General features: G+C 34.0%; 2 protein-coding genes and 1 long non-coding RNA gene across 3 annotated transcripts; 1 reads left to right on the forward strand and 2 right to left on the reverse strand.

Annotated features, from left to right (window-relative positions):
* The first annotated feature begins 14,625 nt into the window (after positions 1-14,625).
* LOC146993877 (uncharacterized) lies at positions 14,626-213,424 on the forward strand. The gene is made up of 2 exons (XR_015043819.1): positions 14,626-14,788; positions 213,354-213,424. It is a non-coding gene; the product is annotated as an uncharacterized LOC146993877 (long non-coding RNA).
* On the reverse strand, positions 26,156-27,367 carry LOC146993878 (uncharacterized). The gene is made up of 2 exons (XM_085826505.1): positions 26,903-27,367; positions 26,156-26,791 (listed from the first exon to the last, which is right to left on the reverse strand). The coding sequence occupies exons 1-2, from the start codon at positions 27,365-27,367 to the stop codon at positions 26,156-26,158; spliced, it is 1,101 nt and encodes a 366-aa protein (XP_085682631.1).
* Positions 213,425-218,276: 4,852 nt separating the features above from the next.
* On the reverse strand, positions 218,277-219,785 carry LOC146993879 (E3 SUMO-protein ligase ZBED1-like). Its single transcript, XM_085826264.1, has 2 exons — positions 218,905-219,785; positions 218,277-218,823 (listed from the first exon to the last, which is right to left on the reverse strand). Exons 1-2 carry the CDS (start codon positions 219,783-219,785, stop codon positions 218,277-218,279), a joined length of 1,428 nt encoding a protein of 475 aa, XP_085682390.1.
* Between the last annotated feature and the right edge of the window lie 68,573 nt (positions 219,786-288,358).

Below are 288,358 nucleotides of genomic sequence, written 5' to 3' on the forward strand. Positions count from 1 at the left end.
TGCTTGCAAAAAGCATGTATCTGCCTTTGACAAAATACTTAAATATTCATAAACATATTTGAAATGAAGAATTTATTCACTTATAAACAACTGTAAAAGTACTGTGAACAAATCTAATGATTAAATGTATCTAATTTATAATGATTATAAATGTTATCTAAATATATAATAACCTTAATATTGAATAGTAAACATAAATTGAAATCCTGTTGACAAATACGTTATAAAACTATTTAAGCAAGAATTGTTCGTATTGGAAAGCAATCTGTTAAAAGGTATTGTAAAGCAAATGCTATGAGATGCGCACTTAAGAATGTAATAAAGAGTTTTGGAATATGTATTGTTGAAATGAAGGGAAAAAAAAAACTCATAAGTATAATTAAAAGAATTATTCCCTTTACATTTTATAATAACTCAGTTACAAGTTTTAAATAATACTTAAAAAAAAAAAAACTTGTTTTATTCCCTTTCAGAAATGTTCAGAGAAAGTCAAATACTATTTAATTCCTAATAATTCTCTAATTTAAAATGAACCGAATAGAGCATTAATTATAAATTGACTTACATTTTTCTGTTTAAAAGAAGCCAAAAAATCATGTCATATTTAAGAAAGTATTTTAGGAAGAAGCTCTATAAATAGAAAAGAAATAATGCATAATTTTAATATTAATAATACAATAAACTTTGATCTTAATTTTTGTACCTTAACCGAATAAAATCAAATTACCTTAATTTTTTTTTCTAATGTAATTAACGAAAACTTGTGAAAATATTTCATTCAAATTAAACCATTCTGAGAAAACTGTCCTGTGAAAAGTATAGCATTTAATTCCGTTCAGAATGAACTGTTGTTTAAAAATATGTTGTTTTCACATACTTAGGGCTCTTAAGTGTTGTAGAAAAAGAAAATATATACATTTATATGTATATTTGCGACATAATTACAAAATATTTACACCCGAACGCGTCAAATCCCATAGAACTCAATGATAAATGACCCAATGTTTTGGTCACCACGTAGGGATCGCCGGTGCTTCAGAGCAGGGTACGGAGAAACTTGTTTAGGGCGACTCCATCTTACTTCCTACCTCCATGTACTCGCCGTACCCCCTGCTGTGACAATGCGGAATCACTATTGGCTGATCGACTTGCTACGTAAAAACGTCACTTGTTTGGTCACGTGACAAGCCGACTGCACGTATTCTAAAGTGTCGTGGAACCATTGTAATTTGTAGTTTGCTCTATAAAACGTAATAAATTTTGTATGCATATACAATTCTGAATTAATAATAAACCACTAAAAGGTACATCTGGTAAAGAATATAGAACACAAACCTCTTCAGACATATCGCTTAAAGTATTTTATTTGGACGGCATAAGATATGTTTACTAGGAAGACAATTTCCGGCAAGCAAAATATATAATTATGTAAAAGAAATTTCGTTACCAGAGCATAAAAGTATCTAATCTTGTACTTTTAGATTTTCAAATATCAGAAGTTGTGAAATAATGTAAGAGAATTTTGATTTAACATAAGAGATTCAATTTTGAGGGAGTTGGAGCTTGACATGAAGGGATTTTTTATTTATTTTTAATAAAACAAGATTGGTTTTGTATTTTTGAAAATTTTTGGCAGAAGAACAGTTTAATCTTTTAATATTTCATTGGTATGTTAATATTTTCTTGAACTAAAATTAAAAAAATGGAGGACTGTTAATATTTGCAGTAATAACCTATATTCTGAAAAATAATATTGTTTTTGATTATTTAAAAATATAGAGCAACTTCTGATGATGTCCGTCTTTTAAAAAGACAAACTAGAACACTACTTTGTCATTGTCACCAATAATGCATCAAAAAACATTGTTTCAGTTTTGGATGTGGGTATTCAGTTGCATACTAAGTTATGTAAATCACAGGAAAAAAATAAGCATTCAAAAACTTGGAAACAGTCATTATGGTATTTCTAGGCACAGTTTGTCATGATGAATTAATAATTTCAAAAAGTTGTGGATTTGTCATTCGAAAAGCACTTTGTAAGGTTGGAATGTGCTCAAGATATCATGATATGCCTTGAATAATAAGAAGAAATGCTTACCATCAAGGGTCAGAATTCAATAGAGCCAGGATTGTTGCCTATAGAGAGTGTGGGTTATCGACCGTTGCACTAGTCGACATCCAACCACTGTTAAGTGAATATGGCATTTATGGAATGCTGAGGATTATACTGAATGGCATGCAGGATCTCAATGCCATCCCATTATTAACACCCGAGAGGACAGGCATATTGTGAGGTCAGCCCTCCAAATTTACAACCACATCACAGTCCATTAGTCAGAAAATGGGCATGTTTGCAGCATGCCCAGTATCTGCTCGTACGGTGTGTCAACGTTTGCATCAGCATGGACTATCAGCACGGTGTCTATTACTTTAGCTTTCCTTGACAATGCAGCACAGAGCGATATGGCTACTGTGGTGTGTCCAACAACAAAGCTGGATATAGAAGGGGCACAATGTCGTGTTTTCAGATGAGTTCCGTTTCTGTATGCATTATTCTGATGATCGTATAAGTGTCTAGAGGCTCCAAGGAGACCGCACATCGCCTGGTTGCATTCAGTATCGGCATAGGAACCCTAATGTGATGGTATGGGCAGCCACTGAGCACATGGCACACACATCTCTAGTTTGGATCGATGGTAATTTGGATGCCAGATCGGTACATTTCTGACATCTTACGTCCAGTGGTTGTGCCCTATCTTTGAGGCCTGCCAAATGCAATCTTCCAACAGGATAATACAAGACCACATGTTGCACGTTGTGTTCTGACCTTTCTCGATACGCAGTGCATTTGATTGCTGCCCTGGCCTGTACGGTCTCTAGATCTGTCACCCATTGAAAACACCTGCTCATGGTTTGCTGAGGACTGGCCTAGCAACCCTCTCCATCTAATACTCTAATACGATTGAAGTGTGGCATAGACTTGAATCAGAATGGAATGAGATGCCGATTTCTGTCATTCAAGCGAAATTCTACTCAGTGCCTAACCAGATAAGGGCTGTTTTACCTGCCAGGTGGAGCAATTGTTTCGACTGATTTCGCACCCTTGTAAACCCCCAAACTGCTTACAAATTTAATCATTTTGTCTTCATGCCATACTATTTACATACAACAAATATTTTTTTTATTTGTTTTATTTCATGCTGTAGCAATTTTAACGGCTATTAGTGTATTATTGATTAACAGTTATCTAAGAGACTTCAAGAGTAGTTACTTTACATAGTTTATAAATTATTGCATATTTCTGTATAAAAATTATTTGATGCAGGATAGATAGCGCCTAAAGACTTCATGCAGCCATCAATGGAGTTGACAACACATTCATATTAGATCATTTTCTTTTATATGTTTCCCGCCCACCAGTAGATTGCAAATAAAAAACAAAGTGACTTACAATTACAACACAGCCTGACTGTCCTGAAGTAAACATTAACAATATATACAAAGCCAAAATAATTATATTCGCATAATATGTGCATGACACTTTGTTACTAATAAATATCAGAGTATCTTGGATCAAATTAATATTTTAACAGATGAAAAATTAAGTTTGACACTATCATAAGTAACTGCAGTTTTTTATTATCATAGTGGCAGGGATATCTTTGAAGATATAATTAATGGCATCATTAAAACAAAAGTAAAACCACCCACTACTAGACAGTTACAGGATCGCTATATATGTGTACAGTGGTTCTCTACTTCGATATCAGGAACTGTCTATTAATGGGGTATATCTGATAATGTGAAATGTCCATTGCTGGAGGCTCGACTTACATTATCATCATGTTGGGAAAATATTTTGCATCATGACATAATTTATGTGCATGATAAGATACATAAAACTGTTTTGAGTGATATCAGATGTAAATTTAGAAAGACACTTGGTACACTCCCTATTAAAGTGGCTTTTCCATAGGTCTCAGGCATTGTTTAAGATTACATAAAGCAGTCAAGTTGATTCGTGATGAATTACTAACTCTATCTCAGATTTTATTATACTTATGAAAGTTACAGATCTTATTTAATAAAAAGCACCAGAAATAACCACTGTCTTATTGACTAGCCATTTAGTCGCTCTCATACCATTTGCCATTGTGCATAATGATATAAAACTAATACCTTAGTAGCACTGCTCAGTCAACATCATGATATTCATGAAATTTTCTAAGGGATAAATCAAACAAAAATGTAAGCAAAAGTCTTCTAAAAGATTATCTTCCCTAGAAAATACCAGCCAGAATTAAGATAAAAATACAGCATGTCTTCTGAGAAGAAAATAATTACTTACAAAATCATGTTTCCAACACTAATAAAGCACCTAATTACATATTAAAATTTCAAAACAAGATTTACACAATTGATATTCAACTAAGTCTTGCATATCTATTATTTGGCTTCATAAAGTAATATATTGTCTAAAATGAAGTAGTAATATAAAAACATATTAAAAAGAATATATTTTTCTTAATGATGATTATTTAAAATTTCTTAATAGAATGGTTTTTCTGAGTAAATGAATTAGAGTTTAAAACGATAAATCTAATAGTGCTATAATAAAGCTCTGTAGGAAGGCTATATTTCCTGCTAATTTGTACTTTAGATTTTTTTTTCTGCTTTGTGGAACTTTTCTCTTCTTCATAACATCATGCTTTTAATGTACCTTTAAAAGCTAATTAATTGATTTTGACAAGTATTTTGCTTGAGAGATGCTCTCATGGAAGCTACTAAATGATATTTGTCTCATAGCTGCTTTTCCGATTAGAAAATACATGATAGACCAAGCCAGCCATGACCTGCCTGAGATCAGCGTACAAATGTTTTGTGTCGTTAAATATGAAGGTAGGTTAAGTGATTAGTTTAGTAAAACTCTTAATCTTTATAATAAAATATATCATAAATATATTATACCTACGTAAATATGTATCACAGAACATTTGCTTAGATACAGCTAGGATAACTTCTCTTGTTGATGTTATTTTGCATAGACTTTTTAATCAACATTGTCTCTGAAGTAATGTGCTATCTGTTTTGAGATTTAGAATGATGTCAGACAAAACTGGACAAAATTTATATTTTCCAAGATCCAAATTTTCCTACTTAATGGAAATAATGCTTACTCATCACATGAAGTAAAATTCTGAGAAGAAAAAAAAAAAAAAAAAAACTTATGAATGCATTTTAATGAAAATTAATAACAAACAGCAATACAGTCAAAAGTCGTTAATTCGGACACCCACAATACGGAATGATCTATAATCCGGACCTCAAAGTGTTAAATAAATCGATATCATATGAAGAAGCAAGTCGAAAAATAAGAAACGTATCTTTTCACATTTTTTATTGAAACTTAACAACACGTGCACAACATTACATCGGCATCCATAGCTTGCATACAGAGAAGAGAGAACTTGGTGTTGCCAATACGGTAAATATAAATGTACCAAACTAACACGCCTCCTTACATTTATATTTACTAATTACTAACAAACATAGATTATAAGCAATCTTTTCATCTTTACCATTTACAATTAAGCATAGATATAAACAATAACATTCAACACTTAACACAAATTATTTTTAAAAAAAGTTTCTTTCATTAACTTAAATGTTAAAATCACAAAGTTAAACACAATTTAGTTTACATAAGGACATTACCAAAATCTATTTCATTTCAAGCAAATATATTTAAATAAACATCACTCAAATAAACAGTATACAAAATTTATTTCAATTTCAAACCTTCTCTAAATTTCATAAATTTAATGTTTCCTAAAGACTTGGTAAAGATATCTGCAATATTTGATTCTGAATCAATCTTTACAATTTCAATTACTCCATTTTGAACATTTTCGTGAACATAGTGATATTGAACTTCTATGTGTTTTGAATTTTTAGTGAAGTTCCCATAATTAGCAATGGCCAAAGCTCCTGAATTATCTTCATAAATTTTAATGGGGTGAGTTATATCAGCAAAAACATCATTCACAACATTTTTCAAGAAATAAATTTCTGTCACAGCCTCAGATAGAGCAATATATTCGGCAAAAGTGGAAGATTTTGTCACACAATTTTGCTTTTTGGATTTCCAGTAAATTGGATTACCAAATAATTCAATAACAAACCCAGTAGTTGACTTTCTGTCAACAATATCACCTGCCCAATCAGCATCAACATAACAATTCATAATATCAGTTTTAAGGTTAATTTTAGATGTTTTGTTAAGTACAAATACTTTAAAACTCTCAAAGCATATTTGAAATGTGTCTCATCATAACAATTTTGAAATCTACTTAAATAATTTACGCTGAAAGATATGTCTGGTCAAGTACCATGACTAATATACAAGAGTGCTCCTATTAGATTTCTATATTTGACATTTTGATTTAAATTAGATTGGATTAGTTTAAGATTAGTCTCCATTGGTGTATCATAAAGCTTTGAATTTTTAATACCATACAGTTTAGCTAAAGATTCAATATAATTTTCCTGACTCAGTGTTAAGATATTGCTTTTCTCATCATATTCAATATCAATTCCAATGTAGCTTTTTACTTTATTTAAATCCTTCATTTTAAATTTTTTATGTAGTTGTTCCTTAATATCATTAATTACCCGAGTATCTCTGCAACATATCAACAAATCATCAACAAATAAAAGAATATATACAAATACATCATTTTCAGATTTTACATAAAGACAATAATCATATTTACTTCTACGAAATCCTAGACTCTCAATATACTTGTTGAAGCACTCATACCAAGCACGAGGGCTTTCTTTTAACCCATATAGTGCTTTCTTTAATTTATACACTCTATTCGAATTATCATTATAGCCTTGTGGCTGTTTAACATAAACCTCAGACACAACATAACCATTTAAAAAGGCAGTCTCAACATCCATTTGATGAATATTTAAATTATACTGACAGGAATATGAAAGTAACAATTTTAAGGTTTGCATCTTGATGACAGGGGAGTAAGTGTCCTCAATACTATCTTTTTGCTGAAAACCTCGAACCACTAATCTAGCTTTAAAAACATTACCTGGTTTTCTTTTGAATACCCACTTCACATCTAGAATTGCTTTATCCTCTGGTTTAGTCACTAGTGTCCAAGTGTTATTTTTAACAAGACTGTTCATTTCACTGTCCATTGCCTCTTTCCAATGTCCAGCCTCACTGCATGTTGTCGCCTCCTCAAAGTTACCTGGAACTGTAGCATCACAAAAATTTGCACTAACACAGTAGTACCCGAATTCTTCATGAAATCGAACTGGTGGTTTGATTTGCCTTCTTGGTCTCATTCCACTTTTTGTTTCATCTTCATTTATCATACTGTCCTTGGAGTTATCATTACCCCTCGATTCACACACTTCTTGAGGATCATTCTTTTCATTTGTATCATCATTCTTATCTTCATCATCACAACCTACACACATTATGTCTTCTTCAATAATGTCAACATGTCTGGCAACTATTATTCTGTTATTCATCAAAACTCTATATCCAATTTCTGTATACCCAAGTAAAATTCCAAATTCAGCCTATTTATCCCACTTTGACTTTCTCTTTTCTTCTGGTATTCTTACATACACTCTACTTCCGTATAATTTCAATTCATTAGCAGATGGTTTCCTATTGAAAAATATTTCATATGGTGTCTTCTTTACAATAGTATTTGTTAATGTCCTGTTTTTCAAATAAGCAGCAGCTTTAATTACTTCAGGCCAGTAACGTCTGTCAACTTTTGCTTCGGCTAAAAGACATCTTGCCATATCCATTATAGTTCTGTTGTAACGCTCAGCAGTACCATTTAATTCGTGTACATATGGTGGGCATGACTTTATCTTGAAACCTTTTGCTCTTGCAAATTTGTATATCTTGCTATTCATATATTCACTACCATTATCACATCTTAGTTCTTTGATAGTCTTCCCTGTTAAATTTTGAATTTCATTTACATATTCAATTAAGCAATCAGAGACTTGATCCTTAGATTTGATACAATAAATTTTTGCCAACTTGATATAATCATCAATAAAACTCACAAAGTATTTCTCACCATTACATCCAATTGTTCTGTGAGGTCCATTTACATCTGTATGTATAATCTCCAGAATATCTTCTGCTTTTCTTCTATTATTCTTGAATGGTAAATTGTGCATTTTATTTTCAATACATATGGCACACTTCATATATTCGGTTTCTATTTCTTTAGGGATTCCTTCTAATAGCTGATCTTTGCACATAATATCCAGATATTTAAAATTTACATGTCCAAATGAACGGTGCAATTTTTCTTTTAACGTTAACTTATTGTTGGTCAAATTTGCAAATATTTTGCTATTTTTAACATAACTCTTTACTTTATATAATCTTTCTTCTTTCTTTGCTACTGCTACTAATGAACTATTGACATCATATATTTTAGAAAACTTTTCTTTTGAAACTATTTTATGATTATCAGTAATCTTCGAATAACTTAATAAATTTGCTTTCATTTCTTTTACATAAAATACATTCTTCAATGTTACAATAGATTCAGAGTTATATACAGGAAAAGAAACTATTATATTGCCAACCTTTGTAGCTTTCAAAATCCTTCAGTCACCAACTTTCACTTGAATAGGATCCTTCAAAGTGACTTGCTCTTTGAAATATTCATCACTGTTTATAATGTGGTCTGTGCATCCGCTATCCAGTAACCAATCGATGTCATTTTTATTCGTCACAGTATTTGCACTGGAACTTGTCATGTTACTTTCAATAACAGCGGTGTGAAAACGCGCTTTCAAACTTTATTTTCTCTTACCGTAACGTTCGAAAAGTAAACAGAAAATTTCCCTTTTCCTCCTTCAGGAAAATTCTCTGTGTGGGTTGCAACAATTATCAGGGTTACCATATTCTGGCGCACGTACGCTCACTTCCGATGTAAACAAATCCGCAATTTCGCCAAGTGCCGGTTATGGAAACATCCCCGCACAAAATATTTAATGTAAAAATGTGGTTCTAGTCTCATACTTGTAAAGTGTGTATTTGTGTGTGTGTATTTAATTATGGCAAAGCACACGAGGGCTATCTGCCTAAGGGGAGGGATGCCTTTCGTGGAGGACTTTCTAAGGGAAACTGGCTCGTATACACGTTACACATGGGGAAAACCACGAAAACGCCCATGCAGCCAGCCCGTTCGCGGGATTCGAACCTCGGACCGAACTACCAGTGTTCAGCGACTTTACCGCTCGGCCGCTGGTGGGCCCCTCATACTTGTAAAGAAAAATAGACCAAAAAGAAAAAAAAACAATGTAAGCTACTACGATCATCTAAATTTTCACATAATTTTAGTAGTGGAAAAAAAAAGATTCCTTACGCTTGTATGTCTTGTCTACCCCATTCAACAAGTAATAAACACATTAAATATTTCAATCTTTATTTCATTAATAAAACTTACCTTTTTTGCTGGCGAAATATAATTAGTACATTTTTTAAAACATATAAAAACATTCTTTTTGCTCGGCCACATCACATTAGTCGAAAAATTGAATCATGCAAGATCATTTTTAAGTAAGGTATGCTCAAATTTATTAGTACATAATATTCAAATGATAAAGCATCTACATGAACAAGCTTTAAAAAAGTATTTCTAAACTGTAATAAAAAAATAAATTTTCCAAAATACAGCTTCAGTAGAATGCAAAAAATATATTTCTGCATCTGCACACTGAACCAAATTATCACTTTTCAGTCTTTAAGCACATTGTTTTTCAGGTTAAAAGTAAAGATGGAACATTAATTTCACCCACAAAAACTCCATTTCACAACTAGTCAGTTATCAGCAACGTTCTCTCAAACATTAGACACGATTACACGTGCACGGCTTTAGTTGTATATTCATAGTCAGTGCTGGTATTTTATTATTTATTACTAATTTCTAAACAGTAAAACATAGTAAAATTTGTAATACAGTAAATCCTAGTAAATAATATATTGCATTACTACAACCACGAAGAAAATAACACCACCATCGCACAACAATAACTAGAGCGGCGCCATATTGCTTGTTTGGGAAACTTCTGAGAGTGGGGGTGGGAGGTGAATTTTTTTCCTCACGTCAGCGTTAACAGGGAGAAGAGTTTTGCGATTGTGAATGAACTTGTTCGCGTTAAAGAGATGTTGGTTGATACCGGTGTTTATTTGTAATTCAGAAATGTAAGTGCTTATGTGTGTGTATTCAGAGAACCAACTCGTAGCAAAAACCACCTCCCTAAGACGACCGCCTCTGAAAGAAACCAGTATTTCTGAAAACATAAGTATACTTTGGTATTGAATATTCCCTCTGTAAGGCGACCATTCACAAAGAAAATTCTGCAAGTGTGTCTGGTCGCCTTAGAGATATTCATTCCGTAGATGCAATCTCCCTAAGACGACCACCTCTAAAAGATAAACGTATCTCTGAGAACGTGAGTATATATTGGTATTGAGCATCACCTCTCTAAGGCGACCACTTGCAAATATGAATTTTTATTTGTGGCTGGTCGCCTTAGAGAGACCTCGTTGTGTGTGGTGTATATGATTACTGTTATTGTTTCCGAAAAAAAAATTTAAATCAAATAAATAAGCATATTTAGTAAAAACCCTCTCTAAAACGACCACCTGCGTTTCCAGGTTATTCTGATGGTCTTAAAGAGATCATATTTTCATTCTGTTAATTTTATTGTTTACAATAAGTCTATTAACGTCAGATAAAAAAATAGCATAAACCCATATACACCAGCAGAAGATTTATTATTATATTGATACCAGTAAGAAAACCAGTAAAAGTCAATATAAACCTATACAAATCAATACAAAGTTCTGCCATTGAAATGTTGGTTGTATGGGTGTCAATTGATACCAGTAAGAAAAACCCATAGAGATCAATAGAAACCAGTAAAAGTCAGTAGAGACTATCAAAAATTCTATAGGTACCAGTAGAAAGTATTACTGGTTTCTATGGGTCATTTTGAAACCAGTAAAAAAAACCCACAGAGACCAACAGAAACCAGTGAAAGTCAATAAAAACCCATAAAATTGTATGGGTACCCATAAAAAAGTTTTACTGGTTTCTATGGGGCATTTTTAGTAGGGATCTTACGAGATTTAAACTGATGATCTATAATCAGGAAAAATCGATAATCCGGAATCGCCGAAGTCCCGATGAGTCCGGATTAACGACTTTTGACTGTATAAGATTTTATTAGAAAGCAACACAAATAAAGGCCATGTATCAGAATCTTTGCTTTAAAATTTAACCATTAGAAGGTTATGTGCAGATACTGTGTCTCGGTATTATAGACATGACATGAAAAAACACTGACAATAAACAAGATGCAAATATATTTGTTTCAGGTGATGACTCTATGATTTTCCTCCATCTAAAGAAATCTTGATCTGAATTTGAAGGAATCAAATTTGCGGCATTTGTCATTCTCTGAGAGGAGAGACTTCTAGCAGTAACTAGAAAACTCTCACATATACTTCAATAACAAAAGATGGAAATATTGCACAATAAAAGGTTTTGCCAGAAAAGGAGAATTCATTTCCCTATTAATATCCTCTTATGAGTCTCACATGGACAATTAAATATTACTTCATACACAAGAATGATCACTTCTGATTTCTTTAAAGTTAAATACTTCTTGAATCACTAATAAAAAATTTATACATATTTAAAGTATGTATAATTTAGATAAAGGAACACCCCCTCTTCTGGTTTAAAAACTGTCACATCAACACTGTATTACTTGAAACTTCTCTTCATATATTTAGATCTAATTAATATACTTTTACAAGCCATCTAACTATAAATTCCACTTGCATTAGAAGTTTTCTTAAAAATTTGTGCCAAAAATAAAAGTATATATTAATGTAATCTCAATGCATATTTCAGAACATGAAACTCAGCTGAAAACCACACTAAAGTCATTGGTCGTGATTTTTTAATTTTATTTTAAAGTGTTTTTAAATTATCCTTTACTTAGATTTATGTTTTAGTGAAATTTACGCAACATAATCTTTTTTGACAAACAGAAGTGATGATGAAAAGTTAAATATACCACTTTCATGTAAACACTTTTCTTGTAAAAAAATTACAGTACTTTGTTATAATTTTGATTGGCTATTTTGGTATGGCAAAGCACAGAAATTCCGTGTTATAACGATTGATCAATATACTGAATATAAGCAGTTTTTAACGTGTTTAAACAACATGACAGTATTATAATTTACAGCAATCAATTGACAGCCTTTAGTGTGCATTGCTTATAAACTCATTCAGAAATGCTGCTGACCTTACGTTTTTTTCAAGAGCAGTCAACAAATGACCTTCGATTCTGCCAAGCCTGAAAAATAAGCCCCCCACCCAACTTCCTTTCCTAAGGAGGTTTACTTTACAGCTGGCAAATCCTTGTCCACTCCATGAGTCTTTTCTCATTAAGACACAGCTGGATTAATCATTTAGCAAAATAAGCACTTGATAAGAATATGAAAGAAAGGATGCACCACAAAAATTTCCAACTGCCGATCTTACCACAGAACGATGCAGTTGAACTCAGACAGAGAAAGAAGTGTGTGTGGGGGGAAGAGGTGTAAATATATACGAAGGCTTTCAAAAGTCTTAATCTGACGTCGGATTAAGGGCATGTTTCAGTAAACTGAACTATTTTATGGAAAAAGCTAAAGTTGTTATAAAAGAAAACTATTTTTTTCCATGTACTGTCCTGAAACAAAGTTTTTTATTTTTTCATTATTGATTTACATTTTGATAAGAAGAGGGTGAGGTTTAACCTGTATTTTTTCGATCCTTTAAATAGTAGGACAACAGATGGCAAGCAATTTTTTACAGAATAATGTAGTATGTGCCAATGGTTCCTATTGGCTGCTAGTGAAATTAAATTTGCAGTTCTTATCGCTTTATAAGTTATTTTCTCCCTCCTTCCAGCATGCCTTCATGGTGTAACAGCAGCACACCTGGTATATATTCGATAGTCCCACCGAAGGCATTCCTCATTTTTCACGCTCCAACATCAAAATCCTAATGATCCTATAGTAGTGACAAAACTAAAAGGTGGTGTACAGTAACTCGTAATAACTAAGATTTGGCGACTGGATCTGTATTTCCAGTCAGCCTTGAAAAGGGGCAGCATATAAGGTATTTTCTCCCTTCTTCCAACATGCCTTCATGGCGTAACAATAGCACATTCAGTGCATATTCCAGAGGTTCAGGCTTGAGTTCCGGGGAAGGCTCAAGCCTGAACCTCTGGAATAAACAATTTTCTCTTCAACTAATATTGTGCTTTAACATGATAACTAGAAACTTGTATATACACTCAGTTTTTGCTGAATTAGGAAACCGAGTAAGTAGCAAAAGAGCAGTATTAGTTGAAGGTGGTCTACAGTAACTCGTAACAACTAAGATTTGGCGACTGGATCTGTATTTCCAGTCAGCCTTGAAAAGAAGCAGCATATAAAGTATTTTCTCCCTCCTTCCAACATGCCTTCGTGGCGTAATAATAGCACATTCAGTGCATATTCCAGAGGTTCAGGCTTGAGTCCCGGTGAAGGCATTGCACGTTTTTCAGGTATCCTGCTTCAAAATAACCCTAATGACTCAACAACTTATAAGTCAGTATATTTTGTTTTCAGAATAAATACCATTAATAAAAGTTTTTAAAATCGCTCATTTTATTTTGTACTTTGCTTGTCGAATTAAACTAAGAGACATAATATCTCTGATCTTTTAGTAAGTTTTATCCTGCAAAATCAGCTGATGGGTGGCAGTCATTATCAAAGCCAAATGAGCAGTAATTTGCTACAGTCAAAAGTCGTTAATTCGGACACCCATAATCCGGAATGATCTATAATCCGGACCTCAAAGCTACAAACATTCTGCGCAGACGCATGCGCAGAAACTAGACTAAGAACTAAGACTTTTATGGCTGCGAATATGCGTGTGCGCAAAATACGTTTACGAATGCGCGTTTAATGTATAACGGACGGTATAAGCTAAGCTGAAATTATCTAATTCAGTTAATGTTCCAGATTTTCCTTAATCTTCGAATTGGATTTGGCTTATTATTTTTTGCAGACTGTTAGAGCAATTTTATAAAAGTAAGCTTGAACTTTTGATTATGTCAAATAGAATTTCTGATATATATTTACTAATATGTAAAGGATCTACAAAGCGGAAGTATGTTTCGAAGTCCATTAAACAAAAAGTGGAATTGCATAATAAAGATGGATAAAGGCATATCCTTTGTTTACCTAAACTTTGTTTATCTTTAACGCCGCGGCGCGCAATGAATTGGAAGTTGATCTGTCAGCACGATCCTTATCTTCAGGGAAGATGTTTTTATTTTATTTGGTTTATAATTCCTTACTAAATGTAGTATTTCATCTTGATGTACTCTGTCTTTGATATGATTTAAATCAAATTCCTCGTCATTATAATTCGCTTCCGATAGCGAAGAAAGTGACAGAGGTTATTGAAAACGAAAAAATTTCGATTGACAAATTAGTCGACACAGCAATTATAGGACTTGAACAGCGGAACTTTGTAACTGAACAAGAAATTATGTCTGTTTATAGAATTAAAGAGAATGTATTATCACATAAAAAACGAAGCAACTTAAACAACTTACATTGAAAGAAATGTTTAATAAAGTAAACAAATAAATATTAAGCTTTTTTTTTGTAAATTTTGATACCCTTTAGATCATAATTGTTCTTTATTTGATAAATTACGGTTTCATATTTTTAATTTTACAATTTCTGCATGCCATCTTACCAGAATTAAACTGATGATCTATAATCCGGAATCGCCGAAGTCCCGACGAGTCCGGATTAACGACTTTTGACTGTACTATCTCGGTTCCCTAATTCAGCGACAACTGAGTGTATATACAAGTTTCTAATTATCATGTTAAAGCACAGTATTAGTTGAAGAGAAAATTGTTCGCATCGCAGCTGATTAAAAGTGAACTTAAATTTTATGTAAAAGATAAATAAAGTCTACCTGAAAGAATACCTACACACACACAGTGAAAGCTCAACTATCCAGCATTCAACTAACATTAAAGTTCAAGTAACAAGCGTGTTTCAGAAAATTTTTCCTGCAGAAAAATTTAATGATATATTTGTAATGCATTCTAGAACACGTAATATAGTACAAAGTCCGTAATCCGGACTCGTTGGGACTTCAGCGATTCCGGATTAGGGGTTTTTCCAGATTATAGATCATCAATTTAAGTCTGGTAATATGGCATGCAGAAATTATACAATTAAAAATATGAAACCATAATTTATGAAATAAAGACCAATTATGATCTAAAGGGTATCAAAATTTACAACAAAAAAGCTTAATATTTATTTGTTTCCTTTATTAAACATTTCGTTCAATGTAAGTTGCTTTGTTTTTTGTCCTAATACTTTGTCTTTAATTCTCTCTTTTATAAACAGTCTCTCTCTCTCCCTATATATATATAAACAGTATCTCTCCTTTTCCTGCGCATGCGTAGCGGACACGGTCCACTACACATGCGCTCAAAGCTGCAAACTGCAAACATGTGTAAACGCATAATGTGTTTACGCATGCACATAAAGTTTGCAGCTTTGAGGTCCAGATTAAAGACTTAGTTGAAACCATAATTTATGAAAGAAATTTATGAAATGGTACTGTACTATTAACCAATAAATGCATGCACTTGCTATTTGGCAACATATTCTTATTTAGTCATGTAAATCAAATCAAAGCACACATTTCAGCTTACTGTAACCTATTGGATACATATCATTTACGTATATAGTTTTGAAAGTTTCAGTGTGGTTGCACCACTGACAGTGTTATGGTCGTGATTATTGCGAGTTGATCTGTAGGGTGTGGACATCCTTTGTGTTTATGAATTTTTCATTTTGTGTTTGTTGTTATTTTGATGTATTCAAAGTTTAAAAATTGTTTGAATGAGTTTATAAGCTATGTATTATTGCATAAAATTTTTATTACACATTTGCCTAACTTTTCTCCAATAATAAATAAGCATGATGTCACAACACAATCATAGTCTGTTTTGGTTACATGTAAATTCGACTAATTCTTGATAAGCCAATTTAATTTCTGTAAAGATGGATCAAGTTCTATTGGCTGATCTTTGGAATATAGTAACGGGTAGTTTGGCGACATTTTCGAGGCGATAAAGGTTACTACCTAGGACTTCGGTTATAATGTGAGAAGTACTCAGTTTCGATTACGTATTATTTTGTGTGAGGGAAATGAGAGATCATGAGATATATCATGTGACATTAATGTGTGTGTGTGATTATGGCAAAGCCTCGAGGGCTATCTGCCTAAGAGGAGGGATGCCTTTGTGGAGGACTTTCTAAGGGAAACTGGCTCGTATACACGTTACACATGGGGAAAACCACGAAAACACCCATGCAGCCAGCCCGTTCGCGGGATTCGAACCACGGACCGAACTACCAGTGTTCAGCGATTTTACCGCTCGGCCGCTGGTGGGCCTTGTGACATTAATAGACGAATTACAGTTCTTTAATCGGAAAAGGGGGGAATCGGGAAAAAATCAGGAAATTTTGTATTTAGCTTTATTCTGTGTTGTGTGAAACAATGTTCGTTAATTTTTGGATCCCATGGCCCTAACTAAAGTGAATTCGAAATGGGTATTTAGTGGGATTGAAAGGGGTAGTAATAAGTGTTTTTTAAAGGTTGTGCGAGATAGAAGTAAAGATGTTTTATTAAGTTATTTATTTTACCTGGTACCTTGCTGTGAACTATAAGTATGATTTTAAAGATCCTGAAACAGGCGCACATACGCTTGATTTTTATTTAGCGGAGGAAATAAGAAAAGTTTATCGGACACGTAATCAAGATTCTGAAGAAGATTAGGTAAGTTAGTATTTTTAATTATTTGAGGATATTATTTTTATGCATTGTTCTAAATGTAAGGAGTAAATAAAATAATATGGTATTATTGGTAAATTGTTATTAGCAATGATTTTTATATTTTAATTAGTGTTTTTGAATTTAATTATATTTTAATTAAATGATAGTTATTTTGTGAATTATATGTTTGTAGGAATTTGGTATACGTTAGAGTGGAAGTAAATGTGCATGGAAATAATTTAAATATTTGACACTAAGCATTTGTAACCATTTGTAATGTTTGCGGTATGAATTAGTTGGTGACGTTTGTAATAATGTAGAGGTAAAAGTTTTTGGATATTTTATTTATTTTATACGGGGAAATGTTCATATTTGGAAAGGGTATATACTTTTTCGCGATCAGGTAATTTCATACATGTTCTTTTTACCGGGTTTAAAGATTCAGAAAATTGTCATGCATTTTCGTGAAATTTTTCTAATTTACGAGAAAAAAAGCAGTGTACATGGATATAGTGAAGAGTGTGCGCAATGCCATTTTTGTGCAATTCTGGGATGTTTTTTTAAGTAAAAATAAGTTGACGTGTACATGGTTTAGTGATATTTTAATTAAATGATAGTTATTTTGTGAATTTTATGTTTGTAGGAATTTGGTATACGTTTTAGTTGAAGTAAACGTGCATGGAAATAATTTAAATATTTGACACTAAGTATTTGTAATGTTTGCGGTATGAATTTGTTGGTGACGTTTATAATATAATAGATAATTTAGAGGTGAGTTTTTGGATATTTTATTTATTTTATACGTGGAAATGTTCATATTTGGAAAGGGTATATACTTTTTCGCGATCAGGTAATTTCATATATGTTCTTTTTACCGGGTTTAAAGATTCAAAAAATTGTCATGTATTTTCGTGAAATTTTTCTAATTTATGAGAAAAAAGCAGTGTACATGGAGATAGTGAAGAGTGTGCGCAATGCCATTTTTGTGCAATTCTTGGATATTTTTTTAAGTAAAAATAAGTCGACGTGTACATGGTTTACGTGTATGTGTTATTCTGAAAAACGCGCAAGGAGTTTGCTATTGTGCACTTTTTCCCAATTTCCCAGTGAATATTTGTCATGATTAAGCAGTTTTGTTAGATAAAATTTGTAGCATATGTGTAATTCGGCTAGTAGATTGTTGGAAAAAAGTGTTCAGTAAATAAAAAGAAAAGAACTACGTCTTTACTTCATGAAGACAAAATGGCGGCGGAAAAAAAAAAATAGAGGGTTGCTGTAGCAGAGTTGGTCGCCAAATTTTCGCCAAAAAATTGCCAAGTTACCATAATCCAAAGATCAACCATTCTATTTTGTCTTCACATTTTGAAAAAATGGTTAACATTTGAGATTGAATAAAGTGGAATATTTTCAGAGATACAAAATCTGTTTTTTAACAAGAGGCATAATATGCGACTTTAAAAATGATAAAGAACGGCAATGCAATGCGAACAATTCTAAACGAGTTTAATTTTATACACATAAAATCCATTATTCTACGGGTTTTATTATCTAACGCATTAAATAACTATCTGCTTCTGCTGGAATAATTGGTCCACCAACTTTCATGTTTGGTTTAATTTTATAATCAGATCAAATATTTTACTTTCATACTAAAGACCAACAAAATCTGCGAACTTATATGTCTGAAAAAGAGTTTTTTTTTTTTTTTTTTTTCAAAATTTGATATTGTTACGTGTATACAGGTTTGTAATGGATTAAATGCACTCATCCAATGATAGGTTCATGAAATTTTCTTTCCCAAAAGAAGAGTCTGAAAGTTTTTACAAAAGTACTTCTCAGTTTGACAGAGAAGATCAGTAGTTACCATTTCAAGCTTTCAAGATCATTAAATACTAGATAATATAGAAAGCCTCAAATCCATAAGGTTGATCAATACTCTAAGGTAGCCTCTGCACTAAACTCAACTAATCCAGTCTTATATAGATTTCCCCTGTTAACTGAAAAATTTTCAACACCTTTGCTTTCTTGGAATTGCTGGATAGCTCACAGTTACACAGAGATTGGAGGAACTACTCTGATATGCACTCTCAAGTCGCCAAATTTCGCGCCAAATATTTTTGGCTAGAAACTTCATGCTGCCATATTACTATCTAAATTTTTTGTCTACATTTCGAACTTTTAGCCTAAAATGTCTCCAAAAACGCGGTTTTCGCACATGCAAAAACTACGTTTTCAACATACAATTTAGCTAAAAATCCGAAACAAAAACAAAAAATTTAGATAGCAAAAACGTAAAGTTTCTAACCAAAAATATTTGACAAGAATCCATGTACACGGCGACATGTTTTAACTTAAAAAAACATCTACGAATGGCACAATGTATGCAACGAACGAATCTACAAACTACGCACACCTCGCTTTAATAAATTAACATAACAACAATAAATTTCAAAGAATACCATGTACACAGCATCCTGTTTAAACTTTAAAAAAATTCTACGAATTGCACAATTTAGGCAAGGAAGGAATCTACGATCTACGCACTCCTCGCTTTAATAAAATAACATAACAAAAATAAATTTCAAATAATACCATGTACACAGCATTCTGTTTCAACTTTAAAAAACATCTACAAATTGCACAGTCTAGACACTAAACAACAAAATAAATTTCAAACAATTTAAAAAAACAACAATAACGACAGAAATTCATACTAAAGAACCAATGAACATAACATTCTACAAAATAAGAACAAGGATAAAAAAAAAATGCACTTACCATGAATTAATGCGTTTTCGAATAGCAGAAATATAAATTTCATACCGCCTTTAACATGCCGCCACGTAATCACTATCGTATTTACATGACAGCCAGACCCACTATCCAGAAAATTTATACTATGGTTCACAAATAAATAAAATCACAAATCCCTACTTCTATCATGCACTGCCATTAAAAATAATCTCCCAGACCCTCTTTCCACACTTCCAAATACCCACTACCCCTCAACAGGATAGCCACAATGATATTTCCTTTTGCCGAACTTCAATTCAACAACTACCATTTTATCTTTCCCTCCCATCTTCTCAGACACAGAGGCGAATCAACGAGCTCCAGCGAAAGATTTTTCAACGCCAACAGGGTTGCCATAGAACACGCAATCGTGCCAAAAACCAGCGCAGAACACATATCGCCACATTTGGTGAAATTAGGGCATATATTAGAGTTGTACCAGATTGGACAGTTACGTAAGTATAGGACTTAGTTATATCAGAATAGGACTACAGTTACATAAGTATAGACTCCAAATTTGTTGACGTTTGGGGATTTGTCTCCAAACTTGGAGACAAACATTAGTTACCAAGAGCACTGCCAGTTTGGCACCATCTCACTAATTTGGCAAGACAGCCATTATTCTAATTCAATGTTAAATATACTTATCACTATAAATTTGTTAAGCATTGCTTCATAGTGGTGAAGACTTTCGTGTTATTAAATATCTATTAAAATATCTATGCTTGAAGTGCTAGATATTTAAAGAAAGAACTGAAGCATTTATTTATCAAAGCATTTGCAAAATTCCTTCCATACTTCCATTAAACACACACATTAATTAACATTAAGGGTAGAAAGCATTTAACATATAAAATTTGAAATATCTATATTGAAAAAAATTTTAATTTAATATTATCATAATGTCAATATTTTTTACACATTTCACGCTCAAGACTGTAAATTAATAATAAAAAAGCATTTATGATTATAATTTTTTTTAAAATAAGGTTTATTAAATAAAATAAACAGGTTGAAGTACAGCAATATTACTTCAATAAATTACATGAAATAAAATTTTTAAGTAACCTAGCAAATTTCTATGACAGTCCTGCTTTACAAAAACCTGTTATAGATTCCAGAAAAAGGTTTTCCTTGAATTGAAACCATAAAAATGAGGCCAAATGTTGCTAGTTTCTAATTAGTTCCAAAGTTTCATTATTATGGGAACCATCTGACACAATTTTTTTTTTTTTTTTTTTTTTTTTTTTTAATGCTTGAGATGCTTATAATGATAATTCTTGCCAAGAATAATGAGAAAGTTACAAGTAAAAGAGCTTTTTTTTTTTCTTTTGTACACAGATGTTCATGCTCATAAAGTGTGCATACTAAAAAATTAAATATTAAGTTTCTTTTCACACTGGATAAAGAACATAGAACAGATTTTTTGGCTCTAGTGTAGAATTGTGTGCCCCTTTCATTAGCGACAAATTTTGTTGAATTTTGGTGATCAAACCGCATTTCTGATTACCATGATAGTTTTAAGTTGTTTTAGCTTCCTGAATTTTCGTAAGTGAAAATAAATGTGTACGTGGACAAAGCTAAGCCAGTATGCAATTCTCCGATATTTTTTGAAGTGAAAATTGATCGATGCGTACATCGTCTCCAAGTTTGTGCAATTCTTTGTTTTCTCATTTTGGTTTTGTGTAGCAGCCATCTTGAAACTGTGCCTTACCGACACCGATGTCAGTCAATACAAAAAAAAAAAAAAAAAAAAAAAAAAAAAAAAACAGGGGCACCCAATTGTAAACTTCTACCCAGATTTTGAATAAATATATACTGTATTTGAGTTCCTTACCTGAATGGAAATAACATTGCCATACTGATTCATTTTTCAAATGTCTTCTTAGCTACTTTACACACATGGGACTGCTCTACTTGATATGTCCAGGATTTGAAAGAATTTATCATGGAAGACCTCAATTTCCTTTATCAGTATAATATGCGATACCCATATACTGGTTTTATGGATGCCTATACACTTGAGACATTTGACATTGCAGCTGAATAGTCATACTGAGAATATTTGCTGATAATACATTTAATTAGATCAAAAGTATGTAAGAAAAATGTAACTATGCAGTTTGCCTGCAGGCCAGTATTTCATCACAAAAGAAATCCCCTATTACATTATTTCATTACAGGTACAAGAAAGGCACTTCTATCATTAATTCAATAGCTTCGATTGTTAAACTTAGAGACATTTTTAACACAAAGAACATACAAGATGAACATACCTCTATGGAATGAAACATTTAGCCCTGCTCCAGAATTGCATCTCAGAAGTATGTCAAAGTGGTAACAAGCATAGATCACCACAGTGTGCTTTGGTAGGTAACAGATGTAACACTAAATATGAGTGACACGAAAATCTGTGAAAAGTGAAATCCAGGGTCTTAAATTCAAATTTCGGAAAAAGCAGAAGAAAGACAAAACACATCATGGCAGACTCTGAATCAAAGCAACAAGCTTTTCATTAAAGGTCACTATAAGCAGCTTTAGGCCAGGATTGATATTTAAATGCAGCTTCAAGTCACCATTAATTAAAAATGCAATTGAGATATAATTTGCATGAATGTATAGTTTTGCTTTTTAGAAAGAAAAGATTAGATTATGATTTATTTTTATCAAATCAATTCAAAAACCTCACCAAAGTGTCAGCAGTACGTTTTATAGAACACAGTATAATACCTTTAAATCTAAAATTCTGCCACTGAATGCCTTTCTTATTACCAAGAATTTTCCCACCACTTAATACTGACAAATGTTGATTCAAACTGACTTGACTGCAAAAAATGTGGTTTCTTTGCCGAATACACAAATCTTTACTACACTAATAAATAAATGTTGATATTAATAACTCCTCAAAAGACAGAGAACTTCCCTACTGATTACTACTATTGACTACAACATATATTTTTTCAAATTAATTTACTGTTTAAATGAATTCTTACATACATGACAAATTTCTCTCTTCTGTTGATATGCACATTTTAATAATCTTTTATTAAAAATGAACTTTTCCATACTTTACACACAAGTCTTCCCTTCTGTGTGAATAACCATATGAGCTTTTAAATGACTCTTCACACCAAATGACTACTTACATACTTCATACACATGACGTTTCTCTCCTATGTGACTAAGAATATGGACATTTAAAGCACCCTTCTGTTTAAATGATGCATACTTCACATATGAGGTTTCTCTCCTGTGTGAATAAGCATGTGAGTGTCTAAATTACCCTTCTGACTAAATAACTTTTTACATACTTTACACATATGAGGTTTTACTCTTGCATGAATAAGCATATGCTTGTTTAATTTATCTTTCCGTTTAAATGACTTCTCACGTACTTCACACATGAGGTTTCTCTCCTGTGTGAATAAGCATATGAATGTTTAAAGCACACTTCGTAGTAAAGGACTTCATACATACTTCACCCACATGAGCTTTCTCTCCTGCGTGAAGACGCATATGGCTGTTTAAAGTACACTTTTGACTAAATGACTTAGATCAAAAGTATGTAAGAAATAAGCAAATGAATGTTTAAAGAACACTTCTCTGTAAATGACATCTCACATACTTCACATATATAAGGTTTCTCTCCTGTGTGAATAAGCATATGAGTATTTAAATTACACTTGAGTTTAAATGATTTCTTACATACTTCACACATATAAGGTTTCGCTCCTGTGTGAATAAGCATATGACCGTTTACATACTTCACACACATGAGGTTTCTTTCCCGTGTGACTAAGCACATGGTACTTTAAATCTCGCTTGCATTGAAATGACGTCTCACATATTTCACACACTCGAGGTTTCTCTCCTGAGTGAATAAGCATATGTCTGTTTAAAGTACACTTATGACTAAAGTACTCCTTGCATACTTCACACATACAAGTTTTCTCTCTTCTGTGAATAAGCATATGGCACTTTAACGTCGACTTCCTAGTAAATGAATTCTTACATACTTCACACACATGAGTCTTCTCTCATGTGTGAATAAGTATATGCTCTTTTAAATAATGCTTCCGTTTAAATGACTTCTTGCACACTTCACACACATGAAGCTTGTCTCTAGTGTGAATTAGCATATGCTTGTTTAAATCATGCTTCTGTTTAAATGACTCCTTACATACTTCACACATCTATGGTTTTTCCGCAGCATGAACATGGATATGGCTCTTTAAAGCACTTTTCAGAGTAAATGACTTCTTACATACTTCGCACACATGAGGCTTCTTTCCTGTGTGAATTAGCATATGGCTATTTAAAGCACTTTTCAGACTAAATGACTTCTTACATACTTCACACACATGAGGCTTCTCTGCTGTGTGGATATGGATATGGCTGTTTAAAGCACACTTGAGTTTAAATGACTTTTTACATACTTGACACACATAAGGTTTCTCACCTGTGTGAATACGCAAATGAATGTTTAAAGGACCCTTCTGTGTAAATGACATCTTGCATACTTCACATCTATGAGGTTTCTTTCCTTTGTGAAAAAGCATATGGCTGTTTAATGTACTTTTCTGACTAAATGACTTCTACATACTTCACACACATGAGGTTTCTCACCTGTGTGAATAAGCATATGTCTTTTTAAAGCACTATTGTGTTTAAATGACTTCTTGCACACTTCACACACATGAGGTTTCTGTACTGTGTGAATAAGCATATGGCTGTTTAAAGTACTTTTCTGACGAAATGACTTCTTACATACTTCACACACATGAGGTTTCTCTCCTGCGTGAATAAGCAGATGGCTGTTTAAAGTATTCCTTTGTGTAAATGACTTCTTACATACTTCACATACATGAGGTTTCTCTCCTGTGTGAATAAGCATATGACTGTTTAAATCACACTTGAGTTTAAATGATTTTTTACATACTTCACACACATGAGGTTTCTCTCCTGTGTGAATAAGCAGATGGCTGTTTAAAGTACTCCTTTGTGTAAATGACTTCTTACACACTTGAGTTTAAATGATTTTTTACATACTTCACACACATGAGGTTTCTCTCCTGCGTGAATAAGCAGATGGCTGTTTAAAGTATTCCTTTGTGTAAATGACTTCTTACATACTTCACATACATGAGGTTTCTCTCCTGTGTGAATAAGCATATGACTGTTTAAATCACACTTGAGTTTAAATGATTTTTTACATACTTCACACACATGAGGTTTCTCTGCTGTGTGAATAAGCAGATGGCTGTTTAAAGTACTCCTTTGTGTAAATGACTTCTTACATACTTCACACACATGAGGTTTCTCTCCTGTGTGAATAAGCATATGGCCGTTTAAAGCACTCTTGTGTTTAAATGACCTCTTACATACTTCACACACATGAGGTTTCTCTCCTGTCTGAATAAGAATATGGCTGTTTAAAGCACTCTTGTGTTTAAATGACCTCTTACATACTTCACACACATGAGGTTTCTCTCCGGTGTGAATAAACATATGGCTGTTTAATGTACTTTTGCGACTAAATGACTTCTTACATACTTCACACACATGAGGTTTCTCTCCTGTGTGAATAAGCATATGGCCGTTTGAAGCACTCTTGTGTTTAAATGACCTCTTACATACTTCGCACACATGAGGTTTCTGTACTGTGTGAATAAGTATATGGCTGTTTAAAGCACTTTTCTGACTAAATGACATCTTACATACTTCACATATATAAGGTTTCTCTCCTGTGTGAATAAGCATATGAGTATTTAAATTACACTTGAGTTTAAATGATTTCTTACATACTTCACACATATAAGGTTTCGCTCCTGTGTGAATAAGCATATGACCGTTTACATACTTCACACACATGAGGTTTCTTTCCCGTGTGACTAAGCACATGGTACTTTAAATCTCGCTTGCATTGAAATGACGTCTCACATATTTCACACACTCGAGGTTTCTCTCCTGAGTGAATAAGCATATGTCTGTTTAAAGTACACTTTTGACTAAAGTACTCCTTGCATACTTCACACATACAAGTTTTCTCTCTTCTGTGAATAAGCATATGGCACTTTAACGTCGACTTCCTAGTAAATGAATTCTTACATACTTCACACACATGAGTCTTCTCTCATGTGTGAATAAGTATATGCTCTTTTAAATAATGCTTCCGTTTAAATGACTTCTTGCACACTTCACACACGAGGTTTCTCTCATGTGTGAATAAGTATATGCTCTTTTAAATAATGCTTCTGTTTAAATGACTTCTTGCACACTTCACACACATGAAGCTTGTCTCCAGTGTGAATTAGCATATGCTTGTTTAAATCATGCTTCTGTTTAAATGACTCCTTACATACTTCACACATCTATGGTTTTTCCGCAGCATGAACATGGATATGGCTCTTTAAAGCACTTTTCAGAGTAAATGACTTCTTACATACTTCGCACACATGAGGCTTCTTTCCTGTGTGAATTAGCATATGGCTATTTAAAGCACTTTTCAGACTAAATGACTTCTTACATACTTCACACACATGAGGCTTCTCTGCTGTGTGGATATGGATATGTCTTTTTAAAGCACTATTGTGTTTAAATGACTTCTTGCACACTTCACACACATGAGGTTTCTGTACTGTGTGAATAAGCATATGGCTGTTTAAAGTACTTTTCTGACGAAATGACTTCTTACATACTTCACACACATGAGGTTTCTCTCCTGCGTGAATAAGCAGATGGCTGTTTAAAGTATTCCTTTGTGTAAATGACTTCTTACATACTTCACATACATGAGGTTTCTCTCCTGTGTGAATAAGCATATGACTGTTTAAATCACACTTGAGTTTAAATGATTTTTTACATACTTCACACACATGAGGTTTCTCTCCTGTGTGAATAAGCAGATGGCTGTTTAAAGTACTCCTTTGTGTAAATGACTTCTTACATACTTCACACACATGAGGTTTCTCTCCTGTGTGAATAAGCATATGGCCGTTTAAAGCACTCTTGTGTTTAAATGACCTCTTACATACTTCACACACATGAGGTTTCTCTCCTGTGTGAATAAGAATATGGCTGTTTAAAGCACTCTTGTGTTTAAATGACCTCTTACATACTTCACACACATGAGGTTTCTCTCCGGTGTGAATAAACATATGGCTGTTTAATGTACTTTTGCGACTAAATGACTTCTTACATACTTCACACACATGAGGTTTCTCTCCTGTGTGAATAAGCATATGGCCGTTTAAAGCACTCTTGTGTTTAAATGACCTCTTACATACTTCGCACACATGAGGTTTCTGTACTGTGTGAATAAGTATATGGCTGTTTAAAGCACTTTTCTGACTAAATGACTTCTTACATACTTCACACACATGAGGTTTCTCTCCTGTGTGAATAAGCATATGTCTGTTTAAAGTATATTTCTGACTAAAGGACTTCTTGTATACTTCACACATATAAGTTTGCTCTCTTGTGTGAATAAACATATGGATGTTTAAATTACTTTTCCAGCGAAACGTTTTCTTGCATATTTCACACATATAAGGTTTCTCTCCTGCGTGAGTAAGCACATGCATGTTTAAATTCAACTTTTGATTTAACGATTTCTTAAATACCTCACACACAACGTTTTTGTCCTGTGTGAATAAGCAGATGATTGTATAAATTTATCTTTTAACTAAATGTCTACATAAATCACATATAACAGTTTTCTCTCGAATGTGAATCAGCATATTCATCTTTAAACTATTTTGTCGCCTAAATGACCTCATACAAATTGCATACATATGAGGTTTGTGATCAGTATGGATATGCATATGCTGTTTTAAAAATTACCTCTTGAAAATTATTTGTAACAAAATATGAACCTAGAACCTAGAACATGGAATTTCTGCACTATATTGATAACTGTAATTGACATTCTAAATATAACTTGCTACATATCTTTTTATGAATTTCGTCCTCTGAAGGAATGTAAAACAGACTACTTAATAGAAATTTCGTTAAAAGTAGATTTAAGATGGTTAGTTCACTCTAGCATTTCATGTCTCATGTAAATACGCATGTGTTTCTTTGTAAAAGAATCAGCAAATTATTCATGTGACATATCAGTTGCTTGACAGTAGAATACCTGAAGAATGCTTTGATTCCAATAATGTTTCACTGAAAATTAATTGCTTATAGTTAAAAAAAAATAAGTCTTCCTGCCCTAGCATATAAACATGTTTAAACAGGAATTTGTAAAATGGGTGACATATGGTATGTTAGGACTACCTGAAATTTTTCGATAGTTGCTAGCCAATGATTTATAGCTTGAAATTACATGTCACGTTACAAGATTAGTAGCAATTGTTAAAGCTTACAAGGAACAAGTAATCAAATTTTCAAGCTTCGACTACTTAAAACTATGAATCACATTTCAGCATGAAGTAAACTTTAATTAAAGACTCACATCATAGTTTTAAAAACAGTCACTATCCTTAAAAAAATATATGTGCGGTATTTATTCAAATAATAAAATCAGATTTAACGTAAACACACCTTATTATCACGAAAGAAAACAATTACCGAGACGCAACCAAAGAACGCCTATGAACGTTCAAAGAACAATCTACATTCTTTGCCGCAACATCTTAAAACTTGAATATCTGGAGTTTGAACAATTATGTACAGACAAACGCCAAATGTTTACGGGAAAGTGTACTTTGCTGTGATTGGTTGGAGGGTTATCTTTTTCACGCCAAACTGGACACTGGCGCCAAATACGTAAATATAGTAAAAATAGAAATCGTATTCCGCCATTTTCGTTGGTGAGTGTTTTTACTGCACGTGCTATTTCATAATTTGATTTTGTTATTTGTATTATGTCTTTGTCTAAGCAAACAGGAAAAATGAGAATACCTATAATCAGAGATTCGATGATAAAATATTTAAAAGAATATTTATTGCTGAATTTACTGGATTATGAAGTTCATTTTCATTGTTTTCCGGGTGCTACGATTGAAAGGTTGACACGCAAGATAACCTTGATAGACAATCAATTTGAGTTAGTTTTGGTTCACGTTGGTACCAATAACTCTTGTGACACTTTGGATGATATTCATTATAAATATGATTGTCTGTATAAGGTTATTGAGCGTTTAAACCAGAAGATCCTTCTCTTTTCAGGTATCCTCCCTCGTGAACGAAATTGGGTCTGGAAGTTCCCAAGCATCTACTTCCACGAAAAACCAAACAAGAGCACAGAAAGAACAAAAACCATTCATAATGGCCACCCTCCTCTCATTGAACTGTCGCGGTTTCCACCGAAATTTGCTCGACATCAAAGCTATAATCAATGTTTATCATCCTGTATGCTTCGCAATACAGGAAACAAATCTAAAACCGGAACAAGCAAAACTTCGGAGGTTTTCTTTCGTCACGAAGGATAACCACGCAGGTGAGCTTGCCAGTGGAAGTATAGGTCTCCTCACCTCACTGGACTACCCATCAAGTTCCTTTCCTTTGACGACACGCCTCCAAGTTGTCGCTACTCAAACAAATTTTGATATTGTTGTTACAGTCGTTTCTCTGAAAATTAGCTCGGATAAACACTAATCTCTTCGAAGCATTCAAAGGCCGAGAAGCTTTTTCTTTTTGCAGATCTGGTGAGTACTATTGGAGTACATGTCTGTCAAGAGATGGATTGCATCTGAACCGTAAGGGTAATGCACAGCTTGGGAGAATTTTTGTGGGTGCTACTTTGGTAGACGGTTGCACGGATTTCGGCGAGTTTTTGGCAATTTTTCTTTTGGCGAGTAATACGACTTATGGTAAACCCATTGCTGGATAAGTTATTTATGGTAACCGATACTTTGCTGACATTTTATTTAAAAAATAATGCATGTTATTATGCATAAATTCCGTGTTTTAAATATTATTTATGGCTTCTAAATATTAAAAATCAATTTAATTTTGCATTTTTATTTGAAATAAAAATTTTATTCTTTATCATATTTTATGAAATTTTATGCTGTGGATGATGTAATCAATGACGTCACCTTACTTTAAAAGTAATTTGTTTTAATATCTATAAATTTAATTTAATGTTTTAAACATTATTTATGGCTGTTAAATATTAAAATACAATTTAATTTTGCATTTATTTTTTAAAATGATTTTATTATGTATGATTATTTAAATAATTTTAATTCTAGGTGTGATGTAATCAGCTCTCTGATTGGTTATAGAATATTTGTGCATTAATGAGCTGTAATCAGCTCCCTGATAGGTTGCTGAAAATTTGTGCATTACCGCGCCATTTTAAAATTTAATTCATATCTTCGAATTCCTTCAAAAATGTCTCCTTCAAAGATGGTGTGTGTATTTAATTATGGCAAAGCACACTAGGGCTATCTGCCTAAGGGGAGGGATGCCTTTCGTGGAGGACTTTCTAAGGGAAACTGGCTCGTATACACGTTACACATGGGGAAAACCACGAAAACACCCATGCAGCCAGCCCGTTCGCGGAATTCGAACCTCGGACCGAACTACCAGTGTTCAGCGACATTACCGATGTTGTTTTTGATAAGTACCAAGAATTTTTGGTTTCGGAATCAAAAAATTGTCCTTTGAGACCTTATTTTCGCCAGCCTGGCTTTCCTAATCAAAGATTTATTTATAAATTCTTACAAGGGTCAGAGGAAATTTATTTTAAATTTATGGAGGAAACGTCGCTAATTGTTTCTTCAATGAAGTGCGAAAATGTAGATCACAGATCAAGACCGTTAGAAGAGCCGATTCTGAGACGGCCGTATATGATATTGTGGTCATGTTGGAAGAAATAACCGCTGTAACGGTAAGAAAATTATTAGACATTTCTCCTTTTCTACCGACAATAAACTAATTGCTGTCATTTTAGCTCTAGTGTACGAAGCGTTCTTATTTACTTATTTTAAAGCATTTAATTTAAGTAATATTGTAATTCTTTTAAACGTTAGTATGATGGTTTTTAATTCGATATTCAATTTACGTAATATTTTAATCCAATTAAACGTTGGCGCAATGTTTTTATAGTGGTATTTTTATTCTATTTCTATGCTATATGAAAGTAATAATTTAACCTTTCTTTAGTATTTTATACTCGTAGTAAATGTATTTATTCTATATAATATATATATATAACGTATTTAAATTTAATAATATTCTAATTCTTTTAAATGTTGGATGATGTTTTTTATTTCGATATTCAATTTCAGTAATATTTTAATCTAATTAAACGTTGGCACAATGTTTTTATAGCGGTGTTTTTATTCTCTTCTTTGCTATATGAAAGTAATAATAACCTTACTTTAGTATTTTATACTCATAGTAAATGTATTTATTTACACTTGCCTGCCATCTTAAAAAACGACATTTTCAACAAAAAAATTAATACATTATTTCTAACGACATTTATTTTTTTTTTTAAAGTTTCGAATACTTTACTATGCGTAAAAACAGCGTTTTTCAAGATGGCTGACGTTTGTAGAAATCGCACCAAAAATTGTGCCAACGTAAATCGCCAAAAATCCGTGCAACCGTCTACCAAAGTAGCACCTTTTTGTGAAGGACACAAAGAGCGTTTTGAATGTGAAATCCCTTCCAAAGGTAAGTGCTACATCTTTTTCCTCTGTATCTGCTATTGAATTTCCAGCTTTATCCACTGTTTCAGGAAAACATCCTTCTGTACCTATCACAATTTTGGGATAATTATCCTCGTGCTTCTGTCATTTCAGATACTTTAAGTACTCACTCTAAACCTCTTTATTCAAGTGTTTTGAAACAGGTTTCGGCTAAATCGCAGAATAGGCTGCATCAGTCGATGCTGTGTTTACTTCTCTTATGCTTGGACACGCCTTTTTATGACGTAATATTGGTTACGCCTCTTCTTCAAAACAAGTTATAAGTATGCTATAGCTTCGTACTTAAAGAAAACTTAAATTATATTTTAACTGAGTTGAAATGGTAGGTTTATAATGTTCTGTGCGAGATTTTTTAAATTGTAAATCTACTTTTGTGTGTTGTGTGGTATTGTTAGCATTTAACGTAACGAATTATCTCTCACAAATGTATTATTAAGATACCAAACGATTGAAAACGATCATTAGCAAATGATTGAAAATACTGAATGCATAAATTAAAAATTATAACCGTAACTTCTGAAAATACAGAAAAGAATTCTTTTGCTTAAAGAATGTTTTGATTATTCATGAGTGTGTCTAATTCGGTGCTTACTGCAGAATGGATGAGTATCTGAATCTGGATTTCTTTTATCAGTTGGAGCGAAGAGATAAAAAATGTGTTATTGAGTGGTGTATGGAGAAAGGTTTGATTGCAATATCGTATAAGTGCCCGATTTGTGGAACAAATATGAAACTAGTAGAGCGAAAAAACCGTATAGACGGTTTTGGGTGGATGTGCAGAGTTACTGGAGGCGAATGTAGGCATCGAATTTCAAGGTCAGTTCGAAAGAACTCCTGGTTTACGAAGAGTAAATTGAGCATGTGTGATGTTTTGCGAGTTACCTATATGTGGTTGGGTAAGTGCGGGAATGATTTTATACGAACGGAATTACGTATTGCTAAAAATACGGTGACAGATTGGAAAAGTTTTTGTAGAGAAGTATGCATGGAGTTATGTTTGAAGGAGAATTTTAAGTTGGGTGGGGAAGGTGTCATTGTCGAAATCGACGAAAGCAAGTTTGGCAAGCAAAAGTATCATAGAGGGAAAAGAGTCGAAGGAAAATGGGTTTTTGGTTTGGTAGATAGAGGAACAGATAAATGCGTCTTTAGAGTTGTTGAAAACAGAGGTGCCGAAACATTGCTAGAAATCATTAAAGAGAATGTTCTACCAGGATCGATTATTATATCCGATTGTTGGAAAGCGTACGACTGTCTCGAGTTCGAAGGGTATGCGCACCTGAAAGTCAATCATAGCTTGAGTTTTAAAGATCCAGAAACAGGTGCGCATACCAATAGTATTGAAGGAACTTGGGCGGCAATCAAAAGAATTTTCCGTGGCTCTAGTAAGGCAAAAGGACAGTTTGATTCCTATCTTGTGGAATATATTTGGAGAAGGAAGCACAAGAAATCCGACGCCAGCCAACTGATGCGTATATTTCTCAGTGAGATCACAGCCATATATTCTGCAAAAGGAGAGGACTGAAGGTAAGTTTCATTTATTATTATTGACTTAAGTAAAATATTGGGTGCTTTTCTTAATATGGCAGTTTGGATGTTTGGTAGTTGCTTTATTCTGGCAGCTTTATTTTTCTTTTGTATCATTTTTTGGACACATTTTTTTTTTTGCAAAATTCTCTGATTTCTTTAAGTGAAAGCAAATTTCTGAGTATATGAGCAATGGAGAATTTATTTGATGTCTGATTTTTTTTAAGTAAAATAGATCGATGTTCACATGGGCAAAACCAATGTGGTGCGCAATGCTGAGTTTGTGCAATTCTGGGATGTTTTTTTAAGTGAAAATTGATGCTAAAGCAAAGTTTAAAGTTTAAAGAAATTAAACATTTAGCAGTAGTAGAAATGAAAGCTCCCTGAGTTATGTTGTGAAGACATTGAAGACAATAAAAGGTTTTTGAACTTAACCAATTTATTAACAATATAATAAAAAATAAAAACACAAAAAATAAATGTCAACAATATTCGAGTATTAGGAAAAACACAACATAATCATCATTCATCAAATATTTTTACCTGTACTCCAAAACACTGGCATTCTATACAAACAAAAACAAAAAAAAAAAAAAAATGAAAATGTCCTCAATAGTGACTATGCAGTCTAAAAATAAAGCTGGCTACCCAAGTCCATAATCAATGGTCAAGAAAAACACCTGAAAAATTTAAATGTGAAAAACACTTAAAGCCGGCCTAACTCCGTTTGCACAAGGAGTCGTCACCGCTCACGTATTTTTAATTCCGCCTTCATTGAAGAAACATGGATGCCGCCCACGGCAGTCACTCACAGGATAGCCTCTGGAACCGAAGAACTTTAATCTGGAACCATCATCTCGCAAACCGGAATCAAGGCATTTTTTCACCGGACTGCATGCATCCTTTGAAGGGGCTGGAAACCGCTCATTCACTTGCCGGGAAACCAGGAACTAGAAGGGTTGAGCCAGAGCGACGCGAGACGAGAGAGAAGTAGGAATGACGTCATCTCACGGCAACCAATCAGCTATCGGCACGAATCGGCTTTTCAGATGACGTAACATCATGTTTCGTTTTTGCATCTCAATTAGGTTGAAACAGTCCGTTCTCAATGCAAACAGTGGCAGCAAGAAAAAGAAGTAGAAGTAACTACTATATTATATTAAAAATAAGGACTAAACTAAATAAACATTTCAAGGAGGAGAGATGATGCATTAAAAGGTTTAAAAATAAGCTATATTTTCCAACAAATGCCCCCCACATCATCATCTCCGACCTGAAATAAAAACCGAATGCCAGTATCTTTACAAAATTCAAAACAAGAATAAATAAATATCACAATTTCATTCAGAAAATTTTTAAGAAAATTTTTCTTTGGAAAAATCTTATCCCATTATTCAAAATTTTTACCGTAGCAAGAAAGTCCAACATAGTACAAAGTCATATATATGATCATATGCTCAATACATTTACCCAGGGCCCTGGTCACTCATACAACATTCTACACTATACAATTTTACATTTACCTAATATCCATCATATATGACTTATAACAAATATATAACAATTATCTTATAACAATTATCTTTCAAATAAACTTATAACAATTATCTTTCAAATAAACAAAACTCTTAAATACACACAAAAACAAATTTCATAGGAAAATTGTTCCACAAAATTTTACCAGGTTATGCTTAGTCAGCGGTTTTGTCATGGGATCAGCCAGATTATCTTTACTTGGGACATATTTTAAATCAAAAGTTTCCCTGTTCAATAGATCACGAATGAAAAATAGTTTCACATCTATATGTTTTGTCCTTGAGTTTTCAATGGGTGATTTTGTAAAACATATAGCAGCCATATTATCAGCAAACAATATTGGCCTCGAAACATAGTTACTTGCAATTTTAAACTGAATGCATTCATCCAAAATGTTTTTAAACCAAACTAATTCTTTTGCTGATTCAGTCATGGAGATAAATTCAGCCTCCATAGTAGATAAACTCACTCCCCTTTCTTTAAATGTACGCCAAGATACAGGTGATTCTCCCAACAAAGCTATTTGTCCACCAATAGACACCATATCATCCCTGCTTGAAGCAAAATCCGAATCTGAATATATATTGAGCTTCAGTTCCTTGCATACCAGTTTGAGTTTGTGCTGTCTGGTATTGGAAACGTACCCTAAAAATTTAAGTAATCCTTCCCAGTGAAACTTACCAGGATTGCTTTGGAACTGAGAAAATATATTAACAGCATAAGCTATATCCGGACGAGTACGATTGCAAAGAAACGAGAGACATCCCCAAACATTTCTATAAGGATAATTCATCATTTCAGTCGTTTCTTCTTGTGTACTGGGACTTTGAGGCTTTGAGTATTTCACACCTTTAACTATTGGAAGGGAAGTAATTTGTATTTTAAAAGACTTAATGGTTTTTTGGCAATAAATTAGTAATGTTCTAGAATTCCTCCGCTGAACACTGGTAGTTCGGTCCGAGGTTCAAATCCCGCGAATGGGCTGGTTGTATGGGTATTTTCATGGTTTTCTGCATGTGTAACATGTATATAAGTCAGTTTCTCTTCGAAAATCCTCCATAAAGGCATTTCTCCGCTTAGGCAGATAGTCCTAGTGTGCTTTGCCATACTTAAATAAACTAAACCAAATCATTCTCCTTATACCCAACAGTGTAATCTAAAAAGACTGCAAATGGATATGATTACAGTAAAAAATATTTTAATGAAATTGTTTCAGTAAGCAATTCTAAATATTTTTTCAAATTCTAAAAAAAATTACTGATGTAACTCAACAATGAACTTAAATTCAGTTATCACAAGCTATCCAAAATTATTTTCATGCTTAATTGCATTATTCATTTAAATTACAACATATAATTCTTTTAGGCATAAATGCTTTTTAATCTCTTCTGCTACTGACCATTAATTGAAATAATAGATTAATTAATCGGACAGTTGTACAGGCATTTCCCAGATTTAAAACTTTATTAATAAATTACATTCTTCTCATTGAATACAAAATTGAAGAATTAGTTAGTCCTAAATTTAATTTTTCAAGTATTCCTTCTACTAAAACATTTATTGCCTACAGGCAGCCAGACAGTAAGCTGAACACTAGCATTTGGCTCTAGATTTAAATCCTAGAGAATGGGCTGCCTGTGTAAATGTTCGTGTAACATGAAGTTTTCCTTAAAATATTCCTTTCCTTGGACGGATGGCCCTCTCTTGCTTTGTCATATTTCAAATAATCAATTCAAGCATTTAATGTAGGTATGACTTCACAACTTCGTCCCAAATTCTAACTGAAAAATTGAACAGAATCCCCTGATACTGTGTCTATAATACATGATGAATATAGAATGATCTTAAAAATTTAAGGAAGAAAATATAACGTATTTGGAAATGCCTTGATCCTATAATTATATTTTTCTCTGCTATGCCTAGAAAATTAAGAAAAGTAGACTTAAGAATGTAAAAACTGAAGATAAAGAATTTAGCATTAATAATTGATATGATAGTAGTAATAAACTAAAATTTTTTTAATGAAAAATTGATAATGCATAATGGCTCCTTAAAATTTTAATTTTCTATCCTACTATTAATGGAACTAATTTATCACTATAATCAAAATGACTCAGATTTTCTTTCTTTAACTGACGTCGAAAATACGATGATTATTTCAAAATTCCTGTGGATGATTTAATTGTTCTCAAAATTTTCTATTCATTTATTAAATGCTTCAGATTAATGTTTTTATTATCATTATTTCAAACGACTTTTTAAATCTTCGGGAAAAATGTTTAAATCTTCATTCAACAAAATTATATTTTTAGATATATTTTTATGGAATAAAAAATTCTGTAAGATAATATTCATTCACACAAGATATTAACTTAGTATTTGCTCATTACTTTACAAGTATTCGATGAAGCCTTTTAGTATAACATACAGGTTACATAAGGAACCATTTCATTTTAATGTAATATTCGATAATCATATATTTTATTTCAAAAAATATCATATTTTGAAAATATTGGATATTGCAATGCATTTCACTCCTAACATATACAGCTAGCGTGAAGATCTATAATTAACAGTCAATATAATTCATAATAATGAATTTCGTTATGCATAACTACATCTTGCAAGATTAGATTTAGTTGACAAAAACTATTAAAGATAATATAAAAGATCTATTTGGTTCCAGCAATTTAATGCAGAAATGAAAATACTTTTAATACCATATATTAGTGGTTCTCAACCATTTTACCTTTGCTAGATCATGCCTCTCCTCCTTACCCAACGTGACAAACAAAAATTGATTTAATTTTGCACACAATTCTTTTACATGCATATCAGTGAACACTGGGGGGGGGACTCTTTATTCCAATGCACAGAATATAGAAACAAAAATAGGTTTATTTTTATTTGAAAACTATCCAAAAGGAAAATAAAATAAAAAATAGGTAAAATTTATATTATTGTTATTTTTAATTAATCATAGTTGTGAAGGTGCAGTCCTCTTCTTAGGATTCAAAGCATGGCTCCTAAATAAAGAAAAAAATCACATTAGTTAGAAGTACATAACATATTCTAAATTTGTTATGTGACATTTTAATTTAGAATCTCTTCATGATAATTGCATGCACTTGCACATATTCCAAATGATTTAAATCTCTTTTTAAAATTAAATAATTAAATTGCAAACAAGATTCCTTTTGGTCCTTTCATGAAATCATAAATTGCATGTATCATCCATTTTTGAATCAAAAGCAGTACAAATTTAAATAATTCATTTTGCAGAAAATAATTTGAGGTTTATTAGATATTTACTATATTTATTTGTAATATAAAATAAATCTGTAAAGTAGTTTTAATAATGATCAGATTTTTTTTTAAGATTAATTTCTCTAGAAATTGAAATGTATTTAGGTAGCACTTCTCAACCTGTGGATCATACAGCTTGCCCTCATGGTCCTCCGAAGTTTCCAAAGGAGACAAAAAAATTAAGTTGAACAATCTCGGAGTTTAAAAAGTTACATATGACAATCATCTATCACCTTTTCTCGTAAGATAGACATTTTATGAAATTTATTATTGGTTACCCTACTTACAGACTTCCCACTCAGTCTTAGCAGTAAAAGATGGATTTAAAGCACTATAACTGTGGTACTTACCACCATCCCCCATAACACAAGACATCCTCAGGATATCCTATTTAAGTCGCAATCTCCCGGGAAGCAGTTAGGATATCCTGAGGATGTTGATTCTCAGATATCCTGAGGACTACTTAAGTCAACATCCTGAGGATATCCTATTCAAGTCTCAATGTCCCGGGATATATGAAGATCTCCTCAGGATGTTGATTTTCAGATATCCTGAGGACATCGTAAATCAACATCTTAAGGATGTTCTGTTCAAGTCGTAATGTCCCGGGATATATGAAGATCTCCTGAGAATGTTGTTTCTCAGATATCTTCAGTACTTACTTTTTATGGAAGCTCATATCTGAAAATATTAAAGTAACCTTGTACCACACGCAAGTCATGCTATAAGAATCGAAATCTTACTCTATGGATTACCTATTCTGCATATGAAAATTTAATTGTTATGCTTACACTAGATTTCGTCTTGTATATGTTGGCTGTAAATATTAAGTAATAATATTTTCAAATTTTTGTTGTTGTTTCACAGTGCCTATTGATCAGAGAACTTTCTTACAAGTTATAGGCACGTGTTTTCATTCGTTTTTGAGTTTCATATTGAAAGTGTGTGTACGATTAAATTCTAATGCTACATAATATATTTTGTAAACATTATTTTAGATACTTTTCTAATATCTTTGAACACAAATATTATGTACGTTACAGATTAACTCAGAAAATCTTTTACGAAGACATTTATCCTATGAACAGATGGGCATGATGTGCATCCATGCCTTATATGGCATTCGAACTTGAGCCCTTCTGTACGGCAATCGGTCAATATAATCACTTACCCGTCTCTGAGGCACTAATCAGAAATATCAAGTTATAAAAGTATTCTATTAAATTCATCGATAGTTCTTAGCATAGAAATAACTATACTTTGAAACTGCAAAAGAAAAAAAAATACTTTTTGATCTGTTACGCTATTATGTTAGTAATGAATGATGTTTAGTGCTGTGCAGTAATAAGTAACAATATTTTTTTTTTTTTAACAAACGAAATTTTAGTTTACAGACGCAGTTAAAAACTAGTCTGTACGAGGTTTAACTTGCTTTAATTTGAATTTATAAACAGAAGAATAATTTTATTGGGCTAAAAAATTCATTGCAGTTTCTTCGTTCATTTTCTGGTAAGTTCTTTAATAATGAGAATTAGTTTTTCAAAGCGACTGAGGTAAGAAGTAACTTACTTTTTACCTCTCTGTAATAGGAAAATAAGGATTGAGAATGGGAAGAACTAACATTAAGTTCTTACTCTCCTCAAACCTCACTTTGCTACCTCTTTCACCATACAAATATTCGGTCTCTGCTAAACAAAGCGCGAAAAAAATATATCCAGCGCTCTGCAGTCTTATACGTTATGCCGACAATGCTACATGACTCCTCATAATTTAACAATAATTGCTGCTTTATTAATTTATTTGTAACATCCAGAAAATGCAGTAAACACGTTTCTTCAAGGTATATAACACAAAGTTAAATGTTGTTATGAAAACTCAAAATTAGATAACGGATTAAATAGATGTTCAAACTTTAAATTAAAATGATTTAATTTTTAAATTAAACGCGTTCTTTAAACTCAGCAGTTTTATTACTTTATTTTATACTATAAATAACAATTGAAGTTGAAAATCTTAAAGTTTTGATCATCATTACCATTGGTAGTAAAACTGCTTCTCAAATTTTCTTTGCTTTTGAGAAACCGAGCTCCTCAGAATGTAACACCTCTGAGCACGTTTTCTGTAGCCGATGCCCCAAGAAGATTTCTCTTTTGTTAACGTGGCAGATTTATGTGTCAGACCTTCCCTTCTTTTGTATCCCCCTACAAGGGAAACATCACTTCACATCCCTTCCCCCTTCACAACAAAGTCGCAAAACGCCCCCAACGGTTTTAATTGCTCCGTAATAGTGATATCATTGAAGAACCCCACAAAGTGGAAAGTACACGTACTTACTTTCTGATTTCCAGAATTCAGCTATTCTGCTAAACGTTAATAGCCGTCGTTCCAAATTCTCTTTCACTTACGAACTGACTTGCTGACGCTTGCAAGCGTTACATTGACAGAGTGTGAAAAGTAAGTTTCTAAATGTTTCCTTTATTCTACAAAAATGATCAGAACTAAAAAAAAATTATCTCAGATATCTAAAAGACGGATTTACAGCAGAATAAATCAACGTATATTATCGGATTCGTCAGAAGATGAAGTAGTATTTAATTATGAAAAACGACTGTGTCGAATTTTCGCGCTAGCAAATATTCTTTAAGTTCCATTTCAAACTGTGATTCGAAATATAAACTTTTATGTCTCAAGAAGAACTGACTGATGACGATTACCAAAACGATTATCCCATTTTAAGGAATATTCCAAATATAGGACTAATAAATATTCCGTTAGACTTTATGTCCCTTGTGTGCTTAGGAGTAGTACAAAAAATGATTACTATTAGGATAGGCGGAGGCACCTTACAAGCACGATTACCACATAAAAATGTTGAACTAATTTTTTTTTTTTTTTTTTTTTTTTTTTTTTTTTTTTTTTTTTTTTTTTTATGACCAGTTTTTAAAGCCTTATGTACCAATTGAATTTGCAAGAAAACCAAGGAACCAACTCTAAAAGAATTGAAACACTGGAAAGCTACAGAATACCGTCAATTTTTACTGTACACTAGCCCACTTTTTTTTTTTTTTTTAATTTAACAAAAAGCTACATGATCATTTTTTACTACTTCATATTTGATTAGACTCTTATGTAAAATACAGAATCAGACGGCAATTGATGAATACGCACAGTCTCTATTAAAACTCTTCGTAGTAAATTTTGGGCTTTATTATGAAAAACAGTATATTGCTCATAATGTTCACGGCCTACTGCATATTTGCGAAGATGTAAAAATGTTTCGGCCGTTAGATAATTACAGTGCATTTAAATTTGAAAGCTATATATCTTTTATTAAAAAATTAATTAGAAAATCTTCCGCTCCATTACAGCAAATAGCAAGACGAACTCATGAACTGTTTAATCATATTGTAGCCATGAATAATGATTCAATCAACATAACCGACTTAAGTTCAGAATTTCAAAATTTACACACATCTGGTCCACTACTTAAAGGTTATTAAATGCTTAATTTTATTATTGAATTTTGAATACAAATTAACTGAAGTCAGAACTCAATTTGTAGAATAATTTAATTATGAATATACCTAAGAATTCAGTTTTGGGCTATTGAATGGTTAAAAATGATCGAAAGATTTTTAATACTTTAAAGCAAAATTTTCTCTTATAATATTTTGTATTAATAATTCATTTCAAGTCTCTTGCTCAGTTTTAGATATATTTACAAATTATTAAATAAATTGAAATTCAAATTAGAAAATAAATTGTATAAATATTCTTAACATTTCTTATTTTTCCATAGTAACCACGGATGGAGGACCTGAGACTGTCTGTGGAAAATAAGCAAGTTTCAGGTTATCACAACACCTTCACACACTTTCACTGGAATATAAAGAAGATTTCTGGGGATATACTGGGATGTAACATTAAGCAGTTGAAAGTATGTATTTAAGAGGTTAAAGGGATATTGTAACTAGTATTTGAAATCCTGTTAAGATCCAATACGCTGTCGGTAGGACCTAGATAGGATGTCCTAAGGATATACTGGGATGTGACATTAAGCACTAGGGAGGATGAGTTTAGGAGAAAACTGGGTTATTACGGGATGTCCTGAGGATGTAGTAAGTAGGACTTTAAATCCTAATAACATCCCATACGCTGTCGATGGGACATAGATAGGATGTTTTTAGGATATAATGGGATGTGTTTAGGAGGTTAGTGGGATATCCCGGGATGTCCTGAGGATGTAGTAAGTAGGAGTTCATATCCTAATAACATCCCGCACGCTGTCAATGGGACTTAGTTAGGATGTCCTGAGGATATCCCGGGATGTGACATTAAGCACTCGGGAGGAGGTGTTTAGGAGGTTCGCGGGATATTCCGGGATGTCCTGAGGATGTGCGCATATCCCGCGAGCAACATCCTCGGGATATCCAAAGGATGTTTTTGTGCTATGTGGGATATATCCAAATATACTATCATATATCCACTAAGACTGTGGTCTTACCATCATATATCCAAATATAGAAGAGCCATGCAAGAATTACAAATCATCCTTCTCATTAATAATCTTGAAATATTAGAAATATAACTTTTCTTCAATGGACTTAATTATAAAATATAACGGATTTTAATTATATATTAAAAATATAAGTGTACTAGTAGTAATATATGCTAAAAAATTGCTTTCGAAGGGAACAGCAGCAAGGTGATTCACAAATTATGATAATTCACATAATCTCTATTCGAAAAAAGTTTGAGAAACGCTGAAACAAGAGAATAATTAAATTATGGTTAATACTGGTAATTTCAGCTGTATGCTTTAAGCTTGATGATCAACATTAAAAATTTCTCAGAAAGTGTTAGATCAAAAACTACTTTTCCACATAATATGAACTTATACGTAACAGCATTTAATACTTAGCTCATTGGCAAAATATACAAAATTTTGAAATGCAAGTATATATATTATATATATAAGGCCAATAATATAGTTATCAACAATTAATGCATGAACTTCAAAACTTACACAATTAACAAACACATGAACAATGATGTTACATGCATTCATCCTCTGCATTAACTAGTCAGTTTGGGTATTTTCTATCTTAGATGTCGCAAAAATTGATCGTGGATTTAATATTTTAAATGTTCCTCTCATAGACATTTTAATACTTGTATTTTTTACATAGAGTGTCATCTTTAGTTTCACAGATATTCATTTGTTCACTTATTACGATTAGGTTTTACAGACAGTACAGATGATACCTGATTACATTAAGTGGTATTTAAGACAGAAACTTACTTACTGGTACTTAACACAGTTGCTAGAAAAATATTACATAGTGAAAGACAGGGTACAAAGTCAGAATCTGAAAACTCATTGACTTACACTAAGCTATTTAATGCTTGAAATATTTATGATTAGATAATATCTTTTACATCATCAATATCTAACAGTGATATGATATACTTTAAGTATACAGTAAAACCTCTCTATAACCTTCCATAATTTTGTACAATTTTGATATTTAATGGAGGTGGTTACTTCACAAAGTATGATTCTCAGTGATAATTAATATCAATGTTTGTATCACCAGAATACTTGACTTAAAGAGGTCAAGTAAAGTAGTCACTTAAAGAGTAAAGTAGTCACTTAAAGAGGTATAGTTGCTAAGGAAGGTTTTTCTGTACTTCAAACAATGGTTTACATATTTTAAAAGTATATTTTTCTGACACTGTTATTTAAAAAGTGTATAACTCCTTCTACTCTTAAGCATAAAAATGTGATATTTTTATGCTTAAGAGTCATTCATTTAGTTGTAACTTACAGGAAGATATCTTAAATGCCTAAAATGTTTTAATTTATGAAAAACAGCAGTTAGAGTATATTGAAGGTTGCTCCCTGTATTATCAAGGGAGCGCAAGTTTGTGCAATTCTGTGATGTTTTCTTAAGTGAAAATAGGTCGATGTGTACATGGATAAAATCAAGGGAGTGCGCGATGCCAAGTTTGTACAATTCGCAGATTTTTCTAAGTGAAAATAAGTCGATGTGTACATGGATACCGAGTATGTGCAATCTCTTGTCTTCGTGTAGCGGCGGTTTTTGGCACACAAATCGTCGCTACACAAGCCAAAATAACATGGTCAAAGAATTGCACAAACTCGGTATCCATGTACTGCCAAAAATCGCCAATTTTTGCCAAGGGGCACCCATAAATATGCTTTTACCAAAACAAGCTTTAAGGCATACTGTCAATTACATTTTAAATTCCAGTGATTTTTCAACAGTAGTTCAAATACTCTAAGCATATGTTTGCATAAGTTACATAACTTTTGCATCAGCAAAATTTATAACTTAGCAAATATGAACTATGAAAAAAAAATATCTGAGCTTACCTTGACCCTTGGATTTACTAAATCTATGACACTTTTAGCGCCAAAGAAATTCGATGACCGAAAATACGCGATGATTTATTTAATCTGGTTTTAAAATGGGTCATTTTAAGTTTGGCTATATCAACAACTTATATTACTCAGTATTGTTGGATAGTGAATTTGTAATTCTTTTTCATTCTTGAAATATATACACATGACAGAATTGGAATAAAAATTTTAGGTTTTTCAGATGAACTCATAGATTGAACTAATTTGTTGAATTTTATCAAGTAGTTCTTAAAAATACAACCAACGATTAATTAAAACCAACTGCAATTCAAATGGATACTCTTTGTCAAAAAGGAGCAGTAGAACTTATTTTAAACATTCAGCAATAAATAGTTTTCTGAATATATTTCTTAGCGTAACGGCAGTTTCAAACATAATAAAGAGAACAACATTCATTCTAATGAGGATAATTTTGAAAATAATTCACATTAAAATATATCTCAAAGAGATTTTTAAATGAAAAGATGACACAAAAGAATTATTCTCAAAAAATACATGTTATCTCAGATATAGAAGAAATTTGGCATTGAGCTGAGTATTGAAATTAATATATGCAACTGACGTATCATTACTTAAATTTCCATGATTTGATATTGAATGCTATAACTATTAAATATTATCAAATGCATTTTATAATGAACTTTGCACCAAAGTTTATAGAAAATTTATAGTAAATTTATATGTAAATTTACATTGTAAGTACTAGAATGAATGTTGTACCATTTTATTAATATTTTACTTTTCAACAAGCATCAAGGAAAAAATAGAATTTTTTTTCTTTAATGTTCCTAGTTATGTTACATCATAGTTAAAAATATGTCAAAGTCATGGCATTTCGATTATTGCCTTTTGTAAATGTTGGTTATAATGTAACTTAATAGATGCTTTATAAGTTGGTAAAGACTCTCCTGGATTAAAACTATCTTTAACACAAAAAATAATATACATTGAATACTTTTATAAATATGTAATTGCTATCCGACTATATAATCTTTTAAGGCGAACTTATCGCATGTATTAATGAAATAATATTCCATTTTTAATGTATGTTAAGTTATTTTGTCGAATTTTTTAAATATATTACATTTTTCTTTTTCGTTTAGATTAATAATAACATACATAGTGTAATAATGCTCTGAAAAATATTATAAAGCAGTTCACGCTGGGATTAATGATAACATGTATGGAATAATAATTTTACATCTGTCAACAAAATGAAAAATATGAATATTCTAACGCGATATGTTTTAAAAGATACATAAATATTTAACATGAGAAATTATTAGACTATAGATAGAACATTAATATTAAGCTTATTTGTTTTTAAACTAACATATTAACAAATTTGTTTCTGTTTATAAATATGAGCAGTTTAAATGCAGACACCTGCAGATGTAACGAATAAAAGTTGTTATTTTACTAAATAGAACACAAGCTCTGTGATTTGAACTCTACCAATAATTCAACACAGGTTTATTTAGGAGCATTAGAATTATAAGCTAAACATTAAAAGAATTTAATTATAGATAGTGTAAAGAACATAACAAATACATTACATAAAATTAGTAAAATACACGTCAAACACTATTTCGAACTTACCTCGACCATAGCAAAAATAATGGCTAACATGGCGACTATCGTTGAACTCTCCCGCTAAAACGCTGTTTTTCCACCTTCTTCCTGATTGGTTCTTCTCTCTCAGCCGTTTTAAGCCACGTGATCACACGCTACGGACAAAATCCAAGCAAAACTTCTTAAAAAATTCCTGTAGAGTTTACAGTTTCGTTTGGTTCTGTGTTCGTTACAAGCATTTCCTTCGTAATTGTTCGCATTTCTGTAACTATACAAGACTTTTGTCTGTAAACTTCGAGGTTTTCTTTACAGTGTGGCTGCTTCTAGAGCGCCTTAACATGATTCACGTCCTCCCTCGGACGACTGTGCCGGCGGGGCGCCAACGCACCAACAGCTTGCAGAGACTTCTCATGTTCATCGCAACAATCTATCACACTGCGGGCTGCGCGGGGAGCCGTCCCCCCGGCACAGCTCTTAATATCTACATGAGAGCGTCCCCATAGCGAAGGCAACAGACACGACAGTACTTGTACGGTCCCTGCCAAGCCTGCACCTACCATAGGATAGACCTATGGTTCTAGTCCTGTGAAGTCTGATTATATACCCAAAGAGACCGACGCTGTCAAGATACAAGTCTAGCCAGTGGTCTGAGAGAACCCCAGGGCTCCTCCCATAAATGGTCGGTTCCGGAAATTCCCAACAGTCGATCCCCTGGAATCGGTTTGCCCAACGTCATTAGATTATACGAGACAGGGCTTGCACCAAGGCATCGTATAGTTTCCAGCGGAGCCACGAGGAGGCTCACACTGAGCTGTGGGAGACGCAAGCAGGCGAACCTGAAGCCATTCCCACAGCCCTCCCCTACACATCCGTGTCGAAGAGGAGGCAGCAAGACAAATCGTCCTGCAGCTTAAAAGACCTGTCACCTTTGAGGAAGAATATTTTAATCCAGAGGACTATGAAGCTAAATGCTGCCCTCTGAAAATCCATCCAGCAGCCAAAGGCACCGGAATAAGCATAATTACCAATCCAACTACGGCCAACCGTCCAGCACAGATTACTATCTTCACTGACGGGTCGAAGATAGACGAAAACGTGGGAAGTGCCTATGTGGTCATGCTGCAAGATACAGTCATAGATCAATGGAAGGGTCAACTAAGGCAATTTAATAACGTTTTTCAGGGAGAAGCAGTGGCAATTGCGCAAGCAATCCGCTACCTGCAATCCCACCACTCCCGGAACGCTACAATAAAGACAGACAGTCTTTCTTCGCTATACGCAATAGGAAACCCTGACCACCCGTCCGATATTATTCAGGGAATACAGAAAGATCTGCGAAAAAATTCCCAACTCCATACAAGACTTGAATGGATCAAAGCGCATGCCGGCCACCACGGCAATGAGTTGGCTGACCATCTAGCCAAAGAAGCTGCCACAGGAGCAACATCTCAACAAATCAACATCCCATGGCCAGTGTCTTACCTGAAAAGAACATTGCGCTTAAAGGCAATCGGGAAATGGCAGCAGACATGAGACAACAGCGATACCGGCCGACGGACTTATTACCATGTCAGCTACGTAGACACTACCAAAAATTTTGCAAACATGCAATTGGTAAGATACATTACGGGTCACGGACCATTTCCCGAGTACTTTAACAAACGCGGGATAAGTAACACTAGCCAGTGCGCCTGTGGACAGACTGGCTCTCCGGAGCATTATCTAACCTCCTGTCCCCTTACAGAAGGGCTACACATCAACCTTCCGTCGACCAATCGACAAGCTTTCTGTAAGTTTTTGATAAAACAGAGGCACTTGGTTAGAAAAATAGGGCTTTCAATGGATAAACTGGCCGATCTTAACACAGACCTGTGCCATACTTAGCCATGTAGACGAATAGTAATTCAGTGTCTAGCACCAACTACCAACACCACAAAATAACTGTGAATTATCGTAAGGAGTGTCCAACACTCCTAGTAATATAGCAAGAATAAACTATTTAATCAATTTGCATTATGCCAACCAAACGAATTATGTCTATTATCTGTACCGCAATATGTAAATAAGGACCATCTGTACCTGTTTATAAATGTATTTTAAGTACCATCACCATGTAGTTATGTTTTATGTATGTATATGTATAATGCACCCAATGCTTCTATACTCAATGTAATTATGCGCCTTGTACTTGTATATATATGTTCTAGTATAAATGTCACTGTATTGATCATTAACTGTATTAATCATTGCTGCATTATTGTATTAATATTATTTAGCATCATCAAATTAATAGCACCATTTGAACCTTATTACGTACTTTCAAGTCCACGAGACTAAGGCACTATGTGCATTAAGATTGTGAGCCCAATGATTACTATGTGCCTAATAATATGTATATATATCCTCGTATACATGATAATGTAACCATGCATCCGAATATAACATCACGCAACATGACACTTTACCGCATAGTGTTAATCTAAAGTCTTAATTCTAAAAACCCCATTGCATTAACTAACTTCTATAGCATTATTATTATATATATATTTGTTTATATATTATGTATCGTCTGTATATGTACCATGTATATTATGCTTATAAATCCAATGATTACTGCGTGCCTAATAATTGTGTATACGTGTTTTAGTATGTATATAACTGCATCCATGGCTCCGCGCATATCATCCTGTAGTATGGCACTGTACCACATAGCGTTAAACCTAACAGCACCAATGAATTGTTCCAGCATTGTACTAATCTTATGTATTATGTACGTATATGCATAGTGCATCTAATAATTATGTATCCTATGTTAAGTATGCACCTAAAAATATTTGTATATTTTTATATATATAGTATTAACAAGTAGAAATATTACTGTATTCATACGTCAGTATTTAACACTGTGTAACATGAAGCCGTTTCGCATAGTGTTAAACTAGAATTTTACTATAAAATTAACTGCATTTATTACTTTCCATAGCACTGTATTATGAACCATCTGTTTATATATGTATATGTATACCATGTACCTAATGTCTGAGAATCTAGTGATTATTATGTGCCTAAAAGTTGTGTATATGTATATTAGTATATATATTAGTTTATCCATCCAATCGCCTACAGCATCATGTAACATGTAAAAATAACAGCACCAATTACTTGCCCTAGCATTGTATTAAGAAACTAATATATGAATATGTATATGTATTATGCGCCTATTGTATATGTACCCAATGACAATTATACACCCTATAATTGCGTATAAATGCATTATTTTTAAAATACTTTAAAATTAATTGCATCAATTATCCTCAACGGCACTCTACAATGTACCATCTGCTCATATATATAAATGTGTCATGTACCTATTGATTATGAAATCGAATGATATAAGCATTGTAAATAGGTATAGCATTGTAAATAAGAAAACAGTATAGCATTGTAAATAGGAAGCTGTACCCATGCACCCGCATACATTTCTACGTAACGTGACACAGTAAGGCAAAACATCAACGTAGTGTCCTATTATGAAATTAAATAAGCACCTATTACTAGTTATAACATTATTTTATGGATCTAGAGTTTCAGTATATGAAGTAAGTACGAAATGTTTATGTCACCAATGACTATTGTGTACCAAAATATAAGCGTATACACGCTTTTGTCTATATGTAATTGTGTATGTCCTTGTTTATATGTAATTGTACCCATGTATCTACTAGTGTTATCACATATCTTGGACCTGTATAGTTAATATACATCTATTACGCACTGAATAATCATGTACCTAATGTGTCTGTATATATGTATATGAATTTATGTTCTGTATATATGATAATGTAACTATGCATCTGCACATTTTATCCTGTAACACGGCACCGTATCGCAAAGAACTAACTAGAGCCCCACTCTAAAATTAATTGCACCAAAGACACTGTACTACACAGTACTAATCTAGGGTCTAACTTTTAATTCACTGTACTAATTACTTATTCCAGCATAACATTGCGCACCTAATATTTCAGTATGTACATGTCTTCTGTAATCTAATGATAATGCTTCAAAGGGTCATAGTGTACTCAACATATGAGTACACACGTTATGTATATATGCTATCGTATCCATGCTTTTGCATACACGTTGTAACATGGCAATGTATTATCCAGTGTCTAACATTAATTAGCTTTAACGCCACTGTATGAAGTACCAAATTTGTATGTATGTTTATATATTAGTATATTAGCACAATGAACACGTATGATTATCTAGATAAAGGTGGACGTGGCGCTATACCGATTAACCGTATTGGTAGAGGGGTGGTGCCCACGTCCTCCGTCGCATGTCGCATGCCTTCCGCCACTGCTTACGACAATGTCCCGCGCACGGTTCACCCCGCTTACAGTGTTTTCCAGCCGGTTTCGGGCATCCGACCCCCGGGTCAGGGAACCAGTAGTTCGGGCTTTGGATCAAACAGCAGGTCTCCTCCCGCTATGCGGTCGGTTCTGGATATTTGTCCTCGGGTCCGAACGCCACCCGCTTAAACGCAAGAGACAATATGAAGTTGCTGATTTAAGTGCCAGTTGAAAGAACTTCATACCTAGAGATAAGAACACATGAACTAAGTCTCACTCGTAAAGACTGAAAAGAAAATATTAAAATTGAATATTGATCAATGAATGAATCTTAATTCTTTTGTCTGTCTAAAAAAGTATACAATATTCCAATCATCTCTTAAAACAAGGATAGCCTACTTACCAGTCTTTTTCTACGTTTCGTATGATATAAAAAAATTTAAAAATTGGTTTTAGCAACTGTTGAGCTCGTGTTAACTTACTTTGAATAAAACTGCGTTGCTTTTATAAAGCAAAGCGGTGGATTTGTATTGTACTGTAGACATTCTAAGACCATAAAATTTGAATAGCTTAAATCTTTCATAGAATATAGGCGTGTGGAAGCCCTAAGTTGAGTTTGAAATTTGTTTTATTATGTTTCCTAACACTTCAATGAATTTTTGATTAACAAACTAAACTATTTCAAAGCGAGCAATTGCGACACTGTACGAAAAAAACATTTTTATCTCCAGCTCGCGAGACTCTGCATCGCAATTCTCAAGATATGCTCCTTTTAAAATTATTTTGCGATATTGCTGTTGAGCTGAAATTTATGGTTGAAGTGCGAAGAACATATTTAATAAATAATGGTAACACAGAAAACGTTAAGAAAAAGTTCCTTTCGACGTAATGTATAATCAAAAACCTTTAAGATTTTTTAATTTTTTTTTTTTTTTTTGCTTTGGTTAGGACACTATTCCGAACTTCCTAGTATACTTGCGAAGAACATGATATTTAAAAACTGAAGGTAACACACAATATGTTACAAAAACGCCCCTCTGGACATAACTTAAAATCTGAATCCTTTCAGATTTTATAGCCGAAAGGAGCGTTAGCTCAGGAGGGTTGTTACTTTCGTTTTGGCATTTTGAGTCGATTCACTTTCTACGTTGTTTTATTTATTTATTTTTTTTTTATTTATTTTTTTTTTTTTTTAAATTTTGGAGCTCCAAATGTCAAAGGTACGAATCGAAACGAGTCTTTACTCGTTTTTTTAAAATTTTAATGCTTTAAATTATTAGCCCTTTACGAGTCCATTTGAAACATTAAAATGAATAATTAATTTGCATTTTCATAGTTTTTAGTTTAAAATAGTTCTAAAAAATTTCAACATATTTAACATTTCAATTTACATTTTACTTCATTCTATAATTTATCCTTTTAAATTCGTTTCCTAGGATACTATATTCTATTTTCTTCTGATTTTAAATTTATATATTTATATATATGTATAAGATGTATATTTATATTATTAATATTTAACGAAAGAGAAGCAAGTTTATATTGTTTGATAAATGCAAACCTGACCAAACTTATTCAATCAATGTACGTATTTTCAGTTTGAAACCGAATATATCGAAACAAACTATTATTCGAAGAATTAATGGATTTTGAAATTAAATACAATCTAACATAATTAACTGCTAACCTGCTGACCGCCAGTTTTTTCATTTTTTCACCAGCATAAAACTTTGAAGACGCTGTCAAACTTAAGATGAAATGTTTCTCAAAAACCTTCTTCTCTTAAACAAACAACACTGCGTTGACTCTTTGAGGCAAAGTGGTGATTATAGAAAAATTCTTAGAAGGAGGCGCAGTTAACGTGATACCTTATGCAAAGTAATGGGTGAAGGAAGGATTTTTGCGGCAAACATTAAGGAAGAGCTAACCATGCATTTGGATTGTATATACAGGGTGATCAGCAAATAAACCCTGATTTCAAAATTAAATATCTCTACAACAAAGATCGATAGAATTATGCGGTAAACTGTACGTTTATTAGCAAAACTGTAAAAATGGTGTACAAAAGTTTAGAAAATTTAGTTACGAAAATCGTTAACAGATGGCGCTCTAATTGCAATGACCTATCAATAGCCTTTAAAATGTGCTTCGAGATCGAAAGTGATCAGTACGACTGTTGGCTAGTGAAAAGTGGCTAGCGTAGAAAGTGAAATAATGTATTCCATTGAACAACATGTTTTTTTGGTTCTGGAATTTCACCTGTTAGATCACAGTCCTACAGCAACACGTCGCAGTTTTCAAAACCAATTCACTGTTCCAGTTGGACCCGATTCGAAAACCATTCGCATGCTCTTCGCAAAATTCGAATGGACTGGCATCGTGGCTGATGATCGAAAGGGAAATGTTAAGCCTAGGAAAACTGTAGTCACTCCTGAAAATGCAGGCAAAGTTTCTGGAAAAATCCTAAGAAAAGCATCCCATGGATTGCATCAGAGACAGGTTTTAAGCACAAAAAATAAGTACATGCAAAAAATATTAAAAAATAGCCTATGGCTGTTTCCATACAAAATCCAGAGTCATCAGGCCATACCCATGAAAGCTGTACAACAAAGGGTTGACTTTGCGAATCAGATTCTAACAAGGATTGACAACGACAAATTTGATGTGAGCTGCATCTGGTTCACAGATGAGGCACATTTACATTTGAATGGAATCATTAATAAACAAAACTGGAGATTTTGGGGTTCCGAAAATCCTCATTTGTGTGAAGTGAAAGCACTGCATTCGCTTAAAGTTACTGCATGGGCTGCGGTATGCGCCAGAGGCATTTATCGGGCCCTTTTTCGTACGAAAAACGATAACTACTGAACGTTACGTTAGAATTTCGGAACAACTTGTCAGCACTCAACTAGCGTTGGAGGATCGACCAGGTATCGACTGGTTCATGCAAGATGGGGCTCGACCACATCGAACAGATTTCTTCATGAATACTACTTTGGGAATAGAGTAATTGCGTTAGATTATCCGCAATTTACTGACTCAGGAATAGCTTGGCCTCCATATTCTCCCGATCTGAGTGCTTGTGACTTCTTTCTGTGGGGCGCATTGAAAGACACTGTCTATCGAAACAATCCCGCTACTCTAGATGAACTTGAATCGTTTTTGGCGTTGCATGTGATTCCATTTTCGTTGAGACATTGCAAGACGTGATGTCAAATTTCCTTATTCATTTATGCCACCTCATTGTTTCGAATGGTGAACATTTTGAAAAAATTGTATTTTGATTGCAAAAGCTGCTTCCCTTTATTTTATTTATTTATTTATTTTTAGACTTCTTTCAGAGAAAGAGTTTTCAGCGCAGAGCGCCATCTGTTAACGATTTTCGTAACTAAATTTTCTAAACTTTCATTTTTACAGTTCCATTTTTACAGTTTTGCTAATAAACGTACAGTTTACTGCATAATTCCATCGATCTTTGTTGTAGAGATATTTAATTTTGAAATCAGGGCTTACTCGCTGATTACACTGTATATATATACATGCATAGACATGCCTTACTGCTTAGTTCTGTAGTTGACCGTTCCCGTCAGCGGAATTGCTTTCCTATTTCCATATGTTTATGTGGCTTTGTTCCCTCTTGATGAATTTTCTGCCTTTTCTAAAAGTGCAAACAAATATGCGTGATGGCAATCCATCACGTTTTATAAAATCACCGGAATTTTTTCTTAAATTCTAAAATATTTATCGAGAGTTTTTTCGCGTCGAATTAAGTATAAACCTGCAAGGTTTATCAACTAAAAATATATATACAACTCAGAATATATTGTCCTATAAACTCAGACGAAAAATGGATTTGTTCTGGAGAAATTCGCTTTTGAAGATGAATTTTCTTTAAGCTCCGTGGATAAATTCTTAGTAAGTATACATGACAATATTCCATGTTACGATACTATGAATAAGTAGAATAGGTAGTATTCCACAAATTCATGGTCATGATATACAGGTCTTGATTCCTTAACCGAGAGTATACATTCCCATTAAAGAAACAAAGCATGTACGGTAAGCAAAAATCTCAGTTACCCGGACAGAATTTTAATAAGCAGAGAAAGGACTATTAATCTATATTATATTTAACAGAATATAGTAAATTCATCTAAATTTCTAAACAATTCATATAAATTTTCAATTAAATTAATTTGGGAGCTAAGTTAATTTTTTTAAATTGAGTCAGGATTCAAAAAAAGAAAACCTTTCAAATTAGAAAGCGAAAATTTTGTTCATATTGTTTTCTTTATTTCGATCGGACTCAATGTGAAAGAGAAGATTAGTAGGCAAATATTTAATATGTATTTGGGATTCAGTAATTTGGTTTGAATGGATGATTTAACAATACTTATATATTTTAAATTCTGAACGTTTAAATGAAGCATATAGACCTAAATTATGCGAATAAAAAATCTTTGGAATCTTAAAGATTTTTTTATTATCAGAAGTTACTTTTCATTATCAATGCTGATTTTCTACCTTTGAATTTCTCGTAGAAATTGCTTCATTCTGATAGTTTATGACAGTAGTTTTTCCTACGTTCCGGTAAAAGAAAGCAAAAATTCAAATGGAATACAAATATAAAATTTTAATTTATTATTAACCCAAAAGGAAGCTAGCGCAGAAAGGCTATTAGTCTCGAAGTGGCATTTTATTTGGAATCACTACAAACGGCTCTATCACTTTTCGATTTGTACCACCGAATACTATCGCACTGTATTCTATGTAAAGAAATTAAATAATAAAAAATGAACGTATGTATTTTTCTCGCAGTGTTAAAGATCAGCGTAACCTAGAGCCATCAAATTTTAGAATAACTTAGTCCTTTACCAAAATATGGGCATCTGGAAGCCCCAATCTTTGAATTTCGGTTTTGTTTTATTATCTTTATCACATTTTTAAACTTTTAACGATTCTTTTATCAAAAAACTCTACGACTTCAAAGCTAACAGTGGCAATACTGTAGGGAGGAAAATTATTTTTATTTCCGGTACATGAGACTGTGTATCGAAAATTCTAAAGATGTGCTGTTTCTAAATATATTTAACTCAAATGTTCTCGAAATTTGTATGCATGTGAATGAAAAAATAAATTTTTTAGGGAATTTTTAGGCGCGTTTTTAATTTACGCAAACATAAGCACTTCAGGGCATTTGGGCTAACGTCCCTTTGGATTCATTCAAAAAACATTCAAAAACAGCAAATGTTCACAATTTCGGATAGACAGTCTCGCCCGCTTTTGAATCCTTGAGCTTAAAAATTCGTTAAAGCTTTACAAAATATGAAATAGACAATATATCAAGTTCCACAGCCGAGCCGGACGACTATATTCAAAATTTGATTACTCTAGCAATCGTTGAATTTTCACAATTCGAGAAACACAAGCTGGTCACATTATCCTCATACAGTAGTACCTCTGTATACTTCATTATTCAGTTCTGGATCCTTGGGTGTTTATACGGCCAACTAAGCGGCGGAGCGGTGAAGACGCTGAACACTGGTAGTTCGATCTCAGGTTTGAGTCCCGCGAACATGGGCGTTCTCGCCTTGCGTAATGTGTATACGAGCCATTTCCCTTTGGAAAGTCCTCCACGAAGGCATTCCTCCCCTTAGGGAGATAGACCTCCAGTTCTTTGCTATAATCTAATAAACCAACCAAAATCATTGTGTGCATACCAAACGAGTTTTTACAAGAACAAATAAAGGCAAAATAATTAGACCGTTTGGCTTAATAATGAGACCAAATTAATAACCGCTTGTAGAGTCATTAGGCTTGCAGAGCGCTAATGTTGGGTGGTTACAATTTGAAAAGTGAAAGGACAATTATAGTGAATCAAAGTAAAATTCCAAAACAAATTTAGGATCTCTTCTGGCCAAATTACCCCTTTGGAATAATAGAACATTTTGTTAGCGATTATAGACGCTTTTTACAAGAAATTTAGTGCGCTGCATTTTAAAAATTAGCGATTTTTTTATTTAATTTTATTTACCTTCATTTAGAAAACACTGACTGCACTTTTTTAACTCTATTCTCTTAAACCATTAGATTGCAAAATCTAAAAAGAAAAATTCATCTGCGATTTCCATGGCGACTTAAATCGTTTTTAGTTCTTTTTTATGGCGCTACCACAATACAGAGGTACAACTAAAATATGTCACAAAACGGCATATTTTCCCCAAAAATGTGTTTGTCTTGTTTTTATATTTATATACGATTTTCGTATATCTCGCTCAGGAACAGTTTTAAATATTAATGCAAATTTTCTATCAAATCATAAAATAAATACGTACCCGGTATATCATTTGAAATGTTTAATCTTGTTTTAAATAGTATTTTCATATAACAAATAAAATTGCTCGTTAACCTTGGAGTTGGAATCACGTCCTGCTACAAATCGGAGTCTCGTGTTCATATTCCGACGAAAACACATTTGATAGTCCAGTTTACAACAACTGAACTATCAAACTGTCCAGTTTACTGAAACAACTTACTGATTCAAAAACTATAAATGTAATTTCCGTTAGGATTTTTATGTCTGAAATGACTATATTCGATGGCTATATTTCTACGGAACTGCTAATTTATATATTTCCAAGTACAAACAGAAACAAATTAATCCAAGGAGTAAATACATATTTTCATAACTATACAAAACATTTCTAATTCTTACAGAAGTGCCTTTATCCTTAAAAGTTCTGATGAAATTGCTTGGGATGGGGGTCGCCCAAATAGCTATGTGTTGCATCGTTTGGGAAGGGAGGACACTACAGCCACAAGGCAAAAAATTCCAAGTGGAGGTTACGATCTGGGTGTGGACTGACATTCATCAGAAGGAGCTTGAAAAGAGACGGGGGGATGCGCAACGGGTAGTGTGGCATTAAATGCCAAGAAAAAAAGTTTTTTTAACATTCTGAAATGTAACTGTTCATAGAAGTCTAAGGCAAAGATACTTCAAATTTAATCGAAAACTCGACACTTTAAAAGAAATGCGTAAAATATTTGCCTTTTATAACAGACCTCAGTTGATTAAAGAAAGTGTGTTGCTCCTGCTACTACCCTGGAAGTTTACAGCCATGGGGGGGGGAGGAAACAAGGAATGATGCCGAGGAGTGGGGCATTTCCACAGAAACTTTGCACTCCTTTCAGCTGGGATGAGGAGGCCAAGGGAAGGTTTGGTCATAAACATTTCAGATTTCCACGTGTTGCATCGTTTGGGAGGGGTGGAAGGCTGTAGTGGTAAAGAAAGGTTTCCGAATGGAGGATAGGGGTCTGAAACATTGCATTTTCTCCCATTTCACACAAATTTTCAAATCTTTCGTAGTTTATTCGCAAGAAAATAATGCGCAGATGCAAAAATTTATAAATGTATGCACTATTTTTGCTTATTTGAACTTCCCCTTGATTAAGAGTCCACACGAATTATACTATCAAGTTATATATCTTTTTATAACATAAATATTAGTAGTAAAAAATTCAGCATGTATTAGACTATCAGTTGAAAAATAGGCTATCGACCTTAATTTCTCAATATCAAAACCATACGAATTACTTCCCAATACACTTAATATATGAGATGTTTCTCATAAGTAACTTAATAATAATCATAGCTTTATACAGTAAATAATGCGTTAAAAGATGACATATCATTAATCTGAAATACTTTATGCATTTATTTCACTTGTCGCATGTCACACTTGACTTCGGTACGTCACCCACAGTGTCAATATTTTCAGCGTTGGTCTAATTTCTTGTCACCAAATTATCTCCCTGTTTTATATTTAAAGAAATTAAGAACATCTGAAAGGTTCCAGACTTTAAATTACGTCCAAAGGGGCGTTTTTCTAATATTTTGTGTGTTACCTTTATTTATTGAATATCGTGTTCTTCGTATTTAAACCATAAAATTCAGTTCAAGAGCAATATCGCAAAATAAGTTCTTATTGAGCGTATCTTTAGAATTTCCGATACGCAGTCTCGCGCGCTGGAGATAAAAAGTTTTTTTTTTTTTTTTTTTTTTCTGTGCAACGTTGCCAATTATCGCTTTGAAATCGTTGAGGTTTTTAATCAAATATTCGTCGAAGTGTTACAAAATATGAAATCTATAATAAAGCAAATTTCGAATTCAAATTAGGGCTTCCACGTGCCCATATTCTATGGAAGATTACGTAAGTCAAATTTTGATAGCTCTAGATTCCGTTGTTTTCTCACAATGCGAGAAACATCCATACACTTATGCAGATTCTTCATTATTTAATTTCTTCAGATAAAATACAAGGCAATAGTATTCCGTGGCAACGATTTGAAAAGTGATACAGCCTTTTAAAGGCTTCAACGCAAAACGAAAACAATAGTCCTTCAGGTATAAAGCCCCTTTGGACTAAAAATTTGGCTAAATATCCAATTCTACATGAATTTCTCTGAAAGGACTTGCTTGTAAAAATTAATGTTTAACTTTTCCTATTATTTATTTGTAAAATGCAAAATTTATTTAAATTTTTTCCCAATTTAATTTTCGATAGACACTCACCGCCCGCTATAGGTATTTCATTGCGTAGAGTGTTACCACTCCTCGTTTTGGAATAGTTAAATTTGTTGATCAACAATTCGTTAAATCTTTACAAAATATGAAATAGTCAATGAAACATTAATATTAATAGATTCCAGATTCGGGATTTCAGGTGTTCATATTCGGGTGGAGTACTACGTTATTTAGAATTTGATGGCTTTGATACCGTTGTTACTTCTGAATGCGAGAAACACACAGTGAGAGCAATTTAAAAAGTGTAAAACGTTTTAAGGGATTTTTTTCGTGATTTTAAATGTTGAGTTTCGAGAGACTGCCACTCCCGATAGAGGTATATTTTTTCGTATAGTGTTTGCACTGTTCGCTTTCGAATAGTTGAACTTGGTAGTTAAAAATTCACACAAAATATGACAATAGGCAATAAAGCGAATTTCATCGCAGTGTTTACGTCGGTTACATAATTTACATAATTTTTGGATAACTTCAATGTAATACAATTGTTCCGTACCTAATTTATAAGGATTATTGTGGCAGCGCGGTCAAGGAAATGGAAACCGTTTAAGTTGCCATGGAAATTGCAGACGACATTTTATTTTTAGATTTTAGGTACTAACGGTTTTGAGAGAATAGAGTTAAAAAGTGCCGCGAGTGTTTTTAAACTGAGAGTAAATAAAGTGCTTTTAAAACGCAGTCCACTGAAATATTTTAACAAGCGGCAGCAATTTCTGTGGGATTTTAGTAACGCACGAGTTTTTCAGCTGATTATTACTACGAAATTTTTTCTTAAATGAGAACTTATACATTGATCCTTAAAAAAATGTAGTCGTGCAGAAAATAATATAATATTTCGTCTACACGTTCCAACGAGTTGTTTAAGATGTAAAAATCAGAATTAAAATGTATTGTAGTAGCGTGAAAATTATGAAACTTCTTATTTTAATGATTACACACAATTAGGTAACTACACGGAGAAATGTAAGAAGCTCACACTGAAACAATTTATTAAAAAGATGTTTGTTGTAATATTTTCCGTAGATGTTTCAAGCATTCACATATTTTAGGAAATCTCCACACTCATATTATATCTGAAAAGAAAGAAATTATTCGGCAGAATTACAAGTGACATAAAAGAGTTTTTTTGCAGGAAAATCCTAAAACGCTGTGTGGTTGGACAAGAAATTGCACAGTAATATTTAGTTGAAAACTCACGCATTACTAAAATCTCACAGAAATTGCTGCTGATGACTTTAGACATTTGTTAAAAAATTTCAGTGTTTTAAAAGAACGTTATTTACTTTCATTTTGAGAACACTCACGACACTTTTTAACTCTATTCCATCAAACCGTTAGGAACCAAAATCTAAAAATAAAAAGTCGTCTGCGATTTCCAAGGTAACTTAAATAGTTTTCTTTTTCTTCATCATGCTGCCACAGTAGCGCTTATAATTAGGTACGGAACAATTACTTTGCATTGAAGTTATCCAAAGATTGTGCTAAATATGTAACTAATTATGTAACTAATGTAAAAATTGTGCTAAAGATATATTGTCGGTCTACTAACAATATTTGTATGATATTAGAACCGTTTAACAAGCCGAATTTTGGGATTCAATGAAAAGAATTTTAAAATTAGATTAGAACTATTTATCTAAAATGTTGAATTTGAAATTAAAAATCTAAGAAAATTCATAAATATTTATCAAAACAAAACAAAAAAAAATTAAACTGCGATGCAAATTCATATTAGTACTGTAGTATCTTCTCCTTAATCTGATATTTGATAGGTTGATTTAATATATATAGTAGATATATATATCAATTTCTTGTAGGTTCATTAATTTATCTGGTTTACATACGTCAAAACTGATATATTAAACATTACCTCCAAAGGGAAGTTAAAAGTGGACAAGTAATGTTAAAACTGAATAGGAGAAAATTCAAATTAAACTCTTATTACACTTCTTAAAATTACATCAGTAAATATGGATGGTAATTTTAAGAAACACGATAACTCAGTTTAATTTCAATTTTTTCCTATTTAGTTTTTGACATTAATTGACCCCTTTTTATTTCAAGAATTGGGAGATAATATTTTAGAACATTAATTATCGCTTTGCAAAATTTTAATTATTTAAGTCCCAAACTTCTTCTTTATATAATAATTGTCAAAAATAACATATAGCAGCTAAATGTTGCAACTTGAAAATTTTTTAATTCCTGTGGAGCATAAACAAGTTCTGACTCATCATTCTTTATTATAAAAATATAATATGAGTATAAAAGAAAGTACTTCGTTCGTAATTCATAGTTTCTTCTTTATGTGTCACCCTTTGTACTTTAAAGTGAGGGACTGAAAAGTTGACCATTGTAGTTGTCGAGGAGAATTGCATGGAGGTAGGAAATAACCTGCTTTCTTACCTCCTTAGAGAATTGAGGAAGGCTTCAATTAATTCCGCGAAGTTGGTATACGATCCGACAAGACATTTTGAAGTGAGCTTGCATAAATGGGCAATAATCCCTTTTGGGAAGGCAAGCGAACGGCAGTGAAAAATCAAATGAGGTTGGTCAACACCCCCTCCCCCCAGATTTATTATATTTAGGCTGTGTTGAGTTGGCAGAGGCACGAGCCTCCAGGACAGGATCGTCTGACCTTGTCAGTGACGCCTGGAGTTCCTCGATTGTCCTCTCTCTGATCTTATCTTTACAGTCGTATTCGGATGTACTTAGCTTTCTTTTAACTGTTTGTTTCATTAAATTGTTTCTTAGTAATTAATTATAAATATTCTTAAAAGTGGTCTTTAAAATTACTAATATTGTATCAAAAATTAGACAACATTCCAAATACGATCCAGTAACACGCTTGAATTTGCTGCCCGTAGAAGTGCCGCCCGGGACACAGACTCCGGCTTGCTCCTTTCTAGATCCGGGACTGCTTCAGAGAACCATTTGCAAAAACTTCATGACAATAAAATTTGCAAAGACCAATAAAATTTGTTGTCAGCATTTCTGCTCCCTCTTTCTTTCTGTGAGTTCTTCAAATCCAGGAAAGGGTAATGCGTGGATTTGGTGCATGTGAGAAAAAATTCAAATGTCAAATGTTCTAGAAATTCCTTGCCAAACATAAACATTTCCAGTGGTGTTTTGGCTTGATAAGCAGTACATTTGAGTTTCAATTCACTCTTTTCGGTAGATATTTATCTACCCACTCCACAATTTTCTCAAACTGACACTTAAAATAAAATGTCTAAAATTACTAATTATGAATAAAAAAAGGCAGTATAAGAAAATATAAGCAATATTATATAATGTTTACTATGAGAAACTGTACTAACTTCGAAACACGAAATGGCTAACGAAATGGTTGCTACTTCCATTTTCCAAATAGCAGTGCTTTACTTAGTGATGCTATACAGCCATCTATGACCGACAGTTGAAAGTACTAATAATATATAATGAATAAACACAGGAATGGAATCTGTTAAGGTATTTACAGAAGAATAAACAAATTTAAACTTTTTTCTACTGGAGTGGACATGATGCAACAAAGGGTTAAGTGAATTAAATTCTTTTTGCGCTCTTATATTATTAAATTTTTCGATTCCTAAATTTTTCTATTCCTCTTTTCTTATAACACACAAACAATTTTTTAAATATGAGTGAGCCCTGAGCGCTAAGTTCGGTAAGGTCACAAAAGACGGTAATTTGAAGGTGTTCAAATCTAGGCAAATGATTTAATTGCAGGGGAGCTTTCGTGGTTTCCCCTCATGTGAACGAAATACGAATTCTTTTCCTTTAAACGTCCTTTACGAGACGCGACTCTTTTAGTCGTATAATTTTCAAGTGCTGTAAACAATTCTAATCTAAATTTTTATGATAAAAAATTTCATATAAATTTATTCTACTTGCCGCTTTTATGTACATTATATGTATGAATACAAACCTGCAATTAATATTGAGAATACTATTGATGCAATTGATGTTATAACTAATACTGAAATAATGTTTAAGCTAAAAATCAGTTTGAAACCTTTTTTATAATAAGGTAACATGCGCCAAAGATTTTGGATTATGGTAAAGCACACAGGGGTTACTTACCTAAAAAAAGAGTTTTTTTAGGGAAACAGGCTGGTAATTCACCATACAGAAAAACCTCGAAACCTCCCATGCAGCCACAAGGATTTAACATGCTCAACTATCTTAACTCTCGACCGTTACTGGACTTTCTCAGCTTACGAAATATGTATATTAAGTTGATTGTTTACATAACAGAAGAACAAAATAAAATGACAGATTATAAATAGTGCATTTTACTGAAAAATGTTCTTCGAAAAAAAATACTGTAAAGAATAAGAACGATGCAGTTAACGGCGGACGATAAGAAGTGCTGGTGCATATATTTTTTCAGAGAAAATTATTTTGCTCGTGTTGTCGTAAAACGAAAAATATTCATAAATTATTTTTTTATAGTTGTTAAAATAGACTTGGATTATCTGTTTTAAGAGAATATCTTCTTAGAAAATTTTCAAAATGAAATTGGCTTGAATTCGCATTACGCATGGGGAAAATTATGAAGACACCAATCCGTTAACCTGTTCGGTTGCCAACAACAAATCCAGGACTAACATCACACATCCAGCATTCTTATTCAATCAACTGTAGTGAACTGAAATATTTGTTTGTATATTATTATTAGTATTAAAATAATAAAAATATTTAGTCTAATAAAAACTGTTGTTAAAGACATTTTCTTTTGTTAGGGATTTCATGTGAGTAATTAAATCTGCGTTGAAGAAAGACAATTTCTTAAAACTTAATGCTTCAAAAAATTGAATGCTGGGATTCCTAGGAAAGAAATTATCCTCAAAAATATATTCCACAAAAAATTTTGAATTTTATTCTTAAAATGACTTTTTAAATAATAAATAATTTTATAATTAATAAATATAATGCTTACTTATTTTTTACAAAATGTACAATAATACCCTTTATTTACAAAAATACCATATTCAGCAACTATATTGTTAGCTAATAAATAATATAATAATAAACTAATAAATTTGTTTCTTATGAACTATGTGCCATTTTTCCTTTTTAGCTTTCTGTTATAGGGTAATGTTTTTAATCCTTTTTCAGACAAAGTGTACTATTGTTTCAAGGACAGGAAGGCAAGAATTTTTAAACTCAGTCAATAAATTCATGATCAACTGAAAATTCATGAAGACAGTTTCGGGTTAAAATTCCCTTTCAGAATAGAATAGTGTATGTAAAAAAAGTAAAATGCAAATTTTAAATTGATATTATCACCGTTTCAGCCCTTAAATAACTCCTAAATGTTTTGTTTATTGCTTTTAAAAACAGATCAGATGTTTAAAAGTTAATACCGTAATGTTTGTATTAAAAAATCTCGAAATTACTGCTTAAGAAAAAGGCGGAAACCAAAGGCATTATTATTATTTATTTATACCAGGGGCATGTTTAATTTCTTTGAGATCGAGAAGATATTTTAAAAAAATGTTTATGCTATATCCTGAAATCACTTAATTTTTTGTTTTCATAAATCAGATGAAAAATAAGTCACATTTGAAACCCATCCTTTTTCCAAACAGCTATCCACGTATAATCATAGAAATCTTTTTTTTCGCCCTTGAAATTAAGACATTCAGTTACCAAATTCTAGCTTCGCTGAATATTTAATTTTACTTAAAACAGCATATTTGTATACATTTTTACGTATATATTGTTCATTCAAAAAACGAAATCGTTCCAGAAAATAACATCCGTTTTAAAAACGAAGTAAATTTCAGCATTAAATATGCCTGAAATGTTAAAATTTTGCAATATCCTTAATATTTAACTAGAGTTTATTTAAAAAGCAAGTTTAAAAATGACATCAAGTTAAACTGATTAAATTTGGCAGAAATAATAAAACAGATGTTTTTCAGAATAATTATACAAATATTATGCTAAATATGTATAAAATATCTGTCTATAAATATCTATAAAATCTAATAAAGATCTAAAAATAAAAGAAATTATTTAAAAAAATTAATATCTGCATGTAAATGAAGAACATAGAAAAATGTTGAAAGATTTAAAGATTTTTAATTTATGACAAAAACATAGAAAATCAGAAATAGTATCAAATGCAATCGAACTATAAATATTGCTTTTCAAATGTTGCAGGAATCTCACAGAAAGAATGAATATTGCACCAGATATTTTTAATAGGAATTTTATTAATAGCAGTTTAACCAAGCTGCATTGAAATTCATATGATAATCAATGACCCAGAGATTTAGGTAATTTATAGTAAACATTAATAATAATTAAAAAAAGAGCGGGTAAATTTTAAAGCCAAGTTGTTTCAAAGTAAGAGGAAAGAAAACTTTTAAGATAGTATTCGCAAGTGAACCCTGCAGCAATCATACGGTCATCACGGAGAAACGAGTCTTTTGCAACTTTCTTCACAGCTCACATCTACGGGTACTAATATTTATGGTCAGGGATAAATAGAAGGGCTAGCTCATTTTTTTGTTCGACTCCTCGCCGACGCGAGCCTGATGGGGGGACGTAACAGGCAATAATCTGACGTCACTGTGATGCCACCTGTCCTGATTTCCCGCGTTTAAAACAGTAGTTTCATTGAGCTGCGAGACAATTTTCTAGAGGTTACATATCCCAAATTAATTTTAATAATATACATATCTATTTTCTAATAATGTATATATTTAAAATAATTTATATATATGCAATTTTAGTCAGTTTTTATTTTAAATTCTATATTGTAAAGTATCGTTTACGTAATATGGCTTTTTGCGCTGCAGTAACGTGCCCTAGCACTTATAGAAGTATGAAAGGATGAGATATTTTATTTCATGGAACCAAAGGATCCAAATGAGAGTTTGCTTTTGACGAAAGAATGGATAAACAAACGTCAAAGAGAAGATTTTATTAATGTGAAGAGCGGATAAATCTGCAGCGAACATTTTCTATGCAGTGTTTATGAAGATGATATGAAAAATCGCTTGTTTGGATAGCCACAAAAAGAAACTGTTGAAATGGAATGCTGTGCCGAAAGTAAATTATGATGACAATAATAAATCGAAATTGATGATGACAATAATAAATCAAATTTTAATGATTTTGAAATAAAACTCACAAATGAAAATGTAGATCATCCTGAATGTTTAAGGATAAACAAGAATGCATTGATAATTTGAAGAACAAAATAATATCCTTAGAAAATTGTAATTAATTGTATTAAAGTATTGAAAAATAGAGAAAAGAAAAATTTTAGAATGTTTTCAGCGACAAAGAAGGTGGACGACATCTAGACAGAAATTGGTATCAGAAATTAAAATCTCAAATAGCGAAATTTGGGGGGAGCACACATCGGAGAATTTGGAAACATGTCTAAAGCCTATTTTTATAAAGACGCAGATTAATGCATTACTGAAAAAGAAGAAAAAAATGAGGTGGACTAGTGAAAATATTTCACGTTGCATTGTCATAAGAGCTCTGTCATCTTAAAGATATAATTTTGGAAAGAAAAAAAAAAAAAAAAAAAAAAATAAGGAAAAATTTGGAATATCTTTACCTAGTATTAGCAAATTAAAGAAATGGTGTTTATTTTATTTTTTAGTGTTTTCTAAATTTTAGTGTAGTCCAAGAATTCAAAGTAATGTTCTTACTCTAAAGAAGGAAAGAGGAGAATATTTGTATTCTGTAGAAAAAATATGCGTTCTCAGTTTCGACGAAATGCATATATATTGAAAACTCTGCTATGACTCTAAACTGGACTAAGTTGGTTCTTTTCAAAATGTGCAGTTTGTTTTAATCAGAAGTCTCATTTCGCGCTCTGCCTCAAATTACTGAGAAACCGCGTTTTAGATAGAGGATTTGTTTTAGAAGATGTAACTGTTTTAAATTTTGATATTATTAAAGAGGTTTTAAATAGAGATTGAAAAGAAATCAAATTGTGTCACAAACTAAAACCAAATTATTTAATGTTCAAGGGAAACGAGAGACAAAAAGTCGCTCCAGAGAAAACATTATTTTCAAAAAGTACCGCAAAAAGTATACTCACCCCACAGGAAATCAAAAAGCATCTGACTTCTATGAGTTAATCGATAATATCTTCGGTATTATGAATAGTACCAACAAGAATAACAAGTATTTAACAAACTAATTTTTCTAAGTACTTGTTAAAGTTATTCTTATTGTATCCTTTGTAACTAATTATTGATTAGATTTTGTGTTAGATTAGCATTCTAGATAAAATATAATAGTATAAAACATCAAAGTAATTGGCATAAAAAGACCTGCTTCCTTTACTCACACTTTTGAAAAATTAAATAACTTTTTTAGGTACTCTGAATAAAGCTATTTTGTCAAAATTAAGGTAACAATCTTTAATTGTAATATAGATATAAGTATAAATTACAAAATTATTTAAAAAAATATCTATTATATTGAATCGGAAGATAATTATAACAATGTAAAATTTACAATTAGGCAAAAAATCAAACATAGGTTAGCAGAAATGTTGCCATATATGTCATATATGTTTAAACCTATATCAATGTAAAGTTGTTTTTTGAGTAAATTTAAATAGCTACTATTATAGTTATCTTAGAAGCAGTAGAAAAATTCTCTCAGTTAGCATGCAAATAAAGAAATGATTAGAAATAAATGTGCAATAAATAAAAAAAAAAAGCCTACAAATAAAAATAAAAAAAAAAGCCACGGAACTTTATGTTAAAAGAGTAGCACATTTTATCTATTATTTTAAAATTGAGTAAGCATTATTAAATTTTTTAATGGTTCAGTCTAAAATACATAAAGCAGTAGCATTGCCTCTTCCAAATTATAGCTATCTTTCACACACAGCTCATTTTAAACGCTGGTTCAAAAACGCTAATTTCCAAGCTGTGAATTATATTGGCGCGCTCAGTGTCATCATGGCTACGTCATCACTTCTCACTTTCTGCTTCAGGGGAAAAAGCTCTATGAGCTAGCCCTTCCCTTCTAAGTCCTGATTTATGGTAGTAATCCATCTCACTTACAGTCGGAACCCTTGATTAAGTGTCCTGGAAGGGGAAAGAACTAACAATAGCATTAGCTGGCAATTCTCAGAGGTTTAGGGTTGTTTTCCCTACATTTTAAGGGAAGCTCGGTCCAAAATTAGTGACATTTTTAAAGGTATTCGTAGAAAATCACTCGACAGGCTAAGGGTTAAACAAAAGAAGTTGATAAAGGGTATAACGCCAACTAAGGGCGTTACAATAATTTCTAAGCTCCGGACCTCTCTCCGTGAAAAGATGGAGAAACTACTGATGGTGTGGGTGAGAGAGAAGTAGCTTCAAGGAGGAACCTTAACACAAAGCATCATATGTGAGAAGGCCCGAGCGATTTACGGTTATTTGCTAAAGAAGATCCCACACACTTCTACAAACGAGGAATCGGAAGACAGTCGGGGGTGGTTTGACAACTTTAGGAAAAGGACCGGCATTCAGTCCGTCGTCAGGCATGGTGGGGCAGCAAGTTCGGATGTGAAGGCAGCTGAGGTTTACATCAAAATGTTTTCCGAACTGATAGTAGCCAAAGGATACATCCCCCCAGCAAGTCTTCAACTGTGACGAGACAGGGCTTTTCTGGAAAAGGATGCCGAATAGAACTTACATAACGGCAGAGGAGAAGGCGATGCCAGGTCACAAACCCATGAAGGATAGATTAGCAATTTGCGCTAGTGCGAGTGGCGATTGTAAAATCAAACCTCTGCTACTATACCATTCGGAAAATCCCAGAGGCTTTAAGTCATATAATATTTTAAAAGAAAAATTGCCAGTTATTACCCATGCAAGCCCTTCTGTTCCTCGACAATACCCCTACTCAACCACAAAATCTCGAAGATGATTTACTAGAAGAGTTCAAGTTTATAAAAGTTCCCTACCTACCACCCAACACCACTCCTATCCTGCAGCCCATGGATCAGCAGGTGATTTCTAAATTTAAGAAGTTGTACACCAAGCTCATTTTTCGGTGCTGCTTTGAGGTAACGGAGAACACAAACCTTACCTTTCGAGAGTTCTGGAAAGACCACTTTAACATCGTGATATGCCTAAGAATAATTGATCAGGCTCGGCTGGGTGTTACAACGAGGACCTTAACCTCTGTATGGAAGAAGCTGTGGCCTGAGGCTGTAGCTGAAAGGGCATTCGAAGGATTGGAACCCAAAGTGTCAGTGGTAGAGGAGCTTGTTTCTCTGGGAAAATCCATGAGTCTGGAGGCGTATGAGAGAGATGTGAACGAACTCGTCGAGGAACAGTCTCAGGAGCTGACAGCCGAGGAGTTACACGATCTGCATTTGCAGCAGCATACGGTGGTTCAACGAAAAATTAGTTTTGAAGAGGAGCCAGAGATAGAGGAGGTTATCCCTACAAGAGATATAAAACAGATCTTGGGAATGTAGGAGAAAGTTGTAGAGTTCGTGGATAAAAATCACCGCGAAAAAGTTGCAACTAGTCGTGCATCGGAGTTGTTCAACGAAACTTGCCTAACTCTTTTCCGCAATGCCTTGACAGGGAGGAAGAAACAAACCTCCTTGGACAGTTTTTTTAAACGATCTGCGGGTGAAAATGAGCAGATCATGACAAAAAGAGCGAAGACCAGTGACAAAAATTAAGCGCTTCCGTAGGCACTTCACATTTTCTTTTAATTATGTTTTTATAGAATATGTATTGGTTATTTATAGATAAATGTTTCTTCTTATTTTCGAATAAGAAAATACATTTTTCTTATTCAAAAACACTTAACAAAAACAATTGAGGTAGTGTTTTGGAAGCTGGAACGGATTAATGGCATTTCGATTAATTTCAATGGGTAGAATTGCTTTGAGATACGAGCAATTTGACATACGAGCAAGGTTACGAAACGAATTAAACTCGTATGTCGAGGTACCACTGTACTTAATTATATACTCGTTAGCAAGCAGATAGTAATAAATAATTTTAAAAGTCTACTGCTATCAATATATAAATTATGTTTACTAGTATAATTAATATAGAATTATGCGCCTACATTTAATAAGATGATGTATGTTACTACATATACGTATTAATATATACATGTATAAGTCTGTGCATATATATGAAATCATAATTCTATTTAAACCAGTTAACAGTTAGAATTACTGAACAATCTTGAAAGATTCCCCAAGAATGAAATATGGTGTAACAATGAACACTTAGTTTAGAAATTCGATTCTATTTTATATTGTTGTAAAAGTGATTGTAAGAGTGAAAATTCTTCATTCTGCCTTAATGCGATTTTTTGCGTTTAATGCGTTGTTTGGAGATTTTATGATCCCGAATTATATTGATGTGATATATTAATACTACATTTGTAGATATACGTTTTTTGAGAAACGAGTCAAAGCGATTGATTTTTTGTAAAAATTTGGATTTATCCTTATTTTATTGACGTGCACCAGCACTGAATTGAGAATGGCTTGTGCTATGCTTCGATGGATTAGAAAGCGTTTGTAAGTAATGAATATTATGAAAGTTTCAGCATATTTAAATGAATAGTATTAAAAGTATATATTTACTAATGTCATATATTAATAGTTTATGGTAAATTTTTCATTATAAATCTCATCATAATTTCATTTCTCATTCTATTGCATTTCTATAGCGGTACATAAATTTTTTGGTTTACATATTGTAGATTGCATCAGTTTTGCCGCGCAGTTTATTCCTCGGTATGTTACCTGTAGTGTTATTAGAAATTCCATTATTTTTGTATTTTTTCTGCAATTGGTAGTATCTGATTAGGAAATTTATGTTTTATTTCAAGATGTATATGAAGTTGGTTATATCAAGTGTTAAATAAACGTTGTTATTCGGGCAATAGCGTTAGCTTTATCGAGATAGATAAATGCAACTTTACTGTATTTCTTAATTACTCAAGATATAAATACACACTCGAATAATAGATTCACTCACTTTACGTTTTTTAAGGGTATAATATATACATTAAGGGCGTATTCTAAACAACCATTGACGAGTAGTCTTGGCGTAATTCGTATTCATACCAAGATTATCCATTTCTCAAGGCAAAATTTTTTTTTTATTTTTTCTAAACCGTTTACGAAAATATATTTTTCCGAATGCTGAACTCTTATGAATGAAAAGGCAGATTTTAAGATGTTTGTTTTGCAATTTGATGCAAAATTCGTATTTTTAAAACACTGATGTATATGTTCTTATTTTAAAACTCTGCCAGTATATAACATTATGTAACATTCTTGTGTTATCGCCATTTATAGTTGTCGCTTGCTGTACAGCCTGCTGAATACATTTTACTTTCTAGGTATCTACAATTACATCGTGTTGTTTCAAGGGCGAAGTATTCATCACTTAGATACATTTAAAGATAATTAATTAAATTTTTCTGATTTTTATATCTATAATATATAGACAGGATTACTGATAAAAAATTTAAGGAAATAGTAAATGAAGAAGTAAATAGAAAAAATTCTTTCAGGTATTGTGAGATGTCAATATAAACTTCATACATTTTACTAGGGGACTGTTGACAAAGCAAAATCTTTACTATATATGTCTACGAGCTCTACGTATACAGTGTGTTGCTCAAAGTAAACTTCCTGCATTGTGAAGAGTACTACGTGTATGTCGCGATGCGTTCATGCGAAGCCTGTTTCCTCGTATAAGCTCTGCCTCTTCGAACCGAAATTGTCCGTAATTTGCAGCGTCTTGAGTTGTTTATGCAGGTTCTTGAGCTCTTCTGTTATTTCCTGTCGAATCTGACGATGAGGCGGAGAGTCTTGTATCCTTCGTTGACTTGCAACTTCTTCTCTTCATCGCGCATATTCTTTTGACGTTCCACTTGCTTAATGGGCATCCGTTTCGCTTCTGCTTCCCTTTTCAGAGCACGCAGTGTTTCTTGGTTTTCTGAATGTCTTTTGTGTCTTCTACTAGTTTCTGATACATTTTGAGCACACGAAGTTTCTTGAGTTGTTTGTCTGCTGGAACTCCTATTCGTTTCTTCTTCAATTTCTTGAATGCGTAACCTTTCTTGTCACTATGCTTGCCTGCTGAGTTTCTAGTTGTATATTCATTCATTTTTGAAGCACGCAAGTTTTCTTGTACTTGCCTGCTGAGTCTCCTAGTGTTTTTTACTTCATTTTTTCTGTAGCTCGCTGTAACATTTGTGCTGTCTTCTTGCGTTCAGACATTTTAGTAAATTGAAAAAAAAAAAAAAAAAAAAAAAAAAAATATATATATATATATATATATGTAGCTGTAGTAAAGTAACATTGCATCTAAAATACGTTAAATACCTACAGATGTTTAAACTTCTACTCAGAAAGGAACTATACAATAAAAGAAATTAAATTTTAATAAATAAAATTAGAATAGCATAAAATGCATAGAAACATTTCATTATGAAGAAAATGTATTCATTCTTTCCAAGCAACCAGCTATTCGTAAATACATTTTTCTTGCCAAGTCAGGAATTAAAGACCTTTGACACTTCAGGTAATACATTTGAGGTTATGATTTAAATTTATTTTAATATAACAAATTTTCAAGATCTCAGTAAACGAATTAACGTAGCGATAGCATATCGTGTCACGTATCTAAAGATGAAACATAAAAGTTGCCAAAAGCAGCTATTCATTTAAAATACTGACATTAACAAAAGATTTTCGACATACAATGACTTTTTATGGAATCACGTGCTTTCTTCAACTTCAGAATATAACCGTAAATAATAATAACAATAAGTTTCAAGTTTGGCAATACTATTTATTTCATATATTTTTAACTTAAAAATTTCTCTTAAACAAACTCTACGATTTGAAAGTGAGAAGGGCCAACATATTTCCAAATAAAGCATTTTGATCTCCAGCGCGCTAGACTTCGGCCACTTGGAGAAATGAATGCGAAAAATTACCGTTTTCCGAAATTTTATATAATATCTCGAGTGATAGTCGTAGGAAGATAACAATAGTCGAAACGTTTTACCAAGAATTTTTGAAATCCGAGGGTACCTCCTTCCAAACTCAAGGCCACTACCCGTTCCAGAGGAAGTTAAAAGTAAATAAATGTTACGAAGAAGAAAAAAAAAAAAAAAAAAAAAAAAAAAAAAGGCAAAATCCCACATATATTTATACTGTTAATTCCTGTTTAAAATATTCAATTTCCTTTAAAAAATTAAGCGTTAAATTATTAATTAAGCGTTAAATTAAAAATTAAGATTATTTTCAATGATTATCCGATGAGAATGATTATTTGCAAAGAATATTAAAAGCTGATGACTATGATTACTTACGAAGAATATGCGATGACAACGATTATTTCCAAAGAATCTTCGATCACGTCACTATTGTATATCGCTATACTCCTGGGTTTCGGGGGGGGTTGGGAATTGTACTACGGCCCTGTAATTAAGCGTTTTAAATGACGTCAAAAAGTCACTGCTCCAGATATTTTACTAGTAACTGCTGCGTATTGTGATCGAAAACGTTATTTAAATCTTCTGAATAAATTTTGGGATAATTCTTTTACATCAGAGAATAAATCAATTTGTAACACGAATTTCAACAAAATTACATGCATCGAATAACAGAATTACTTAAACGGAAAAATCACTATTTGCAGCTCCGCTTTTGTCCGACACTTGTTTTTAGCTATCGTATCTATCCATTTCAAGATACCATGAGAAGAACCTTTTTTTTTACTGTGTAAATTAATTACATATATGTTATGTATATATATGGAGATATGTTTTTGAATTAGGAAAGCGCCAATTTCTTTTAACGGAAACAACCGAGACATTATCTTCAGTCCAATTTAATTTTTCATCTAAATCATTTCTTAACTACAAAAGTTCATATTATTTTTCTTTGCAAAGGAGACTAGGTGTGCTGGAAACAAATGAAATACCAAACATCATAAATTTATTGAAGTCAACAGCAGAAAAGTGTTAAACAATTAATAGATTACTTCAGTGAAATGTAATTGCATTTAAACGTATTAAATTGTTTTCAGCAGATGTAATAATCAGGAACATAGGAAGATCCGATGAGATATTGTGCGTTTAATATTTCTTTTTGTTTTCGTTAATTTTTTATACATTTGAGTTAACGTGTAAATCTATGTTTTGAACGCATGGCCCGTTAAGTGAAGAAGTCTGTGGGAAGGCAATTTTTAATCCTGTGCGGAAATTGTCCAAACGATTGATCATTCATCGGCTCAGCATACGTAGCCATCAGGTTGAGAGCCCGAACATTGATTAATTGCGCTCGACTGGAATTTTGATCAGCCTGGTCAAATAAAGCCACCGTTTAAAAATTTTACTTGTTCTTAAATACTTGCTTATTCACTCTTGTAATATGTTTAGATACTTATAATGACAGTTCCTTCACTTTCAATAATATATTTCATAAATTGTTCAAGTGCAGACACACACTTCATATTGTAGAAAAAAAGTTTCTCTGGAATTTTTGATGCAAATCCTAGTTATTTTTTCTAAGAATGGAAAGTAATGGAGAGTGCCATTTAAAAAGGTTCGGTTTTGCTAGATTTGCAGGTTTTTCGCGCTCGCATTTTACGTGCCATTTTAAGAATCTCTGGAAATAAAATGGAAACTTTCCATGATTTGTTGCCAATCTAATTGGAGAAAAAAATTTATTCTTTATAGGGATACTTGCGGGAAGTAACCGTGGAGCAATCTTCTTGTATCTTTCTCGTCCCATCCTGTTTGTTATTTTATTAAAACGTGTTTGGAAAATTTTTTCCTAATTGCAAGGTCTGATTTGAGATGATAGATGTCAATCAGACCTTTTAATATGGCATCCTGAGCTGCTGGTGCCAGCAGCTTCATTTCCTATTATACCTGTATATCCTCATAATGGAATTTAGGCTAATAAGACGAATATTCATTTCCATATTTATTGTTTTTTGAAGATTTTGAATAAGTAAAGATATTTTCTTCGTGGAACATAGCCCCTTTAAAAATCTTTGACAATGTGTAAAAATGCTCGCAAACTGTAACTTACTACTTTTGACAAAAAACGTATAAATAATCATATATTAAATTAATGACTTCAAACATATGAACATATATATTTAATAAAATAAAAATATTTCCGCGCAAATAATTATCGACGTATATTTGAAGAAGAAGAAGGAGAAGCAGAAATAAACTACAGCGAACAATTACTCGAAGAATTGGATCCCCACTGTTTAAGATTGCAATACGTGTCGGAGATGTAAGTCATTTTGGAAAGAATAATAAAACAAAACATAATTTTTCAGGTCCAGTTTAATTATACATTTAATAATTTTTTGATAAAAACGCTGGTCTGGAAAATAATACGTTTTCAGATTTATAATGCGTAATGTTTTTTTCATTCCTTCATTACAAAAAGAGATTATAAATGTTTAAGTTCGAAAATCACATTGTGAAGAATTCAAATTTATTGTAATACCTTTTGATTATGAGGAAACTTTATTGCATTAACTAATGAAATATCTGAACAGAAAGCTAATATACAAAATATACGTGTTTAAACGGCCAGTTTGCAAAATTTTTGAATGAGAAGTAACTGTCAAATAGTTAATATAATTAGAGTAACGAAGACAAAAAGACAAAGACAAAGACAAAAAGGACTTTATGTTTATAAATAATATGCATATATATAAGTATGTAAAACAAATTAAGTAAACACTGAAATCCATCCCATACTCTATTCGGAAAAAAATGAATATAAATTGTTCTCTTCACCTGTTTCTGTTAGAATATATATTTCTAGATTTACAGAGATTTATGATATTATTTAGCTCGAGTTTTGAGAATTTACTCATCCAACATAATAAAAATTTCGAGATTTTAACTTTTCATTGCAATTATTTTTTTAATATGTAATATTAAATAATTTTGAATTAATAACAAATTAAAAAATAAAAATTAATTAATTAAAATATATGTTTATGTTTATATATATATATATATCCCCATCACATGATTTCAGTTAAAGATGATGACTTAGCTAAGTGGGAATATAAAATTTCCTCAATCAAATATTTCTCTTACTAAACCACAATATTGTAGAACTATGCACATTTTTTCTATCTCTGTCACCGCTGACACGGCGTCGTGCTACTTTCTTCCTATTCCAACAATATGAGAAATATAAATATTCTAGAAATAGGCAAGTTTAGAATTTCAAATGAATTGGGGCCGCAAATGTGAATTGAAATAAATCTGAATATTTTATCTTATTCATCTGCCAAATTTGCTCTCTATTATAGATCAATATGTGCGATCAGAATTCCTAACATTAATTCTCACACACACGCACACACATATACATATATATCTATATATATACGTTTATCGTATATATGTTACGGTGAAACTCCGAAATCTGGTGAATGTCCACTTTCACCAGTGAATGTCAACATTCACATAGTCTCTTGGTGTATGTCCGAAATATTTTCCAAATACTCTTATTTCTGACTTACACCGGTACATGTCGACATTCACCATCTACTAATGGTGAATGTTGAACACATAAGAATATTATATTTTCTTCTCCGTAATTCGGTCGCGAAAAAACGCACTTGAAACTTAAAATAAGAACTTAAGAATATAAGAACTTGAAACACACTGTACATTCAAAATGAGAAAGGAAAATAATAGAAGTTAAAAACTTACTAAATTACGTGATTCAAATCTTATTTATTGCAACAACTTAAACTATTAGGACACTTTCAATTGCACAAGAGGGCCTTGCTTTTACAACTGCATTTATTTGTGGAACACTTCCTTTTGCAATGAGAGCGTGTACATATTCTTCTCTCTTTTTGACCTACACCAGAGCATATATGTGATTGTCTACATACACCGGTGAGGGTCCGAATGTACAAGAATATAATGCAATATTCGATCTTTCACCGACGTATTTGGTGAACGTTGACATTCTCCGATAAATGTCGACATTCTCCAATTTCGGTCTTTCACGGTAACATATATATATACGATTATATATATATAATCGTTTATTGCAATGCATGGTCGGAAACGCTTTCCTGGAGCCATAGTGACGAGATACAACACAAGAAAAATAGGGTACGAACAGTGTAAAGGTATTTCTTTATTATTCTTAGCCCAGCGGAAACTAAGAAATAAGAACAAAAACAGGGGATCGTCATCAAAGAAAGTATTCGAAAGTTCATTCGGAAAGTATCCTAAACATGTGTTTGGCAGGGGTAGTCCAGTGCATTGTTCAGCAGGATCACGAGACCTCACTTGCATTACACTTCCTCTCAGCGTACGTCAACACATTAGTGCACGAAACCCCTGTTAGAAGTTACACAGGAACTTGTGGCACATATCGTGGCAGCTACTGGGAAAGTCCTGGGGATCCACGGTATTTTCCAGAACATCTTATGTTCGATGTGATACCTGCATCAGGGTGCAGGTCGTAATTTCGAACACCTTCTTTGAGGTCCATAAGTGTCTAATTTTGTTCCTATTTTTTAATTTCTCTTGTGCTAAGCATAACTGGTGTTCGTTCTTTCTGGAGTTTTGTGTTGTTTGTATCGGCCAGGAAAGTGTTTTCGGCCATGTTTTGCCATTTCATTTTTCGTAGTCGTCGTCGTCTCTCTCATATATGTGCATAATTACTTATGACTCAAGTGTTGCTATTATATGATGAAATTTACAAACACGGTGTTTAAAATGCTACATATTCCCATCCGAAAATATCTTTTTTTTTTCCTCTTGCCCTTCAAATAAGAAATATGTGTCCTTCATTGTAAAATCTCCTGGAACTTTAATTCTTCTTTTTTCGAGGTCAATGGAGAAAATATTTCAGTATAGGCAGCTGTCAATATTCAAATATTAAATTGTAAAAGCCATTAAAGTGTAGCCGAAATGCTCAGAAAGGCTTAATTCGCATAAGGATTTAGGAAATACATTTTGAAAGAACAAATTTTCCTTCAATAAATTTAATGGAACAGGCAAAAGAAATTACAGGGAACAATAAATATAGGAGAAAACAGATATTTCTTTTCCTGTTTTGTTTTGCTTTGTTTGATTTCTTTCTTTCTTCCTGTATAAATAATTCAAACTTAAGAATGCAACTGGAAAATGAGAATAAAATTTTCATTTGAAAACAAATGGTGGGAAAAATCCTAGTGCTGCTCTGCTGGACGACGAAATAGACCAGCAATTCGGAATTGTTCCGAATTCGGAATAACGAGAGAAAATTTGAAACCTGTGCAGCCAGCGATGCAAAAAGATTTATCTGCGAGATAGATGACTTAAATGAGGAAACTCGGAGATAATTTAATGATGTGTTAGGTTACCTCTACTGGGATAATAATAAGAAAATGTTAAAATACAAAATACGTAAGTAAATTATACAAAAATTGAAGAAATTTAAAATATCTGGCATGCGTAATAGTAATATTATAGTATTGATATATGGTATAGTAATTGATACAAAAAATAAATTAATCCAAAGCTCTCAAACGTATACTCGTTTAAATACAGTTTTTGCTGATTCAGAAAGAACGTTACGTGTATATCTTCTAAAATGCTTTTACCATCCTTTGTTTGTAGTTGATTCATTTTGCATTTCAATTTCATTTTTCATCCTATTTTGCAATTTTAGCCATTGTTTCCCTCTGTTTTAAGCCACCTGTTTATTATTACTATTATTATTATTTCAACTTATGTAAAAATTAAGTAAGGAAATTAAGGCACTGAAACTTTGCAAATTATTACGCTCTACGTGAGATTCATGGAGGTCGCTTATTGCATACAAATCACGCCAAATGCTTTAACTTCTCTGCTTGGCTTTAGGTCAGAACAACGAAAGCAACAAATTCGCCCTTTGTAGAAAAATATTCTGCCAGGCAATAAATCAACGGGGAGATTTTTCCCTATGAAACTGAGCCAAAAGTGTTATATTGTATCTAAATATGGAAGTGTTGTACATGTTAAACTTGATCGTCGTTGCATTACTTTCACTTTTTTACTACTGAAATAAAGATATACTGATTATTTTGTAGATTGGAAAACCCTCCTTGTGATCATGAAAATGAGCAAAAACTAGAAAACGAGAAAGAACTAGAAAAGAAGCGAGAACCGGAAAAGATGCAAGAACTGGAAAAGAATACGGAGCTGAATAAAAAGGTAGAACAGGAAAAGAAAGAGAAACTGGAAAAGAAGCAAGAACTGAAAAACAAGAAAAATCTGGAATTGACACAAAACTAGAAAAGAAGCAAGAACTGAAAAAGAAGCAAAAGCTGGAAAAGGTACAAAAACTAGAAAAGAAGCAAGAACTAGAAAAGATACAAGAATTGGAAAAGAAGCAAGAACTGAAAATGAAACAAGAGCAGAAAAAGAAGCAAAAACTGGAAAAGAAGGAAGAACTGAAAAACAAACAGAAACTGGAAAAGCAACAGAAACTAGAAAAGAAGCAAGAACTGAAAAAGAAGCAAACACTGGAATGGATTCAAAAACTAGAAAAGAAAGAAGAACTGAAAATGGAGAAACAACTGAAGCAGATACAAAAACTAGTAAACAAAGAAGAATTGAAAAGGCAGAAGAAACTGGAAAAATTGCAAAAACAACAAACAAAGAAGAACTGAAAAAGAAGAATAAACTGGAAAAAATGCAAAAACTGGAAAAGAAGCAAGAGCCGGAAAAGATGCCAGAACTGGAAAATATAGACGAGTCAGAAAAGATGCAATACCTGGAAAAGAAGCAAAAAACAGAAAAGAATCCTAATCTGAAAAACAAGCTGGAACCGGAAAAGAACTGTCAAACCCGAAAAGGAAACCGGATGAACTGCGAAAAGAGCCTGAACTCGATAACGACTGTAGAACGATTGATTTAATGACAAACGATGCAAGACCAGGAAAAGAAAAATAGAACAAATAAATCATATACCTGCTTCATTTTACCAAAATTTATTATCAATAACATTTTTATTATCAAGAACTTTATGGTATTCTTAGTATATGGACAGCATTTGATAATATTTTGCTCGGTAAGTGTAACTACTGATATATTATTAGCTAGTAATTAGTCATGCTAACTTTAAGATATCAACATTATTTTAGCAGCAACTAAGTACACTCTTTCGTAGTTCAGATCTATGTTTTCAGTGCCTTTCATGGCTGCCAGGTCTTTCGGTTTAACCTGGAAAGTCCCAGTTTATTGACTTTTTCAACTCATAGCTTTACACCTGAAAGTGGTTTTCAACAATACATTTATGTTGTGCTACTGGCTTTAAATTGAGCAAATATTACAGCGTTTATATTTCTTAATTGAACTCATGAAATTAATTTATAAAAATTTCATTCATACACCCACTAGTCATATTCTAAATAATCATTCTTTTTAAAATTTGTTTGACCCTGAGCTGTCTTATCCAACTGCAGATATTTATAGAACTTTATATCAAGATTCAAAGAAACGTTCAGAAAGGAATGTTTATCCGCTTTTAATTATGTGTTAATCAGCTTGAGTTGCATTACTAAGATTGTAATTCTAAACAAATTAAAAGCTATTGTAGTATGTACATTAGGTTTTAATTTGCTTTCATCTTGTTTAAATGTAGTTTGACATACCACAGTTTCCGTGTCTACTCAGGATTTTTCCAGTGTAAACATTCAAGATTACAAATTGAACTGAACGAAAGAAATAACTTTTAAAATGTGTGTGTACATTAAATCAGAATCATAATATAATTAGATAAATAAACTGAATAATATGTTATAAAGCGAATTTATATCAATTTCGATTTCTTTCAAAATAGAGATTCCTTCGCACCTCACAAATCTCACAGAAACTCTCGGTTTGTGATTCGTGAGCTTTAGTTTTTTACACTCATGTCCATAAATTAAGGATAATGCAAAATCAGGCAAAGGAAGAGTTAGAAGCAAAACAAATTTGACTTATTTGTAAAGCTTATTTATTAAACAAAAGCTAAAGAGCAAAAAATTATGCTTTATGTTTGATATTATTAAAAAAATTAGCGATTTTTTCTCCCTGGAGCAAATTACAAAAAAAAAAAAAAAAAAAAAAAAAAAAAAAAAAAAAAAAAACTATTTAAAAAAACCAATATTACATGGTTGGTATGATCGTTAATACATTGTATGTCTCCCAGACAATGCAATACAGTCCGTACAACGCCTAGGCATGCTGAGTATCAAATTATCGATCTGATCTTGGGGGATATTACACTACTCAAAAAACAATGCTCTCGAAGTTCCGGTAGACATGTAGGAGGAGGTTGTAGGAGGAGGGCTGAATGTAGGAGGGCTGCAACTCGTCGGCCAAGCATGTCCCACACGTAATCTACTGGATTCAAGTCCGGTGAGAATGCTGGCCAGTCCATACGGGTGATATCCTCCGATTGAAGGCATTCGCTTACGATGTTTGCACGGTGAGGTCGGGCGTTGTCATCCATAAACACAAATTGTGTTCCCATGGCGCCCCGAAACAAATGTACATGTTGTTACAGAATGACGTCCCGATAGATTTGGCTTGTCATGGTTCCAATTTGAACATGCAGGTCAGTTCTGGAACCCAGAATAATTCCACCCCAAACGAGCACTCCTGCGCCACAGTAACGGTGCCGTTCAATTATGTTTCTTGGTGGTAACGGGTACCTGGAGCTCTCCATATGAAATTCTGGCGAGAATCAAACTGCAAGCTAAACCTGGATTCGTCGGAACACATCCGACAACCCCACTGTTGCGGTGTCCACAACGCATGCTCTCTACTACAGGCAGTAAGTGGAACGCATCTGACAGGTCTACGAGCATATAGACCAATCTGCCCTAAGCGTCTGTACACGGTTTGCCTTGAAAATGTCGTACCAGTGGCTGAAGAGAGCTGACTAGACAGGTCTGAGGCAGTGTTCCGCCTGTTTCTTTTGGCAGTGACTGCCAAATACCGGCCCTCTTTCGGCGTTGTAACTTTGGGGCGACCTGTGCTGCAACTTCTACTCACATTACCATCATCTTGGAATCGTTGCCAAAGCCTGGAGATGACACTCTGGGCAATTCCATGTTCGTCTGATACTTCCAGTTGGGTACGCCCACATTCAAGACGGCCGATAATTCTACCACGTAAAAAATCTTCCAAATGCGTCCTATGTGTCATAACTATTCGGTTATTGCACTGAAATGCTTGCAAAGCTCCTGCGAACAATTTTACTTCTTTGCATGTATTCCTTATATATTACTTTCTTACACTCTCGTCATTGTGACGTACCATCGGTGTCACTGGTTACTTCCTGAAATTTGCTTATGATTCTTGAAGATGTGTGTAGTGATTTTACAGGTGATATATTTATTTTAGAGTTCGATTTCCGCGTGACTCCGAATTATCCTTAATTTATGGACATGAGTGTATATTTGGAATTTGGCAGCAATATGATTCACTGTTACGATACAAATTCTTGCTTGCAAATTGGTTATCTAACTACAAAATGGTATAATTAAAATAAAATAAAAATTATTAGATGGAAATGTTGGTTTTCTTTGCGTTTATCTGAATGGTATCGTATATATAAACCTGTTGGAGACGTTTTTTCCCCACACATCGAATAGAGACACATAGTCACATAATATAAATAATATGACTACATTACTATAGTGTAAGATGAAGCTCTACCATACATTTCTTTATTACTTAAAACTGCGAAAGATTTGTTAAAGCATTACAGGATCATACTCTGAAGGATTTCACCGTTCTGTTTCATTTTCTGCCCTCGAAAACACATCTTCTTAACACAATAGATTACTTTTGAAGGAATGGATTATTTCAAATACCTTGCAACTGTAAGAATTATTCTCTGACGTTATTACTGAAAAAGCGGTTGAGAGCCTAATCTTTTGCTATGCGCTTTAAGATATATAAAACCATTTTGAATTGTAAGGCCTACAAAACGAAACGTAATTTTATCTTATTTCTGTACTATTCATTAGATACTGTAGATACTGAATGGCTAAATATTCTGGTTACCCAAATCAGTTCTTTTTTTCCTCTCTTCTTTTTCTTAATTTTAAATAGTCCGGAAAGTAAAGCTATGGAACATTTCACTTCTTCATTAGAAATCTGATTTGGAATTTTGTTTTCCGAGATAAAAATTTGAATTCATTATCTCTTTTCTCAACACAAAGATCGAAAACGTAACATCGAAATTTTGAAAACATTTGTAAACTAATAGAAGGGAAAAAAACAGAATATAATGGTTCAGCAAGCATATAAATATCCATATCACTAAACTTTCAACTCTGTTTGTTACCGTATATTCAGGCTTATAAGACGCACTGTTAAAACAAAATGTAAGATGGAAGTTTATGGGTGCGCGCTGCCCGCCAGCTATAAAAATGTTATGTTTGGAAATATGGAAAAAGTGAGCATACGAAAATTAGATTTCTGCGTGTAATTAAATTATTTTTATTTAAAAGAAATAACACAGTTTATGTACTTAAAAATTTTCGTTATAAAAATTCAGTTTCATTTTCACCTTCACATCTGATCCTTACTTGGATCTATGTATACTGATAAGTTAAGTTATACCTTCAAGCACATCATAGAATTCTGCTTCATTTTCGCCGTCACTTTTTCTCTGATCCACAGATAAATAATCATCTTCCGTTTCATCTAGACCGTCAGATATACCACATAAATTAAACGGGTTTAATTTTATGCCGTGCTTTTATTATCTACTGACACACTATTTATGGACTGCCATGACGTATTTGGTCACCATTTGTAATTGTCTTTTTTACCTTCACGTTTGTTCGAGTATTCCACTAACGTTTAAAATATTCTATCGATGATTTATTGACATATATGTCTAATATCTGAACTAATGGCAATAATCCGCCTGGATAAACTGTCATATCTGTATAACACTCTTTCAACAACATATTTGTGTTATCCGTTAGATGGAGGCTGAACATGTCCCAAAGTATTGGATTTTCTTGATTATCGGATACAAAAGGAAGCTTTTGCCAAATATTTCTTATCAACAGTTTCAAAACATTTTTCTCCGCCGATCATTTCTCGTGAATACGGGTGAAAACACTTTCGGGAAAATGCACATTTCGTACGGTCGGCTAAGCAGGAGATCAGTACGGTGAGTTGAGATTCCTCGTTGGCCTATTGTTTCGATGTTAACCGTTATTTTTCTTTCATATCATTGTTTATTTATCTCCTACTGTATCAAAACTACTGGAATGACATCCATATTTCCATCCTGATAGTAATTAAAATTTTCCATATTTTTAAAAACTCATCAAAGTTTTATGTCTATATTTCCGAAGCCTTTGAGAAAATTTTGCCTTTTTTTCTCAGAGAACTGAATTGTTCCGTGAAGTAAATCGAATACACAAACTCAGTTTGCTTTAGGGTTTTCGCTTCCATTTGCATTCATTTTTTCTATTTTTAAGGCAAAGAAACGTACGCTGTTTCTTGTACAATTAATCCATTCTAGTGATGATGGGGATTTTCTACAATGCAGTTTCCAACACATTCGCCGACAGTAAGCTATTTCATTACTTCTATATGCAATACACATTTATTCTTTGGCGCAATAATCATTGTAAAATTTCATGCTTCTTCCACTCGTGTACGAAGCATTCACGAAAACCAAACTGCATGATTTCCATTTTCTTTCGCAAACTGAATGACTTGGCATTTGAAACTTGCATTGTATTTGTTTCGCTCGGCGAAAGCCATAACTACTGCTGAAGAAAGCACTGGATGAACTGCACTTCACTAAAATCAAATGTGATATCGTTAAGTCTTTGATGTTCACATCAGAACCACGACTTCAAATCACTACAGAAAGAAGAAACATATGACTCCTAATTCCGCAAATTCACTCTGGTCGAAAGTGCACTCTTATCCAAATCATGTTCCTTATTTCTCGAAACCCTAGAATAACATTCTCTTCCACATCGAAAATGAATATAAATCACCTCCTACCTTGCCGAAATATTTTCCCCGAATATCATTTCTCCTGCGCAACACCTTATCGCTTGCCAACCTGCAATGTTTCCGCAATTCACATATTTACTCCTGTTCCCTAAGGTATGAAATAATAAGAAGAGCTGCTGCAGGATATGATGTTTTTGGTATTGTTCGAAATCATGTGTATTTTATTGCTTTCTTTATTTACTAAAGACCTGATGCATTGTAATGAAGCGATATAACAACTTGGTTTATATGCGATCACGTTTTCGGATACAAAATGTTCCAAAAATGTGGTTATGCGTTGTAATTTCATTTATTCAAAACTCAACCTAGTTATATTTATAAAATTTTTAGTAGCAAATGAATGTTTCAAGAAAACAGTTTAAACGTTTTGCGTCAAGATACCTTTCAAAAAACGTCTAATTCAAGAATTATTTATATGAGAAATTTTTATGTAAAAACAAATGGCGCACATTTTTACGTTTGAAATTTATTTGCATATTCCATGCCAAATTTAGTAAGAGATTTCAGTTTTTTACAGCTAAAGGAAGTCAAGGATTTCTAGAATAATTTACAAGGTCAAGGAAGAGTTTTGTCTATTGTTAATTGATATTTTCATTTCCAAAAAAGGACGTTAAGCATTAAATTTTGAAAGAGGTCTTTTTATTTTATTTTGGCACGCTGCATAATGGGTTTATTTGAAAAAAGCTGAAAATAAAAGTACCAGTTATCTACATTTTACTATTTAAATAATAATAAATAACTTACCAAAGTAACTTAAGTATAATAATAAGTAACTTACCAAGTACCAAAGCGCAAACATTTACGTTTTTCAAAACACTTTTGTACTTGGAAGTCAATGCCTACCACAAACGACCAAGATCCGGTCTGAACTTTTGCAGACAGTGCACAGTCATCCGTTTCGAGTACCTTTCATTTTGGTTATTTGCGTATGCCATATAACCTTCTCAAATCTTCTCATGCATGTGACTCAGAATTGAATTATCATTTTAACTGATATTTTTATGTGATATGTAACAATATTTTTTTTTTATTTTTCAGGATGAAGATTCAGGCCCCCTTTGCGCATACCGACTGTAATTTGAATAGCCAGTTTACAATAACAAGCTTAATAGTAACTGACCGTCATAGGGCCACGCCCGAGGCTTAAATGAACGCGAATCTCTATCAAAGTTGCAACTTGTGTAAATGCAATTTTTAATTTAAAATTCTTTTATTTTCCCTTTCTCGTGTCAAAAATGTTTTTCTCTTCAATATTTAACTTTAATAACGTGAAACTTTAATTTAAATTTTTCTTTTCTCTATTTTTACTTTAAAAAGATTTTAAGTTCTTTCATTTTACAAAAGTAATACTGATTTTAAAAACTATAAATATTTCCTTTTGGTTTTTTATTTTAAAAAATTGCTTTTAAATGCTCACTTTATTTATTTTACAGAAATATTATATACTCTTATAAGCTAAACATATTTCTTTTTCGTATTTCCATAAATGCCAATTTTTAAAAATATTTTACTCCTTTTTATTAAGGGGTGTTGGAAACCCTATAGCAAGATCGTTAAATTGGCCATTTTTGGATTACCTTTTCTGAAAAATCTACTGTTCTTACAGGCTTGAAGGTTTTTACGTAATTAAAGTACATCTATCACCTCGCTCTCTTTCAACCACGAGGCAGGTTCGTCTATGCACTCGCCATAGTAGGAAAATAATCTTTATCTTTGAAATTTTATTCTCTAATTTATTACACATAACGGTACAGAATACACAAACAAATATCACTAGTATAGTATACATTCAATTATATACATAATATAAGGCGTGCAAAACATGTTTTAAGTAATATCATCTATATACATAATATAAGACGCGCAAAACATGTTTTAAGTAATCTCTTTCCACACGGCATGGCTGCAGGTCCAATCGCTAATGTACCAAGTCTCGTATTCACCCCACCACCCTGCCTCGATCGGTCTTTCCGAGGAATCTCGAATTTTTTTAATACGGTGTCTTTAATCATAATATAGTTATTTAAATCCATTTCATCGAGAGTCGCGATCAAATTTTTAACTTTTTTTTTTAAACTCTGCAAAATAATTTTCCCTTCTTCAGAAATTTTATAGAGATTAAGAATCACTTCAGCATGATGTAAAAAGAACGGCCATTTCTCAGCTTTCGATGGTGGGTCAATCATAACTCCTTTCATTATTTTCAAATGTTTCAATAATCGTTTCCCTTGCTCTAAGAATCTGAAACCCCATCATCCTCTGATTCCGATATGCTTCCTTCTTTATCTATTTTCCTATACTCTATTTCTTTAATTTTTATCTCGCTCTCTCTCTAATTGTGTTTCCCTAAATCCCATCTCTTTTAACCGGTTTTTAGCCGCATCTGCCTCCAACTTACACTTTTCTAACTGTAGCTCCATTTCCTTTAAGTTAATTTAAGTCTGCATGATTCTTCTGACACCCTATTTCTCCTTTTAAGACCCTTATTAATCTGTGATATTTCCGTTTTACAGCTTTACACATGCAATACAATAATAACATTTGATTTTACAGGCAAACATACATATTTCATTACTACTGAATACTACCATTATTCACTTAGCATACACTATCATTAGGGAACACAATAATGAATAATAGATTCTCATATTAAACTTTTAACATATATTTAACCATATATTGTTAAACACATAAATACACAAAGAAATATGCTAATCTTTTAAATTAGAATGAAAATAAAATGATTTGAATACTGCGGCATTGCGCCGTAACGCATTTACGTATTCCTGTATTGACACACATATTAAACGTATAGTTTCAAATGGTTAAACTAATTATATTTTAATCAAGTTATTAACTTCAGTGACTAAAACATTTTGGTAAAACAAGACAACAAACAAGTCCGTTCGACCTTGCTTAGTAACCTGAGTAAACAATCAAATGCTTCAGAATCACTTCTGATATCATATTTTCGAACTTTCATTTAACAATCAATATCTCCTATATCTTGATAAAAATACGAACCATAATTTCTCATTTGCATATAAAATATACTTTCTCAGTGTCTGACATTCGAATCATGTTATTAACAGACATAAAAACAATTTTAATTTTCTCAGTTAATATGGTTAATATATAAATTAAGAAGGACTTACTTTTGATCCCGATAGTGGAAATGTCGAACGAAGAGCACAACTTGACGCTGTAAACTTTAATCATGAGCACACTGCACTGGCACGTAACTTGACATGATTACAACACGGTAATTCACGTTACCCCTGATTTAACTTTTCACGATTTCACTAGGATGATGAACATTGATGATCACATTTTACCACACACTGGCTGTTAACGTTTTAGCACATCACGTTTTCACAAATCTGATGAATTTATTCGCACACATGGCCTTAAACACGCCATTTTCTTTCGTCATGAAAATCTTCTCACATCGTAGATCCATTCGTTAACTATCACCGAATTTCATTTTATAACTTTCAGTAACTTTTTACGACCATATTTATTTATTACTCGTATATTCACTATTTAGTGATTTCCTTTCTCACAATCTTATCCTATCGACTGCGTCGATTTGCACCTCGCGCCGTTTCAACTCTGAGGCGGGTTCGGTCATTTCTCATGCACTCGCCATAATAGGAAAATAATCTCCATCAGCTTTGAAATTTTATTCACTAATTTACTACACAATACACAATAAAACAAATACCACTACTGTATATTTAGCTTAAGTTATCTCTTTGCACACGGCATGACTACCGGTCCAACAGCAAAATTCTCAAGTCTCGTATTCTTCTCACCAGCTAGCAGTTTTCCGGTGTAACTACGTCCCTTCCTTTAACCGTCTTTCGCCCCTCGCGGATAAAATGTTCTGGAAACATCTTTCGCTAAGGGAACGAACATCACAATACCTAGCTGAGTATTTTGAAACGAGCTTTTTAATCATTTTAAATTTTAGAGTATTTTAAAGAATATTTTGTTACGCATAGTAAAATTTAGCACTGATTATAATAAAAGGCTCATTTCGGCAAATATTTGGAAACGTAGTAAATAAGGTATAAAAATTTCGGATACCTGTGAGCAGTAGTTCTTGAGAACAGGTACTACATCGAGTATAAAAAAATCACGTTCGGAGAAAAACGCGTTTTTATGTAAAAATTCTCAATTATCAAAGCATTCAATGACAAATTAAGGCTTTCAACACCCCTTCAACTATTCTATTCTTTAAAGTCCTTTCGCTTTTTTTCTATTCTGGTAAAACTTGATATATAAATTTAATTCCTTGTCTTTTAATTTTTAATTTTATATCCCTTGTCGCATTTTTCTTTAACGATTAACATTTTGCATTTTGCTTATTATTATTATATTAAAATTATGCAAATTGAACAAATATTAAATAATGAGATGCTCAATTAAAAACAAATACAGATTTAATGATAAAAGCGAAATTTTTAATGTCATTACAAACAAGATTTCAAGAGGTTCAAGAGGCCGTTGCCTAAAAAAAAGAAAACAATTCGTCGTTTCCGGAAGAAATGAAACTTTAAAAAATATTTTCGTTGTTACAAAAAGAAAACTTTTTGGAACATTACGTTATTCAAACTCTTACGTCACTTCCGAGTGTCACGTTATCTAAGATGGCATAGGTTTCGGCTACGTACCCAAGCCTCTGGCATCTCCTGAGGGCGGTTGGTTACTACCGTTGATGTTGGTACACCTGTACCAACGATAGTGAACTTCTGGTGATATCATTTTGTCTGTACCTGAATGAAACTGGCTCTTTTTGACGGCACACTAGCGAAACACTAAAAAATCATGATTTAAACGATGATGATTTAAATAATTTAACTGGTATTTTAAGGACGAGGATTTAGATTAACTGCTGATGATTTTTTATTTAGGTGATCGTGAGTGTATGAACGTGCACGATGACTCCCCGTCGAATTGTTTCTTTTGGGAATGTTTTCCTTTTAAAGATCAACATTGGCGGCAGTTTGGTACCATCTGCACAGCAGGACAGCACAACCGAGTAGTGGGTTTTCTCATGCCCTGTGGTTTTTACGGTTATGCTTTTGGCTCCTTTGTTATCTACGGTTCTGTTAGATGGCACATCAAACGTTAGCGGGACTTCATCCATGTTCCCAATCTGGCTCATTTCAAAGTTATTCTTCTTCCTCGCATCAATAACAAACTTATGAAAAGACAGAATCTTTGATTCGTATTCTTTTGGCATTTTTTGTGCAATTCTGGTTTTGGTGCGCATAGAAAGGCCAGATCTCTTCATAAATCTATAGCACCACGATGGTGATCCGGTGAAATCCTGAATGCCTTTCTCCACAGCAATGCGTTTGGCCTCATAGATTATCATTTTTGTTGAGACAGAAAGTCCATTTTGCCGGTGACGTGTGATCCACTCCTTTACTTCTACTTCTAACTCTGGCCACTTTGCAGTTGGTCCACGCAAGGTGTGCTTGCTTTTATCCAACTTTTGGAGTTGATCCTCCTGTTTCTCCCACTCTCTTATCATTTTCTCAGTTGGAGGTGGCCCAAAGTGTCTCTCCGCTGCTCTGTTTCCATGCTCCTTAGCAAATTTTATTACTTCCAGCTTGAAAACGACTTTATATGCCAGTCTCTTCTGCTTCGACATCTTGATGGGGTGGTATGAAATATAATATATTTCATTCAGATATACCATACTACATATATCACAGCTCACAGCTATCCGCACCTCCGCTTGCTCCAGATTGCTCCCGCACTGCGATTGGCTGAGCGAAGAGACGCGTGCCTTCACCCGCTCCCGCGCTGGCTTAAGAGACTCTAAAAAGTGCACAAAGCCAGCGCGGGAGCGAGCGAAGGCACGCGCCTCTTCGCTCAGCCAATCGCAGCGCGAGGCAGAGACCGTCCAAATACAGTGCGAGGCAGAGCGGGGCTTCCTGGTCTCAGACGGCGCCAAGAGGTGGAAGGGAACGGAGTGGCCGAGTATTCCTGCGGTAAGGTATGTATGCAGAGGCGGAGGGCCATGGTGGGATTTTGTATTTGCCGTATAAGACGCAGGCATTTCCCCCCTGACTTTGGGGAGAAAAAGTGCGTCTTATACGGCGAAAAATACGTTAGTAACCATGGCATTCATTACGACAAGGTTATGTGAAGACATGTTATGGTTTGCAAAATCAAAGTTGATCGTGAAAGGGCATTTATGTATTAGGGAAAAAAGTATTTAATCATATTCTTATATCAGCCATGGAAACAGGTGTACCTGAAGTAGACTTCTCTGGCATAGACACAATGTAATTCAAGCTATTCTATTGTAATTATCATTGTGGACTATCATTCTCTTTGGCGCGATCGCTGAACACTTGTAATTCTGTTCGAGGCTTGAATCTCGGCCAAATGGGTCATATTCATTGGGTTTTTCATGGTTTTCCCTTATGAGTAAGTTTTCCTTAAAAAGTCCTCCACGAAAGCATCTCTCACTTTTAAATAGATAACCCTAAAATGCTTTGCCATAATCTAATAAAATAAAACTCTTGGATGTGAAAGCCCAACTATAGTTGAATAGCGTAGCATTTCAAAAGTGGTAAAATGACATTCATTTAACATTTTTATAACAATAATATTTTAAGGTACCTTTGTAGATTTTTCGATTCACCTTTTACTGTTTTATCCTGTGATCAAAACTGTGTCGATTCGTCCGCTGTTATTCCCTTATAAGCCAAAACTGATGGAATCATTTTGTATTTATCTGCTGTTATCCCCTCTCCAATCTCCTCATCAGTATCCCCTACTAAAACATGGCTGAATCTTTTCCCGTTCACGTCCTTTTCAAAAAAGTGTTGAGAGAGCCATTTGATGAAACTGAACATTACATGATGAATGTTCATTGGCGTAACCCTTTATGATCCAAATTAAATCTAATTTGTATTTTATTTTCTTATATTTCAGTTATAAATGTGTAGAAATAACCATTAAAGCTAACGAGGCACTACAGCAGGGTGACACAATGTGATATATAAGGGCTTCAACACACTTTCTGCAATAGCTGATGCAACAAAATGAGAAACATTATTCACCAGAGAGCAACACCAGAGAGGAAAGATCTGACGGACATCAAAATTACATGAATTGAAGAAGAGGTTGGGGTATTCAAATGATTAGTATTTCAGTGCATTTAGATGACACCGGAGTGAGAACCAACATCAAAAGCAGTGCATAAAAGAAAAGTCCAATGCATTTCTCATTCGGAAAGTGCTTTGCAAGGTCAGAGTTTTCTCAGAATATTGTGTAATGCCTTTAAGAAGAAGAATTGCTTACCAGCAAGTGTCGGAATTCGATAGAGGCAAGATCGTTGCCTATCCAGAGTGTGGATAATCGTTCTGTGATATCGCCCGTCGTACTGGTCGACATCCAACCATTAGGAGGTGACGAAGTCACACATCTTTTCCAGGCTCCTGGGTTGTACCCTATCTTGTGCGTAGCACGTGAAATAGTCTTTGTGGCATATCGTTTTATAAACATAGCATTTTACCAATGATTAGAACGAAGTGACAGCAACTATACCAGTTGACTTATTGAAGAAGTGAGCAGTATTAGCAATTGTGGCATATGTGGCGAGAAGTTAGTCAACAGTTCATATTTCCATATTTTAAAGTTCTATCTACTTTAGAGCATGTGTGGTGATAATTCAGGTCGACTGAAGAGTCAGTTACCTCGTGAGCCACGTAGGAGTCGCTGAGTGTCTGAGTGCGTAGCTGACGAAGCTACGGATAAGAGTAGGAGGTGTCATAGGAATGTGGAATCAATGGGTTGCTGAGGGTCGTGCTGAACAGCATGCAAGATCTTAACGCCCTCCCATAATTAATGCCAGAGAAGTCAGCCCTGTAAAATCATACAACCGCATCATGGACCATTAGTGAGAAAATGGGCGTGTCTGCAGCACTCCCAGTATCCGCTTGTACGGGGCGTTGACATTTGCATCAATGTGGACTATCATTGTGGTGTCCCAAGCAAGAGAGCTGGATACAGGAGTGGCACAATGTCATATTTTCAGACAAGTCCCAGGTCTGCGTGCAGTATTTTGATGGCTGTATATGTGTCTTGAGACTCCCAGGAGACCGCACGTAGCCTGCTTGCATTCGATATTGGAAAAGGAGCCCTGCACCTGGCATGATGGGTTTGGAGAGATATTGGGTACATGACAAGCACATCTCTAGTTTGGATCTATGGTAATTTAAACACAAATCGGTACATTTATTATCTTAAACTTTTATTTTTGTCTTTTTATGCATGTGTATTTAAAACATAATTATAAACTTATGAAAGCTGAATTTATTACACAAAATATAACCATCCAGTGCTAATATTTGAAGGGAGATCATAAACATAAAAATGAAATTTTTAAAATGGAAATAAACAGTGGATTTGAAGAGAACTTTCTGCAATGTGAGTCAGGGATCGACTTTTTCATTCATGCTGCTATTGAATTTTGCTAAGAATAACAGAGTAGTGTTTTTGTGTAATGCCTCTGAAAACATGTACAAAAAAAGAGCACATATTTCTTTATTCTGAAAGTATTTGTTTAGTTGTATGAAACTCCCTTGCTCAACATTTCTAACACTAATATTGCCAGAAATAAAAAGTGATCTCAGGAGATGGTCCCTCGTACGGTGTTTAAATACTGTTTCAACAGCAGCCATTTACTATTTGAAAATGCAGCTAACGATTAGGCCTGCAGTGCAGTCAATGGGTAGTCATTTATCTATATTCCACCAAAAGTTTTTTTCAGAATCTCATGTTATTAAATTACATTAAAGTTACAAACTAAGGATACAGTAAATATTGAGAAGGAAATAATATTTATAATAAACTGAAAAATCAAGTAGCAAGAAATAGCACACTAAACTAATAGATTTTTGTGAATCTGTTTATGTAGACTATATAAAAGTTCTTCAACATAAACAACCATTTTCTTTCGCTACTTTCAGCTATTGACAGAATACTTGAAATTTTATTTCACAAGAGTATTTTGAAAGGATAAAAAATGTATTGAAATGTGGCATTTATGGCTTGTAGAACGGCGTCTCACGTTATTTAACAAAGCTATGTTAATTATGGAAAGTACAAAAGCAACTGATATTGTCAATGAAATTGGAAAAAATTCTCAAGAAAAATAGATACAAAATTTCAGTCATTTCAAAGAAAACACATTTCATTCCACAGTGCCATTTAAATAAAAAATTACATTTTCAAGCATGCGAGACACACTGGTGTTAAATATCTAAAATTAATAGGTGTTTTAATATCTTCAAACTTTGACTCAACTTATGGTGCCGGACAAATTAGCAAAAAAAAAAAAAAATATATATATATATATATATATATATAATCACATGAATATTCATATATCATATCGAACAATCAATCGTATAATGGTATTGGGTTAGTACAATAGGGCGCGTTGTGAAGCCCACTAGGGAAAAATCAATAACCCCCAAATTCAATTAAAGTCCAACATTTAATTAATAATTAACACTTTTTTCACATATTAAGAAGGTGTAACATATTTTAATTCTCCAATTCCCTTAAAATTTCTAATCACTTCTTAATATTACCAGCTAGCAATATTTAATTTATATAAGTAATAAAAATTTATCTATGTCGATAAATTGTTATTAACTTGACCATCATGGCATTTGGGAAGACAGAGAAAAGAGAAAAAATAATCTTAAAAAATAGCACTCACAGATGGAAGACAGTTTTTCCGGATTGAAGGATCTTTAGTGTCCAATCCATTGGGAAATGAGCAAAGACAAATTTTTTAACACTTTCAGAAACGTCCATTGATTTCAGGAATCACAGGTGTAGCAGATTAAAAACAAATTCTTCAATCAGCCAGGAACCACTTTAACCCTTTAACTGCTTAAGACGTGTTTAAACGTTTTTGGTGTTCTTTAAAAATGCTTAAGACGTCTTTACACGAATTTCAAATCGCACAAAAAATGCTTAAGACGTGTATACACGAAGCCCGAATTTCGCGAAGATTGCTTAAGACGTGTTTAGACGACGCGATCTGGTCTTCCTTCTCCTACCTTTCTGCAGGCGGCTGTCAGTTGACACAAAGGCCTTAATAGGGTGTGAAGTCTGCTTGAAAAGAACACTTTACGGATGGGTCCTGAGAATGAAGAATCATTGTCAGAGAGCAGGTGCGCATTATCTTTCCAACGACTGCAAGCTTGTGAATGAAGATAAATCGTTTTACAACAGTTTGCCTTGTGGTTATTTATACAAATGAAAGTTAAACAGAATCGCTCGTTGTTATAATACATTACCAAAATTTAGAAGAAACAGGAAAAATTAACAATTGTAACGTAAGACGTACTTTTTAATAAACCATATATTATACAATGTATTAAAAGTTGACTACAACATCAAGAACAGGATAAAATATAAAATGCTGCAAACTATCTTGTTTGTCCTCGTATTTCAAGTGCGGGTATTTCTAATGGTATATTTTCCTTTTTACATTTTGAAATGTTAAAAATGTGCTTTCAGTATGCCTGATTTTTGTATTCGAATATGTGGCTGTGTGTTCCTTATAAACGCGAACTGACATATAAAAATTTCTTGGATGTCGAAAGGAAGATATTCTACTCGAAAACTTCAATTAAATCGAATAAATTCATATGCCGCAGGAATTTCTAGAAATATTTGTTTTTAAAAATTTTATTATTAAGATTTGAAATACAAATTAGTTTTAAAATCTAGGGGAAAAGTATGCATTTCTTGGAACTTTTTTGGAAATAAATCTACCGGTATAAAATCGCTTAAAATCAATGGAGTGTAAGTTAAGTAAAACAGTTAAGGTATGGAAGAGTTACATATAATGCGCACAAAAATTAGTCAGAGGAACAATTAGCTAACGAATTAAATTAATTACATTAAAAGAATTTCGTTAGAAAATAACCTCTCCAAATGTCAGTGCTGATAGCAGCATAGCAGCACTACGAATGAAAGTTATTAAATTCCTAACTTAATTAATCCATTGGTACTCAATAATTGTCATCTACCAGCGGCCTTCGAAGGTCTGGAACCCAAAGTGTCAGTGGAAGAGGAGCTTGTTTCTCTGGGAAAATCCATGAGTCTGGAGGTGGATGAGAGAGATGTGAACGAACTCGTCAATGAACAGTCTCAGGAGCTGACAACCGAGGAGTTACACGATCTGCATTTGAAGCAGCATACGGTGGTTCAACGAAAAATTAGTTTTAAAGAGGAGCCAGAGATGGAGGAGGTTATCCCTACAAGAGATATAAAAGAGATCTTCGGAATAGGGGAGAAAGTTGCAGAGTTCGTGGATAAAAATCACCGCGAAAAAGTTGCAACTATTCGTGCATCGGAAGAAACTTGCCTAACTCATTACCTTAACAGGGAGGAAGAAACAAACCTCCTTGGACAGTTTTTTTAAACGATCTGCGGGTGAAAATGAGCATAGCATGACGAAAAAAGCGAAGACCAGTGACAAAAATTAAGCGCTTCCGTAGGCACTTCACTTTTTCTTTTAATTATGTTTTTATAGATTATGTATTTGTTATTTATAAATAAATGTTTCATCTTGTTTTCGAATAAGAAAATACATTTTTCTTATTCAAAAACACTTAACCAAAACAAATGAGGTAGTGTTTTGGAAGCTGGAACGGATTAATGGCATTTCGATTAATTTCAATGGGGAAAATTGCTTTGAGATACGAGCAATTTGACATACGAGCAAGATTACGAAACGAATTAAAATCGTATGTCGAGGTACCACTGTACTTAATTATATACTCGTTAGCAAGCAGATAGAAATAAATAATTTTAAAAGTATGCTGCTATCAATATATAAATGATGTTGACTAGTATAATTAATTTAGAATTATGCGCCTACATATAATAAGATTATGTATGTTACAACATATACGTATTAATATATACATATATAAGTCTGTGCATATATATGAAATCATAGTTCTATTTAAACCAGTTAACAGTTAGAATTACTGAACAATCTTGAAAGATTCCCCAAGAACGAAATATGGTGTAACAATGAACACTTAGTTTAGAAATTCGATTCTATTATATATTGTTGTAAAAGTGATTGTAAGAGTGAAAATTCTTCATTCTGCCTTAATGCGATTTTTTGCGTTTAATGCGTTGTTTGGAGATTTTATGATCCCGAATTATATTGATGTGATATATTAATACTACATTTGTAGATATACGTTTTCTGAGAAACGAGTCAAGGCGATTGATTTTTTGTAAAAATTTGGATTTATCCTTATTTTATTGACGTGCACCAGCACTGAATTGAGAATGGCTTGTGCTATGCTTCGATGGATGAGAAAGCGTTTGTAAGTAATGAATACTATCAAAGTTTCACCATATTTAAATGAATAGTATTAAAAGTATATATTTACTAATGTCACATAATAATAGTTTATGGTAAATTTTTCATTATAAATCTCATCATAGTTTCATTTCTCATTCTATTGCATTTCTATAGCGGTACATAAATTTTTTGGTTTACATATTGTAGATTGCATCAGTTTTGCCGCGCAATTTATTCCTCGGTATGTTACCTGTAGTGTTATTAGAAATTCCATTATTTTTGTATTTTTTCTGCAATTGGTAGTATCTGATTAGGAAATTTATGTTTTATTTCAAGATGTATATGAAGTTGGTTATATCAAGTGTTAAATAAACGTTGTTATTCGGGCAATGGCGTCAGCTTTATCCAGATAGATAAATGAATTTCTTATTTCTTAAATACTCAAGATATAAAGACACACTCGGATAGTAGATTCACTCACTTTACGTTTCTTAGGGGTTACATATATACATTAAGGGCGTGTTCAAAAAAACCATTGACGGGTAGTCTTGGCGTAATTCGGATTCATCCCAAGATTATCCATTCCTCAAGGCAATAATTTTTGTTATTTTTGCTAAACCGTTTACGAAAATACAATTTTCCGAATGCTGAACTCTTATGCATGGAAGGCAGATTTTAAGATATTTGTTTTGCAGTTTGATGCAAAATTCGTATTTTTACAACACTGATGTATATGTTCTTATTTTAAAACTCTGCCAGTATATAACATTATATAACATTCTTGTGTTATCCCCATTTATAGATGTCGCTTGCTGTACAGCCTGCTGAATACATTTTACTTTCTAGCTATCTACAATTACATCGTGTTATTTCGGTATGAACAGGGGCGAAGTATTCATCACTTATATACATTTAAAGATAATTAATAAAATTTTTCTGATTTAGATATCTATAATATATAGACAGGATTACTGATAAAAAATTTAAGATAATAGTAGAAAAAATTCTTTCAGGTATTGTGAGATGTCAATATAAACTTCATACATTTTACTAGGGGGTTGTTGACAAAGCAAAATCTTTACTATATATATCTACGAGCTCTAGGTATACAGTGTATTGCTCAAAGTAAACTTCTTGCATTGTGAAGAGTACTACGCGTATGTCGTGATGGGTTCATGACGCTTGTTTCCTCGTATAAGCTCTGCCTCTTCGAACCGAAATTGTCCGTAATCTGCAGCGTCTTGAGTTGTTTATGCAGGTTCTTGAGCTGTTCTGGTATTTCCTGTCGAATCTGACGATGACGCGGACAGTCTTGTATCCTTCGTTGACTTGCAACTTCTTCTCTTCATCGCGCATATTCTGTTGACGTTCCACTTGCCTAATCGGCCTCCGTTTCGCTTCTGCTTCCCTTTCCGGAGCACGCAGTGTTTCTTGGTTTTCTGAATGTCTTTTGTGTCTTCTACTAGTTTCTGATACAGTTTGAGCAAGCGAAGTTACTTGAGTTGCTGCTTGTCTGCTGGAACTCCTATTCGTTTCTTCTTCAGTTTCTTGAATGCGTAACCTTTCTTGTCACTATGCTTGCCTGCTGAGTTTCTAGTTGTATCTTCATTCATTTTTGAAGCACGCAAGTTTTCTTGTACTAGCCTGCTGAGTCTCCTAGTGTTTTTTACTTCATTTTTTCTGTAGCTCGCTGTAACATTTGTGCTGTCTTCTAGTTTTCAGACATTTTAGTAAATTAAAAAAAATTATGTAACTGTATTAAAGTAACATTGCATCTAAAATACGTTAAATACCTACAGAAGTTTAAACGTCTACTCAGAACGTAAGTATACAATAAAAGAAATTAAATTTTAATAAATAAAATTAGAATAGCATAAAATGCATAGAAACATTTCATTATGAAGAAAATGTATTCATTCTTTCCAAGCAACCAGCGGTTCGTAAATAAATTTTTCTTGCGAAGTCAGGAAACAAAGACCTTTCACACTTCAGGTAATACATTGGAGGTTATGCTTTAAATTTATTTTAATATAACAAATTTTCAAAATCTCAATAAAAGAAATAACGTAGCGATAGCATATCGTGTCACGTATCTAAAGGTGAAACATATAAGTTGCCAAAAGCAGCTAGCTATCCATTCAAAATACTGACATTAACGAAAGATTTTCGACATACAATGACGTTATATGGAATCACGTGCTTTCTTCAACTTCAGAATATAACCGTAAATAATAATAACAATAAGTTTCACGTTTGGCAATACTATTTATTTCATATTTTTTTTTTTAACTTAAAAATTTCTCTTAAACAAACTCTACGATTCGAAAGTGAGAAGGGCCAACATTTTTCCAAATAAAGCATTTTGATCTCCAGCGCGCTAGACTTCGGCCACTTGGAATAATGAATGCGAAAAATTAGCGTTTTAAGAAATTTTATATAATATCTCGAGTGATAGTCGTAGGAAGATAACAATAGTCGAAAAGTTTTACCATGAATTTTTGAAATCCGAGAATACCTCCTTCCAAACTCAAATTCCCCCACCCGTTCCAAAGGATATGATGTTACGAATAAAAAAAACGAAGAGGCAAAAACCCACATATATTTATATTGTTGATTCCTGTTTAGAATATTCAATTTCCTTTAAAACATTAAGCTTCATTTAAATAAAAGGAAATTAAATTTAGACATTTTCCCTAGCTTTCAACCTTTTATTGTATTTTTAAATATTCTTTTTTGTCACTGTTGCGCAAGTTTTCCGCGGCGTCGTTAGGAGCCGTAGGTCGAAATCATTTAAGAATCATTTCTGTAAATAATGATCATATGATAAATTGCAATACATATTCGATTCTTTTGATTAGAATTTGAATCCTCGATCACGTCACTATTGTATATCGCTATACTCCTGGGGTTGGGAATTGTACTATGGCCTTGTAATTAAGCGTTTTAAATGACGTCAAAAAAGTCACTGATCCAGATATTTTACTAGTAACTGAGGCGTATTGTGATCGAAACCGTTATTTAAATCTTCTGAATAAAACTTGGGATAATTCCTTCTACATCAGAGAATAAAGCAAATTGTAACACGAATTTCAACAAAATTACATGCATTGAATAACAGAATTACTTAAACGGAAAGATCAGTACAACAAATCGCTCTTTGCAGCTCCGCTTTTGTCCGACACTTGTTTTTCAGCTATCGTATCTACCCATTTGAAGATACCATGTGAAGAATCCTTTTCTTAGTGTGTAAATTAATTACCTGTATGTTATGTATATATATATATATGGAGATATTTTTTCGAATTAGGAAACCACCAACTTCTTTTAATGGAAACAACCGAGACATTATCTTCAGTCCAATTTAATTTTTCATCTAAATCATTTCTTAATTACAAAAGTTCATATTAATTTTCTTTCCAAAGGAAACTAGGTGTTGCTGGAAACAAATGAAATACCAAACATCATAAATTTATTGAAGTAAACCGCAGAAAAGTGTTAAACAATTAATAGGTTACTTCAGTGAAATGTAATTACATTTAAACGTATTAAATTGTATTCAGCAGATGTAATAATCAGGAACATAGGGATATCCGAAGCGATATTGTGCGTTTAATACTTCTTTTGTTTTCGCTAATTTTGTATACATTTTGAGTTAACGTGTAAATCTATGTTTTGAACGCATGGCCCGTTAAGTGAAGAAGTCTGTGGGAAGGCAATTTTTAATCCTGTGCGGAAATTGTGCAAACGATTGATCAGTCATCGGCTCAGCATACGCAGCCATCAGGTTGAGAGCCCAAACATTGCTTAATTGCGCTCGACTGGAAATTTGATCAGCCTGGTCAACGGAAGCCACCGTTTAAAAATTTTACTTGTTCTTAAATACTTGCTTATTCTCTCTTGTAATATGATTAGATACTTATAATGACAGTTCCTTCACTTTCAATAATATATTTCATAAATTGTTCAAGTGCAGACACAAACTTCATATTGTAGAGAAAAGTTTCTCTGGAATTTTTGATGCAAATCCTAGTTATTTTTTCTAAGAATGGAAAGTAATGGAGAGTGCCATTTATAAAGTTTGGTTTTGCTAGATTTGCAGGTTTTTCGCGCTCGCATTTTACGTGCCTTCTTAAACAATCTCTGGAAATAAAATGGAAACTTTCCATTATTTGTTGCCAAACTAATTGGAGAAAAAAATTTATTCTTTATAGGGATACTTGCGGGAAGTAACCGTGGAGCAATCTTCTTGTATCTGCCTCGTCCCATCCTGTTTGTTATTTTATTAAAACGTGTTTGGAAATTTTCTTCCTGATTGCAAGGTTTGATCTGAGATGATAGATGTCAATCAGACCTTTTAATATGGCATCCTGAGCTGCTGGTGCCAGCAGCTTCATTTCCTATTATACCTGTATATCCTCATAATGGAATTTAGGCTAATAAGACGAATATTCATTTCCATATTTATTGTTTTTTAAAGATTTTGAATAAGTAAAGATATTTTCGACGTGGAACATAGCGCCTTTAAAAATCTTTGACAATGTGTAAAAATGCTCGTAAACTGTGACTTACTACTTTTGACAAAAAACGTATAAATAATTATTTATTAAATTAATGACTTCAAACATATGAACATATATATTTAATAAAATAAAAATATTTCAGCGCAAATAATTATCGACGTATATTTGAAGAAGAAGAAGGAGAAGCAGAAATATACTACAGCGAACAATTTCTAGAAGAATTGGATCCCCAATGTTTAAGATTACAATACATGTCGGAGACGTAAGTCATTTCGGAAAAAATAATAAAACAAAACATAATTTTTCAGGTCCAGTTTAATTATACATTGAATAATTTTTTGACAAAAACGCTGGTCTGGAAAATAATACGTTTTCAGATGCGTAATGTTTTTTTTTCATTCTTTCATTACAAAAATAGTTTATAAATGTTTAAGTTGGAAAATTACATTGTGAAGAATTCAAATTTATTGCAATACCTTTTGATTATGAGGAAACTTTATTGCATTAACTAATGAAATATCTAAACAGAAAGCTAACTAATGAAATATCTAAACAGAAAGCTAACTAATGAAATATCTAAACAGAAAGCTAACTAATGAAATATCTAAACAGAAAGCTAATATCTAAACAGAAAGCTAACAGAAATCTTAATATACAAAATACACGTGTTTAAACGGCCAGTTTGCCAAATTTGTGAATGAGAAGTAAGTGTCAAATAGTTGATATAATTAGAGTAACAAAGACAAAAAGGACTTTATGTTTATAAATAATATGCATATATACATGTATGTAAAACAAATTAAGTAAACACTGAAATCCATCCCATAATCTATTCAGAACAAAACTAATATAAATTGTTCTCTTCACCTGTTTCTGTTAGACTATATATTTCTAGATTTACAGAGATTTATGATATTATTTAGCTCGAGTTTTGAGAATGTACTCATCAAACATAAAAAAATTTCGAGATTCTAACTTTTCATTGCAATTATTTTTTTAATATATAATATTAAATAATTTTGAATTAATAACAAATTAAAAAATAAAAATTAACTAATTAAAATATATTTTTATGTATATATATATATCTCCAACACATGATTTCAGTTAAAGATGATGACTTAGCTAAGTGGGAATATAAAATTTCCTGAATCAAATATTTCTCTTACTAAACCACAATATTCTAGAACTATGCACATTTTTTCTATCTCTGTCACCGCTGTCACGGCGTCGTGCTACTTTCTTCCTAGTCCAACAATATGAGAAATATAAATATTCTAGAAATAGGTAGGTTTTGAATTTCAAATGAATTAGGGCCGAAAATGTGAATTGAAATAAATCTGAATATTTTATCTTATTCATCTGCCAAATTTTTCTCTGTATTATAGATCAATATGTGCGATCAGAATTCCTAACATTAATTAACACACACACATATACATATATATCTGTATATATATACGTTTATCGTATATATGTTACGGTGAAACACCGAAATCTGGAGAATGTCGGCTTTCACCGGTGAATGTCAACATTCACATAGTCGCTTGTTGTATGTCCGAAATATTTTCCAAATACTCTTATTTTTGACTTTCACTGGTAAATGTCGACATTCACCATCTACTAATGGTGAATGTTGAACACATAAGAATATTATATTTTCTTCTCCGTAATTCGGTCGCGAAAAAACGCACTTGAGACTTAAAATAAGAACTTAAAAATATAAGAACTTGAAACACACTGTACATTCAAAATGAGAAAGGAAAATAATAGAAGTTAAAAACTTACTAAATTACGTGATTCAAATTTTATTTATTGCAACAACTTAAACTATTAGGACATTGCACAAGAGGCCTTTGCTTTTACAATTGCATTTATTTGTGGAACACTTCCTTTTGCAATGAGAGCGTGTACATATGCTCCTCTCTTTTTGACCTACACCAGAGCATATCTGTGATTGTTGACATATACCGGTGAGGGTACGAATGTACAAGAATGTAATGCAATATTCGATCTTTCATCGACGTATTTGGTGAATGTTGACATTCTCCGGTGAAAGTCGACATTCTCGAATTTCGGTCTTTCACGGTAACATATATATATATGCGATTATATATATAATCGTTTATTGCAATGCATGGTCGGAAACGCTTTCCTGGCGCCATAGTGACGAGATACAACACAAGAAAAATAGGGTACGAACAGTGTAAAGGTATTTGCTTATTATTCTTAGCTCAGCGGAAACTAAGAAATAAGAACAAAAACAGGGGATCGTCATCAAAGAAAGTATTCGAAAGTTCCTTCGGAAAGTATCCTAAACATGGGTTTGGCAGGGGTAGTCCAGTGCATTGTTCAGGAAGATCACGAGACCTCACTTGCATTACACTTCCTCTCGGGGTACGTCAAAACATTAGTGCACGAAACCCCTGTTAGAAGTCACACAGGAACTTCTGGCACATATCGTGGCAGCTGCTGGGAAAGTCCTGGGGATGCACGGTATTTTCCAGAACATCTCATGTTCGATGTGCGAGAGATGTGATACCTGCATCAGGGTGCAGGTCGTAATTTCGAACACCTTCTTTGAGGTCCATAAGTGTCTAATTTTGCTCCTATTTTTTAATTTCTCTTGTGCTAAGCATAACTGGTTTCCGTTCTTTCTTGAGTTTTGTGTTGTTTGTATCGGCCAGGAAAGTGTTTTCGGCCATGTTTTGCCATTTCATTTTTCGTCGTCGTCGTCTCTCTCATATATGTGCATAATTACTTATGACTCAAATGTTGCTACTATATCATGAAATTTACAAACATAGTGTTTAAAATGCTACATATTCCCATCCGAAAATATCTTTTTTTTTTTTTTTTTCTCTTGCTTTTCAAATAAGAAATGTGTGTCCTTCATTGTAAAATCTCCTGGAACTTTAATTCTTCTTTTTTCGAGGACTATGTAGAAAATATTTCAGTATAGGCAGCTGTCAATATTCAAACATTACATTTTAAAAGCCATTAAGGTGTAAGCGAAACGCTCAGAAAGGCTTAATTCGCTTAGGATTTAGGAAATACATTTTGTAAGACTTAGCAAATTTTCCTTCAATAAATTTAATGGAACAGGCAAAAGAAATTACAGGGAACAATAAATATAGGAGAAAACAGATATTTCTTTTCCTAATTTGTTATGCTTTGTTTGATTTCTTTCTTTCTTCCTGTACAAATAATAAAACTTTAAGAATGCAACTGAAGAATGAGAATAAATTTTTCAATTGAAAACAAATGGTGGCAAAAATCCTAGTGCTGCTCTGCTGGAAGACGAAATAATTCGCAATAATAAGAGAAAATTTGAAACCTGTGCAGCCAGCGATGCAAAGAGATTGATCTGCGAGAAAGATGACTTAAATGAGGAAACTCGGAGATAATTTAATGATGTGTAAGGTTACCTCTACTGGGATAATAATAAGAAAATGTTAAAATACAAAATACGTAAGTAAATTATACAAAAATTGAAGAAATTTAAAATATCTGGCATGCGTAAGAAATAGTAATTGATTAAAAAAATAAATGAATCCAAAGCTCTCAATCTTATACTCGTTTAAATACAGGTTTTGCTGATTAAGAAAGAACGTTACGTTTATATCTTCTAAAATGCTTTTTCCATCCTTTGTTTGTAGTTGTTTCATTTTTCATTTCAGTTTCATTTTTCCTCCTATTTTGCAATTTTCGCCATTGTTTCCCTCTGTTTTAAGCCACCTGTTTATTATTACTATTATTATTTTTGCAACTTATATAAAAACTAAGTAACGAAAAGTAAGGCACTGAAACTTTGCAAATTATTACGCTCTACGTGAGATTCATGGAGGTCGCTTATTGCATACAAATCACGCCAAATGCTTTAACTTCTCTGCTTAGTTTTAGGTCAAAACAACGAAAACAACAAATTCGCCCTTTGTAGAAAAACATTCTGTCAGGCAATAAATCTACGGGGAGATTTTTCCCTATGAAACTGAGCCAAAAGTGTTATATAGTATCTAAATATGGAAGTGTTGTACATGTTAAACGTGATCGTCGTTGCATTACTTTCAGATTTTTACTACTGAAATAAAGATATACTGATTATTTTGTAGATTGGAAAACCCTCCTTGTGATCATGAAAAGGAGCAGAAACTGGAAAACGAGAAAGAACTAGAAAAGAAGCGAGAACCTGAAAAGATGCAAGAACTGGAAAAGAATCAAGAACTGAATAAAAAGGAAGAACAGGAAAAGAAGGAGAAACTGGAAAAAAAGCAAGAACTGAAAAACAAGAGAAAACTGGAAATGACACAAAAACTAGAAAAGAAGCAAGAACTGAAAAAGAAGGAAAAGCTGGAAAAGATACAAAAACTAGAAAAGAAGCAAGAACCGGAAAAGATACAAGAATTTGAAAAGAAGAAAGAACTGAAAAAGAAGCAAGAGCAGGAAAAGAAGCAAGAACTGAAAATGAAACAAGAGCAGAAAAAGAAGCAAAAACTGGAAAAGAAGGAAGAACTGAAAAACAAACAAAAACTGGAAAAGCAACAGAAACTAGAAAAGAAGCAAGAACTGGAAAAGAAGCAAACACTCGAATGGATTCAAAAACTAGAAAAGAAAGAAGAACTGAAAAAGAAGAAAAAACGAGAAGAGATACAAAAACTAGAAAAGAAAGAAGAACTGAAAAGGCAGAAGAAACTGAAAAAAGTGCAAAAACTAAAAAACAAAGAAGAACTGAAAAAGAAGAAGAAACTGGAAAAAATGCAAAAAACAACAAACAAAGAACTGAAAAAGAAGAATAAACTGGAAAAAATGCAAAAACTGGAAAAGAAGCAAGAGCCGGAAAAGATGCCAGAACTGGAAAATATAGACGAGTCAGAAAAGATGCAATACCTGGAAAAGAAGCAAAAAACAGAAAAGAATCCTAATCTGAAAAACAAGCTGGAACCGGAAAAGAACTGTCAAACCCGAAAAGGAAACCGGATGAACTGCGAAAAGAGCCAGAACTCGATAACGACTGTAGAACGATTGATTTAATGACCAAACGAAGCAAGACCCGGAAAAGAAAAATAGAACAAATAAATCATATACCTGCTTCATTTTACCAAAATTTATTATCAACAACACTTTTATTATCAAGAACTTTATCGTATTCTTACTATATGGACAGCATTTGATAATATTTTGCTCGGTAAGTGTAACTACTGATATATTATTAACTAGTAATTAGTCATGCTAACTTTAAGATATCAGCATTATTTTAACAGCAACTAAGTACACTCTTTCGTAGTTCAGATCTATGTTTACAGTGCATTTCATGGCTGCGAGGTCTTCCGGTTTTACTTGGAAAGTCCCAGTTTATTGACTTTTTTTAACAAATAGCTTTACACATGACAGTATTTTTCAACAATAAAATTATGTTGTGCTACTGGCTTTAAATTATGCAAATAAATATTGCAGCGCTTATACTCGTATTTCATAATTGAACTCATGAAATTAATTTATAAAATATTTCATTCATACACCCACTAGTGATATTCTAAATAATCATTCTTTTTAAAATTTGTTTGACACTGAGCTGTCTTATCCAACTGCAGATATTTATAGAACTAGATTCAAAGAAACGTTCAAAAAAACGTTCAAAATAGAATGTTTATCCGCTTTTAATTATGTGTTAATGAGTTTGAGTTGCATTACTAAGATTGTAGTATGTACATTAGTTTTTAATTTGCTTTCACCTTGTTTAAATGTAATTTGACATACCACAGTTTCCGTCTCTACTCAGGATTTTTCCAGAGTAAAAATTCAAGATTACAAATTGAAATGAGCGAAAGAAATAACTTTTAAAATGTGTGTATACATTAAATCAGAATCATAATATAATTAGATAAATAAACTGCATAATATGTTATAAAGCGAATTTACATCAATTTCGATTTCTTTCAAAATAGAGATTACTTCACACCTCACGAATCTCATAGAAACTCTCGGTTTGTGATTCGTAAGCTTTAGTTTTTTATATTTGGAATTAGACAGCAATATGATTCACTGTTACGATACAAATTCTTGCTCACAAATTGGTTATCTAACTAGAAAATGGTATAATTAAAATAAAATAAAAATTATTAGATGGAAATGGTGGTTTTCTTTGCGTTTATCTGAATGGTATCGTATATATAAACCTGTTGGAGACGTTTTCTTCCCACACATCAAATAGAGACATAGAGACACATAGTCACATAATATAAATAATCTGACTACATTACTACAGTGTAATATGAAGCTCTACCACATTTCTCTGTTACTTGTTAAGACTGCGAAAGATTTTTTAAAGCATTACAGGATCATACTCTGAAGGATCTCGTCGTTCTGTTTCATTTTCTGATCTCGAAAACATTTTATCTTAGTACAATAGATTACTTTTGAAGGAATGGATTATTTGAAAGCCTTGTAACTGTAAGAATTATTCTCTGACGTTATTGCTCAAAAAGCGGTTGAGAGCCTAATCTTTTGCTATGCGCTTTAAGATGTATAAAAACCATTTTGAAATGTAAGGCTTACAAACCGAAACGTAATTTTATCTTATTTTTGCACTATTCATTAGAGTTATACACATTCCCGTCAATAGATACTGAATGGCTAAATATTCTGGTTACCCAAATCAGTTCTTTTTTTCCTCTCTTCTTTTTCTTAATTTTAAATAATCCGGAAAGTAAAGCTATAGAAAATTTCACTTCATCATTAGAAATCTGATTTAGAATTTCGTTTTCCGAGATAAAAATTTGAATTCATTATCTCTTTTCTCAACACAAAGATCGAAAAATGTAACATCGAAATTTTGAAAACATTTGTAAACTAATAGAAGGGAAAAAACAGAATATAATGGTTCAGCAAGCATATAAATATCCATATCACTAAAGTTACGGTAACAAACTCTGTTTATTACCGTATATTCAGGCGCATAAGACGCACTTTTAAAACAAAATGTAAGATGGAAATTTATGGGTGCGCGCTGTACGCCAGCTATAAAAATGTTATGTTTGGAAATATGGAAAAAGTGAGCATACGAAAATTAGATTTCTGCGTGTAATTAAATTCTTTTTATTTTAAAAGAAATAACACAGTTTATGTACTTAATAAGTTTCGTTATAAAAATTCTGTTTCATATTCACCTTCACATCTTATCCATACATTCATAGATCCAAATTCCTCATATTTTCGGCTTAAGTTATACCTTCAAGCACATCATCGAATTCTGTTTCATTTTCGCCGTCACTTTTTTTCTGATCCGCAGATAAATAATCATCTTCCGTTTCATCTAGACCGTCAGATATACCACATATATTAAACGGGTTTAATTTTATTACGTGATTTTATTATCTACTGACACACTATTTATGGACTGGCATGACGTATTTGGTCTCCATTTGTAATTGTTTTTTTCACCTTCACGTTTGTTCGAGTATTCCACTAACGTTTAAAATATTCTATCGATGATTTATTGACATATATGTCTAATATCTGAACTAACTGCAATAATCCGCCTGGATAAACTGTCATATCTGTATAACACTCTTTCAACAACATATTTGTGTTATCCGTTAGATGGAGGCTGAACATGTCCCAAAGTATTGGACTTTCTTGATTATCCGAGACAAAAGGAAGCTTTTGCCAAATATTTCTTATTAACAGTTTCACAACATTTTTCTCCGCCGATCATTTCTCGTGAAAACACTTTCGGGAAACTGTACTTCAGCAAAGTCTTTCTTTTAAAGATATCGATGAGCTTTTAATTTCGTACGTTCGGCTAAGCAGGAGATTAGTACGATGAGGTGAGATTTCTCGTTGGCCTACTGATTTTATGTTAACCGTTATTTGTCTTTCATATCATTGTTTCTTTATCTCCTACTATATCAAAACTACAGAATGACATCCATATTTGCAACACGTGATAGTAAATAAATGTTTACATATTTTTAAAAACCCAGCAAAGTTTTATCTCTATATTTTCGAAGCCTTTGAAAAAATTTTATCTCTTTTTCTCGGAGGACTGAATTATTCCGTGAAGTAAATCGAATACACAAACTCAGTTTGCTTTAGAGTTTTCACTTCCATTTGCACTCATTTTTTCTATTTTTAAGGCAAAGAAACGTACGCTGTTTCTTGTTACAATTAATCCATTATAGTGATGATGGGGATTTTCTACAATGCAGTTTCCAACATTTTCGCCGACGGTAAGCTATTTCATTACTTCTTTGTGGAATGCACATTTATTCTTTGGCGCAATAATCATTGTAAAATTTCATGCTCCTTCCACTCGTGCACGAAGCACTCACGAAAACCAAACTGCATGATTTCCATTTTCTTTCGCAAACTGAATGACTTGGCATTTGAAACTTGCATTGTGTTTGTTTCCTTTGGCGAAAGCCATAACTACTGCTGAAAAAAAAGCACTGGATGAATTGCACTTCACTAAAATCAAATGTGATATCGTTAAGTCTTTGATGTTCATATCAGAACCACGGCTTCAAATGACTACAGAAAGAAGAAACATGACTCCTAATTCCGCAAATTCACTTTGGTCGAAAGTGCACTCTTATCCAAATTAATTTCCTTATTTCTCGAAATCCTAGAATAACATTCTCTTCCACATCCAGAATGAATACAAATCACCTCCTACCTTGCAGAAATATTTTCCCCGATAGAAATAATTTCTCCTGCGCACCACCTTATCGCTTGCCAACCTGCAATGTTTCCGCAATTGACATATTTGCTCGTGTTTCCTAAGGCATGAAATAAACAAGAAGATCTGTTGTGGGATATGATATTTTTGGTATTGCCAAACCACCATGTGTATTTTATTGCTTTCTTTATTTACTAAAGACCTGATGCATTGTAATTAAGCGATATAAGAACTTGATTTATATGCGATCACGTTTTCTTATACAAAATGTTCCAAAAACATGCTTATGCGTTGTAATTTCATTTATTCAAAACTCAGCCTAGTTATATTTATAAAATTTTTAGTAGCAAACGAATGTTTTAAGAAAACAGTTTAAACGTTTTGGGTCAAGATACTTTTCAAAAAAAGTCTAATCCAAGAATTATTTATATGAGAAATTTTTATGTGAAAACAAATGGCGCACATTTTTACGTTTGAAATTTACTGGCATATTCCATGCCAAATTTAATAGGAGATTTCAGGATTTTACCAGCTAAAGGAAGTCAAGAATTTCTAGAATAATTTACAAAGTCAAGGAAAAGTTCTGTCTATTGTTAATTGGTATTTTCATTTCCAAAATAGAACGTTAAAAATTAAATTTTGAGAGAAGTCTTTTTTTTTTATTATTTTTATTTATTTATTTATGTATTTATTTATTTATTTATTTTTTTGGCACGCTGCATAATGAGTTCATTTCGAAAAAGCTGAAAATAAAAGTATCAGTTTTCTACATTTTAAATCCTTATAAATAATTTACTACTTTGAAATTTAACCAGAAACAAGATTTTACTGCCATAAAATCCATCTCATCCATTTACGCCATTGAGCACTTTTCTACTGAATATTCATTTCGTCAAATAGCACATACACTCTCTGTCCCCAAAATATTCACTCGCTCTTTATTTGTGCAACCGTGGATATGCTTCAATTAATAAACTGTTTTAAATGATGCAAAGTTTTGTCTTTTCGATATTAAACGGTTAATATTTCACAAAGTACGAAATCTGACTAATTATTCTTTCCTCCAATATCTAGACTTCTGTTTCGAAAACTTTCGTTTTGGTTATAAGAAATAAATCACAAAACAATTGACTGATGTCCATCGAAATCAGACGGAGATACTTATGTTCAAAATTATTTCATAACGAGTGCAAACTTTTTCCTCATAAAATCATGAGTGTCGGGGAAACATATGAACACATGAAGAGCTAGGCTTCGTAATTTTTACAAAACAAGTGATTTTAAATTTAAAAGTACCAAAGCGCAAACATTTACGTTTTTCAAAACACTTTTTGTACTTGGAAGTCAATGCCTACCACAAACGACCAAGATCCGGTCTGAACTTTTGCAGACAGTGCACAGTCATCCGTTTCGAGTACCTTTCATTTTGGTTATTTGCGTATGCCATATAACCTTCTCAAATATTCTCATGCTTGTGACTCAGAATTGAATTATCATTTTAACTGATATTTTTATGTGATGTGTAACAATAATTTTGTTTATTTTTCAGGATGAAGATTCAGGACCCCTTTGCGCATACCGACTGTAATTTGAATAGCCAGTTTACAATAACAAGCTTAATAGTAACTGACCGTCATAGGGCCACGCCCGAGGCTTAAATGAACGCGAATCTCTATCAAAGTTGCAACTTGTGTAAATGCAATTTTTAATTTAAAATTCTTTTATTTTCCCTTTCTCGTGTCAAAAATGTTTTTCTCTTCAATATTTAACTTTAATAACGTGAAACTTTAATTTAAATTTTTCTTTTCTCTATTTTTACTTTAAAAAGATTTTAAGTTCTTTCATTTTACAAAAGTAATACTGATTTTAAAAACTATAAATATTTCCTTTTGGTTTTTTATTTTAAAAAATTGCTTTTAAATGCGCACTTTATTTATTTTACAGAAATATTATATACTCTTATAAGCTAAACATATTTCTTTTTCGTATTTCCATAAATGCCAATTTTTAAAAATATTTTACTCCTTTTTATTAAGGGGTGTTGGAAACCCTATAGCAAGATTGTTAAATTGGCCATTTTTGGATTACCTTTTCTGAAAATCTGCTGTTCTTAAAGGCTTGAAGGTTTTTACGTAATTAAGGTACATATATCGCCTCGCGCCCTTTCAACCACGAGGCAGGTTCGTCTATGCACTCGCCATAGTAGGAAAATAATCTTTGAAATTTTATCCTCCAATTTATTACACATAACGGTACACAATACACAATAAAACACATATCACTAGTATAGTATACATTCAACCATATACATAATATAACGCGCGCAAAACATGTTTTAAGTAATCTCTTTCCACACGGCATGGCTGCCGGTCCAATCGCTAAAGTACCGAGTCTCGTATTCACCCCACCAGCCTGCCTCGATCGGTTTTTCCGAGGAATCTGGAATTCTTTTAATACCGTGTCTTTAATCATAATATAGTTATTTAAATCCATTTCATCGAGAGTCGCGATCAAACTTTTAACTTATGTTTTTAAACTCTGCAAAATAATTTCCCCTTCTTCAGAAATTTTATAGAGATTAAACATCACTTCAGTATGATGTAAAAAGAACGGCCATTCCTCAGCTTTCGATGGTGGGTCAACCATAACTCCTTTCATTATTTTCAAATGTTTCAATAATCGTTTCCCTTGCTCTTAGAATCTGAAACCCCATCATCCTCTGATTCCGATATGCTTCCTTCTTTATCTATTTTCCTATACTCTATTTCTTTAATTTTTATCTCGCTCTCTCTCTAATTGTGTTTCCCTAAATCCCATCTCTTTTAACCGGTTTTTAGCCGCATCTGCCTCCAACTTACACTTTTCTAACTGTAGCTCCATTTCCTTTAAGTTAATTTAAGTCTGCATGATTCTTCTGACACCCTATTTCTCCTTTTAAGACCCTTATTAATCTGTGATATTTCCGTTTTACAGCTTTACACATGCAATACAATAATAACATTTGATTTTACAGGCAAACATACATATTTCATTACTACTGAATACTACCATTATTCACTTAGCATACACTATCATTAGGGAACACAATAATGAATAATAGATTCTCATATTAAACTTTTAACATATATTTAACCATATATTGTTAAACACATAAATACACAAAGAAATATGCTAATCTTTTAAATTAGAATGAAAATAAAATGATTTGAATACTGCGGCATTGCGCCGTAACGCATTTTCGCATTCCTGTAGTGACACACATATTAAACGTATTGTTTCAAATGGTTAAACTAATTATATTTTAATCAAGTTATTAACTTCAGTGACTAAAACATTTTGGTAAAACAAGACAACAAACAAGTCCGTACGACCTTGCTTAGTAACCTGAGTAAACAATCAAATGCTTCAGAATCACTTCTGATATCATATATTTGAACTATTTTAACTTTCATTTAACATGCAATATCTCCTATATCTTGATAAAAAAAAGAACCATAATTTCTCATTTGCATATAAAATATACTTTCTCAGTGTCTACTGGCTGTAACGCCTGACATTCGAATCATGTTATTAACAGACATAAAGACAATTTTAATTTTCTAAGTTAATATGGTTAATATATAAATTAAGAAGGACTTACTTTTGATCCCGATAGTGGAAATGTCGAACGAAGAGCACAACTTGACGCTGTAAACTTTAATCATGAGCACACTGCACTGGCACGTAACTTGACATGATTACAACACGGTAATTCACGTTACCCCTGATTTAACTTTTCACGATTTCACTAGGATGATGAACATTGATGATCACATTTTACCACACACTGGCTGTTAACGTTTTAGCACATCACGTTTTCACAAATCTGATGAATTTATTCGCACACATGGCCTTAAACACGCCATTTTCTTTCGTCATGAAAATCTTCTCACATCGTAGATCCATTCGTTAACTATCACCGAATTTCATTTTATAACTTTCAGTAACTTTTTACGACGATATTTTTTTACGACGATATTATTTTCACTATTTAGTGGTTTCCTTTTTCACAATCTTATCCTATGGACTGCGCCGATTTGCACCTCGCGCCGTTTCAACTCCGAGGCGGGTTGGTCTATTTCTCATGCACTCCCCATAATAGGAAAATAATCTCCATTAGCTTGGAAATTTTAGCCACTAATTTATTACACAATACACAATAATAAAAAAAAAAAACACCACTACTATACATTTAGCTCAAGTTATCTCTTTGCACACGGCATGACTGCCGGTCCCACAGCAAAAGTCACAAGTCTCGTATTCTTCCCACCAGCTTACTTCCACTCTGTTTTCCGGCGTAACTACTTCCCTTCTATTAACCGCCTTCCGCCTCTTGCTTATAAAATGTTCTGGAAACGTCTTTCGCTAAGGGAAGGAACATCACAATACTTAGCTGAATATCCTGAAACGAGCTTTTTAATCATTTTAAATTTTAGAGTATTTTACAGAATATTTTATTACGCGTAGTAAAATTGAGCACTGATTATAATAAAAAGCTCATTTCGGCAAATATTTGGAAACGTAGTAAGAAAGGTATAAAAATTTCAGATACCTGTGAGCAGTAGTTCTTGAGAATAGGTACATCGAGTATAAAAAAATCACGTTCGGAGAAAAACGCGTTTTTATGTAAAAATTCTCAATTATCAAAGCATTCAATGACAATTTAAATCTAGATTTTGTACAGTTCTAATTTTCATAGAGGTTAAAGAATGGTGTTTTAAGAAAGCTAAAATTTTAAAGAATTTGAAAATGCAAATATCAGAAATCCTCATTTTATGAAAGGTTTTGGGCTTTCAACACCCCTTCAACTATTCTATTCTTTAAAGTCCTTTCTCTTTTTTTCTATTTTGGTAAAACTTGATATATAAATTTAATTCTTGGTCTTTTAATTTTTAATTTTATATCTCTTGTCGCATTTTTCTTTAACGATTAACATTTTGCATTTTGCTTATTATTATTACATTAAAATTATGCAAAATGAACAAATATTAAATAATGAGATGCTCAATTAAAAACAAACACAGATTTAATGATAAAAGGGAAATTTTTAATGTCATTACAAACAAGATTTCAAGGGGTTCAAGAGGCCGTTGCCTAAAAAAAAGAAAACAATTCGTCGTTTCCGGAAGAAATGAAACTTTAAAAAATATTTTCGTTGTCACAAAAACAAGACTTTTTGAAACATTACGTTATTCAAACTCTTACGTCACGTTATCTAAGATGGCATAGGTTTCGGCTACGTACCCAAGCCTCTGGAATCTCCTGAGGGCGGTTGGTTACTACACCCGTACCAACGATAGTGAACTTCCGGTGATATCCTTCTGTCTGTACCTGAATGAAACTGGCTCTTTTTGACGGCTCACTAGCGAAACACTAAAAAATCATGATTTAAATAATTTAACTGGTATTTTAAGGACATGAGTATATGGTTTAGTGATGAAGAGTATGAATAATTGAGTAGGATGATAATAAAATTTTAGGTGATTGAGCTTTGTATTGAGGAGAAGTTCTTTTATTTTGACGACGACTTCAATGATGATGATGAATATGATACATAGGATGGTTTAGAATGACTGATGTGATTTGGGGGATGATGGTTTATCTTATTCTGACGATGATAATGACGCGATATACATGATGGTTAAAATGACGATGTGTATTAAGTGATAATAAATATTTAGATGAATTTGATGGTGACATAGTTTTGACTGATGACGATTTTATACATGATGTGAGAGTGATTTATATAATACTTTAGAGGAGTTAGACAATGAAGACGATGATTAAATGAGGATGAAGAAGATGATGATTTGGTTGATATTGCTTTCTATTTAGGCGATCTGGAGGATAATGATTTATCTATCACGACGATGATAATGGTGATGATGACATATACGACGGTTTAAACTGATGGCATGATTTCGATGATGATGATTATTTAAATGATGGTTTTGAATTATCTGGTTATAATTTTATAATTTCTTTCTTTATTATTCAGATAACAATTTTGATGGTGATTTAGACGGTTGAGGTGATGAAGACGATGATCAAATGAGAATCATGTTGTTGATGGTGGTGATTTAGATGATACTGCGTTTTATTTAGTTGATTAGAGAGATGATGATTTATCTTAATTTGGCGATGTTTTCAATGACGATGATGATGATAATATATATATGATGGTTTAACATTAAGATGTGTTTTGGGTAGTTATGCTTAGTTAGATGTCTTAGATGATTATTTAAATTTAGCAGAGGAAGTTGATTGGATTTAGAAGGAAATTTATATAGATGATGATTTCAATGAGTTAGATATTGATTTAGATGAAGGTTAATTCATTTGATAATGATTATTTAAACAATACGAGGGTCGTCCGAAAAATTACTTTGCCGCAAACCATAAAAAAAAAAGCCTTATTACCTGAAAAGACCTATTGCAAAAGATACAGCTATATTTCTGCTACTTCTCTGCATAAGAAATATCGGAACTGTACAGTTGTCATAGCGTCGGTTACCTATTTCCATTAGAGTGTAGTAGAAGTCTGTCGCCTGGGAAGGAAGGCAGCCCGTCACAGTTGTCTGCAACATTTCACCTGTGGGAAACCGTGATCAGAAAAGAACGTCTTCAGGTGCAATAACACGTGGAAATACTTGACAGCAAGATCGGAGCCATAGGATGGATGGTCAGACATCTCCCAGCGAAACGTCTGCAACATATATTTTGTGGAATTTCCCGTATGCGTCAGATGTTGTCGTAGGACACCACAACACCAGCACTGAGCATCCCAAACCATTTGTTCTGAATGGCTCTTCAGATGTTCTCTAGTAAAGCGCAATAAAGATCAGCTTTGACCGGAGCACCACTCGCCAATACGTCAATGAGCAGAATGCCTTTACAATCCCAGAATACAGTGTATATCAATTTCCGTGCATAGACTGACTGAAGATTGTACGGTGCGTGGATCCCTGTGACGCCAATCAATCGTGAGTTGCTCGTTTCTGTGGTGAAGTGAGCGATCGACATCTCATCACCTATAACGATTCTGTTAAATTGCGTTCAATAAACTGATTTATGTATCTGCTGGCTCTAGTTCTTTGTGTTTAAATTTTGAGTATTCGAAATGGAACTCAAATGCAATCAATCATCTATATAGATTACATACCAATTCATATATTTGAATTAAATACATATTTACTTACCGGCCCGAAATTTTCTTAACACGTTGAGCGCGGCGCCGGTCTCTGGGGATCGACAGTGAACTTTCTGTGTGGCCGGCGTCGGTTCCTGGGGACCGGCACTGGAATTTTCGTTTGCCTGGCGTCGTTCCACAGGACCGACAGTATAAGTTAAAAAATAAATATAGTCTCAATGAAATGTGATCAAATTTAAAAGAATTTAATGAAATGTATTGAAACATTCTAAACAAAAATACGGCTTAGCTTTAAAGCTTAGCTCGCTGTTTAATAAATGACGAAAAATCACAAATGACATATTTTTGTAGAAAAAAAAAAGTATACGTCCCTTTGTCAATTGATTAAACTAGATCTAGATAGAATAATCCAGGAATGGGCGAGCCCTGATGTGAACTGAAATAAAACTGCATAAACTTCGGGAACTAAGTAATAATTAAATTTAATAATAGTATTAAATGTGAACCAACAAAGTACAGAGCGATTTATCACATCACAACCATTTATCCGTACCATATGATGACAGATAAATTGAAACAAAGTTATTTAGATAAATATGAAAATATTAAAGAAGAACTTATCCGCCTGCACAATAGAGAATCTTACAAATACTTTGCTTTTCTATCTAAAGAAATATGTAATATTCCGATGATTACCATTCATAAAATAATCATTGATAGTTGGTAGCTCTAAAATATATGTCTTATAACCCTGAAAAAAGTTGTAATAAATGAGATGATAGCTTACAGGTGTTGCACACAGCAGAAACTGAGACATTTATAATTTCAGTTTTAGATCAAGTTTTGCCCTTTCTTTTGGATTTTCTATTTGTTCGCCGTATTTTTGGTAACAGGCATTGATTCGAAGAAAAATGCGTCTTAAAATAAAGTGATCAAATATATTTATTTTAGAAAAAAAAAAAAAAAAAAAATACTATCGAAATTTTATCTACCAATTTCTTCTTAAGCAAATGTTTTATAAAAGATTTAATTTTTCCTGCACAAAACGTAAATGTAACGGATATTATCATCATCATCAATATTGCCGGCATATTGCTGCTTTTACGCAATGTTTCCGGCGCGTGACGGTAATAAGCAATGACGATTGAAAGGAGGCGTCAGTAGTGCGAAGACGGGGTGACAGCATGACATCACAAGTCTAGAGAAACACGCAGACGAAGCCCAGGACCAGGAGAGGCGAAGACAGGGTGAGAATCAGACTTGTAGCGGATATCAAAGTAATATTTTTAAAGAAATGTTTTACCAATTTTAGGTAAAGTGGTGGTTATTGAGAATATTATATGTAACTTTTAGAATCGTAGCTGTGTTTTTCAGTCTGCTGTTCGCCGCAAAATGTTACTGCAGTAAACGCAGTTTCATTTCCCCCACGTTTAATGGAAGTTAAAAGGGAATCCTTCAATTAACCTTTTCCCGACAAAGCGTCCTTAATCTTACTGGGTGCTCTGGAAAATTATCGTGTTCGCAGGAGCAAGAATTCTAGCTAGAGGCTTGAAGAAAATTTTACGCGTGCCTGAAGAATGCGCTTTTTTAGCTACATCGTATTAATTACACGGGAGAAATTATATGTAAATTGTATCCACTTCGCATGTTTGCGAACTTCCCTTTTTTCAGGAATCACAGTGTTCACAGTAAAATACAATTCAATACTTCCATTCTCACACATGTGTGTTTTAAGATCGTATTTCAGTTTGTGCTTATAAGTGTTGCAAATATCATTGTTGATTAACGCAACGTATTACATCGGTGTCCAGGGGATCGGATTACACCTTACATATAGCTTTAAAGACAAACTTTTTACGACATTTTTAGATATGTAAGTATTTTTATTGAAATTATATGTGAATTTTCATATTTGTTGTGTAATGTAACATGAAATGTTCAAAAGCCAAGGTGCTCTGCCGGAAAAATAAGAATACAGGGCAATTCTATTTAACATTGAGTAAATGCTTTTCTCCCTAAATTGGTGAGATATCGCCAAGCTCAAGATGGTTTTGGAAGTTAATTTTTGGCGTTAAAATTTCCCGCGAAATCGTCAATAGTCGCCAAAACTGGCGACGATTTGAAGAGATTTTGGTTCCACCGCTGTATAGCTCTAATGGGACATTGTAAGTGAATAACTGTAACTGATCCTATATGCAGCTGTAGACGTAACTTTAACCGACCCTTCAGTAATTTCGAGAAATGGAATTTACCAGAGATTTCACTGCGGCCGGATGAAAACTTTGTAAAACCGGAGAGAGCATTAGCTCACCCTAATTGTTACTTCCTACCTGAGTTGTAGCTCAGTTATGAGTCGTAGTTTTAGTCGTAGTCTGAATTCGGAGTGTTGAGATATCCGACAAAATTTCGCCTTTTAGATCCGCTTTTCATTGCGCTATGCTTAATGTTCTTTGTAGTCTCAAGTGTAATTGCTCTTCTGGTCTGCGATAATAAATGAGACTTTCCAGTGTTTTTGTAAAAACTTCGAGAACACTAAGGTATTTTTTTTTTTTTTTTGGTAAAATACATTTTATGAATCTATCATCGGTTCTATGTACGTAGCGTGTGTAATGAATATTTGTTTGAATATCTTGTATTTCCACCGCTATTTACTAAAAGGAAATAACCTTTTTAAATTTTTCTATTTAAGGTTATTGCTTGGATACTTTTCTGATGTGCAGTTTCATGGTTTTGAAATTATTTACCATATTGTGACTTCGATCGGTAAAAATTAACAAGAATTGCTGTGTATGAGAAAAGGAGTTGCTGGCAAGTAGTTTTCACTCCTTGTCGAGTGATTAAGACCGAGGCTAATGTCTCCCATGCGTAACATCCAGGCTTATTGTCGGTTTTCCCAATGTGTAACGAGTACAATAAGGAACCGTTGGTATTAGAAATTCGTCCTCGACGAAACCTCTTCCCTTAGAATAGTGGACTTTGTGTGCTTTGCCTTGACAGAATGATCTAGTTTAGCGTATAATAATTCATTAACTGCGTTTGTCGCAAAATGTAATGATTTATGGGTAGGAAATTGCGCACGGCACTCTGAAAACTGATTTTGACATAAAGTCGAGACTCAATTTGTGCTTTTGCTTGGATGCAAACTGTCGTTTACATGGACGTTATTCAGTTTGATGTTTTAGTTATGTATTCTGGTGTTCAGCGGGAATACATCCTGCTCTTACCAGAACTTATTCAAAATTTCCTAGTAAAACGATGACTAATGATATATTATTAGGTTATTTTTTAAAGATATTTCTAAAGTGTTTTAAACTAGGAGTAAAATAGCCTTCCAGTTAATAATAGTAGAAAAGGTCAAAAGATACCTCCCCACAATATGCTTATATTTGATCGTAATTGCTGAAAATCTAGCTTTTCCAAAATGTTCAATAAAGAAACGGAGAGCACTCGCCTTGAGGTTTCTTTTCTGTTTTTAGTAAACGAATCCATGAAGGATAAAATAGCTTTGCTGAAATCTCGGAATAATCAGAATTCACAACAAGGATCTAATTTTTTGAATCCATTTAATAAAGCAATTATAGTGACAAGAGCAATTACAGCGTTTTACAAAATATAGTATGCACTCAAAATTCTACGCTGCTACAACTCAAAAAAGCATTATTTTTAAAGTTACATGTAAGAGAACGCTCACGATATTCTCTTCTGTTGATTATTATGATTTATAAATGAAGCTCAACAATTTTCAGCGTCACAGATTCATTCGTTGCCTCTTTTTCATGGAGCGTCCAAATCGTGATTTTTGAAGCACAACCTCGTACAACAGCACCTACATTACAATAGCAATACTTTACTAGTTTAGATAATAATATGATCGATGATGAAAAATATAAAAAATTATCTACTATGTATCTAAATCACTTTACATAAATTCTCGTGTCGTACACTTAGTACAGCAGTTAGTGTGACCCTGTCTGCCGTGAGTATCGCTGATTACTTGAACGCTGAATATCTATCGTAGTGTTTAATGCGTCTTAGGTTAAGTTTCCCTTTTTATTTTGCTTACATTCTTCTGCACGCTTGGATAACTGAAAACTATACATCAGCGTAAATTTTTAAAAACCACTGAATTCAATACTGGGCTACAACTTCTATTTCTTTAACATTAGGCAGATTAAAAATCAATTACCAGGATGAGCAAGAAGGAAACGAAAGGTACGTTACTAAATTTCGTGCAAAGAAAGGATTCTGCAAAACCAAGTACGTCGTCCGCCCCTTCCGATACAGATGAAGCTGAATATAGCCTACAATCTGCCCCCCCCAAAAAAAAAAAAAAAAAAAAAAAAAAAAAAAAAAAAAAAAAAAAAAAAAGAAAAAGCTTTGTAAAACACTACTATATCACAGACTATTTGAAATATGCTTTTGTCCTTTGGCCACAATCAGAAGATTCCAGAACCTGAATGTGTTGTTTGTAGAGATGTTCTTTCCAACGAAATCATTATTATGAATTCCGATTACTTCATTTGTTGCCAGCTGAGGACGAGAAAAGGTTAACAAGTGGCGCTTCAGGTATGGTAGATAAGAGATTCTCATTCGCTTGTCCAGTGACCGTCACTGATCCGTTTCTGTATGCAAGAGTTTCTATTTGTAATATTGTGTAGGAATCTATGAATCGTCACTTCAATTATGGTGCCAACTACTACAGAGTTTTTACCATACTTTCAAATAGTGCCAATGGCAGCTCGCGGTTGTTTAATAAATCAGTGGTGCGTAGAGCACCGCGTCTGCAGGCGAAATTCTGGTCAAAGTTGGAAAGTTACAGATCGTAAATGACATACGTGAGTTCAAGTCATAAGGAATTAAATGTGTATAATCGGGTCCTATTTAAAACTAGAGTAGGTGCTGGCTAGTGAATAGCAGTTTTGACATGCAGAAGATAGTTCTAATCAGACTGGGATGAAAAGCGATAAGTTTATTGAGCCGTATCACGTGACTTAATAGAGCATTGTAATTGATGCGAATTTCTCAAAGGTTTATTTACTTATATATTATAATTATACTGATACGTAATAATTACAATATTTACTTACCTTTATGTTTAAATATGATTGTAGGCAAATGGTAATAAGAATATTACAATTAATTTATCTAGTAATTCTTGAATACCTTGAAAAGTTTTTTGGGGGGTGGAAGTGGGGAAAAAACATCAGTCCGCGAAATGTTTTAGTACGTTTTACCGCGGCCCACCAGCGGCCGAGCGGCAAAGTCGCTGAACACTGGTAGTTCGGTCTGAGGTTCGAATCCCGCGAACGGGCTGGCTGCATGGGTGTTTTCGTGGTTTTCCCCATGCATAACCTGTATACGAGTAAGTTTTCATTATAAAATCCTCCACGAAGGCATCCCTCCGCTTAGGCAGATAGCAGTAGTGTGCTTTGCTATAATTAAATACACCAATACACCGTAAGTTTCACCGGTCCGCGGACCATAAAATGTTTCGAAGCATCGACTAGAGCATTCGCGTAAGGAGTTGAACTACAGCTACTGGTCATTTACGTTGGGATTGTTCTTCTTAAGCACTTTGCCATTTGTCTTTGACTTCTAGTGGATATAAATTCTGGACCGGTCTCAAATAACCTGTCCAGAATAGTCTCAAATAGGTCTCAAATAACCTCTCATTTTCACAATTTAAGTATGCTTGATATTTATGCATTTTAGATTTTAAAAATGTCTGGTTACACAAAATAACTACTTACTTTTCGGATACCTAGAAGCCCGTTGCCGGAATGAGCCGTCTTCACCCATTAAAATAATGGGTAAATGTACCAGTGATATTTGAGGATTTGAGAAGTGAGTCCTTGAAATGAAGCCTAGAAAAACACTTTTTATGAGAGGGGGGGTGTAAATCCGGGGTTTATAAGAGTTTGATTTTGTGCTGTTGTTACGAAGTAAAACTTTCAAAGGGTATAGTGGCCTTTTTTTTTTTTAGTGACATCAAATAACTCATCAAATAAATAGATATTTCACGGCTTTCAAATTGCTTTATACTGTAGTAGAAATTAGCGTATGTTTGGAAGAAAACAAATCACTCCCAAGACAAAATTACTCTTTAACTAATTCATTACAAGCAAAATATATGTAATAACTAGTTTAAGCTTAGACACTGTGTTTTATATAATATACCTTGTAGCAATCAAATTCAGAAGAAATTTTTTCCCTACATTTGTGGCCCCACACCGTTTGAAAGCTACTTAATTTATCAATCTTTATCAAATATTACTATCAGAAAGTGTGAATAAATATCTGGAATGATAATGCTGAAACAAATAAACGAAGTTGTCTGGATTCAATAGTGTATATAAAAGCTGCACACACACACACACAAAATGAGAAGCTTGGAAATAAGGCATTTAAACAAAATAAAAAGATAAGTATCAGAACATTTGTATATTGCTGTGTGATAATTAGAAGCAAGACACATTTATTATCAATATAACCCATCTAAAATGAAGTAAAATGTAAAACAATCAGATACTGATTACTAATCTAGGGCGTTTGAGCCAGGCCTGTGTTAACACATTTTCTACATAGCAGCAATTTGAATGAGGCGAAGGCTGTACGTAAAGTCCGTTTGTAGTTAATTATAATGTATTGTGCGCATACGAACCGTAGCAAAGCGTTTCCAAACGTGTACCAGGTTACGCAAGGACGACGGAGACATATTATATCTCAGTGAAGTGCTTTTTTAGCTTTCCTAGTATTCCATTAACTGCAAAAGCTATATTATTCTCAATTTAAACTTTTGTATTATCTTCTTTATATCACTATAACCACCGATAGAAAAGTAAAATATTAGCATTTGCTAATTTTCATTACAAACATTGAATGATGCTTCAAATAACATTAATTTTCCTTCATTAAATGCGCAATGATGAATATGTGCTTCGGAAACGTGCTGAAGATAGAATAACGGTTTAATCTGCTGGGATTCAAGACTTTAGGAGCATGCATCTGAAATTTACGTTTATTTAAAGACGGCAAAAGGATAAAGGGTCATGTTTTCAAGAGAAGTAATCCCTTCACTGGGATTTCGTGAGAACGTCCAACACTCTGCACAGAAAATGCTAGAGATATCTCAGCGGCCGAGTGGACACTTTTAAGGTTGGAGAGAGCATTATTGCGATTATTGGAGGATAGAAAGCGACAAGAACGCGCGTAATATTCATACATTTGGGGAGGAGTAGTTTGCGAAAATGTATTTGAACTTCTGCGTGTGCAGGACAAGTTCATTTAAATAATCATCATTTAGATAAATGACCCCATGTCAAATTACCTTATATAAATCTAAGGGCAAAATTTAGTCTTCTGTTTGTGCGTGCTCACAAAAACGTTTGAATTTCGAATTTTATTTCCACAATGGCTCATATCATAGCAAACAAAATATAAGGTTTAAAATTTAAATTAAATTAAATAGTTTAAGTGGAAAATTCATTTTTATGTGTGTATGTATGTGTATTCTCGCAAATGTCCGCATATTGAATCGTAGTTCCAAAACATTTCTCATATAAGCAAAGAAAAAGTTAATTAATTAGAGTTGTTCTGCCCTTAGTAGATAGAAAGTGGTATCATCGCGCAAAAATGCTTCAGTTAGGTTTTGTAACTCAACATGTTAAGACACAAAAGGGCAAAAACCTTGTAACGCCAGTCTTGAATATATATCATCAGTATGTCCCTATAGTGTTGTGTATTGTGCTTAGCATAGTAATAAATGTTGCGTGTTAACATTATTAATTAAGCTCCTTGGAAACAATCAACCCCATGTAACCACAGACCTCTGGGAAAATTTGAGGTACATCATGACCATTCATTGTCTGGAGGAACAACAGTGAGGACCAACAGTGCCAGATAGAATTTGGTCGGTAATGTTTTGAATTATTTATTTCTTGATATCGAACTCTGAAACAAAACATGACGGATGATCTAGGAAACGCGAAAAAGAAACCTGCTATTGCGCGTAGTGAAGTTAGTACACTTTTAAATAAACTTGATAAACTATTATCGACAGAATTAAACAAAGAGCATATAGGAGTTTTATATTCATCACGTGAGTTTTTAATCGAATACCATGAGAAACTTAAACCTGGACTCAAAGATCGATGTTCTAATAACTGATGAAAAGAATATGATAACGAACTACTTGTGTAATTAATCAACTACTGTTGATCGAAGTTGTCAGAATCCACTGACGTATGCAGGTTCTATTTATAACTAATTAAAAAACAAGAACTAAATTCATTTACCTTTTCTGATGCATTGTTGAATCTGACGTGATGTTTCAGCTGGCAATCTTCTTTACAGAAAAAACACAATTCTATTTTCTTGACATCACATTTTATTTACATAAAACATTCAAAAGGAAAAGAAATTAATATTTAAATACATCTTCTTGTACAGCCTCTCTTTTCTCTTATGGCTGTACGAAACAATTTATCCGTTCATCACACGGATTCGAAACCGAACTATCTCCTGTTTACAAAAAGGAATAATAAAAAAACAAAGTTTTTAATTTCGCTCACTAATGGAGCCTCTGGCGCCATCTAGCGAGGGAAAGACATTTTAGATGAACATTTAACATACTCCCACCTTTAATTTATGGTGGAGGCCAGAAATTAAACATTAAAATTAAATTAAAATCATTACTCAAAAATAATAGAATGAAATAAAACTAATGTCTATGAAAATTTCAAGCAAAAGAAAAAAAAGTTAAAGTTCTAAAATTGTGTTCTGAAAAGTGTTCATACACTTCATCAGCTGGATTACTGAGTCATCGTTCTTAGGATATCTCCAAATGGCAAAGTTTACGAATCGGTCGTACAAAAGTTCCTGAAGAGGTTTTTTCCTCTGCCACACGTGTACAACCATCTCTACTTGGAAACAATTTGGTGACTTTGCCTATTGGCCAGTTAAGTCTCTTTCGGTTGTCTAGTTCAATTAGTACTACATCACCCGTCTGGATCACTTGAGCCTTTTCTCTTGATTTTTGAACGAGATTTGCCAAATATTCTTTTCGAAATCTATTTCTCAATTGATCTTTTATATTTTGCCATTTCCGGTATCTTTTTTGAAGTTTCTGGAAATTAATTTTCTCTAGATCAGGTATCCCAATTTCTTGGATGTCTTGAATAAAAGATGATGGAGTCAAAGGAATAAATTTATCAGATTCTTCTGAAATATATGTAAGAGGTCGATTATTCATTACAGCTTCAACTTCACATAATATCGTTGAAAGGTCTTCAAAATTGAGTGATGATCTACCCAGTGTTCTTAGAAGAAGATTTTTAACACTGCGAATGAGCCGTTCCCACCATCCACCCCACCACGCAGCTGTTGGAGGAATGAACTTCCATTTAATGAGAGCTAGGTCTTCAGAATTTTCTATTTTCTCCAATTTAACGATTTCAAAAGGTTGTTGGTACCCCTGGAGTTAATTCCGTTGTCGCTGTAGATTGTTGAAATTCTTCCTCTTCTCGCTATGAATCTCTTGAGGGCATAAATGAAACCTTCTGTTGACAAATTAGTCACTAATTCCAAGTGTACGGCGCGATACACAGCGCATGTAAAAATGACTATCCATACCTTGGTTTTGTTCTTTAAAAAGAGAGGATCACATAAATCGATGCCCACGACTTCAAAAACTTTCGAGTCTCTGACTCGGTCAAATGGAAGATGAATAGGCGGAGTGACAAACGGTTTTGAAGTAAATATTTTGCATTTCATGCATTTTGATAATTCACTTCGGATATTACGCTTTGCAGAAATAATCCAAAACTTTCTCGCAGGATGGAACCAACAGTCTGGAGACCAGCATGGCAGTTCTTTAAATGGCAGTCTCGTATTAAACAATTTACTACCTGATGTTTTGATGGCAACAAAATTGGATCGAAAATTCGTCATCACGTTCTAACAACTTGGTTTTCACTCGTATTATGTTATTCTGATCTTTCACAACAACAAGACCTTTGACAGTACCTGAGACATTACCAAAATTTTCTAATTGAATTCTTGACCAAAGGAACTTCTCTGGCTCTTTCCTTTCTTCGATCGAGAGCTCAGATGGTAAAAAATAATTTCTATTTCTACATTGGATATGAATCTTTTCATCCAACAAATAATATTTACAAATCTGCAAAATTTCGAAATTCTCTCATAATTCATGAATTGACCTACTTTTGTACAGGTAAATAATGATATTGCAGTTTTCTTTCTTTCTGACATAACTAAATCTTCATTAGGAACCTGTTCCGATTTGGGCCAATTATTTTCTTCGTCTTTTAACCATTTTGGTCCCTCCCACCATCTCGTCTCGATAAGATGTCTTGGACTACAACCACGAGATGGCAGGTCCACCGGATTTAAATTACCTGGGATAAGATACCATTGGTATGATTCTGTGAGTTTGCATATTTCTCTGACTCTGTTACCCACAAAAGTACCCCATTGGTCATTTCTTCGTATCCATGCTATAACCGTTGAAGAGTCCGTCCAGTAATAAACTGGTATTGTAGGGACATCCAGAGCTTCACGAATATAGTTTGCTAATCTGGCTCCCAAAACACAAGCAAGAAGTTCTAGACGCGGGATTGTCAAAGTCTTTTTTGGCGCAAGTTGAGATTTTGTTCCTAGAAGCTGTACCGAAATCCTACTATTATCTTCACAGCGCAGGAAAATTACTGTTGCATATGCATTCTGACTCGCGTCGCAAAATCATGTATAGACCATATTCTTTTATTTCCGTAACCTATGTGTCTGTTTACCTTCAAGTTAGATAATTGTTTCAATTCACTATACCATTTCTGAAAGTCCTTTTGGATCTTCTCTCGAAGCGGGGAATCCCACTCTGACTTAGCTGACCAGGCCTCCTCATTAGCTTGGCTGGCAACAATGCTGGGATGAGAAAACCGATGAGATCGTAAATACCTTGTGTTATAGACAAGATCTTCCGTTTAGTAGGATTTTCTGTTTCAGCGTCAAATTCATTGCAGATCATTAAACAATCATCCTTTCTATCCCATCTAATAACCAAAACCGAAACTGGAGTTGTAAGAACTTCTTTAAACAAACTTCTGTTCTCAGTTGACAACTTTTCTATTTCTTCTACCGGACCGAACTGCCATAATCTCAAATCCATCTTAGCTTCAGCCATAATTTCAGTTGACTTTGAAATAAAATCTAATTCGGATGAACTGTCTACGGAGGTTACGCAGTTGTCAGTATAGAAGGACTTCAAGAGTTTGTCAGTATCTGTTTTGAGTTGTTTTGGATACTTGTTTAAATGATATCTTATAACCGCGCTGAGTAAAAAAGGGCTACAAGTAGCTCCAAATAATACTCTGCTACGTTGATAGACTTTAATTTTATTTGCTTTCTCCCACCATAAAAATCTCAAAAATCGCCGATCTTCTTCCTTAACTTCAATTTGGAGGAAGGCTCTTCTGATGTCGGATACAACAGCAAGAGCCTTTTCTCGGAATCTCAATAATATAGCGGGAATTTCTTCTATCAAGTTTGGTCCTTTGAAGAGACAGTCATTTAGGGATGTTGCTCTTCCAACTTTGCACGAGGCATCAAAAACTGGTCTGATAGACGTAGCCATTCTTTAAAGACTAGGTCATAATCTTCAAATTTATTTAATTTCTTCAGTCTTCTTGTAGTGCTAAACAACCTTCTTTCTGCTTCATTTCTATTTGAAGGAATGTTTGGGTTAATGCAAGTCCATGGAAGACCAACACGGTAACGCCCGTCTTCACTTCTCGTAAGTTCTTTGAGGAACAAATCATGGGCTAGCTCTTCATATTCTTTCTTAGATAACGTTTCAGCGGGATCATTAATTCCTATTGTTTCTAGCCGCCATAAATCTGGAATGCTATGTTCTCTCAGAGATAAATTAGTCATCAACGTAGTTGTACCACTATTCACGTGACCTTGGGACGGATTCTCTAACTCACCGCAAATTGTCCATCCAAGTTTTGTCTGAATTGCCGTTAGACCGTTCTTCAGCTGCTTGATTCATCCTGTTAGGAGTTGGCCATAAACATCATTACCAATTAAAATTTCTATTTCAGAACACCCAGTACCAATATCTGACATCCATAATCTATGTTTCTTAAGCTCTTCTAGAACAGACTCTTTGGAATGCGTGGAATGTTCCCACATATCTTTTCTTGGTCAAGGAATTCGGTTGTGATAACTGATTTGTGACCATTACCCGGTGCACGTAATCTAATTTTATATTTACTATGAGGTTTAGCTTCTCTTTCTGCACCTCCAAATACCGTGTGGGTAATAGTTGCTGTAGCGAGAGGCTTAAGACCAAGTTCATTCGCGGTGCTCTTTAAAATATAACTCCTTTGGGACCCACTGTCCAATAAAGCCCTAACCTTCTTAATTTTCTTATTACCCTTAATTAGTATTTCTAGTGTCATGAGAGCTACTTCTCTTGAACACTGATGATTTGCAAGTGTGTTCGGGATATTAGCTAGGGGTTTACTTTTATCACTAATTTCTTTCGTTTTACCTATCTCAGGACAGAAAAGCTCTGTATGAGGTTTGAGCAGACATGACAGCATACAAAAACTTTACACATTTTGGCACAGTGGCCAAAGTGTAAACATTTCAGACAACAGTTCTTTTCCCTGACTTTCTTTATTTTTTCTTCCAGAGAGAACGATCTGGCGACTACGCAGTCCTTACTTTCATGCGACGTACCACAGAACAAACACGACATTTCTTTAGCAGCGAATAATAGGGTACTTCTTATCCCTTTTCAGCATTTTCTCTTTTACTCTCTTTTTTTTGGGATAATACTTTCAAAGCCTGACCTGGCTAACTGTAATCTTTCTTCACCCGTTACCTCCCTCTTCAAAACGTTCATTAACAATGTTAAACTCGACTTCGGAAAATTCACTTCACTATCAGAATCTTCCCTCCCCCTAATATTGCATCTCTGCCATGCTCTTAAAATATCATCAGGCAAGCAGGATTCTATCATGGGGTATAGCCAGGCTGAATTACTTTCTATATCAAGCCCCACGGATTCTAAAGACCTTAAATGTGCTTCTACCTTGGTGAATAAGTCACACAATGATAATCTGTCTTTACCCTTAGCTTGAATATTTGCTGTAATTAATTTCAAAAATTCCCTGACATATACTTCGATAAGAATATCTTTATCCCCAAAATGATCTTGAAAAGCTCGCAAAGCTTTCGAATAATTTTCTGAAGTTATCGGGTAACTTTCTAATAAATGCTTAGCACGAGTTTCAGGTTCTACAGCTTGTAGCAAATATTGGAACTTATCACAATCATCTAATTCTTTATCTTCATGTATCTTCTTAAACTGTGCCCAAAAAGGCAAATAATTAATTAACTGAGAATCAAAAGGTTTTATATTGAATTTAGGTAATTTATACCGTTTGACTTTAGAGTTACTACTGACATCAGAATTACTAAAAACTGTATCATTTGGAACTTTGTTTATATTTAGTAATTCACCAACTTTTCTTTCAATTGTGATGAATTCATCTGAATATTCCTCACAGCTTATAACTTCGGTTTCTAAATCATCTTCAGTGGCACTGCCCTTAATTAATAAATCTAGTACCTCTGAATCATAAGATTTTAACTCAGCAGTTATCGCTTGTAACTTCACAATTTTATCTTTTAATACAGCTTTATTTGCTTGAGCATTTTTACTAATTACGTTCTTTAGAACCTTAACTGTTCTAGTGAAAGCACTGCGTGCCGTTGCACGTTTTTTCTTTATCATATCAACATTCATTTTTACTTTAAACTTCACTCAAATATTTTATCTTAAATTTTAAAGTAATCCTTTTAACTTAATCTTATTTCTTCAATCCTCAATTGGATTCATATACATTAATTTGTTTTAAGTTGAAATTACTTTTATTCAAAAACATAAAACTTATACATTTTAAGCTGAAAATACTAAATATCTATTTCTATTCAACTTAAACATGCTTTCATTCAACAAAATGCATCTTCAGAAAATAAACATATTTCAAGTACTTCTGTTTTCGGAAGCATAAATAACTAGTTCTTTAGGACAACACGTTCTGATGGCGGACGCCAAAAATCTTTATTATGTAATTAATCAGCTACTGTTGATCGAAGTTGTCAGAATCCACTGACGTATGCAGGTTCTATTTATAACTAATTAAAAAACAAGAACTAAATTCATTTAACTTTTCTGATGCATCGTTGAATCTGACGTGATGTTTCAGCTGGCAATCTTCTTTACAGAAAAAACATTCTATTTTCTTGACATCACATTTTATTTACATAAAACATTCAAAAGGAAAAAAATGATTATTTAAATACATTTTCTTGTACAGCCTCTCTTTTCTCTTATGGCTGTACGAAACAATTTATCCGTCTATCACACGGATTCGAAACCCAACTATCTACTGTTTACAAAAGGAATAATAAAAAAAAAACAGTTTTTAATTTCTCTCACTAATGGAGCCTCTGGCGCCATCTAGCGAGGGAAAGACATTTTAGATGAACATTTAACAGTAACCTTTAATATGAACAATAAGTTATCTAACAAATCTATATGCTTTCACAATCGAAATCGAAATCTTTTAAATAGGAACCGAAGTGTTCCTAAAGTGTGCGAAGCATCTAAAAATCCATCTATCGAGTTGCCTGTGGAACGTCTAAGGAAATTCAGAAGGCATGTCGCGTTTAACACGCGACGCTAGCGCCATCTATCAATTAATCAAAATAATTTCTACACATTCCCCACCCGAACTCTGTCAAGAGTTCCCATTAATATAACAACAATCAAATTTATATCAATAAGTATTTTAACATATAATTATAAAACAATAAATAAGTATATTAAATGAACAGAAAATATATTCAAACTTTAATCATTATACTAAATTCTAAAAAATGTATGTTAACGTCAAATACAGTTTTTGACAGTACTTCAGTAAATCTAAACTATTCTTAATCTAATCATATGAAACTAAATTAGCAAAATAAACAATTGCATAAAACATATTTAATCTTATTCATATTATTAAACAATAAAAAATGTTTTTAAAGTTCTAAAAGATATAATAATTGAACTAGTCGTTTTATTATTGTTCTATCAGCAGGTTTTAGTTTACAATAACGAACTTTGTTATCACGACCACGAAAAACGTTTATCACTCTCTTACAGCTTCGCAAAAGTTTCACTTGTTGTCTTCGATTAATACAAGATCATTAACTTTTAGATTATCATAAACGTTAGGATTTTTTAATTAATGAGCCGTCCGAAGATCCATCAAATATTGTTTTTTTCCATTTAGTCCAAAATTCTCTAACCAATAAATCTTGATAAATCTTTCTTTCGGTCAGAGAGGACTTGGTAGAGCCATCTTTAACAATTGAGTTAAAAGTTAATGGGTAAAATGTAGAATCTTTGTTTCCAAAAATCAAGAAATTGACTGGCTTCAGTGGCAATGGTTCCTTGTGGTCATTGTATGCATATATCAAAGGACGAGAATTCAAAACAGCTTCCACTTGTGCTAAAACCGTTAACAATTCTTCAGACGTTAGTAAAGCTTTACTCAGAATTTTTCTTAAGCACTCTTTCACTGATTTCACTAATCTCTCATAGAAGCCTCCCCACCAAGCCCCTCTTTCTATTATAAATTTCCAATCGATTTTTTTTATTCGACAGAAAATCTTGGAATTTCTCATTTTACAGTGATTTAGAGAAATTTTCGACTTCCTTTTTTCCCTTTTTAAAAGTTTTTGCGTTGTCCGAATAATTTACTCTACAGTTGCCTCTCCTAGATGTGAATCTTTCGAATGCCATCAAGAAAGAATCCGTAGAGAGATTTGGTACAAGTTCCAGATGTATGGCTCTAGTGATAGCGCAAGTAAATAATGTTACATAGGCTTTTTGACTTCCTTCGATGTTTTTTACGTAAATCGGTGCAGCAAAATCGATGCAATGATCTTCTGGAAGCTGAGAAGTGGTCTGATCAGCCGATTTCAATGAATATCTTTTAAAAATAAGACACTTGTTTATTATTTTCTTTACAAACTGACGTCCTTTTGGGATCCAAAAGAGATTTCGAATTTCAGCTAAGGTCGTTGCTACTCCTCCATGCATCATTTTATCATGTGCACTTTCTACTATTAAATTCGTTAACCAGGAATCTTGAAAGAATTGCCGAATGTTTTCCATCAGGTGACAAATTATAATGTTCTAATCTTCCACCTGCTCTCAGTATCCCGTTCTGGTTTAAAAATGGGTTAAACATATATAAAGATGATTTCTTTTCGACTTTGTTCGCTTTCTTCAGAGACTTGATTTCTTTGGGATAAAAGCGTTTTTATTCAGATCGAGTCCAATAATTTTCGGCATCTACTATTTCTTCAATCGTTAATGGACCTGTCAAATACTTTGTTTTCCTAATTTTACCAATGAATCGCTTCATCCAACCAGTTATTCTTTACAGTTTTCTTAAATGACTATATTTTGAAATGTCTATAAGCCTTTCTTCAACTGTTGTGCGTACAAATCCATAAATATCATTAACGTTCTTGCGGTATTCTAATTCTTCTTCAATGATAGGTTTCTCTTCATTCTGCCGAGGCCACAATTCAGACGACATTCTAAACCATTCTGGTCCTTGAAACCAGATAGTATTGCTTTTCAACTCATGAAGTTTATCTCCTCTCGAAGCCAAATCAGCGGGATTACATTTACGGGGGCAATAATGCTCATTATCTGGGGATGTTAAATTCTGTATTTCCTGAATACGATTTTTAACGAGAAGCTTAAATTCTTTGCACAGTCTTTTATCCAGAAAAGTGTGATTTTCGAATCAGTCCAGAAAAAACAAGTTGTAACTTCAAAATTTTAATGATGCTAGCGTCTAATTTAGCTGATAAAAGAGCTCCCATTAGTTCCAACCTAGGTAAGGTGAGTGGTTTTAAAGGCGCTACTTTAGTCTTTGAGCAACAAAAACCGTAAATATTTGTTCATTACTAGAAATTATAATCCGAAATAGCGTCCGAATTATAATCCGAATTTATGGTCGAATATTATATTAATTTTACGATTTTTTGTAATTACAACCAAAATTTGCAATGAAATTTTACGCATAAAATCTAAAATAAAATTCCAAAATAATTCTATGTTGCTATCACTACATTAAATGAACAGAAATTTGTGTTTACGTACCTCGTATTAGAATGGCGCCGACATGGATGACGCAGTTTCGATTTTGATTATACTTAATAAATTCAGCCACTCTCGGTCTGTTTCAACCAAACTGAATACATTTAATAATATAATATTCACATGTAAACATGTAATAATTCAGAAGTACAGATAAGCATAAAATAACAATTACAACCGTTACAGGCCAGCTACGCTTTTAGCGACCGAATCCTACGAACGAAAAATCTCAAAAGCATGTTGCCAACGCAGGGCAACGAAAAGGTAGAGATTAATTCGATAGGCGTGGCAGTGAACATACTCCCACCCTATCAGGTTTAGTCCTGATACACAAGCAAAGGTGAAAGTTTATTAATTCCTCTCTTGAAAACACCAGTTTTAGTTTTGACAGTGGCTACGCTAGCTAAGCCGTCCTTGCCCGGATGGACATCGATGATCCGTCCAATAGGCCAAGCTAGCGGTGGAGATCCATCTTCGATGATAAGAACCACCGTGTCGATTTTTAGATTTAGTCGATTTTTAGATGCCACTTGGATCTCTGCAGAAGCGAAGTCAAGTATTCCTTTTTCCATCGCTTCCAGAATCCCAGACGTAGATTCTGTACAAGTTCCCACCTAGAACTCCTTGTAGGTAAAGTCTGATGGGTCTCTGGAAATGAAGTGAAGACTGAGAAAAACTGGAAAAACTCACCTGTAATGAAATGAGAAGGGGTTAAAACATTAATACAGTCAATATCAGTATCGTTCACGTAAGTAAGTGGACGTGAATTCAAAATAGCCTCGATCTGGGTAAGTAGTGTTGACAACTCTTCGTAGATTAAAAGAGTCTCTTTCAATACTCTTCTCAGATAAAATTTCGCTGAGCGAATGCCAGCTTCCCATATTCCTCCGAAGTGGGGCGAAGCAGGCGGAATAAAATGCCATTCAATAGATGACTTAGTTAGTTCTCGGGAAACCGATTCCGTTGCATACAAGGAAGACGAAATCTGATTTAGTTCTTGTAGTTTTCGGCATGCTCCCACAAAATTGGTACCGTTGTCACTGTAAATGTGCCGTGGTGCACCGCGACGTGAAATGAAACGTCTAAGTGCAGCGATAAACGAGTCTGCCGTCAGGTCACTGACTGCTTCTATATGCACAGCTTTAGTTGACAAGCAAACAAACAGAGCTATATAGCCTTTCGTTGTTTTAGAGCCACGACCCTTATTAAATTTCATGGTAATAGGACCAGGGTAATCCACACCAGATACGTAAAAAGGTCGTTCCAAAGTCACCCGATGTTCAGGTAAGTCACCCATCAATTGCGGATTTGAAGCAGCTTTAAATCGATGACATATTAAGCAATGGTTGACACAACTGCGTATCAGTTTCTTTCTTCCAATTATCCAGTAAGATTGTCTGATGAGGTGTGATAATAAAGAAGGACCAGCATGAAAGTAAGTAATATGAAGTTCTTTCACTAGTAATTCGCTAAATTTATGTCGAGAAGGAAGTATGACAGGATGTTTGATGTTAAATGCTAAAGATGAATTTCGAAGACGTCCTCCCACCCGTAAGAGACCATCTTTATCTACGAATGGATACAAAGAACGTAGTTGGCTCTTCTTGGGTAAAGGTTTCTCTTCTTTAATACATTGTAAATCATCTTTGAAATGATGATTCTGAATCCAACGAATAATGAAATTTTCTGCTACTCGAATCTCTAGAAATGTTAGCGGCATAAGGCAGCTGGAGTTAATGCCACTACATGAAATGTTCTGAGTAACATGATGCTTCTTGCAATTAGTAATAAATCTTTGGCAGTAAGCCAGAATACGAACAGTTTTACAACGCGAAGAATAATGCTCAAACAAATTAGCTAATAAATCATTCAATTCACGTATATGAGAAATAAAAATAGGATCAGATCTTTTTTCGGCCTTTACTTCAGCATCATCTTCAGATTTTAATTCATATTCAGGCCATTTTTTCTCTTCCTGACGCAACCATGGTGGACCATTCCACCACAAAGTACAATTTGGTAGGAGTTGAGGTTCAATACCACGTGAAGCAATGTCTGCAGGATTCTGTTTAGAGGGAACATGATTCCAATGTTAAATAGGTATCACTTCTATGATTTGAGATGTTCTGTTTGCCACAAAAGATTTCCACTTACGTGGATGAGCTGATAGCCAGGACAAAACTACCTTGGAATCCGTCCACGCAAAGATTTCAAAATCAAACCTTTTTAAAATGTTCAATAGAGATCGCATTAATCTGGTCAACAAATACGCAGCACAGAGTTCTAATCGAGGAATGGATACTTGCTTTATAGGCGCGATTTTAGTCTTTGATACCAAAAGATTAAACTTAACCGTACCATTGCACCTTTGGCGACAGTAAATAGATGCTGCATAAGCCTGCGAAGATGCATCAGAAAATCCATGTAGTTGGATAACACTGTCCGTTGTAAGTATGACACATCTCGGAATTTCACAATTATTGATTTGACTGAATGTCTCTTGAAATTTAAACCAATCATCTGAGATATGCTGGGGAACAACTAAATCCCAGTCGTCTTTAACTAACCATAGTTTTTGATAGAATATTCTAATCAATATAGTGCAAGGAGATAAAAGACCTAAAGGATCGAAAATGCGAGCAGATTCTGCTAATATGCGTCTTTTTGTTATGGGTGCGTTGATGTGCAGTGTAGCTTTAAAACTGAAGGTATCAATAGTTGAATTCCAAAAAAGTCCTAAGACTTTCGAACTCGAATTAGGAGATATCTCAAAATCAGAATTCAATGAACAATGTTCCTTAAATTCAGTTAAGAATTCGACAGAATTTGAATTCCATTTCCTCAAATCAAAACCACGTGCATGTAAAATTGAAGATATTTTCTTGCAGACAAATACTGTATCATCAACTGTATTTGCACCCGACAATAAGTCGTCCATATACATATCCTCTTGCAATATACGAGATACATCTGATTCCTCTTTAGACTCCAAAGCTACCTGCTTCAGACATCGAGTTGCTAAAAATGAAGCAGAGGAAAGACCATAAGTAATTGTTTTCAACTTGTACGTGCGCATTTTATCACTGGAATTGTATCGCCAAAGTATTAATTGATAATTCTGATCTTCAGGGGCTACCATCACCTGACGATACATCTTCTCCACATCGGCTGTGAAAACAATTTTAGGAAATCGAAAATTAATCAAAATCTCAAAAATATCTCTTTGTAATTTCGGACCTACCCCTAAAAGAGAATTCAATGATATACCATTTTCAGATTTGCAGGATGCATCAAAAACTACTCTTAATTTTGTCGTTGTGCTAGAAGGTTTAATTACCGCATGATGAGGAAGATAAAACTTTTCTATATCCGATCTGTTAGATAAATCATCATTAATCACAGTTATATGTCCTAACTGTTCATATTCACGTATGAAATCTTTATACTGTTTTTCAAATTCCGGATTATCTTTGAATTTTCGTTCGATGGAACGCAACCTAGAAATTGCTGCCGGTTTTGAATCACCCAACTTCAAATGTGATTTATAAAATGGAAGTTTTACAACAAATCGCCCATCTGAATTAATCGCATTAGTGTTTTGAAAATGTGATTCACAGAATTGTTCCTCAGGTGTCAGGAATTCCTTCTTCCCAACATCGACAATATCCTTCATTTCCCAGAAACGTTTAAGTTCGCAATCAATATTTATATTATCTTCTAACTTTATGAAGTGTGCATTTGCTGGTTTCGGGCCTTCCATATTATTTCGGACCTTCCCAGCAATCACCCAACCGAAAATTGTATTTTGAGCTACAGGCTCATTTTTCGAACCATATATTTGGCCACATCTTAAAACGGAGAAAAAATAATCAGCTCCTAAAATCAAATCAATTTCTTTGTGTTGAGCAAAATTCGGATCCGTTAATGGAATAGATTTAATGTATTCTATATGCTTTACATTAATCACGCGTTCCGGCAATGGCAAAGTTAACCTATCCAAAATGTATGCGTTAACATCAATTACTTCATTATTTATCTTTGACCGAACTTTAAAATCAACACAACCACGAGTTGTGGAAGCTGGCACTCCGCCAATTCCACGCAAAAGTAACCTTTGATTTGTTCTTTTTAATCCCAATCTTCGAACAGCTCGTTCAGAAATAAACGAACTTTCACTTCCGGAATCCAGCAATAATTTAATTTCGATAGCTTCGCCACTGGATGAAAATGCGTGTGCGAGAACTGTAGGCAAAATCGCCGAGTTGCAATTTTGAATCGTATTACTGACAACTACCTGACCTTGACCCTCGCATGATTCATTCGAAATTCTCTCTGGAGTGCTTTCGTTTTCATTTGGCGCTTTTAAAAGCTGTACGTTGTTAGCTTTAATATCTTCATGCAACAAACTATTATGCGTTTTTGAATTACACAAATTACACTTTAACTGTGAATTACAGTTTTTGATTATTTGATTCCATACAAATTTCTTTCTAGCAGTAACATCCAAATTCTTAAATTTAACGCATTTATATAACGCATGAAGTCCATTACATTTCGAACATTTAGTATTACTAAATTTAGAATTCTGTAATGTTTTAGAACTAACATTACTACTTTTATCAACAATTTTAGCTTCCGCTTCTTTATTTATGATAATTTCGAGAGAAGAACACCTTAAATTTAAAAATTCAAAAAATGATTCCAATGTAGGAAAATCATCTTCCGCTGTTTTCCGTGCCCATAACTTTCGAGTTTCTGAATCTACCTTTTGAAGCAACATAAATATTAACCATGGATCCATAAAAGTTGCTTTGTCACCAAGAGCTTTTAAACCTGTGATAACTTCATCGGAAGTATCAGCTAATTGCCGTAAATTAACATTATCAACCTGTGAAATATATTTTTGATCCAGAAATGTCTTAATTAGCGATTGTACGATTCCTTTCTTTTTTATCGTACCTAGCGAGCAATTTTGCCCATGCTTCTTCATAAGAATTATTTGATAACGGAATATGTTTAATTATAGAAGTTGGTTCATCAGCAAGTGATCCGATTAAATAGTGAAATTTCTGTATATTCAATAAAGAAGTATTATGCACTGTTGCAACAAACAAATCTTTAAAATTCATCTAGTCATTAAAATTACCCGAAAAAATAGGAATATTCAACTTAGGTAACTTAAAGTTACTAATCTTAGAATTTCCTGTAACATTTGGCAAATTAGCCGCATTTAATACATCTAATAAATTTTGATACTGAAGTTTCAAACTAAAATACTTCGATTCAAAATCTTCAATTTCTGACTGTTCTTCTGGTAATTGGGCATCAAATTTATCAAAATCTGAATAAATCCTCTCTAAGCGCTCCAGATGCAAAATTACTTCATTTTTAGATAAATCGGAAGAAATAGTATTCTGAAGTCTTGTGAAGGCCGCTTTTGCCCTACCACGCAATCTAATGACAGTAGCTTGATCCATAATAAGTAATCGAAGTATTCAAGTTCAAAATCAAAATTAATACAAAATAGATATAAAACTTCAAGAATCAAATTTAGATGTAAATCGAACTAAAAAATCATCACTTATCTGTATTTGAACTGCTGACGAATTCTTGATATGATCTCGCCGGCGTGCCTCCAAATGATGTTTACGTACCTCGTATTAGAATGGCGCCGACATGGATGACGCAGTTTCGACTTTGATTATACTTAATAAATTCAGCCACTCTCGGTCTATTTCAACCAAACTGAATACATTTAATAATATAACATTCACACGTAAACATTTAGTAATAATTCAGAAGTACAGATAAGCATAAAATAATAATTACAACCGTTACAGGCCAGCTACGCTTTTAGCGACCGAATCCTACGAACGACAAATCTCAAAAGCATGTTGCCAACGCAGGGCAACGAAAAGGTAGAAATTAATTCGATAGGCGTGGCAGTGAACAGTTTTATTCTTTTGAGATTCAGCGTTTAAATTTGCTACCCTATGGGGAACAAGGTTCAGTCATTGCGTGGCTAGTTCGTAGATCTGGTATTTTAAAATGCTCTATAAAATTTAAAAAAACAAGCGCTAATCCATTATAGAGTAGAAATAGTACTGTAAATTTATTATATCACTCTGTGCAGCACTCTCACAATTCAAAATTAGAAATTTAACTGTTGAAGTTATATTTTTTATGAAGTGTTCTTTCAAGAAATATCCAACATCAAGCGCGGAATGGCCCGCACTTCATCAGAGCTGGTGAAATTGCGTTTCGCGCAAATAAACAGCGATAACATGCCTTAATCGTACAAAAATCACACCAAAAATGCAGTAATCCCAAGAACGATTGCGGACGTCTTCGGTTAAAACCACTTTCCGTCTGCTCAACAGGCTTCGCGTATAACATTACAGAAACTAAACATGAACGAGTCCATAGTTTGTAAACCTCCGTAACTTGAAGATCCTTTCAACATCTGTAGTTCAAGCGCTTGAAAGATATGGTACTAGGACCAGTATTGCTACAATATAAATATAAAAATTTCTAAATTATTTTAAAATGTAGATACAAATTATGCATATTTGTATAATTACATTTGTACTTATATCATTTGTATCTACAAAAAATTAAAATTTTTTGAAATAACAATTTCCAATAAAACACAAAAATGAGATATTTTGTGAAAAAACGACTTATCAATCCATTTCTCAATTAATAAACACAGATCTATGTGGAATAACCCAAGAGTGAGAGCCCTAACTTGAAATCACAACATTACATAACCTTCGGGAACTAAGTAACAAATCACATTTAATTCTGTTATTACTTTACAAAATGATACAAAATAGATATGGTAAAGCATCAAGTGAGCGCTTCACAAAAATATGAATCAATAAAGTGCAGAATGGTTTATCACATCAGTGTTATAGTATGCGGAGAAATATAATTTAAGTCAGAAACTTAAAGATTAATAAAAATATTAAAACTGAATATATCCGCCAACTAATTAGGAAATCTTACAGTGGATGGACAAAAATATGGAAACACCTTGTGAAATGAATATTTGAAAAGAAAGAGTGATTTTAATGAAATATGTAGGTGGCACTGGCGTTTTTGACTACTGACGCCACCTATACAACTTCGTAAATGTGCTAAACAGTTCAGTTGTTGTCGGAGTACTGTTATGTGAGGTTGTTATTGCATTAAGTCAGAGTTAACAGACTTCGAACGTGGGCAAATTGTTGGAGCACGTATGGTAGGTGCTTCCGTAAGCAAGGTAGCCGAGGTGTTTAGTGTTTCAAGAGGTACTGTATCGAAGATTTATTCTGCATATTTGAAAAGCGGAAAAACATCATCTGCTAAATCACAGCGCGGACGAAAGTGTGTCCTGAGTGATCGTAACAGACGATCATTAAGGGCAATTGTGACGAAAAATAAGAAGACCACAGCTGCAAAAATTACTGCTGAAATGAATGTTGTGTTACCGAACCCTGTGAGTACCAAAACAATTAGAAGGGAGCTTCATAAACAGGGAATTGCTGGCCGTGCTGCAATTGAGAAGCCACTCATCAGTGATGATAATGCCCGTAACAGGAAAAGGTGGTGTTTAAGTCATAAAGCCTGGACTATAGAGCAGTGGAAGCGAGTAATATGGTCTGCTTCTTTCACATTGTTTCCCACTTCTGGCCGAGTTTACGTCTGGAGAACGCCATCTCAAGCCTATAATACAGACTGCTTGTTGCCAAGAGTGAAACATGGCGGGGGTTCTGTTATGGTTTGAGCAGCCATATCGTGGTTCTCTGCTAGCCCCATGGTAACTGTGTCAGGGCACATGACTGCCAAGACTTACGTGAACGTTTTGGCCGATCAAGTTCATCCCATGGTACAAACTTTGTTCCCCGATGGTGATCGTGTCTTCCAAGACGACAAAGCCCCTGTTCACACAGCTCACATTGTCCAGGACTGGTTTTCTGAGCACGAGGATGAGTTGTCCCATCTCCCCTGGCCACCACAGTCACCAGACCTGAATATTATCGAACCTTTGTGGTCTACATTGGAACGGAAAGTTTGTTCTTGTTATCCACCGCCAACATCGTTATCTGAACTTGCCACCGTTTTGCAGGAAGAATGGTATAATATTCCCTTGGCAAACATACAGGAACTGTATTTATCTATTCCGAGAAGACTGCAAGCTGTTTTGGTTGCCAACGGATTTCCTACACCATATTAAGCAAAGAAACATGTTTTTTTAAAGGTGTTTCCATATTTTTGTCCAACCCCTGTATGTATGACTCTTTTTCGTGTTTAAAGTAATACATATCTAATAATCCGATGATTACCTCTTATGAAAAGTTTATCTGATAACTTTAAAAAAGGTCTGCGACAATTTTTAAGAAATTTTAACGGAATGTAGATTACAACTGTTGCACACTGAAACAACTGGCAAATTTATACTTCCAGCTCAAATCACATTTTGTACTTCCCTTTGGTTTGACTATTTTGTCATAACATTTTGGTTAATATGCATTAAATTAAAGACCATTTTATCGAATATTTGTCTACCAGTTTTTTCGTGCAAAAGCTTGGTATAAAACATTTAAATAAATGCTTCTTACAATATTTTATTCTGGTCTACGATGTTTTGAACAAAACTGTTTTGCCACTTTCAGGCAAAGCAGTGGCTTTAGAATGCACATTGGATCAGTGCTTGCTATTTTTTTGTACTATAACTGCATCAGATTTTTGTGTATTGAAATATCCACTATCAGTACATACAACTTCTGACGTTGGTGTATGTTGCAAGTGAACTTTGTCTGTTATAATCGAAACTTTTTGTTTTTTCGTATGGTAGATTTGCCTGTTTTTGTTGACCGACCATGTCATTGTGTATAAGACATTTAGTCGCACTCACAGTGCTTTTGTTTTGCAAAGCTGCTAACATGGCGTACTTTTTTACATGCTTCTACAGCAAGAGCACATTGTACAAATAGATTATAATGCTTAGAAATGATTTCAGTTATTGATGACCTCGAAGATTTCAGTCTTCTTACTTTCCTCTCTTTCATGGGTACTTTTAGTAATGAAAGTCCCTATCGCTGATGTGGTCTGAACAATATTTCGCCATTTACAGATCTGATTAGTAACACTGATTTATTGGCATTGTTTAATTTTATTTCACGACAAATACAGTAAGCAGCAATTTTTATTATTTTCCTTTTTCAACCAAACCTTTGCGTTGTGTCTAAACTATTCATGACTAAAATTATGAGATTTTTTTTTCAGATCATTGTTTACATATCTGCCTCTGCGTATAGCTAGTTTCAGACGTCGCGTAGTAGGTTAGTAGTTATTGTATTTTAAAATGCTCTATAAGATAAAATAAAGCGCTATCTAGAGGCTATTGGCGATCAAGCAAACCACGCTGTGCTTAAAAAAAAAAAAAAAAAAAAATTATTTTGAGCTTTAAATTTTTTAAATATTTGTTTACAGCTTTTCAATAAATTCGTGTGATTAGGCATGACGAAACCAAAAGTCTACGGTTTCAGGAAAAGTCATCGTGCCCCGCAAACAAGCGGCAGGAAAATACTTCGAAGGTCATGTGACACTTTCAAGTCGTAAATCTTTTGTACTTTTAGAGCTGCGAATTGTCCTCAACTGTGTTAATTCGATGCAGAATTCGACTTTCGATTTAGAATCTTGGGCTAAATCGTATAAACTTAAATCGTATAAAATCGTATAAATAACATGAATACATTTATGGATTTTTCCTTATGTGTAATGTAAATACAATCCAATTTCCCTAGAAAGACTTTCGTAAAAGACATCTCTTTCCATAAACAGATAACCTTCGTGGGCTTTAGCTTATGTATTTAATCAAGCAAAAAAACAAGCATACACGGAATGCTAATAACAATGGTATAACGTTGGACGTATTTGTAAGATTTTCTTCGACATGAAACCAAAACCACGAATCAACTAAATCCTTTTTTGGACGGGAATAATATGGTTGGCATGCGCTTCATTTAAAAAAAATCGGTGCTCTATAATAGTTCTTACGTAGTTTTAATATGTTTATTAAAAACAAATCCATTATACTATTTTGATCATAATCAACAGAAAAAATGCAACATTAATAAAGTGTATCATCGAAACCCTTGGACGGGAAGGGGAAAATATTCTTCGTTTTAGGTTGGATTCATTAACATCATAAAATAATTTACTTCCTGTCCTAAAATTTTAAAATTATAGTTGTTCCTTTTCAAATTCTAAACTGTATTTATTCTTAAAACTACTCATTTTCCAATTTTAAAATTTTATTCATTTTACACAAAATGTAAGCCTCAAAAAGTAACATGCAAATTTAAACGCATATTCTTTGCACTATTCTTCTGTTTAACAACAAGGCTGTGTCAACTAAATTTTCGGAATTACTAGGGGAGGGGGTCCAATCAGCATTTAGGGATACAATACGAGGACTCCGGGGAACTTGACGAAGACGTAATTAGTAATGAAGCAGACATAATGTCTTCAAAATTTACTTATTGTTTCTCAAAAAATTGTTGGGCTTTATAAAGTTTTCATTTGAGTCAGACTAAACCATTTAATATGGGAAAAATTTAAGCCATTAAATACATTCTCAAAAAAAAAAAAAGAAGAAATAAAGAAAAAAACTTCAACATTTATAAGAAACTTTAAATTTTCTCTTCTTAAAAACGTTTTCTAACGAAGAAAAATCCACTGGAAGCATTTCTTTCTTAGAACAGGTAAGCAATTTTTCAACTCACTTGAAAATTATGGCTAATATGTAACTGTAGGTTTTATTATAATTATAATAATAAAATAACATTTTTCAATGTATTTGTCTAAATTTATAAATTTAGGGGTAAATTTGTCAACGACTTATTATCTGCTCTTATGAATTATGCTCTGAATGTTCGTCTCCTTTGCAGTAATCTTAATTTTATTTAACTTGACTATGCAGAGGTTTTATCACCAGTTAGTTAATGGTTTCGAATTGTGACATGAGACGAAATCACTCTCTTAACAAAATGATTTTTTTAAGGCATGTCATGAATAGGGGAACATGAGACGATATCATTCTTTTAACAAAATGATTTCTTTAAGGTATGTCATGAATAAGGGCACAATTATTTTAATTCTCGTTTTAAAATGTTTCTTCAAAAAGCAGCTGGTCACTAATTAATAACTGAATTAAATTTGCTAATAATATAACAAATTTACAAATTTTATAGATCTTTAAAGTGATAATGTCTTATACTTTTTCATATGCTTTTTTAACTCTTTAGTATTAAAGAATTAATTGCAAACAAATTAGAATTTCTGCTGCTTCTCTCAATTAAAAGTACCGTGTTGAAAAATGAACGTGTGAATCGTGTAATTTGACTTATTGCTTGTCAAAAAATTTATGTTTGATCGAGCATATCTAAAGTGTTATAAAAGCTATTACAAAATTCATAAATTAATAAACTCAGAATGAAGACAAAGTTTTAACTGTGACTTATAAATTCCCTGTGACTTACAAATTAATTAATGAAAACTGTATGATTATGCAATATTTAGTAAAAAAAAAAAAACTATAGAAGGCTTTCATTCTTTGTATCATTTCATTATTGTCTAGAAGAAAAGATTGTCGATTTAAAATGGAAAATATTCTCTCACAAATTTTCTAACATTTTCATAGGCTTACTACATTGTTCAAATAAAGAATTTTGTAATGATAAAGGAAAACTCTTTAATTCCTTCATGCTGTCTGGGAAACTTCCAGACAACTCTAATTGTTTAGCTACCTTAGAAATTTGTCTCTCTTTTTGAAAACATTATTGCGCTGTCGCACGCACTTGATCTGCTACAGTATTTGCAGTATTCGGCTAATATTTATAAAAGTGGTTCGTATCAGTAGGATAATTCCATTACTGTACTGAATAAATTTTAACATTAATTAATAACAAACGAAGCGGTGTGTAGCTTCGGTGCTTTAACAAAACGAAGCGCTGTGTAGCGTGACTCGACAGACATGAATTATTTTGAATTGCGAAAACGAAACTAAACCTAAGTTCTTCGGCACTAAACCTAAACCTAAACTCGACTTATAAATCTTAGCGCCAATATTGGCAAACCGGTAAAACTGAGAAACACTCAAAGATCCAAATTAACTAATTAATCAAATTAAAATAATGAGTAGCTCGCCCTAAGCTCGTCCTCCGAGAAAGATTTCTGGGCTCGCCGGCAGGGTCACCTCGACCTTTATTCTGAATTAATTCAACATAATAGCTAGAATAAAATATGATTCAATTAAATATTTTGTTTTAACAATTTAGTGAATCGAGATTTTCCATCTTTCTAAAACACTGAATCACTTACTCATTTAAATTAATCAATTTCACATAACTTTTATCATAAATTCACAATTGTGAAACTCATTATTGCTTATTACATAATCTTTCTAACTAAATTACATAAGTAATCACAAATATACAATTCAACTTAGTTACACTTTTAGAAATTTACTACATAATATTACATATTTTGTATTTAGTTAGTTATCTTGAGTAGAATTTTAATTAAAATTTTTTATATCCCTGTGCAATGCAGCGTCTGCCGTGTTTTAAGAGATAACAACGCCGAAAAGTTAAAAATACAGAAGCAACCTCGTTTAATAAATGAATATCTCGTAATTTAAATTTAAACTAAATAAATGTAATTGGCCACTGTGTTAGTTATGACCGTAATTTTACTTTTTGCTTTCCAGAACTTACTAGAACTCCCTCGCGTGGTTGATTTTAAAAGCTATAAAAGCCAGAGAGAGAGCATCTCAGCTCAGTTGCTCAGTTTTGCTGTTGATTGTAGCGAATTTGCGGTGAGATCGGATTAGCTTTATCTGAGCTTTGGATTGCGTTCTATTTAACGTTTTAGTAGATTAAACTATAACTACTGTGTGATAATATGATATTTTACGAATATACCTGAGGAAACGTTTCAGCAGTTTGTTTTACTTCTTGTGATAAGAATAAATTTTATTGACTTTTATCGGACATGTGTATTCAATTAATTATGAACCCGTACGCACGGAAAAATATTCAATCTACTTCAAAATATTCATATCCAGTCAGATTATTTAGAATTTTTATAATTCCTAACCTGGATTTTTCCTTTTTAAATAAATACTTTTCATTTTCTTTTGAAATATTTTTAATATATTCTTCTCTAATAGAGACTGTCTGTAGGCATCCCCACAAAGAGTGTATAAAGTCTACATTTTGTGCTTCACAACCACACTTAGATTTTATTTTCTTTCTGTGAAATCTGTCTAAATATTCTGCACTTTGTCCATGACCTGTGAGTGCTTGATTTATTCTTTTGTCACTAGAGAGTCTCATTGACTTAATTTTAGAAGAAATTCGAAATAATATTCTTCCATTGTTATTATTACCCCATCGGTCTTTGAGACACACTTCGAAAGTCGGTGAAGATTAATACGAAACAATTTTCCAAACTATTTTCTTTTATCCATATATCAGCCATTCTAAAGCTTTTATAAAGGCTGAAAATTCAACCTAAAAAATTGTACTGTTTTCATTACGTCTCTATCTCCTATCTCCACATTGCTATTCATTATAATAAGCCACAAAGCTTCTGCTTTTCCGTCCATTACCGAGCCACCAGTTGAATATCGCGAAATGATGTCCTTGTGGGATGTTTTTTCCCCATGTTATATTCTTTATTTTTGCAGGATGGTAATAATACTTATCTTCTTTTATATCAATATTTTCGTCATTGACAACCAAATCACAATAAGTATATCTTTTTCCATATGTCATGCTAGATATGTCTGACCTTCCAAGTAGGTCTTCAGATCTACTGGAAAAACTCCCGCTAGAACTTGTATACTTGTTGTTGGTACTGTTTTGTAGCATCCACTGATAGATTCCAGTGCTACCCTTTGGAACTGTAATAATTTAACACTTGTTTTTCTTTTCTCGTTCCCCCCCCCCCACGGGAGCTCCACATAAGATAGTTCTTTCCATTCCTCTTTTACACGAATCTTTGAGTATGCCTTTGTTTTTATAATTATCTTCATTTATCAATCTATTTAATTTATTAAAAATTTGTAAATCTTTAACTTAACATTTCTCAAATGTGGAATCCAGCTAAGGTTTCGGGACATAATTTTTCCAAAATATTGTACAGTCTCTTTGCTAACATTATTCCTGTCTTTCCATGATACTATAGGTGGAAGAACTAGTGTCGATTTCCTTGGAAAATTTGTCGTGGATGTTTTATGTTCAAAAGGTTGCAGCTTATTTTGTTCAGTTGACTTGGAAGAAAACATACAAAGCTTTCCTCGCTCATTCCTCTATAACTAATCTGCTTCCTCCAGAGAGAAGTAACGCAAAATGATCAGCATAAAGTTGTAGTTTTGTTCCCTAATAAAATTTAGAGTTCAAGGCTGTATCTTCAATCAAATTCCATAAAGTAGGATGAAGGACAGATCCTTGTCGTTCGCCTTTATTATAATTTTACTCTAAATTTATTCAATGTTTATTTTATATTGTTTTTTTGAATTTCTAAATAGCTATAAATCATTTTAAACAGATTTATTGGACATTTTAGTCTGAGGAGATTCGACTTGTCATTCAAAGTTCATTAAATGAATTTCTATTATCTACTAATATCAATGCAGTGTGTGAACTATCTCTGTTGTTTTCTTCCACAATTCTTTTTACATTTTCAGTTGCTAATATTGTATCTTTTAAAGACGTGAAGCCATACTGGTGTATTATATCTGTAAGAACGTATATGTTTGTGCTTATTAAAATATCTAAAAGAATTCAGGCAATATATTAAAAGTAAACAAATTCAGGTATAAAATACCGGTAAAATTTTTACATCGAAATCAAGAAAATAAGTTTTTTCTCATAGTAGTTTTGGGAAATTTTTGTTTAGCAAAATCCCCGGACGATGATAGGTTTGGAGTGCCGCCATGCCGCACCGATACTATACTAATTCAGAAGTCATACAACAAAAATCAGCGTTATATTTTCAAACTTTTCAAAGGACTAGTTTCGATGGTTTTACCGAACCACCATTCTCATCTGCCTAACCGCAAATGAACGAGATGGGATATAATAATTAGATAAGATAAGAAAGCCTGGACAAGAATAAGAAAGTGGCGCCATCTCTTGATGAAACCAGAACTAAAACATAATTTCTTTAAAAGATGAAGGCAAAGATGGATTAGAATTAGGATCGTTAACTAGAAAGAAAAATTTTTTTGAATGTGAAATACGTCTAGAAAATCCAGTTCTCCAATGGAAGATGTTTTTTGAATAATTTAATTTCAAAGTTTGCTATTAAATTTTACTTTACCAAATTAAGGGTTTCATTGGATTTTTTTTTTTTTTTTTTTTTTTTTTTTTTTTTTAACTGGGGGAGGAGACACTGTTTTTTGCAGGACACTCATGCATTGTCTTAGAATGGAAATACATATAATAGCGACTAGAAACACCATACAATTGATATATAATAAAAATTTATTGAACGTGAGCAGTTCTGGGCTTTATTGTCATCGAGATTCATAGGATTTTTCTTTTTATGTATATATTTAAATATCTAAGCTTTTTTCCGTAGTTCTTAACATTAAGTCAAAATTTATTTTTATTTCTCGTAATTACAGTAAAAAGTAATGAAAATTTATAATTTTTATTGTCTATTCTATGGATACTGATAATAATTTTTAATACTTCAAAGGATTGAACGAAGTGTTACAAACGTAAAGTTTTGAAGTTTCTGCAGGCTCTGCCCAAAAATGTCTTTCCTATGACTGAAATTTCATAAACCCAGCTTTTTGAGCAGGTGAAAAGCCTTCTACACTTTACAGTTTTAATGATCTTTATTGGGATTATTATATTATTTGCTGTGAAAAAATGGCTAAATTTCGCACTGGCTTGTCTTCCTTCCATTTGATGAATAACATTTTTGATGATGAACCATTTTAGTATTATTATTAAAAATAATTACAATGGAGCTCAATTTCTACTGGAAATGCTTTACTACTGGAAATGCTCGGTGGAAAAATACTGGAAATTTTTCCACCGAATTTTATCTTACCAGCCTGTTTTAACCCATCTCACATGCCTATTTAATAAACTGCAACATTTAAATGTTATGACATCGTCTACTAAAAAAAACTTCAAAATCCCATAAATATTCGAAGCCTATTAATAACCCGTCAGATACTGTCTCCTGTCCAAATAAATAAAACTTTTTTCTTTCTGTTCTTGAAACGGGGTTTCTTTTTCAATGCACATTTAGATAACAAAACGAAATTAAATTATGCTCAAAATAAAATCGCAAAAATAGTATATGGGCTCACTTTATATATAATTCCACCCGGATCATAAACAGGATTCTAAAAAACAAGCGCACTCTACGCTGAATCGCAAAATGTTCTTCAAAAAGCGAGCGGTAAATTACTTATGCGAACGACGATAAACCCTCCTAAACTCGCAATGGCGCTTCGGGACATTTATGTCCGAGCCATCTGGAAAAGTTTAAATAGTGGAGTCTTGGCTTACACGAAGTAAATCAAAGTTTTGATTACATTGCGTAGTAAATTTAAGGTGAATGATATGCTGAAAAAGAAACTAGCTATGGCATTAGTGGCCAGATAATTAATGTCTACAATATATTCCAAAGCCACAGCTTTGCCTGAAAATGATAAATTAGTGTTTTCTGAACAGTCCAAAGAAATGAAATCCAATAAATGGAGCATACCTATACACTATAAGTGCTGAAGACTTCCGACGCGGCATATTGTAGCATAAGCAGTTTTGAAAACAGTAGGCCTATCTTAGCGAATATTAACGTGACTTGACATATAGTATAACTTTCAATATGCCGGCATGGTTCAAGAACACAATTACGAATAAATAGGAGACTGCACTACCATTGCTAAAAGCATTGCTGACAGCCTGGAGTGACTTCTTTCCTGGAAAACCGTGCCGTCAGCAGCCCGCTCTGTATGTATATTAATTTACTTAATGTCTTGTTTTATTAATTTGCCTTGTTTTATTTTTAACTATTTAATTTTATGATTAATCCAGAACTCTTTTAATGTATCCCACAATTTTTAACGTATTTGTTCATCTTTGCATCTGTACCTGATTATATAGCACATCCTTAATATAAATGCATGCCTAAGTACCATAGTAGTGTATGACTAACATGTACCATAACTGTATAACTGCATGCTTAACACCTACCATAATATGTGTTCCCCTTCGTATCAGCAGATCCCACCATGCACCTTCTTTCCATGTTCCTCGTCTAGCGTGGTCAATTGCAGGTGGACACAGTACTAAGCTCTTTTTTCATGCATTTAATTTTAATTCCATTGACAGGATCCAGCCCACCAGAACATATTCCACAACCAGTGCTTTATCTGAAAAACAGCAAAGCGGTGTTTTTAAAAACACGACATGAGTCATATTTGACATTTAAATGACAATATTTTTCGATATCCTTTAAACATTTTCATTATTTTTGTTTAAGCAGAAACTGGTAGTCAAAAATCTGATAATAATGTTTTTATAATAAACATAAGTTTCCACCTTTAGTTTTAGGATGCATTCTTTTCGAATCGACGCCAGTTGCAAAAATGTTGATTCACACTGCGTAATCAAATAAACTTAGGCTCAAAGTAAAACTGCTAAAAAAATGCAGGGGATTTTTTTTCAATATTTTTCTATGTCAAAATGTCAACTGAACCGAAAGTGCAAACCCTGGAAGTATAAATTTGTCAGTTGCTGTAGTTTGCAACACCAGTAAGCTCCCTTTCGTTCAAAGTTAAAATCAGACACGTTTTTTAACGTTGTCACAAATAAATACTTAATTTACTAAACGATAATGATTTGAAAATTTATATATTTCTTTAGATAGAGAAGCGAGTCTTTTCTAAGTTTTCCTATTAAGCAGGCGCATATATTCGTTTTTTGTTTTTATAGTAATCTTTACAAGACTCAATTTATATGTCACCACACGTAATTAATTCTGATATGATAAATAGTTCTGGGCTTTGTTGGTTCACTTATTAGAATCACTCACTTGATGTTGTAAAATGTCCCTTTCTTGTTACGATGCAAAATGATAACAGTATTAAATGTAATTTTATACTTAATTTCTGAAGGTTAATTTATATTGCTTGACAACTAGATCAATAAAATTGTTTTCGCAAAAATACCTCATTTTCTGTGTTTTTTGGTGTTTCCTCCGCCTCCAAATTAGTTGCTACATTTAGGTCAAAATTTTTATCACAAAGTAGTTGCTACATTTCAAGTATTGGAATAACTTTCGATGCAATTTAGTAGATCGACAGCAGTAAAAATATACAATATACTACAATGAATATAACGCTGTATACTATGTTCTCAGTTTTTACTTCCCGCAAATGTAGTACTTATTTTGAAAAATGTTTTCGAAGCAAATTTACAGTGTTCGCACGCCATTGAGCCACGCCTCATTTTGTAAGGGCTCTACCGTCAGTATATCCGAAAGATCACGTTTATGTGACTAAGTTAAAGCCTCGAGGGCTGTCTGCCTAAGGGAAGGGATGCGTTCTTGGAGGACTTTCTAAGGGAATTGTCTCGAATACCCGAGACAGACCACTGAATTCACAATTCATTAGCTAGATGGTAGTTTTATGCGATTACCGATGGAAGAAGCCTTACGAAATGGAACGTGCCCTAAGGGTGTGAGAATCCTGGATTTTTTAAAGTAATTTACAAAAGTATTAAGCAAGTAAAAGATAAAGTAGACGAAAAAAAACATAAGTGGATTTTACTTCATTTATTTGAATCAGATTAAACAAATATATGTGGCAAATGCCTTACTAAGTTTACTCCTGAGTAAGTAGAGTTTGTTTATCTGAAAGTCTTTGGGAAATTATCTCGTTAGCTCGGTGTAATTTACTGAACTTAAAAGTATGTCAAAAACAACAAGGTATAATGGTATTCTTCACTTCGGTAAAACTGAGAATCGTATTCGATGTATAAACATATTAAGCAAACTGCCACATTTTAGCAAAGAAGGAATCACACACATTAACAAAATGCATCCCATTTAGTGGAATACCTGTAACATCTTTTGATGTTTCTCCTGTTGACTTTTCTGCTTTCGATGTTTTAAAGGAGTCTTAAAAACGACACAAGAAGACTGGGTATTATAACGGTACCAAGAATTTACTTTCATGATAAATTCGAGATATAAACAAGAATTAAGGCTACCAGGTAGAAGCAGAGCACCATAAGGAATTCGACTATTATAATTAATTATCAAAATCATTTTCATACATGCCAAATGGCACTGTCTGTAATAGCCTATTCCTAAATGCACTTTTTTAATTGTATTAAGCCAATTGCCACTTTTTAGCAAAGAATCGTGCACATTAGCAAAATGCATCCCATTTAGTGGAATACCTGTAAAATCTCCGGATGTTTCTCCTGTCGACTTTTCAGCTTTCGAATTGTTAAAGGAGTCCTATGAAAATATCGCCTATGAACATTCTGCTGACTTTAGAAAACGATCCAAGAAGACTGGGATAAAATTGTTATAACGGTACCAAGAATTTACTTTTATGATAAATTCGAGATATAAAGAAGGATTAAGGCTACCAGGTAGAAGCAGATCACCTGGTGGAACTGTTATGCAAAAAATAAAATAAAATAATAATAATAATAATAATCAAATTCGATTTCACCCAAGGGAAACGACACTCTCTGTAATAGCTTATTTCTAAATGTAGTTTTTTAAGCGCATGAATCTTGTTTAAAAAAGATTGTCAAAAAGATCTAAAATGTTAAAGCACTGAATATGTACTAAACATTTTACACAGTTTTTTCTCTACGATAAAGAATTTCCTTCAGGCCTTCTTGGAGTCATTCTTTCCATTAAAATGAATGTCCTTAAGTTATATAATGAAAGTTTTGAGAAGGGCTTACATTAAATATCTGATGTGGACACTACATGATTTCCTTGTACGGCCTATTTAATTATACGTATGTTTTCCTGCAATTCGCTTAAAATTATTTTCTCGAATTTTAAAGATATATCTCTAATTCTATCAGTTCAGTTCCCACTTCCAAGCAGAGCAAAAATACATAAAAACTCAACCTTTATTAAAAATTGTAAAACAGAGACAAACCTGAAACACCACATAAACACAGTTAAGAAAAAAAATTTTACACTAACAAATTAGAGTTTCTCAAGCAATGTTAATTTTCAGTCACATTGGGCAAAAGGACACTAAAATTGGTGCACCATCTTTACTTAATTCACTATTCTTCTATAGTTTCTGATGTAAACAAACGGTCTCTTTAGGATTAGCCACTTAAACTTTTAAACTGTTGATAATTTTACAACTATTTTGTGTTTTGTGTTTTGTGTTAGGACGTGTATCGAGCGCAACATTAATTTTTGGAGGCACCGGCGAGACTAAAATTTTGGTTTATTTGGTTTATTAGATTATGGCAAAGCACTCGAGGGCTGTCTGCCTTAAGGGAGGGATGCTTTCGTGGAGGACATTTTAAGGGAAGCTGGCTCGTATACACGTTACACATGAGGAAAACCACGAAAACCCCCATGCAGCCAGCCCGTTCGCGGGATTCGAACACGGACCACACCACCAGTGTTCAGCGACGTTACCGTTCGGCCACTCCGGCGAGATTAAAGGAATTTTGATTTTTGTTTCGTCAGCATTGAAACTCTACATTCAGTATAGTATTGGATACTACTAGATATTTTAGCATCGCACTTCATTTAAAGGCCAATCAAGATAAGTATTTTTTTTTTTTTTTTCTTTTTACAAGTTTGGCTTTGGTTTTCCTCATCGTACCATTACGTCGTAAAGGAAGACAAGGTTAAGACTGCAAAAAATAATAGAGTTAGAGCGAAAGCTTCCCTTAGCAGTATTTCAAATTTCATTAATGATGATAAGCAATTATTAGAAAAACACGATTTGATGAATAAACTTCAAAACATTGAAAGCGTTTATTCTGATTTTCACAAGGCAGACGCAGAACTTCCGCCGGAAAGTTCTGAAATGGAAGAATTTGAGAAAAAATATTATGAAACCAAAGCCAAACTACAACAAGAACTTGAGAAATTAAATATTACTGTTAATATGCAAGTTACTACTCATGCTAATGAACGTCAAATACTAGTTTATAGTACTACAAATACTGCTAATAATTTTAAATTACCGAGAATAAATATGCAGTCTTTCAATGGTAATTACAGAAACTGTATGCCCTTCAAGGACGTATATGTATCATTAGTGCATAACAATGAAAATTTAAGCAATATTCAAAAATTTCAATATCTAAAGGGTTTATTAGCTGATGAACTGGGCTTCTATTATTAAACACATTCCCATTTCAGAAAATAGTTATATGGAAGCCTGGTGAAAATTATTATCTAGGTATGATAAGAAAAAACAAATTGTCACATCACTCATAAAAATTTTCATGGATCAGTCTTGTGTAATTAATGCAAAGGCAATTAATTTACGAAAAATTGCCGATGCATCTGATGAGAATATCAGAGGTTTAAAATCTATTGATTCAAAAGCTAATGAAAGGGATGTCTGGCTAATTTATATTTTATTACAGAAGGTTGACAACGAAACATGCAAACAATGGTCTGAGTTTTCAGCAAAAGTGGAATTTTTTACTTTTGAAATGTTTATTCAATTTATAAGTGATAGATGTGCCTCTTTAGAAATTTTCCACACAAATGAAAGGGAAAAAACTCAACCTAGTGTTAAAAGATTTTCTGTTAACAAAAGTATCAAATGTATTATGTAAAAATCAGATCATTTTCTTTTCAAATGCCCCAAATTTAAAACATTAACTGTCAAAGAAAGACTTCATTTTGTTAGGAAAAATAATCTTTGTTTAAATTGTTTTTCTAGTCAGCACAAAAAATTTTAATGTGGTGTCTCAACATCGTTGTCATTGTTGCCAGTTATTGCATCATAGTACTCTGTGTGAAAATCAATTAAAACGTTATTCCACATCTGCGTCTCTTTTACGTCTATTGCATTATTAAATGCTTTATTTTACTAATAAGAAATAGATAAAAGTAATAAAAGGTAAGTTAAGTAAAAATTAATATTACAGGTGATGTCATGATAGTTATACTCAGTCCACACAGGATTCATGTAATGATGAACATTTCTCACACACTCGTAATATCCACAACTAGCTTTAGATAATATGTTCAGCTTGGCTACAAGGAACTTAAACTTCGAAGGAAACCATCTGTTTCTCCCAACTCTTGGAGGATTTGCAAGCCGTCTGCTTGCTTCCGCTCTTTTCCACGTCTGGACGCTATCCGGCTTTGTCTCGACTGTTCCGCACTGTGGTAAGCTGGGATGATGTCACCTCGCTAGGTATTCGCGAAGTCAGCATCTGTCGTCGATGGTTTCCACAGCTTCGGCCAACTTGCGGGGTATCGTCCTCGATGTCTGTTGCGTGGACATCACTATCATCATGAGGTACCTGCAAAGAGAATTAAAAAAAAGAGTATCAAATCCTTAGATTTGAGCTGATACAATCATCAATCAATTTGACCATGGCTTCATATGGTCAGCCGCAGTAGATGTCAAATTCGATCTTTCAAGGCATTCAACCGTTTCGACTTCATATCTGTCATTTGATCTAACAGCTATGATTTTATACGGTCCATGAAACTTAGGTCGTAGTTTCAAACCAGTCCCATACTCAGTTCTCTGAATGGCTACCAAATCGTCAATCTTGTACAGTTTCGGTTTCTAACGTCTTTTGTTAAACTGCTTACGATTATCTTCTTGTATCTTCAAAATGTTGTTTTTTGCCTCTTCTCTCATTTCATCACGTTCTTGCATCAACTGCTTTAGATATTCTTCGTTTAATATTTCACTTTTTCTTAGATCTTCTTTATTCTTTATTTTTGTGCCTGTGCGAAGCTCAAGCGGTGAATATTTTGTAGTTCTCGTAGTTGTACTGTTGATTATTCTCTGGACATCTGGAACATATTTAAACCATTTGGTTGAATCCTCATCTGATAATTTTGACAAAACAGGAATCAAAATTCTATGGATTCGCTCAATTTGTCCGTTACCTCTTGGAATACCAGTTGTAATTTTAACATGTTCTATGCCTTCTTCTGTGCAATAAGCTGAAAATTCTTTCGATGTAAAGGCACTACCTCGATCTGAAATGATTCTGGCTGGATTCCCAAATACAATCTGTTGTTGCTTGAATTTTGAAATTACTTCTTGCGTAGTTGGTGATTTCACTGGATAGAACCAAGTAAATTTCGTAAAAGAGTCGACCACAGTCAAAATGTGTTGGTATCTCTTGTTCGTCGATGGAAGAGGTCCAATAAAGTCGACATGTTACGTACTGAATGGAATGTTTTCTTTCGGTAGAGGTTGAAGAAATACTTCTGCTTTATCTAGCTTCTTGTTGTACAGTATACATTCTATAAAGTTAGCAGTTACTTTTTCAACTTTGCATTTCAGTCTTGGAATATAGAATTCTTGCTCTACAGCATTCACAGTTTTATCTACAGCAAAGTGACCCTTTTTATGTACCTTCTGTATGACTTCGTTCTGTAATGACTCTGACACTACTAGCAGATCTTTACCATTCTCAAATTTGTACAAAATATCATTTCTCAGGAAGAATCCATTTCCTTCTCCCTTCTCAACTAAATTCTTGATCAATTTCACCTGTTCATCTTCATTCTGTTGCTGTGCTAACGGAATCTACTCAATTACATCGGATGTGTATGATGTTAAAATTAAAGCATTTCTACTTAGATCATCAGCATGTTTCATTTGGCTTCCTGAACGATGCACAATTTCGTAATCGAATTCTTCAATAAACATTGCTCATCTTGCAATCTTAGGAGTTAAATCTTTCTTATCTGAAGTTTTCTAAAAAGCACTACAATCAGTTATAATTTTGAATTTAGACCCTAACAAATAGTTTTTAAACTTCTTCAGAGCTTATATTACTGCAAGGGCTTCTTCTATTCGTAACTACAGAGTTTCTCTTGCTGCGGTGAAGTCTTCTTACTCATGTACTGGATTGGCTGATAATTACCATCATCAGTCAATTGGAGTAGTACCGCACCAAAGCCTTGACTACTAGCACCAGTATGAAGTTCTAATGGATATCCTTGTCTAAATATGTGTAGAACAGGTGCTTGAAAGAGAATTTCTTTTTATTCCGCAAAAAGCTTCCTGTTGTGCGGAATCGAACTTAAAACCAATACATTTTCTAAGTAAGTCACTAAGATATTTAGCTATTTTAGCATAATGCGGAATGAATTTACGAAAATAACCTGTTAGTCCTAAAAAGCTTTGTAGTTGTTTACAGCTACATGGTTGTGGAAAGTTTTGACAGCAACAGTTGTGGAAGGTGATGGTCGAATAGTTCCATATTCAATTACATGTACTAAAAATTCAATTTTTCGCTTTAAGAATTGGCACTTTTTGAAATTTATTTGTAATCCATATTACGAAGCAGTTTTGAATACTCTTTCTAATTTCTCTAAACATGCAACTTCATTATTAGCCGGTACGACTATATCCTCCATATAAATAATTAGTACACCCTCATTTAACAAGTCACGAAATACTGAATAAATATACCTTTGAAAAACATTTGGACTAATACATAAACCAAAAGGAGCTGTAAGAAATTCATAAATACCATTATATGTTACGAACGCGGGGTATTTTCTGCACTTTTCACCTATGTCAGAGTGGAAAAAGCCATTTTTAAAATCTAGTGTCATGAAGACCTTTGATTGTTCTAACCGATCAAGTATTTCTGGAATTAAAGGCCGATCTCATTTTATCATAAATTTTTAACCTTTGTTTAAATTCAGATATTGTTTCGCAACCATATAGTATAGTTTTCCTCACCACAGAATCGGGAATACCATCTATGACATATTTAATTAATGAAGCATCTTCAATTCAAAAAATACTCATCTAAAGATTCATTAGGCATTAATTTACGCTTACATAACAATTCATGCAATTCAGCAGAATTAAACGTTTTACCAAATTCAGATTTCAAAAGCTTTTTTAATTTACACCAGTCATTAACTTTAGGTTCACTCTGAATAAGTAGTTTCGCTTTACCATTTAATGATCTTTTAGCAAAAACTAATTTATGCAAATCACTCAATTTCAAAGAATTTATAACATCTTCAAACTCGTCAATCCATTTATCAACATTTTCATATGCATTACCAGAAAAAGGATTAACAATACTTTCAATATCCGAAAAACTAAGATGAGGTTTAAAATGATCTTGAATTGGAAGCTGCATACTATTATTTACTTGAGACTCATTAAAACAAGGATTGTCTCTTTGATTATCATCAAGCATTACTTCAGAAATTTTATTAACAGTTTCATCTTCAATATCACTATTTTCTTCATGCAAAATATTTTCAAATAATACAGATAAATCACATAGGAAAGAAACAATTCGGGTTATGACTTCTCCTTTTGAACATCTGAATTTATACAGAGTACGTTACACACTTAATTAACTCATTCAAAGAAATCTATTCTGCACTGTATCTTTTTTCTTATTAAATTCTTCAGAATCTGGTTTAAATATAGAGCCAGAAAATTCAGGTAATCTTTTCCGGTTATTTCGGTCTCCAACGGTTTTAAAACTAAGCTTATGCAAACTTTTGATTTCCGAACTTTTACTGTTCTTTAAGGCTGCTTCCAATTCTGGAATTTCTATTAACTTCATATTGGAAGTTTTGTACTCACCCGACAGATGATCGTCTTCAATTGGGGTAATCCACATACTTAAACAGTAATCCAATAAATCCAATAACTTGTAGAACAGTTCACTCAGTCAGTTGAATACATAAAGAGCAGACCGCTTCAGAAGGAGAAAGACGCGTTTCATTAAGCTCCTGTACTTGGATTATTTTAACGCGTATTTTTTATCATTGGCGAATAAATTTGATATCAACAGTTTCGTATTTAAGAGATCTTTTAAATGATATAGTCTTCTCGGATGTAGGTCCATCAATCGGCGAGATATGGATTAATTAGTGATTTTCATATCACGACTTTGTATTTCCTTTGTGTTCAAGCATTTCGACCTCCCAACACGAAGCCCTGAGTCGTTTCGCTTCAACTTGCACCGTCGGACACTTAATTTACGACTTCACCGTAAGCAGTATTCCCCCCTGCAAACCCCAGGAAAGCGCTATTGTATTTCCCCTAAAATAGACTCTCTCATTCAAAGCGCAGTTCAAAGGGAACTGTGCTTTTGTTTTACCAAGCATCTCTCATAAGGTACTCATCCCAGAATAACAGGACCAAGTCTTATCACCTAGACGGCATGAGAGGATCACAAGTTTAAAAATTTGAAAGGAATCGGACGAGTGGTTCATTTTCTACAACATTTGTCGAATTTTTTTTTTTTTTTTACTTAGTCGTCGGGGCGATTACAGCATTAGTGATCTGCAAATTTGCATACCCTCAACAGTGCGTGTAAATAATTCAGCAGTGACAAACAGGGCATTTAGTTACTTAGTGTGTGCTATTTAATCACTAGTAGCAGAGTGTGCGATATTCAGGTACCAATTAATCAGCGGCAATGTGTGTGATAATCATCAGCAGTGTGAATGGTAATTTTTAATAGTGTCAAGTTTCCTTTTCAGTTAATGAAAGTGTTCAATTTGTGCATAGTGTCTCTGCATTTTGCTTTTGCAAAGTGTGCATTACGTGTTTTTGTGCTTGTGAATCTCAACCTAATTGGATTACTAAAGTCACAGATGAAACGCATATAAAAACTGGCTGCTAAGTATAGTTATGTTTGGATTACACACATGTTCTTCTCTATTGAAGTAGACGAAGCATGGTAGGACATTAATATCTTTTAGCTGCTTTTTATTATTATTATTATTATTTTATAGTTGCTTTAATATATTAACTGAATTAATCATATGTTCCGTAGTTTCTTTTTGTGTTCTATCCATCAGTATATAATCATATTCATGCTGTGGTGTTTAGAGTTTTAATTGTATATTAAAGCACACTGTATTATCATTTAATAGTTTTCCCCCTTTTTTTACATAATTTTTAAATATTTCTTTATTAATATTTATCCTCATCTGTCACCAGTATTCTAAAGTATTTACACTGCATTTTACCCTTATTTGTTTGGTTATTAGCTGTTAAAGCTTATGTTAATCATGCACAAGTGACCTAACATTTTATAACAGTAACTCAATTCTTATCCTATAATTGATTGTATTTCACATTCTCAGTCCGTGATAATTTTGTTATTTGTTTGTTATTGTGTTTAGTTAATGGGATTTCCAAGTGTTTAGTTCTTAAGTTTACTTACGTAAAGGAGTCTAGGTTCTTTACGGTCTAGATTCTGTACCTTACTGAGAGGATTTTCTTAGTGCAAATGTGTTAAAGCTCACTTGACAATTCTATAACTATAAATGTATAATTTAGTTTTCGGCACATAGCGCAAGCATACTACTTAGCTTCTCACTTCAACGTGAACTCTGCCCTTTCACAGTGTGCGTACATTAACGGTAAATGTATTATTATTATTATAATTATAGTTCACACATTGTGTTTGATATTATAATTGATCTGTATCCTTTTATTTACATTTAAGTAACTTATCTATATTAATTGTATCATTTATTTGTATTGCTTTACTTGGAATTCATTTATGTGTATGTATCTGTTAGCTACATCAAAATCATAACTTTTTATTGTTATTAGGATATAAGAATTATCTGTATCACTATCGTCTTTAAAATAGTTAGTAACACTGAGCATGGTCCAGTTTCATTCCATTCTTACACCAGTGTTCTCAGAGTGACTCTAATAATAGTGCTGCCAGTACTAAGCACTCAGCATACCTGTTATGATCTCAGTCCTCTCAATCCTATTTTACATTAGTGATATTAAATGATTTATAGTTTCATGTTAAAAGCACAGTACTTTTGAGTTCCCTCACAGCATTAATGCACGTTATTTAGCATGGCATCTATCGTAGCGTCCCCTGCCAACTCCGCTTCCTCAGCAGGAACCTGCCTCTCGACTGCTACCTCACAGATCTCCGCTATTGTACAAGAAACTGACTCCGACTCCTCTAGTAGGGAAGTTATATTTAATAAGCACTGTGATAAGATCTTAGCGTTGCTGACGGCCAAAAACACATCGAAAAAATTTAATAAGGCAGATATTACCATACTGCGAAATAGCCTCAGCAAGCTAAGGAGCTTACTAACAGAGCAAGAGCTTACGATAGCAAGACTAGAAGGGCAATTAGAGGAGACCAGATCAAGTGTCACTCTAAAGTGCACTCATCAGAACACGGTACATTCAAAAGACGAGAATAATCAAGTTCCTGAAGAGGAGGACGAAGCTAACTTGTCACTTTATACAGAAGTAGTTAAAAGAGGTAGAAGAAAAGGAATAAAAGGTAAATCCACAGCAGACAACTGTCAGAACGATTTTCATAGAAAAGCAGAGCCTGTACTTCTGGTGAAAGGTAAGGACGAAGATAGAACACCGGACAGTATTAGGGCACAGCTCATGTGATACCATTAAGCCTCAGAAACTGGGAATCTCGATAACACTTGTACGCCCTACCAGATCAAAGGAATTGTTAATTCGTTGCAGAGAGAAAGCACATCTCCAAAGGCTCCAGAGCGCCATCCTGAATTCCACTAGTCTTAGAGAGTCTCAGTGTTAGAATTCCCAAACCGATAAGGAAATCACTTATAGTCTTTGGAGTGCCGCAGGACACCACGGCTGAGGAGGTAACTACAGCATTTGAGCAGCTTATTCCTCAAGAGTCCCGAGATATTGCTTTCCCTAGAAGACCTCTGCCCAGAACAGACGGTTACAGTAACTGGTTCGTAGAAATCGCCTCGGAACATTTTGTCAGAATTCTGAACTGCAAGAGGATATTCATAGGCCTTAATTCTTGCTCTTTCAAAGAATACTTCCAGGTTCAGCGCTGTTATAACTGCCAAGAATTCGGGCACTTGGGAAGAAACTGCAAGTCAACTCCAAATTGTGCAAGGTGCAGCAAAGGACATCTCACAAAAGAGTGTACAACAGACACAGAAAGTTGTGTTAACTGTCAAAATTCTAACCAGGCAAAAGGAACTTCTCACGACTTCCATCACCCAGCCAACTTTTCGAAATGTCCTTGTTACCGAGAAGAATTGGAACGTCTCAGCTTGAACAGAACCCTCCCAATGTAAATTCGCATAGTTTGACTCAAGAGTCTGATGCGTCGCGCTCAGGCGAACAATTAACATCTCTATTTGCTAACGAATTGCAAGGTATGATATTCGCCCAATGCAATCTGCAAAGGGCGCGAGCAGCTACATTAAATTTTGCTGATCTATTGGTAAGATTTAAGGCCACAGTCTCATTTATACAGGAGTTTTATACTAGTGGGGAATACATACCTGGTCTGCCAAGCACAGCTAAAATCTACTTGTCAACTTTAAAACTCGCAGGTTTGATTTATCATGGTCCATTGTCACCAGTTCTAATCCGACAAACCGGACATACAGTTACAATCCTTTTAGAACTACACACTTCCTCGCTAGCCCTCACGAGCGTCTATATGCCTCCCAGTGGTTCTATGGATGATCTTCTGCAGGAACTGAATCCTGATTTTCTTGCCAGATATCCGTTTCACATTATAGCAGGGGATTTTAATGCCTCGAGTTCTCTTTGGGGAGCACGGGGAGAAAATGAGAGAGGCCGGAAGGTTCTAGACTTTATCTCGGAAAGTCGGCTAGTTGTGATCAACTCTGAGGAGTCCCCTCCCACTTTCTTTACCACTAGGGCGGAGGGTTGGCCTGATCTGACTTTAGCTTCATCCCCACTAGCACATCTTATCAGCAATTGGAGAGTCAGTGATACGCCGACGTTCAGTGATCACAGGCTGATTCTCTTTGAACTGAAATTGCCGAGCATATATTACACACAGTATCGCTTAAAGACGAAATATGGCGGACATTCCAAGTTCATGCAACAGTGCAGGCTGATTTTGCCCCAGTACCTCAAAGGACTAGACAACTGTACATCTGGTATCGATTTGGATAGGATCTACGATAAATTAATACATGATCTAATGGCAGTTGCTCGGATGTCATACAAAAGGAAGAGATTGAAAATATCTGACTCTTTATCCTGGTGGAACGGCAAACTTACGGAGCAGAGGAGTAGAGTTAGGGCTTTACGCAGAAGAGCGCAGGCGGAAATAGACCCTGCCGCCAGGCAAAGTAGAATGCAACTTTACAGAATGGAACACGCCAGTTACAAAAAACTAATCATTAATAGCAAACTGGAAGCGTGGCAAAACCATTGCAGCAAAGTCATAGAGCATTATGGCAAGGTACAGAAAGTAGCCTGTGCGAAAGTATTTCGTCCACTACAGTTAGCAGCTTCGCAACTTGGCACTACTAGCGAAGAAATTTTGGGCAACATACTTGAAGCTATCTTTCGCAATGACACACAGGATACAGACTCAGCACGACAGGCGGACATCAGAAAACACTATGATAACTGTAATTGGACTACCACTGAAAGTGACTCGAAGCTGCCAGCGCCAAAAGAATTGCACAGAATAGTCAAGGCCCTAGTCAATAACAAGGCACCGGGCCCAGACGGCCTTGACAACATCTTAATCAAGGTTGTGCATCAAGCATGCCCAAAGCTCTTGGTTAAATTATGCGGCACATGTTGGAGACTGGGTCATTTCCCAACAACTATGAAAATAGCCGAGATAGTTCTCTTTCTGAAGGTCGGGAGGGGCCCCGATGATCCAAGATCCTACAGGCCTGTCAGTCTGCTACCAGCCATTAGTAAAGTAGTTGAACGAGTAATACTGAGCAGACTCAATCATTTCTTAAGCAAAAGAAATATAATACACCAAGCTCAGTTTGGTTTTAAACAGGGTACTTCAACAGAGCATGCTCTGACCAGTCTGTTGGACACAATCAAGGATAACCGAAATAACGATCTGCACACAGCAGTCGTGTCAGTCGACATCCAAGGGGCATTCGATTCACTCTAGTGGCCAGATGTGATCGAATGTCTAGACCGAATTCAGTGCCCGATTGAAATCCTCAGGATTATTCGCAGCTATTTGTCTGATCGGCAAATACAGATAACAATGCCAAATGGCCAACTTCAACGACGACTGGTGCGTGGCTGTCCCCAGGGTTCATGCCTGGGCCCAGTCTTATGGAACCTGGTTGCCAACACGATATTTGATTATTACAATGGTGATGAGACTGTCAAAGTCCAGGCATTTGCCGACGGCTTTCTGCTTTTGGTCACTGGAAGACACAGACTGCAGGAGAATGTACAGCGAGCACTGAACCTCTTTGCACAATGGGCAGCCGATCACAAACTGGAAATTTCAGCGTCCAAAACTAGCATTTTACTCATAAGGCGTAAAGATCCACTGAGGCGGAATCCAACTATAAGATTATTAGGTCATCCAGTTAGGACTGTTTCCAGGTTGAAATATCTAGGTGTCATCATAGACAACCGCCTCAACTGGATTCCACATTTGCATCATATTCACCAGAAAGTAGTATCTCTTACCAATAACATGAGACGAACTACTGGCATGTATTGGGGCATTAGACCAGACATGTTGAAGATCTGGTATCGTACAATAACAGCGAGGGTGATTTTGTACGGGTCTTCAGCATGGGGTATTTATCTCAATGGAAACCTGAGAAGGAAACTCAATTCTATTCAGCGTCTCCAACTCCTCATGATTACTAAAGCTTATAGGACCACTTCTACAGATTCATTGCAGGTGCTCGCTGGGTTACCACCATTGGATCTTGTCGTGGAGAGGGAGGCTGGACAAGCACGGATCCTACGCATAAAGGAAGATTTTATCTTGTGGGGTACCAATTACCGCGCTCGTGATTACGAGGATCATTCCCCTCGTTCTCTAGGACATCCGGCGGACATAAATTATGATGACAAAGTCACCATAGAGCCCTTAATTCCGGCTAGGCACGAAATTTGTCTTTATACGGATGGTTCCAAAACGGAGCTTGGCACAGGTAGCGGCTTCTGCGTCATGCGAGGCAATACTATCTGCTACACTTGGTCACAGAGGCTGTCAGATTACAATAGTGTATATCAGGCGGAACTTGTAGCAATAAAGGCAGCATTAGATTATACTAAGCAAAATCTAACAGGACCAGTCAGAATACTGAGTGATTCAGCATCGAGCCTACTGGCCATTAAAGAACTCAACAGCAAAGCGGATTCTGTCCACATTATTAGGGATGCTCTACTTCAGATTCCCGAGTCCCAACGACCGTACTTGAGCTGGGTTCCAGCGCATGTAGGCATTGCTGGAAACGAAGAGGCCGATAGGCTTGCTAAGCTAGCAGCTAACGACTTGAATATGCCTGTAACACCCCTAAAAGCACCAGTTTCCTATTTAAAAAAGATTACCGAACTTAAAATGTTAGAAATTTGGCAACAGAGATGGAACTCCACCACAGGCCGCAGAACCTTTCGTTTCTTCCCCAAAGTTGGTCTGAATCTGGTCACTAGTATTGCTCATCTTACACATTTCTTTACTGGACACGGACCATTTCCAAGCTATTTACGGCGCTTCAGATTAGCTACTTCAGACAGTTGTAGATGTGGAACACTAGGTGATCCGGATCACTTTGCTTTCGAATGCTCTCTCACGATACCATTTCATTAAAAAAAACCCTCTGAAGCACACTGGTCCGGTTGGTCAGACACCCTCAAGAGAAGTAAGCTCGCATTTAATCAGATTCATCGAGTAATGGACATTTGTGCTCGTGAATTCTGTTGAACAGAAGCGGTGTCAACAGCAGCTACAGCAGGCAATTCTATGCCAACAACTTTCATAATTCTTACCTTACAAATTTGGTATCTTATTATATACGATAATATTCAACTACTGAAATTAGGACAATTTCAGAGACTAATGGCATGCCATTGTACCTCTGTTACGTACATGCATGACAGCCATGTTTAGTGCAGTACATGAATAACTTTGCTGGAACATGTTACCTCCTAGATGCAGATTACCACAATCAATGTCTGTCTATTTGTACCTCAGTGTCGCTTCTATCCATTATTAATCTTTAAATTTTATTGTGTTTACTTAATTTTTGTATTGTATTCTGTGTATTTCAATTTACATATTGTCTTAGTGTATTGACCTGTTAAGTAGTAAGTGCGTTGTGTTATGTTTTCAATTAAGTTTGCGGTATAATAGTAAATACATATATAGAGCTCTCGGCTAGTACCATGAAATATTGTGTGCAAATGTTTTGTAACAGTTTCTAGTACTGTGCAAAATGCAACAGTTTATAACAAATATTCGTGGCCGCAGAACCAACTTTCTGATAAGCACATTGTATATTGATTGTTATTTTGTAGTATTCGCCATTTTTTTTCAATGTATGTACAGTATTCCATTAAGTATCTTGAATAATTTTTTCTATTAATGTGGAGTATAATAGTTTAGGGTCGTATAATGATAAGTAAGTGTGATGTATAATAGTAGTATTGAATCAGACTTTCTTGGTTGTAGAACTTTGTAAATATGTATTGAAATATTTTGCTGGATTTAATGTTTTGAAATGACTCGTATTCTAACTCTGCTAGAATATATTATATTCCTAATTTCACTGTGATTGTTTCCAAAGGTTATTGTCTAGTGTTCTTTAGTTTTAGCGTTACAGTACAGCATCATGTACAGAATTGTCTACTTTTCTGATACGAGCAGTGTATATGTTGTGTTTTATTTGTAATATCAGCTTTACTATGTCAGTGTGTACTTTTCTGATACGAACAGTGTATATAGTGTGTTTTATTTGTAGTATCAGTTTTACTATGTTAGTGTGTTTTTCAGTCTTATAGTAATATATTGCATAATATGTTGTAATGTGCGGAATTATAGTAAGTGTATAATAGTAAGTCAGTGTGATGTATAACTGCAGGCTTGAAATTCCAATGTTAGTCTTAAATTTTACTGTTTTTGTTTTACCTTTACCAGTTTTGTATCAATGCAGCTTTGTACTTCTAAGTTTTTTTTTTATTATTTATTATTTTTTTTTGTAACCTATACTATCAGGAATGTCATGTGTATTCAAGGTAGTCCTTTGTATTCCCTATCTAGATGTGACTGTGTACTCTTTTTTTTTTTTTTTTTTTTAATTTAGACTTAATAAATGTCTGCAGGGCGGACATCATACTGCAAGGGCTTGTTCCCGGTCAGTAGTCCTCCTTAGCAGTGTAAAAGTAAAAAAAAAAGTCAGTTGAATACACAGTTCAGAATGCCACTGGCACACTTTCAATTTGTAGTTCGTTGATGAGCTCGTTGTCGCACTGTTGGTCGCCAAAGTTTGTAGGGTTTACTTTCAAAATTCACACGGAGCACGGATATTGCATTGTTACATGCTTTATTTTACTAATAAGAAATAGATAAAAGTAATAAAAGGTAAGTAAAGTAAAAATTAATATTGCAGGAAATGTCCTGATCGGTCCACACAAGATTCATGTAATAATGAGCAATTCACACACACTATCAGTTCCACCGGCTTTGATAGAATACGTTATCCTCTTAACATCCACAGCTAGCTTTAAAAAATATGATCGGCTTGCCTTAAGCATCAAAGGCACTTAAATACCAAAGAAGACCGTCTGTCTCCTCCAACTCTTGAGGACAAGCAAGCCATCCGCTTGCATCTGCTACTCTCCACTCTCTTCCACGTCTGGACGCTATCTGGCCTTGTCTTAACTGCTCCGCACTGCGCTAAGCTGGGATAACGTCTCCACGCTAGTGATTCTAATTCAGCATCGGTCGTCGATGATCTCTCTATATATGATGGATATATATATATATAGCACTTGAAGACAGACGTAGCTTTAAATACCACACTTAATTGTATGCCTTGGTAAATAATTATTAGGACATATATTCTTTTCCAATGCACATTATCCTAGTAGATGCGCAATGCGCCCCCAATTTTACACATATTATAGGTTTAGAAAAATGGACAATAGCTAGCATAGGCTAAGTGAGTGAAGTAGTGTCTTATCATGGAGAAAACTAGAAGGAAGACGTTCGCAGTTATCCAATATGGCAGTTGACTAGCAGGAAGGTTTCAGTTCTGTAAATTTTGAGTTCATGTTTCAAACTAGTTACGTCAAAGTTTCGGTCTAGGCTCCGCAATGCAGTTAATTTAATAAAATGCAGTTAATTTTAATCTTTCTCTCTATATAATAATATACATAAAATGTAAGATTATATTTTAATTATTAGCATATTTAAGAGGACTTGGCAATTTTTGAATGATTTTTTTTTTTTTTTTTTTTTTTTTTTTTTTTTTTTTTTTTTGGTGTTGTTTAACGAAAGAGAAGCAAGTTTACATTCGGTGGTGAAAACTGGGGAAATTTTCCTTTTTGGGTTTAAAGTCAAGTTTTGCGTTTTTACCTTGGATGAAGATTATGAAATCGAATTTTTTGAAACAAGAAACAAGTTTTGATTCAAAGGAATGAAATACAATACAATCAAGTATGATCCAAAACTTAATACGAAATTTTGTCGTAACGATGACCAGCAGTTTTTGCATGCCCTTCTTCTGGTATAAAAAATTGAAATATATGTTTTGGGATGCCTGAATTTCGTTGTTCATTTTTTTAATAGAACCGCTCTGCCTTTCTGAAGCGAAGCGGTGGCTTTCGAAAATAGATTGGATTATTATTTGCTTTGTAGTAAGGTTGGTTTTAAAGTGCTTTTGCCTATCAAATGTAGACGTATTATATTTCGGAACTTTGATTCGCAACGTAATTGACGACAGTTCAGTTAATTTAAAGTTGACGGAAATTGTAGCAAAATTTTTAAAAAACCCTTAACCTAAACATTTTTTCATGAACGTTTCATAAAACATCACATTTTCCCAATTGAGATACAATTAGCAATTTGGGAGTGTTGGAAGCTTTTACGAAAAATGAAGTTAGGCTAAATGTAAAAGAAACGATTTACATTTTCCTGAACCTATAGTCAGCTTGGCGATATCTCACCAATGTAGAGAGAGAGCCATTTATTCAATGATAAATAAATAGTCTTGCCCATAGAGTCTTACTTTTGCGGCAGAGCATCTTCTATTTAGATTTTCATATTACACGGACAAAATACAATTTCGCTCATAACTTTTCTAAAATTATTCATATATGTAAGAAATTCATAACACAGCACGCCCCGGACTGTACAATTCCTGGAGCGCAAGACACTCTTACTAAAAAGGAAAAATCAGTGCAATACTAAAACAGTAATTTCAATGAAATTCTTAAACAAATAGTAATAATTGTAGGATAATAATTATTGTATAATTGTACGGACATAAAAAAGGGGAGCCTAATCTCAAGAACTTGGTTAGTACAGTAATGCATGGCGGTGGAGGTGCTCTTGTGTGAAAGTGCATGTCAACTTCAAGATTAAAGAATTCACTATTTATTGATGCCAAAATGAACCATGCTCTTTATTTAAATATTTTTAAAGATAGTTTAAAATTATCCCCCGCAAATTTGGATACTGGAAACAACTTCTGGATACTGGAATTTCTTATTTGAATAACGATTTTAAGCGCACGGCCCTCAATGTTCGCGTTTTGGGTGTCTGTAATTGTCCACGAGTTCTGAAACCACCTCAGTCCCCAGATTTAAAGGCAACAGAACACATTTAGAGATAATTACAGGTGAGAGTACGAAGACACAACATTAAACCAAAAAACGAACTAAAAACAGTAATTTTGGTACAGTGGCGTTATACTGGTTTTCAGCTGAAGATTTATTAGCCTGCTCTTGCTAGTTCCTTTATGTATCCCAGGGTTTCTTAAACTGTGGATCGCGGCCCCCAAGGGGCTCGTGGGACCTGCCAGCAGGGTGTCGCCATTTTAGCAGTTTATATATTTCTTTAACTTATTATAATAATTTTACAAGTACCAAATATTTTTACATAATGTATCTGAAAATAGATAAAGATAATACAATACAGGCAAAGAAGAAAACGAAAACGTTTCGACACATTCCTTTTATAATATAAACGTTCATTTTCCTTGCTTTGCACCAAGTGTTCTTAAACTTACGAGTTTTAGTGAAATATTGCTTTATTCATTAATAAAAGTTAATAAGGTATATTATAAAAATATTCCACTTAGCTTTCTTTACACTGAAGATAATCTTGCTGTTTTTTCTGTCATAGAGAGTGTTATTAGAAGTTACAGATAGTTCAAACTCAATCATACAATGATCAGAAAGGGATTCATAATCTGGTTGACACCAACGCAAAATATCTGCAAGAAGATCAGATCCCACAACCGTAATGTTAATATAGCTTGAACCTTGAGTACTACAGAAAGTAGGACCACAGTCTTCGTTTATAACAAACAAATTTATCATATTTAAAAATTCACAAAGTTTAACACCTCGAAAATCTGAAACTGAATTATGCCAAATTTTAGATTTGCTGTTAGCATCCATAGCCTAAATCAATCTATTACAATTTTTTGAAGCTAATGCTACATTAATTTTATGCAAATCCAAGTCGATATATCTATTAGGTTTAAAATAATAGAAAAAAAGATAAAATCATGAGTATTGAGAGTAACATGAAGAAACACCATATTATAATCAAGATTATTAATATCGCAGAGTAGACAGCTTTTGATTCCGTACAATAATAGCAGCTTTAATGGTATCACTATTAGCATCAAAGAAAACCCGGTAAAAGGAAGGCAAGTTGGGAATAGAGCATTAATAAGAGTGAGGCTCCTGAACAAGAATATCAATGTGAGAATTTTCCATATTTAAAACAAGCTGCTGAGTAGCCATTTTCGAACAATGAAGATTAAGTTGAATAATTTTAAGAACAGAAATGGGAAAGTTAGCCATAATTCATTTGAGAAATAATTCTATTCTTCATAAAAATGTGGGAAGGACAATTTTCGGAGAAAGGCTTATGCTTGACATCAACTTTCTTGCCAACATCCTTGATTTTGCTATTATAACGAATGCAATTTACACAAGCTTGGGTTTCTTGAGTTTGGCAGTGCTCACTTTTATATTCTTTTGCACATTTGAAGCAAGCAACAGAATTTCTGCAGTCAGCTCATTTGTGATTATAGCCAAGGCATTTAAAGCATCTATTTATTATGATAAACTCTTCTACTTTACAAGCCGACCACTCAAAATGCAAATACGCCAAAGATAGGCATTTTCTGTATAGCTCGGGTTTCATTTCGACAACGATATACTTTGAGTTTTGGAATTTTTTAAGAGTAAAACAGAATTTCATGTCATTAATACATTCATTACCATAAAAATGTCAGGATTTTGATCAAAGATAAGAGTTAATATATCTTTATCATCAATTTCATTTGCCACATTTTTAATAAGTAGAGCAGGATTTTTTTTTTTTGTCTTGGAGGAGAAGAAATTACTTCAGGTTTGTTGTTGATTTCATCTTTTAGTTTATCACGATCAGTTGAGGAATAGCATTGCACTAAAATTCTGTTATTCGAAATCATCCTAATATTTTTTATACCTAATTTCTTTTCTGTAGGATTAATTTTTTCCTTCAAAAGTTTTTTAACATCAAAAGATGTAAAGTTTTCCAATCCAGCAGCTGCTGGAAACAAGCAAATTACAGTCATTTGACTGTTTGTTTACATTTTCTTCCCTAGATGGCGATACCACCTCAGCATAAGAAGGTCTCATAACAGAGGTTTTCAAACTTGCCACACAAGCTTCGCGATAATTAGCAGATTGTAATCTTTCAAAATTTTAAATTATAAGAGATTTTAACTCACCCAAAGCAGTCCCAGCATGTTCACGCAGCTCACCGTTCATATTACATTTAGATGCAAGTGCTGTGTTGATAGTATCATAATGTTTTTCAAGAGACGTGAAAAACGCGTCAAGCTCTTTATCCGCTATCTTGAAAATGTCAGGATTCTGATCAAAGAGATCAGTTAATACATCTTTATCATCAATTTCATTTGGCACATTTTGAATAAGTAGAGCATGTATGCATTTTATGTGCCATCTTGAAAATGTCTGCTTGCTTGATGCAATCACTGAATTCGGGAATGATTTGTGTTCCCAGGGGCCACAATTATTCCCAACTTTTGGGCTGCATATAATAGTCTGGAAGACGAAATATTTCGTACCTGTTCTGCAGGTGCGCATACTAATAGCACGTGGTGTGTATGGTCGAAGACTTTCTTGGAAATTTTACTAATCGAATATCTTCATGTCTATATGAATATCTGTATGAATTTATGTGGAGGAAAGGACAGTACCAACTGATTGAGAACGATTTATTTAAAGTGTTCTTGCTTGACATTGCAAATATTTACTCCCGCCACCTTACGCGATACAACTCCCGTATCGCGATCCGTATCCCAAGAAGGATGTTTTAAGGTTTCTGCTGCTGATGATGACTTTGATGTGCCTGGAGCATACTCATAATTAAATAAATGAAGGGATTTTTGAGGACAGCTTTTTTTTAAAATGAATGTGAGTGAATGTATTTTAATTTTTCGCTGTTGTGTAACGATTTTAAGTCTTAAAACTTACTATGATTATGAAACGGTTATCTGATTAAAAAATTTTTTCAACTGCTGTTTTGAATTTATTTTAGGTTTTCACCATACTAAATTTCCCGCTTTTACATAGTGTCTTTTGGAGGGATTGCAATTCCAGGAGACAAGATGCGACAGTTAGCCGAGTTGGCAATTTCGAAAGATTGTGCAAAACAATGGGCGATTTTTCGGTTCGGCCTCCCAACCTTGTATTTGTTCTCTTTTGGAAATTTCATTTGAATGAATTGTTACGTGAAAGGCCTTAACTTCAGTATTTTTAGTGGGGGTAACACATTTTAATTTTGCAATATCCGAAGCATAACGTGAGCGAACGAACATTATGCCTAAAGTACTAGTAACAATCAAGCTATAGCTCAGGTTTGGAAGCATATTACCTGAAGAAGTAGAATGTTATATGACGCTCTGCAATCACACAACTTGTCCACTGAAGATACGTTTTCTTTCAAGGCTACCATTTTGGAATGCGCGTGTGACAAAAAATCATACGTTATTAGTTTTAAGTTACCAGCGTCATAGCTACTAGTTTTGAATTTCTTAAAACAAAAGGTTTTAATTTCTTCAAAACTAGTCAGCAGTGCTATAAAAAATTCTAAATTATATTAAAATTGTAAAGTATGCTTACATTTAACACATTATTTTACATTTTCAGAACTGTAACAATAGTTTGAATGAATACATACGCTAAATCAATAAATAACGTCACGAAGTTACAAATTTATATACACTATGACTGCGTCGAATTTCATGGCATATAAAAGAAGAATTTTAGATGCTTCACATCTGCCATTCGCAGGGCATTCTATGTCTGAAGATCGCGGATGCCAACACCAAATAATTGATTTCCCCTATTTCTGTTGGGCTGTTCGTAAAGGAGAGATGAGGCAACTTTTCAATATTTGTGGCGAGCTATTGGAAGCTTTCATACTGGTGTCTATTTTAACTGAAGCTTGTTACAGTCTTTTACACACTCTTTGTCAAAGCGCTGCTTCATCGCGCATGATGGAATTTGGAAGTGTAGCCTTTTATTTTCTGGGAGACCTTGAAGGATATCCTTGCGTGTATTCTCCGAGAAGCAATGATATGGCAGGCTTTAGCTGCAGAATCCCATCCACTTGCGTTAGTAACTACAAAGAACTGAGTTACTTAACAGGAGGTTTTTCACATTTCATAGCTTTGGAAAAGCACAAGAAGACATAGCTAGGCATTTAAAAGCCTCAAAATCGTTTCCTGCTTCGGCTATATTTTTAAGCTGTCAACTTCATTGCCGGCGCAAATAGAAACTCTCTAATCGATTTGTTGTTCAGCAGCATAAACATAATTTTTCCATTTGTTGTTTAACAGCAGAAACTGTTTGTCAGATTTATTTTTTGACAGCGGAAACGCTTTCTCAAGGCTTGTAGTTGAAATGAAGGAACTCTTAGTTTATTGTTTCCAACTCTATTTTCAATCATGTCTGTTCTGCCTTCCATAGCTTCGATTTTATTTTCCATTGCGGCAGTAATTTCTATTTTATCTTGAACTACAAAAACTGACAATTGTCTTAAGTTGCTCCCCACCACTCTTTCCCTTGCTATTCAATTGCACATCTGACACCAAAAGTTGTTTCGAATGTACGAGTTCGTAACGGATTCAATACACTGAGAACCGATGGTAGCTTGATAAAACTTGCTTTCACGTACCAAAAGAAAAAAAAAAATTCTCGAACCTTTCACAAAAGCACTCATGTAGCTCTTCTCAGTCCGCAGAGCACAATCAGTATTTTCTACTTCACACTACTAAGAATGTGTAACACACCACACCGCAAAGCCCAGTATCAGTAATCCTAATTCATCTCTGCGCTAAATTGTCTGAACTCAAACTGAGAACTCTCAGTTTTTATCTCTTACGTATTTATCTCTTACGTATCATCTGTGAATTTGTAAGTTTATTTTATTTTGTGTTGTGTTGTTGTATTTGTTTGTTTTTTTTACTTACCTCTGTAAGCCTTGTGTAATACTATGTGGTGCACAAGGGTTTAAAATTTTCAATAAAAAAAAAAAAAAAAAAAAAAAAAAAAAAACTGAGAACTGATGCTCTCTCCGAATTTATATACTAGTTTTCCCTCAGCCGGCGATAAATTTACAGTTTTTTCAGTTCTGAAAATTGTCGGGAATCATCTACTGTTACAGTCACGTATAACGGCTAAATACTGTTACAGTTATATAATCATTGTGGCCCGTGTAGCCAGTGAATGTTCTCCAGAGATCGGGAGAAAATGCCGTGCGATTTCTCGCCAGCATTTCTGCAAAATTTAGTCGCGCAAACAATGGGCCATCTTGGCTATATCTCATCAATTTAGAGAGAATGCCATCTACCTCAAAGCAATCTTCGCATTTCTACAGGCCGTTCGCCTCACATTGTCCAAAATAAGGAACAGTACATTTTTGTTTAAATGATCAGAAATTAAATTCAGTGCCTGGCTCCTACATTTTGCATTTGTTTTTAGCGGAAACCGGCTATAACATTTGAAAGACATTTTGCGTGATCCACTTTACAGAGGGAGTTTACACATTTTTAAAGCGATTTCGATAGACATTGTCAAAAAGCAAAATATTTATAAATAAAAGATTTTTGTATTTGCTTATTACTTCAGATAAGAAATATCGTCTTCTACTTTTAAATTTATTCTTTTTCAAAATGCGTACGTATACAAATTGTAAATTAAAACATACTTTTTTCGAGAGTAACGGAGGAGAATAATTCATTTTCGATAATTAATAAACGATTCGTAAAACCAACGTCAAATAGCATTAAGCATTCTAAGAGCAAAATCAGCAACATTATCTGTCAAAAAGGAAAAAAAAACTGTCAATCCCTACTTCTATATGGAAAGAAGACTCCAAACGAATACTGGGAAACGATGAGTATTGTTCATAATGCTTCCAAAGTTAAACCGCTGCTAACAGAAGCAACTCAGTCCGCATAGGCATCAGTTCGAAAACTTTTAAACACATGTGTAGCTTCAATAACTAAAATAATATGAAGGATTTGTTGAATAGTATACGGTAAATACTACTTTTATTAGTTTAACAAAAGAGATATATTTGAATGACTTTTGTCATCTTACTTTTTCATACATTTAGAAATATTAGTCTTCAAACTTCTGTTTGAGGTGTGGAAAAAATTTAAGCTCACAAGTATTTGTATGCGATCTGTATAGTTGACGCAAAATATCTGTATATTTGACGCAAAATGATACGATATTAGGCTAGATATAGTTGCAGGATATGATTTTTATAACGATCCATAACATCCTATAAGAAAAGATGTTATAGCTGTGGTCGTTAAAGAGAACGTTTAGTTAATTGTAACAGGTGAATGGAATGCTTCGATCTTGGAAAACATTCATGAATTCGAAACGTCGAACACGAGCGTTTTTCTGGCCATTCGAATCGTTCGAAGACTAAATTAAAAACGTTATTCATTTAAGCACTAAACATTTTAAATAAACGAATGCTATTATCGCAATTTCAACCTACCATGATCTTTAACATATGACTTCTACTGTGCTGCGATTTAAACTTTCATCTTTTCTAGTGGTTTTCCCCATGTGTAACGTGTATACGAGCCAATACACGTCCTTTATCGAAAAGCCAATTTTTGGCTAGTAATAAAGGAGTGGTGGATAACTTAACTAGCATATCAAATGTAACAATGTAAGGCACCCCTCCCCTTAGGCAGATAGCCCTAGTGTGCTTTGCCAAAATCTCAATAAACCAAACCAAAACAAACCATCTTTTCCAGAGGGAATTGAGCTATCCATGATAAGGTCTTATCAGTGCGGACCTTTCTCATTTCATACTCCTGCGAATTCCGATAATAGCGCAAAATGTTAAATTTAAACTGTTTGTAAAATGTATTTGATGTCAAAATGTATTAAAAGAGAAATTTCTAGATTGCCGATTTTTAATTTTGTTCTTCAATTGTGAAATTTCGAGTTTATCCTTATTTCGAGTTACCTGCAACTAATTACAATTAATATTAAAATATTTCTCCCTTTTTCCTTTATTTATTAAATTTCATATAAAGTTTTTTTAAATTTGGACGATTGAATTCCCACCGGTTTTTATGTGAGCATAAAACATTAATAAAAAATAAAGTAAATGTCTGCAAATATCGTAGGATACGGATGTAACTTCAAATCTTTCTCGAAAAGATAATTTTTGGCTAGTAATAAATGAGTGGTGGATAACTTAACTAGCATATCAAATGTAACAATGTAAGGGTTTGGTAAAGACCTTCAGTTGTCGAAGACATTTAATTGTGAATGACGATCTATTATGACAGCTATTTTTACACGCTCGAATATCTTTCTTTATACATTGTGACTCTGAGACATAGCGTTAACTTTTTGGAAATATGAAAGGCTTATCTCAGTTAGATATACTGGACTACGACCATTAGTCCGAGCAGAATTAGCTTTACTCAACAAAAAAAGGCAACTATATGAAAGGATTTTCATGCCTTATTGGCCGTTAATCAAATGGCGACAAAGCTGAACGAGAAGTTTCATTTTTAATACCTTTTTTATTAAGTCCATCTACTCTCAGTTTATACAAATGTAACCGTGAACACAGAATAATTAAATATTGAGACATAAACCTCGAATAATAATCCGATAACACAGTTCAACTAAAAATAAATATTAAATTATTAATTGATTGGCTACGTTTTAACTACGCAATTCTATGAGCGACAACTGGAAAGCGAGCTGTCGGCGAAAGGCACCAAATAGGACATGTAAATCAATGAAAAGGCACGTGAAATTAAACACCTGTTAAGAGTTTTTATAATTTTTAAAACGTTTAGGAGTTAATTCCTCTTTGCGAATTTAAACTCTAATTTGGGGTTCATTCAGGTTGTGATGTTAACTCAAGTTATGGGTTACTATGTCAGACCATAAGCTACAATATTAATCTGAATTTCAGGTTATGAGTCTTTTATTTTGAGTACATCGTAGGCATAATTCACAAAGTATTCCAAAACAAATTTGCAAAGGCATTTCAACAATGTAAAAACTTGGACGATAATAATTTATTGCACATGACGCTCGTTATAACCACCTACCTTGTAAAAAACTAATTAATTAAAAACTACCGGAAAGATTTCAGATTTTCACGGTCCCCCCCAAGAGGGTTTGTTAAGGTTTTCTGCTCTGTCACTGAGCTCGAAGTATACCGGTCCGCTGTTATACTCACTCTCACTAACCCATTTACTTTTTATCATTTTAGCTTTACTATTAAGCATTATTTTCTTTGCATTTACGCCTCACGCAATGCAATAGCGCCTCACGCAATTTTTCTTTTCAGTCTTTTCTCAGTTCATCAGATAAATATTCAGTTTTGTTATTAAGATGGCTTTTTTCCGATGGACACTCTGACGCGTTGGAGATAAAATGCTTTATTAATTGCAGTGTTGCCACTACTCGCTTTGTTAGTCCTGAGTTTGCTAATCAACAGTTCGTTAAATTTTACAAAATATGATTGAGGTAAAAAGAATTCGAAATTCAAAGTTAGGATTTCTGGATGTCCATGTTCGGATGGAAGACTACATCATTAGAAATTTATGGTTCCAGGTACCGTTGTTTTTCCACCATGCGCGAAACATACCTACATTCGTGCAGATCTTCATTATTGAATTTCTTTAAATGTGATACATGAAACTGCGGTCACAACATTTTCATGGGATGTGCGGCACATATAGTAAGCATAATTTTTGTATTTTTCGATGAAATATTTTAAAGTAAAGGTTATGCTGTAAAACATCCTAGTTGCGATACCCCAACGGAACAAAAGATCTGTAACGCGTTACAAATTCATCGCTTTGCCTCAAAAATCAACACAGTTGATCCCTACTGTACACGTGACAATGATTACACCTTTTCCTCACCTGGTATCCTGTCCTCCTGACTTGCTGTTCTGAATTTCTACACTTTCTGCGCTCAGATACCGGAATAGAGTGTGCATCGTGCAAGCTACTCGCGGCTTAATGCGAAGCCTGGAACTAACGCGCATCCCCCTTCATAAAATTCCTCACTTGGAAAAAGCATATTTGCGATTTCTTCAAATCTCGAGACCCATCTTAAAGATTTACTTCCGCAATTGGTAAGAGCCAGGAAACGACATCCCATGCCTTATACCAGTATAGAAAAAAAGTATCAACCAATGCGCATGAGGTTATTAAGAATTGATAGTTAAGTAAATTAACGTAGCGGAGCTTCAGGTATGAATTAATGTTATCGCGCATACTCTTATCAAGAGGAGTTATCAAAGGTGCATTTTATGAAATGCCAACTATCCGGCAAAGCTCTCGGTTTAGTTACTAGCATTCAGATGTCCCACCAAGCTGACCAGCGGCTGGTTACAGTAGAGGGAATTCCTTTAGATTCTGCAGAAAGTACATAGAACCCAAGTACTCTGCTTTGGGGCAGTTCGACCGATTCCCTAACGATTCTAATGCCAGATATCTAACGATTCCAAGTGTGCTCTCAAACTCTTAAGGGAAAATATAACGAAATGTTTCATCTCTTTTATGTTGCATGTTTCGAATATAACAAATGACACTACGGTTGTCTGCAAGAGGGATGTTATCTCGTGATGAGGAAACAATCTTAAGAATATTCTACATCTAAAAAACTATGTAATGTATTATGTTATAGACCAAAAGCAGCCATGCCAAAGTGGAGGATATTTTCCTAGTACAACATGATTTGGTTAGAGCAATTTAATAATTTTGTAGCGTCAGCGCAAAATCGGCGATACAAACTGAAAATTTCTAGAGAAAACCGCCAATTGGCGAAAGACAGTAAACCTGTACAGCAACCTTACGGGCTCATGGGGAGAGACTAGTTTTTAGTTTTAATGCGGTCTACTGGCGAAAACTCTTTAGTAGTTAATGACCAGAAAAAAGTAAGTCATAAGTCATAAGGTTTTCTTCGGTAGTCTGTTTTACACTTCAGTCTTGTGTTCACCTTGATAAGTAAACTTCGGTATCCGTATCTGTGTTGGGATTGTGCTCTTTCTTAAGCCATTATAATGTGTCTAACTATATTAACATATGCTTATTTAATTTCATTATTAAATGTGTAAATCTATCTCAATTACGATTGCTGTTTTTCTAAGTAATGTTATCAATACTTTTGTAGGCACATGTTACTCACGTGTACCTCAGTCTAATTAGGTTTACGAATCTCATTGGCTTAGACTATGTGGGACGGTTAATAAAAGGACTTTATTATATTTTAAACAATTATTTTTAATTTTACTTACCTTTCCCTTCTGATTTCAGTTTCCTACCAGATTTAAATTTTAAATGACGTAGTATGTTAAGCTAAACGTGTTTCAGGAGCTGCATTAAAGCTGCGTTTCAAGAGTTCGAAAAAGAGTAATAGCGGAGTTAGTTCCGAGTTTATGCAGCGTGTTTGAAATCAGCTCGCTAAGCAGTGTTAGGCACCTTATCAGTTTATACTCATATTTCTAGGCTGGGCGTTTTTTGTACGCAGTCGATTTAACGTTTAGTTAAGCTGAGAAGACAGGCGTTAATCATATAAATTTGTTAGCGATTTGTTGCATTTTTATTTTCTGCTAACTTTAAGTTAGCCACAAGTGGTGGTGATTTGTGAGCACCAATTGTGTGCATCTTTTTATTGTAGCTCAAGTAAAAAAGGTTATTTAAGCCTTCTTCTGGAATATCTCTTCTTCAAAGACATAGCGAGTATACGTTACCTCTTCTGCTACGTAGACTCTACACTGTATATTACCATAAATAACACACCAACTCTACAGTATTACATTCTTTGCGTATTTCAGTTCTATAAATTCAACATGTCAAATTATTTTCCTGAGAATATGCAAAATCTGTTTTACGATTAGTCATTGCTTGATGTGTAAAAATTTTTCTAGTCGTAATTCTCTTTGGCTAAATTCCGAATTTCCTATTCATACCTGGCTTCTGCAAGTACCGTATTTAAAACTTGATCCAATGGCTTTTATGCCTCTCATAGATCTGAAATTCCTTAGCGCATTGCAGAATTACACGACAATGCTATTTTATTGATTATTTTATGCAGGTGCACAGTCACATCAAATGGCAGAATTGATATGATCCTTTAAGTAAGAAGAAATACAAAAATCTGACGAATTTCTTTCACTGAAGCTTGCTGAAATAATTAACTGTTGGAACATTCGAGAAGTCTCAATGATACGATCGCCTACCAGTGTACGCATCATTGCTCCTAAAATCACCGTTAAGATCATGTTTTCAAAATGGCAAATTGTATCTGTAATATTGTCGGATTTTAGGTCCAACAATATTAACGGGTAAGACCGAAGAAAAATTAAATATCAAATTAAATTAATCCAGGACGAATATTACCCAAAGAAAATATAGTGGTTTTTCAGATATGTATGGATAATCAGGCATTCAGCAGAAACAAAACATAAAGTAAGCATAAAAATAAGTTTCTAGCCAATTAACATTTGTGATCGTAATTATGAAATTGCGTTGTCTTCTAATTTCCGAGACCGCGCCCAGGAAAAGATGAGTTAAATGACAATAACAATACCCAAGAAGACGTAATACAGATTAACCATTAAAAAGCAAATTTATTAAAGTTCATGGCTATTATTCTTAATAATTTCTTTCACAATTTTTTCATTTTTTTTCAACTTATAAGTTCAATTTTCTAATTATTAATCAATCATTTTTCTACTTATAATTCAATTTCTATTAAGAGAAAATTAAGTTATGGACAGTGAATAAATTCCTAATCGAGAGGAACACATTTACCACATGTTATTAAGATAGGGAAAAACAGTTAATAAAATTATTCTGCTGGTCAGTAGAGTTCACGTGTTTGTGGAATATTTCAAATTACAATCAATTGATCGCTAGTGACACGCTACTAGGATATATATTTTTAATTTTCTACGCATTCATAAAGAAAAAAAAAAACAAAAACAAAACATAACTTATCTGACTGTAGGCAATTTTGAAGGGAAACTGAGCTCCTGCACTGGAACTGGAAAGAAAACTCCAAACGATTAGTCGGAATCGTAGTTAACAGAAGAAACACAGTCCTCTTAGACATCAGTTACAAAGCCTTTAAATACATGTGTAGCTGCGATATCTAAAATAATATACTAGGATTTGTTGAATAGTAAACGGCAGAGACTAGTTTTCTTAGTTTAACAAAAAGAGTGATATATGAATGATTTTTGTATCATCTAAGTTTTTGTGTGTTTGCAATTTTTAGTCTTAAACTCCGGTTTGATGTGTGGAGTGAAGTTAAGCGCGGAAATATTTTGTATTCGATCTATGTAAGGATAGACTCAACAATGAGCAAACTGATACCATCTTACGCGAAAGCAGCCAGATAGACTTGCAAGGAATGCTCTACGAGTACATTACATCCTATAATAAAAGATGTTATAGGTGTAGTCGATGAAGCGAATGATTATTTATTGGTAAACAGTTAACTGAATGCTCGAATATTGGGAAAGATTCAAGATTCGAAACTGAGTTTCGTTAGCCATTCGAATCGTTCGAAACCTAAACTAAAAGCATTAATCACTTAAACTCTAATCATTTTAAATAAAAGACTGCTATTAACGCAATTTCAAGCGACTTGGGTCTTCAATACATGACTTCTGCGGTGCTTAGAACTAAACTTTCAACTTTTCTAGACACAGTTGAATGACTTATGATTAGTGGGTACCAGTGTGGATTTTTCTCCTTTCATACGCCTGCGATTTAAGATCATCCGGAAAAATGTTAAACTGTTTATAGTATATATTGAATGTGGAATTATTTTGAAAAAGAAATTGCGTGTTTATCCTTTTAAAAAATATCGGTAATTTTATAGACAGGTCTCTGATATTTTAAAAGATAGCTTTAAATGTTAACTTGAAATAATAACTGTATGAAACTGTATTAAAATATTTCCCCTTTTTTCCTTTTCTTTTTAAATTTTCTTCAAAGTTCTTTAAAGTTGAAAGGACTTGTATTTCCACCGGTTTTTACGTTAGGACAAAAGATTAATATGAAATATTTTTACGCGAAAATTTCTTATTAATTATTTTATGTTCGATAAAGGTTTCTCGAAAAGCCAATTTGTAGCTAATTATAAAACAGTGGTGTATAAAATGTGACTCACTTTTCAAGCCAAAGGCGATTAGAAACTGAAGTGCTACGACAGCTCGAAATTTTGTTACCGACGAAGGGCAGAAATAGTATATGTAAATTAATGACAGGAAGCATGAAAGTGAAGACTTGTTAAAAGAATTTTTATGGTTTTAAAGCAATTAGAAATTAACTCCCCTTTGATAATTTGAAATCTGAAATTGTTTTTTTATTTGTTGTTATTAAATTCATTCAACATTTTTTATATAAGGTTGTAATGTTGTCTCAAGTTATGAGTTATTATGTCAGATTAAAAATTGCAATGTTAGTATGAATTTTAGGTTATAAGTCTTTCTGGTTTGTGCGTATAGCATAGGAATAGTTGACAAAATACTCTGAAACTTTGCAATGCTCTTACATTTAACGTTTTATTTTTTCAAAATGTATTCATCCAAGAAATGTTCTTGTGTGAATCTTTTGCTTATACACTATTATATACAGACAGACTTTTTTATTTGTTTTTGCTGTATGATTAGAGACATTAATTCAAACTTTCTGATAATGTTATTTGAGAAACTGCGATAAATTAAGAGGCTTGGAAAGGTAGTGGCCAATATAAATATAGGAAGAAAAGTTCTGTCTAATTTGAGTAATGATAAATAATTTTGCAGGTTTACCTAACGTTGAAAATATTTTGTTCGTTAGTTACAAAGGAGTTTTGCGTTGAGTGGTGTGTTTTCTTCCAAAAATGTGTTGATTACTTTTACCGAATGAAACGTTATAAAAGACCTATAGCATATATTTAACTTTATTTTATGTCTCCATAAGAGAGGGGATCACACTCTTTGAAACTTTTATTTCGTAACTACTACATCCAATCGAAAAACTTAACATATCTAATTTACATCTCCCCATACTAAAAGCTCTTTTTCTAGCCTTTATCTGAAGGAATTACTTCTCGGGCCCTCAAAATCTCTGTTATGTTTACACATTATTTTACTCGGCGAATGACGGCCACGGGCTTGCATAGAGCTCTTATTCGAAAGGTAAATACCGATTTTATGAAATCAGGCAAAATCTCATATGCATTTTTAAAATGTGAAAACCCGTGAATTAAATTTAGCTTTTTGTATCTACAGAATGTTGTTTGTCGTGTTCCAGAATAAAATAGCTGTTCTGGTAAATTAAAAAAAAATATTTCTTGTTAAGTTTAGGAACGAAGTTATCATTACAGGAAATGAGGGATATAAAAGCTTCCACCACCTCATCCAAAGTGTGCGACCATTTTGCGACATTTTTACTAGGCCTAGTTTTACCTGGGATACATCCCTTAAAAAGAACTCCGAGTTTCTTACTCGTTCAGTTTTCCAAACCGGGTAAGAGATTTTAAAAATCTAATATTTTCTTATTGCTTGAGGCAGTTAAACTTTTAGCTGAGTGCTAGATATTCGGAATTTTAATCTTAAAATTTAAAATATTCATTATCCATGTGCATGGTAATTGTACTTTAATTGTAATTGCTTTTACATTTGTTCTAGATTAACGCCTGCATTTTCATTTGTGTATTTTCGTCTAATTAGTTATATATTTATCTACCTCTATCTCTTTATCTCTCTCTTTATATGTATATATTGTTACTATTATTAGTCGTAGTATTAATATTGTATTATATTTATTATAGTTTAATTTAGTATTTATATTTATTTTTGAAATGATTGGCGCTCAAGAAGTGGCGGGGAACGAAGCGCCTTGTTAGAACATATTTGTACGAAATTTAAATGTTTTAAATTATTAATCCTTGATGAGTCAAATTGAAGTAATATAAAAATTTATTAGTGTAACGAACGCTAGCAAACAGCCTCATGTGCTGCAGCGCCACCTTATCGGACGCTATTCAAAAACACCTACGTCTGAACTAGTTAGTTCGAGTTTCGGCAGAGGACAATGAACATGTACTTTTTATTTTCATTTGAGTAATATTTCTTTGTGTTACTTCTTGTTAGTTTTGTCATGTAACTTTCTTTATTTAGTGTTTGTGTTTAATTAAATTCTTTTGTTAAATGTTAAAGTTTGTCTGGTTTAAATTTTACCAGTTTTGTTTAAAAAGATGATCACCGTGCTATCCAATCATCATTTCATCAACAGACAGAAATTTTTCGAAAATTCCAAATTTTAGAAAACTGTGATTAATTTTGTTACTTTGAATGTCCTGTCTGATTTTTGCATTGCTGCATAATTATAGTTGGGAAAATGGATTACAGATTTAATTTATAAATATTTACCTCGAGACATTGCATTTTTTACTATCGGTACCATAAGATCTTATTTTTTGACCGGTATTCACGTTAACTACATAAAGTAAGGCCGGTGAAAATCAAAAACCCAATAAACCATTCATCTCATCATTTGGAACTCGAACTCCGGCCTATTGTTTCACTCTATCGGATATCTATTTGTTTCATTTATTATAAATTCGTAAAATTAGGGAAGTAAGAGTTCTGAAAAAATTTAAAGTAGATTTCTATTTTCTGAAAGATTCGAAATGCCCTCTAGATGTTCATTAGAGAATTACCTTCGTTAAAAGCATAAATAGCGTTATTTTTTCGTTCAAATTGCTTTCGGCTCCATTTTTAATTTTTTCAAGCACTTTTTTTGATAATTTCAACCTAACTTGCTCTTTATTTTTATATGCATTACTGGCGCTAGATGTAGATGGAAGATGATCCGTAATATTAGGTCCAAAATCATTTATGTTTCTTGATTCACATTGTTTGTTTGCCTCTATTTATTCCTCGGGTAAACAGATTTCTTCATTACCTGACAAATCTTTTACCGATGGAGTAATCATTTCACCATCATCAAAGCACACTTCGTCAGTTAACTCATCCACATCAGACGGCAGAGCAATTATATCTGTCTCAATCTCCTTAGAAAACATATATTCTGATGCTTCTTCGGCAGTGTGAAACCCTTTCCGTCTGGAATTTATGGAAAAATTGAAAAGGGGAAAAAATAGTATTAGTTACCTTTAACATCCATCGATCTATTTATAAATCAGCAAGTTTAAGATAAAAATGCAGTTATAAGAATAGTTATTTTCCCAATTTAAATAACGTAGAGGTACTGAAAATGTAGAACACAAAAGAAAAGCATAACTTACTTTAAAGTTTTTTTTTTTTTTTTCCCGTTGGATACAAAACCGAAATCTGCTCTATGAAGCATCACTTGACTAACTTCAGACGTTATTTGCTGAACTGATCTGGTGATGGTGTATTTAATTATGGCAAAACACACTAGGGCTATCTGCCTAAGGGGAGGAATGCCTTCGTGGAGGGCTTTCTAAGGGAAACTGGCTCGTATACACGTTACACATGGGGAAAACCACGAAAACACCCATGCAGCCAGCCCGTTCACGGGATTTGAACCTCGGACCGAACTACCAGTGTTCAGCAACTTTACCGCTCGGCCGCTGGTGGGCCGCTGAAGTGATCTGAAAAAGAATGTTTCAAAACACCGCCTTTGGGGGTGTGGCCACATGTGTAGGTAAATCAGACAATGACAAGAAGTGATTAAAAGATATTATTCTCAGTGGGCGGTCTAAAATTAGCTGATCCGTAAATAGATCACTGGGCGGTAACGGGATAATTCCAAACTGCTTTTGTGGTAAACAGGAAAGAGTAGTCATAAGTTTTATTAAAGAAAAATAGCGTTTCAAATGCCTTCATTGCATAAATCATTGCAATTTTAAAATACATATACCGCAGTAGTATGCAAAAAAACTAGTAAATAACAAGTTGGATATAATTATTTTATTAATCGGTATAATCTCACAGACTGCATTCATTTTTTAATGTTCGCAGATTTTCTTAAAAACCTATGAATCGCTAATATTCATCGGTAGCAATGAAAGAGAGTGTCATACATTTGTTTAGAAAATGAAAGAAAGTATTGTGAGATTTTTCTGTTATAATATTTTTATATTAATCTCTACAAGTCTCGTACAATTTACGTGACTTAACTAGGTAGCAAAATTGATCCTGCCTGTGAAAAAACGTTGATATGCATTTGATTACTAGTCTTTTTCTCTTAAATTTTGAGACTTGAGTCTTCATTATTCAAGCTGCAATAAAAGCATAATTTAAAAATTAAAGTATGCGAGCACCGATTGCAATACAAATTTATATAAACAATCCAATCTGTAACTTCAAACCTTTGAATATGATTTATATTCGATATTGTTGATTTTTAGAGAAGTTACTCATGTTCATTTTTAATGATTATCAAAATAATGAAAAATTGGACTTGTAACCAGTAAAGTCTTAAAGTTTCTCTAAATGCTTGCCGTAATAATCAACATCATAAATGATTAACGAAACCCAAAATGTATTCAATGACCGCGTAAGTTTGCTTTGACGGGCTCCTAATTTCCGATCACTGGAATATAGGGTTAGTGCTTTTTCTACTACGGAATGCTAAGTCCTAACAGACGATTCGTCTAGAAGATCGTGGCTGCTATGTTGCACTCTCAAATCGAAAACCGCATTCATTTTGTTAACCCGAGATAGCGTAAACTGCATGGCAACCTAATTTGCAAACAACCGTTGCGTTCCATACAGTTGGCAGTATAACTTTCTTCAGTTCTGGCCAAAGTTTTAAAGGAGCACCCCTTTCGAAGGGATCCGGGTGCCCCCCCACCTCTCTTCCACTACCAAAAACTTCCGGAGAGGACTTTCGTCTAGCCGCATATTTAGAGTGCTCTATGCCGCACCAGGCAGCTAGCCGCTATTGCTGTTGGATGACATAGAAATAGTGTTTACTCCTACGCCTATCGAATTAGTTTCCACCGTTTCGTTGCCCTGCGTTGGCAACACGCTTTTGAGATTTGTCGTTCGTAGAATTCGGTCGCTAAAAGCGCAGCTGACCTGTAACGGTTGTAATTCTTATTTTAATTTAATTCTTATTTTATTTTTATTGCTGAATTATTACTAAATGTTTACGTGTGAATGTTTTATTATTAAATGTATTCAGTTTGGTTTAAATAGACCGAGAGTGGTCGAATTTATTAAGGATATTTAAAATCGAAACTGCATCATCCATTTCGGCGCCATTCTAACACAGGAACGTAAACAATTTTTGGAGGCACCGACGAGATTGGGAATTCGTCAGCAGTTCAAGTACAGATAAGTGCTTTTTATTTCGATTTACATCTGAGTTTGGTTCTTGAAGTTATATATATTTTGTATTGATTTTCATTTTGAACTCTGATACTTCGATTACTTATTATGGATTATACTGTAATTAGATTGCGTGGTAGGGCAAAAGCGGCCTTCACAAGGTTTCAGAATAGTATTACTTCCGATTTAAGAAAAATGAAGTAATTTTGCGTCTGGAGCGTTTGGAAGGGATTTATTCAGATTTTGATAAATTACCAGAAGAACAGTCAGAAATTGAAGATTTTGAATCGAAATATTTTAGCTTGCAACTTCAGTATCAAAATTTGTTAGATTTATTGAATGTGGCTAACATGCCAAATGTTTCAGAAAATTCTAATATTAGTAACTTTAAGTTACCAAAGTTGAATATTCCTATTTTTTCGGGTAACATTAATGACTGGATGACTTTTAAAGATTTATTTGTTGCAACAGTGCATAATACTTCTTTATCGAATATACAGAAATTTCTGTATTTAATCGGAACACTTGCTGATGAACCGGCTTCTATAATTAAACATATTCCGTTATCAAATAATTCTTATGAAGAAGCATAAGCAAAATTGCTCGCTAGGTACGATAAAAAAGAAAGGAATCGTACAATCGCTAATTAAGACATTTCTGGATCAAAAATATATTTCACAGGTTGATAATGTTAATTTACGGCAATTAGCTGATACTTCCGATGAAGTTATCAGAGGTTTAAAAGCTCTTGGTGAAAAAGCAACTTCTAGGGATCCATGGTTAATATTTATGTTGCTTCAAAAGGTAGATTCAGAAACTCGAAAGTTATGGGCACTGAAAACAGCGGAAGATGATTTTCCTAGAATCATTTTTTGAATTTTTAAATTTTTTTTAATCATCGTTTTTTGAATTTTTAAATTTAAGATGTTCTTCTCTCGAAATTATCATAAATAGGGAAGCAGAAGCTAAAGTCGTTCATAAAAATAGTAATGTTAGTTCTAAAACGTTACAGAATTCTAAATTTAGTAATACTAAATGTTCAAAATGTAATGGGCTTCATGCTTCATATAACTGTGTTAAATTTAAGAATTTGGATGTTACTGCTAGAAAGACCTTTGTAAGAAAACAAGGATTGTGTTTTTTATGTTTAAATTCACATCTAATCAAAAACTGTAATTCACAGTTAAAGTGTAATTTGTGTAATTCAAAAACGCATAATAGTTTGTCGCATGAAGATATTAAAGCAACAACGTACTGCTTTTAACAACGCCTAATGAAAGCGAAAGCACTCTAGAGAGAATTTCGAATGAATCATGCGGGGGTCAAGGTCAGGTAGTTGTCAGTAATACGATTCATAATTGCAACTCGGCGATTTTGCCTACGGTTCTAGCACTCGCATTTTCGTCCAGCGGCGAAACTATCGAAATTAAATTATTGCTGGATTCCGGAAGTGAAAGTTCGTTTATTTCTGAACGAGCTGTTCGAAGATTAGGATTAAAAAGAACAAATCAAAGGTTACTTTTGCGTGGAATTGGCGGAGTGCCAGCTTCCACAACTCGTGGTTGTGTTGATTTTAAAGTTCGGTCAAAGATAAATAATGAAGTAATTGATGTTAACGCATACATTTTGGATAGGTTAACTTTGCCATTGCCGGAACGCGTGATTAATGTAAAGCATATAGAATACATTAAATCTATTCCATTAACGGATCCGAATTTTTCTCAACCCAAAGAAATTGATTTGATTTTAGGAGCTGATTATTTTTTCTCCGTTTTAAGATGTGGACAAATATATGGTTCGAAAAATGAGCCGGTAGGTCAAAATACAATTTTCGGTTGGGTGACTGCTGGATAGGTCGAAAATAATATGGAAGGCCTCAAAACAGCAAATTCACACTTCATAAAGCTAGAAAATAATATAAATATTGATTACGAACTTAAGGTTTTCTGGGAAATGGAGGATATTGTCGATGTTAGAAAAAAGGAATTTCTGACACCCGAGGAAGAATTTTGAGAATCACATTTTCAAAACACTCATTCTGTTAATTCAGATGGGCGATTTGTTGTAAAATTTCCATTTTATAAATCGCGTTTGAAGTTGGGTGATTCAAAACCGGCAGCAGTATCTAGGTTGCGTTCCATGGAACGAAAATTCAAAGATAATTCGGAATTTGAAAAACAGTATAAAGATTTTATACATGAATATGAACAGTTAGGGCATATGACTGTGATTAATGATGATTTATCTAACAGAACGGATACAGAAAAAGTTTTATCTTCCTCATCATGCGGTCATTAAACCTTCTAGCACAACGACAAAATTGAGAGTAGTTTTTGATGCGTCCTGTAAATTTGAAAACTGTATGTCAATGAATTCTCTTTTAGGGTTATGTTCGAAATTACAAAGAGATATTTTTGAGATTTTGATTAGTTTCCAATTTCCTAAAGTTGTTTTCACAGCCGATGTGGAGAAGATGCATGGTCAGGTGATGGTGGCCCCTGAAGATCAGAATTATCAATTGATACTTTGGCGATACAATTTCAGTCATGAAATACGCACGGACAAGTTGAAAACGGTTACACATGTTCTTTCCTCTGCTTCATTTTTAGCACCCCGATGTCTGGAGCAGTAGCTTTAGATTCAAAAGAGGAATCAAGTGTATCTCGTATATTACAAGAGGATATGTATATGACGACTAATTGTCGGGTGCAAATACAGTTGATGATGCAGTATCCGTCTGCAAGAAAGTATTTGCAATTTTACATGCACGTGGTTTTGATTTGAGGAAATGGAATTCAAATTCTGTAGAATTCTTAACTGAATTTAAGGAACATTATTCACTGAATTCTGATTTCGAAATATCTCCTAATTCGAATTCGAAAGTCTTAGGACTTTTTGGAATTCAACTACTGATACCTTCAGTTTTAAAGCTGCACTGCAACTCGACGCACTTATAACAAAGAGGCACATATTGGCAGAATCTGCTCGCATTTATGATCCATTAGGTCTCCTATCTCCTTGCACTATATTGATTAAAATATTCTATCAAAAGCTATGGTTAGTTAAAGGCGACTGGGATTCAATTGCTCGCCAGATTATCTCAGATGATTGGTTTAAATTTCAAAAGACATTCAGTCAAATCACTAATTGTGAAATTCCGAGAAATGTCATACTTACAACGGACAGAATTATTCAACTACATGGATTCTGTGATGCGTCTTCGCAGGCCTATGCAGCAGCCATTTGCTGTCGCCAAAAATGCAATGGTACGTTTAAGGTTAATCTTTTGGTATCAAAGACTAAATTTGCGCCTATAAAGCAAGTATCCACTCCTCGATTAGAACTTTGTGCTGCATATTTGTTGACCATGTTAATGCGATCTCTTTTGAACATTTTAAAGAAGTTTAATTTTGAAATCTATGCGCTGACGGATTCAAAGGTAGTTCTGTCTTGGCTATCCGCTTATCCACGTAAGTGGAAAACTTTTGTTGCAAACAAAACATCTCAAATCATAGAAGTGATACTTATTAAACACTGGAATCATGTTCTCTCTAAAGAAAATCCTGTAGACGATGTTTCTCGTGGTACTGAACCTCAACTCCTACAAAATTGTACTTTGCGGTGGAATGGTCCGCCATGGTTGCGTCAGGAAGAGGAAAAATGGCCTAAATATGAATTAAGATTTGAAGATGATACTGAAGTAAAGGCCGAACAAAGATCTGATCTTATTTTTATTTCTCATACACTTGAATTGAATGATTTATTAGCTAATTTGTTCGAGCATTATTCTTGTCGTTGTAAAATTGTTCGTAATCTGGGTTATTGCCAAAGATTTATTACTAATTGTAAGAAGCATCTTGTTACTCAGAACATTTCACGTAGTGGTATTAACTCCAGTTTTCTTATGCCGCTAACATTTCTAGAGATTCGAGTAGCAGAAAAGTTCATTATTCGTTGAATTCAGAATTATTATTTCGAAGATGATTTGCAATGTATTAAGGAAGAGAAACCTTTACCCAAGAAGATCCAACTACGTTCTCTGTATCCATTCGTGTAGATAAAGATGGTCTCTTACGGGTGGGAGGATGTCTTCGAATTCATCTTTAGCAATTAACATCAAACATCCTGTCATACTTCCTTCTCAACATATATTTAGTGAATTACTAATGAAAGAACTTCATATTACTTACCTTCATGCTGGTCTTTCTTTATTATCCCACCTCATTAGGCAATCTTACTGGATAGTTGGAGGGAAGAGAGTGATATGCAGTTGTGTCACCCATTGCTTAATATGTCATCGATTTAGAGCTGCTTCAACTCCGCAATGGATGGGTGACTTACCTGAACATCATGCGCCCTTGGAACGACCGTTTTTTGCATCTGGTGTGAATTACGCTGGTCCTATTACCATTAAATTTAATAAGGGTCGTGGCTCTAAAACAACGAAAGGCTATATAGCTCTGTTTGTTTGCTTGTCAACTAAAGCTGTGCATATAGAAGCAGTCAGTGACCTGACGGCAGACTCGTTTATCGCTGCACTTAGACGTTTCATTTCACGTAGCGGTGCACCACGGTACATTTTCAGTGATAACGGTACCAATTTTGTGGGAGCATGCCGAAAACTACAAGAACTAAATTAGATTTGGTCTTCCTTCTATGCAACGGATTCAGTGTCAATTGCCGAACTTGAAATAGTCCAAAACTCCAAGCCTTAAATAGCGTTTTAAAGTAGCGCCACATGTGTGCGTGATGTGCGTCTGCGCTGAAATTCTAATCATTTGCATATCTCACGTCCGCTAATGCATGTTGTAAATTTCATTTTATTTCCATGCTTCCTTCAGGATGTTGCATTTACGGTGGCCAGCAGTATATAAATTCACGTATATTTTCGGAAATTTTGAATAAAAAATTGTAATTGTTTTCAGGTACGCTTAGAAATACATCTACTTTAAAATGACGGTAAAATTTTTATAAATTATAATTCAATTTTTTTGGAAAAATTTGAAAAAATATTTAAAAATAAATCATAAAAAAGGGCGAATTTTCTTTGGAATGAACCTAAATTTTGATCACAATTAGAGGCTCGACCTTTAATTATGTACCACCAATTCAGATCTTTTAAGACTTTTATTTAACTGTGCGATTCTACTGTAAATATTCGAGATTCCAAACGGTGTCGCGACAAATATTGTTTGAATACAACTGTTTTAAATAATTTGCAGTTCCGACTTTCACATAAGTTAATCCTGAATAATTCAAAATATTGTGGTGTTTTGTGTAGAAGATTCAAACGATGGACAAATGGAAGTTGAAATAGATAAAGCATCAAGTTCTACAGCAGGACTCCTATAAATATTTAACGCACCAGCGACCGAGTGGTAAAGTCGCCGAACACTGGTAGTTCTGATTTGGATTCCAATCGAGGTGAACGGGCTGGCTGCATGAGCGTTTTCGTAGTTTCCCTATGTGTAATGTGTATACAAACCAACTTCCCGTAGAAAGTCCTACCTGAGGGCGTCCCTGTCATTAGGTTGACAGCCCCGGTGTGCTTTGCCGCAATTTCAATAACCTAAAAAAAGGCTCTAGCTATTCAGGCACAATAATGAATAAACAGCTTTCTTTCAAAGAACGTATCTTTTATATCACTGACAAGGCGGGCTTTCATGGCTCCCTACAATCTAATAGAAGGAAAAGCAAAGTTAAGTATTAAAATTAAAACACAAACTGCGCAACATTAATTTGTCCCACCTTTACGCAGTATCAGCATGGGCCACAAGAGACAGGAAATTAATGTCTTACGAAATAAAATTCTGCGAGCAGCTTCATACGTTCCGCGGTACGTCCGAAATCCTCAGATTCACTCAGTTCTGGATATGAATTCAATATATGATCAAATGTCTAATTCAGGTCATAATTCCTCTGAAAGTAAGCGTAATTTACCACGTAGTGCTTTCAAAGAACTGCTAAATAATGATCCCACGATAGAAAGTCTAGTAAAAAAACAAAATAATTCGATATGGTGGTAAATGTAAATATCTATAAATTCATGTTTTAATTTTTTCCGAGATTCAATTATTTGTGCTTTATATTACCCGGAAGACCAGAATTATAGACTTTGCTTTCCCCCTAGAAAAACAGGATAGAAATTTGATTTTCCGACTGTCAAAAATTATTACCAAAAATAAGTTGTGTATCTTTATTACTTGGCAAACCTGATTACAGACTTCGCGAATTTATTCGACAAAGCGGGTTTGGACTTTGAAAATATCAGTGCAAATACAAGAATATTTTACAATCGAACCGTAGCCAATCACGAACTGCACATATACAGACTCTCGCGAATCGATAATAATGCACGTGTTTACTATAATAGTAATGTTTTCAAAATAAGTTAAAATAGTGTATACTTTTAGCAAAAACGTGCCATCCTTAGGCGCAGACAGTATTGTCAAAGCCGAGGAATTTCTCGCAAATTTAAGTAACTAGACGGGGAAAGAGATAATGGGGCTCTTAAAAAGATAAACTACAAAATGAGCGGATGGATGCTGATTCACACCGGTCCGTTTTCAAAGTACTCGAAATAAATCTTAAATCCTCTAGATTCCTACTGACACAAGAATAGTCATCAGAGACCATGAACACCATATATGTTATTTTAGCATTAACTAGCCAAGATTTTAGCACAAATCACATTAGAGTAAATGCAAACTAGAAAAGAAAATAAACCAATGCCGCTTTTCTTTCTTTTCCAATGCTTTCAAGAAAGTTTTTTGAAAAGGAAAGACATGAATATAAGTTCATAATGCATGTGCTTACAGAATATTTTAATTTTATCATTACGTTTACTTTTAACCCAGCTTGAAAAATGTAAGAAGTCATGGGAAATCTGAAAGTATATGGCAGAAAATATCACTTCGGAGGTATCTACATTTTGGCTGAACTTAAAAAGTCCAGAACTAAAGGCACTGGATTCCTAAAAATCTAAACCAATAGTACGGAAAAACACTAATACTATAAACCACTGGTCCGAAAATTGAAGCCGTCAGTGCAATCTACCGCCGTCAGCGAATGCCTTTCTTTTCAGGTAATTAGCATTATTATGATATTAGTTATTATGGAAAAAATTTGGAGAAATTTTAGGTTGTTAATGATTTTGATCCCAGTTTTACATTACTTTCATTACCATTAAAAGCGAACATGACTAAAGTCTATGAAAATCTACAAACTGTGACATAAATATTACTCAAAGATTTGAAGATACACATTTCATTATTCATATGACGTGGCAATACAAACGTTGTTAGAATATATTGTTTCTATAAATAGGCTTTACTGCAGCTTGCATAATGATGATTGAAGGTTCAGAGACGTTTCGGCATTAAATCAGCTCCGCATTGATTACAAACATGTTGGTTAAAAAGTAAAATTTAAAAACAAAATCTTATTACAAAATGCATTTTAATTTTTTTCAAACTCAGAATCAGTTTTTCTTATAAATCACATAAATTATGTCAGCTTTGTGGAGAATAATGCAAAACTTTTAAACCTGACCGGGCAGGTAATCTCACAAGTACCTCGTTTCTGCTTCTAAACAAAGGTATGATAGTCTCATGAATCGGTAGGAACCAATCACTATTAACATTTATTTCTAATAACTTTAGGAGAATACTTGATAACGACTTACTAACATTTAAACAAACGAATGCAGCTTATATACGTTGGACTCTCAAATACTTTGAAAATTTGTGTTCTTCAAATTAAAAAAAAAATTAAAAATTCTTCAAAAACTGAATTCCGGTAATAGAAAAATTAGTGTTTCTTTTTCCATAATTCGAATTGAATTGGTATTCCTTTTAGGGCGTTCATTTAAGCCTTAGTTTACTATTTTATTTTCATTCAAGCCTTAGTTTACTATATTATTTAGGTGCTATTATTCCTTCGTCTTCACCGATTTCAGTCGGGGGAAGGCGTGGCTTCTTCAGCTACTCAGCTAAACACACACGTGTTGAGAATGAGATTTTCGCTTTCACACATTTAATTTCGGTTGTTTTTTCGGTTGTTTTTTCAGTTAATTTGATACAAAAAAGTTTTCTTTCTTTTTTTTTTTGCAATGTCTTATTCAAACCTTGTGAAGAATATAGTTCTTCGGGATCGGATACCGATATTTCTGCATACAAATAGTGAAATTGATGCTGACAGTGATATTTCTTCGTATAGGAACCGGAAGCCGTTATGTTCAGAAAACCTTCCGCGTCATCCCCCAAGGTTTCCTTTTCCGCCAACACAAGTAAGTGCAACATTTGATGCCTCAGATTTCGCACAAATACCTGAATAAATATTATGAGCTGTGTTTTGATAAAAATTTCTTGCATTTTATCACCACAGAAATATGAACAACAATGTAGTCAAAGCCAAATCTAAAATTAAAAAACAGAGCAAAAGTATGGGTTCCATCGAATGAGACCGAAATAAAAATTTATCTCGCCTTAAAATATTTTAGAAAGTTTTATTAAGATGTTTCTAAACAGCTGTAGAGATGCTTCGGTCGAAAATGAGAGCGTGTTGAAACTCGATTCTTCCGTCATATTAAGGCGTGTGTCAGGTTTCAGATAATGAAAAAAAAATATCTGCATTTTATGAACAATGAAGATGTTTCTCTACTGACACATCCTAATGCAAAACGTTAAAAAAATTTCGCCGATTTTTTTAACATCTGAAAGAAATATATTTTTTCTATACATTCCTGATCGCGATGTCACTGTAAATGAAAGTCTGATGCTGTATAAGGGTAGAGTGCGGAGGATCCAATACAAGCCACTAAAAAGATGTCGCTTTGGTATCAAGACATTTATGTTATGCGACAGTAAGACTGGGTATAGTTTTTTCCAGTATTATTTATACAGGAATGGACATAAAGCTTTTTATAGTGATTTTGGACATCTTGGTATGTCTAGTTAAAGGGTTATGTCACTGATGACAACCACTGCTAGGCAAAGGTCTGATGACCGACAATTATTATACTTCTCTACAGCTGTCTTACGTACTGGTGCAAGAAATCTACTGATATATACGGCACAGTACGTTCAATTAGAAAGGAGTTGCCATCTGATTTCAAAACCAAAATTAAGGAAGGTGATTTTTTTTCGCTTTGAACGTGGAAAAGTGAAAGAAATTGAAGCCAAAAGTAGTTCATAACTACAGAAATGTTGTTCAGAAATGTTCATAACTACAGAGATGTTGATAAAGTTGATCAATATGTTACAGACAACCCGGTTGCAAGACAACGGAGTAACAAGCATTACCAAAAGTTATCTTTTCTCCTAGATCAGGCATTATGGAATTACTTTTTTGTGTAAATTCAGCAGGAGGTGCGAAAAATAATATGAACTACAGAATACCAATTGCCGAACAAACGGTCGAAAAAAGTAAGCCGAATGTTCAGTTGTCAGGGAGTCCTAGTGTAAGGTTTCTGTTAACAGATAGACACTTTCAGAACATTTCACCAACGGGGAAAAATCTACTCCAACCAGACAGTGATGTTATCGTAAACCCGATGAAGGAGGGAAGAGGATACGACATAAGACTCGAGTTATTCCAAAGAGTGCAATCAACGGTTGTCAGCAGTACATTGTGTTGCACTTTATCATATTGTAAAAGATTTATGAAATTTGATTATTCAAAATCCCACTGTTTTAATAATATCGGTTTACATTAAATTTAGCTTCAAAATTTTTGTTTAGCTAGCTGTAATTCAATACCATATGTCTCTAACCTACTACTTTATTATGCGTATGTCAAACTAGCAAGTATAGTACTTATTGCTTTTAATTCTTTTCTTTTTAACGATAAGATTTAACGATAAGAAATAAGAATAATAAAGATAAACTAAGTAAAGATTAAATGTTGAATTGTTCATGTAATGATGCACAATCACAGACAGTCCTTTTACACAGAGTTCCTCCGGCGTTGATAGAATACATTAGCACACAGCTAGTTTTAAATAATATGATCATCTAAAGTCATCACAGCTAAAGGCGAAACATCAAAAGAAGAATCAAAACTCCATAAACTCTTGAAGGCATACGAGCCGTCTGCTCGCATCTACCCTCCGCTCTCGACCACGTCTGGAAGCTATCTCGTGCTGTCTGGAATGATTCGCGCTGAGCTATGCTGATGACGTCAGCTGGTATTCTAATTCAGCATCGGGCGTTGATGACTCCCACATATATGGGCACCAAAGACAAAGATACCCCCCTGAAATGCGCCAACTGTCTTCAAGTAGGACACACCGCAAATTATCGCGGATGTGAAAAATTCCCAAAACCTAAGACTGAACCAAATACTAAAACCTACGCTGACAGATTGGTAACAAATAGATCTTTCGCACAAGCCTTAAACTCAGGACTGGCTCCGGAATCCATCCTAGAGGCAAAGCAAGTTCTTAATGAGCTCAAAATGTTTGTAGAACTAATCAAAGACACTGGACTTCCACAAATGTGTAAATTTCTAATCTTCTAAAATCTACTTTCAAATCTTCTAATATTCAACACAGTACAACGGAAACTCCTGTTAATGGAAAATTTTCTCCGACCACTTACACCAATCTCATGCGCAGTGTGGAACGCTAATTGTCTGCACAACCGAATTAATGAACTTAATAATTTTCTACAAACACATGATATTGACATCGGAATAATCACAGAAACGCATGCCCAGGCATGTCACCGTCTTCGTATTTCGAACTATCATGTGTATAAATGTAACAGGACAACACATCGCGGCGGCGGTGTTGCGATTTATGTCAAACGTTCATATCAATCCTGCCTCATCAGTGAATTTAAAGACAATAGCAGTGAAGCAGTTACCGTAGCCATCACCCTTCTCTCTTATGGTAAAATTCATTTTTGTGGATTCTACAACCCACCCAACAGTTATCAAAGGCTCGATACTGGATACTCTCCTCCCAAGTGACACCCCTGTGATTTTAGCTGGAGACCTAAATGCTAAGCATTCTGCATGGAGCTGTCGAAGCAGTAATTTAAATGGTAAAACACTTTACAACTATCTTCTCAACCATTTGATAGCTATCCATGCACCGAATGAGTACATTTACCGGCCAGAGCGGATTAAAACATCGGACATTCTTGATATACTTCTCACTACTAAGACTATGGCGATACAACTTAATGTTATGCACGAGATGACATCTGATCACCTGCCTTTTATTGCTACACTTGGTGTTTATAAGCAGAAAAGTGCTAAGTATAGAACTATTACTGACTGGTGCTTATTTGATAATCTTATGAAAAATAGAATTATTCATTTTGATAATGTGTGTACTGATAGTGGAATAGACTCTGCAGTCGACTGACTCACCTCACATATTCAAGCTACTTGTGATGAAGTTAGTGAAAAAATTGCTATTAGAGAAAATCTTTATCTTCTGCTTAAAACTATAAGAAAAATGATGAGACAGAGAAATAGACTTCGAAAATCCTATCATGTGACATGGGACCCGGCAATCAAAAGAGACTATAATAAAATTAATAAAAAGATCAGTAAAGCTATAAAATAGTATAAGGAAGAACTTTGGGCGGACAAAATAATTAATCTTAACATAAAAGACGGCTTCTTCTGGACATTAATTAAAAGCATGAAGATTAATTATACAAGCAACCGTCCCCTTCATTATAATAACGCCATTGCAACTACCAACCAAGAAAAAGCCGACTTACTTGCAACACATCTCCAAACTCAATTTCTTCCTAATGTTTGGCCTGCAAATCTAGACTTTGGAAAAGAAACACTTCTCAAAATCAAAGATTGGCTTAATGCTCCTACTGTTAGAAATATTAGAAATCTTACTAATCCCGCACAAGTGAGTGAAATCATCAGAAAACGTCACCCCAAGAAAGCCCCGGGATCAGACGGCATTACGAATAATTCCCTCAAGCATCTACCCAGGAACGTCATTGCTAAAATTACCAGCATTTTTAATGCATGCATCTCTAACTCCTATTACCCAAGCTCATGGAAGATAGCTAAAATTATCATGATTCCCAAACCGGGGAAAAATCAACTGCAATCTGATGGTTTCCGCCCAATTATCCTTCTTCCGAGTCTGAGTAAAGTTTTCGGAAGGATCCTGCTCGGTAAAATGAAAAATCTATCTCACCTTACTACCGCCTGAACAGTTTGGATTCAGAGCTCAGCTTTCAACTACAAAACAGCTTGTCAGGCTAACTGAATTCATAGGGTCAGCACTGCAATGTAACAAAATGTTGCTATCCTCATGTTAGACGTGGTGAAAGCATTCGACCGCGTCTGGCATGAGGGTCTGATCTCCAAACTTATCGATTTCAATTTTGAAAGAGAACTTGTTCTTATTATCTTATCTTTCATCACCTGCAGGAAATTCAAAGTGACTGTACACGGTTCCTACTCCTCCGAGCGCCCAATACTCAGTGGAATTCCACAAGGAAGTGTTTTAGGACCTATTTTTTACCTGTTTTACGCCACGAACTTTCCAACTGTTCTTCACAGCAATAATTACATCTTAGCGTGTTATGCAGACGACACTGCATTAGCAGTAAAGTCAGCTAATGTGAATCATGCCATCCGTAAACTTCAAGATCACATCCCGCTCATCGAAGAATGATGTAAGAACTAGAAAGGGCAAATTAATGCATCTAAATCTCAGCTTCTTATCATTCGCAGAAGGAAAAGAAATAGAAACTCAAAAATCAACTCAATCTTTTCAAGGAGCCTATTCCTGTTATGGAGCACAATACCTTGGTGTGATTTTAAATAGTAAAATGACTTGAACAAATCATATCAATCATGTAAGACAAAAAAACGATCTATTTCATAAAAAGTCTGTATCCCATGCTAGGCCGTTTCTCCAAACTTAGTTTAGAGAAAATGATACTTATCTACCTGTCAATCTTACGACCAATAATAACCTATGCTTCACCAGCCTGGGCCACTGTGTCTGCGTATGATTTAAAGAAGCTTCAAGTAATTCAAAATCGCTTCTTAAGATTCATAACCAACGCACATTACTTTGTACGCAACGATGTTTTACACAAGGACCTCAAAATTGAGACTATGGACAATTTCCTTCGTAAAACTAATAAGAATTTCTACAGGAAAGCTAAGGATTGTGAGCATCTAGACAATGAAGCAGCATTCACCAGAGCCAGGAGTTGGGAGGGGGCCTCCCAACTCCTGTGTTCATTGTCTGTGCCTTATGACTTGCTACTAATTTCTCCAGATTATAGTGCTTTCCTGAGACTTGTACATATGTAAATAGTGATTATCTAATCAAGAACTTTATGTTTTATTATTTTGCATTTTATCTTATATTCTCTCTTTTATTTTGTATTGTATCGTATTTACAACATAATGAACTGCACCATTCAGATGTCATCTCGTGCTCACGTGACGTTGGTCACACCCCCTTCTACACTTTAGCTATCCTGCACCGCCCATGGATCTTATAAAAGATAGACTAACTCAGTGGGCGGGGCGCGCGTCACCGACATGTTGGCAAGAAAGAGTAGGGACGATCTGGTTTACTTTAACAATGAAACCTATGGCGTTTGTATCACATAATTCTTTTTAATTATTAAATGTGATCAGTTGTATAGTGATGAAATTATGAAACTCACCGCTTTTTCCAAGTAGGATTTAATATATCTCATTAAAGCACTTTTTACTGCATTTCTCTCACATTCAGGTCGCATATTATGCATACTCATGAAAAAGCGCACAAAGCTTTTAAGGGGGCACAGTACCTTTGCGTTAAACTGAAATAACGTTAAACACGACTAAACGCTACCTTCTGATACACAAATAATATCATGATAATTTCTATTTTTTGCTTATAGATGTGAAACACACACCATTTTCAACATTGTGTTCAAAAATAAAAAATTTCACTTCAATAATATTTTTAAAAATATTGATTTAAAATACTCATGATTAACAGATAAATAAAAATCAATAAGTACGGCGCGCATCATAAAATTTAAAAAAAGGAATGCAGAAAACAATTTTTGGTCAAAATCCTTTTAGAATATATCTAACTTTAATTTAAAACCAGAATATATTAAAAAAACTACTTAAATTTATAAAATGGTAAAACAATTAAAAAAAATTATCAAAATATTTCGATACTTTTTAATCAAAAATTTAAATTTTTTTTATCAAAATATGATATTTTTTGGTTTTAACATGTAGATAATTTAAAGATACACATTTGATTCAATTTTCATGTATTTATCATATACACACTGGTGTGCAAAAATTAAGGACGAGACGGTTTTTTCAACATAACTTTGTACAAAAGCTTTCCAAATCAACACATTTAATACCATAAGATCCCCAATTCGTAAGAACATGAATAATGTAAGCAACACTTACTAAAAGAGAAATCAGAGGGATAAAAAGAAGCTTTATTGAAAAAGTAGCATGGAGCGCAATGCGACTGAAGACCGAAACATCCCTGTGATGGGTGTTCAGCAAGAAACATCCGGTCTTTAATAGGGGATATGATCTCCTCTGACTGCTAGGCAGGTTTCACAGCGTCTGCCCATGCTGAGAATGAGGGTGTCAATGAGTTGTTGAGGCATTGCTGCCCATTCGTCTTGCAGCGCCAATCGAAGCTCCGGAATCGATACTGGTGGTAAGGTACGAGCTGCCAAGCGTCTGCCTAGAAAATCCCATACATGCTCGAAGGGATTCAGATCCGGAGATCGTGCCGGCCAATCCATACGTTCAATATCGTCACTCTCTAAGAGCTGTTCGGCAGCTACTCTGCGATGACATGGTGCATTGTCGTCCATGAAAAGGAACTGCGGACTCATAGCGCCTCTAAAAAGACGCACATATGGAAGAAGAATCTCGTTACAATAACGGGTCCAAGATGTGAAGGTCTGTACGACTACCAAGCATGATGCCTCCCCAAACGAGAACACCGCCACCTCCATACCTGTCCCTTTCAATGATGTTCGAGGGATGATTGCGGCTTCCGCTCTCTCCATGAAAATGCGATGAGAATAGCTACTCAGACTGAATCTGCTCTCATCTGTAAAGAGTACTCGTCCCCACTCATTGTCTCTACAATTCCGGTGTTCCCGGCACCACAGAGAACGCCTTCTCCGATTGGCAGGCGTTAGAGGTACACACCGTACAGGGCGTCGTGCAAACAGACCACCACCGTGCAGTCTTCTGGCCACGGTAAAACGCGATATCGGTCGTCCAGTCGCCTGCGTCGTGTGTCTAACGATTTCTCCCGCTGTCTGCCGTTTGTTTCTTCTGCCCTGTAATTCAATATACCGGTCATCTGCGGGTGTGATTCCTCGTGGACGACCACTTCTAAACCCCTGGATAGCTGTTTCTGTAGTTTGAATTATCTCCAAAGTCGTGACGATGCTGTGAGCAATTCTGAACTCTGCAGCCACACTTGTCACACTGCGGCCTTCCTCCAACTTCCCAATGATTCGACCTCGGGTAAAAGCATCCAGATGTCGTCTAACAGATTGATTATTCGCCATTTCTCGCTGAGGCAGCATCTCGGTGTGATTTTAACTGCTATACGACGTGCAATCTCTTTGCCAGAAAGACTGATCTTACACCGACAACATGCTTTATACTACTCACACACTCCCCAATTACGTCTACCTGCATATCTGCGCATGTGCTACCATACATCACCTTACTTAATCTCCTGATTGGTCTTTCTGTCCGCTCTGCTTCTTCGTTCAGCTGATATGCTAATTTTTAGACTTCGTCCTTAATTTTTGCGCACCAGTGTAGTTTGAAAGCAATTATGCGCGCAATCTTAAAATTTAACATTTTGAGAAAACTCAATTCAAAGTTTTAATATTAATTTTTCCTTATTTATATTTTAGTAACATTAATCAAAAGGCTCCAGGTGCATAAACAACTCCTTCTTTTAGCTTATTCATTTCATCTTGTTTCTTTTTCTCCCTTCACTTAGCTATACGAGCCTCTAAACTGTTAATCAGAGCTCGTTGCTTAGCAATCTTTAAGCGAAGTTCATCTGCCTTTTTAGCAAATGTTTTGCTTTCAGCACCAGATGTCAATTGTAATTCACTCATCAAAGATAAAATTGCACATTTTCTATAATTGAAGCTTGCTACAGCTAAATTTACTGCAATTTCCTCAATGTTTTTTGCAGAATTTGTTGTTTTGGGGCAAAATGTCCAAATCAATAAATTTAACGATTCATTCGCATTTTGCGTTCGCCCGCCAATACACCTTTTTGACAAGTCTGGGTGAGACAGATCTTTAAAATTAGGCTTTACGGCATCCATAACAGCCACAGGTACAGATTTTTTATGTTTAAAATTTTTCAGTGCACCAGTAAAAAAAGCTGCTTTTTTGTATTGACACCAAGAATCTGCTCCTTCTGGACAAAAGTCGTGAATTGCTTCGTCATCATTCTAGCGTTTATGATACCATATAGCCCATATTGCTTTCTGCATATCACGATAGTTGTTACAGTGTTTTTGAATGGCATTACCATAATACGTAGTAAGTTGGTCGATCAAGACATCGGTAATACGACCTTTACCGCAAAGAGGTTTTCCGTTACTTAGCTTCTTTCCACGAAATTCCCTTTTTAATTTTCTTAAACGTGTACCCATTCTTTTTTGAACACGAACAACACATTCTATTTTAGAAATGGGATCACTATATGTGTTATTATTCGAAACTGCTAAATAAGTTATACAGTTACCATCACCAATATAGTTCACATAACGAACACCATATTTTTCTTCTGATCGAGAAAACATTTCAACCATCCCGTTCACTTCCATCTTGGCAGATGATCCCAAATGATTTTTTGCACACACTTTCGCGTGAAGACGTTTCCATTCTAAATAGTTTTCTGTTGAACGAAAATCTTTCGCAGTATTAAAACTTTTACATTGCGCACTAGAAGTATATCTGTCTATAACTTTCTCTGTCTCACTGCCAATTATAGACGTCACACCGAAACGTTACGAATGGCCCCTAGTTTTCCAGGTGCCATCGCCACTAACTGTCAAATCCATGGGACCAGTCAACTGGACCTCTTCATCAGCTGCATTTTTCATACTTTTTTCTGCAACAGTATATGTAGCTGCATGTATATGACTTACAAACTTGTCATAAGATTTTTGTGCGACAGGCGATGGTAAGTCCATAAGACCACAAAAGGTTTTACACTCTGCTAGTCCTTTGCCAATGCACCTCATGGCCAGAATAAATCGTCTATTTAAGTCAGAAGCATTCTGTTTTTTTCCAACCATCTCAGAGTTTTTGAAAGAGGAAATTATTCCACAAGAACTGCATGTAACATTGATTTTTATCGTCAGCCCATAATTTATTTCTGAATTTATATGTATTTTATTATGGCATATCGAACAACATAAACATTGTTCTAATGCTGAAAATAACAGTTTTTTTATCGATAATAGCATAACCATCAAAATTACCATTCATGTTATCCACAAATTCAGCTGATGCAGATGAATCGTTACCGATCTTTCTTGCTGATGCAGAAATGTTTAGGTCTATGTCAACACACTCCCGCTTTGCATGTTGATTTCCATAATACTGATGCCTCTTCCGTCTTTTTGGTCTTTGACCAGATGCCCTTTTAGCATTAACAGCATTCATTTTGCTTTTAAAAAGCAGTTTTGTTTTGTAAAAACGGCAATTCAAACTTTCAAAATTGAAAGAAAACGATAATGCGTAATTCTAACACGAGGTAAACAAACAGCTAACGGAAACGAAGATATAAAGATGAGTAGTTACCTTCCTGCTTCTCAGAAGAGGAGGGAAAATAAAAAATTGTCTGGTAGCAATCATAAAGAAAACATTCGAAAGGAAAGAAATAATGCAGCTGCAGATATGGAACGTAAACAGTCACGTGGGCGTGTCCGCCCCTTTAAATGGCAAAGGCTGCCCTTTTATCAGATTGTCTCTTGCATAAGGGTTTGCGTAAATGGTCATAACTAGAGAAATAATAGGAATTTTTCAATGCGATTTTTTGCAAAGTGCTCAGAAATGTTAATAGAATCTGAATAAATAAAACAATTAATTTTTTGAATGCTTAAAGGTGCTGTGCCCCCTTAAATCTATTTATGTCTTAATAGGGAGATATTCAAAATTACAACTAAGTGCTAAGAGAATTCTCTATTTTCAAGCAATAAGACCGATTTTATTGTACGCAGCACCAGCATGGGCCACTACAGCCAGTTCAAATCGCCAGATTTTGCAAAGATTGCAAAATAAATTTCTTAGAACTATCACAGACTCACCGTGTTTGTAAGAAACACTGCAATATATCGTGGAATGAAAATCAAACCATTAAATAGCGAGATCTTAATTGCCTCACATAATTTCTACACCAAATGTGATAATCACGAAAATGAAGCTGTACGTAGCATAGGAGATTATGACTATACAGTCATTCAACGCTGCAAAAGACCAAGAACGATACACCATAACGAGTAATGGTGATCGATGTGCACAGTGAATTAAATGTTTTTTCTACTTTTCATTGTTTACTCTTATTTATCTTTACTTAATTATTGCAAAGCGATATAGACTCCGGAGGCAGGACTTTGTTTTGTATTATGTGTATAAAATTTCAACGTTTGGTCAGTGCAACTATGCTCGCCCACTACTGTTATATGCCTTAACTATTATACCCACGCTTTTCTGTTGCTCCAAGACACGGAGGAAGGAGGACACTCAGCCGTAGTACGTACGAGGAGAAAGTTATGCCAAAGTTTTTATGCTACAGATGTGTTAAATTTATTTTACGATGTGAAAGTTATGCTTCAGATGTTAAATCGCTATTTTTCCCAAGATATTCCACTGTTACATACTGCCACATTGGATGTCATTCAACACTTCAAGTGTACAGGTTTATTCCAATATTTGGAATTATTTTTTCACTTTTAGGATTCCTACTAAGGACAGTTATAGATAGGTAAAGACTTCAGGGTCGTATACCTGTTGGCTAAGCGAAGACCTAAGACCTACTGCATTTCCCGCATTTTTTTCAAGCGTAATTCTTGTACAAACATCTTTACTTTGGTAAAACGGTAAAAACTCTAAGCACAAAATTTATGAACTTAATTTTGCCTACAAATATCGTAAAATTAAATAAGATTGAGAGAACGTGATGCTTTGAAATTAATAAGGTAAAATTAAACAAGATCTGATATTTTTTTTTTTTAATTTAATGACCGTTTTAAGGCTGTGATTTTCAAAACTTTAATAACATTACAAAACAATAATTTATTTCATTATATCATCATTAACTTATTAACATTAAAGAGGAGTATTTACTTTAGTAATTTATAAAATTCGGAGCACAAAATTTTCTGAATGTAATGAAGGGGGGAAAAAAGGTAAAATCAAATCTAGAAGCACTTATATGTTATACTACGCCTAAAAGAATATTTTTTTAACGTTTTGTGTGTTACCTATATTTATTGAATATCATGTTCTTCGCCCGTAAAACACATACATTCGAAAACAGCATATCTTTAGAATTACCGCACTGGAGATAAAACTGTTATTTTCTGTACAGTGCTCGCTTTGAACTCGTTGAGTTTGTTAATCAAAAATTCGTTAAAGTTTTACTAAATATGAAACAGATTAAAACAAGTTCGAAATTCGGCCGTCCACATGCCCATGTTCGGGTGGAGGATTACATTATTCAAAATTTTATGGCTTTAGGTATCGTTGTTTTATCACAATGCGAGAAACATGCATACATTAACGCAGATTCTTCATTATTTAATTTCTGTAATTATAATACAGGGCAACGATATTTAGTAACAACAATGTGCAAGGAGACACGGACATTTATAGTAAAACAGCGCAAAATACTGCTTCGAAACTAACAGCCTTTCTAGGCTACCGCCCCTTTGGTAAATAAAAATTACCTTTGGTAAATAAATTTAAAATAAAAAAATCTTATGCAGAAGTAAAAATAAATTAAAAATATAAAATACACTATAAAATACAAGAAAAATTATATATTACGGTTAAATACAATTTTAATATTAGCATTAAATGTATAAAAATTTTTAAGGACTCAAAAGTGTTTATCACTATGATATATTATGAAATATAATTGAAATAAAATTCCTTTATAGAAATTGTGCTACAATACTCATCTATAATTTTAAAAAAGCAGCACAATTTAGAATTTTAAACAAAACTTTCAAAAATTCGTTTTTAAATATTTTAGTGTTTTTTACTTATTTACACCAATAAAAAGCATAAAAATTGCAAGAGAAAACTGCTTGTTTGAAATTTTCTATTAGTTCAGATTTAAAATATTATTTTCTAACAGAAGTAGTTACAAATTTCCTTACAGCATAGGAAAAGGTAAAAAAATATCCAGCCCTGAAAGCATGCAATAGCTTTATAATTATTTGAAACGTTAATTATGCTTGATAAATATGCTAAATTTTAAAAATCAATCTCAATTTCAAAAATAAAAATATGTAGAAATTCTAATTTGTGAAATGAGGCGCTACAACCACCTTTTTCTTGACAATTACACACGCTGCAATAGGCAACCACTGTTAAATTTCTGCAATTTGTCCCTACTCCTCCGGATGTGATCAAGGTGACGGCCGGGAACGCATCAGACAAGGGAGAAAACCCATTTCGGTTAGTCTATTTCTTATAAGGTCCATGGCACCGCCCAGCTCATGCATTTCTTTACTTTAAACGTTCCTCGTAGCAACTACATTATGACTGCCGGAACACAGCACGTAATTCTACGTGCTAATTGCGGCATAAAGTGGAACATGGAATTTCATGGGAGTTACTCACGAATGAAACACTTAAAAGAAAACAACGCCGAGTGGATAAAAAGAGATGAACAAGCCCAAGCTACCATAAGATTACTCATAGAAGACAACGAAATCGTACACATAAGAAATAAACAACAACTAAAAAGATATGAATGAATTAAAGAAAACTCATGAAAGAAAAAATATGTCCAGTAAACGTTACCATCTCAGAAAACTACATGCGTTAGAGGCAGAAAACAAAGAGAACCTCAAAGAACACATCGGGACATGAACAGGCAAAAACGGGCGGAGCACCGGAACTTCGTCTGTGGCTTTTAGAGGTATTGCTTCGTCACCCTACCGTGCCCACTGGGTGTTCGGTTGGCTCGAGATCGTCGACGATAGTGCTGTAGAAGTAACGAGAAATTGTGTACCCGTATGTATTCGTTACTCGGTGAACCAGTACTCGTTACTATCGTATCGTTACTCGTTACTTTCGGTAAAATCCATCGGTATCCGTATCCTGAGCCTATTTTATCGGTCTACGGCCCTAAAAAGGGCCTTGAAACGTCGCATCGCATTGAATCACGTGAGCTTTTCTACCCCGCGGGAACTGGGTAGTGCTGCGATAGGGAGTTTTGCGTCACATTTTTGAGTAGAAATAATTCACTTTATTTTGGCTATTATTTTTTGGTGCACTGGATATGATTCATTATTAAATTTTCTATTGCTGTCAGGGCTTAGTTTTTAAAGTCAGAAGCGCCTACGGAAGGCCGTCAGGAAAATAGGAAAAAATAAATAAAGAAAGGGAATAAATATGACAATAATAACATTAATTAGTAATTAAAATAATAAATTAAAAAACTTCATAATTAAAATAATAAAAAATAGTGATTAAAATAATGAATAATTAAAGTAACATAATAATTAGCAACTGAAATATAAAATACTTATAAGTAAAATTTAATAAAAATGTAAAGACAAATAAAAATTTAAATAATTCTTAAACTTATGATGAATAGTTAAATAATAAAGTAAAATACCAGACCTTGTCTTATTGGCTTAGTACCGTTTCGTCCTTTCTCATTTCATCCAGAGCTCGAAAAAGTGTCATTTCGTTCGCTGCCTTCCCCCACCAATTCCTTCTTTCTCGTTTTATCCGCTGTTTGAAAAATAAGTGTTTACTTTACGATAAGACGAACGTCTGTTTACTTCAATTAAAATGGTTTAGAAGAGATGACTGTTTCTACTTCGACTTAGCTTTTGATTTCTGATACTATTTAATATTTTATGCAGACAAATTATGCTGAGCAGAATAATGAATTTCCGACGTGTTCAAAAGGTGTGTATCTGAATATAATAGGCCCACCAGCGGCCGAGCCGGAAAGACGCTAACACTGGTAGTTCGGTTCGAGGTTCGAATCCCTCGAATGGGCTGGCTGCATGGGCGTTTTCGTGGTTTTCCCCATGTGTAACGTGTATACGAGCCAGTTTCCCTTAGATTCCTCCACGAAGGCATCCCTCCCTTTAGGCAGATAGCCCTCGTGTGTTTAGCCATAATTGAATAATCCAATCCAATCCAATCTGGATATAATAACATTTTTGTTATATAGTATCCATATTTTTAATTTCACACATTTCTAAAGCAACAGAACCACGGTATCACTATTTTGGCACACACACCAAAAACATGTTTAATTAAGATTAAAGTTACATTCTTTATTAAAAGTAATGGGTCCTCTTTAAATGCAACCATTCATGCTTTTAGAGCATCTTACATGTGGTGGTCTTAAAAATGTGATGTTCACTACCAATGTTTGTTTATGTTCTAAAAAATACAGATTCCTTAGAAAGTGACCTCTTAGAGATGTCGTTTAAATAGATGATTTGCAATAATTATTTTCTAATAGATAATGGAATTAATGTAATTTAAAAAAAATGAGCGATTTATGGCTCTAATTTTTCTTTCGCAATTAGCTGTTATGCGAGTTTAATTCTTTTTTTATACTTTTTATTATACATAACTGAAATATTTACTTTGAGACAGGCACACACACACGTAATAATAGTAAATCCTACATATACAATAAACAAACACAAAAAATATTCTCTATTAAATTTTTATTTCAGCACAGCAGATTTAAATTATTTGGAAATTAATATGATATCTCTTTTTGAAAAAATCTCTACATATAATAAAAGAAAGTGTCTGTGTGTGTGTCTTTCGTTCGCGCTGCGCATAAGCTAATAGACCCACGGCTACGAAATTTGGCACATAGTAGGTGCATCTAGTTAAGAGCCAGTGCACCTCGAAGCAGTTTTTTTCGAAATTAGAATTAGAATTTATTTTATTTTATGTTTTGTGACGAAATCGCGTCATTTTGAGACATAATGGGCTATAGGAAAGCGAGATTTTACTCTACACACTCCATTTTCACATCGTCATGAAACGTAGGCACTTAGCTATTTTACGAACTTAAAATAAATTCGTCTTTCAATAAATCGATTCAGTACGAATTTATTTAACAAAGGGAGCTTAACACCATTTCAACCGGATTTTTTATAAAAAGGTTTTTTTTTTTTTTTTTTTTTTTTTTTTTTTTTTTTTTTTTTTTTTTTTTTTTTTTTTTTTTTTTTAAATGTACAGTTTATTTTTCTTTGATTTTTCGAAACATTAAACTTTCATCCTTGCAACTGCTTTTGCAAAAGAATTTTGGAAAAAAAATAATATATTGTATTTTTAAAAATTTTTTTAAATGAAGTTTCCGAGTACACTTCTCAGATCTTTAAAAATGTGATTTTGGCAACAATTTTCCTGTCTTATTGTTGTTGATAGATTTTTGATGAAATCGCATCATTTTAAATTGTTTCATTTTTTTTAGAAATATGGGTTTGGCAACAATTTTTCATCGTATTTTTTATGGTATTTCATCGTTTTTAAGAGATTGGCATATTTCATTGTCATTTATATATATATATAATACATTTTTATTTTGCCCTGCAGAGTAAAATTCCGCGCGGATTTTTTTTTTTTGTTTGTTTTTGTTTTTTTCATGTTATTTTTTGTTTATTTCATTGTTTGTAAGATATTGAAACGTTCCGCATGATTTTTTCCCTTCAACGAAAAGTTGAATAATTTTTTATTAGGATAATTAATATTTTTATTAAGGGATAATATTTTTATTAAGGGCGCAGTTCCTCTTTCAGAATATTTTTTTCAGCATAAATCATCTACTTTTTTCTTGTATGTGTGAGGGCCAATAAGGGCCCGAGCGATAAAGTCGCTGAACACTGGTAGTTTTGTGCGGGGCTCGAATCTCGGTGGACGGACTGGCTGCATGAACGTTTTCGTAGTTTTTTCCATGTGTAACGTGTATGCGAGCCAGTTTCCCTTAGAAAGTCCCTCCACGAAGGCACCCCTCCTCTTAAGACAGCTCTAGTGTGCTCTAGTGTGCTCCTCTTAAGACAGCTCTAGTGTAACAAACCAAACCAACTAGTATGTGTGTGCGCACCGAACGCACATATGATGACTTTTTTTCCAAGTGTTTTTAAGTTTAACAACAGTTTACACTGAGCAGCGAATTATTAAAAATTTTCTTAAATGAATAAAACTGTGCTTATTGCATTATGAAATAGTACTGATTGACAAATTTTGAGCTTTCTGTTATCCCTAAAAAAAGGTAACACAAATATTTTCTTACCTTTTAAACATTTCTTTTTTTCTTGATTCCTACTTCATTTGTATATTTGCAAATGTGTGTATCGATGTTTGGTACATAGTTGACATTTGCTATGTAATGTTCCCTATATCAAGAAATGTGCCTCTCAAGAACGACTTTTTGAAAGGGGGGTTGAATTGGGGGAAAGTCCCCCGTCCGTGAGTAGGAGTATTGATGAGGGGGTGTTGAAAAGCAGTGGACGAAATGGGAAATAAATTGTCAGTAGGGGTGTCTAAAGAGGGGATGAGGGATAGCAGCGAATAAACCGGTACGATTTTAATCACAGGAGGAAACCGGGAAATCTTCGTCTTAATTGGGGATGTGGATGAAATTACAATTTCGCAAGAACTAAAGCTCAGCCGAGCATTTGCTAAATTTAGGCTCTGAATGAGCAAATAATATAATGACTCAAAGGATGATAGAAACAAAGACCATGATTTTTACGGCATACCAATGAAGAAAGGAAAACAATCAAAGCTCCACTAATGAGAATATAGAGAATGCTGGAAATAGTACTAGTGTGTGGATGGAAATTTGGTTACGTAGTCCTTTCGTCCAATTCTCCCCCATTGTCCTAATCTCAGCCCATGTGCTAGATGGGGAGAGAGAGATGGAGGATTTTTTTTTAACTCTATCTAAGTCTTCATTACTTCTGTTTTCTTATCTTTAACTTACTCTGATATCTACAGTTAGTAAACTATTTTTTTAAATGAGTTTCATTATTGCTAAAATACCTTGTTTAGATTCTTGTATTTTTTATTATTATCTTTTAATTTAAAATCAGTTATTGCTTAATTTACATATTTTGATGATTTATTTACATATGTAAGCGATTTTAGATCATAAGCGTTGATAAGAAACACAACAATTCTTACAATAAATAAGAATAGTAACATCCTTTTCATATATAAAATTTCCACATACATATAAAACAAAGTTTACTTTTATGCAATAACGAGGCATTATTTGTTTTTCATTCCCATATTCTCTCTATTCAATGTCAAACGCGATTACTGCAGAGTAATATTTCGAGAATGGTTATTATAGATACTTTTTGAGCTGGGGGAGAATTGAACTATTTGATTAGTGCAATGTAACATTTCCTGAATACCGAAAATTAGTCACTCACTGGGGAAAAAAATTACTAGACGAATATTATTTTGATTAAAGCCCTAAATAATAAGTTAGTATGCTAAAAATTTCTTTTCGTCTGCCTACATTTAAAGTAGAAATAGCTTAAAATTCCTTGCATTGAAAAAATTTGCATATTTTCATGCAAAGTAACTTAAGTAAAAGACTCGCAACTCGAGATTTTCCATATGCATAACGGGAAGATTATTCTCTTTCCGGTAAACAGCATTCTACGAATACTAATCTTCTGCTAGGCTGATAGTTTTCATGTATCCTGCAATTAATCAAAATTCAATCTTCCTCAAAGGTAGACACTCCAGTCAAAACTATTTTGCGCTAGTTCCCAATCAGATCCGCATTCGTCTTCTCAATTTATTTACTGTTATATCTTTATTCTTGAAATAAACGTAAGAAATAAATAAACTTTGTCTGTTCAGGTAGTCATATCTAGAACGAGGTCGATCGTGAGCTACTAGTACATCATCACAACACTCTTAATAGCTCACATATAAATATTTTTTTAAGGTAATATAAAAAATAATATAATAATGAATACATGATTATATACTAAATTCAAATAATAACTCGAAAGTCGTGAGATAAACACAGCAGTTATATGACTTAAATGAATACAGAGTCGGCATTGCGCGACTCTCTACTCTACCAGCGTTCTTCTGTCCACTTGATATCTTTGCTTTGGTCTATACAGCCGAAGATTAATTTATTTGCGGCAGTAGTTAGAATTTTGGGCTAGCTTGTTAGCTAATTAATTTAGACTTATTTGTTATTTACTTAAGCTCTGATTTTGCGTTATTAGCACATTGTGTGCGGATGAACTTGTGAGGCCAAGTAGGCGAGCTTTGTTAAATTCTTCTTGTAAGTGAAAGGTTGATTTATGGCTTGGCAAGATATACCTGCATGCAATGAGTTAAACTACCAGTGCTCTACAGTATTATTCATTCAACTGCTGATGAACACTAATTATGAAAAATGGTAACAATTTGTCGGAGTCTGAAAGCTGTTTGTCTGTTTTATAGAACAATTTCCACTTTACTTTGCAGCAATATCTTTGGATAAAGTTACGATTACATGATGTATCATCATTGGTATTTTTTCATTTCAAAACTGATTTGGCAGTTGCATTTTCTTTCCTTTAGAAGAATTATTCATAGTAGTAGAATAACTATATAAATATGATTCTTTATAATTGCTTTTTTTCAAGCAGATTTAATAAACTATCATCATTCAATTCATTATACTATCTACTTTATCACAAATAGGTGCGTATTTGAGAATAACTATGCACTTAGTTATATAATTAACATTAATTTACTGCTTTAAAATGGTTACACTAATGTTATGTTTTCAGAATATCTAATGTGTTAAATGGTCTAAAGTCTATTTTGCTTGGTTTAAGGTTGCTTTCTAAGAACCATTACAAAATTTAATTAATTTGTTAATAAATTGAGTGTGAAATATTAAATTAATACAAAACTACTTATTTGTACATAAGAAACAAATACTTGAAATATTCTTACTTCAGGTTGTATTTTGTGATTATACATATGACACCGTGTGCAAAATATAATATCTCTGCTGAAAATTTCTAAGAACAAACATAGAATACTGTTATGAAAGTTGGTAAAGATAACATATGAAACTTTTATTCTCCTAAAAAGTACAGCAACAAATTTTTTAATAGAATGCTATATTATTTTACACACTGTAAATTTAGAAATAATTATATATAATGTTTAAAATATATAAAGAACATACATGACAGGCAATGTATTCATAGATTGGTTGTTATATAAAATAGTTAATGTGCATCTTACCTTGCTTATTTTAAATTTTATAAAATTATTTTAAAAAATCTTTCGCGGAGCCGGATTGATAGTCCTGAAAAAACATGCAATGAACATTTTTGTTTTGTTTTATTTTTTGAGATACAACACCGTAAACAACATACACTAATTTATTTACAAATGCATTTCTTTCTTTTGATCTCCAGAATTTTATTACCCATTTCACATGAGTATTCTACAGATTTTTTATTCACTTCGGTATCTTTTCTGAGAATAAAATCTAGAAAATTATTACAGAAAATTATACATTATTAAGTCATTTATTTCTAAATAAAAATGATAATATCAACTCAGATACATAAAGAGGCATTTGAGTGAGAGACGAATAAAAACCAACCCCTTAACTTGTTGATATAAAAAACTGCTCACCAAGAGTAGTCTTTGGCAGTGTCTTATTCTGACTGGGTCAGTTTCTTCAATTACCGGTTGGTTTTAGCAAACTTTGTACATATAAATATTACATATTATACATATTTTACACATTTCTGTATTTTGAACTATTCTTGTTTTGTTATTCTTATTCAGATCCCTTTTTATGTTGGCCTATTGATAAATCAATGATTATGATTATAATATGATATGTAAAGCATTATGTTTGTTCAGGTCGATCATAATAATTCCTAACATTGTTTTAAATGACATTCGATTCGACAACATTAGGAAAATTATATATGGACATTAAAAATTAAAAAAACTATGAAACATTTTATGCACATTTTAAAAAACTTACAAAAATAATTAAATTAAGCATTACAGAAAGAACAATTTCATATTATTTTTAGCGAAGTAATCTTTTGTTCATGTTTAAAAATAAAACTTTTTCCATTCGTTTTGGTTGAATGGAACAACGTTTTTCACTTTGTATTTGCCCCGATTTCGAAAACGTTCTTTCGGATGGTCCCGAGGTAGCCATGATCGATAAATATTTCTCTGCTAAAATTGAAAGTTCGGGGTAGAGTAATGCCCGCGCCTGCCACCATTTTAATGGGCACTCATTCCTAGAAAGAATGCGTTCCTCAAAATATTGCCTCATAGTGACGATGCTGGATACAGTTGAGTTTGAGACGGAGTTTGATGTCACTCTTGCATCAAAGTCTTTCCATATTGAGTCCTCGTTAGTGTCAGTGAATATTGCTGGCGTGACTTTATTTGATTGCACTGTCTGCTGTTTGTCAACATTAAAATATTTTTCAAGTTCAGTTTTCAGCAGAGTTTTAGCACACTCATAATTTGATTCATCAGCTAGTCTGAATGCCAACTTCTTAAACCGCGGGTCTAATAGTGCTGCTTTAGATAATATTGGGTTTCTATAACAATTTTTGAACCTGTATTTGAATTCTGTTATTATTTTATTAGATAGATTTTTTCCAATTTCTGTATTAATATTTAAATTTAAATTTTCAAACATGCTAATTACACTTTCAGTCGCAGCTAAGACCATTGAAACAGTAACCTTATTTTCAGACGACATTTCTTCGGTTAGCTGCTTAAATGGTCTTAAAATTTTAATTACATCTGGAAGAGCCTGCCAGTCACTTTCTGACAGATTTGCAACTGGATTGTGTAGGAGTCCAAGGGCCGCTTCTAGAGGCTCCTGAAGGATACACATTCTTTCTAGCATATCCAGGGTGCTGCTCCATCTGGTCACTATGTCCATTTTTAATTTAAGAGGCTTTTCGCCAGGCCTTAGCTGCTTTTGCACCTCAGCAAATTTTTTCGTTGCCAACGGACTTCTGTGAAAATGCTCCACGATGGTTTTTATTTTTTTTATGAGGCAATCTAGTTCAGCGCCCTGAAGTCCCGCACGCACAATTAAATTAAGCGTATGCGCGACACAAGGCAAATGTTCAAAATTGGCCAACCGTATGGCTGCTTTCATATTTGCTGCATTGTCTGTTACGCAGACAAATATTTTATTTTGTAAATTCCAATGGGACAGCAAGTTACATAATTCCTTCTTTATATATTCGGCTGTATGTCGCTCATGACATTCAAAACAGCCCAATAGTGCATACTTCAGCTCCCAATTTAATATATAATGGGCAGTAACGGCCTGATGTGAAGTCGCTGCTCGCGAAGTCCAAGCATCGGTCCTAATTGATACAAAGTTTGCACTCTGCAATTCTTCTTTTAATCTGCTTTGGACTTCAAGGTACTGAGCGTCCAGGAAGGTATTACTAAATGTGTACCTTGAATGTAATTTGTAACCAGGTTCTAAATAATTAATTAGCTCTTTAAAACCAGTATCTTCAACGACAGAAAAAGGCTGTAGGTCTTTGACTATCATATTAAAAATTAAGTCATCTATTTTTTTTCCCGTACTACACTTACGGGGCGTTTAAGGAAAGTACTCAGCGTCGTTTGTTTTAAATTTGTTTGAGATATCAGTTCTATTGAATGATTAATATGTTCAGTACTTGCTGCTGATGTTGATGACACAGGAACTTCTTGAATTATTGTATCCGACATGGAGCATAGAAGGACGTTTTCGTAAGTTGACCTGTGTTTTTTTATGAGGTGTTTTTTTTAATTTGTTGTTGAGCCACCTTTTACTGAATATAGCGAGTGGCAAATATCACATTTTGCCTTCTCATCGGTAGCCTGTGTAAAAAACCTCCATAGCCGACTTCTCTTCCTATCCATTATAGATTGCACTGTAACATAAAATAATAAAAGCTCGTTAAAAATGTTAGTGAAAAATAAGTATCAAATATAAATAATAAATGCAGTCTATATAAGTTGAAATCAGTAAAATCTCATTCAGTCAGTCTTAAAATAAATTACTTATATTTGCATAATGAAACTCAGAATCGTAAGAAGTGAACGTGCGCCAAGCTATGTATTGGCTAGAGACTGAAGGTCGTAAGATCGATCCTCAGTTTGACTACCTGTATCTTGTATAGGCCTTACACCTACCTTGTACTTGAGCCAACGGTCTCCATCACTCAATATTTTCTCTTTCAGATACTGTATTAAATTATGTTCCTATTATTATTGCTAAAATAGGTAAGCCTGATGATATTTAGGCCTGATAACGAGTCTATGTAAGTTATTTTTTTAACACTTCGATTTGAAATGTCTGTGAAGATTATTAATTTAATCTTCGTTATACTTAAGCAAAATTTTTTTGAATAGTATTATTATTTATATTTTTAATTACGATTGTATATACTTTCTAACATCCCTTCAGGAAGCTATTAAAATTTTATTCAAAAATAGTCTATTTGATAATTACTGTTTAACTTAAATTAAAATCTTAAAATCTAGAATATTTCCTTACGTTGATACCGATATTTAATGACAACAGTATTACACTTAAGGAAATACATCTTATTGGCTGGTACTGCGTGAGTCAGTAATGAAAATATGAATAAGCATCTAATTTCTTCCATGTAATCTTTAAAGTAATTTTTAAGAGCAATAATATTACTAAACTAATCTTAATTTTCATTTTACACAATAGTTTTGGTTCTAGACACAACACAATAAAAACTTTAACATATAACGTAACAAATTACTTTTATATGCCATCAGAAATTCATAAACCCTAATTTTTATTGATTACACACGATATTGATCCTTAAGCGTTTGTTTATATTTTACTTTCCTTTCAGCCATCATAAACTTCTCATTAGTTCAAAAACCGCTCTATTTTCCTTGACCATAAAATTTTCGTTACCTTGAGAAAACATATAATGACGTTTTCATTAACTAAGCACAGTTCAGGACAATAAACAAAGGCCCCATTCAGATTCCACTCACTGATAAGGAGAGTTCCCCCCCCCCCGCAGTGCAAAACCCATCTAGGTAAGAAAGGAAGGAACTCTGCACTACAAGTGAAGCACTGCTCCGAGGCTTCTTTCTCCAGATCGGGGGGGGGGTGTTTACATTCAGAAGCTTCCTTGACAGCGCTTTGATAGTATTTCGACACACGACAGTTCCATACAAATCAAAAAACGGAACACTTTCGCATAAAATAAACATTCATTGTGTGATGGATAATAGCAATTTGTACAGTTTAATGACATTTAAGCAAAAATCACATCTTGGTTATTTTTCGATAACTAACAACAGCGATTTTGATTATAAATTTGTTTTATAAAATTATAAGCTGTTGAAGTACAAAAATATAGATTTTAGCAAAAATGTTCTTCTTAAAGAATGTGTGTGTGCGATTATGGCAAAGCCTCGAGGGCTATCTGCCTAAGGGAAGGGATGCCTTCGTGAAGGACTTTCTAAGGGAAACTGGCTCGTATACACGTTACGCATGGGGAAAACCACGAAAACACCCATGCAGCCAGCCCATTCGCGGGATTCGAGCCTCGGACCGAACTACCACTGTTCAGCGACTTTTCCGCTCGTCCGCTGGTGGGCCTGCTTAAAGAATGAAAAATACCTTACGTTACCTTTAAAACTGTATACGCCTTCTGATACCCTTGATAGAGTATTCGCTGCTTTTATTTTACGCTCCAAACGCCAAATTTTTTTAAATAAAATAAACTTTTTTGTTATTCACATATCATTAAACGTGTACTTTTTAAAAATTTTTAGAGAACAGGCTTTATAGTTGCTCATTTTGAACTCATCATTTTATTTTTATATAATTGAAAAATAATCACTTTGGGTTTCGAAGAAAATCTGATCTTTGAGTGGGTATTAAAAATAACGCATGTAATTTTCATTCAAATTATATCTATACATATTTCTTATGTAAAAATTTCGGGTTTATGCTAAATTATTGTCAATTACTTTACTCGAAAAATATAGTAAATGCACAGAAGATTTATACATGCCGGAAATGAAAAATATGAAATATGTATGGGTATTTATGCAAATGCTTGCAAAATGCATGTATCTGCCTTTAACAAAATACGTAAATATTTATCAAATTATTTATAAATGTGTTTGAAATTAAGGATTTTTTCATTCACAAACTCCTGTGAAAGTTACTGTGAAAAAATCTAATTATTCAATGCATCTAAATTTATTATAACCTTAACATTGAAATGTACAAATAAATTGAAATCCTGTTGACAAATCCGCTTATAAAACTATTTAAGCAAGAATTTTTCGTACAGGAAATCGTACAGGAAAGCAATCTGTTAAAAGGTATTGTAAAGTAAATTCTATGAGATGCGTACTTAAGAAAGTAGTAAAAAAAAGAGTTTTAGAATATGTATTGTTGAAATTAAAGGTAGAAAAAAAATCTGATAAGTATAATTAAAAGAAATATTCCTTTACATGTTAAAATAACTCTTACATGTTTTAAATAATATATAAAAAAAACTAAAGAGTTGGTTGCTTTAAGAGTTCCGCTTTAAAGGTATCAAAGGCATGTTGAACATCTTCTAACCATTTAAATTTTTCCTTTTTTTAAGTCAGTTTCGTCAGAAGTCTCTTTAAGCAAAATTTAGAATAAATTTACGATAACACCCAATTAATCTCAAAAATCTTCTAACTTCCTTTTTGTTTGAAGGGAGCTTATATTTTTGAACCACTCTTAGATTCCTATCGTCCGGTTGTATAATTCCTTTGGACAATTTATATCCCATATACTTCACAGTGAGCTATAAGAATTTGCATTTGTTGGTTTGAGGCTATGCATATTTAACCAGTCAAAGAAAAATTTTCAGTTTTTCTAAATAATCCTCAATGCTTTTGAACCATTTACAATATTATTGTCAATATAAATTCTTATTTGTAATGGGAACAAGCCGGACAGTGTCCATTAACCGCTGAAAGGATAGGAACTCGAAGCGTTTTTAAGACCGAACACCACTCGAGACCATTCTTAATGTCCTGTGGCAGCGAAAACCTATATTTGAAGATGCCCGACGGGTGCATCTTCATCTGAAAGAAACCTAAAGTCGAGGATAATTCAAACAGCCCCCCAATCCTTTCATTAACCATAATGTGTTCGGAAGGGAGAAACTATCTTCCACCGTCTTTTCGTTAGCTTCCTGAAATCTGTGACTAATTTGTGGGTATTTTCGGGCACTATAAGCAGAAGTGCTTTCCCTAATGATGTCTGAGATCTGTCTATTTAATTTATCCCTCAGGTGACATGGCACTTTGACGCGCTGAAACGCTGTCGCGTAACTTAATGTTAAGAAGAATAGCTAGACATCTCGACAATTCCAATACCGATAAGGTTAAAGATATGTCTATAAGGTTGTAGGAAAAAATGTCACCCGGAAAAAAGGGAAACGGAAGGAATGTCCCCGGAAAATAAGGAACGGAAAAAATGTCCCCCTTCGTTTGCAATGGGAAATATAAGGCATGTTTAGAAAAATCGCCAAGCTGGGTGATAAAAGTTTTATCTCAACAACCGTAACTTCGAATTACCGGAAACATGTGTGAGTAGAAGCAAGACAATTTTTTGGCTGCTGTTTTTCCCGTTAAGGTTAAAAATCATGGAGGTAGGAAGTAAGAAGGAGTCGCCCTAAACAAGTTTCTCCGTACCCTGCTCTGAAGCACCGGCGATCCCTACGTGGTGACCAAAACATTGGGTCATTTACCATTGAGTTCTATGGGATTTGACGCGTTCGGGTGTAAATATTTTGTAATTACGTCGCAAATATACATATAAATGTATATATTTTCTTTTTCTACAACACTTAAGAGCCCTAAGTATGTGAAAACAACATATTTTTAAACAACAGTTCATTCTGAACGGAATTAAATGCTATACTTTTCACAGGACAGTTTTCTCAGAATGGTTTAATTTGAATGAAATATTTTCACAAGTTTTCGTTAATTACATTAGAAAAAAAAATTAAGGTAATTCGGTTTTATTCGGTTAAGGTACAAAATTTAAGATCGAAGTTTATTGTATTATTAATATTAAAATTATGCATTATTTCTTTTCTATTTATAGCGCTTCTTCCTAAAATACTTTCTTAAATATGACATGATTTTTTGGCTTCTTTTAAATCGAAAAATGTAAGTCAATTTATAATTAATGCTCTATTCGGTTCATTTTAAATTAGAGAATTATTAGGAATTAAATAGTATTTGACTTTCTCTGAACATTTCTGAAAGGGAATAAAATAAGTTTTTTTTTTTTTTTTTTTATTTTTTTTTTTAAGTATTGTTTAAAACTTGTAACTGAGTTATTATAAAATGTAAAGTGAATAATTCTTTTAATTATACTTATCAGATTTTTTTTTTACCCTTCATTTCAACAATACATATTCCAAAACTCTTTATTACGTTCTTAAGTGCGCATCTCATAGCATTTGCTTTACAATACCTTTTAACAGATTGCTTTCCAATACGAAGAATTCTTGCTTAAATAGTTTTATAACGTATTTGTCAACAGGATTTCAATTTATGTTTACAATTCAATATTAAGGTTATTATATATTTAGATAACATTTATAATCATTATAAATTAGATACATTTAATCATTAGATTTCTTCACAGTACTTTCACAGTTGTTTATAAGTGAATAAATTCTTCATTTCAAATACATTTATAAATAATTTAATGAATATTTAAGTATTTTGTCAAAGGCAGATACATGCTTTTTGCAAGCACATGCATAAATACCCATACATATTTCCTATTTATCATTTCCGGCATGTGCAAATCTTTAATTTCTGTGCATTCACTATATTTTTCGTGTAAAGTAATTTACACTAATTTAGCATAGACCCGAAAGTTTTACATAAAAAATATATATGAATAAATTTAAATGAAAATTATAAGTATTATTTTTAATACCCACTCAAAGGTCAGTTTTTCTTCAAAATTCCTCCACAATGGCATCTCTCTCTTTAGGCTGATAGCCCTTGCATGCGTTACTCTATTTAATAAAAACTTAATCTGACCTATGTGCCTAATTACAAATATTTTAACATACATAATTTTATATTTACATTTAGCCATCAAGTTTCAAACTTTTCAAATCTTCTAGAAAATAAATTTTGGCAGATCTCTTTTAGCAATTTTCTTAAAATCTATATTTTTGTAGTGCAACAGCTTAGAATTTTATAAAACAAATTCATAATCAAAATCGCTGTTGTTAGTTATCGAAAAATAACCAAGATGTGATATTTGCGTAAATGTCAGTAAACTATACAAATTGCTATTATCCATTACACTATGAATGTTTCTTTCAAGCGAGAGTGTCCCCTTTTTCAATTTCTATGGAACTGTCGTGTGTCGAAATACTATCAGAATCTTGTCAAGCGAGCTTGTGAATGTAAAAAAACAACACCCCGTCTGGTGACCCAAGCTTCAAAGCAGTGCTTCACTTCTAGCGCGGAATGGCCCCTCCTCCCTTTCTTACCTCCATGTTAAAAATAGAGGGGTGTTTAGAGGGAGAAGATTTCGAGATGGAAGCCAGCGGGGAAGGCGGGTTGTCCAGCATCGGTCATTGTCAGGTCTTTAGTAATTACTCTCCTCGCACCGCATGTAGTTATAGCCTTAAGCTGCGGTTTAGTGAAACATTGATTGACGCATAACAGAAAACGAATTCATCCTGAGCTTTGGTATAAGAAACAGTTGTAGATGCAATTTCAAGTTACGGATTGCGATAAGAATAGTACTCAATTTTTTAGCTAATTAATTTTCGCATATTTTTTTTCTCATTTGATTTTAATTAAAAGTAACGTATCTGCACAGGAAAAAATTGTTTAATTTTGCACTTAAGTTTGAAAACAAGAATACCACAGTTATTAAAATTAAGAGGTTTATTTCAAAATTATTAGTCCAAAATTATTAGTCTTTGAGGGACTATTGTTTTCATTTTGCGATTTTGCGTCGAATCAATCTGAATGTCCGTTTCACTTTTCAAACTGTTGCCACCAAATATTGTGATAAAACAACGGTACCTAGAGCCATCGAGTTTCGAATGACGTAATCCTACTGCGAATATGGACAACTGGAAGCCCAAATTTGAAATTTGTTTTATTATCGATTTTATATATTGTAAAACGTTAACGAATTTTTGATTAAAAAACTCAAGAATTTCAAAGCGAGCCATGGCAACGTTGGACAGAAAATCATTTTTAACTCCAGCGCGTGAGACTGTGAGTCGGAAATTCTAAAATGTGCTCAATTTAAAATTATTTTGCGATACTGCTCTTGAATTGAATTTTATGGTTTAAGTGCGAAGAACATGATATTTAATAAATAAAGGTAACACACAAAATGTTAAAAAAAAAGGCCCCTTTCGACGTAATTTAAAATCTGAAACCTTTCAGATTTTTTATTTTACTAAAATTTTAAAATCTAATTAAAATGGATCCTATAACCACGTGATCTGGATTTAAACATATAATATACAGTGAACCCTCTTATGGCGACCTCTTCCAAAAGAATTTCCCAGAGTAGAAATTAACATTTGTGCCGAGCATTATCTCTTTAAGACGACCACTTCCACCAAAGACCAAAATGATTAGAAACGTGGATGATCGTCTTAGAGAGGATTTAATACATTTTACAATGCACCAATGCGTAATCCAGTCAGAGCCGGACCATCTAGTAGCCCGTAAACGATTGGCGACCATCTCCCTAAGACGATCACTTCCAAAAGTGACAGGCATTTCTATAGGTATAAACAAACACTTGCACTGAATATCATCTTTCTAGGGTGATGATCTTCACAGAATACCAAAAAAATCAACTAGAAACTTGGATGGATTAGGATTATTCAATTATGGCAAAGCGCACAAGGGCTATCTACCTAAAGGGAGGGATGCCTTCGTGGAGAACTTTCTAAGGGAAACTGGCTCGTATACATATTACACATGGGAAAAAACGCGAAAGTGCCCATGCAGCCAGTCCGTTCGCGGGATTGAACCTCGGACCGAACTACCAGTGTTCAGCGTCTTTATCGCTCGGCCGCTGGTAGGCTGAAACATGGATGGATATCTTAGAAAGGATTTTTACTCATAGTAGTTATATTAATTACAATTAAGTGTAAAGCTTATGGAAACTTAAAAGCGGCCGAGCGGTTAAGTTGCTGAATACCGTGGTTGTTAGATCTGGGTTCGATTCCCAGCAAAGCAGCTTTTCGTGGTTTTTCCCCTATATAACGTGGTTACGACCTAGTTTTCCTTAGGAATCCCTCCACGAAGGCAACCCTTCCCTTAAGCAGATAACTTTCGTGCGCTTTGTTATAGTTAAGTAAACCGAACCAAATTAAAGAAACTTATTAATTCTACTTTCCAAATTGAGCTCCAAATAAATCATACGTGGGAGTTTTTCGTATTCATAACCTAAAACGCATCAAAACGGAAAATTAAATAAATTTAATTATTTAACTTGGTTATCCAGAATTCCAGTTTTTAATTTATCTCTAGTTTCCAAAAATTTGAGCATGAATAATCGTGTAATAAAGCATAGACCGATAACTTTGAAATTCAGAGAGTAACTTAAATGACCTTCGACCACTAGCAGCCGAGACGTAAAAATCGTTGAATATTGGTAGTTCGATTGGCGTTCAAACCATGGCGGATGTGCTGCTCACCAGGAAATTTTCGTGGTTTTCTCAATGTGTAACATAAATACGAGTCAGTTTCTATCAGACGTATGAAATAATTTTTGTATCAACTCCTCGCTATAAACAGTCCTCCATGAAGGCATCCATATCCACTTCGGCAGATAATCTTATGGTACTTTGCCATATCCCAAATAATCTGACTTGATGTGATTTGATGATCATGCTAATCTTTTCTCATACTGAAGCAATGCTTTAATTAATGTTTTATTTATCATAAACTGTGTTAACTACTTTAAATTAACCATTTTAGCAATTTTTCTGTTAGATTTTCTTTTTAAAATTTTTGACATCATTTTAGAAGCCTAAATATGTCTGATCGTTTTAGTAAGACATATTTTTTGTAACTGTTTTACATATAAGTACAGAGAATCTCATGACGGCGAACTCTAAATGTGTTTCCTACAACATAAATAAACAGGCTTTTATACATTTGCCTCTCTAATGCAACCATATATATAAGTGGCCTAAAAATCGCTTCAAGCCGCCGTTAGTGGTCGTATTAGAAAAGTCTCGTTATATTTGCATTTTTGTGGCATTTAATAATTTTAGTTATATGTTCGCCTTATAAATTATAATATTGATTTTTCAAGGTCGTGTAACAACTTTCAATATAAATTAGAATAGTAATAATCTTTTACATTCCATTCGGATTACTGTATTCGTATGAAAGCCTTGAATCAAATGTTGATCATTATTTTGTACGTATGTTATTGCAAAAATTTAAAAATTCTTAATTATGATATTTTCCAATATTCGGGCTTTAAATGCCCAAGTTATTTAATTTTATGCCAAGATTTAAACTTTGTGCATTTACAATAAGAAGATCTTAATTATGGAACTTTTTAACATCTGAAGCTGGTTAAAACTGGTGTTGCAGTCTCAGTTCGTATGCAAAACCGTTCTCGCGCTGATTTGTTTTATGCTTAATTTATAGCAATTTCCCTAAGTAACCAAATTTTAGATTTATATCATTTTTTTAAAATTGTGAAAATAAACAAAAAGAAAGGAGAAAATTTTTCTTTCTTACATTATAATTATTTTCTGCTTATCTTTTATGATAATTAAAACGTATTTTTCAATTTTCCTCAACTGTCAAATCTTGGTGTATTTCTAAATATCTTTTATTTACAGTCCCCGCAATTTTAGAGTTTTTATGTTAATTATTAGAAGCGTTTGATGTAATTAATCACGCACATCGCCCATAGATTCGCAAATTTTGAATTTTCAAAATTGTTGCAAGCACTTGAGCAGAAGATTCGTCTTTCTTAGCAATTTGCAAATTTTAAAATTCAAAAAATTCAACTCCATCATTCCAATTTTCAGACTCAATTAAAGGCACTGAAGTTATTTAACGTTTAAGAACTCTCGGTGATTTAGAACTCCCCGGAATTGGTACAAGAAATGACTTCAAAAATGCTCTTCTACATCTGTTATTAATTGTTCTATCCCTTGAATAGCTAGTATCTACTGCATTTTCTCCTCATTTTTGCTTTGGTTATTTGAATCATGGCAGAGCACGTGAACTGTCTGTCTAAGAGAAGGGATGCCTTCGTGGAGGTTTTCACGAAGTATGAGAAAGGGAAACTTGATCGTATTTACTTTGCACATGAAGAAATAACTACATTATCTTGCAACCAGTTTGTTTGCTGGGATTTGAGCCTCTGTCGAACTAAGTGTTAAGCGACCGCTGGAGCGCTGATGAGCTGCATTACGTATTATAGAAATGACTGTCAATCAAATGACTACGTATTACGTATTAAACAAATGACTGTCAATCCATCAGTGTTTTGTAACTTTCCCTGTGAAAATAAAATTGCTAGAAATATGAGTGAAAAGACATGCAAATATTTTGAATTTGGATTCAATTTAATCCCCTTCATGTAACATATAATGCTGTAATTTACGTAATAGCCCTTTAAATTTTTGAATATATTAACACAAAAGGATCGCAAAAAATGCGATGATGTATAAATAAACGGACACTGTGCTACGGCAGTGCTGCAACGGCATTCGACAAAATATGTCTCGTTTATATACCAATCTCTGCAGAAGGAAGAAAATTATAGCCAATGCAGAAAATTTCTAAATTCAATTTCGCCAGATAAATTTTGCATAAAATGAAAATACAATTTTCAGTACACATAAATAATTAATTGAATAAATGTAAATTTTTACTGCAGAATACATAAACTTATTTCCAGCTCAATGTAAAACTGTTCCCACGCAAAATTTATTCATTGCTTATTTTTCCCTCTCTAGTGGTCTCCCGTTCTCTGGGCAGGTTTTATAGCAATCACTGAATATTTGCCGAAAAGTCTAAACTCGGTCTAAATATTTTGGTCACCAAATGACATAAGATGAACAACAAAATGCCACTGATGAAAAAGAAATATGAAAATAATAATAAGCAGCACTTATGCGATGGCTTTGTCAAGTAAATTTTGTTGTAGAAAGCATTTCAGAATAACTTTAAATTTGATTGATTTTTCAGAAATCATTCTGTTCTACATAGGATTTTTGAGAAGCGACATTGTATAACATTTCTTTTGATTCATGGAGTTCTCACTTAGTTGTAAATTATACCTTTAATAAATGGGCCAACCAGCGGCCGAGCGGTAAAGTCGCTGAACACTGGGTAGTTCGGCTCGAGGTTCGAATCCCGCGAACGGGCTAGCAGCATGGGCTTTTTCGTGGAATTCCCCATGTGTAACGTGTATACGAGCCAGTTTCCCTTAGAAAGTCCTCCACGAAGGCATCCCTTCTCTTAGGCAGATAGCCCTCGAGGCTTTGCCATAACCACATACCTTTAATCAAATATTTACCTAATGCAACACTTCCGTATTTGTATTAAAATACAAAAGCGGGCAATGCTACGAAATCTGCTTATTAGGATTTATTTCATTCATAATTAATAAGTGCCACGAATGCTTTATAATTGAAAATATTCCACCATAAACGGCTAAAATTTTAAACCATGAAAATAGATAGGACTAGAATATTTTCAGCTAAGTTTCGCATCATGAATCTTGTCTTGCCAGTGAACGTTATTAATGATGCAACTTTACAAATATATTGTTACGAATTTGCTATTTAAAAAGCTAATGTTAGTTCAGTTATAAATTAAATGGTTTTATTTCTCGCGCAGTGCAGCGCGTGACGAATATTAAAAGAAAGCTAAGCCGGAAAATTGAAAATACAAGAGCGCGTGCATTAAATAAATAAATATCTCTTTTTGATTTCGAGAAAGTACTGGAAAATTCTAGCGCGTGATTTTAAAATCTTATAAAAGGAGGAAAACATCTCAGTTCGTAGTAGTTGCTGCTTAGTTTGTTGTTGTTTAGAAAACTGCTCTTGTTGATTGTAGCGAATTCGCGGATTAGCTTTCTTTAGCTGTTTTGAATTACGTTCTATTGGACATTTGAGTAGTTAAAAGATAACTACTGTGAGATATTGTAATACTGCATCATAACTTGAGAAAATTTAAGCATTTTGTTGTGATAATAATAAATTTTGTTCATTTTTCATCGGACTTGTGCATTCTTTTCGTAACGAACCCGTACGCACGCAACAATTTTTGGTGTCAGAAGTGGGATATTGAATGCCAATAACAAGAGCGATGGCAGAACAATTCAGGCAAATGATGACTGCATTTGCTGCTTTCCAAGAAAAGATGGAAGGAGCCGTCAGCTCCGTTAAGGAAGATATAAAAGCTGTACAAGAAAAAATGGATGCTGGTCAAATATCCGTTAAGGAAGAAATGAAATTCTTAAAGACGAGATGAAAGCAGGTCAGGACGAAATGAAAAGAGAAATTACCTACGCAATAGAAAATAAATTTGAGGCTATGGAAGGCAGAATAGACGCGGTTGAAATTAAAGTTGGACAAATTGAAGAAAACGTTTCCTCTGTGAAAGCGCAAATAGAAGACAGAGTTTCGGCCGTGGAACAACAAATAGGTTACAAAGTTGATTCAGTCAAAGAAGAAATAGAATGAAGAGTTTGTTCCGTTAAACAACAAATCGAACAACATATTGATGAGAGAGTTTCTGCAGTTGCCAAAGAAATGGATACTTTAAAGAAATTCGTATCGTCGGCAGGGAGCGGGAGTGATGATTTTAAATTCTTACCGATGCCTGCTCGTCCATCTCTGAAGCTATCCACATATGATGGGAAGACATCCTGGCAAGTGTATAAGACCCAGTTTTCTATCGTTGCGGATGCGAATGGATGGGATTCCCAAGCTAAGGCCTGTCATCTCGCCGCTTCTCTGAGAGCAGACGCAGCGGATATCCTGCAGACGCTTCCCGAAAATCTAAGGCTAGATTTCGAAGCTCTATCCGGCGCTTTGGAGCTGCGCTTCGGCGAGAAATGTTTAAAAGACTACAGCAGGCTCCAATTAAAATCCCGTCAACAGAAGCTCACCGAAACACTTCAGGAGCTCGCCACGGATGTTGAAAGGCTTTCACATCACGCCTTTTCGGAGTGTACGACAGAAACAAGGGAAATACTGTCCCTGCAATATTTCATCGATGGCATCCGGGACCATGAAATACAGAAAGCACTGCGAATGGCGGATGTTAAAGATCTGAAAAAGCGCTTTAGTGTACGCCATGAAATTTGAGGCAGCCCAGCAAGCCACTCGTAGAGACCGCCACCCAATCAGAGCTGTTCATGTCCAGGAACCAAGGGATCAAGTTACTGTTCGTCTAGACGATATAACCAGACAACTCAATGACTTAAGAAGAAATATCAGTGAAAAGAAACCGACCTTAAAATGTTGGAACTGTGGAGCTGAAGGACACATACGGCGGAACTGCAGAACATCCCAGGGCACGGATGTTAAGACCGCTTCTAGCAAGCAGCAGGGAAACTAATTAATGACCATATCAAGGAACGGAGGTTGCCAGATAATGAGAAACCCTGTTTTAAAGCGCTTAAGATCTCTATAGTGAGTGGCAACAATAACGGACTGTCCATCAATGGGAATATCGATGGAGTTCCTTGCAATATGATCATTGACACAGGAGCTAATGTTACCATCATTAGGAAAGATTTAGCTGAACAGTTTAAAGATAAACTTATTTGGACGCCATCCTGTGTTACCCTTCAGACTGCGTCTGGTGATAAGATCGACATAGCTGGGAAGTTAAACCTGAAAATCACATTTGGAAGTGCCGCCTACCATCACACGGCATATGTGGTGGATATTACAGATCCATGCATACTAGGATTGGACTTTTTAAGGAAATACAATTTTTCCTTAGACTTGAAAAACAACAAACTGCTTTCAGGATCTGAAGACATGACTATCCATCCTAAGAAGGGATCCTCACCTGGAAATGCCGACGCTTTGTCCGAAAGAACCAGCTCGAGAAACAGCCGAAATCATGCTAGGGTCGAAAAGAAACACCAGACTACCAGCTATTCTCCATCTCAGATGCTCTTCGGTCGAGACCTTCGTCTGCCTTGTGACCGCCTGTTTGATCGCCATAGGATGCGCCTTCATCGCCTGAGGAACACATCCAAGATGTCCAGGCCCGTTTTGAGGGGATGCACCGTTCTGCACGAAAGCGAGTCAACTTGGCGACGGAGAAAGTGAAAACCAGATACGACACGCAAACTACTAGACATAGATCCAACAAAGGAGACAAAGTATGGTTGTGGAACCCGATTCAGCGAAAAGGACTGAGTCCTAAATTACAGTCACCTTCGGATGATCCATATACAGTGCTGAACACGAATGACGTCGTGGTTCGGATCCGTGAGTCTTCGAACTCTTACGACAGGTTAGCTCATTACTATGGCCATAGTACATAATGTAAATAATTGTAAATAGTATCAGACCATGGTCCTTTTTGTTTTTAAATGTGTATTTGATTTGATTTGTATTTAGTATTTGATTTGCATTTAGTGTTTGATTTGTATTTGATAGCATTTGATTTGTTTTATTTATTGCATTTATTGTTCATGTTGTTTAATATTGTAATGTAATGCTTATTAATGCATTTATGCCACAGCTGTAAGTTTAGCTTCCTGTCCAGGGATTGTACTGCCCGGGACGTGCAGTCCTTGGGAAGGGGGCAGTGTTACGAATTTGCTATTTAAAAAGCTAATGTTAGTTCAATTATAAATTAAATGGTTTTATTTCTCGCGCAGTGCAGCGCGTAACGAATATTAAAAGAAAGCTAAGCCGGAAAATTGAAAATACAAGAGCGCGTGCATTAAATAAATAAATATCTCTTTTTGATTTCGAGAAAGTACTGGAAAATTCTAGCGCGTGATTTTAAAATCTTATAAAAGGAGGAAAACATCTCAGTTCGTAGTAGTTGCTGCTTAGTTTGTTGTTGTTTAGAAAACTGCTCTTGTTGATTGTAGCGAATTCGCGGATTAGCTTTCTTTAGCTGTTTTGAATTACGTTCTATTGGACATTTGAGTAGTTAAAAGATAACTACTGTGAGATATTGTAATACTGCATCATAACTTGAGAAAATTTAAGCATTTTGTTGTGATAATAATAAATTTTGTTCATTTTTCATCGGACTTCTGCATTCTTTTCGTAACGAACCCGTACGCACGCAACAATATGTTACCTTTAAAGCATATAATGCAGTTGTTTCATAGAAAAACTTGATTTTTAATGAAATAACTAGCCAATCGGTTAAAGTGTATAATTTCACACTTTACCTATTTATACTATAATTAACAAATGACAGACCGGTAAAGTGAAAAATAAACAAACTGAGATTTAAATAAGTTCGTTATTTGATAAATTAACTAATGGTAAGCGGTGAGATTCTCTCCAAAAATATGTTTCATATTACGGATAGAATAAGTTATAAATAATAAAGAAAAACGGAACATATAATATACTATTATTGCTACATTAGTTAGCGGCTTTCGCGTGCAATCTTTATTAACACTTCGTCATTTACTAACGCTTTAACACCATCTTTACTTACGATTAGGCATTTACTAACACTTTGACGAAGGGTGTTTTCTAATTCTTTAACGATTAGGAAATTGTTATTCTATAAAATTACTAGTTAAAGTGTAGAATTCAATAATTTTATGTACTTTATCTGAGGTAATTCATGGAATGCCTAGTTATTTTATGAAATAACGGATTCCACGCTTTAACGCTAACATTTATATATTCAAACATAACATCCATAAAATTGTCTTATTGCTCAGTTATGGGAATGTTTCCTAACATCCGCTGAACGTGTGGGAAAAAGTTTGAAATGTGTTCAGTTGTGCTCATTTGTAGGTTCCGGAGGGGTGGGGGATTCATTACCGTCACCTGATGATCTCCAAGTAATGCACTTGAAATTAAAATGTTTCAGAAAGCTAGAACATAAAAGTGGTATATTCTGTCCCTTGGGAAGAGGCTTCCCTCTAACAGCCGATCAGTAATGAAAAGCATAATAGGCCACAGCAGGCTGTCTATTGTTAATAGCATTCAGTCGATAACCGACGGTTATCGGAACATCAGGTCTGTCTTTCATTACTTAAAAAGTGAAATTGGTTAGCCATGATGACAGCGCAGATTAAAGAATTTGTTTTTAGCATAAGTTTCTTTAAACTTTTTTAAACGAAATTCGCAGATTTTCTTCGAATGGGAATTCAGTTCTCGGGCTTTCTTTTCTCGAAAACTGACGAAAATCATCTCATCACCCATTTAATTTGTATAAGCTAATCACTCTTATCATTCGATCAGCGTGTGGTTAGTAATTAAAATTACTAGGATTGTTATGGGAAACTACTTTTCTTAGAATATTCGAAATAAATGTTATTAAGAAGCTCACCTTCGATTTTAATGATTCATTTTACCACGCCATTGGGGTAAACAAAAATCTGAAAGTTTTCAGATTTTAAATTACGTCCAAAGGGGCGTTTTTTTAACGTTTTGTGTGTTACTTTTATTTATTAAATATCATGTTCTTTGCACTTAAACCATAATAGCAATGTCGCAAAACAATTTTAAAATGAGCCTAACTTTAGAATTTGCGATACACAGTTCCGCGCGCTGGAGATATGTTTTTTTTTTTCCATATAGTGTTGCCATTCCTAGCTTTTAAATCGTTGAGTTTGTTAATGAAAAATTCGTTAAAGCTTTACAAAATATGAAATAGATAATAAAACAAATTTCAAATTTTTGGCTTCCAGATGCCCAAAGTCGCAGGAGGATTACGTCATTCAAAATTCGATGGCTCTGTGTACCGTTGTTGCGAGAAATATACATACACTAGCAGCGTCGCTGCCAGCCTTCGTCTGGCTTTTAAATGTACCGGAAAAGTGACTGAAGGAAACACCAAACGTTAAATTTAGAAACTGCGCAGAATTTTACTCTGCAGAACAACTTCATTAAAAAAAATATTACGTATAACAAAATTTCAATGAAATAAGCAATATCCCTTAGTACAAATATTAATTATCCTAATAAATAAATTAACCAACTTCCCGTTGCCTTTTCTCAACAAACGTCCAGTATCCAAGAGAAACATTAAATTTAAAAACTGCACAGAATTATCGCCGTCATTTTTCCAAGTGGCAACAGTGCTGATTTTCAACAGTCAGCATCAAGCAGTCCAGTATACAACTGAATGAAAAACTGTTGCCAAAACCACGTTTCTAAAAGAATGAAACTATTAAAAATGATGCGATAAAATCGAAAATATAAAATAAAAAAAAATCTGATTCGAATTTTGAAAAAGTCGCTTCGAGGTACACTGGCTCTTGTCCAGATGCACCTATATGCCAAATTTCGTAGTCCTGGGTCTATTAGATTACGCGCAGCACGAACAAAAGACACACAGACTCTTTCTTTTATTACATGTAGAGATTTTCAAGAGAAAAAAAAATCACAATGAAATAAGCTTAATACAAATATTAATTATTCTAATAAAAAAATTAACCAACTTTCCATTGAAGGAAAAAAATCATGCAAAACTTCTCAATATCTTACAAACAGTGAAATAAGCAAAAACTAACATGAAAAAAACTCAAAAAACAAAAAATTCCGCGCAAAATTTTACTCTGCAGAACAACTTTATCAAAAAAAATCAAAAAAAAATGTATTATATATATAAAAAAATGACAATGGAATATGCCAATCTCTTAAAAACAGCGACATAAGAAATAGGATGAAAAATTGTTGCCAAACCCATATTTCTAAAAGAATGAAACTATTCAAAATGATGCGATTTCATCAAAAATCTATCAACAACAATAAGAAAGGAAAATTGTTGCCAAAATCACATTTTTAAAGATGTGAGATGTGAGAAGTGTACTCGGAAGCTTCTTTTAAAAATTTTTTTAAAAATACAAAATATTATAATTTTTCCAAAATTCTTTTTTTAAAAGCAGTCGCAAGGATGAAAGTTTAACGTGTCCAAAAATCAAAGAAAAATATACCGTAAATTTTTAAAAATAAACTTTTTAAAAAAAATCCCGTTGAAAAGGTGTTAAGCTCACTTTGTTAAATAAATTCGTAATTAATCGATTTATTGAAACACGAAATTTATTTTAAGTTCGTAAAATAGATAAGTGCCTACGTTTCATGACGATGTGAAAATGGAGTGTTTAGAGTAAAATTATGTAGCCCATTATGTCTCAAAATGGCGCGATATCGTCACAAAAAACATAAAATAAAAAAAAAATTAGAATTCGAATTTCGAAAAAATCTCTTCGAGGTGCACTGGCTCTTGTCTAGATGCACCTATGTACCAAATTTCGTAGCCGTGGGTCTATTAGCTTACGCGCAAGCGCGAACGAAAGACACACGCACCCAGACAGACTCTTTTATTATTATTATTATTATTATTATTATTATATGTAGAGATTTATGCAGATTTTTCATTAATTTATTTCTTCAAATATCTCTAACATTTGGTGGCAACAGTTTGAAAAGTGAAACGGACATTTATAGTTATTCAATGCAAAATCGCAAAACGAAAAGTATAGTCCTTCAGGGACAAAGCCTCTTTGGACTAAAAAAAAAAAAAAAAAACTTTTATACTAGTATGTTTATTAGAAAATTGCGAGAGGTCTGCTTTAGGGGTGGGTTGCATCATGGGAGACATTCTGAGAGAATCTGGCTTGTATTCACATTATACATAAGACAAAACCTTGAAAATATCTATACAACCAGCTCATTCGCAGGGATTCATTCAGACTGAACTACCAGAGTTCAGCTCTCGGTTACAGGGGGCTAACTTTTACTACTGGTAAATAAACGAAAAATGTTATCTCTGTGGACACATAATATTTCCCTCTAATATGAAATCGGTAATGTGTACGATCAAAACAACAGCTCGCGCCCAGCAGCGGCCGAGCGGTAAAGTCGCTGAATACTGGTAGTTCGGTCCGAGGTTCGATTCCCGCGAACGGGCTGGTTGAATGGGCGTTTTCGTATTTTCCCCATGTGTAACGTGTATACGAGCCAGTTTCCCTTAGAAAGTCCTCCACGAAGGCATCCATCCCCTTAGGCAGATAGCCCTAGTGTGCTTTGCCTAAAGCTCTTTGCCGTAATTAAATAAACCAAACCAAAACAACAGCTCAATAACCGGTTTCGATTTGCATCGTTGTTGACCTTATGCAGTTACCCTGGAAATTGCTAATTTTATCAAATTCTTATTTTCTTGGTTAAACACGGTTGGCTATTATGAAAATGCCGATTATATATAGCAAACTGTATGTGGTGTCGACTGTATGCCTGTGAAGACTGTGTGCACGTAAAAAAATGTGCAATACTTATTATCATACCATTATTAAAATTTCTTTTTTACCATGTCGTTTAAGCTGATAACTATCGTTCGTATGTCAGTGTCGATTCTACGTGTGTCGAAATTATTCTTATAACAGGGCTTGCATTCTTATAACAGGGCTTGCCTTGCCGATCATATGCAGCATCGATGTGGAATGTCGAACCCATAAATAAAAGCCTTAACGGGAGATACAATTTTATCCAGTAAAGTACCACTACCGTTCTTTCAAGGTGTTGATTAGACACTGTAATCCAAAGTTATAGATATAAGTGCATAGAGTTTATGTGCTTTTCAAGTGCGCAAAGTAATTACGAGAATTCCTTTATAAAGTACTTCTTAAAAGCATTCTTTCCAAAGCAGAAAGCCTCTACCCCTTAATCAATGAATTTTCAACTCCCTTCGTAAGTAGGAACCCACGTCAGTTTTGTTAATATTACAGTTTATATTTGGATGAAAAGAGAGAAAATAAAGGAAAATCTGAAAGCTTTTCATATTTTATATTACGCCTAAAAGGGTGTTTTTTAATGTTTTGTGTGGTACCTTTATTTATTAAATATAATGTTCTTCGCACTTAACCATAAAATTCAATTCAACAGCAATATCCCAAAATATTTAAAAAGAGCATAATTTAAGAATTTCCGATACACAGTTTCGGGCGCTGGAGATACATTTTTTTCGTACAGTGTTCCCATTGTACGCTTTTAAATCGATGAGTTTGTTAATAAAAAATTCGTTAAAGTTTTAAAAAATTGGAAATAGCTAATAAAACAAATTCCAAATTCGGGATTACAAGTGCTCATTTTCGGTTGGATGACTACGTTATTCAAAATTGGATGGCTCTAGGTACCGTTGTTTTTGAAAATGCGAAAAACATTCATGCATTCATGCAGAATCTTCATTATTTAGTTTCTTTAAATATAATGCATGGTAATAATATTTTGTAGCAACAGTTTGAAAGTGAAGCCATGCAAAATGTCGTTTTGAGACTAATAGCCGTTTGGGTCTAACGCCCCTTTGGGCTAAAAAAAAAAAATAAATAAAATAAAATAAATGTTAAATTAGCAAGTTAAAAATCGGAAAAATAGCAACATTTAACCGATAAGAAAGTCATAACTCCTTACTACCTCGCTTGAAAAATGCAATTTTGAATGCAATGATAATTTTGCTTCTTTATTAAATCATTCTTATAACAGGGCTTGCATGAATGGATTATATTCTACTACACGAAATTTTTTCATAGCAATAAATTGCTACAGTTAGGGAACGAAAGTACAGTAAACCCTCTCTAAGATGACTAGCACAGGTTCATAAGATTTTGGGCTTTTGCGAATTATAGAAATAGCTCTCAGCACCAATGTCCAAGTTCTCAGAAATATTAATCATAGTAGGAAGATAATCACCAGAAGAAAAACCCCTGTTCACATTTTGAAGTGCATTATTCTATAAATGAAAATACATTAAGCCGATTCGATTGCGTGTATGCCCCTATCTATATTTATATATAATAAAAATTATAATATAAAATAAATATAGTGTAAAATATGTTACCGTTAAAACGTATAATGCAGTTATTTCCTCGAATAAGTGGGTATCTGACGGGGGAAAACTAGCCAAGCCGGTTAAGCTAATTATTTTTAAATAACTATATTAATTTGTATAGAATATAGTATTCTATCAACTAGCTAATGATAAATGCCGCACAGACGGTGTAGTGGTTAGGGGAGCCAGCTGTGATACCTAACGGCCTGGGTTCGAATCCAAGGGAATGCATAGTTCCAATTGCCCATCCCTTCATAGGAGGCAAAAGTGGCCTACTTATTAGCTGCCTGCATAATAAAGTGACAACTACTTCTGGCCTTAGTCGAAGTCGGCTGAAGGCCCACCATTCATATTTAAAAAAAAAAAAAAAAAAAAAAAAAAAAAACCTAATAACCAAAAAATCTGAAAGGTTTCAGGCTTTAAATTACGTCCAAAGGGGCGTTTTTTTAACTTTTGTGTGTTACCGTTATTTATTAAATATCATGTTCATTGCGCTTAAACCATAAAATTCAGTTCAATAGCAATGTCGCAAAATAATTTTAAAATGAGCATATCTTTAGAATTTCCGATGCACAGTTCCGCGTGCTGGAGATAATTTTTTTTCGTATAGCGTTACCATTCCTCGCTTTTAAATCGTTGAGTTTGTTAATCTAAAATTCGTTAAAGTTTTACAAAATATGGAACAAATTTCAAATTTGGGCTTCCAGATGCCCATATTCGCAGAAGGATTACGTCATTCATAATTCGATGGTTCTATGTACTGTTGTTTTATCACAATGCGAAAAATACACATACATTTAGATTAGCAGATTTTTCATTATTTAATTTCTTCAAATATAATTCAGGACTCTAACATTTGGTGGCAACAGTTTGAAAAGTGATTCGCCATTTATAGGGATTCAACTTAAAGTCGCAAAACGAAAAGAATAGTCCTCTAGGAGCAAAGTCTCTTTAAACTTTAAAAAAAAAAAAAAAAAAAAAAAAAAAAAAAAAAAAACTAATGATAAACCGTTAAAGTGAAAAAGAAATTGACACTAAAAATATCTATCGTTTTATAAATTAACTGATGATAAATCCTTAGTGTTTAGAAAATTATATTTCATATTACGGATAGATTAAATAATAAAGGAATGCGTAATATAATATTATTGCTAGATTCGTTAAACCGTAATAAAATATAACAGACTATACTACGTCAATAGTTCTGTTTAAATTTTTACAGCTTTTAAAATTATTAAGCTATTTAGTCCTGCAAACAAGCAGCTTTCGCGTGCCGTCTTTACTGACGATTCCTCATTTATCAACACTTTAATGTGACACAAACTGTTAACTTCCAGTTAGGGATGGATGAAATTTAGTTTCAAGGGCGGCAGTCATTGATGTAACAGAGAAGAAACATTTGCTCCCCATGAATTCTTTCCTTCCGGGTGATGTGGGTCGATTTCCTAAATGAAACGGATAAAGCAAACGCGGGGGAGAACATACGATTTTCCCGGAGGCAATTTGGAAAAACCTCCCATCGAAATGACCTTGCTCGGCTGCAGCCAGCTCAACGTCTTACCCTTAAAACCTCCCTCAAGAGAATCCGCTATAACCCTGTCGGTTAAATTAGAATTTGGCCGGTTTCCCCAACTAAGATTGGCGACATTATTTGGCGAGATTTTAGAGTTCCTCTTTTTCCGTTCCTTATTTTCCGGGTGACATTTTTTCCGTTCCTTATTTTCCGGGGACATTCTTTCCGTTTCCCTTTTTTCCGGGTGACATTTTTTCCGCACACCGTCTATAACGACTCAATGGATCTTGCAGCTTTTCCTTCTGAGCTGTGGGTAAATGTGATAGATCAAAATCACTTCTCCAACTTTCAAAATCTTCTCCTACTTATTTGGATTTATTTTAATTATGGGAAAGCTTTTGAGGGCAGTCTGCCTAGGGGATGCCTTCGTGGAGGCCTTTTTAAGGTAAAATGGCTTGTATACACGTTACACATAAGGAAAACCACAAAAACGCTCATGCAGCCAGCCCATTCGCCTGAAATCGAACCCAGATCGGAAATACCAGTGTTAAGCGAGTTTACCGCTCGGCCGCTGGTGGGCGTACTGAGAAGGACTTGTGATTTTGGAGAAGCAACAGCCTCTTGAGATGGGGGAACAGTCCTTGTGTAAAAACTGACAATAACAACTCCAGACGGTGTGCTTCTGAAATTGGATCTTTTTGTCTATCCAAGATTACAGATACGATAAAGATACAGATACGATACGATTACAGATACGATAAATTATACGATAAAGCTTCGACGCGAGCTGCATTTTGTCAAACTGATTCCCGAAGCTTCTGAAAGGCTTAGATCAAGGCTCTGTAAAGCGAATGCAAATTTTGAGTGGTAGAAAATCTATGTTTAAGAGATTCTAACACAAATTTTAAATCCGTTTTTCTTCGTAATCTGGGATTATTGCGAATGAAACTCACGACTTCTCCTGTTAATGTTATTCTTTGGCCATCAAAGTTTCTGAGTCAGATTACCCGATATGCGAATCTATAAGGTTAACTCTATCTATAAAATTTTAAAAATAACAATCTGAGTCGGAGCCTGAAAACTGTGGACTCTAATGGATCAAAGCCGAAAACACGACTGAAACGATCCTCGCTTGTTACCCCGAGTACATCTTTTTGTCTAATTCTTCCCATTTCATAAGTTTCTGAACCCACATAGCACCAATACATATTTCTAAATATAATTTGTACTTAACTTTCTAGCAATGCTTTTGAGAACAACTCATTACCAAACAACTAAAGCAAAAATCATTAAACAATAGCTAAAACACATATACATAAGTTATAAACCACTAATGCAATGGATTGAATAAGTAAATTCCTAGTTTTCAATAACATATTTAAACAGTCAACGCTCTCTCCAATTATAATGAGACTCTAATGTTTATCGCTTATTTTGGCGGCGCTCTTCGCACTACTTCATCACTACAAATGCTCAACCTAAATTAATACAAGCGAACAGCCATAAAGTTAGGTACTTGTTTCTAATGAGATGATTCGATTCGATATTTAAATAGGTCAGTTCTAAAGTTCAATCGAATATGCACTCGTAATAAAAATAAGTACTTGCAAACAATACACAAGTTATAGCAATAGTCATAACAATGAATGAACACGTTTTAACAATGGATGAACTGAATAATTAGGTAACGAACTTTCATTAAATTAAGTAAATAAATAACTAATTTTCAGTCGAATATTCATACACAACACAATAATCTTCATAAAATTATTTGTAATTAATTAAACTAACCATAAATTAATTTTATCTGTCCACTCAGATTTACATTTAACTTGCAAATCATATTCAGTCTGGTAATTAGGGACTAATATTATGGTGAATTTTTGGGGTGAAAAATATCAGTCACAAAATTGTGAAACATATTAAATCACTTTTTCCGAATGAATAATTAAATAATCAATTACAACTGGAAATAATTAACAAAAGGTTCTTTCACATCTACAATTTACAGTTCCTTACGGGAACATTGAAAGTTAGCATAACCGCAACATTACAACACTTTGATAAATAATATACAATTAACAATATGTTATTGTGTTGTATTGGACAGAAAACATATTCTTAAATAGCCACATATCCTAGTTATAAATTATTCATTTTTATGTATAGAGTCCTAAATAACATATTAACACCTTAAGATCACAATAAATATAGGAATAGAAACATTTCCTTAATCTCGGATTTAACTCTTTAATACATATTAAAATATCAATAATAGTTTATATATAGATCACTAAAAGTAAGAGGAAAAATTGTACATACCTTTTCAGACTTTGTTCCCACACAATCAATAAAATCAAATTTCTCAGCTCTGAAAGGTAATACACTAAGAGTCAGGCTATGGATGAATTTTTATATTAAGTCCTATATAATCATCGACTCATACAGTCAGTCTTTAATTGTAAGGCTGGTTCACCGCGGTCAGGAACTTTTATCGCTCAGTCGATTTTCAGCTGGAACTCTCCTTCACAATCTTTTTCTCTCCGTCTTGACTTAAAAGTCTATAAACAAGTACAATCCATCTCAAAGTCTATAAAACATGACATGATAAAACAGGAGCCTCTATGAATCAGTCTAATCTAAGTCATCTCTCCTTAAGTCATTTATTGAATATCTGCAAACCATCTGTAATCATTCGGACAGGAAACTTTACCAGTCCAAAACTCATTTCGTAAAGCAAAAAGGAAGAGAAGCCCATTTCACCATCTTTAAAAACTATATTTCTTGCGATTTTTTCAATTTTCTAACTCAAGGCCCAAGCAAAAGGACAGGCATCATTTTTCCAAAATCTTCCTATTTTCCTCACTTTTCAAGGTAAAGCGACATTTCATTTTCAAGTCTCCAAACCAAATACAGGAAGAAAAAAAAAAAAAGAAAGAAAAACTCAGACTAAAAACTCTTTTCGACGAAATTTTTCCCTATTTAACTCCCGACCTAATTATTAATTAAAAGTCATCTTCTGACACACCACGCCTCACTTGAATTTAATTGGCGAATTCCAGTTAATCACAATCTACTCTAGGCCAATTATAACCACGCAGAAATTAAAATTAGGCGTCGTGCAAATCTTCACAGTGTCCTAAAAGCGAGGGGCTAAAATTTTCCTCTTTTCGTTTGCCGTGGGAAATTCTCAGTGATTCCCGTTCTGACAAAATGTCTCTTTGAAAATAATAGGTTTGTCTATTCTTCTGTTTGCTGTTAGAGTAATGTAATATGGAGACAGAGTAAGATCCGATTAAACAATAACTGACGCCAACGTTAGATCAAGTTTTTTTTTTTTTTTTTTTTTTTTTTTTTTTTTTTTAAACAAGGTTGCCGTATCCGTTTACCTCCTCTTACGACGAGAGGCTATTTGACAATTTTACACATAAGAAGCTTTTTTCAAAGTACTCCTGCCCCCAAGAACAACCCTATGGTCAACTTCTCATTAACGGAGGAGCAAAGTTACTCTCTGTTGAAATACTCAGAAGAGAAAAGGGATATTTTTCTTTTATTCGCAATCTAATTGTTTAATTCTTACTGGCGCTCCCGCTCAGAAAAAAAACCCTTGAAGCCAAATTCGCGACATATCAGGGTAGGTGAGGATAATTAGGATCATAGTACTCTAGTGATACGTACTGTTTGTTGTCTGTGAGATTTTTACTTTCTTTTCATTCATTAGATGGTAATACTAATCAATAATAGGTTTGTCTATTCTTCTGTTTGCTCTTAGAGCAATGTAATATCGAGACAGAGCAAGGTTCTATTCAAGGTCCGATTAAACAATAACTGAAGACAGTGCTAAATCTTTTTTTTCTTTTTTCTTTAACAAAGCCGTCGTATCCGTTTACCTCCTCTTAGGACGAAAGGCTTTCCGACAATTTCATACATAGAAAGCTTTTTTTCAAAGCGCTCCTACCCCTGAGGAAGAACCCCGTGGTTCATTTCTCATTAAGGAAAGAGAAAACTTACTCTCTATAACATACTCAGAAGAGAAAAAGGATCTTTTATTCCCAATTTAATGGTTTAATTTTTACTGGCGTCTCCAGCTCAAGCCCTTCCTTTGTCGGCCTTTCTTGTGGTGGAATCCACAACACTGAGGATAAACCTTGAAGCCAAAAGCGTGATATAACAGATCTTTTCCTCTTCTGAATTTAACAGGGTGGGTGAGGATAATTGAGATCATAGTATTCTATTATGATATATACTTTCTGAAACTTTCTTTCTATTCATTAGATAATAATACTAATAAATAATATTTTTTCATGTTGATTTTGCATTATCCACATATTTTATTTTCATTCTCAAATACCCTTGCTCACTTGACATTTTTATTTCGATGTTTAGAAACATTTCATAGTTTATTTCATAGTTCTAGACTTTTATTTTATGTTTTAAAAACTTTATTGGAATTATATTAAATTGGGACAGCAAACATTATTGAATTTTCAGGAGGAAACTGATAAGTGATGATAGTTTCTTATGAAAGAGGCTAAAGTGATGATTCTAATGTGATTCATATCTTGCAAGTTTGGGGAAAAATATTAGCCCAAAAATGCTGTTAGTCTCGAAACATTAATTTTGCATTGTTTCACTTTTCATTCGAAAACCCCCAAGATATTATTCTGTCATATCTAATCTGTTACTAACTAACAAAGATCTGATGTAAACACCACACACGGCATCCTTGTAGAGCCTTTTAAATTGCACACATTTTTTGCTGCACTTCATTTAAACGTTTTTCAGTGAATTAATCTAATATAATAACTGATCTCACAAGGCAAGTTAAAAATGACATCAAAAGCTCCAAATCTTGAAATTAAATAACATGGTCAATTTTTGCCGCACGGAAGTCCACTTTGACCACTCCCGAATTCATTTAAATGATTTTTTTTTTTGGGTGTGTGTGTGTGTGTGTGTGTGTGTGACATGTGTACGTACGAACGTAATAACGTAATAAAGATTCTTTCTTCCAAAATGGTTGTTAGATGAATTGAAAAAGAATTTTTTTCATGACGTCTGTACGTACGTATTCATGTATGCATAACTTAGAAACTATTAGTCGTAGAACGTTGAAATTTTGTATATAGGATTATTATAACATCTAGACGTGCACCTCCTTTTTTTATTGCAATCAATAATACCAAACGTACACACACACACACAGAGTCGTAGCTAGGGTTTTCAGCGCCCAGGGACAACTGAAGATTTCGCGCCCCCTTCTGCTTGCAAGGATGGAAAACATTTAATTCTATAACATCAGTTTGGCGCCCCTTTGACAGATGCCCCCTTGCCCCTCTTTAGCTACGCCCCTGCACACACACACACACACACACACACACACACATATATAATGAAAGTAGAAAGATAACATGAACTATATATATATTCTCCCCTCCCTGACCTGGCTTTTATTTTCGCAATCGTTGGTCGTAGTCATACATTCCCAATTACAGAAGTGCTTTAACTCATGAAAATATTCATGATTTGCAATGTCAAATTAAAATAAAATAAATTCTGAGCAGATAACGAAATCTATCTTTTAATGCTGTCTCCCTATTCATATACTTATATTTGGGAAAATTTTATACTCGTTATGACAAAAAAAAAAAAAAAAAAAGATGTTTGACTTCCATACGACAAAAATTGATCGGCATATTTTATTTAAAAATTTGCAGTTTTTGATGTAATTTTCAGCTTGCCTTGAGGGTCTGGTGAATTAATTAGAATAACTCGAGGAAGCAAGTTTAAATACGGTGCAACAAAAATGCAAAAGTATGTTAAATGAAAAAAATATTCATATTTTGTCAATGTCAAATTTCAAAAAGAATTAATTTTGGACAAATTATGAAATCTAAATTTTAATGTTGTCTTCTGGTTCCTATATTTATATCTGCCAAAGTTTATACTCATTATGAAAAAATAAAAATACAAGAAGTTTGAGTTCCGTAGGACAAAGATTGGCCGAGAAATTTAATTTCAAAATTTGCAATCTTTGATGCCATTTGTAACTTGCCTTCGGGTATCGCTTAATTAAGTTAGAATAATTCGAGGAAATAAGTTTAAATGAAGTGCAGCAAAAATAAGCATAATTTAAATAATCGTAGAAGGAAGTCGTGGTATCCATATCAAATATTCACTTTTCATAATGACCATAAAACTTTCCCAAATACAATACAGAAACTGGGAGACTGCATTAAAGATTAGATTTTGTTATTTGTCCGTTATTCGTTGTTTTGGTCGCTGCTTCCCCCCATTTCTTTCATCAGAACCGCTAATGACGAAAATGTGAATTTTCCCCGATTTACCCCCTTTCCAAAAACTCTTTGTTGAGACAAGGAATGCTATATGATAAATGTCAAATTGCTTTTTACACTTAACAATATGATCGATAAACACATTTGCACATGTATAGGTTAAGTACGAATTAATAAAGAACGTAAAAGAAATTTAGAAATTTAGAAAAGGTAGGAAAATTTTTATGTTACTTTATTAGAGATAATAGTGAAGCACTAAATATTTCAATCGGTGTTATTTCATAATATTATGAGTATAGCTTCATTCATTTAAGAAATGGCCCACCAGCGTTCGAGCGGTAAAATCGCTGAACACTGGCATTTCCGACCTGAGTTCGATCTCAGGCGAAAGGGCTGGCTTCATGGGCGTTTTCGTGGTTTTTTCCACGTACCTGCTTACAAGCCAGCTTACCACGAACCATACGAGCCGGCTTTCCTTAGAAAGTTCTCTACGAAGGCATTTTTCCTTTTAGGCATATAGTGCCAGTGTGTTTTGTCATAATCAACTAAACCAAATCATTTAAGAAATATATCAGTTGATCACTGCTCAGTGTACATTTGCTGTTTGCTTACAAAACACTTTGTAAAGACATTTCCATTATTTTGCTAATAATTCTGGAAGGCTCATAAAATCCGAAATTATTTTACACTAGCTAACAGAGAACTTAAGACTTAAGTCTGCTTAATGCAACAAAAATTTGCTTAACTTGCTTTCATGTCTCTGGGAAACTTAAGTATATGCAGAAATAAATATTAAAATCTATCACGCATATTTGTAAGGATGTAAAGCATACTGTTTTGGTTCACGATAATGATAAATATGCATCATGTTACGACAGTTTTAAAAGATTACAAATAACTATACATATGCTAGACTTCTAACAAAATTTCTGTTACAATATGAATACGCATTTATTATTATATGAGCCGATAAATTCAGTATTCGTTATTTTTAGATTCTAGGTATACGACAATTTTTTTTTTTTTTTTTTTAATTTTCTTCTTGTTTTTAAAAATTAATTCACTTCCTTATCTTCAATTTATTATAAAGGAATAGGAGTTTAAAGTTTGATTTATATATAATATAATATAAATTCATCATTCATTAATAATATTATGTATAACAGAAAAATTATTATTAATGTTTCAAAATTTAATTTTTTAAATGATTTGTCTTACATTTGTTGTTTATTTGTTGAATGCGTAACTAAATATTTCAATTGTACACAATAAAGATTATACAGAAAACAATTCAGCTAGCATAACAGCTAATTGCGAAAGAAAAATTAGAGTCTTATTGCTCTTAATTCTTAGTACAAGCAGCCATTTTTAAATTGACGTTAAAATAAATTAATTCTATTATCTATTAGAAAATAATTATACTCTATCATTTATTGACGACTTCTAAGAGGTCGCTTTCTGAAAGAGACCCGTATTTCTTGAGAACGTAAACATACTTTGATAATTGAACATCGCTTTTTTAAGATGGCAGAGCAAATGCACAGAGCTCCCAAATCATTCTAAAAGCATAGACGGTCACGTTTAAAAAGGCTGACTACTTCTAATAAAGCATGTATATTAATGTTCATTATACATTTGTCACAATTTTACTTTCTTTCAAAACAGCGATACTATGGTTCAATTGCTTTAGAAATATGTGAAACTAATAAAATGGGCCCTATCTTTTAAAAATCTAATTATATTCAGATACACACCTTTTGAACATGTTTGAAATCCATTATTCTAATCAGAATACTTTGTCTACAGAAAATATTGAATCAATATTAGAAATCAAAAGCTAAGATTAAAGTAGTACGAATCATATCGTCTAACCCATTTTAATTGAAGTAAACAGGTGCTTGCTTTACCTAAAGTGAACACATGTTTTTCAAACAGCGAATGAAACGAAAAAAGAGCCCAGCAGCGCTCGAGCGGTAAAGCCGCTGAACACTAATAGTTCGGTCCAGGGTTCAATTTCCGGTTAGCGGCTGGCTGCACGGGCGTTTTCGTGGTTTTCCGCATGTGTAATTTGCATATGAGCCAGTTTCCTTTAAAAAGTCCTCCACGAAGGCATCCCTCTCCGTAGGCAATAGCCCTAGTATGCTTTGCCGTAACCAAATAAACCCAAACCGAAAACAAAAGGGAATTGGTGGTGGAAGGCAGCGACGAAACATCGTTTTAGAAGAATGGGCTACATAACCAAATTTTTATCCATACTGTGGTAAACAGTACATTATATGCTGATCAAAAGCCTAAATTTAGCTAATGCTCGGCTTAGTTCTTAAATTGCAATTTCAGCTACAGCCCCCAAACAAGACGATGTCTGGTATTTTATTTCATTACTTAGTTATTCATCATTAATTTAAAAATTAATTAAATTTTCTTTGTCTTTAAATTTTTATTTGTCTTTAAATTTTTATTTGTCTTTAAATTTTTATTTGTTTTTAAATTTTTATTTGTCTTTAAATTTTTATTGAATTATAATAATAATAATTTAATATTCTAGTTGCTAATTATTTTATTATTGTAATAGTTATTTTATTTATTTATTTATTCATCTTTACTGATGGCCTTCCATAGAGCTCCAACACTTCTAATTTTAAAAAATAAGTCCTGACTGCAACCAACGATTGCGGTTTTTATTTTCGCCTTACTTGGCTTTTATTTTATTATATATATATATATATGTACTTTACATTTAATTATAGCCCACCAGCGGCCGAGCGGTAAAGTCGCTGAACACTGGTAGTTCGGTCCGAGGTTCGAATCCCGCGAACGGGCTGGCTGCATGGGTGTTTTCGTGGTTTTCCCCATGTGTAACGTGTATACGAGCCAGTTTTCCTCAGAAAGTCCTCCACGAAGGCATCCCTCCCTTTAGGCAGATAGCCCTAGTGTGCTTTGCCATAATTAAAATACACCACACATTTAATTATAAGGACATATATATATGTACTTTACATTTAATTATAATTTATTTAATATATATATATACATATTTACGTTTGGTAGTATTACCGATTGCAATAAAAAGGAATGTGCACATTTAGATGTTATAACGGTCCCATATACAAAATTTCAACGTTCTACAACTAATCGTTTTTGAGTTATGGGAAATGCATACATAGGTACTTACACATCACGAAAAAATCCCTTTCAGGTATCAACTTAGAGTAAATGGGATTACATTTAACAATTCGTTTTTGGAGGGGAAAAAAAAAAAAGAGTCCTTCATTGTGTTCGTACGTACAGACGTCGCCCAAAAAAATAATTCACATGGATTCCGTAATAGTCAAAAATGGATATTTCCGTTGAAATATGATACCCAAAAGTTTCCTGGATTACAATACTTACTTCCTTTTTATTTCGTACGAGGAAGTAAAGAACCTATATTAACCTACATATTCTTATATAAACAATACCTCAGTACAGTATATAAATATTTCAAATCAATAAAATCTCACCATGATACGCTCAAGAAAAAAAAAATCAATAATCATCTAAATTTCCAAATTACAAACATAATATGCACTATAAATCTTAATGTAAAAAGAAATACAAAATAACGCTTCACGCTATCAAAATTGCTTATCTTTTTAAATATCAACTAAATAATATTTCAACTAAAACACATAATGTAAACAAGAGTTTTCCCGATGCCCAAAAGAATTCAAAATTATCAATGAAAAATACGAGCGCATTGTGACGCAACTGTATCATTCGTATTCGAACAGCAACCGCATCATTCGTATTCGCACGATAACTGCATCATTCGTACTCGAATAAACCGCATCGTACGACAGATGCGAGTAACGAAAAGATGCGAGTAACGAAATGGATTTGTGAGTACCGAATCGGTACTTCGAGTCAACCGATGTACCCGTTACTCAGTAACGAATACATGCGGTTTGCTCCAGCTCTAGTCGACGAACTGCAAGCCATTGGTGAAGAAATAAAGGAGAGTCCATATTGCAGAACTCTTACTAAGCGGCTTACCAGAAAGCTACGAAAAACTTATCACAGCTTTCGAAGCACAACCAGAAGAACGGACGTTGGAATACGTAAAAATGAAACTCATTGAGCACTGCTTAAGAAGAAAAGGCACGCAAACAGAAGAAACAACTTTTTTCAAAACCGATTTTAAAACTAAGTGCAAGCATTTCAATCAACAAAGATGCAATTATTGCAAAAAATTTAAACACTTAAAAAAATGCAGAATCTTAAGTAACCGCAAAGAAAAAGACAAAAATGAAAATAACTCCTTTTTCAAAAATGAAAAGAAGGGAATGAATTGAATTGTGGAAATAAAGGAAAAACGAAAGTTGCTGTAAACGAGGATACACACGAAGATTAAAAACGAAAATAAGAAAATTGAGAAGAGTGGAGAATTACACCAGAGAAAGAAAATTTCAAAACTCAAACTGGACAGTTGATTCGAGAGCCACTTGTCATATGACCGATAACAAAAACTATTCTCGAAATTAGGAAAATAGCATAGATCAAGAAAAATAGTATAGATCTTTGGGAGAGCAAACTAGGACACAGAAATTACGTAGCAATCAAGAAGCTAAATGAAGACCTGGCCACCGGAATAAAGATCGGCCGAGAAACTAGAGAGGAAATGAATGCGAATATTGTATTAGGAGCAAAATATCTGAATTGCCATATTCCAAGCCTTAAACCATGCTGCAGTTGAGAAATAATAAACAAGAGTGATAACACTTTTTAAACACATATAAAAGAGCTATCTGGTTGCATATTTGCTCTTGTAATAAATTTTCCCTCTGTACGAGATAAACTACTGTGTTTTCTTATTAGATAAGTTTAATATTAAATGAAATATTGGGGATTAGGCGATTGAATGGTGTATTAACAAGCTTATTTATACGATCAGCACCATGAAATTTGCAATTTTAACAAATGATTGGGCATGATCAAAAACCAAGTTATGTAATGAACGCAAAGAAGTACGGATTAAATGCAAGAATTCTGTTTAGAACTATAACATAAATCTGCAGAACAGTACACATTTATATGTGTTACAGTCACCATTTCACTAAATACTCTCCAATCATTTTCTAATACATTAATCATGAAATAAGCACCATATAATTACTTCTAGCAAGTTGTTTTTTCAAAAGCTGCATCGTAAGAAGATAAAGAGGACATAAGAAATATATTCAATATATTTAATCATAAGAAATATATTGAAAAGAGCTAGTTTCTACTAATTGGTAGACACATGTTTATTACTAGTGAATGTTTTCAGACTAAATTTATAAATAATAAAGAAAAGATATTGTCACATCGTAATGAATATTATTACAAATTGCAGTCAAGGATAATTGCTTTGACGTGTCATACAGAAATCATGTAACGTTTCAGTTTTTACACTTTCCACCGATCAGTGCCGTCACCTAGACGTCTTATACACTTTTTATATACTATGCAGTTGGTGATTTTCTTGCTATTATACGTGAATTGAAAGGACTGCAAATCTTCCCATAGTATAGGTGTAAATTTTATTTAATGCTGTTATCATTTTGCATCGTTAAACAAAATTAATATCGCAAAATATCAAACACATGCTTATCAGAACTTAATTAACAAAATTCCCGTTTATTTGTGCCATCAGAATTAGTTATGCGTAACTAGTTGGAACACATTAATGAAGTCTGACACATTAAAGGTTAAAATAAAAATTTAAAAATGTATATTACACAGTTAGGAAATCTTAAAAAACTTCGCTTGTCTGTCGAAAGAAGCATATAATATTCCAATGAGCACCATTCCTTAAAAAGAGCATTCACCTCTGATAATCTAGTCACCAGTTTTTATTTTGTACATTCATGTGATATAAAATTGTAAATATTAATCCGAAGGGCTATGTTCTGAAGTGTTACTGGTATTTTGAACAAAGCTGCTTGTCTTAATCAGACAAAGCGGTGAATTTGTAAAGCATTGCGGATCATTTGTATTGTTTCGGATGTCGTCGCTAGCATTTTTTTCCAACATGATCTTCGTTTCAAAATATTCCTGCAATGAAATTCAAAACTCCGATTTACCATATTTATAACTGTAATTCATCACATTTTATAAAACAATCGGAATTTTTATAAAAATTTTAAAATCCTTGATGAGAAGCGTTACTCATATACAATTCATACTCATCATCTCTACATATAATAAAAGAAAGATTCTGTCTGTGTGTGTGTTTCTTTCGCGTTGCGCGTAAGCTAATAGACCCAAGGCTACGAAATTCGGTACATAGGTGCATCTAGACAAGAGCCAGTGCACCTCGAAGCGATTTTTTCGAAATTCGAATTCGAAATTTTTTTTTATTTTATGTTTTGCGACGAAATCGCGTCATTTTGAGACATGATGGGCTATAGGAAAGCCAGATTTTACTCTACTCACTCCATTTTCACATCGTCATGAAACGTAGGCTCCTAGCTATTTTACGAACTTAAAATAAATTTCGTGTTTCAATCGATTAAATACGAATTTATTTAACAAAAGGCGCTTAACACCTTTTCAGCGGGATTTTTTTAAAAAGTTTATTTTTAAAAATGTACAGTTTATTTTTCTTTGATTTTTGGACACGTTAAACTTTCATCCTTGCGACTGCTTTTACAAAAAGAATTTTGGAAAAATGATAATATTTTGTATTTAAAAAAAATTTAAATGAAGCTTCTGAATACACTTCTTACATCTCACATCTTTAAAAATGTGATTTTGGCAACAATTTTCCTGTTTATTGTTGATAGACACGGACTTTATAAGAAATAGACTAACCCAAATGGCTTTTCTCCCTCTTCTGACGCATTCCCGGCTGTCACCTTGATCACATCCGGAGGAGTAGGGACGACTTGCAGAAACTTACAATGGGTGGCTATTGCATAAGGTATAATTGTCAAGAAAAAGTTAATTTCACAAATTAGAATTTTTAGATATTTTTATTTTTGAAACTGAGATAGATTTTTAAAAATTTAGCATATTTATCAAGCATAATTAACGTTCCAAATAATTATAAAGCTGTTGCATGCTTTCAGGCCTGGCTATTTTTTTAGCTTTTCCTATGCAGTAAGGAAATTTGTAACTACTTCTTTTAGAAAATAATATTTTAAATCTGAACTAATAGAAAATTTCAAACAAGCAGTTTTCTCTTGCAATTTTTATGCTTTTTATTGGTGTAAATAAATAAAAAAAACTAAAATACCTAAAAATGAATTTTTTAAAGTTTTTGCTTAAAATTTTAAGTTGTGCTGCTTTTTTAAGATTATAGGCGAGTATTATAGCATATTTTATATAAAGGAGTTTTATTTCAATTATATTTCACAATACATCATAGTGATAAACACATTTGACACCTTAATAATTTTTATATTCTAATGTCAAAATTGTAAACTGTAATAATTGATTGTGCTTCAAAGTACATCATAGTGATAAACACTTTTAAAACCTTGATAATTTTTATACATTATTCTAAAGTCAAAATTGTAAACTGTAATAACTGATTGTGCTAACATTTTATAGTGATTAGTTTTTTAATTTAATTCTAATTCTGCATAAGATTTTTTTTATTTACTGTGAATTTAATTTATTAGCTCAAAGATGTGTTTGTCAAGTAAGACTATTAGTTTCGAAACTGCATTTTGCTCTGTTTCATTATAAATGTCCGTTTCATTTTGCAAATTGTTGCCACCAAATATTATCGCCTTCTGTTATATTTAAGGAAATTTAATAATAAATAATCTGCATGAATACATGTATGTTTCTAGCATTATGAAAAAACGACGGTATTTAGAGCCATCAAATTTTGAACAATGTAATCCTCCATCCGAACAGCCGAATTTCGAATTTGTTTTAATCCATTTCATATTTTGTAAAACTTTAATGAATTGTTGATTAAGAAACTCAAAGAGTTCAAAGCGAGCAATGGCAACACTGTGCGGAAAATAACATTATTCTCACCAGCGAGGAAATTCTAAAGATATGCTGTTTTCAAATATTTTATGATACTGCTCTTGAATTTAATTTTGTATTGTTTACGTGCGAAGAACATGATATTCAATAAATAGAGGTAACACACAAAGCGTTAAAAAACGCTCCTTTGGGCCTAGCATAAAATCTGAGTGCTTCCAGATTTTATTTATTTATTTATTTTCATTACAATGAAAAACGTTTATGCTCCGAATTTTATGAATTATTAAAATAAATAATCATCATATGCTGTTAATAATTAATAATCATATGATCAAATAAATGATCGTCTTGTAATGTTATAATAATTTTATAAACCATTGCCTGAAAATGCTCATAAAATTAAAAAATATATATATCAGATCTTGTTTAATTTTGCCTCATTTGTTTCAAAGTTTCATGTACTATCAATCTTATTTAATTTTACGCTATTTGTAGGCAAAATTAAGTTCATAAATTTTGTGCGTAGAGTTTTTACCGTTTTACCAAAGTAAAGATGTTTGTACACGAATTACGCGTGAAAAAAATGCGCGAAATACACTAAAAAGTGCTCTAATGATATATATTAAATCCTATTTGGAAAAAACTGTGGCTTTCATAATCTCATCACTATACAACGTATCACATTTAATAATTAAAAAGTTTGGTTTATTTAATTACGACAAAGCACACTAGGGCTATATGCCTAAGGGGAGGGATGCCTTCGTGGAGGACTTTCTAAGAGAAACTGGCTCGTATACATGTTACACATGGGGCAAACCACGAAAACGCCCATGCAGCCAGCCCGTTCGCGGGATTCGAACCTCGGACCGAACTACCAGTGTTCAGCGACTTTACCGCTCGGCCGCTGGTGGGCCTAATAATTAAAAACAGTTATTTTCGCCATAGGTTTCAGTGTTAAAGCAAATTAGATCGTCCCTACTCTTTCTTGCCGACATGTCGGTGACGCAAGCCCCGCCCACTGGGTTAGTCTATCTCATATAAGGTCCATGTTTATAGATTTTTGATGTAATCGCTTCATTTTGAATAAATTCATTCTTTTAGAAATATGGGTTTGGCAACAATGTTTCATCCTATTCCTTATGTCACTGTTTTTAAGAGATTGGCATATTTCATTGTCATTTATATACAGTTATAATACAGTTTTATTGATTTTTTTGATAAAATTTTTCTGCAGAGTAAAATTCTGCGCGGAATTTTATGTTTTTTGAGTTGCCTTCATGTTATTTTTTTTTTATTTAACTATTTGTCAGATATTGAAAAGTTCTGCATGATTTTGTTTTTTCAACTGAAAGTTGGTTAATTTTTTTATTAGGATAATTAATATTTGTATTAAGGGATATAGCTTATTTCATTGTAATTTTTTTCTCTTGAAAATATGAGATAAAATATCATTAATTATACTTTGCTTTTCAGAATTTTTTGTTTTATGTATTCTTTTATGTTATTTATTGCTCATTTCATTGCTTTAAGATATTGAAAAGTTGTGAGTGATTTTTTTTAGGAAACAAAGTTCTTAACCTCCTTTATACCAATTCAGAAGTCAAACAACAAAATCCTTTATACCATTTGAGTTCTTAAAATTTTGCAATGGGAAGTTGCCTAATTTTATTTATTAAATTAATATTTGTATTAAGGGTTATTGCTTATTTCATTGTAATTTTGTTATACGTTGTACAGTTTCTCACTTCGGAATTCTACGTTAATGTTGGAAATGAAGAATCTAAGAACTGATAAGCGAATAATCGCTTGAGTTCGGTGACAAGAAACAAGATAGAAGAGTAACTAACCCTTTATTATTTCAATAAGATTTAACAAAACTCCGCCTGGGAGAGTACAAACGAAGCCCGCATTTGGGCTTGAACTTAAAAGACTAAGAATTAAACTAAAACTAAGATTAACTAAAGAAGTATAGCCGAAGCTATCAAGGTTAAAATCGAGATGGCCCCTTAACTTAGACTACGAAGCTTAGCAAGGGCCTGAGTACGGCCGAGCGTAATAACAGCTTTGAGAGCGAGAGTGGACAAAAAGGCAGACGCGCGTAAATTAGAAACTCTGATTCTCTCTAACCCAGTAAGTAACTTCGTGGTTTAAATACCGTTTCTCCACATTAAATATTCAGAAAGATTCTAAAACTACGTTCTAGCCGGGAGTAGTAAGTTGATATTAAGAATTTGAGAGGAAAGGAACTTAAAATTTAACTGTTAATAAAATTAACATAATTCTTACAACGTAATAACTTTTTTTTATGAAGTTGTCCTACAGAGTAAAATTCTAACGCAGTTTTTAAATTTAACGTTTGGGGTTCCCTTCAGCCAATTTTTCCGGTGCATTTAAAAGCCAGGCGAAGGCTGGCAGCGAAGCTGCTAGTATAGAATATATTTGAAACATTACTCATATAGAATTTGAAACGTTACTCATATATATATTTAAAGCGATACTCAGATAGAAGCGTTACTCATATTTGTTTAATGGTAATCAATTAACGTAAAACAGAGCTCAAAACCATGATAATCTTAAAAGTTCTCCAAATTCTTACCATAACAATGAATTTCATAATAATACTAATTAACTGTATGAAAAATGCATTCGCTGGCCACGTAAGGTTTCTTCGATGGCTTCTTGTTTCAAACCACTGTTTCATAGGATTACTGTTTTTTTTTTTTTTTCCATTCTATGAAATGCTAATTCTTAACTAAGATTATCGACTCTTCTGTTTTTAACATTAGCTCGGAAATCACAGAAGTGAACTATGCCCGCTTGATTTGTGTAAAACTTATTTCAAAGCTGAAATATATGTGAACAATAAACCTATATGCTAACATTTAAAATTCTGTTCACATGTTGAAGACATAGTGCCCTTACCACTATTTGACTGTAATCACAAAGCACGTTTGGTAAGTCGATTAAGTTTGCGCCATGAGTCCATACATTGGCAAGAACCATGAGTCCGATATAGGTGAAAGTACGACTTTCCTCACTTTCGCCCCCAATTTTGAAGAAGTGCACCCATGAAGGAAAGGTCCGAGAATCTGCCACCCTTCCTTTCCTACCAACTACCCCTTGAAAAGTCTTTCGGCTAGTCGCATATTTAGAGTGCACACATGCCACACGGAGACTATACATTTACAAACATATATGACTTCTCTCGGGCTTCGAACCCGGATATTTGGTATGCCAGTCAGCCTTGCTAACCACTGTGCCCGTTGAGAGGCATAAAAATAGTATGACAAAGATGAGGCTCTTTTGTTTTGTAGTTGAATTTCAAATATTTATAAACACAAAATTTAATACAAAGTTAAATATCCGATTCTACACTACAGTTAATCTCGTCTCTATCTTACCAGTAGCATAACCATTATCTAATTTTGGCCGTCAAATGGCTTTAGCAGGAACTACCTTTACTTGAGGCAGAGGCGAATACTCTAGTAGCCAAGCTAAATTCCTACTTTTAAGCTCTGTCGCACCGAGCTTGTATTTGTATAACTTTTTGATCCGAACAGAAACTGTGGCTTGAGCATAGAAGGATAGAACCCGGTAAAATGTAGGTTTTTATTGAAAGTTTAACTATAGTTTGATCGAGTTGGAACTATAAAACTAAATAGGAAAGATCTTCACGAAGTTAAAAAGGGTCGAAAACTAATAAAGCTATATTAACACTACTTGGCAGGTTAGACGTTTCAATACATTACTAGACCGTCAATCCCGGAACGGCTGCTTTTGTTAGCGGGGTGAGTTCAATTTACGCAGGTAAGAGAAAGGAAAGGCTCCGGAATGGGTTGCAACGGGAAGAGTTTTAGATCGCGCAATAGCTTTTAGTGGGCACTAGAGATATTCCTAAACCGTGTTAAGAGTTCCACTAGTATATTTATGTGTATGCTCTGTGTTTATGCTCTTGAACATTTTGTTTAAGGACGGATAAATTTTTATCAATTCATGAAGCAAAAATGATATTTCGAAGAGAAATACCTTTTTGAAAAGTAAAGTTGTACACATTGTATGCTTATTTAAAATTTCCTTAAAGCATAACGTTTTGGCGAAATTACATAACTTTGTTTATTCCATCAAAATATAATATTTATCAGAAATCTTATTTCGGTAAAGTAGTTGAGCATTGCATGAAGTTACAATAAGTAACTGTGAAGTTTTTATTTACTTGAGGTACTTTAGAAAACTGTAACTGTAATTTTTTATATTTACAATATTTGCAGCTAATATCAATACAAAAAAAATAATTATTTAACTTCTTCAGCACTGGAAAGCCTTCAAATTCGAAAGGTGTAGAAGCTAAAAATCCTGATATTTTGAAACTAAATTTCAATTTTCACGTTATTTGGTTTCTCTTTCAAGTTAAAATTGCGAGTGAATGGTATATAAATACAAAGCGTTTCATTAGTTAAAATTTCGCGTATGGTTATTACTACAACATCACAATTTGATTTACAATCAACACAATCAAAAGGACGAAATCCATAAAAAATGTTTCCCAGGAATAACATTGGCGAATATGTTTTTTGATGTTTTCATGCTTGTCTAAAATTTGACGGTCTTTGATTTGTATTTTCAAAATTTTCATGCTTTTACGTGCGCTCGCCCGCATGTGCTATTTTGTGAAAGAGCCACACTCAAGAAGCCAAAGAGGCACGATTTGCCTACCTTTGGCCTAGGGTCATAAAAGTGAACAAATAAAAATACCCAATAAACGGAATAATAACTTGAAGTTAAATATTTGTCAATATTTAGCCGCTGTAAAAATAGCGTATGTTATATGAGAAGGAACGTAAGTCGGACTGCCCCACCCACAATGACGAGAGCTTTAGGATAGTTGTAATACTGCTCAGCTGAAGTTGTGATAATTTTCAATGAAACCTACGCAATTGTGAGATTTGCTCATTTCGGAGATCACGAGTTGCCATTGATATAAGAAAGTATTAAGTGTAGCCCAAAGTATCTCATCTTCTTCCAGTGCGGCCCCAGGGAGCCTCTGCATTAAAGCTTCAAATAGAAACGTGCCTCTATTCTATAGCACCTGAATGCTTGCATTCATGGGAGTGTTCGAGTATGAGGAGTTTATGTTTCTTCGATTGTTTGCCAGTATAAATATGAAGCTTCGTGTATTATTGAAGAGAGTGGAAAAATAATTTTAGGTCTTATTTGTTTATTGTGGGGGACCCACCAGAAGCCAAGTGGCAAAATGCTGAACACTGGCAGTTTGATCCAGCTCGAATCACAAAAAGAAGTAGGACAGATCTTCGTGAAGATAAAAAATGTAAACGCTTTACAGGCAAAACTGTATTGAAACTTGAACACGTTAGACTTGACTCAAAGTTTAACAGAAAGCCTTTACTGCGTTTACTAATAAAAAAACCTTCTAGTTGGAACTTTAGTGTTCCTGCATGAAACTTAATTCAGCTTTTGAAAACTCATATCAATTGTTTTTGAAAAATATCAAAATCTTCAAACTGCAAAGTTTGTTTTCCTTGAAGAATGAGCATTTACGCATAATCTTGAGAATGCATTCGTGGATAATGATTTCATAACTTTAAACCAATTGCTGAATCATTATCACACATGCTCTAAATCAAATTTCTGAATGACGTTCTTGAAACATTTCGCGGCTAAAAGCAAACGGAAAAAACGCTTCACGTACAACGCTAAAAGCACAAACAACGGAACTAAAACGTTTTGCATAACCACCACTCTGCCAAAAATACGCAGCGCAGTTTCCTTTAAAAGAAAGCTTTCCTTACATCTTTTGTCAAATTACATAAAGCTCTTAAAATGTAAGAGTATACGAAAAAACTACTGACAAATTGCTTTGCATTTTTTTCATAGTAAGTATAACGTCAATCTTTAAATTAATTTTAACCACTTAAATTTGACAAGATTTCAGAAAGCGCCCCAAAAATGAAAAATGATTTTGACTGTTTAAAGTTGTTCTTCATAAAAGTCAGTAAAAGGTTGTTTATTAAAACGAAAACTTTAAATACAATAACTACTATATTTACTATTTTAGCGCATATGGCACTAATAAACTTGTGTCTCGCATCGTATCCTCTTCCCTCTTTCATCAATTTTACGATAGTATATAAAGCACTGACTGGTTGGAATAGAATTTTTTTCCGTTCGTGGAAATCTGCTGAAAGGTCGACATTTTACCCGCAGCAAACTTGCACTAGGAAGACCTGGCAATTGACCATTTAGCATACTCTACTTTCAATTTGTCGTTTTATACAGAAGAGTCGAGATACTCGTGGACAAAAACGGTCTTTAGGCAATGTTCTCAGTTCCATTCTTTGTAACCTCTGTTAATAAGATTTTAATTTTTGTAACTTTTCGACCCCCCACGAAAAAAAAATCCCGCTAAAACTTCGACGGCTTCTCTGGTAACACTTCATACGTAATAGAGTGGTTATAAACCATGTATTTTCTGCCTCCATAATTGTAATGACGTCAGAATACGTTCCCACCAGTTTTTTCGTAAATAAAATAATGACTGAGATAAGAAATTAATTAACGAGCTATGATGATCGATGTATGTAGTGAAATTAATGTTTTTGCTACTATTCATTGTTTACTCTTATTTATCTTTACTTAATTATTCCAAAGCGATATGGACTTTGCGCCCCCGGAGGCAGGACTTTGATTTGTATTATGTGTATAAAATTTCAACGTTTGGTGAGTGCAACTATGCTCAGCCCACTACTGTTATATGCCTCAACTATTATGCCCACGCTATTCTGTTGCTCCAAGACACGGAGGAAGGAGGACACTCAGCCGTAGTACCTACGAGGAGAAATTTATGCCAAAGTTTTTATGCTACAGATGTGTTAAATTTCTTTTACGATGTGAAAGTTATGCTTCAGATGTTAAATCGCTATTTTGCCCAAGTAATGCCACTGTTACATACTGCCACATTGGATGTCATTCAACACTTCAAGTGTACAGGTTTATTCCAATTGGAATTTTTTTCACTTTTAGGATTCCTACTAAGAACAGTTATAGATAAGTAAAGACTTCAGGGTCGTATACGTATTGAATAACCGAAGACCTAAGACCTTTTGTCACTATCTGTCTTACGAATGAGAGACATGTAAATAATCGCCTTGGCTATCGAAGCCGTAGTGGGGTATATTGAATTGGGAGTTAATGTGGTTGAATGTTGCCTTGTTTTCTTGGCTTCGTTTTCAATTTGATGAGGTCTCATTGCGATTAGTTTGAATGCTACTGATTTAAACCATATTATATATGCTAAATTCATATGTGCCAATCGGGTTTAAAATTTTGAGCTTTTTCTAATTAGTCCAAAGGGGGATAGTAAGCGAATTCCAAATAACGTTATCAAAACAATACATTTCTCTTCTAGAGGTAAAATTCAAAAATTGTTTCAGCAGTCAAAACTGAACAAATTCAAAAATTTTTAATCCAGTTTTCGCATCTATATGATTTGCTTATTTGGGAGATCATCAGTTTCACTTATATTAGAAATGTTTTGTGTAGCACAAAATATCTCATCTTCTACTGTGGCACAGGCTAGCTTAAATGTTGGATTCCTCCACACAAAAGCATCAAACAGAAAAGAGCCTCCATGCTGCAAGTGCTGAATGCCTATATTCAAGAGATTACCCGAGTATGAGAAGATTCTGTTTCTCTGATTATTTTACAGGACAAATACGCAGCTTAGTGCACTATAGGAGCACCTGAAAAATTAAATTTTAGAGCTTTTTTTTTGTTTATAGCGGGGGACCACCAGAAGCCGAGAGATAAAATTGCTAAACATTGGTAGTTTGGTCCAGGTCGAAACACAAGAGAAAATAGGAGAGATGCGAAGGATAGGAGTTAAAAAATGCGACAGATTTGTTCATAAAACTATCTTAATATTTAACACTTTAAGACTTACAAAATGAAGTTACATTTGCAAGTTTATCAGAAAATCTTTACTGTCATTTAAATACTTATATTTATAAAATCTTCCTGTCTGGCGTTCGAAAAGTGTTTCATAAAATAACATTTTAAAGCCTAAATCAATTTTTTAAATCAATTTTGTTTCTTCAAATTGTTTTTTTTTTCACTTAAAAAATTTATTGAGAATGTAAATGAGAATTTTAGAATTAATTTGAAATTCTGTCCAGTTCAAATCCTGTATTGAATCATTGTCAAATAAGCTCTAAATCAAAATCTCAATTACGTCCTGACACATATTGAGGTGATCGGCAAGCAGATGAAACAATTTCAATACCTAACCAAACACTAGAAATAAGTGAACATTTTATCCCAAAGTCACCAGTCTGCCTAAAGTACGCAAAGCAAATTCATTTAAAAAATTACTTAAAATACATTTTTCTTCAGGTAGCTGCCTGTAATTTTAAAATACATAGAGCGCAAAAGTATGCCAAAAAGTAGTAAGTAATGAACTAAATGGTAACTTTTTTCATATTAAGTATAATCTCAAACTTTAAATATAATTTTTAAAATTCGTGGCATATTCGAATTGAAACTTACTTGCGTGTCAGATGTATTTCATGAAGAAATTTGAATTTTTTTTTAATTTGAAGAAATTTATTTCCTTAATATTTCACAGTCCTTAAAGCGTTTTCCAAGATAAATGCTATTATTGATAGATAGCAATGAACGAGTAAATAATTCATATGTGTAGAAAAGGAAACGGTGTATTTGTAAGATTTCCTGCATGACAAAGACTTTTAATACTTTTATATTAATCTCTATAAGTCTGACATAGTTTACGTGACTGAACTAGATACGGGAAACTGACCCTAACAGTAAAAATCTTGATCCATATTTTGTTACAAGATTTTTATTGTAAAATTTAATTTTTTATCAGAATATTTGAAATCAATTTGTGCGCGAGACTTCAATTATCGCTATACGAGCTGCAATAAAAGTAAAACGTAATTACGAAAATAAAATATCCCAAAAAAGGATCGTAATGCTAAGGGAAATAAATAATCAAATCTGCATTTTCACATCTTTAAGTGAGATTAAATCACAGTTGGCAGATTTTCAGTGACGTTACTCACCTTCTCAATGGTAAATATACTAATGTAAAACTCGTCTCAAAACATTTAAAATCTTGAAATGTCTCTAATATCTTGCCAAAAATTTAATGACATAATAATGCTTATTACCCGAATGAAACGTGCATTTGCTGACAGCGTAACATGGCTTCCATGGCCTCTAGTTTCAGACCATTAACTTTTAGGATTTGTGTAATTTTCATCCTATGAGATACTAACACTTAACAGAGATTCAACTGCTAATTCATGGACTCTTGCATTATCAGCTCGGAAACCAAATTCCTTTTCTTAACGTCAGATAGCGCAAACGGAATGGGAGCCTGATTTTCAAATCATGTTCCTTTGAGTTGCGTAAATTTTACTACAAATGTAAACTATCTGTGAACACTCAACCTAACGGTTAGCATGCAAAGTTATCTTAACATGCTGAAACTCTAGAGCCCCTGACTATTTAACTATAATCAAAAGCAAGTTTGTTTAAAATTAAAAAAATAATAATAAACATTAAGCTTTTCTTGTGGTTTATACCGGGAGAAATTACACAAATTTGAAAGAATCACTTGTTTTAATAAAAAACGGAACTGTTGCTGTGACTGATCTCACTTTTCTGAACCAGATCAAGCCCACGAAATTCATCTTGGCAAAGAATCAAGATTGCGCCTGTCGTTGGTAAAAACCTAAACCGTCATACAGGTAAGATAATGACTTTGCTCAGTTCCACCCCAATTTTAAAGGATAGCATCCCGGGAAGCACGCATTCGAGAATTACCCGTCCCTCTTCCCCTACCATCAACCGCTGGAGAGAACTTCCGGCTTGTCGCATATTTAGAAAGTCGCACGCCGAACAGATACTATATATTTACAAACATCCATGCCTTCTCTGGAATTCGAATCCGGGCGTTACGGTCCGGCAGTCAGCGTCGCTAACCGCTATGCCGGGAGCGATAAAAGTAAAATGAGAATAATGAGGCTCTTATAGTTGAATTTCAAATATTTATAAACAGAACGTTTAGAGAGACACATCTGAAAGGTCTACACTAAAGTTGCACTCTTACCTAGCTTACCTGTAGCAAAGTCAATTTCTAATTAATATATACCTTTAGCGAGGCTGCGTCAAACACTCGACTAGCCGAGAAAATCTTTTAAGCTCTGTCGCACTAATTTAAAATTTTTATAACTTTGTGATGTTAACAAAATTTGTGACACGAAAAATGATAGAACACCTCTAAATGGAGGATATACAGAAACATTTTAATTGTTGTCACACACCATTTAAACCTGAAATCCTTTTCTACTCGTCAAAAACTCAGAATTTAATGCCATCCCTTTTGAACAGAAGGCTTCAGCTGGAAATAAAGTAGTCCTTTTCTTTACTTAAAAAGCTCAAGAACTTAATTTAATCACGATAAGCTTTTAAGAAATTTGTGTCTGCGTGATACAACACCGGAGACGAATTCCTGTCCCGGTTATTTCCTTTCAGGAAAAGTCGTTCAGTCTTCAGCAGACCATCCAAACGCACGTAGCCCCCGCTCTCCCATCTCGACTTTATACATAACATTGACGAAAGAAACGCTCCGTCTGTAAAAATTATGATGTCACATTTGCAACGGTCTGCGACACCGGTTGCAACGATTAGAGTCGTTGAGATATTTCATCCTCTCGGACAGCCAGCAGAGGATCATGTGGAACCAATCCCTAAGGAAATCCTTATATCTAACCATGAGACTTCACCTAATATAAGGGATAGAGAATATAATACCATATGGTTCCTTTCGAGCCTCAACAATCTCCCGAATGAACAGAAGTTTTTGCCCTGTGAAGACATTATAAACCCCTGTGACCTAAGACTGTCTAATTCAGATCCTAGCCAGAAATTTCAACTGTTTTCTTGCGAAGATCACGGGTGTGAAAGTGACCGGTTTACGTCTTTAATTCGCAGAGAGTATGCTAAATTTTTACTTCCCGACAAGAGAACTACACTCATGTCCATAAATTAAGGATAATTCGGAGTCACGCGGAAATCGAACTCTAAAATAAATATATCACCTGTAAAATCCCTACACACAACTTCAAGAATCATATGCAAATTTCAGGACGTAACCAGATGATACCGATGGTACGACACAATAACGAGAGGGTAAGAGAGTATATAAGGAATGCAGGCAAAGAAGTAAAATTGTTCGCAGCCGCTTTATAAGCATTTCAGTGCATTAACCGAATAGTTATGATACAAAGGATGCATTTGGATGTTTTTTTACGTGTTAGAATTATCGGCCGTCTGGAATGTGGGCGTACCCAACTGGAAGTATCAGACGAACATGGAATTGCCCAGAGTGTCATCTCCAGGCTTTGGCAACGATTTCAAGATGATGGTAATGTGAGTAGACGTTACAGAAAAGGTCGCCCCAGAGTTACAACGCCAAATGAGGACAGGTATTTGGCAGTTACTGCCAAAAGAAACAGGCGGAGCACAGCCTCAGACCTGTCTCGTCAGCTCTCTTCAGCCACTGGTACGAGAGTTTTAAAGCAGACCGTGTACAGACGCTTAGGGCAGATTGGTCTATATGCTCGTAGACCTGTCAGATGCGTTCCACTTACTGAAACTCACTGTCGCCTGCGGTTAGCCTGGAGTAGAGAGCGTGCATTGTGGACAACGCAATAGTGGGCTTGTGGGATGTTTTCCGACGAGTCCAGGTTTAGCTTGCAGTCTGATTCTCGCCGGACTCTCATATGGAGAGCTCCAGGTACCCGTTACCACCAAGAAAACATCATTGAACGACACCGTTGCAGTGGTGCAGAGGTGCTCGTTTGGGGTGGAATTATTCTGGGTTCCAGAACTGACCTGCATGTTCAAATTGGAACCATGACGAGCCAAATCTATCGGGACGTCATTCTGGAACATCATGTACGTTTGTTTCGGGGCGCCATGGGCGCACAATTTGTGTTTATGGATGACAACGCCCGACCTCACCGTGCAAACATCGTAAGCGAATGCCTTCAATCGGAGGATATCACCCGTATGGACTGGCCAGCATTCTCACCGGACTTGAATCCAGTAGAGTACGTGTGGGACATGCTTGGCCGACGAGTTGCAGCCCTCCTACATTCAGCCCTCCTCCTACAACCTCCTCCTACATGTCTACCGGAACTTCGGAGAGCATTGCTTTTTGAGTGGTGTAATATCCCCTAAGATCAGATCGATAATTTGATACTCAGGCATGCCTAGGCGTTCTACGGACTGTATTGCATCGTCTGGGAGACATACAATGTATTAACAATCCTACCAACCATGTAATATTGTTTTTTTGTAAATAGGTTTTTTTTTTTTTTGTAATTTGCTCCAGGAAGAAAAAATCGCTAATTTTTTTAATAATATCAAACATATAGAATCTTTTTTTTTTGCTCTTTACCTTTGTTTAATAAATAAGCTTTACAAATAAGTCAAATTTGTTTTGCTTCTAACTCTTCCTTTGCCTGATTTTGAATTATCCTTAATTTATGGACATGAGTGTATAAGACTTCACTCAAGATAATCGAAGTAATCGTTCTACAGAGACTCTAGTTCCAAGAAAAAGTAATGGCTCACCTAACATGCGCTTCTACAAATGTTTAAATACGTGTCTTAATTTCTGGATTGAAAATTAAGGGAAAAGTTGATCACATTTAAGGTTCATGCTTGGGAATAGAAAAATTTTGATATGTATTATCTTCATAAATTTTATTAATATAATTTTTAAATATAATTAATTGTAAAATCTAAGACAACATGTATAATGGAAACTTTAAAAAAATAATGAGAAATATATCGAAAATTTGTGACTTTATTTCGTAGCCGCGAAAACAATTTTTTTTGCGAAATCTCTTAAAGATTCTTTGAATTTGCGAAATACTTCGAAGAATCAATTTCTCAATAAAATTGCTTCAAAATGCGTTTTCGAGATTCATCGTCGGTAAAATTGCTGTCTTATCTATTACATTATCCTCTAGGTCGACATATTTTAAACATTATTGTAAAGTGAGAAGGAACTAGAATTGTTGCTAAAGCTCCGTGATTTTAAAAATGCTATTTCCTTGTACAAAACGAAATTGATGATCAACCTAATAAACAATTATGTCAAATTATCCTTCATTACGTACTCGAATATCTCAGTTTAAACGCAGATTCTTAGAAAATTATTTATACTCATAGCAGTTCCATCTAATTTCGCTTTTTAGCCTCTCTTTTAGAAACTTTTTGCAACTGAGATGAAATGAAAAGAAATGGATGAAACAGCGATTAAAATAAGTGCTCAACCAGAAATGGGCTCAACAGAAATATTTTAAAGGTCTTTTGAAGTCAGGAGGTGAAATAAATTTATAGATTATACGTGGTGTCACATTATAATCATAATGGGAAAATGATATATTTTCATTATAATCTTGACCAACATTTGAAATTATCCGTAAGATATTTGGACTGATTTCGGTCTATAAGATTCATTGTTTGAATCATACTTTAGTTGATAGTAGAACTTAGTAATCATACTTAGAACATTCTTCTAAATATATAGGAAGACTGCACAACTAAGGTCAGATCGTACAAGTTCTGCTGCTGACCTTTCTAAACTCAGTTACTAGACCAGGGTAATAATTTGCAAAGATTTGTTGATTTCTTTTATTCAGCAAGTCGTGAATATTCTAAACGTAATTTTCTAATACTACAACAGCAATTTATCGAAATGTCGCAATTTAAATATTCACTACAAAGAGTTTTCAAGTATAAATTTTTATTAAACCTAACTGATATATTAATATTTTACTAAATTGCATATTTGCATGTATATGAAGCGAAAATGTAATAAGAAACAAGAAAATAAATCTGGCTTAAAAAATAAAATTTTCACTGTTCTATAATAATTATTACACAATTATAGAGCGTTCTAAACTCAATTGCAACATATTGAAGCAAAGGATGTCTTTAGTTCTAAAAATATGTAAATGTTTCAAAATAGAATATACTCTATTTAGAAATATTAGCTAAGCGACTCAGACCTCTCAAAAAGCCATTTAATACGTCTGAAGTACGTAATTTTTGCAAGGGCAAAGTATATTTCTCAATTACTACAATGACTGGCTTGTTTACTTGTACGCTGCTATGAAATATTTTCCTGAAATAGTTCAAGAGCTGTACACGCAACAACAAGAACTTGGCATACAGAAGTTATTCTGAGCATTCTTTTCGCTACTGTCAACGGCAAAAAATGTAATAAGAGAATAAAACTGGGTGCAGGCTTTTTTGAAGATTTTACTTTGACTGCTAAGAAACAAAACTTAAATTTGTACGTAACAGGATTAATGGTTTTGATAATTCCTTGAAAATTGAACCAATATTCTCTAACACCCTCCATATGTCCTAGTCTTTGGCATTTGATTTTTACACTTTTATTACAGCTCATATAATGTGATTGAAATCTTAATATTTATAAGAGAAAAATCTTCTAACAAAATTCAGATCAATATTTTCGCAGTAGATTCAATTTTCCGTACCTAGTTGAGTGACGTAAATGTCAGACGGAGAATTTAATATAAAATCTTTGAAAAATTCTCGTTCATTGGTGATACTGCTGTATTGTTCTGGGTATCTATTCCCTGAGCAATATTCAAAGCAGAGAGTCCTAATTCAAAGCGATAAAAAAGTTTATTCCACTGAAAGAAAAACGTGATGATAGAGCGTATTTTGGTATCCATCAATATTAGCATTTATCTTTGATAAATGTTTAGGAAGATCTGTGATTACCCTTTACGTACTTTGAAACACATGAAGGCAGCTTATACAGGTTGGACTCCCAAATTCCTTTGGAAATTTAGATCTTCAAGTTTAAAAAACATTCAGATTTCTTCTTTACATGTGTCTGACATGGAAACAAGCTCCGATTCATTAAAGACATTTTTAAAATGATATTTAGTTTGAGATTATACAGATTAAGAAATTAATTGATAGCCAGTTTATTGCTTAACAGTTTTTTCATATCATCATGTGCTACATAAATTTTAAAATTACGAAGCAAAAACATTTTCTTATCGCACAGTTTTATGTGCTTAAAGCAAACTGTTTTGCATGTTTTATGCAAAATGGTGATTATGTACTTAATAGTAGATCTTTTCATTTTCCCGCTTGTTTTGTGTTTGGATGGTTTCGTTCAGTTTGCTGTCTACGACAACAGCTTTCAGGAAAGTGTTTTAGAAATTTGATTTAGAGCGTGTATGATGATGATTCTACACTTCTAGAACACTTCTAAAAACCTTGTCTAGAGATACATTCTGAAGCATATGCGTAAATGCACTTTCTCAAAGTGAAGTAAAATTACCAGTTCGAAGGCCTTAAAATCTTTCAAAAAGTAATTCATTTAGGCTTTAAAAACCCGAATTATGTTTCATTCAGGAGCGATTTTCAAAACACCAACAGGAAGGGCTTGTTATTTAAAGTTTTAAATAACAGTAAAGGCTTTCTGCTAAATTTTCAAATGTTAAAAGCCTTATAAATCTAACGCTTTTAGTGCTAATAAGGATTTGATAGCCAATTTTTCACATTTCTTAACTTCACGAAGATCCGTCTCATCTCTTTTTGTGATTCGACAGGGATCAAACTACCTGTTTTCACAGTTGTAACACCTCGGCTGCTGGTACGCCCCACTATAAGCAAAATAGACCTAACATTTAATTTTCCACAAGATACAATAATACAAGAAGCTGCATATCTATTCTAGCAAACCATCAGAGAAACAAAAACTTCTAATAATCAGGCATTCAACAAGTATAGCATATAATATCTTTGCTTTCTGATGCTTTAATTTTTCATTAACCTTTTAAATACCCTGGACCACACAGGAAGAAGATGAGATGAGATATTTTCAGATACATAAATTATCTATTATTTGTGGTACCTTGTGATTTTCAAGTAAACAAATCACATAATTGCATAGATTTTATTGAAAGGTCTCGGATTTCTCAGGTTTGACTCTTGAGAGAAATTTTTTAATTTCACCTGTAACAGAGAATTTTTACGAGTTTGACTTGCGTAATTTCAAATTTTCTCAGTGTGTGTCATATATTAGGAAGCGCATATATAAAACATATATATGGAACATTTAAGTGAATGAATGATTTACTTGATTTACTTGGCGAGCCGTCACTGCCTAACCATGACTGGTGACTAAAAAAAATTAAATATATTTAAAAAAATTAAAACTTTATTAATTTATGATTGATTAAATGTAATGAAAGTAAATTAAAATTGTTTTGACATCTGCTTTTAAATTTTATTCATAAAATTTCATTGAAAATTCTTATTGTAATTACAATAAATCATTAATTTAATATAATATTCAACCTTAAAGTTAAGAAAACTAATGTATACAAGTGTGTCTCAATTGAAGTGGTTGCAATTTTTAGCAAGTTCACAAGATATTCATCCGATGATCTGATTCTAATTTCTCTCTTAGTAAGCTTCACATTGAAAATATTTGTTCACAAATATACGTACTGCCAAATAATGAGGACAATGCATAACACGTAACTGTTTAGGGCTCTGTCGGTAGGCATAATTTAAAACATTCCAACAAAGGGACGTCATGAAGTTTCCTTGAGCTAAATGTCAGATAACAATTCTGAGTATTCTATTTGTGAATTGTTCCTAATTCCTATATCGACTGTAAATAGGGTCGCAAAATAGGAAAATTTTGATTTGTTTTCGGAAAATTTTAAAATTTACTTTTATAGTCTTATACAAAATCAAAAGGTAATCCCACGTATATATTCCCATTTTTAAGGTTATGTTTGTCCAGTGTGTTGAAATGTGTTAAATAACTGTATGCATTTATTTAAATTTGCTCTATCTGGCTATTCAGAAAGCATTTCGTTACAGTCCATTTCGGAGGGCGAAAGAGCCCCTCCGTCGATGCTAAAGGCGAACCTCGAAGCACTATCGCAATAGTAAAGTATGTCATAGGAGAGGGGTCACAATATTTCTCTTTCGCTTCGTTCTTTCGTTCAGGATCTTATTGATACTTGCCTTGGTCCAAGCAGTGGGTGATTTTTTTATAATTCTTCGTCATCAATGTTTCCTTGAGCAATTTCCTTCTCAGATAACAATTCTGTGCACAGTGTTTGAAAATTTGTTAGTAATATATATATATATATCAGTCCACTATCGGCCGAGCAGTAGAAGCCGATGGACACTGGTAGTTCGGTCAAGGGTACGAGTCCCGGCAAACGGGCTGGCTGGTAGGGTGTTTGCCCTCATGTGTAAAGTGAGTACGAGCCAGTTTCCCTTAAACAAATATCCACCGGGCATCCATCCTTTTCCGTGTAGTGCGAATAATCCGAGCACGTCATACACAAAAAAATATCTATATCGACTGTGTTTAACAATAAAACTGTTCGATAATTTTAGAAACTGTTTGATAATTTTGTATTTGCGTATCTGAAAACTGAGGCAATTCGTATTTTCATGCTGTCTTTATGCTAATACATCTGTTTTAGAATACATAAATTTTATCATTAGGTTTACTTTTAACTCAGATTAAAGAAATAAAAAGCCATGGGAAATCTGAATTTAAATGGTGGAAAATATTATCTCCGATGTATTTAAATTTTCGCTGAAATTTAAAAGCGCAAAGTTGAAAGCATCTAATGGCAAAATTTCTAAACATATCGTCATACCGTCAAAAGTCTAAACAACAATAAAGCGCCTGGCACAGATGGGATCTCTAACCAACTGCTTAAAATCATCTGCAAAACAAATCCAGAAATACTGCTATCCCTCTACAATAAATGCCTTGAACTTCACTGCTTCCCAGACCGTTTTAAAGTCGGACAGATAGTGTTGTTTGCGAAGAAAAACAAGTCACCAGAGGACCCTCGCTCATACGGGCCCATCAATTTGCTACCTTCCATAGGCAAACTTCTAGAACGTCTGCTTATCACTAGGATTAAGTACCATATTTACAAGGAAAACAGGATCAGTCAGTACCAATATGGCTTTAAACCCAGTAATTCCACCACACACGCCATCGATGCTGTCATAACGCACATTCAAGAAAATAAGAGCCGCCAGCTTCACTCTGCACTGCTATGTCTCGATCTTCAGAACGCCCTTGACTCTCTCTGGTGGCCAGCCATCAAGCAGGCTCTCAGAGAGATTGACTGTCGTAAAAGTCTCTTTCTACTTACAATAGAATACCTAAACAACCGAAAAAGTATAATCAATTATAACAATATAACAGTTACCAAACAGCAGACGAGAGGATGCCCACAGGGGTCCTGTATGAGCGCAAATCTCTGGAACATTACCTTCAACAAAATCATTCAGCACCAATGGCCCAGCCATACGAATATCATTGTATTTGCAGACGACGTGGCGTTTGTTGTCAACGGATCCACGCGCAATGCGCTAGAGAAAAACTGTAAAAGTACTCTGTCAATATTTCACTCTCTATGTCAACAAATAAAACTCCGTATTTCACACACAAAATCACAAGCATTAATAACCCACAAACCTGGCCGCAAATTAACAAGAAATCCGATAATAAAGATATGCAACCAAGAAATTGTGTAAAAACAGTCAAATACCTGGGCTTGACAATAGATCCCAAATTCACATGGATTCCATATCTGCAGGAAAAGAGGATCCAAACGTCAAAAATTGCCAAAGCGCTGAAATCGATAAGAGGATATCAATGGGGCCTAAATAAACATATTATGAAGATTCTTCTAAAAACTGTTATCAATAAGATAGTAAACTATGCAGCACCCATATGGGCACTCCCAATGACTGTAAGAAAAGACAAAATGCTGAACTCGATACAAAGACCATTCTTAATAAATATCACAAGAGCCTTTCGCACAACCTCAACGAACGCACTTCAAGTACTTGCGGGAGTACGTCCATTATCCATAGAAGCTGAAATAGATACCATTGCAGCAACAGTCCTACAGCTTAAAAAACCCGCCGAATTCAACGGGACAGTATTCCAACCAGATAAGTATGAAACCAAAGCCACGTAAATTCCATACCCATCCAACAATAACACTGGATAATTGGAAATGTAACCTAACCGAAACACCTCCCAACACCACTCTCATTTCCTACACAGATGGAACCAAAATAGACAACAATGTTGGATGCGGCATGACTATTCGGACTGGAACAGATACCACTACTGAATGGCAAGGGCATCTACGACCGGACAATAGCGTATTCCAAGCTGAACTGGCAGCAATAAAACACAGCATAAGCTATCTCCAAGCACGTAGCAACGTAATTCATATTATTACGGACAGTCAATCATCAATATATGCAATAAAATCTCCAACTACCAGCTCTCCAATAGCACAGGAAATTCAAAATATCATCTCATCCAGCAATAAAACTTTTATCATCACAGGGACAAGGGGTCACAGCAACTGCGAGGGCAATGAGAGGGCAGACACCCTTGCAAAACAAGCTGCGATAGAACAGTAAGACGACCTTATCCGCGTCCCATGGCCCCAATCAGCAATCAAACTAAAGCTGAAACAACTTGCCAACGAGGCTTGGCAAATGGAATGGACGAATGGACTTACCGGACGTCGGACACACAGTCTGCTACCCAAGGTTAATGAAGAAAGCATAATCTCCAGCTATTTTCTCACACAATTTATCTCCGGGCATGGTCCATTCCTCACATACTTCTGCAAAAGATATCTCTCTTCAACAAATGTGTGTGTATGTGGGGAGATGGGCGACCCTGATCACTACATCCTGCAATGTCCCCTGACTACAACTTACCATGTGCGCCATCCCACGAAACCCCGAATAAAATTCGTAAGGTTACTAATCAAGCGAAGAAATGCGTATGAGAACCTTCGAAAGTTAATAGACACACTACACCAACATGGACTCGAGTTGTGCTCCCCAGAATGAGAAACAAGCACAAACTCCCTAACGGCAACCTGATCTCAAAAACTGTATCTCATAATAACTGTACTCTAAAAGGACTAGCTATAATGCGAGCTAACAATTTATATTGTACCTGTGAATGCATCCATTGGTACTATGCCATTGTGTCACTGGTAAAGTGTTAACATACTCCACAAGAGAAGTCACAGGGGTGCCTACAACTCCTCAAACACCACCTTAAACAGGTAACAGAATCTACACCAGGTAGAACGTACCAATTGCACATGTGTACTGAACAGCTGACCAGTGCATCAAAGTCAATAATTCATCAAAGTACATGTTCAAGTAGCGCATCTATGGACCGCTAAAATCTGAACATTGAACTTGGACCAAATGGAACACTACCTACCTAATTACCGCAGTACAACATTCAATACAAAATTCAAATATAACTTCCTAGGTATCATAAAACATATGCTATGACAAAACCAACAAGCTCTGTAGTGAACATAACCTCTTGCATTGTAAATAATCTGTAATAGTATGATAATGCTATGACGTATAAACATAACTTCTTGCATTGTAAATAATCTGTAATAGTACGATAACGCTATGCCCTATGAACATAACTTCTTGCATTGTAAATAATCTGTAATAGTATGATAATACTATATCCTATGTGTTGAAGTATGTTGTAACAGTATGTTGCACTATGTCCTATACGTTGTTAGTGCTATGTCCTATGTTTACTGTAATCAGGTCCCCTGCGGAAGGGGCAGTGCCAAAACCAACAAGCTCAATAATGAACATAACATATTGCACTGTAAATAATCTGTTACCATATGTTAGTGCTATGTCCTATGTGTCGAAGTATGTTGTAACAGTATGATGTTCTATGTCTTATCTGTTGTTAGTACTATGTCTATGAATACCGTAATCAGGTCACGTGTGGAAGGGGCGGTACGCTAGAGGTAGTGCATGGGGGCTATACCATTTTTGTCAATGGCGATGGCGTGGTGCCCCCTGTACTTGTTCCTGTCCTGTCCTGATACAAAGAACTTTATATATGCTAAACTGCAATGTGCTAATCAGGTTTAAAATTTTGAATTTGTTTCCAAGATCGGATATGTATTCTATAGATAACTGCGAATTCATTAAACGTTTATGAAGTATCGAAAATATTTTCCCGTTTTAAATCGTCTCGTTTAAATACAATCTGAAAAGCAAATAGCCTCAGTTTTTAGACTTGGAAAACTAAAGTTATCAAATAGTTTAGGAAAATATCGGGCAGTTATATTATAAAAATACTAGTATAAAATATTAAATTTATGGCGTATCCAAAATAACCTAGACATGAAAGCATTAGGTTTTCAAATTTTTGGTCCAATATTATATTAATTTTACGACTTTTTATAATTACAACCAAAATTTGTAATGAAATTTTACGCATAAAATGTGAAATAAAATTTCAAAATAATTCTATGTTGCTATCACTACATTAAACAAACAGAAATGAGTGAAGTGTGTAAATTATTTACATATATTTTATGTCATAAGCCTCCTTTACTGTTAGGCAGTGACGATTGGTCATCTGGACTAAGTTAATCACTGATTCACTTAACGTTTCTGTATATGGGCTCTAAATAAGAGAGTACACTTTGAGGAAATTTAAAATAACGCAGTCAAACCCAAACATTTCTGTCATAGAGGTGAAATTAAAATATTTCTTTCATATGTCAGACCTCAGCAAATCCAAAAATTTTGAATGAAAAATATACACAATTATGGGATTCACTTAATTGGGAGCTCACGATTTGCCACTACTGATAGAAATAGTTGTGTAGCCAAACATTTCTCATCTTCTTTAGTGTATGGCTCAGGGAAGGTGAAAGGTTGAACTCTTCCGGATTGAAACTTCAAAGAAAAACCAGCTTGTATGATATAACTGCTGAAAGACTACATTCAAGCGAGTATCTGAGTGTTTCTGCTTCCTCGATTATTTGCCACGGTGAATATGCAGCTTCGTGTAGTTTTTGAGCAGGTGGAAAATTAAATGCTATTTTTACTTCCTTGTGCGAAGTAAAAAGGAAGTATTGTAATCGCGAAAAGTTTCAGGCAGCATATTTCAACGAAAATATCCATTTTGACCGATATTAAATGCAATTTAACAATGTTTTTGCGTGATATCTGTACGTAAGGACAGAATAAAAGACTGTTTTCCTCCAAAAAAACTAAAAAACTGCTTAAAAATGAATTCTGAAGAGAATTTTTCGTGGCGTCTGTACGAACGTATGTACGTATCTCGCATAACTCAAAAACGAGTAGCCTCAGAACGTTGAAATTTTGTATGTAAGACTAATATAACATGTAGATGTGCACCTCGTATTTTGGTTGCAATCGGCCGCACCAAACGTATATAAATATATTTATATATATATCCACTCTATTACCCGGCTCAGTGATCTCAGTTTCTTTACTCTTATATGTTTGTAAATTGTACATTTTTTTCTTTAAAAATGATTGAATTATATTGTTTTTATCTTCCGGTTAAGGATTTTATGCCTTTAGTAAATCTGTGTGCAATATTTTTAGAATTATCAGCAATTTTAAAGTTGTTTAATTATCTCTAAGCCTGTTTTAATGGCGGCCATTGATGTTTACATTTGAAACAGGAGACTAGTGGATTTGTTGCCAATCTAGAGAAACTTAGCTTCGCAACAACAAAGACAAAGCATTCATTTATTATTGCCAATTAAATCATGCTTAATTCCTTCTGGAATTTTTTCGAGGAAATAAGCGTTTGAGATTTACTTCGTAATTTTTAATATAGATATTTTGAGTTTTATGTATTTTTGCCTTCTCACGAAGTAAGGGCTGAATTAATTAAATGAGAAATACTCAATCGTCTGTGAAAAACTGTTTCTTTTTTTGTTTTATTTGCTTAATTTCTTTAATACATAGTTCTACCTTTATTATAGTATTTGAATAGAACATGTGGCAACGATTAGATAATTCTTTAAATGATATACATTTTGTGCATTCTGAGTTATAATATGAATGAAATATAATACTGTTAAGTAAACCTAGCGCCAGAGTGTCGCTATGATAAACAAAGTGAATTTTAAAGAATGCATTTATTCTATTGTGGTTTATGCGCTGTCGGCGAAGTAGGTTTAATTCAATCTAATAAGTTTAAATAAAATGCAAGAAAAAATGCATATAATTTAATATTCCGTACAATGAAGTCATGTGGTGTACACATCAGATTTTTTTACTTGTATTGGGGTTTCTATCAACAGCGGAAGGGTAAATTGCTGAACACCGGTAGTTTGATCCAGATCGAATCACAAAAAGAAAAAGAACGAATCTTCGGCAAGGTAAAATTGTAGAGAATTTGCTCGAAGAACTATACTGATATTTAACACGTTAGGCTTAGAACGCGTTTTCATATTTGAAAGTTTACCAGCAAGCGTAAACTGTTATTTAAACGCTTTAATTAATGAAAACTTCCTGTGGAAGGCTTTACAAAGGAGCTCATAAATGAAACGTCAATGAATGGGTCCTTACATAAGGATTTTAGAATTTCTTAACATTCTTTCAATTTTACGTCAAGTGCAAAGTCATCGACACATACGCTTTCAGGCAAACTTCCGAAATACACTCTTAGACAAAAAGGAAAAAAAAAAAAAAAAAAAAAAAAAAAAAAAAAACGCTCCAAGAAGGAGTTATCCGAATGGGGACGAAAATCAGTAGATGTGATGTACATGTACAGAAAAACAGATGATTACAGTTAGAGAAAAATTGGATGATTTATTGCAGTGATAGAGCGTCACAAAGTGAAAGCGTCAGTAACGCCTTTGTCCACCTCTGGCCCTTATGCAAGCAGTTATTCGGCTTGGCATCGATTGATAGAGGTTGTGGATGTCCTCCTGAGGGATATTGTGCCAAATTCTGCCCAACTGGCGCGTTAGTTCGTCAACATCGCGAGCTGGTTGGAGGGCCTTGCCCATAATGCTCCACACGTGCTCAATAGCAGAGAGATCCGGCGACCTTGCTGGCCAAGGTAATGTTCGGCATGGTAGAAACATGTGCAATGTGTGTGCGGGTATTATCTTGCTGAAATGTAAGCCCAGGGTGGCGTGACATGAAGGGCAACACAACGGGCCTTAGAATTTCGTCGCTGTGCTCTAAGGTTGCGACGGATGACAACCAAAGGGGTCCTACTATGAAATGAAATGGAATGCTAGACCATCATTCCTGGCTGTCGGCCTGTCTGCCGGAAGACGTTCAGGTTTGTATCACACCGCTGTACGAGGCGTCTCCAGACTCGCCTTTGCGGGTCATCGGGGCTCAGTTCACAGCGGGACTCGTCACTGAAGACTATTCTACTCTAGTCAGTGACATTCCAGTGCGAATGAGCACATAACCACTGCAAACAGGCTTCACGTTGTACAGAGGTCAATGTTACTCGGCGCAAGTGGCGCCGTGACCTCAGCCCCCTTTTTGTGAGCCGTCTATGAATGGTCCTTGCCGTCACTGAAGCACTAGTTGCAGGTACAATCGATGATAATGATGCATCTGGGCCTGTGAGTGCCGCTCTGACGATTGCTAGGTCTACCGCTTCCTTCTTGCCGCTGTGTGCGGCCATGGTTCACCCATTCCTGCCAACATCGTCTAATAGTGGCATCGCTCCTGCTCAAATGTCGAGCTATTCGCCAATAAGGCAGACCGGCTTCTTTGAGCCAAACTACACCACTTCTGTCAAATTCTGACATCTGCGTGTATCGTTCGCGCAGCTGCATGCAAGGCAAAGTTGCTGTCTACCAGACTACACGGAATGAAATTCAGGAAGAATTTATGACCTCGAATAGTAATCTTTCCTCTTAAATATCCTGCCAGTTGCGCTGTAGCGATAACCGTTCATTCATTGGAAGCAAAAATGCAAGATTTTGCATTTTCCGTCGAAACCTGTATGCATATCAATTTGTGTCCAATTTGCTTATTATCTTCTCGGTGCGTCGTTTTTTTTTTTTTTTTTTTTTTTTTTTCCTAAGAGTGTACTTCCTAAAATACTTGTCGGTGAACTACATCATGAAGAAAATGAACCAGTCAAAACAAAAGAATTTTAATTCATTCGAAACACACCGCTCTGCCTAAAACGTTCAGAACAGTTTCATTTAATAACATTCTTCAATAATTGTGGAGAAGCGTAGGTTAGTGCAGGTTTAAAGTACATGAAGCACAAGAGTATACGAAAACACTAGTGAGTAACAAATTGGTTGCGCTTCCTATCATAGATATTGTAATCTGAAAGTCTAAATATAATTTTAAAAATCCATGGCACCATCGAATAAACTGCTGTCTTGTCAGATGTATTTCAAAAGAAATATGAAATGTTTTAAAATCTGACGAACTACATTTCCGAAATATATGACAATCCAAACTATATAAGCTGCATTTATTTTTTAAAAATAAGAAAACTGTTAGCACATAGTCTCTTGAAACTTTATCACAGATAAATGCTGGTATTGATCAACAGCAAATGAACGAAAATGTCATACATTTGTTAAGGAACAAAAACGAAGTACTTCTGAGATTTCCTGAGACCAAATCACAATTATAACCTTCTAATATTAATCTCTATAAGTTTGACATAATTCACGTGTCTCATCTAGGAGTGGACAATTGTTTTTCAGAGTTAAAAGTTGATCTGCGTTTTGTTATAAGACTTTTTTCTTGAATTTAATTTTCAACATGTCTGTAATCAATGTGCGCACTGGTTTAATGCCACAAAAGCCCTGAAGCTTCAATCATCATTATACAAGCTGCAATAAAAGTAAAACTTAATTATGAAAATAAAATATTCTAATAACGATTGGATGCAAGTCATTTGAATAATCAAATCCCTATCTTCAAATCTTTCAATAAGATATATATCACAGATTGTAGATTTTGAAAGACGTTACTCATATTCGTTTACTCATATTCGTTTTTACTGGCAATCAAAATAATGTAAAACTTGACATAAAACCATTAAAATATTAAAGCGTCTCCAAATCGTATCGATAATAATTAATGTCAGATTAATGCTAATTAACTGAAGGGAAAATGTATTCGCTTCCTACGTAAGATTGTTATGACAGCCTCTACTTCCAAACAACTGGCTTATAGGTTTAGTGGTTTTTCGTACTCTGAAATGCTAAATATGAAAGAATAGTGTAATATAACATGGACTTTACTCTGTTGGTATCAATAATTCACAAATCACATTCACATTCGCCCCTCAGGGGGCTCACTTTTGTGAGTACGGGTGTGGCAATCCCGAGGTACCCTAGTCCTTCAGGGGATCATCTTCTTGATGAGACGGGTGTCACGATCCTGGAGCCCCAGTGATCTATCCTCTTTTCCGTCTCCTCTCCTCTTGGCTGGAACTTTTTCCCTTTCCTTCTCGCTTGTGGTTTCTCTCTACGGAGTTTGGGGCTCGTCACGAGAGGCTGGAACAGACCTTGTTTCTAGTTTTCGAGTGGCGAGAAAACTGCCCACGTGTTTGCCGTGCGTGGAGACCCGTGTCGCTGGAAAGGAGGGACCTGGTAGTTGAGGGGCGAGGTACTGTCCCCAACACACTGCTTTGGCCTCTGCTTCAGCTAAACGGGAGGCACCTTAGTCGTCCTCACGGGTGTCAATCGGTTGGTCACTAGTCCTTGTGTCAGTGGCTTGGGGTCAAGCTCTCGGGAGTACCTGCTTTCAGGAAAGCCGACTGTGGGGCTTCAGTTTGCGTATAGGTCCGGCTAGCCCTAACACGGGAATCTGTGTTCCCTTGTTGGGCTCCGTGGTGGGCGGGGCCGTCAGACCCGAATTTTTTCTCTTTCAATTATGGCTTCCCTTTTTATTCTTAAAAAACCCGATTCAAATGACACTAACCAAAATATAGAAATCGTTGACAAATCAATTAACAAGAAGATCCGGACCGATGAAAATGCCAAAGATACTGAAACTATTGACAAATCCATTAACAAGAAGATCCGAACCGATGCAAATGCCAAAGAATCTACTGATTATCCACGCTTCCTTGTTATCTCTAGTCCTTCTGGTGAACTGCAAAAAATGTCTCCTTTTCTCGTAAATAAATATATACATTCATGTATAGGTGAGCCAAGGAACATAAAGCGTCTCCGGTCAGGAGACCTGCTTATTGATACCATGTCGGCCACCCAGTCTGCTTCTCTTTCCCGACAAACCAAATTTGGAGAAATATCTATAACTGTGTCAGCGCACAAAACACTTAATTCTTGTAGAGGTGTGATCTCGGAGGTCGACCTTCTGTGTGTTTCAGAAGAAGAGTTCGTCTCCGAGTTAGCTGACCAAAATGTCTGTGGTGCTAGGCGGATCAAGATGCGAAAGGAAGGTAAGTTGATCGATACAAAACACGTGATCCTTACCTTCAACACGCCTGATCTGCCTAAGAATATTAAGGCTGAATATCTAAATATTCCTCTAAGACCTTATATTCCTAACCCTATGCGATGTTTCCAGTGCCAGCGGTTCGGCCATTCTAAGATGACTTGTCGTGGCAGCCTCACATGCGCCCGATGCTCACAGATTGGCCACGATTCTGAAAATTGTACCGCTGCGCCTTCGTGTATAAATTGCAAGGGTCAGCACCCAGCATTTTCACGCCTGTGCCCAAAATGGAAATCCGAAAAAGTACAGACTCTTAAAGTTACCAGGAACATCTCGTATGCTGAAGCCAGAAAACTAGTTCAAAGCACACAGCTCCAATCAAACAAATCTTATGCCAGTGCAGTTAAAACAACACGTAGCATTGCCACCCAAACATCAATAAGCACGCAGACTAAACCAAATAAAACCCAACCGACTACATCCACCAAGAAAACAGAAAATGCAACTAATTTAATACAAAAAAAAAGAAACAGTCATTCAAAGTAAACCTAAAACTGAACGTCACAAAATAATTAATAAAAATAGAAGTCCTAGCAATAGCTCTCTTGACGATATGATTTCTGAATCTGCGGATTCAGACGGTATGGAAGTAGAAGAGGGTCTAGAAGTTCCCAGGCATCTACTTCCACGAAAAACCAAACAAGAGCACAGAAAGAACAAAAACCAGTCATAATGGCCACCCTCGTCTCATGGAACTGTCGCGGTTTCCACCAAAATTTGCTCGACATCAAAGCCATAATTAATGCTTATCCTCCTGTATGCTTCGCAATACAAAAAACAAATCTAAAACCAGAACAACAGGCAAAACTTCGGAGGTTTTCCTTCGTCAGGAAAGATAACCTTGCAGGTGAGCGTGCCAGTGGAGGTGTAGGTCTCCTCACCTCACTGGATTATCCCTCAAATGTGCTTTCTTTGATGACATCCCTCCAAGTTGCCGCTATTCAAACAAATTTTGATATTGTTGTCACAGTTGTTTCTCTGTATTTGCCTCCAAATGAGCATATTGATCAGCAAGATTTAAATGATCTTTTAGAGCAGCTGCCTGAGCCTTTCATCATAATAGGAGATTTTAACGGCCATAGTCCACTCTGGGGTAGTAAAGATACAAATTGCCGAGGAAGAATAAATTGAGCAGATGATCGAAAATCATAGCCTTTGTCTCCTAAATAATGGGCAGGATACGTACTTCCATGAGCCTTCAAGGACATTCCACGCTCTCGACCTTGCCATCTGTTCACCATCTCTGTTGCCATTTTGTACTTTTAGTGTCGGAAATGACCTGTACAACAACGATCATTATCCCATTTTTGTATCTCTTGCACGAAGAGGAGCAAACTCCATGTCGAGATTCCCTCGGTTTATACTGGACAGGGCAGACTGGGAACTCTTCTCTTCCTCCGCAGAGCTGACAGAGGAAATGGTAGAAGATGTGCATATCGATGACGCTGTGGAAGCTGTTACTAATACTATTATTCAGGCAGCTATGCTTTCGATTCCTAGAACATCAGGAAAAATGCTTAAATACACGAAACCATGGTGGAATCGCGACTGTCATGAAGCACTGAAAAAACAGAAAAAAAGCATGGGGTATTTTTCGTAGATATCCTACCCTGCGAAACCTCATAGCCTTTAAAAGAGCCAAAGCAAATGCACGAAAAGTAAGAAGGCAGAGCCAGAGGGATTCCTGGATTTCATATGTGTCGTCAATAACATCCTCCACACCTAGTAAGCGGGTTTGGGAAAGAGTTCGAAAAGCATGCGGCATATATAAATACCACTCACTTTCCTTTTTGGAAAAAGATGGCCGAGTGATTAGCTCCACAGAAGAAATTGCGAATACTATTGGTGATGCATTTGCTGCCGTTTCTTCCAGCAGAAACTATTCACCTGCATTTCTCTCTATGAAGCAGCACTCTGAAATAAATCCCATCGCATTCAACTCTTCCAAATCTGAGCCTTACAATAGAGCATTTACTATGCTTGAATTAAAGAGAGCTTTATTGCAGACACATTGGTCTTCTCCGGGTCTTGATAGCGTGAATTACGAAATGCTAAAGCATCTGTCCTATAAGTCACTGAATGCCCTTCTCACTCTTTACAATAGAGTGTGGAAGGAGCGTACCTATCCCAGTGCATGGAAAGAGCTGTTGTGATTCCTATTGCTAAGCCAGGGAAAGACCCAAGGAATCCCTCCAACTATCGGCCAATTGCCCTTACGAGTTGCCTATGCAAACTGTTTGAAAAGATAGTAAACAGCCGCCTAGTCTACTTCTTGGAAAAGAATAATATTATATCGCCTTATCAAAGCGGTTTTCGAAAGGGAAGAACGACCGTAGATAATATGGTTCTATTAGAGACATCTATTCGAAAAGCTTTTGTCAAAAGAAGTCACCTTGTCTCAATATTCTTTGACATTGAGAAAGCTTATGATAAGGCATGGAGATACGGTATACTTCGCGATCTCCACGAGAGTGGCTTGCGCGGCAACTTACCAATTTTTATTCAGAATTTCTTGTACAATAGAACTTTTCAAGTAAGAATTGGCTCTGCTTTATCGAATGTTTTTGAACAGGAAGAGGGTGTGCCTCAAGGCTGTGTGCTTAGTGTAACGCTGTTCAGCCCCAAAATAAACTCTGTATTAAAAGAACTTCCTCCCACCATCTTGGGATCTCTATATGTAGATGATTTACAGATTAGCTGTCGAGGGGCAGACATGAGATACATCGAGAAGCAATTGCAGATGGCTCTGAATAAGATCCAGGAATGGTCAAACAAACAGGGATTTACTATTTCAAAACAGAAAACTGTGTGTGTGCACTTTTGTAGGAAGCGTGGTCTCCATCCTGAACCTGACTTGTCTCTGAATGGTACAATTATTCCAGTTGCGCCTGAAGTAAAAGTTTTAGGAATGACGTTCGACCGAAAATTGACTTTCCTTTCTCATGTTTTAAACCTGAGAAAGAAGTGTCTAAAAACACTAAATATTTTAAAAGTGTTGGCGAACACCTCCTGGGGTGCAGAGCGTTGCTCCATGCTTCGCATTTATAGAGCGCTTATCCGCTCTAGACTGGATTATGGCTCAGTTGTTTATGGATCCGCTCGCTCATCTGTTTTGTTAAAACTGGATCCTGTTCACCATCAAGGTTTGCGGATTTGTTCAGGAGCTTTCAGGACTTTTCCTGTCCAGAGCCTATATGTTAACTCTAACGAACCGTCACTTTATCTGAGGCGTGAGCAATTGTCCCTTTTGCAATATTTTAATATTTTATCCCAACCTGAACATCCCAATAAGCTGGGCTTACTTGATAAGGCATGTAACACATTATTTGAAACACGTCCATCCTGTATTCCTACCTTTCCTTTAAGAGTTCGCCCTATCATTGAGGAACATTCCCTCTCTAATATGCGCCCCCAAGCAGTACAGGACTTTGAAATCCCACCTTGGGAAAATTCACGGATTCAGCTTCTTGATGTTTTCAAACATCACGTGAAGGCAAGCACTAACGAGATCGTATACAGACGACTGTTCGCTGAGCACAGGCACAAATATAGCAGTTATCTTCCAGTCTATACAGATGGATCCAAGTCAAAAGATCACGTTGGGATGGCATTTGTAATTGAAGATCACATGGAGGGCAGACGCTTGCACCGTGATTTCTCTGTCCTAACATCCGAACTAACTGCGATATATTATAGTCTCTTCTACATCTCAAGGCTCTGCCACAAAATGTTTATAATTTTTACAGACTCGTATAGTGCGCTTAAATCATTAGAAGCTTTTTCTAATACTCAAAATCCAGTAATAGTGGATATTCTTAAGTTACATATAAACTTAACAGGTCGTGGATATGAAGTCCTGTACTGCTGGGTTCCCGAGCATGTGGGAATAAAGGGAAACGAGCTGGCAGATATCACAGCGAAATGTGCTGTTGAACTGTCCAGTCGTCTCATCCCTTTTGGAGACATCTGTTGTGTTGTGAAAAACAAGATCCGAAAAAAATGCAGCAACTTTGGGATGTTCAGCTTCAAAATAAATTAAGACATGTAAAGCCTAAAATTGAGCATTGGGAATTAACCAAAAATCGTAAGGAGGAAGTTCTTTTGACTCGCCTCAGAATTGGCCACACTAGAGTTACACATAACTATCTTTTAAAAGCTGAGAATGAGCCTGTTTGTTCAAAATGTAATGTTTGTCTATCTGTCCGTCATAGAGCCGGTTTGGACAGTCGACCTGTGAAGACCACGCTGCGTTGCGCTCCTGCTATTTTTCGATTTTTCAAGTGGAAGTTTCACAGTGCAAAGTGCGTGTGATAAATCAAATTGTGCGTGAATGTGTGCTGAATCCAAGGATACATCGCATTAGTATGTGTGCATCGTAGTTTTAAAAAAATTTGTGAAAAAGTGTGTTCAATAATTTTGTTCACCTCATATGCCGTCCTTGTAACGGAAGGGTGCCGCCCGGCCACCACGTGGTTGCCGTACTAGGCTTAGGAAGTCCGTCGAAAAAATTCTAAGTCCAGAAATCTGTGATTTCTTTTCAAAAATCAATATCTTCGTAATTAATGCACTTAGGATTACCGGGTTTTCGGCAAATTGGTAAGTTCTTCATATACTATTATATTATATTTTCAATATGGCTATAACTGCATTATCTTCGATATTAGTATTTTAAGACTAACCTTTTCTGGAACCTAGCTAAAATCTGGACACAAATAAACTTAATTTTCTGATTGCTGTCTGAAACTTTATAAAATATGCTAGTAACCCCAAAGGGTCTGTTCAATGGGCTCGGAATACTAGTTT

This window comes from Stegodyphus dumicola, chromosome 11 (genome assembly GCF_044657685.1).
Source record: "Stegodyphus dumicola isolate Sdum_Otavi_A_Nest chromosome 11, ASM4465768v1".
NCBI classification, from domain to species: domain Eukaryota; kingdom Metazoa; phylum Arthropoda; class Arachnida; order Araneae; family Eresidae; genus Stegodyphus; species Stegodyphus dumicola.

Coding starts and splice junctions, on each gene's coding strand:
- LOC146993879 (XM_085826264.1), bottom strand. CDS start 219,785: ATGATAGTCAAAGACCTACAGCCTTTTTCTGTCGTTGAAGATACTGGT. Junction 218,824..218,904: donor ACTGAAAGTGTAATTAGCAT/GTTTGAAAATTT, acceptor ATTCAAATACAG/GTTCAAAAATTGTTATAGAA.
- LOC146993878 (XM_085826505.1), bottom strand. CDS start 27,367: ATGCATGTGCTTACTCACGCAGGAGAGAAACCTTATATGTGTGAAATA. Junction 26,792..26,902: donor AGAAACCTCATGTGTGTGAA/GTATGTAAGAGG, acceptor TTTAAACACAAG/AGTGCTTTAAACGGCCATAT.